The sequence below is a fragment of the Catharus ustulatus genome, chromosome 6, assembly GCF_009819885.2.
Source record: "Catharus ustulatus isolate bCatUst1 chromosome 6, bCatUst1.pri.v2, whole genome shotgun sequence".
Classification (NCBI taxonomy): domain Eukaryota; kingdom Metazoa; phylum Chordata; class Aves; order Passeriformes; family Turdidae; genus Catharus; species Catharus ustulatus.
In genome coordinates, this window is record NC_046226.1 from 12,567,883 (window position 1) to 12,805,251 (window position 237,369).

Here is a 237,369-nt window from a genome sequence, read left to right on the forward strand (position 1 = left end):
CCAGCTGAGTATCCAGAAACAGGAGATGTGTACTGGGAGGCAGGACCAAGACTGTTTGTAGGTGAGGGCATGTGGTGTATCCCTCCCTGCTGCAAAGCTGGAGATTCACTTTCTAGGTATGCATTGTCATTTTGCTCTCAGGGTCACGGGCACACATAAAATTATGTACCCCAAAATCTAGATTTTGCTGCCAAATATTTTCAAATGTATCTCTAATCAAGTAATCACAAATGTGTGTTGTTAAATAAAAGCCTGTCTCTTCTGTATCATGCTTAAACAAAGACATCTTACTAAACAGGAAGAATACATTGAGAATTCACTTTAATACATGTTTATTGGTGTCCTGCACTTTCAGTGTAGGAGGTTGGAGATGTAATAAAAAAGTTTCAAAATTTATTGATTCAATTTCATTTAAATCACTCTAAACAACCAGTGCTTTAGAGTTCAGAGAATTAACATTTACTGTCCATTACAGGCAAAATTTTAATATTACCTTTTTCGAGTCCACTTAGAACTCCTCTTTTAAAATTCTTCAGATACATTCTCATAGTAAACAATACATTTCAATCTGTGTTCACAATCAACATTGATAAGGCCTTCTTAACCATTTTATATCACCTCCACTGATACTTCATTGCAAAACACAATCTTATTTCGTACTATAAATACCCATCCATGCACAAAACACAGGGGCCAGAAGTTACACATTAATATTTCATGTAGGCTTCCAAGTCTTCCTTTACCCTCTGCAGGTTTATGGTACACTTAAAAAGATATCTTTAGACTTGGTCTACTTGGTCTTAAAATACAAATATACAATATCCATAAGCATAAAAAAGTAAAGCTAGATGGCCTTACCATTTGTTATGAACTGCTAAAATCTTATACATGTACAATATAGCATCATGCTGATTAATATACATATTAGTTAAATATATGAGCCAATAATGGGGATGTGGCCAAGCTTTATTGGTTTGTTTTCAAAAAGAAATTTTTCATATACAAGTAAAAAGATTTTTTAATTTAAACTCATATAGACTACCTGAACCACACAGACATCTGTAAGCCCTGCTGAGAAATTCAGGTTAAACTGGGACAAAGCCTGCTGATTCATTGGAAAAGGAACACAACTCATGGGTGACACCCACGGCGTGCTGCTCCCAAGAGAATGCAAATTTACCAGCATTCACATTTTCAGGTCTAGAATACTAATTTTTGCATCTTTACATTGCAGTTTATACTTTTTGTATCTATTCATCAGCCTTCAGCAGAAACAGTTCAGTACCTTGACATTGTCATAGATTTTTCTAAATAAGTAGATATATAGTACAAAGTGTAGATAGTGAAACGAATAAGCACATATATACAGTCTTTGAAAGGCATTTTTGTGACCAGTTTAGCAGTGTTTATAGAAAACATTTAAGATAGTCACATTCTGCTGATACCACTGTATTGCAAACTGTCAAGCCACATTTCTTATATTAAACTTGTACTGCATTGTATATTGTACAACAGAGAACGATCAATCTTAAGGTGTGACACAATGGAAAAAAAATACTAGACTGAGTAAGGTAACCAGCACAGGGCTTAATTTTCCTGAGGTTTGTAAGAATTTTTTAAACAAAAATCACAGTGACCAGGCTAAACTGCAAACATACTGTTAAGTTTTAAATATACAGTTTATACATAAGTTCTGTGCATGGTCAACTCAACTGGGTATGTTCATGCTGATGTTTCCTTTAAATGACTCGCCACTGCATAATACTTGTGTCCTTTCCTCCTGTGGAGATGAGATGGGTGTCTTCACAGAGAAAATCTACATTAGTTACATGACTACTATGTCCACCGTACACATGGCTGGGAGCCTAGAAAACACCATATTAGTGAGAATAGCAGCTGTCATAAAAGCATCTCATTAGAACATTCATGCAACAATGAAACCAAGGCATCACAGCATTCTCTATAAGTATTTTAATATTAAATTAACTTTTAAATTTAATTGCTGTCTCAGTCAACCTTAAATAAATCCCTTAGATGTATAAATATTTCCATTCTTCCTGTTTTGATGTGTTTGGGTTTTTTATTAATAAGAAAACAACATTTAATGCATTTGTGCAAACTACGAGAATAAATTTTTGGGGAATACCTTACCCTAAACTGTGAGCATGGATATGAGAAGAGATGCACTTTGCCAAAGTCATCTCCTGTTGATAGCAGTTTTCTCCCATGGGATCGACAGACAGCGTTGATATCTGTACCATCTGAACCTTCAGGCCATACACCTGAAACACAGAGGGCCTAATTAAGGGCTTTTACAATGAAAATAAAAGTGATAGCCTAAGTTTCTGTTAAAATATGAATAAAGGATGACTTGTTTAAGGAAAAGAAAAACCTATAAAAATAACTGCATCTGAGTCAGAATGTGTACTTCCATACCAGACTACGTCCAGATCCTAATAGGTAACCAAGCACAGAAAAAAAATGTTTTATTCCCCCTAGTCAGCAAAGTGCTTTTTATTCTGAGAAGACACATTCTGCAGAATTAGTCATGTATGTGAGCCCAAAAGAATTTTCATATGGTTATGTGGAAAAGTAACAGTTACTGCTTATATTTTCCCTTCTCCTTATAACATATTTCTTTCATATTACATGGGTATGATTTTCAGACTAGAGTATGATCCAAAAGTAATTTCTTCATATTACTAAAGTCTGTGAAAAAAAGACATTATATAGTTTAAATTATTATTTATTAATTAATAGATCCTTTGAAAATGAACTGAATCTACTATAAGGTTTTTAATGCTTTTGTTCGACTGTACTTCCTTCCCTGCATACTGTACTCTTTGCTGTTCTTGCACAAAGTAGTATCCTAAATTTAAACTGTAAGGTCAAGAGTGCAGAGACCAAATCTGTGCACATCTTTAAAGCCTCTGAATACTTGCCTGTAATAAATTGCAATTTTACTGAAATCCACCCAGTTATTGAAATGTCAGGATTTTGTATGCAGTACTGCAGGCTTTTTTTGGTTATGATTTTCTAATTTAGATTTTATCTAATCCTTACTCAACATAAAAGGCACCAAGATTTCAGACACCACTGTCCTATTCAGTTATACCGTGTATTCTGCTGTTATGACTTGACAACACCCCTGCCATGTCTTGGCTCTGTGATTTTCAGTGCCTGTCCCTGTGTCACCCATCCTCTGCAGTGTGCCCCTGCAGCCTTGCCCACTCAAGTGCACACTCCTGTGTTGCTGCTGCAGGTCAGGGTTGAGAGAGTTGCTACTCCCCTAAGAACTCCTGAGTTCAAGCACACTCCAGTTCCTCCTCCTTTGGGATACTTCTAACCCCACATGCACCATGGGAACAGCTGTCCTGGGACAGCACATCCCGCACTAGGATTCCTCCCAAATACAGCCTTTGTATCACTGCACAGCAATTCACTGCAAGGAGGGGATTCCATGTCTTTATAAGGAACTACAAACTGCTGCAAATAAAATACAAAGTCTGATTTCTAAACTGCTCTTAACTTTCCTGACGTGTGGGGAAAAACTGCATTGCTGTATCAGGGGTAGTAAAAGAGGTCCAAAGAAACAGAAACTGCAAAGAAACATAATAATTGCTACTCGTGGAATTATGAATATGCAGAACAATGGGAAACATAAAAGCTTTTTTAAATATCTGCTTTGACAAGAAGAAGGTTTTATGAATATCAAATGCTAGCTGAAAAGAGGCAGGAGTCTTCCCAAGAGGTCACTATGACAAGCTGGAAATAACCCCTGAAGGAAATGGTTAAAGGATAATAGCAGGGTTTTTCTTTGAATTGCTTGGTTCTTTCAAAATTTATCCCAGTGCTTCACTATCAGTTTTTATGAATATGCAAATTTAACCCCCCTTGCTGAAAAAGTAGTCCTTATTTTTTCCCATCCTCTGCAGACCTATAAGAGAGACCATTTCCTTTCTCTCATTTGAAGACTGATGCCATTCTATTTTTTCCTCCTCCCCTCTAAAATTCATTCATTACATCTCTTCTCCCAGAACAATATTTAGAAGGATAATTAATTATTCCTGCTAGTCAGCACATTATCTGTTGGTCCAAAAATCAGAAGCAGCCATTCCAGCTGCGACTGAAGCCGATACTGACAAATGGATGATTGCTTCACACTTTGCATGGCATCCTTTTCATTACACATCCCACTAATGTATCTGCCTTTCCTACAACAGCATAATGCTGTTGACTCATGTTTAGCTCCTATGCAAGAGTAATCTGATGTTTCTGTGCAGATCTGCTCTCATCTGTTCTGCATTTGTACAACTGGGTTCTGCCATTCTAGTGGGGAGCCTCCTCTTTGGCCCTATTGAATTCCTTCCTTTTTTCGTACCACTCATCTGTTTCTCAAGAAACTTGCTAATCCTGAAGCTTTACACCACTGACAAACTTTACATGCTGATTTATCACACATGCTATTTAATAAATATATTCAAACAACATGATATTCAATTTATAGTATTCTAGTTGGTTTTGAACCCAACCAGTCTGAGCTCTGCTTTGCTTGCAATGTTGTCAGGTTTGTACAGTATCTTAGATTTCCTCTGTTCCTGTCCCTCACCTCAAGCACTATTTTTTTCAAAACTGGGCATGTGCCATGAACCTTATTTGTTTATCCAGCAACACATGGCTCTTGAAAGAGCTCATAGATCAGTAATAGTTTTAAAGTCTTTGCTCCTTCCCATTTATGTGTTTTTATGACTAAAACATCCTCCCTCAAGCACACTTCTTTAGATGCTATTCACTTTCAGTTGAATCATCTCTAAACACTTCCAGAGTGACTAATCTGTTCCCATGCTCAAAGACAGGTGTTCAACAGACCAGTGTTCCCTTTTCCCCTGCATTGGTTATGCTGATCTGCGGGTGCTATGCATAGTTTGGGATTTTTATGTGGTTCTACCAGAGAGAGAAAATATCCCTAGTTTCAGTCAGCCATAGCTACTGAAAAATCAATATACTATAAGCCCCACATCCTGGATGCTGTGATTGCTGCTTTTGTGTCCAATGGGGCCATCCCAGCAAGCATGTGAGGATTGTTCTAACTGGCTGCTCTGAGGCCCCAAAGTACTGATTGACTTCCAATAAAAATGGACTGGTTTCCAACTCACAATCTATGTGCTTCTTCAATTTATCATTCTAGCCTCTCACTTTGCACTTTAACCTCTCCATGGGCTCTGAAGGTATGTATATGATCCTGCAGATACTGCATTCATTCTCCAGTTTTTCAGCACTTTGCCTGTTCTCTGTGAGGTGTTGAAATACGTACTAATGGTCTCAAGTTGACACTAACAAGTTGTTTTTACAGATACAACAAGGTTCATCACTCTCAAATACTTTGAAAATACATTACTTATTTCAACTTTCCAAACTACTCCTTCCCTACTGAAAGCAGTAGGCACAAACTGGGTTTGTCATCAAATTGTAGTCTTTTATTAACTTTTATTGAAGAAATATTTTAAAAAGCATTGGGTTTTGTAGCACTTCAGCTTTATCAGCATCATCTCTCCTTCCCTCTCAATAGATTATTTTGTCCCATCATCTGGCTCAAAAAGCTGATCTGTTACAAGGTATGGGGAGAATCCCTCTCAAGTGTGACATGCCTCTCTCTCCTCTGACTTTATATGGACCAAATGCAGCCCCAGATTCTAATAGCACTGTATTTTTCAGGAATCTGAATTTAAAAGTAAGGAACCTTCATATAAAGTATTTAATAGCTCAGTGTATCTGAACCTGTGATGCTAAATGCAAAGACTTTGTAGCTCTGTAACTGTGTGTAGGGTGTACTCAAACCCCAGAAATATTTTAATAGTTCCATAAGGGCCTCTATCCCTTAAATGAAAAATTCATTATGTCAACATCCTGCCAATCTTCCAGGATTTCCTGCTTTTACTAAATCTGCATGCTGTGATATCCAAGTGATATCCAAGCACTGTTTGTCAGCTAAATGATAGAAAATTTGAATGTGTTTTCCCAGCATATTGCTACTGCCATAGCATCTTCAGGCATAGAAAACATGCCCTTTCTGGCTGCCTTCAAACATATCACTGCAATCTATTTCACTTGAAACATGGGTGCAAATATTCCTTGTTCACCACTTATACTAAACCAAATTCCTCTCTGGACTTCTGCCATGGCTTCCTATTTCCTCTTGAGGTCTCAAGAATTTGAAGCTTCTTGTACTCAGTGTTTGTAACTATCTGTCCAGTTCTGCATACACTGTAGAGTAAGTACAAAGCTTCACACTACACTGGGGAAAGTGGATCCTTCAAAACTAGCAAAAGAGAAGTACCATGGAAACAAATCATTGGATTTTGTTATGTTTTTCTTTTTTAATTTCTTTCACTCAATTTAATTGCTACAGACCATATCACAATACATGATAAGGTGTTAATGAGGGAGACTATCATAGATTTTGTGTTTGCACAGTAACAAGGGCAAATGAAACCATTTCTGGTAAGGGGATTCAACCCAGTGACTGCCTAAATGCGCAACAATTTAACAGAACTGGTACTTTAAATTAAAAATTATGAGAAACTGCTCTACTGTGACGGAAAGGGCAGTACGTGATTTTTTCCTTATCTCCCACTTAGGTTGTAACATGATATTTGTACTTGAAGCTAGCAAGAATATTAAATCAGGGTCTTTCTGGATTGAAATAAGAAGACAGATTGTAATAAAAATGGCATAGCAGAAGTTCTGTATTTTTCCCTGAATTATGAATAGTCATGTTTCATAAGCAAAAGTTGGCATTCCAAGTGTTTGTTAATAAGAAGAATGGTAAAAACTTGCAAGAGGAAATACACTTACCAAAAACATGGAATCCTAAAGTACAGGTGTAAGTGGCCCATTCAATATCCCTAGTTGTTTCAACACTCACAACTTGTTTACAAGCAGAGGGGATCCCTACAAAAGAAAAAAACCCCACATAACAACATATTTAATTTTCAAATTGTATAGATTTCTGATTACACCAGATGAATTAAAACATATGGTTGATCTTGGCAGTTACATTGTCTCATTTAAATTTTAAATCTGTGTTAGACTGCCTGAACTTTGCACAAAAGGACTAAACATAATTCTTACTCACAGTATAAGATTTCATAGTCTCCTGAATTAGACACGAGATACTGTGAATTAACAGACCAATCCAGATGAGTAATGAAGCTGGAATGACCCTACAAAGAGAAAATTATTGTATTAACTGCACTAACAGTGTGCCACAATGTGACAGTATTAATACACTTTGGGTGTTGATACTGAACCAGGAGAAAAAAGGTTACTTACTGAACATTTGCCAATTCTAGTGTACTTTCTTCCATTTTCACTTACACCATATATATAAATACAGTTGTCATGGGAACCTATTGCCAAGAAGTTTCCATCTATAAACACAAAAATGAAACTGCAATTATTCCTAAGACAGAACTTAGGCTAATCTTGAAAACTTTGTATGTCACAGACAAGAGGAATTATTCTTAAAGGCCTTGATACTGAAAAATGAATAATGAAAGTATATTTTTAATTTTCCAGTTGCATATTGATGTATCTATCAAGACTACAAAGCAGCAATTTTATACTAACAAATATTACTGTTAAAAACACTTAACATTTCTGGAAGCAACCATAGTCCATTTAGGGCTAACTTGATTGTAACAACCTGCAGAGTTAAGTCTTCTTTTTCCCCCCTTTTTAACAGTGAAACCATATTGAATGTGTTGGGGAGGGAGGGAAAACAAAACCAGAGCTTAAGACAGTACCCATAAAGTCCTGCCAATGTTTCATGGCACATTTATTTTCAACTTGAGTATGGCAAGCAGGGACTTATTTTAAAACAAACCAGCCCCTAATTTAATAAAAGAAATAAATTCCTTTTTTCCCCCAGTAAATAAATGCTCTCAAACCTGGAGAGTAACGCATTACAGACAGCTGTTCGTTTCCATCTGTGTGTACAGTGACCAAGTCTTTTGTTTCTGTGTCAAACACAAACCACCTGTTGTAAACACATAAAGAGGCCAATAAATCATTCCATAAGGAATTTAAATCTACTGTAATCTTGACCAACTTTTCTTCTGTCAAAATAGCATAAGTTTTATACCAAGTAGAGAAAAACAGCAACTGCTACTCAGTTTGGTCTAGTTTAACACAAGGATAGTTTCTATCACATCTTTTGTAGCCATAAAAATGTTCAGGCATTGACCCCAATATCAGTCTTCAGATTTTAGTGAGTTTTAATAATCATGCATAAGAATAAAGTAAACATTGCTTGTGATGTCCCTTCTCCTTTAAAGGCCTTCCTCTGTGTCACGCTGATCTTTAAATTGATGCCTGCATTAAATCCTAGAGCAAGGGGAAACACAAGCAAGCATCAGGACTATTCTCTTCTGATAGAAGAAAGATTAATTTATTTATTTTAAAAATAATTAATTAATTACTTTTTGGTAGTTTATTTCATTAATTAGTTTTAATGAACCAAAAATTAGTTTGTGGAAACATGTATAAAGGACAAAGATAAAATTTGCATTTCAATACTTGCATCAATTACTAAACATAAAGAGAAGATTACTCTCAAAGCTTCTCCTTTCATTATACTTTATTTAGTAAACAGAGTACATTCAGTAACAAAAGTAAGTCCTTTATTTAGGGCTGGTATAAAATCTGAAATAAGCTTGCTTCATAACCTATAAGCTTCCTATATGTTCTCAGTGAACTGTTTTCAGTACTAGCAGCCAAGTCTGCCCTCAAGTGACATTAAAGGAGAGGATGAAGTTAGGCAAAGGCAGTCCCTCCTATGAGAGAGAACCACAGAGAAACTCCGCAGCTGCCACTGACTGATGTCACCAGGGGCTCAACCTTGCAGTCTAAAATACTCTCCTGCACCTCAGTTTCCTCTGCCTTGTTTATCCCTCACACTCTTCAATGCAGAGCAAGTCTCTTAATGTGCATTTTTACACTATGTCTAGCACAGTGGAACATTCACCAAATTTTTTTAAAGCCTCTGGTTAAAGCATCTGGTTGCCACTGCATTAGGGATCATGAACCATTTGTTACATTTTCCAATGCATAAAATTTTTCTATGTGATTTCCTTCATGCAGTCCTAAAGGCCTTGGGAGGAAATCTCCCTCCACATCTGCAAAGTTAACCCACTACATCAGACTCCTCCTTTAGCCTCTCCTTTTTCCCAGGGGACACAAAGATTTAACATTTAGGTCACTGTTATGGTGACAGTATTCTCCATGCCTGGTCTCACAGCTAACCTAGTCTTCCTGCCCTCTCTAAATGTCCTCCTCCCACTGATCTTACACTGTCTCTCTCCCAGGGCAAAAACCAACTCTTTGTTCATGCAACACTCAGCAAACACAGGGTGCTGGCCCAAGCCTGGGGTTTCTAGGCACTAAGGCAATACCAATAAATTTCACTGTGACATTCAACAGAAATCAATAGGGATTGAAGATGTGTCATTGCATACATCTCCAAAGCCAGAACATGAACTTGGATGTGAACTGGAAAAATCAGTGTTTGTTGGTGCCCAAGGTGTAGCTCTGTACCTCTTACCTTCCAGTCAGCGTCCCTACTGCAACAACAGATGCTGAAGGATGAAAACCTGAAGACTGTGCTGGATCCTGAAATGTTTTAGAAAGAAACACACTTCTTTACCAGTCCAAGTTATCCAGTTACCATTCAATTATCTGTCTCTGGAATGTAGTAAAACTATCTCGTTGATTTTTAAGGATAATTTTTTTCTTTAAACTTGAGGGGTAAAAAAGCATTTTTAACTAATTGAAATATTATCCAATTAACTTCTTCTCCCTCTATACAAGGTCACTGTTTGCTTTTCTTTACTATCTAAAAATAATTTGACAAGTGATTTCATAACAATGACATTGGCAATGGCAGCTTCAAATCAAAAAGAGGTAAGAGATAAAAATAACTTCCTAAACTAGAGCTGACCTTAGAATTAAGCATCAAAGCTGCAGTTTATCTACAGTCTGAAGGACAAGCAAGTCCCTTACTCAACAAAGGTATGCGGCACTTTGCAGGAGGGCTAAGGCCTAACTCCTACACACACCAACACCTTTTTCCAGCATCTGCCAAAGCTGCAGCTCAGTGGGAGATTAAGGGCATAAACTGGGTTACTTATTTGGATGTGCAATTTTAAAACATTTTACTTTGTAAAACTCTAGTGTTTTTCTTGCAATTTGAACACATGCCTTAAAACAAGGTAAGCATTTTCTTTCTAATACTTGTCCAGTTACAAAAAATGAGGTCCAGAACTCTTCAGATTATAGCAGAAAATACCAATATAGCTTCTTTTTCCTCATACCTTTAAAACATAATTTTTAAATTGTTGTGGGTTGGCGAGGTTTAGAAATTTTTCCCATTATTATGTTAAGCTAGCCGGGATGGCTCTCCTATTAGCCGTTAAGAGCTGGAGATAAAGGACTGCTGAAGCAATGATGGCCCATTAGGGAAAGGTGGAGTCCTGCTTTTGTGTTCCGCAAGTAAGAGGACACTGGGGGTAGGAGAACACACAGCTCGCCGGCCGAACTGGAGGAGAGAGGTTCCGTTTTCTCCTGTTGGGATCAGGCTTCTTGGATTTGGACTGCTAAAGCTTTCTGCTAGCTCTGAACAACTGGGAACTGGGACGCCCACGGTGAGCAGAGTTTCCTTCCTCTCACCCTTTTCTTCCACCTGGGGTGGTGAGGCCACCTGGCCCCCTCCCCTGCCCCTGCAGCAGCCGCGACTAAGAAGCCGCCCGCCCTGGTCCATCGGAGAGCCATCGGTGACTGAAAAAAGGGATTGGGACTGAATTCCGTTCTGTTCTGTCACTGTTTTTTTTTTCTTTCGTATAGCTGATGCTGTTTTTGTTTGTCTTATAAATATTTCAGTAAAGAACTGTTATTCCCAACCTATACCTTTTTTGTGCCTGCGAGTTCCTGAATTCCCTTTTCCTGGCAATACTGTCCCTTTAAACCGGGACAGATCTTGGCGCCCGAACGTGTGGCACGAGGTTAAGGAATAACAGTTCTTCGGTTGCCTGAGACTGTTTGTTTTTTTTGTGTGTGTGCTAGCAACATGTGGTCCAGTTTAATCTGGTTTGGGCTGCACGTGTTCATACATGTATATCTCCCATTTGCAAACCCTTACATAAGCATGGGCCCTGTAACTAAGGCTACTGTAACTGTTATCGAACTTGCTTTATGGGTTGATAAGGTGAGGAATTCATGGATTTTTAACTTCCTTTGGACGGCGGGTACATGGATTCAGGGATACCACACACTAAATGCATGTTTTTGGGATTACTTTAATAATGGCACCTACTGTGAGGGAATAACACCAGGGGAAATTTTCTCCCAACCCCTCACCCAAATTTTTGGGTCTACCCCACCAGTTTTTGAAGGGTTCAGATTTCCTCTGAATGCTAATGATATCGTACAGTGGCTGGTGTTACTGATAGGCTTGTCCTATTTAACATTAAGAGATAACGGGGGATTGAGCTGGATAACAACTCTGATACCTACTCCAGGAAATAGGGATGGTGCTGCAGACATTGACCCTGCCCCAGAGACTAGGGATGCGGCCACAGAAACTGACCCTGCCCCAGAGACTAGAGATACTGCCACAGAGCCTGACCCTGCCCCAGAGACTAGGGATGCTGCCACAGAGCCTGACCCTGCCCCAGAGACTAGGGATGCGGCCACAGAGACTGACCCTGCCCCAAAGACTAGGGATGCTGCCCCAGAGCCTGACCCTGCCCCACAGCCCATCTCAGAAAGAAACCAGCCGGAGTGGGTGGGGCTTCTAGTGAAGCAGATGAGTGAGATGGGCCAGATGATGAAGGAGTACCTCTCCCCAGCTGGTGACAAGCCCTGCCATAAAGGGGGAGAATCCAGTGATGCTGTAGTGGAACCCATAGGTGTTACATCTGCCCAGGGTCCAGCTGAATTGCAAGGGCACTCACAGCCAGCAGCAGTCGCCCCTGTAGAAACTAGGAAGTCTAAAATGAAAACAAGGCACCTAGACAAAGAGGACCAGAGAGGAGGGCCCTCACAACCAGCAGGGGAGCCAGAGGTTGAAATCATCACTGAGTCCCTGTCTTATGAAAATCTCCGCAATCTGCGGAAAGATATTGCACGACGGGGCCGGGAGGCTTTGACAACTTGGTTACTTCGGGTCTGGGACCTTATGGGTACAGGTGTGCACTTGGATGGTACAGAGGCAAGGAATTTGGGATCCTTGTCCCAGGACTCAGGTGTGGACCAAATATTCGTAAGGGAGCCAGGCCCACTTCCCCTCTGGGAGCGGCTTTTAATGAGTGTAAGAGAGAGGTTTGTCAACAAAGAAAGAATGCAGGAGTACCATAATAGAATGCATTGGAAAACCGTTGAGGAAGGGATTCAACAGCTGAGAGAGGTGGCGGTACTGGAGGTACTCTTTGGGAGGGATGGACAGCATGACAATGACCCTGACAAGGTCAGGTGCACAGGTCACATGCTGTGGAACCTGGCAAACCGAGGGCCATCTCAATATACCACCTTCATTGCAATGATTAATGCTGATGAGCACCGAGAAACAGTGAGCTCTGTTGCTAACAAGCTTAGGGATTTTCACAGTATGATGAATGGCGTAGTGCAGGCCCAGGTTTCTTCCGTGGTCCAGGAGATGAGGGGGATGAGGGAGGAGATCAGGGAGGTGAGGGGGATGAGAGGTGACATAAGTGAGATGAGGGAGGAGATCAGGAAGATCAAGGCAGCACCAGTGCGAGCCTCATACCCCAAGGTTACAGCCCCACGCCCCTCAGCTAGTGGAAGAGGGTACACCCCACGAGCTGACCTATGGTTTTTCCTGCGTGACCATGGGGAAGACATGGGAAAATGGGATGGGAAACCCACTTCTGTCTTGGCAGCACGGGTGCGTCAACTCAGGGAGGGAAATGCTAACCGAGGGAGCTACACTAAAGTGAAGGTAGCCTCAACCTCCCATGACCAAGGTGCTGGGCATTACAGAAGGGAGGATGATCTGTCAGACCCACTTGAAGGAACCTCCACTATGTATGTTCAGGAAAGGAATAATAGCCAGGGCTAGAGGGGCCCTGCCTCTAGCCAGGGAGAGGCACGGGATAACAGAGTCTATTGGATGGTGTGGGTCCGATGGCCTGGCACATCAGAACCACAAGAATACAGGGTATTAGTTGATACTGGTTCACAATGCACTCTAATACCATCAGAACATGTGGGGAAAGAGCGTGTTTCCATTGTTGGGGTGACGGGGGGATCACAGGAATTGTCTTTGCTGGAAGCTGAGGTGAGCCTGACAGGAGAGGGGTGGCAGAAACATCCGATTGTAACTGGCCCAGAGGCACCGCCCATTCTAGGCATAGACTTTCTCAGGAGTGGCTACTACAAAGACCCAAAGGGATACAGATGGGCTTTTGGAATAGCTGCTGTAGTGGCAGAGGGCATTAAGCAGTTGAACACCTTGCCTGGACTGTCAGAAAACCCATCTGCAGTGGGACTCCTGAAGGTGGAAGAGCAACGAGTGCCAATTGCCACCTCAACAGTGCACCGCCGGCAGTACCGGACGAATCGAGATGCTGTGATCCCCATCCACAAGATGATCCGTGAGCTGGAGAGCCAAGGGGTGGTCAGCAAAACCCACTCACCCTTCAACAGCCCCATCTGGCCCGTGCGCAAGTCTGATGGAGAATGGAGATTGACTGTGGACTATCGTGCGTTGAACGAAGTGACTCCACCGCTGAGCGCTGCCGTGCCGGACATGCTGGAACTCCAGTACGAGCTGGAGTCCAAGGCAGCAAGGTGGTATGCCACCATTGACATTGCCAACGCATTTTTCTCCATTCCCCTGGCAGCAGAGTGCAGGCCTCAGTTTGCCTTTACATGGAGGGGCGTGCAGTACACGTGGAATCGTCTGCCCCAGGGGTGGAAACACAGCCCCACCATCTGTCATGGACTGATCCAGGCTGCACTGGAAAAGGGTGAGGCTCCAGAACACCTGCAATACATAGATGACATCATTGTGTGGGGGAACACGGCAGTGGAGGTATTTGAGAAAGGAGAAAAGATCATCCAGATTCTGCTGAGAGCCGGCTTTGCCATTAAAAAGAGCAAAGTCAAAGGACCTGCCCGAGAGATCCAGTTCCTGGGAGTAAAATGGCAAGATGGACGGCGCCAGATCCCCACTGAGGTCATCAATAAGATCACCGCAATGTCTCCACCAACCAGCAAGAAGGAAACACAAGCTTTCCTAGGTGCCATAGGCTTTTGGAGAATGCACATTCCTGAGTACAGCCAGATTGTGAGCCCTCTCTACCTGGTCACCCGTAAGAAGAACGATTTCCACTGGGGTGCTGAGCAGCAGCAAGCCTTTGCCCAGATCAAGCAGGAGATCGCTCATGCAGTGGCCCTTGGCCCAGTCAGGACGGGACCAGAGGTAAAGAATGTGCTTTATTCTGCAGCCGGGAGCCATGGCTTGTCCTGGAGCCTTTGGCAGAAGGTGCCTGGGGAGACTCGAGGCCGACCTCTGGGATTCTGGAGCCGGAGCTACAGAGGGTCTGAAGCCAACTACACTCCCACAGAGAAGGAGATCTTGGCTGCCTATGAAGGAGTCCAAGCTGCCTCAGAGGTGATTGGGACGGAAGCACAACTCCTCCTGGCACCCCGACTACCAGTGCTGGGGTGGATGTTCAAAGGAAAGGTTCCCTCTACCCACCACGCCACCGACGCCACATGGAGCAAGTGGATTGCCCTCATCACACAACGCGCCCGCATCGGAAACCCAAATCGCCCTGGGATTTTGGAGATAATTACGAACTGGCCAGAAGGTGAAAATTTTGGTCTTGCCGATGATGAGGAGCAAGAACAAGTGAGCCGCGCTGAGGAAGCCCCACCGTATAACCAACTGCCAGCAGATGAAACATGCTACGCTCTTTTCACCGACGGCTCCTGCCGCGTCGTGGGGATGAACCGGAAGTGGAAAGCAGCCGTATGGAGCCCCACACGACAGGTTGCACAAGCTACTGAAGGAGAAGGTGGATCAAGTCAATTTGCTGAACTAAAAGCTGTTCAGCTGGCCCTGGACATTGCTGAAAGAGAAAAGTGGCCAAAGCTCTACCTTTATACTGACTCGTGGATGGTAGCCAATGCTCTGTGGGGTTGGCTGGAAAGGTGGAAAAAGGCAAACTGGCAACGTAGGGGAAAACCAATCTGGGCTGCCGACGAGTGGAAAGACATTGCCACCCGGGTAGAGAAGCTACCTGTGAAAGTTCGTCATGTGGATGCCCATGTCCCCAAGAGTCGGGCTAATGAGGAACACCAACACAACGAGCAGGTTGATCAGGCCTCAAAGATAGAGGTGTCACAAATAGACCTGGATTGGCAACACAAGGGAGAATTGTTCCTGGCTCGATGGGCCCATGACGCCTCAGGTCATCAGGGCAGAGATGCCACGTATAAGTGGGCACGAGACCGAGGGGTGGATCTAACCATGGACAGTATCTCTCAAGTCATCCATGACTGTGATACGTGCGCTGCCATCAAACAGGCCAAGCGAGTGAAGCCCCTCTGGTATGGGGGGCGTTGGTCCAAATATAAGTATGGGGAGGCCTGGCAGATTGACTATATCACACTGCCTCAGACCCGCCAAGGCAAGCGCTACGTGCTGACCATGGTGGAAGCCACCACCGGATGGTTGGAGACCTACCCTGTGCCTCATGCCACTGCTCGGAACACCATCCTGGGCCTTGAGAAACAGGTCCTTTGGAGACATGGCACCCCTGAGAGAATTGAGTCAGACAACGGGACTCATTTCAAGAACAGCCTCATAAACAGCTGGGCTAGGGAACACGGCATTGAGTGGGTGTACCATATTCCCTACCATGCACCTGCAGCTGGGAAGGTCGAACGGTGCAATGGCCTGCTTAAAACCACCTTGAAGGCACTGGGTGGGGGGACTTTCAAGAACTGGGAAAGTAATCTACCAAAGGCCACATGGTTAGTGAATACCCGAGGTTCCACTAACCGAGCAGGCCCTGCCCAATCTGAGCTCTTGGGAACACCAGATGGGGATAAGGTTCCAGTGGTACACATGAGAGGTATGCTAGGGAAAACTGTTTGGGTGAACTCTGCCTCCAGCAAAGACAATCCTGTCCGTGGGGTGGTTTTTGCTCAAGGACCAGGTTGTACCTGGTGGGTGATGCAAAAGGATGGAGAAACCCGATGCATACCCCAAGGAGACCTTGTTCTGGGGTGAACTACCTATGATACTGTGTCTGTAACTGCATGTATGTATGTAATTTAAAGGTTCTAATTTAATGTAGTATGTTAGCATGGAAAAAATTTGGGGTGGATAATGTTGTGGGTTGGCGAGGTTTAGAAATTTTTCCCATTATTATGTTAAGCTAGCCGGGATGGCTCTCCTATTAGCCGTTAAGAGCTGGAGATAAAGGACTGCTGAAGCAATGATGGCCCATTAGGGAAAGGTGGAGTCCTGCTTTTGTGTTCCGCAAGTAAGAGGACACTGGGGGTAGGAGAACACACAGCTCGCCGGCCGAACTGGAGGAGAGAGGTTCCGTTTTCTCCTGTTGGGATCAGGCTTCTTGGATTTGGACTGCTAAAGCTTTCTGCTAGCTCTGAACAACTGGGAACTGGGACGCCCACGGTGAGCAGAGTTTCCTTCCTCTCACCCTTTTCTTCCACCTGGGGTGGTGAGGCCACCTGGCCCCCTCCCCTGCCCCTGCAGCAGCCGCGACTAAGAAGCCGCCCGCCCTGGTCCATCGGAGAGCCATCGGTGACTGAAAAAAGGGATTGGGACTGAATTCCATTCTGTTCTGTCACTGGTTTTCTTTTTTTTCCTTCGTATAGCTGATGCTGTTTTTGTTTGTCTTGTAAATATTTCAGTAAAGAACTGTTATTCCCAACCTATACCTTTTTTGTGCCTGCGAGTTCCTGAATTCCCTTTTCCTGGCAATACTGTCCCTTTAAACCGGGACAAAATATAAGCAAAAAACCCAGTCCAGTGATCCATCTCATAGAAATTCTCGTGTCCATAATTTTCTGTATTTTAAGACAGTATCACATTGTAGCTGTTTCAGTAAATCTGTTGACATTTTCAGTAATTGGTAGTTACTAGCCCTAGAGGCTAGGTGGAAAGGATATTCTCATTAAGTATAAGCAAGTGACAAATTTAAAAGAATTGCTAACTCTAAAGAAAATTTCAGGGAATTGAGATCCAGGAATTTTATGCACAGCTTCTAAAATACTACAGCATTCTAGAAAAGAAAATTTCCTAATTTTTTTAAAGTATAATTTCATAGCAAATGCTAAGATATTTCACTGAATAAACCAGAGGATCAAACAGTGCATTTAATCTAACTTGTACTCAGAAGAGCTACATTAAAAAGCTTTTACATTGATCTCTATGACAAAATAGGTTAACATGAAATTATTTTTCCACTCAAGTTAATATTTTAATGTATTTTTAAACAATAATCTTAAGAAAAACCAAAATGACTAGAGAATTTCTATAACAGGAGAGCTGTATTTAATAAATTTATACCTCTATAATCTTACTCCAAATAGGATGGTGAGTGGTTGCATCCCAGAGTGTAATGTGTTTGTCATGTCCACATGTGAAGAACTGAGGCTTAGAGGAATGGACTGCAAGTCCCCAGAGCTCATCAGTGTGACCCTACACAGGCAGAGATGTTTTCAGATAAGGACAGGCCACCAAAATGAAACATGTTTAAATAGCATTAAAATTACCAAACTATATATTAAAAACATTAAAAAAATGTGTTAGCTCTAGATAGATACATATTTATAATGATTCTTATTGCTGAAAGTAGTGTAATAATAAATCAGTTGCATATTTATGAAAATTAACTTTAAATAGGATATTTACTGCTCTTACACACTTAGAAGTGTTCTTGTAAGGAAATCCAGCTTACCTGGGTAATTGGGAAAAAGTCTCCTGACAGGGTGCCCTGTAGGACGAAATTTCTGGTGGTTCCTATTAATACAACGTCTCCTTTTCCCTCTGCTACTGTTCTTATTGGACCAAACTGCTCTGGAATCTGTGGTCATAACAGACAAAAGGATAGATAAGTCAGACAATTTGTCAGGTATTTCCATTTTTAAAGATATATTGCCTAGTAAATACGTTTTAATAAATATTGAACAGCGAAGAAATGAAACAAATTAATACATGCGCCTGTCATGCAAAACTTTATAACAACTTCCATCAGCTCAGTAACTTCTATAACACTGCAAGACAAGACATTCTCATCTACATAATACTCAGATAAACCAAGTATTTCAAGAAACATAAAAGCTTCCTTCATGCTGTGTTAATTCAATAGTGTTTAATTGTAGCTGTGATATCAGACTAAGCGTTTCTACTCAGAACATTTTCTAGCAATGAATGTTTCTTTAATTGCATCCTAGGTTCTGAAAGGGCCAGTGTAAATCTCTAAAATAAAGTTCAAGGAAAGATGTAAAAGAAAAAGGAATACTAGAATATGAACAAGTAAGAGAAAAAGAAATACACCACAGTTAGAAACAACAAGCATGTCGCTTGTGCTGTCTTAAAAACTGAAGTACAAAAACAGACTTGCCATTCCAGTTGTATATATATTTGCAACATTAAATATTATTATTACTTATGATTATTATTTAATTAGTATTTAATATTATATACTAGAGTTGAAGCCCTTCCTCAGACTTTTCTGCTGATTCTTCTCTTACATTCAGTATGTAAACAAAGCAGTTCTGTCCAAACAAATTCTGCTTTAATCATTTAAGTTCCTGCATAGCAGCAGGAATAGTTTTCAAATTTTGTTTAAATTACATTTAAAAACCAGCAACATCAATCAAGAAATCAATGAAAAACTTCAAGTATTACAACCTTCAAAACATCCTGACATCATTTTGGGAAAGAGAAATGTATAAAACCTTTTCAATACTGTAATACTATGAAGCTAAACATTGTCTCACATTATTAAATGCAAAGAAAGGAAGAGATAATATGGGAAGATCCAAACACAAGACTTGTTTTCCAGTTACCACAGAACTTAGAAATGAAATATTTTGTTAATGAACAGGGAATCACAGGCATGACCTGAGGACTGAAAACTTGAGATGTGCAGAGCCAGGAGTTGGACTCGGTGATCCTGACAGGTCCCTTCTAACTCAGCATATGAAAATACTGTATTTTACCATTGATCTGTTTTCCCATAGAATACATATCCATAAGAAAAATTATGGATTAAAAAAGATGCTCAGAGGACAAGAGAATTTAATTTTAAGTGGCAGACTAATTTTAAGATAGGAGATATCACCTCAGTTTTGTGAATTTTTTGGTAATTTCCATTCCAAGATATCAGCTTTCGGTCTTTTCCGCCTCCTGAGACCAGTGTGCCATCTCTCAGCATACACAGTGCAAATATTCCACCCTCATGTGCTCCTTGAACTGCGTGGCTTATTCTGTTGGTACCTGGATGGAAGATAAAAAGGCATTACTACTGAAATACTCAGTTTAATAGCTCCTTTCTCCCCATTTTTTCTCCATTTCTCTACTATCTCTCAATCACGTAAACAATGATAATAGTGGGTATGGGGTGCTGGACCAAAACACACAGACCACAGAACAGGCTGAATTAGTATATCTTACGATATATTTCCCCCACCTCAAAAATGAAAAGTATAAGTACTCAGTCTAGGTCAAGGACAAAGTAAAATAAGTTCATTTAAACGTTTCAAGGGGGTTTAAGCAAAATAATCTGACATCACATTTGACCTGCAGTAGCACTACACACCATATCAGCTAAAAACCTATAACCCAGTCACTTTTATCCTCCAAAGATATTCCACAGCCTCCAGATCCTGAACTTGTACCAGAATCTGACTAAGCTAAAGGTCCTTGTATATCTGGCAGAATGTGCTGATCACTCTCCAGAGGAGCCTGTACTTCTTTATTGACAAACTTGGCTTGTTCAAGTAGCTTCTTAGATTCAACACTGTCAAAATCAACTACTTTAGATTAAGTGTCTCTAATTTGGTGAATCATTAATATTATGAAGTACAAACAAATGATTACTAGTGATTTTATTACTGAAATGTGCACCTTGCATCAAAGCTTTGCTAACTTGATATTTAGTACAAGTGAAGGACTAATGCAAGTTAGGAAAATTGCCTTTTCCTTCATCTACTCAGGCACAACTGATTTATATAAAGAAAAGTTTTTGCTAAGCGTAGTCTGACCTGGTGAAAGCAGCCCTGTCTTGCACATAGAGCTCTGAGTCAAAAGTAGTGAAGATATAGAAAGTACACTGTACTGACATGGAAAAACAAGAAAAACATTTTTGCCCAACCCTAAAGAGCTGGCAGAAGTTGAGATCTTGAGCACACTGAAAATTCACTTTTATTTCTGGGAGAAAGGGCAGAAGAGGCTGCTTGCAGTCAAGGCAGAAATTAGTCTACCAGCATTATGGCAAACTGAACCCTGAGCAGTGCACTGCCCCTGTCTCCCCTGTCTGCTGGACTGAAGAACAGGGATGTGGGACAGTGCAATTTCTAAAGCCAGTTTAGAAGGCAAAGTGTTGAAGTACCTTGCTTTAAATTATCATAGGAAAAAGTAAAAGGAAATAAATGAGAAGCCAAGTAACAAACACCATATCCACCCCTGTCTTCAGTAATGCAGTGGCCAAAGAGATAATTAGCTGACAGTCCTTGGTTGAAAAAGAAGTCTACAAAGACAGCCCAGTAAGGCTCAACTGTATAACTGATTCATTGTATTGTTTTCAGGGTCTAATCCCTTTGAGTAGTATCTTGGGAGAAAGCAGTGAGTAAATAGGAAAAAGCTGTCATCCATGTCCCTTCTTCCCTAACTAATAAGGCCTCCTTTAAGGGATTCTCCTTATTCCTGTGCTTGGCATCTCAGGCACTAAGTAAACGTTTAGGATGTTGCTGCTGTTTGCCCTCTGGCAGGCATTGCCTTCTGCTGCCTAAAAAAAGGTCTCTTCTTACTAAAAAATGCTTTGTAAGAAGTTCTTCCCATCCATCTGTTCATCTGAAATAAAGCTGAGGAATTCAATTAGATCTGAATACATTTTAGCTTGACTTCCTAGGTAAACAAATACTGCTATTTGTTGTCTTTTTAAAAGCATGTGTCAATAGGCATAATTTCTGCAAACAGTAGAGAGGGACAGGATAGTAGACTGGAGATCATCAGTTACATTAACAACATTTCTTTCTACACAGTGATTAAAGAGAGAATTTTTCTTGGCATCTCTTACATCAGTAAAAGCCCCACATGCTGGCACAGCTCTGTGATTCAGTATTTAACCATAGGGAACACATTTGATATTTTGTGCTCTAGCAGTTAGGTACAGATATTCCTTAGCTTCTTGTAGAAAAGAATCCAGGCAAAATCTGCTGGATTGGTCTTGGAAAAGAGCTCAAGATAAAACAAAATTTATTCTTCTGGAAATGACACTCTACACTCAAGTCTACACTTACAGTCTAATATGAAGATGGATGTTAACAATGAAATTTTATCTTACCTTTCCCCCAAACCAAAATGTTTCCACTTGAGTCTCCTGTAATAGTATCACCATTTTCAGAAAAGGTCACACACAGGACAAACTTTGGCTTCTCTTGTTTCTGCATGGTTATGAAAAATATACACTCACAGCAACACACAACCCATGGATTTTAACTTTATACATTTGGTTAATTTAGTTTAGTCTTATACAGCTCTATTATTACTTAAATATCTACAAGAGTTAAGCACATTCCTACAGTCTAAATAGAATAATCTGTGCAAGGGCAGAAGATGCATCAGCTGAGGTTTGTGGTACAATCCTGCACCCTTTAATTGCAAGCTGGGGACAGAGTGAGTGAGAAGGCCTGCCAACATGTAACACATGATCAGGAATGCTCTGAGAAAAAATTAATCCACCAACTCCTACGGAATATCAAAGATTTTAAGTATTTAGAGATGGCCAAAGTTTCAAACAAACTTTATGATTATAATTCTTAACTCCAAAAGTTTCTAGAAGGAAAAATGTTATTACTAGAGGGTTTGGCCATAGTGTAAGAATTAAGGAATCATCTTTTGAAAGAAGCCCAAGTTCCAGTAATGAAACCCTTGTATTTAAGACAATGACACCAACAAAAAATGTGTACGGGAACAAAAACATCACTGGTACCTTCTAAAGACATTATAGATTCCTTGCTGACAACTTGTGTGAATGACCTCTTTCTCCCCCAAACTAATACTGTTCTATACTAGGGCCACCACCCTTTTCCAGCTCTAACCATCATCAAGACCAACAGAGCCAGAACAGAGAGAAAAATCCATTAAAAACACATGAAAAATAAAACATAACAAAATTTAAATGCGTTCTCTCAGCATCTCCTCCTGATTTCACACCAAGTATATTAATTGACATTGTAAATATGTTCTGACAATCCTTGGGAGCCATGACTCCACAAGTAGTGAACTAGCAGTCACTGGAGTTATCTGCAGTCATTGCAAATGTTCCTCAGTTGTGCATGTAAGTGCTGTACAACTTAGTCTATATTCAAGAAAAATAACAAAGCAAAACCTTGAAATGAAAATTATATTTACCAAATAGTGGCCAGCCCAATCTGTATTTGAATGACATATGTGCATTTATCTGAGCAGAACACAGGAAAAGGGAAGAAAATTCATACAAATGTATTTTTATGGGGTCTTTCCTCTTACAAAATAAAAATCTCCTCCATCACATTCTCCATTCTCTCTCTCTCTTTTTTTTTGTTTTTTTAAATTAACCTTAGTTAATCATTGAGAGTTTTAAGGTAATGTTATTTTGCACTGGTTGAGGGTGGGAGGTTGGGGGAATGCAGCAAAAAGAATATAGGAAAAAGAATACAAAGAACAATGAGTAATTGCATTTCAAAATTTCAGTGTGGAAGTTTTACCCACAGAAAAGTTCTCTGTGCCATACCATGAATGCTACCTGAGCTTCTGCAACATTTCAAGTTTAATAATGATCACTTGTTTTGATTTACCCAAACCTTATTAAACTTTACTTCTGTATCACTGTATCATTACTATAAACATAAAATTAGAGAAATGTTTTATTTTACCTCAAATAATCCTTGCTTTTTAATAAGGGAATTCCCTTCTAGTGTCCAAAAATAAAGGTGTGATTTTCCACATGTAACTATTATATTTGTATCGGTAGGGTGAAAATCTGCAGCAAATACAGCCTCATTAGAGCACTTGGAAGGAAAAAGAAAAACATTGTATCAAAATCTAAAATGCAAAAGAAAGAAAACAATATTACATGGTTCTCTAGTTAGGCAAAGCGATACTTCTGATACAAGAAAAATTCTGAGCTATTCATTTACTAACACAGACTGGAATATTTTGAAGCCAAAAGATTTTATGTCTTTAGAAGTTAGTATCAAAACACATCCTTAAAAATCATGTCAGATAATGAGAATTTCTACACAAAAGATTACTTTAGGACATTTTTCCTGCACATGCTCCTATCATTGCTGCCTAGAATTTTCTAATCAATTCTAGAATAACAACAACAGCAACATTTTTAAAAATCCAAAACTATTGGGATAATCTCAACAGACAGAAAACTTTCCCTTTCTTCATGTTCCTTGCCTTTTATACAGTGAAAGTGTTGAAAAGGCACAAAAAGTTAAATACAGAGAGGCATTTTATTACAAGAAACCAGATCTACATACAAGCAAGCAGTATAAAATATCTTATTGCAACACCTTGACATCTGCCAGCTTTTCTTCTTTTTGCCAGTCCCACACTGAAAGCACATGGTCATTGGAGTCATCCACAGAGCACAGGCTGCTTCCTCCATTCTGAGGGAAAACATGGGAAATATTAATGCATTACCCAGACAACATGAGGAACATATGAATACACATTCAAATATTTAAATACTTGTGTGTAAATGGAGATATTTACACATATTTATGCTTTAATTGTTACACTTGCAGTTAGAGCTCCATAAAATATAATATTTTATAGGGTCATTGAGAAGATGGCCAAAAAGGGACCTAGAAGAGGAACTTTTGCACACTGCAGACAAGTGTCAGGAATGTGGTAGGTATCTCTTTACAAATATTCAGTAGAGGAAATTCCAAAGAAAAATTACACATTGTTATCTATTTTATTAAGATTTATTAAGATTTTTATTTTCCTCATAACTACATTGGATTTATTTCTTTGCAATTTAAACCAATTATTTCTTCTCAGATGTCTGTTAATACAGGAAACAATTCCATTCTTCATATTGGCATAATGGATCAAAATCAGAGAACATAGCTAGGAATTAGAAAATAACTTATTCCTGACAGATGTCTTTTTTATAGTTATGACATTTATCACTCTCTCTAATCTTAATTACTCTAATTCCTTCATTCTTTGTTTATGCATCATATTTCCTAGACCTTTTCCTGTTGGTACTCATTCTTCCAGTGTGTGTTTTTACCTATGAGGTTGCATGGTTGTTACTCTGATGATTCAGGCCCTCAATACACATCAGACACAACTACAAAAACAACTGTGCCAAAGGAACCCATGAGGTGGGTCAGAGGCAGGATTAGGGAACCTGAAGAGAGGGACAGCTGAAGTGAGAGAAATGCTGCTACAAAATGGGAAATGATGCTCAGAACAGGCCAAGCTGTGACAAAATCACAAAGCAAACAAATTCTGGCTTTCTTCTGGCAAACGCCAATAGTGCTCCTCTGTTATTATGCATCTATTTCCCTCCAGAGGGGTATTTAGAGAGCATTTACTTGCTAATCCTTTTTATTTATCCTCCAAAGGTGATGTCAAACTGTGTTAGCTTTCAGCCTTGTATTCTTAACTTGTTCTCCCACTACATCTCTCTCTTTTCTACTTTCTATAAACACAGTTATCAGTGGACTCCAAGTGTTTGTAGAAACTTTCACTGAAGTAAGTTTTGCCTAGGGAATACACCAGGTAGCTCTCTTCTATCTAAAAAAAGACAACCAGACACCACCACATACACTGCTTATAGATTCTGTTGTACACAGGGGATTTTGCAGCTTGCACATGTCAGGTCAAGTTTTTATATGGGACTCAAATGCTGCATGTAAATATTTCCTTTATCTCTCTGACAGATTAGAGTTCAAAGGATGGTGCCAAGAGGCAAACAACGGGATTTTTCTTTTTTTACAATCCTTTATCCATAGGCCTTTGCTGTTTTTCAGCAAAAGATTTTGATTCTCCTGTGGAAGCCTCCATTTTTTAAGTCTTTCATGAATCATTTTAGACACAGTGAGAGGGTTAAAAGGTGTGTAAATTTCTTATGTAGGGAGAAACAGAATAGGATGATTCAAGGAAAGTAGTGGGGCTGAAATTTCAAGTACACAAGTTTTTTTGCAACTGCTGAATAAATTAATTGCAGTTTATTTTAAGTATATGGTAAATCTGTGAGACTGCTGAGATACTGTTAACTTTAATAGCAACCTAAACTGTTAGAAACAACTGGGCTGCAAGCTTTCTTCCTCTAAAGAGGAATCTGAGAGGAGAGACAGCTTGGAAGTTTCTTTTGATCACCTTAATTTGAAAGTTTTCAAAGATCTTTCCAGCAAACAGTCTTAATATGACTATTCATTTACTTTACTTACAGATTTAGAAAAAGCAATGCAAGTGACAGCTCGGTCAAAAAACCCCATTCCAATGACATGCAGTGTATTCAGAGTCACAGAATCCCAGACACGCACGTGTGGTGGCAATTGCTGTAAAACAGACACAAAAAACATCAGCTCAACCAATGATGGAGAAAACCCACCAGGATTTGAAAACACGAGCATGCATCTGAAAAAAAATCACAATTGAAGGAATGAAAATTATCAGAACTTCTCTAGAGCCACACATGTAAGTACAGATACACTACAAATGTTCTGCTGATTACTATGCCTAGGACCAATATCTGGGCTGACTATCCAGAGTGTACAGCACGTCAGATGTCGCTGATCTGTTTGTGAACTGAAGTTCATGGCCACTGAGATATTCAGCATGAACTGAAAATTGTTGATGACTTTGTGACATGGGATTTACTGGTAGGCCCAGGCAGTGTTTAAACTATACAAATAGAGGTAACTCAGGTAAATGTAAAAGGTAAAAGTGTGAAAAGAAGATCAGGAATTTCTAAAATGTAATTCATTTCAACATTATAAAAATGGTCGGGAAAATAACTTTATGTTCAAAATCTTCTTTATAATCTTCTTTATAATCAGAACGAGATTTCTGTCGTAACTAAAATTCCAGATGTACATTCTGGCCCGGGATGAACTCCCAGTGGAAGCCCCGAGCCCCCCTCCGTCCATCCCTCCCCGCTCGCTGCTCTTGGCGATGGCTCCCACGGCCACCAGGGGGCAGCCCCGGGCAGCTGGTGGAGTCCTGCCCTTTAACACAAATAATATATATTAAAAACCCCCGAGGCCACAGCAGTACCTCAGTTACATAAGTGGCTTTTATATACCTATATACCACATTCCACTCAAGCACAGACCTCAAACTTTTAGGTTTTACTTCATAAATATAATGGTAAGTAAAAAAAAGCTCCAACACATAATAAAAATTAAGAGTTTACATTGCTCAGCTAAGTTATCCTTATATGAAACTTACATCGCATAACTGGGATTTCATTTCTTTTTCACTGTTCTCGTTTTAACTGGGATAGAGTCCATTTTCTTTTGAATAGCTGGAGCAGTGCTGTGTTTTGGACAAGAATAATGTAGATAACACAGATGTTTTGGCTGTTGCTGAGCAGTGCTTACCCTAAGTCAAGGACTCTTCAGTTTCCCATGCTCTGACAGTGAGGACTAGATGTGAAACCAGGAGGGAGCATGGTCCATACAGCTGACCTGAACTGGCCAAAGAGATATTCCATACCACAGAATATCATGCCCAGTACATAAACAGGGGAGTTGGCCAAGAGAGGCCAATTGCTACTGGGGGATGAGCTGGCTATCAGTCAGTGAGTGATGAGCCATTACAATGCATATCACTTTTCTCTCACTTTTATTTCTCTTTTTCTGTTGTCTGTTTTGTTTATTTAATTTTAATTAAATAATACTAACAACTGTTCTTATTTCAAACCACACGGTTTATCCTTTTTCCAATCCTCCTCCCCATCCCACTGAGGGGTGGGGGGTGGATGAGTGGCTGTGTGGTATTTAATTGCTGACTGGGATTAAATCACGACACTCAAAGTAGTCAGCATATTGATAATCCAGATTTTATCCCAAAATTCTTCTTTGGCATCTGCCAAAAAGTTTGGAATAGTTTGGTTGTGACAACAACTGCATACTTTGTTGAGTAACATTTTCCTCATGGTTTTTACTGCCTCTGCTTGTTCCCATTCTTTTTCCCTTTTGTAAGCTCTTTGGAGCAATGTTTATCTTACTATGGTCAAATAAAGTCCCAGTTTACAGCTAAGCTCACAATAACACAGGTGACAATAAAGAGAAAAATATTCTTGCTGAGATGATAAAAGTTTATTTTTTTTTCAGCAAATAACCCAAACCTGTTCTTTGTAGTTTGGTTTTGATAGCTGTGATCAAAAATGAAGCTGTATACTGTAAAATTTAATGTCCTCCTTTTCTCCACATCCTTGTGCCTTCTCAGGTCTCCTTTGCAGCCTCATCCTTCCATGCCTCTCAGAAAGCAGCTCTAGATTTACCTTCAGTCTAAGTCAGGGAACCAGAAACCATTGACCAGTCTTGACAATGGAACTGGGTAACTGTGATAGTGTGCAATAGGATCTCTCAAATTAAGTTTTGCTTCTGTTCAGTCCAAAAATGTAAGACCAATTACAATTAGAAAAGAATACAGTATGTATCTTCCTAATAACGTATTAATATGAAATATAAACAATTATACATCAGAAAAGCAGCCACTTACTTTCCCATCCTTGGATGTCCCTGCAACTTGACCTGTTGCTATAGTGATCCTATCAGGATGAACAGCCAGGCTACAAAAGAAAAGAAGAGGCCAAACTTACATCTATTGATTGTCTATTTCAACAAGCTATTACTTGAGCTTGTAATAAATAGTCCTATTTTAGTAATATAAAGCACATAGCACACGTGTAAACTTTTTAAGAATATAAAAACAGAACTGACAAAACGATTGTCATGCTCTTGTATTTTAAAATAATCTGAAATCTTTTTTCATTGCATCTGCTTCGCATGCAGTTCTAGAGGCCAAGTACCCTACAAAATGAGCTGTGGCAATAATTCATTTAGCTTTACAAACCAGAAAGGCATCCTCTTTCCAGTAAACCTGATAGCTTTGAAATATCTAGAGACAGAAAATTTAAAAGAAGGAAATGAGATGGAACAGGTCCAAGGTAAAAATCTCCTTGTAAAACAATCAGATTATACAAGTAATTTGGTTTATGAAACGTGCTCACAATTCAAGCAGATTTGGTTATCAGGCCTATTTTTGGCTTTGAGGGACAATAGGTGTTTCATAATGCCTAATCTAAAGAAGGGATGTTAAACTCATTTCATACATTAGGGCCCATCAGATAATCCAGGTGCTCTTTTTCAGCAACACTGTGCAAATACACCGATACCATCAAGATAAACCATATGTTTATTTAGATTTCAGTTTAATGGTTCTGTTATTTGTTGGTATCTAGTATCCTCTGAGCTTCAGCACACTTAACTCACTTTGAAGCTCAATCTGGCATGGGTGCATGGCAGCAAACAAACCAGGTCTAGTTTACAGGCCATCTGCCATGGGGTCAGCATGCCTGAACACTACCAGGAAGACCACAGGTAAAATTACAACTATTTTGCTGGTTAGGTTGAACATAAAGGAACTGTACAGGGCACTCAAGCACTGGTGAAGGGCAATAAATCAACCCTTAAAAAAGGCAAGGGGAAGATTCTAAAGAATAAGATCATCCATTCAATCATCCTAAAAGAAGAGTAAGGAAAATTAGTGGATCTATTTCAAATACTGTTTTATGAAGAAAAAAATAACTATTAGTAGATGACTTACCACTTCACATCATCATTATGACCAGTGTAATGTCTCTGCAGTTGCTCTTCAACATTGAATAACACAACTACAGAGGCGATGAAATACACGGTCTCGCCCGTTGGCAGGAGATAGAGATTGCTGCGACAGTCCCGGCCCCTGTATCCGTAGCTAGTGTGTTGGTCAAGCTGCAATAACATTATCTACCAATGAAGAATGTTAAAAGCAAGGAAAAAAAAAAAGGAAAAAAAGGCCTTGTATTCTGTAGTCTCTGTCCTAGAGCCTCCATCTCTTGGCTTGAGCACAGCTTCATTACTTGACAACCTTCAGAACTCTTTCCCTTACTACAGCAGAGAGCTGAAGCACTTTGCAGACTTCAAAAACCTGCATATCATACAGAAAATCCTTAGCAAAAAATATGGGAATTTGCAGATATCCTATTCCTTTAGTATCCTCTAGAATTTGCTAAATACCAGACAAAGGCAATACTAATTTTGTCCCAGGTGTATTTACTATTTACACTGTTTGACTAATTAAAATTAAAAATTGGACTTGATAGAAACAGTCATAAGTCATTCAGCACATCTCTCTGAATTACACAAGGATTGATTGCATTATCCTGTGTGCAGGTTGATTGATTTCATTAATGTGGACATGGCCAGCCAGATGGATGAAAACCATAAAAGGGTTACATCATCCATTCCAATTTATTTTTGTAGTATTTAAAAAGCAGTGGCCCAGATTCTGATGTTAGTCATAGCAACACAAATCTAAAATTAATTCAATGAAATGACTGGAATAATAATCTCATTTAGACTGCATGTTAATTCAGCCAAATTCTGTAGTTTTATTCTTCTGAAGAGTCATAAGGGACTACAAACTATTTTGGTTTTCTTTTTTTTTTTTTTTTTTATGGGAACAGAAAGAAACAGCATTAGCAGAATCTTGGCAAAACAGAATTGCATTCTAATTGCAGTCAACATGGAGAAACTAGCTGTGAAAAATATATGAACAGATAATGAAACCCCAGTTACATGATCTAAACAAGATGCTTGTGCTTTATTCTGTATGGTCAATTATAAGCCACTCAAACTAAAATAGTCATGTTAACATTCTAGAAGTAATAAGGTCAATAGCTATGCTATATAAATACCTATTTTAGAAGAAACAGCTTGCTGATTTTTTATTAAAAATGCAATAGAACTAGTGCTGCAGACCCAATTATTAAAGTGTGAAGAAACATCTCAGCCAAAGTTTTCTTCAAGTTTGAGATATTAGAATGCAAAGACATTGAAACAATATCTTCAATTACAAAGAATTTACTATCAGTTTGAATCTGTGACAGTAGGTGTTACTGCTGTAGATTGCTGGACAATGCTTTATTTGTTTAAATTTATTTTTCTCTCTAAGGCCAGATACTGTTGCAAATTGAAGCCAGTAGTATTTCCCATTATTTCAACAACATATACTCCAATTTATAGTGATCCAGGAGCTGAAGTTAGTGTAAGGAATTGAACGTCTGAAAAAAGTGAAGAACATTACACAGACAGGCATAAGTGCACAAAAAAATCTCAGTGCACAAAAATAGCCATTAAATGGGAAAGATTGCATTCTTTAGGGAAAATCTCCTTTCTTTACTATTCTTCCTGTGGGGAACAATGCTTCATTCAACCTTTCACATGACTGCTGTTGTCAAACACTCAATTTCTTTCTATCAGCCTTTTTTCTCAGATGCAAACTCCTGAGGTTGATCCCTCCTTCTCCTCACTGTTTCCCACACTCGGATTTGGTGGCTTCGATGTGGATTTGGTGAGCTGGCACTTCAGGGAGTGTTACCTTGACCTTTTCTTTTCATTTGGCCTGCAGTTTTTGTTTCAAACCTCCTGCTTGCCAAGTGAGTTGCTCTCAAATGGATCTGGGCAGGCCACTGCTCCCACCCTGATGCCCTCAGTGCTGATTTCTCACTTGGATTTTCCACCTCTGCTCCAGCCCCCCTCATACATCAACACTGAGCATTTTTGTTTCTTCTTGTCCTAATATATTTGATGATATATCAAAGGTGTGAACCTTTTTCAGCTTACCCAGGCAGCTGCTAACACGACTGCAATGTTTCTTTCTGGTTCTGGTATGCCCTGAAATCTATACATATTAGATTTTCTTCCTTCTGTTTCTCATCAGTCTGCTTTCCTTTCCATTTGTCCACACCACTTCCAATATCTTGTTTCCCTATCCCCATTCTTACATTATAGAGCATTTCTGGCTGAACTCCCACAGCTAGATCATTTGTCTGTTACAAAGATGTTTTTTCCTATTCCAGTTCCGTTACCCTCCAATCAAACAGTGCAACTTCTCAACTGGAATGAATGCCTGCAATATCGCTTGGTTTTCTGCTGTATTTGTCTTTCTTCTTAAATGATCGTAAGGTCCTGCCCACAGTTTCTTTTCTCCTTGTTACAGTCTGTTAAGTGGGCATTATCGTCTCCCTGGGTTTTTTTTAATTATTTTTAAATTGTCTTTCTATACTTTCCATATACCTAGTCATTGCTATAAATATTAAGTACGGATGTCCCGATTGGATTTAATTGAAAAATAAATTAGAAACAGAAGAAGTTAGCACAGTATTTTTGGAAAAAACTACCTCCTCCTAAATACCATTTAGAATAACCATCTAGGGTTAGTTAGATTGTTTTATTAATTCACACCTCTTCTATTCATAGACAACCTTAGGATTCTGCTGGGTATACAGCTACACACCTGGAAGGACATTTGAATATTCAAACTAAAAATAATAGTCCATCTGGCAAATATTCAGTCATTTAAATAAGCTTAAGTGAGAAACTAATGTGACTGAAATCATGACCTACCCTAATTATAATTCCTTATAATAGTCTGAAATATTGATGTCAGGTTCCACCTACGTACTGTTAATGACATTCTGCTTTGTTTCATGGTTGGATGTTCTGTTGTTTCAGCAAGCTTTCTAACACATTCTCCTTATCATTCTTAGGTCCCCTGAGTGAGGAGCTCCTTACAACTGCAAAAGAAATCATTCAATTTTGTCGTGATAAATGGTGAGAACCGGTACAATTAGATGGTAAGATGCTGCAAGCAGTGTTTATCACTCTAATCTCACCTGTTCTATTAATTTTTTTGATTTTTTGTCTTTTAAACTCATCTTCACTTATTTGTGCATGCACTTTCTGTATAGTTCCAGCAGAATGGGATAGAACCTACAGCCTCAGCTGCAATAGGAATAATAAGAATGGTTACTAAATCTGTCATTAATCTCTTGTGAATACAATGGGACTTTTGGAAACTCTCTGAACATTCTGAAACCACATGCAGTTCTATTTATACAACTTTGAAAAAACTATATGCAGTCTGTCTTCTTTTATGAAGACAAAGTATTTTCACTGGAACCAAAAAAGAGACTTTTCTTATAAAAAACTTTATGAAGACATCATCTCTCCAAAGATAATGGATATTACAAATAGAGTCAGGTCTTGTTGTGTTTATATTTTATCTAGAATCATCTACTATATATAATAAGATTATACAAAAGTGAAATGTCTTTTTTTTAATAAAGAATATCATTATACTTAAAAGTGAAATAGGAAAACTTCTGTATGTAATTAAACACTTCTTTCAAGTTAGATTTCTGCAATTATGTCCACTCATAGAAGTCAGTAGAAAAACCTGGCTGCTCAGTATTGATGGTGTTTAAGCCCCCTTTAGACACAAATCCAAATATTATTTTATCTATTACATTTTATAAATTTTATGGCTAAACATGTATCAGTTGCACAGCCCTATTCAATTCAGGGTTTATTCAAGTTGAATGTACCATCCTCTTAAGGACAATGACGTACATTTATAAAACAGTTAAAAATGTTAAATTACTGCTAAGAACTAGAAAAAAACCTGAGCTTGTCTTATGCATATTATAATTAATAATCCCAGCTCACTACATTCTTATGATATGCCTAGTTTAATCTTTGGCTAATTAGCATGCTTCAGACTTAACCTTCAGGCAACATTTAAGCAAAATCTTTCTTAAGCTGTCACCCTGTACTTTATAAGGTGTAGAACAGCAGTCTCAAGAAATTAACACCTATTTTCAATGGAATGTCACTTCACCAATTAAATGAGCCCTATGACCTTAATCCTGCTGTACTCTAGCTCCAAAAGTTACTTAACCCAAATCATTATGGAATGATTGATTTCCAGTAGTCCTCCAGCACAGAAAGGATACACCCATTCCAGTTTAAGCCTCTTGGCTGGTAGTTCTACTTTTGCTTCCAAATTGTAAGATTCCACTTGCTCTTTGGGCATGTACATGGTAACAGGACGTCCACGAAGAAACATTTTTACGTATCCTTCCTCTACAAAAGGTGAGAAATGTTTAACGTTACACAAAGAAGCCATCAGGGAGAATTCCAATGCTCCTCCATCCCTTCCCACATAACACTTTGGTGCATTATAATTACAAAACGACATGCAATCTCAAACTTAGAAATTTAGCAGGTTTTTTTTTCCCCTAAATTGTAATCACTAAGCAGAATTTTAAAGAAACATATGAAGTCCCTTCTTCCTCTAAATATTCTGAGTAGCAGAATTAGAACTAAACAATGTCATGAAGAACTACAAACCAGAAAGGTCTGAAATTGAAACTTTTTCTTTTAAATGTTACAATATTATGGTTTTTAAATATTAAAAATGGAGGGGAACACATCAAAGATTACAATTAACGCAGAAATACCACTTAAAATTAATTTTATTTTTAAATCAATGTTTACAGTTGAGCATCAGCATCTAAATTATTTTCCAACACTCAGTCGCGTTTTTTGCATCCCAGTGTAAAGATATGCTTTACACTTGATACAGTGTTAGAGATACATTCAAAATAAGGAACACAAACAATTAGTAAGAGTAATCATGCTGATGTACATGCAGAAAAGATACGTGCTTTAAGAATTACTAGACATTGAAAAAGGAATGACAACATTGACAGCACATTAAAAGAAAGGAAAATGACATACAGGAGAGAAGCTACAAAAACTCAATTGGTTGACAGAAGCAAACATTTCTAGAAGAAAATACTAAAAATAATGTGTTGAACTGGTAAGAAATATTTTTGGGGCAGAGAAGCAGAGATTAATAACAGATCTGGAAGTACTGACTTGGGGACTTCATGGGGCTTATAAAACTAGGAGATCTGGCAAATGCCATGAAGGTCTGACTAGGACTTTTGGGAAGTGGCAAGGCCAAAGTGGGTGTCCTGTGAACTTCTGATGAAGTTTGTCCAGATTCAGAACGTGCTGGCTCTTGCTGCTCCATCGGCAGATCAAGGGGTTCAGCCTTGTTCGCATGCGAATCAAGCAGTTTTGGAGTCAGTGACATCTGTAGAGTTACTAGACAGAATAATCGTGGGCACAGAGGAAATGGAAGGGCAAAAGTAACAAAAATCATGTAAATGAAAAAAAAATTATACAATTTAGGACTGTTAAATTATGCTATGAATTTTTAAGTATTATTACAAATATACCACTATTTTTAAAATTTGAAAGCTAAGGCTTTATTTTAATTGGAAATAAGCATATGCTACAAATCCTGACTAAATTAGTAAGAATTATTGAACAAATAAACATCATAGCTATGCTGTATGTAACTAAATGTGTATTTTGCCTTTAGACTAAGTCATATGGGAAAGATATCTACCTGATCTGTCACAGTAAAGTTACAGTTAGGTATCTCTAGCTTCATTTACAGAATGCATACATAAAATGAAAGCAACAGAAAACAATGTTAAAAAGAAGAGATAATAATGATGAAATAATGGTGACAGAAGGTTGGAACTTCAAGATGCCCGTTAAAAGGATAGAATATTGGAATTTTTTTAAGCAAATCTACTCCAATATATCTGTATTGGAAAATAAAATAGAGGGTAGAGCATTAAATAGCAAAGCATTACAGCACTATTGTATGCGCATGCAGCATCTATTTAATGAGCTTCAAACACGTGCCAACACTGCTGATGCTGGTGCACTGGAAGTCAACAGATTTTCAGCAATAACTACTGGTTGTACTTATCAAAGGCTGTGAATGAACCAAAGTTTAATTCACCAAGCTGCTCTTCTCACCTGAAGCTTACAGGACTCATAAAAGTTGCATTTACAGTGGGAGCATTTGACCTAGTCACACCAGACTAGGAAAGTACATACTAACCAGTAAACTATACCAAGGATATAACGAGTTTATAAATTATGCCTTCAGAATGTGTATATGTCTCTCTCCTACTATAAAGAGGAACTTAGGCTGATTAGGTCAGGCATAGAAGTCATATTGTGTATTTATTTCTAAGTCTTGGTATTATTCCATCTCTACTGTTTTTTGTCCCTAACTCACATACATTATCTACACAATCAATCTATATCCTTTTATTCATACTTTTCTTATGTAAATTTATAAGACAGTAAAGTTCTAAATGTAAAGATATAAAGACAGACAATCATCAAACTACAAAGAGAGACCAACAGTGGAACTTTAAAACAAATGTATCTTTTACATCTGCAGTTTTGTAAATTTGATATTGTTGTTGCATAAATTAACAGTTAATGAACTGAAATAAGAAGGTACATCAACGCCAGTGGGATCTGCAAAGGAGACCACCACTGATTGCAGGTATAAATTTGTACAAAGAATACACAGAGGTAGAGACTCTCTAATAGACTTTGCCTTGAGAATGAACATTTTTTGCTTTGTGAAATTCACATTTATTGCAAAGCGGAAAGACACTGATTAGTAGAAAAACTGTTAGGATATAGCTATTTCTAAAAAGCAGATAAATCTGTGATTAGATCACAGATATAAACATGCATCAAAAATGTGCATATTTACACTAGAATTTAAAGCTTTAGAAACCAACATGGTATGTTTACCAAATGTAACTGCTTTATGACACTAAGCAAAAAGCAACAAGAAATTAGTTGTAGGTCTAGGTCTGTTTACTTAAGATTCAGAAAAATCTACAATCTACTCAGTAAGAAAAAGCAAGAAAAAACAAAGGCTTCTATGATCACGTTAGGCTAACAGCAAAACAGCCAACAAGAGGGCAAATTCTATACGAATTTCAGCAAAAGTGCAGAATGCCATTTCAAACACAGTGAACATCCACGTGTTGCCATATAGCTCTCTCAACATTTTTTTCCTAATTCAAATTCTTAGGAATAAATCCACAGGAACGTAAATTATAACCCATTATTACAATTAAAGTGCACCTGAGGGTTATAATTCAGTAGATCATATAAATAAATGGCATAACATTTTTGTTCCACTCAAAAGAACTAGAGAAGTTTTAACATTGCAAAATGCGCACAAGTTAGAAAACAGTTGTATATATATTGAGCTTTTATCCCACCAGAGCCATTTTGCTTCGAGAGCTATGAGGTTTTGGAAGTGAAGCCTACCTTTGCAGTGTGTCACACGGCGCTTCCCTTGTGATTACAGAGACAGAGACAGAAGGGCTAGATAAAGATGTGTTTGAATACAATAACTCTCTAAATACCTGCTCTACAGGCTGTCCAGTCTTAGTCTGCTGCAGGCTAACCTGGGGTTGACAAAACACTGAGCTAGACACTGGGTAATTATCTTCTAAACCTCTTTTCTCAGTTAGGGGCCTCTGGTTCTACCATTAAAATACTGGCTTAAACTCCGTTGTATAACCATTTACTGAAGTAAAATACCAAGTATAACCTTCTTAGAGAAAAACATGCATTTCAGAAGGAATTTTGCCTAGGTGAGAATGACATCAATGTAGTGTCACACCTGTTTAATTACTGACCTTTATCTATGGGAAAAGTGGCAGAAGAAAAAATATTACAAATGCCTTTGATTACATGGTATAAGGGAAGCAGAAAAATTAAGCAAGGAAAGCATATTCTGCTTTCAGAACTTTTCTTTTTCTAAACCATCAGTTTTCATGGAAGGGACATGAACCATGATTATATTGTCACAAGGGAATAAAGTGCTTATTTAATTTCATGTATTTCTGACTTCAAAATCAGTTACATTAAACCCTGAAATATGGCTTAAGAGCTTTGTTGGATGCTGATCAATCCATGCAGTAAACAAAAGTTCTCCAACTTTTTTGCCTTAAAGTATGATTACTGTCACAGAACTATGCATAAAAATAATACAGTACATCTGATAAATTAAGAGGGTTTTTGCCCTTCCCTATTTTGCTAAAAAAAAAAAAAAATCTGAATTTTAGTTGTCATTGACTTTTCATAGCAAAAATAACTGTTATATATACTAGTCAGCTTCATATTTTTATTGAGACTTCAGAATTTTTAACTGTCTAATGACAGGGACAAACATTGCTTTCACTTACACCTACTATTTAACTTTCAAAATCTTTCATCAGGGGTAGTACCTAAGTTGTAAAAAGTTGAAGTGCTTTTCAAATTAAAGATAGATTACCAAAACTGTGATAACACACCACCCTTTTCTTTGTAATTTGACAAATTACATTACAAGGCTTTGAGACAGATGTGGCAATCTTTAGAGGGCATCATTTTATGATTAACAGGACAGCATCATCGCTGGAACTTGGCATTGCTTCAATTACCAAAACACTGATACTGCTTTGAAAGAGAATACGTATGCAAAGTAAGAAGACATGGTATTTTTTGTCCTTGTCTTCTTACAAAGAGTCCCAACTGTAAAATAAATCTATTGGACCAATAAGATCTAGAGTGAACTGATCAACTTTTTAAAAATATATCAGCATCAGCCTGTAAGTATCATGTTTAGATCCCCAATACCAATTTCTAGGCATCCACAGAAAAAAGGGGGCTAGTGGGGGAACTCAAATATGTTATCACAGTTACTATCTGCTTAAAAATTTTAAAAGTTCCTACCTGCACTGAACATGGGTTCCTTGGGTTTGCTGTGAAAATAATGAAGAAATTACTATTTTAAAAGTATGCACATACAGTCTACACCTGTATATGTATCAATATAACATAAAACTAAAAATGTAATAACATAAATTTTTGTTGACTGTATGTATGAATAAAAATACTTTTTCAATTAAATTATTTACAAAGTAAGTCCCCAGGCAAACACAGTTAAACAACCTTGATGGCACTTTTACATTCAATTCTCATTTCATTCTCAAAATTACAGATTTTCCTCTACTAATTATCAAATACTCTTCTTCTGTGAAGTTAGTCCAGTTACAGGAGAACGCAGGAACCGGCCTTGAGAAACTGTATCCTTTTTTATTTCCATACAGGGTTTAAGGAGCAAATCAAAGTTTGAATCCTGTTTTTTCCAAAGACTTCACATAAAACATGGAACTGCCCAGTTGTTTCTTGGTGAATGACAGTACTTGGTAAGACACAGAAAGCACAAAATCATGATTCAAATGTCTTCTCTTTGTCACTGCACAGCTGCCTGCAAGACAGCCGGAAATAGGTTTTTCTTTTTGTCTTGAGAAAATATTGGGAAAACTTGAGGGGAAAATATATACAGCATGTTGAGAAGCTCTCTGGATAGTACTACCCTGGCCAAAAGGAAGGAATCTGTTAAGAAATGAAAGTCATTGGGGTTTTTTTGTCCTTTGTCCCTGTCAATCAAGTTTGAGGGTGTTGTTTCTGATGATAAACATATGGGACACAAAGCTGTACAACACAGTTTATTTTCTTTCCAGTTCCCTCTTTTTAATGCAATAAAACTTCTGAAGTATCAGATAACTGCTGTAAGTTTCTTAGGGTGATCCCAAAATGGTTGAACTCCCCATCATTCTGATGGAGAAATACCGAAGCATGAAGTATTCCTATAGCTTGATGCCATCTCACACCCCCTCCTAGACTGCAGTGGGCAGATAAGGAGAAATCAAAAAAAGAAACAAGACTTTGTTGGATTTTTGCACACAGGTTTTTTTCTAAGCATAAAATATTCTCTCTCCCTGCAATGAATGATGTAGCAAATAATTCTATTGCACCTTTTGCTTTGCTTTGGTTTGACATTTATATTGAGAATAATACTTTACTTAATGATAAGCCCAAACCAAATCAAAATTAATTCTGATTCTACTCCCGATTTAGCAACTTTCCATAATATCAGCCTTTGTGTTAATCATGCATCAAAATACATGCTTCAAGCTGGCATACACAGCCAATGTAATTTATATAAATAGCATGATGTGCTGCCATTGTTAACACCAAGATGAACATTTTTTCTTATGAATGAAGATATTTTTAGAAAACAAAAACTTTATGGGATGGATCACTAGTCAGAAATGCTGCCATGTTAGAGACAAAACAGTCCCTAGCTCTGAAAAGACCATGCTGACCTATTCCAGCTAATCAAGCAAATGTGAAATGCTTGATTCATGACAGTAATAAAGCAAATCATCTGTATTTTCTAATTATACAAACCCTAACCACACACAGCTCTGAGCTCTGGCTACCCTTCTTCCTGAACTTGAGTCACATCCTACTTATCTAATCCTCAGGAAGGCTTACTCCTGGCTGATAGCTACAGGAGTAGGGACCCTTCATAGCAGGATGGGAGATTATGGTCATCTCCTTATGCTTAAAGCTCCTTGAAAGAGCTTTCTTTAGCATTCTGGCTTTGTGTAACAGCCTACAACCCTATACGCTTTGAAAAACACAGTCACAGAATATCTCAAGCTGGAAGGGATGCAGAGGGGTCAAGGATACAAACAGACTGTGAGTGGATTGTTAGGTTAATACACTCTTCCTCACTCTTTCACACATAAAGTCAGCTTTCAGGGGACAGTCTTAGCCCCAGAGTATAGAATCATCATTTTCCTTTCCATAACTCTTGCTTTGTATTTTGCATGGCGGCTCACTTTCAAGAAGAAGCATGAGGCAGGTCTTTAGTCAGCCTCTTCCACAGGATAAGGACACTCATTCTTCAAGCTAGGGTGCTGAACAGGCTGCATGGGACAGAAATGAGGGGGAAAGTCTCTAACCATACAGTGACTGTTTCTGCAGTGGTACCAACATCACGAGCACCAGCTGAGGCAATCTAACACATGCTCTTGATTAATTCCTTGGAATACTTGCACTTTACTTAATCATTGAATGGTTTGTGTGCTAGACCTCCTCCTCAAGTTCTAAGTGAGTGATTTCCGATCAGTGCTGTTGCTCAACCCTTTGTGGCCCAACAACTGCAAAAAAACATAACCATTGAGTTTCTGTTGAAATAGGATGTAAAAATTAAAAATGCATCTTGAGTACTCTGGTCAACCTTAGAGCAAAACCAAAACATTTTGCAGAGAACCATTATTTAGTTCCAATGTTTTTACTTCTCAGCTATTTTGGAATCAATTTTCAAGTGTTCAGTACACCAATATAGCTCATAGAAGCCATACCTTTCCTTAATTTAAATGAATAACCTAACTAATAGTCTCACTTTATGTGTTTAGTAGCTTTAACATATAACTAATTTCAGATAATTGTCACCTTAAACAGGTAGCAGGATCAGAGATATACTCATAAAACTGACTTTGCAAAGCACTGTATTGTATTTAGACTTTGACACGCAGATTTTCCACTGTATAACACACACTGAATTCATCTTTTGGGCACTTGATCTAATGCAATTTTTTATATAAGATAAAATACACAGAGCAAGGGCATTGTAGGATCATTTTTGTTAAAACTTTTTCAAAAACTACAGTAAATTACGACAGCAAATTGGAAAAGCAATGAGCTTCACCATTGGCAGGAGAAATGCTTGCTGCTCATATTTCAGAAACAAGTCTACCATCAAAGTACAGAAACTTGTTTTTTAAGAAAAACTATCCATAAGACATTTGTTTTGTTGATAGAAGATAAGGTTATTTTAATCAACAAGGTCACCACATAATGGCTGTTGATATAACTTCATACGTGTGATAGAGCAGGAAGTTATACATATATGCAAAATAAAAAGCAAAGCCTCAGGAAAAAAATCCAACCATTTCAAGAGATCAATACAGAAAACAACATCTCCATTCTAATGACTTCACCAAGGCAAAGCAGCCGCATGAAGTTACGCACCATTGCAACACTTCACAGAATTTGCAGCTTAAATTAAGAATGAGCTGTTTTTTTAGCTGTCCCTCCACTGGTCATTATGGGTTTTGCTTGGTTTTGCCTTTCAAATCTTTCAGGCTCACTTGTCCCTAAGATTGTTGATGCTTGGTTTGCTGATTCAGATGTGTGCAGATACACATTCTCTGTGCTACAAGGGTCTGAGAAAAAATTTGTTCAAATCTGCACACCCAGAAAGACACTTTGTTCCTAAGTAAACTAATAACAGATTGCTTTTCCTCTCAAAAGTAATATTTATTTATGGATATTATGTATTGCATTGCGACGTAAATTTTTTCAGTTATATTTTTCTTTTAGAAATCTTGAAGTACAAAAATCTTAGATACAAGATGAAAACCAAATCTCTTAGTTTTTTGTTGTTCATAATTATCTTACAAAAATTTTAAGGGAAGGAAATTCAGATGCTAAGATAGCATCAAATTTCCATACCAGAGGCCCAGTCCTGTGGAATGCTGTTGGCTTATCAAAACTTCATTTACATGCATAGATGCAGAATGCAAACAAGATGTTAATTAGTGCAAATATCACATCTTCCTTGGTTACAATTTTATAACATTTTCTCTGATAGTATTTAAATTTTTTCATTATTATTTTACTTTACTAAGCCTTTCACAGAGTCATAGAACAGGTCAGGTTGGAAGGGATCACAGCTGTTCACCTGGTCCAACCTCTCTGCTCAAGCTAAGTTATACTGGAGCACATGGAACAGAAGTGTGTCCAGACAGTTCTCAGATACCTCCACGGAGGGAGACTCCACAATCTCTCTGGATGATCTGTTCAAGTGCTCAGTCACCTACACGGTAAAAAAAAATCTCACCCTCTTCCTGTGTATCAGTTTCTGCCCATTGCCTCTAGTTATTGCTTGGCACCACTAAGAAGAGCCTGGCCCCATCTTCTTGACACCCTCCATTCAGATATTCATAGACATTGATGAGGTCCCCTCTCAGCTGTCTTTTCTTGAGGCTGAACAGGCCCAGCTACCTCAGCCTTTCCTTGTAAAAGAGATGCTCCAGTTCCTTGATCCACTTAGTAGCTGGACTCACTCCAGGAGCTCCATGTCCCTCTTGTACTGAGGAGCCCAGAACTGGACACAGCACTCCAGACGTGCCTCGTCAGGGCGAGTAGAAAGGCAGTATTGGATGGTTGAACTTGATGATCTAAAAGGTCTCTTCCAACCTTGATAATTCTACAATTTTGGATAGGATCACTTCCCTCAACCTGCTGGCAGTGCTCTTCCTAATGCACTCTAGGATTCCACTGGCCTTTCTGGCCACAAGGGCACACTTCTGGCCCATAGACAGACAGCTTGCTGTCCACCAGAAGCCCTTCTCCTTTAGCCATGTGTGCAGGTCTCTTGCCCACTTTTCCTGATTTCTTGCTCATTTGGATTCATTGTTCTTGAGCCTGGAGGAAGTGATCCTTGGATATCAACAAACTCTCTTGGATCTCTCTGCTCTGCAGGTCCTGTTTCCACAGGGTTCTTCCAAGATCCTGAGCAGGCTAAAGTTAACTCTTTTGAAGTCCATGGTTAAAATCTTGCTGCCCTGCTTCATCCCCTCCTGGTACTCAACTCCACGTCATGGTGATGACAGCCAAAGCTGCCTCCATCCTTCACATCTTCAAAAAGGCCTTCCCGGTTTGTTATCACAGGGTCAAGCAGCACACTATTCCTTGTGGGATCTTCCACTACCTGTGACAGGAAGTTGGCATCAATGCTTTCCAGGAACCTCCTGGACTGTTTGTGCTTTGCTGTGTTGCTTCTCCAGCAGATGTCCAGGTAGTTAAAGTCTCCCACAAGAACCAGGTCCTGTGACTTTGAGGCTGCTTCAAGCTGCCTGTAAAAGACCCCATGCAGTTCCTCCTGTTCAGGCAGCTTGTAGCCAACAGCCACAAAGTGCCACCCTTACTAGTCTGCCCTTTTATCCCAACTCATAACTTATTCTAAGTTCCATAGTTTGCACACTTGTCGTCTTGTTTCACAGCTGAAAACCTAAGCCAGAAACCAAGCTATTAATAATGTAATCACCCATATTTGGGCTGCAAAATAGTACACAACCAGCTGAGTCACTCCTTACTCAAGCAAATATACCGATGAGACAAAAAGGAAAGAATATTTTGAGCCACACCATTGACAATGACTCATGTAATGGCATTGATGCCCAAACAGAGCAGGTAAATTAAGTTATTAATTGAACTTCATTAACAATGTGTTTTTATGTGAGGGAGTGAAACAGTACCATCAACACCATTTCTTGCAAAGGAAACTGCAATAGGACAGGTCAAGCGAAATGGCCAAAACTAAATTCCAACTAGGAAATACAGGAAAGAACTGCTTCACCTATACTGACAATACTGATGAACCTCAACAAAACAGCTATTTGTTCAAGGCTATCCTAAGTCTGAAACCCTTGAACAAGATATCTTCTTTCCTCTGTGCTGTCAGCAATATAGAGAAGCATGATCAGAGATACTCAGAGATAGGCATCACTGCATTCTGCTTCATTAAACAGCACTTGCATGCAAACCTCTCCCTTCACTTATCTTTAATCTGGCTCTCAGACCAAGGCATTCATATTTCAAAGACTGGCTGGACATCAATCCGCATGTGGCATGTAGTGGCTGAATGCTTCTCAACAATTGTTTTGGTTTTTCTTCCTCTTTCCTTCACTTCTTAAACTACCTTTATCTTGATTTATGAGTTTTCTCACTTTTGCTCTTCCTGTTTTCTTTTCCTCATCCCACTGGAGGACAGGAAGTGAATGGCTGTGTGATACTTAGATGCCAGCTGGAGTCAATGCACCACAACTAGAAACTTAAAGAAGTACTTGTCAGGAATATGAAGACCAAGGGAAACCACTGAGATATTAGAAAAAGCGTGTTTAATAATTGTGAACTTTCCTGGGAAACTCTAAGATCTCACACTGTTTATAGTTTGGAAATGAGGCAAATAAATTTAATCTAAATATGAAAACCTGTTTTATTTAAAATATTTTTATTTAATTTATTTTATTTAAATTATTTTTAATATGTACTTTGGTCCAAGAATTGGAGCTTTGTAAAAAAAGAAAGCTTCCAATATTTTAAAAAAGCAGAACTGAGTTCACTAAAAGAAACTAATTTCATAATTAGAGCAGGAGGCAGAGAAAGGGGATAGATACTGAGATAACATTACCTTTCACTGTTCTTTTTACCACTAGATGAACTGCTGGTGGAACCAGTGCGGTTGCGACTCCCTTTGGAATCTCCATAGCTTTCCCTCCGACCTCCTGGGGACACACGCTCAGCTGAACTGGTTCTCTTAATGGTGCTAATAAAACAAGGAGCAAGTTTCACAGTGGCACTTGTCAAGGTATATATTCTACAATAAATATTTTTGAGAAATGTATCAAGTAGAATACTGACCCTAAAACAATAACTATGATTTTTCAAAAAATCTTAACTTGATTTCTTAAAGAGCCTATGTAAGAGTTTTGCTGAGCACCTGGTGAAACAGAGACAAACAAACTGCTTTTTCCTTAATCATAAAATAGAAGATGGGCTAAACAAATTTCATGGAGTAGTTGTAATCATTTTTCCAGGTCATGCTTCAAATCTCTGACTACCACACCATACTTCTGAACTTCTGGATTCCCTTACAAAGAAGTGAAAGTTTTAAAGAGAAAGCATATTGCCTGACATTTCCAGCCAGACTACAGAGAATGCTAAAAGTATTGTCAAAATTTGAACACAAGCAAGCTAACTTTGGGTCTTCATCCAATATCAATTACTCTGTGGTTGAAAGCTAGTTTTAACATACTCCAAACTTCAATTAATGGTGAGCTAACCTGCATTTTTATTGCTGACAAAAATGTATGCTTCCTATGCCTCCTAGTTACATGTATGAATAGATTAGATGCCACACATGTCCTGACAGGAGGTTTCGCAAAGGCTTAAAGCTTGCCCTACCCTCTCACTCTTCAACCATCCTTCCTGCCAAGACAGCTATCAAGGGAGCTCCTGCATGGCTTTATGGCACCCCTTTAGACATCCAGCTCTCTGATGGAAAAATGTGAGCTAAAACACAGATAGTGTTACTTAGTAAATTAAGAGAAGCTCAGTCATAACTTACACTTTATAGGAGACAAATTATTGACCAAAGCACTTCTCCCTAAAGCAGTGCTTCCTAGCAAGAGAGGGAGCAGCTATGGTGAGGCTGCAAAGCAGGTAATGCTTTAGACGTTGTTGCAGACCTGTTGCAGCAGAGAGCTCAGGCAGCAGTACCCAGACTGAGGCAGGAACCACAGGACTCAGTGTCAGGGTCTCATTTTCCCCCATTTCAGTCCTATACTGTTTTCTCCCCCACAGAAAGCATAATGCAAATATCCCCTTTAAGTCATAAAATCCTCACACTAAATAACCTCCTTCAGCAGCTCTCTTACCCCAGATACCAGGGATACCAATGACTGCTTTCAAGCTCACATCTCTCTACCCAAATCCCAACCACAAGTTCCATCCCACTGTGAAAACTTCAGTACTTGCTCCTTTAAGGTCAGTCTCATCCTAGTCACACATTTTATCATCCCCAGCAACCTCCCCCTTGGCCTCCATACACCCTCAGAGATGCTCTGCTTACCAGAATGCTCACCTCATGCATTCTTGAGGACTACTCCAAACATCTCCATCAGTCCCTAATAGCTATCCCCACTCCATCATCTCAGCTCCTCTGTCTCTGTCCCACCTGTGTGGTGTAAGTTGGCTCTCCATAACTAGAGGAACCAAGACAGACTTTTCTGTTCGGTCAAAAAATTCTTAGCTTAGCAACTGTGCACCGTCTGCTTTAAAAAAACTCCAAACTTACTTCTTCTCCCCCATGTCTTTTTACCAGCAAGGAGGGGAGTGTTTCAACACCTCAGCTGAGACTCAGTTACAGAAACCATGGGAACACCTGAACCAGAGTCTTTCTGCAAAAGGATTACCCTTCTGAAAAGAAGGCAGCGCCCATCCAGGGGCAGATCTGCATGTTAAGGTACATCTCAGGCAGCTTGACAAAAAAAACCTTCTGGTACATGTGATGGTAGGGCAGATGCTCAGTGCTGCATTCTTGTAATAAAAACAAGCTTCAAATGATTAAGCTGAAATTTTTGAAATAGTGTTTCTGTGGAGAAAGCAATGTAAGAGAGCAAGCAGAATGCAAAATGACAAAGACAGAACAAAATACATTCATAGGGGAAGAGAAAAGGCAACAGCAAGAATTTACTTCCATCAATTTCAGAAGTGTACTTCCCATATTAGGCTAACATTAGCTAAGTGATCTCAATGTCAAATGCATGAAAAAAACCTCCTCTACTAAATTTACTGTTAATATATAATGAAGTTAAAACTTTAACTATTCTCCCTGCATCTCATAACATCATACAGTTTAATACTACTCTAGTTAAAAAATAAAACCTTGATACTGAAAATGTTTATTACACATTAAATAGATTTATTAGCATGTGCCTCCCACTACTATATATACATTAATAACAGAAATATCCTGTGTGATTTTTCAGGATCAAATCTTTATTTTGGCATCCTTTCCTGGTTAAGAAAATTTCAACATAAGCTGATGTTGATGCATATTTTCTTCGTTAAGGATAAGAGGCATCAACATCAGCCTACACCAAATTAAATTAGGCACATTATAAAAGTGTACTAATCTTAGGAAAAAATTAAATTACAGAAACAATTTGAAACTAATTTTAATGTTGCTTGGGGTTTTATTTTTATAGCTGTCAACATTCAAAAGATGAAACTGTTTAAGAAATTAGAGGGTAGGACTGAAATTTAAAAGTTTAATTCTATCTTCTTTATGAATAATTAAGTCTCATATCAGTATAAAAACTACTTTAACCAGGTGTAAAATTCTTTTAAACCCTTATGATTTATGTCCATCACTGCTTAAACTAATTAGTAATGCTATCTTCTGACAAATTTTATTTTAAACTTTCAACAACAACAACAAAAAGCCCAGTGATAAGCCTTGGTGGTTGGAAACAAGGATTATAATTCCATTATATTAACTCATTTTTGGCATTATACATATTTTTTTAGCTAGACTGTTAAACACCAGTGATTATATCCATGGCAATAGTAAATACACTGTCACCTGAGGAGGAATTTAAAATGACAGAAAATAGTCATTTAACTTACAGGTTTGTAAGAGTATAACTGGATTCCAGAATTTGATTTCCACATTAGTGATATGAAAGGAGTGCATTTGCAATTATTTAAAAAGATAGCATTTAGTTACACAATTTTTAACCTAAGACAGCAATGTAGTCTAATATCCCCATAAAAAATTATGTTAGTATGAAATAATGAAGATACCATCACCGACATTATTATTATCTAGGTTGTGTGATGCATTTATCAATGATGAGAAAGTTTTAGACATGTACTTCTGGAAATGTTAAAAATGTCAATAATAATTACAGTTCTATCATGTTAATGCTTTTACTAAAACACCCACTTTCTATGTGTTGAATTGAAATGGAAAGGAAAAACAACTGAAGTTCAACACTACAAAGCTATTAAGGATCCCTCACCTTAGAGCAGGCTTTTTCAGTTTGCATGCATTGAGAAGATTCACAGACCTGCTTAATCCAGATTGAGAGGTGCATAAACAAAGCAGAATAAAAAGTGAATGCAACAATAAAATGTGGAAACAAGACATTTACAAGACTTACATTAAAAGACAAAATTGCATGCTTTCAAGATATGAAGTCACGTGCAAGAGTAAACAACAAAGTGCTTATTGACTTAGATGTTTGATCATTTCAAACCATACATTTAAGAACACCAATGTATCTTTGAATGACAAAATCTCAGCAGTGTCCCAATAGACTGACCATTTGTAAAGCGACTCAAAAATAAAATTTAAAAAATAAAATTAAAAAAAGAAATCAAAGAGGATATCTGAAGGAACATGACAGATGATCCAGCTAAAAGACAAAGACTATTAAAAAAGCAACAACAAAGACAAGAAAATAAGTCCTCATATATACATACATATACCACTGCATAGCATGAATGTTTCAGGTAGTTGCATTACTGAATAGTGGTGAACAAATCTGGCCAAAATTAAAAAGATATATACTTTATTACTAAAATTATTTGAGAAAATATAAAAGCTTTTTAATAAAAGAAATTAAAAACCAGAAATGCTCTTAAGACAGAAACTGATGGCATTAATATTTTGTCTAGCACTCGTTCTGACCCTCATTTAAATCAATTAGAATGAACTCAGGAATAACATATGACTTTAATTCCATTACGCCTCTGAGCAAAATGCACTAATAACTTTAATTGTTAGAGATACTGTGAAGTGGCATAATAGCTTTGCCACCCGAAGTTCAATGGAGAAGGATTTCTTTTTTAATTTATATTCTAAATATTTTAAACCATTTTCTTTGAGGGACAAGTGTTACACAGAGCATTTAACTGAAGGTTCAATTCAGAGTTTGTGTGTGTGCCAGTTACAAACCATCGCTGCCCCCCAACAGAACGCACAACATTAATTCCAGGCGACTGAACAATTTCCTAGGGGCCATGTGTTTAGAGTTTAGAAGAACAGGAATTTATCATATTAAAGTATTTTATTCCCTGCAAACAAAGCTCTTTATGTTTTCTTTGTTCCCGCTTCTTCCTTTTGATCTCCATTGTCAGAGTTTTGCACCATTGTAATACTTTGCAATCTGCTGGGGGAGAAAGAATGACTGATTGTCTCCTTTTGAAAGGGAAAGTATGTGCAAGCCTGCAGCCTGCACCAGCATCCCTACTGGGAAAGGTACTGTCTGCATTCTCCTTCCTTACATTTTTTTTCCCGCTTTTTCCCCCTCAGCTCTTGGAAACAAAGCTATCCTAAATGAGTCACAAAACCTTAGATTTTAATAGGGAACACAAAACATTACTACTGCATGCTGGCCGAATTCCAAAGACAAATTTAGTGTTAAGCAGCAAACTTCAAGCCACATTATATGCCAAAGAAAGAGTGCAGGGGGAAGGGAAAGTTCTACTCACAATACACTAATCTTATCCAGAAGGAAAATTTCAAATAATTACGCTAAGCACAAAGTTTAAAATAAAACTACGGCAACATTCAAAAAGCTGTTACTCAAAATAGGTCATACACTTCTAAATCATAGAATTAGTAAATATATTAAAATTCAAATCAAATCCTCTGATCAAAGGTTTCTTGTGAAGATGACATGGAAACACTTTTCAAAGCCAGGCAATTCTTGATTGTCCATCTGTGTCAGCTGATTGTTCAGCCCACCTCAGAATCACTCCAGCTCTCTGTTATCTGGCTGGCACCCAGAGCCTCCCAGCTGCGTTCACATGGTACCCAGAGCCTGAGCACTGCAGGTCCTCTTGGTGTTTGACCACAATTTTTGGTCCCAGTTCCACCACCATCACTAGGCTTTCTATCTTGCACTGTATTACCACCAGGTACTTTTATAATGCAGTTGATCCATATTTTGGATTTGTGCTTTTGCTCTATTCAAGTTATTTCAGTCCTTCCTTAACCTGGATAATTGGGTATTGACTGTATGAGATCTGAATGCTAAAGCAGGGTTTGTGCCCTCAATTCTAATTGAAGTCAAAGTCAGTTGAGGTTACTCAAAGCTTTGCAAGATCTGGATCTAATTATCACATTAGGCCCTATAACAACCTACTGATATCCAGTGATACATGTTTTACATATGGAGAAGCAATATGCATAGAGGTTAAATGATTTGCATAAGGTCACTGAGAGAATATATGGCAGAACTCAAATAAAAGCCTGCTAGTTCCACCCTTTCAGCCTCAAGCCTTTTTTATTACCTCCAATTTTATATTCCTGCCAGAAGAAGTCATTTCCATTTCAAATATTAAATGGGAAATCAGAAAATGTAGTGAACTCTGAACCACATCTCCTTGGTAATCCAGCAAGGCAGATAAGCTATATACCAACCTGTGGGTTCAAACGAGTTAACCAACACATTTAATACAGCTATTGTATGAAATGAGATTGTCTCTGCAGACATACCAGTAAATACATCTGTTTCTAAGCAGGAGAATGTATGGATGCACACTTAGTCCCACACAGACTATTTGCATATATTTACATAAATTGCACTACAAACTGTTTCAAGGGACAGACATGTCATTTCAATTGGACCTCATACAGTCTTAACTTAAACAGTGCTAAGTATAGGAGAAGAGAGAAATCAGAAATAATTTGATTGTAAGCTTTCTTTTCATAAGGCAGGATAACATTTGGGAAAGATTCCATTCACCTGCACTTGCTCTTGGGTATATGATCACAGGTAATAAAAAATGGAAGATGATAATTTTTACTATTGCAATCCTAGGAAATATTTGTCGGTCTCAACAGCAAATCAAAAGTTTGGAAGATGACTCAGCAAATTTTTTTTTCCTTTCCTATTGTTGTTTCTAACTTTACTTTCACTTTTCAAATTCTACCTTTTCAATTGAGTACTATGCTGTATAGAAAAACTACTAAAAGCATTCAAGTAGAAATTAAGTTTCAAAACATCTATAAACACTTAATGGTGTTTACAGCTGCTGTGTCACATGACCATAATTTGGACTAAATAATACCTACATTACAAATTAGCCACAGTTTTGGAAGCAGTTCATAAGGAAAAAGAAAAAAAAGAAAAAAGGAAAAAAAAAACTCTGCTTAACAGAAATCAGAACTAAAAAATAGCTTGAAATTTCCCACCATCTGGAAACTGTGCAATGCTGAGAGAAGCTGCTAGCACAAATAAACAAGCCCTACCCTTTGAAAAGGAAGTTATTTGATTTTGCTGATGTATTTCCACTGCTGTTTTATGCATAAAAACATGCAGCTCCTGAAGGTAAAAGGGTCCAGTATAAACAAAAAGTGTAATTGAATTAATCTTAAGGATGCATAATAAATCATTCTTCTTGACTGTATACAAGAAAGATATTTGGAGTACTTACTGTATTTTCTCTGAATAGTGAATATGTGGAACACCATTCATATAAAACCCTAAAATCTGGCCAGTTAATTCAAGGTTCACTATTAAATGATTACAGAATAATTTACCAAAAAATGTTTTGTACAGTAATTAATTGATGAGGTCCTTACTATTCCATTTTATTACTCTTGAAGTATATCTATAGGTAAGTCAAGAAATATGTTTTCATATAGTTTAATAAAGGCAACAATAAAGAACATTTTCATGTTAAAGACACCAATACAGAAGTTTAGAATATTTGAAGGGTTACAATAATTCTACAGCACCTGAATATACAACTGTTTTTTTCAGGACTTGGAGCAACTCCGCTCTCCTAAGCACTCTTAGTAAGTGTTCACCTATTTCAACAGAATTGTGCATATATTTTTTCTTTTCCAAATATACATTTTCATGATGCATATTTTAAAGTACATTCAGCCTAGATTCTTCAGCAATGAGAAGGGACAAAGCATAATGAAAAGACACTAAATACTGGCCCTGTGGAAGAATTTTTCACACAGGAATCAAGACAGTCTAAAAATGCTCCCTAAGCATGCTCTCTAAGGATTTCCCACTGGCATTCTGGGTATCCAGGCTGCATGTGGGTCAGGTGGAGGGGATACAGGGTGCCACTTATCTACAGGGATCCTAAGCTAGGATAATGCCTACAGGCTGCAGGCAATACTAGATGGAACTAGTGTAACTACATAAAGGCCTCCAAGAACAGAGAAAGCATGAGTATGATCCTGACCTGCACTTCACCCACCCTGCTCTGGGGCAGAAAGTCCTATGCTGAACGCTAGAGACAGAGCTCAGAGACTCAGGAATCACAGGTGAAGTCTCCCAATGCCTGTGCTTTCATATGTTTTATAACTACTAGTTGAAACTTAATTAGGAAGAATGAAATTATGATAATTTTTAAGAAAAAAGAATTTAAGAAGAACAAATGTGTTTTAAAATTCAGCATGTACTAAATACTGCTCCTTTTAAAACACTAATATATTTCCTTTTGTAAAAGGAAAGTTCTTCCACACATTTTTAAACTTCAGATAACACAAATCTAATAATGGAACAGTTTGGACCATATTTACTTTCCTTCTCCTCTGTTAAGGGCTGATTGAGACCAGCCTACCAAAGCCTACAGCTGCAGCAATCTCCAGCTCATAAGAGCTCACAGGAGTTCATTTTTGTGACATAAGGTATTTTCCAATTTTAATTGTCCACAGTGTAACTTCTCTCTACAATAACAGAATCTGGAGTTTCTTGAAAATCAATCCTCTTCAGTAACAAAACCGCATATCCTTAGCCACCCTTTTCCCCTTCTGGGGAAAAATTCTCTTTATGAGAGAGACCTCAGATCTTAGCAGGTTAATGCTCTCATCTCTACAACTTACCCTCCCTCAGAACTGACAACACCACCACCACAAAAAGATGAAGAGACACATGAGATGTACAAAAAAAACCCCAGCCCAAACCCCAAACTATTATCTTTTATACACATACCACACAGCAGATCAGCACCACAATAACTGTCATGTATAACTTGAACTTGCTTCACCCTATCCATTCCATTCCTTATAACCCAGATGTATAAAACATTTAGTCCATTTAAAAACAGCTACACTCAAAGCAAATTGGGACAGAGTAGTAATTTTTAAAAGGGCTTAAATACATGCTAATGGTAAGATATCTAAAGATGGATGTTTTCATTTGCATAAATATGTGCTAGGCAGAGAATTTTCCTCCTCCCTGAGATGCTGCTAACCTTGTGCATGCAGTTTATATGATAATTTTGTTAGTGAGAGCACCACTAACGATAACATGCTGATTTGCAATGATAACACTGTTTCTCTGCAGACCATGTATTTGCTACTAGCTACTCAGAGAATTCTTGCACCACTTTTTCCATCATGTTGGGCAAGAGCATGCTAGAAATGCTTTATTCTTTCTCTGCTAAATTCTTAAAAGCAAGAAATAAACACAAACCAGTAAGACCAAGCATTGTGCATTCTCTCATGGTAATAACCTTAATTGTAATTAGAATGAATAAATTGAATGCCTCTTAGAATGAAATCCGTATCCTTTTCTTTCCAAACTAAATATTTAGGCTGCTGCTTTGCAAGTAAGAAAAACTGCATATCTAGAAGGTTAAGAGGAGCTATACCATGTTTTCAATTCTATGGCTATAAGGTTTCTCATAGGTGCTTACCTTTTTGCTGCTGGTGATACAGTCTCCTTTCTGGTTCCTGATGGAGAAGGTAAAGAGCCACTTGGTTTCTTTGGTAATACAGTTCCATTGTTAACTGTAGTCCTTAAAGGCAGGGTTTGTACCAGTGGTCTTGCTGTAAAACAAGTATAAGAAGAAATCATTGCCTTCATTTACTTTTCTGTGTTTTTTCCTCAGCAAACAACACTAGAATATTTTACATTTTCCACATAGTGCGCCGTTTTTGTGTGACTATGGCCAAATTCAGCACAGATGAGGATTTTAACATTAAGGAATTCTTGAAAATTATTATTATTATTATTATTATTATTATCATCATCATCATCATAATTCATAATAAAAGTAAAAACTCTGTCCTAGATCAAGGAGCTTATTGGTAAGCCCAAAAGTAGTTGTCCTCAAAACCAATCCTGCTCTGTCAAAAAAACATCAGTCTCCTGCACAGCTAGATAGCAACCAGAGGAGTGCTAGAAATTAAGGCAAGTTCTCATCCCAGGAACTCCAGCTCTTCATCCCTCAATCTTCTTGGAGGTTTCCCACAAGTAAATTACGTATTAAGAAATTTCTACTCCCCCAAAATGTCTTTTTTCAAAGAATGTGGGCTTATGTTTGATAGGAAGGATTTGTACTCTTTATTCAGAAAAAGCAACTGAAATCAGCAGAAGAGTGAAGGTAATAAGCTGGCATTCTCTACCTACATTTTTCTGATCAAATGTTGGCTCAAAAAAATGTTATACATGTTACAGCTGTAATTAAAATTAGAATGACAGAAAAGTCCCATTCAAGTAGTTAGAAGTTAGTTGCAAAACCTGTGTTAAAACTGCAAGCAATGAGTACCAATGAAAACTACCATGGATCATAGCCTGGAAACACAGACACAAACATGACTAGTGCTCTCTCCACAGCAGGGAAAAAAAACTTGAATCATTTGAAATTTGATAGGACTTTGTATTACAAGCCATTGTAGAGATGCCAAAAGCCTCTGGGTTCAGAGAAACACCTTCTGAGAGAATGCAGCAGTCACAAGTCACTTTAGGAACGTAAAATTTCATTGAACTTGAAGAGGATGGCAGGGAGAATACCTATGATATGTTCTTCAAAAAAGACTGCCAAGGATAAAAGATCTAAAAGGCTAAACTGAAACAGTACCAATTGTATGCAATTATAGGTCATATTGTAAGAACATCCTGTTCTAGCACTGACAGCAAGCATTTATTGACTTATTCACCCTAAGTTTTCATACACTGAACAAAAACATAGACGTGAAAAATCTTCAAAAGATTGTCAGCAAATATGGTCTACTAGAGAATGCAACTTGCAAGACAAACTTTGTCTTGAAACTTTGTTAGAATACACACTTACTTGTTTATGTAGTTATCATTTGTTTGTTCAGAGGACAGAAATTTAGAAAACAACCTAGAAGGGAAATACTGAAGGATTGAGGCTTATTTGGCTTAGAAGAGCTAAGGATGGCAGGAAAGAAAGTCAACAAAGGCAGTAAAAGAAGAAAATTTTCTCTTTGCTCACTGAGGGTTCCTTCCAGCCCCGCCTTCCATGATCTGTTTTAGCTGACTAATGTCGTCTTTAGGGTTCACACAAAACATCTGAAGTTTACTTGGCTATTTATTTATTTTTTAAAAAATGAATTCAGATATCTTAATTCTATTTACCTCTCCTTTACTAGTTTTTTTGTATATTAAATTCGTTTTACAGTTTTGTGCTAGAAGCTCTGCTGCTTGTTTCCTAATTGCTGCATTGCTGTAATTAATTCATACGTATAAAACTGATTCTGTTGCATCCTATAGAACCACAGGTAGCTGTAGTTGAGAAGTTGTGGACCTGTCTCCTGGCAAGCTTTCTATAGCTTACAAAACTTTAATGAGCTTTGAAAGGACAAATTAGAACAGCAATTGAAGTTAAAAAATAAATTATTAAAATATTTTTCTTATTTATAGTTATTCAAAAAGAATGCCTGTTAAAGAGTAGCTGGAGTGAACTAGCTGGAGTCTGTTTACTCTCCTAACCTTATGAAATTGAAACTAGCAGCAGCCAGGAATAAACCCTGCAACCTTTAACAGAAGTTTTGCTTCAGATCCAGCACCAACCCACTTCTGGAAATAGAGATTTAAATGGTCAACTAGTGTAGAAAGTGACACTATGAAACTCTTGCACAGCACACAGAAAAACTGTGCATTATTCAATAAATCCACTGTTTACTCAGGAGCTATCTAGTTTTACTTACAACAGCTAGTTCACACCAGTGGTAACTGGCATCACAGTCACACAATCCCAAACATGTCATTGCTGTTAGAAGTCAGTAACAAACTGCTATTACTGTTTTGTCAGTAATGTTTATTTAGAAGTTCTTGTGCTTCAAGGTCTTACCTGTGGTAGCAGGACTGACAAGTTTATCAGCCTCAGCAGCAGCTTTTTTAATCATACTCTGATCTATGGATTAATAGGGCTGTTAAGTTTACAAACAAAACCAATAATTGCAAAAGGAAAAAACAACAAACACAAGTAAAACAAAGGCAGGAAGCCATACTGAAACTCCACCAAGTAGTAGAATTAAATAAGGAAAGGAAAAAAAATTCCCAAACAACTAAACAAAAACTCAAAACACCATTAGAGAAGGAGTTCCATAAATGGACAAGATAAGCCGTTCCCTTTCCATGATGTATGCTGCTTTTAAGCTGCTTAGCTCAGGTTTAGAACAAGAGCACAAAGACTGAAAACAAGCTCAAGATTTTTCCGTCATACATTTGAAAGTCTGAAATTTGAAGTCTTTAAATTCATTTTAAATCTGAAGTACTCAGAAAAATGAAGTTGTTTGTCCCATGAATATTCTTGTTCCAGACTTTATAAAGTACTGGGGGAGATGCTGTTTTTCCAAAGGCACAGGCCTCCCCCAACACATTCACTTAATCCTGGTCTACTTCATCTATAGATCAAATGAAAACACCAGCATACATTATGCTTCAAACATCAGTTTGCTTGGACACAACTTCTGTAACATTCTGTGGGATCAAATTCCACTTTTTAAAATTTCTAATATGGAATTAGTCATTAAACAACATAGGGAAAATAAACAGGTTCAGTCTATGCAGCCCAAGGGGTAAAGCATGAGAAGCCACCACTCTCACTCCTCCCATGTCTAAAAAAGCCCTCTCCTAAGAGTCTCCATCAGGAGCCTCCATAATGCTATTCCAAACTAAAATTAGGCTTATGCTAAGTAACTGCATACAATTTATTATAAAGTAGTTTTGCCTACTAAGGAATAATAGGCCATCATGTGAAATATGTCATATTTAACAAAACAGTTGGGAAAAAAAACCAAGTTCTCAGAATACTTCAGATTCTCTTCCATGTTTATAATTCATGTTTAATAAGTTTGACCATACACTAAATGATACAGTTGATGTACAGCAAACTGGAAGTTCTTTGCATAAACAGTCAGAGTAGTGATCTTCTCCAGAGATTAGGTGGGTTTCGTGGGCAATTCATTCAGGTAATTGGCAATGGAAGAGCAATTGACATTTGTAGTCCTCTATTTGAATTATTACAGTAAAACTCCTTACACTGTAATTTCACACACACATTAAGAATCAGGCATGCCATATATATATTTAAAAAACCTCCAAGTCACACATATAAAAATACCACAAACAAACAAACAAACAAACTCCTACAAAACCAGCCACAGAAGACAGGGGAATAGGCTTACAGCAGCTTTTCTTCAGCATAGATTGAACTATGGCTCTAATGGTCTGCCATGACCAAGAAAACCTCTCCTGATTTAGAGCTCAACTCTGCTCACAGAATCCATGAAAATCTGGTTTATATCTTGCTAAGTAAAGCCAGTAGGCAAAAACAGATTTGGTTACAACTCAGTAATAATTACTAGACTTTATTTCCTCCATGCATCAGATAATATCTATTTTACAGGCAACATGAAGCCTTTTAATCCCTTGTAAAACCAGATTTGATGGAACATTTTAGCGCAGTGGAGGCTATCTTTAGCAACATTTAACTTATCTGATATTTTAAAATTTTTTATCAATAAAACAAAGACAAAATAAGATTACAAGAGAAAGGGAAGAGAACATGAAGACAAGATTGAAGATATTTAGTGCCTAGTCCACCTGACAGCTAGCATGAGACACAACCTGTAATTCTGTAATTTGGTTCTGTAATTCTGCTCCTTTCACCTTTCGTCATCTCCCAACACAAAACTTTGTAAAAAACATGACATCTCAGTTCAACAAATTAAGTAGTTCCTACCTAGACTTAAATCAATAACTAGAGGTACATATTTTTGCAGGGCCACAAATATATAACTGAGATTAAAGGAAGTACTAACTTTAAACTGAGAAAATTATGAATCCATAACTCTGTAACACAATTCTCATGCAAAGCAAGGTTTTAATTAATATTTCTATATAGCAGGACCCCAAAAGAAACAACTTCTTAAGTTAGACAACAGAGAGCCTGTGAAGTCAGTGTTTTCTTTCCACATCTAGGTTGCCACCACTTTTACTCCCAAGACCACCCTAAAATACCTTGTGTATTTCTCTGAGCTGCACACAGGCAGTCTCCCAGGCCTTTGCAGCCTCACACACTACAGTAAATGACTGGGTTCTAAAAAACCTTCACTCCTGTGGAGTGCTGGATGTTCAGGTCCAGTTTTAGTGAATTGTGCACAGAAAAACCCATTCCTGGAGAGCAGGAGTCTTGAGAGAGCACACTGTGGCACATGGGCACAGCACAGAATTCTGCCAAACAGTGACATCTGTCACACCTTGCACCTTGATGGCTCTGGCGCTGCTGCTCTGGAACACAGTCAGGCAACAGCCACAGCTCTACCTTTCCTTTGTAACTGAGAGCTGTTTTGTACCATCTTCTCAGTCATGTCAGCTCTGTGCTAGCTTGGAGCTCTGTCTTATGCCTGTATGATGCATAGACACTTAAGACAAATTAAATTTTAATTGCATTTTACTTCATTTTAATTCATTTTTAATGAAATTAAAAATTAATTTGATGAAATTAAAAATCCTAATTTTTTAGGATTAAAAATCCCCAATATTTTAGGAGTTTCACCCACAGAAGGCAATGCCTTCCCTAAAGAGTTTATAAAACATCTTGATCAGAAGTAAGGAAGTGATAGCAGTGGTTAAATGTAGATTGTTGATTAAGCATTAAGAAAATGCAAATGCTTTGCTGGTTCATGTAAACTGTGGAAGGGTCACAGATTTAACCATCTCGATTTTCATGTGTTCTTTTAAACAGATTGAATTTCAAATGTATTTTATTTAGAGTTTGATTTGTTGATTTTGAATATTTCAAGATCTAATGAATAACCTATTTTAATACATATGAAACACTCGTTGAACTGCACTATCTCTTTTACATCTATCTGAAATGCAAACCTTTGGTAGGTCCTTTCTTGTTCTGCATGGCCTGCTGCTCCTCCGTAATATTCAAGCGTCGGACCACATCAGCAAGGGCAGATTTGAGCAGCTGGATGTCATCTTCCTGCATCTGGACACGCTGCTCCAGAGAGGCAATGCGATCTGTGACCTCCATACTGCTTGCAGCAGAGGCACTGTCATCTAAACAAAACAGCAAGAAAAAAAAAATGCATTATCAATAAAGGATAGCCATCTAGAAGTACCTTATGCAATTGGCTGCAGGTAAAAACAAGGCTTTTCTCAGATGACTTCTTGAGGATGAAGGTTTTTAAGTGACCAAAAGGAAGAGATTAAAAAAAAATAAAAATAAAAATAAAAGATACATACTTAAGTAAGATGTGATGACAAGATTGGCTTCAGGGCCAGTTGTTAATTGGGTTCCACTACCAATTATCTGCATGTGAAATCTGCAGTGATCAATCATCATCCTTCACTGTTCTGCTCAACACAACATTCTGACACTGCTGGGCATTCAGGTAAAGAGCTACATTTTCTGATCTGCTACACACCCTTCCAGATTTTTCTGTCTCATATAGGTAATAGAAATACATTATAAATACATAAGTAATACATAAATACACTTTTTCAAGCTACCATACACAGGCTGAAGAACAGATATTGACCCAATCTGCTAACCCCTAGTTTATACCAACAGCTTTGAAAGCATTCCCTCTGATTGAAATAAAACCCCAAATAAATTCAGAATTACTCAGTAACTATAATCTAAGCCTGCAAGTTATTAAAATGGTCATTACTTTGCTTACAATTCACCCAATATTTGGAAGCAACCCACAGAAGCTTCAAGACTGTAAACCCTTGATAAGGACTACACACTCTTCCTACTCAAAACTAGTAATAAGAGTATTTTTCCTAAATGACCACTTTTGTTCCTATCACATAGAAACACAGTCTCTTATTACAACATCAAGTTAGGAGAAATAAGAAGAAAACAACATCAAAGACATCAAAGTCCATATCAAATAGGGAAATAATGAGCAGTTTTTAAAGAACATTGCAAAGTTTTATTTAATTAGGCCTTGAAACCTAAAAAAACCAAAAGTTAGGCAGTAACTTATTGGATGATAATAAGTAATGCTAGCCAAGGATCATAGCTTTTAATTCATGACTTAGTAAGTCATTCTGTAGCAAAAATGGATATATATGCTACTATCTGCAAGCATAATTGACTTCTCCCTCATTCCCAATTGAAGTCTGCAGCCCAAATTTCTTCTGTTAAAGCTGAGCTCACACTGTGAAGAAGGTGGTGTTTGTTTCCATTTCTTGTGTTCTTAATTACCATCCCTTCCAAACCAGAATTGTCCACTTTTGTAAAGGGCACAAAAGTTAAATGGTTTGTGTATAATAATAACTTCTGTTGAATTTTAAAACAAAGTTAAGTGTTTAAAAAAGGAAAACAACTGTTTCTAAGTGCATCTAAAAATGCTAAAGCATACAAAGTTTTAATCATAAGGGTCTAGGAAAAAATGGCATCAATTTTTTTTTTTTTTTTAAATCTGTTCGTTTCCAAACTACTCCAATACAGATTGGTTTTGAAATCTGTTAATCAGATCAGTTTTGGCTTCCTCATCCCTCACACCCTCAATAGCTATCTGTGGTTATCAAAACCTGAATTAGAAACACCTCGGAAACCATGTAATAATATTACATTGTTACATTACACTCCATAAATAGCTACAGGCTATTATAGTACACAGTGCTCGTTAATTCTGTTAAGGATATTTAGACCTTATTTAAAATATCAGTATTAGGATATTATTAGGCTGAATATAGTAGTAAGGTAAGTATCTGGCTCTGAATGAACTAAATCAGAATCAAGTTCCTGAAAAACATTAAAAAAACTTTCCCCATGACAAAGCTTTACAAACTTTGGCCTAATCAGACTTCTGCTCAACACAGGACTGTCCTGTAGCTATTACAGGTAATTAGTCCCCAAACTCAGAATAGCAGCTATGTTGGCAGCAGTAAGAGCTGCCTGCAGAACTTAACCTTTCCTCTACAAACAAAAGCCCCACACTCCTTTAATGACTTTACACTTTAACTCAGCTGGAAATAACATGGATTAGCATACTGGACAATAGGCAACCAAATCAAAAGCTTGATTTAACCAATACAAGCCAAATTCAAACTTCAGCCATTCTGCCAAATTCAATATAATCAGGAATAGTTTTCCTCTGAATTCACTCAAAAAGAAATAGCCAAATCCCAAAACCAGGGCAGTAAGGGAAACCCAGAGGGAAAATCAGTGAGTGTTGAAATGATCTACCCTTGCTACAAAAGAAAACATCCTCACTGAACTATCCATTTCACTAATTTTAAGTGTGTAGGAGCAGTAATTTTGCCCAGACATTAATCTTCAAGTGGTAAATCAGTGTCACTGGTTTATCTACAGTCCTGTAAGAAATCACTCCCTCTAATAACTAAGATGTCCAGTTCTCTCCCTTCTGCCCCCTTCCCCCATCTGTCACTGTGACTCTTCCCCTCACACCCTCACTGACCAACAGGCCCCAGCAAACCCTTTCTTGGCCACAACATCCATGCCTTCCACTCTCATTCTTGTAGGGTCCTGGCAACACAACCCTCATCTTTGCTGTAACCTACAGCTTGTTTGGTTTTTATGGTGGTTACCTCACTGGGTACACTTCCCTCCCAAAGATGCAGAAAAAAAATAATTTAACAGCTTTCAGTAAGATTGCAGCTGGAGACAAGATTGCTTACATTCCAGTACCACTTCACTTTACCTCCTCTTTGCATGTATGTACAAGTAAACTACAAAAGAGGCACAGAATACAATAAAACTACATTTTATGAAAAATGCAAAATTCAATTATAAAATAAGCATAATCTGGTTGTTAAGCAAGTTGAGGATGGAATGTTCATGCCATTGAGATCATTACATCCCAGTATGTTGAGCAATAAAGTTGCACTTTCAACACAGCCAAATAAGCAAAATGGTATGGTATCAGAAGAGAAAAAAAAAAACAATTAACACAATAAAACAACAATACAACAAAAGGAGTCACTGCAGATGCCACCTACTCTGCCCACACAAGCAAGAGTGGTGTTGTTAGCCTAATTTGTGACCTGCCTCTGCAGTGTACCATTCATCCTCACAGCAAAGGACATTTGCAAGGAATATTTTAGCACACATTTGTAATGAAATTTGGAAAGGCATATGAAGGAGACTGCAAACCCAGATAAATAGCCTTCAAGTGTTAGATCTCCTTATCAGTCACTACCACCCCTTGCCATGGATGGACAGAACAGACATCACACCACCTACACGGGCAGCATCAATAGCACAACAGAATTAATCATTACCTTTTTTCATCAATGGGAAGGAAAAGGACTTTACAGTGAAATTTATGCAACATGTTTTTTGAACCCTGAAGTGAGCCACTTTCTACAATGTTCACTTATTTTCACCAATTTTAAGGTAAGTCTAAATCATTGTCTCAAACATGTAAATCATAGAATGGTTTTGGATGGAAGAAACCTTAAAGATTCCTGCCCACCTGCAATGGGCAGGGTTAATCTACATCTCATGAGATAAATGCCACCTGCCTGGATAAATGTCCAAAATTAGATAAAACAAGGACATATCAATCAGATGCCTGATTTTTCATTGCAATACGTATTTGTGGTAAAACTTGGAAAAAAGAGTCGTTTATCATTTTTGCTTTGCTGAGATGCTACAAGTTTCAAAGGGAATGCAGCAAAAAGGGGAACGCAGTACATGCCTCTCTAAATTGTCCAACCAGCTAATCCATGATCTCATAGATTGGAAAGATTTCTCATGGCAAACTAAAAGACAATACTGAGTCAGATGATTAATCTGCTTCCAGAGTGTATTCCAGTTTTACAGCAATTTATTACTTGAGTTTAGCCAAATGTGAAGAAACAGCTGAAGCAAAGCCAACAACAGGACGTGTATGCTGTTTACAAGAGTGATTTCAATACTGTTTCATTGTATGTAGGCTAAAGCTAAATTACGTACTGACACCATTAGTTAGAAGGAAGCCTGTTAGATGCATGCTCTTTTCTCTGGATTCCTGCCTTCTGAAAAACCTAAATCTTAACTGTATGTTAACATGCATGAAATAATTAAAATAAGACTTGGCATTCTTTCCCCAGAAGAACTACTTTATTAAACATATTCCACCTTTGTTTTATGCAGACATTAATTTTGCGGCTATCTTGTCCAGCTCAGACCATAGCAGTTTGACCAGACAGTGGAAATATTCTCAAAAGACTGGTAAACAAATTTGAGTTTATTCAATCTACATAGTTTCTTTGGAGCACCAATTAACAGGACAAAACTGTACACGAAGTACTTCCAAAACTGATTGCAACTGTGGTAGCTAGACACCTTTTTATAATACATTTTAAAATCAGCATCTTGAAGTCTTTGCAGAGTTGTTGTTGTGTTTAGATACTCTGCAGGCCATCAGGAAAGAAAATGCAAGCCTTCTGAGGACAGCAAATTCCAGCAGTGGTCTTTGTCAAAAATGAAAGATAACCCACATGATGGAAAATATGGCAAGGGATGGTAGTGGAAAGGCAGCATCACCCGCACACAGAGCAGCTCTTCTTCTAGCATAAAGACATAGATTGTGCCAGCAAGCCTGAATTGAGCTCAACTGGTAGGAATATTTTTCATCACTGAGAGATTTCATTAAGTGTATCATATTCTGCACTTCTCTTGAAATCAGTTGGTACAAGTTTTTACATTCCTTGGAAATAGCTATGAACTTCAAGGCCACTACTACAGCCCTGTGAAACTGCACATGGATAGAAAGGAATTCTCCACCCTCAGCATGCAGCTAAGTCTGTGGCAGAACACAGCAGATGCTGAGAAAGCCATGCCATCAATTGAGAGAAAGTTAAAACCTGTATTTATGAAAAAATAAGAAAACAAAAAAATCACAATCCTGCAGATCAGGAGAATCATAGCTTGAATTTGACCCAGTATACAAGCAAGCAATTCAGAACACTGAAGATCCTACACTTCCAGAAACATCTTTCCACCCATAAAGGCCCATGGTTTTTGCACTTAACTGCAAAGCTGTCAGATGTGACACAAGTCACTCGGCACATGTTTGGCAAGTTCCCCTTCTCCTGCCCACATCATCACTGAGATCTCATGCAAGTAACTGAGATACTCCAACTACTTCCTTCAAGCATCCTGGGAGTAACACTACCACTAACTTTCAAATGACCTCTCTGCTCCACTTCTTTTGATACCTTATGTTTAGCTTGAAACTCTAAGAGAGCAGAAAAACATCCCTCTGTGGCAGGCATCTCCTACACCTTCCAAATCCTGCCCTCCCTTTTTGGTTCATTTCATGCATCTTTGAGTCAGGGTCACAGAAGTCAGGCAGGTAAGCTATTGGATAGATACACTTTTCTGAATTGACAGCAACAGAAAAAAAAAAAAACTGGGAAGAGACAATCATCCAACTTCTCTCAGAATGAACACAAGCAATTCATTGTTGCACAGAAACAGATGAATGCAGAGGAATGCAGCCATGATACTGTTTCCAGACTTTGAAGCAAGATTGGAGAGTACCAAGTATTCTCCTTGTATCACATTCTGTGGCATAATGTCAGCGGTCATTCGCAGACCAGAGTCTCTGTGCAAGGGAACAATTGGAAAATAAACCAGCAGGTTTAGTTTCCTTTGACGATGCCATGCCAAGCTCCTTTGTTTAAAAGATTAGTGTCGACAGTATTTCACAGACTAAATATCTTTCCTCTGCTCACTTTTCTAATGCAAAACACTGGACCATACCTGAAACACAGCAGCAGCTCTCCAGGTTTGTCTCCTGGGACAATGACAACACATATGGGCAACAGCTTATCATAAAGTCTGGTACACACTGGACTGGCTAGCCAGATTAGAGTTTTCCACTGTGAGAAGCACAGTGGATTTAAAGCCCAAAATAATGTTATCCTATTTAATCTTGTTACTTTGTGTGGTTAGGGGGAAAAAACAGGCAGAATCTTTTAACTACAGGTAAAACTGTAAATATTGTTGCTTTACGTGAAGTTTTGGAAATCAAAACTGGTTGCCAGCTGAATGTCTAATCCTCTAATTGTATTTTGCTATAAATGTATGTATAATAGGATAAAAGTGAAAGCATCATATATACTTTTTGAGATGGAAAATTTTGATTATGAGGAACAAGAACTCATGCCTAATATTTAAACCCAACACCTACAGGAACAATGCCTTGCCTATCTATAAGCTTATGTATGTATACATAAGTACCTTTTTGAACAGGTAGGACAACTCTTCAGTTCATTCTGTATTTTAATGCATGTTCTTAAGAGTGATTAGCAATGCAAGGAGGTGCCCTAGTTGGGTACAATCAGGTACATCTCACATTAAGTAATCTGAACAGCCCAGATTAGTTTTTCCATGTCCTCACAAGGTTTGTATGTGTAGGAGGAAATGGGAAGAAAACTCTATCCCACACTTCTGCCTGATGCCCTGTTCTGGATGTACTGGGAACCACAGTAGCAGTAAAGTACAGCATCAGCTTGTGAGAACAGATGACTTCTAAACCATTCTAATAAAAAAGAATAATACAAGTTTTTTTTGTCAACTTGTATTGACTACAGATGGTTTTTTTTGCGAACAGTATTTTCCTTACTCTAACACAGCTAGCTATTGCAACCCAGTATTTATAAAATCTTATTACTGTATTTCCCAACACTCACTGAGAAATAACTTGTCCTTTTACAGTTTTACCACTAGAAACTTAAAGACAGTGAATTTAATTTCCTAAAATTAGAGGAAGAATTTGAAAGGATAAATCCATAACAGCAATCATCACTCAGAGCCTCACAGCTGGGAGCACTGCATTCTTTAACAAAATGGGAAGAGCAGAAAATGACCTTAACAGAACATTCTCAGAAAGTTCCTCATGGCTAATTAGTTAGGAATCACTGTAGCAAAATTATAAGCATGTGCCCTTGACCTGCCTGTAGCTGACACTCTATAGCCAACAGCTTACTACTTTTTCCCAAACAGATGGTAAATGAGCTTCTATTTGGAACTCAATCAGTTAAAAATTATCTTCCCCAACAGTGCTGAAGAAGAAGACGGAAGAAATTTTTGACACACCAATAAATTAGAGGAATTTTACCCAGAAGAGGTCTATCAACATAAATGCTTTAACAGTTCAGAGCTGCTGTGCTGGCTCTGTTGAACACAGAAGTCGATAGAAAATGCTTTGGTCAGTTATGATTCCTCCACATTACGCTGGGACCAGCCCATATCATTGAAAAAGAAAAATAAACTCAAACCCCAGCATTGCAAACAGAAACCAGGAGACTAAAGATAATATTCCGCAGCATAATATTAATGCAAGGATAGTAGTTTGAAAAGGAAGGGACTCCATGGCACCTGCCTGGAGTTAAGAAGCTGAAGATGCAGCCTAACAAGAACTTCTAATGGAATAACCAGTAGGGTAATCAAGGTATCAGGGCAGAACAGCTGGGCTGTCTTTTACCATCTTCTATTCTCAGTGATGTGCTGAGAGTGTACTTGTATCACAGTCTCAAAACAAGAGAAGAAAAACAGATTGTGGAACATGGGAGAGCATCTCCAATGACTCTCCATGTCACAGCCATGGCTCAATGTCCAAGTCATCCAACAAAAGCTAAGAAGGAATGAATACAAATTCATCACATGATGTAAGGTAAAAAACCTTCAGCTTTTGTTTAGCACTACCAGACAAAAAGAACCAATTCAGATAAGATTTGTTTCTCCTAAATGTACTTAAAACCCCATGCAAATAAACACAACACATCAATTCACAAAAATAGTTCTCTTAGAAACTTTATAGTGTTTAGTTCAATATTTTTTCACTGCCATAAAAAACTGGATGACTCCATTTGGTTCTTCAAGTATGTCATGCATAAAAGCAGGAAGATTTCCTTGCAGTCAGGAGAGATTTAAAAGGCAAGAAAATTGATTTTAAACATATTTTGAAAGTTAACGATGTTAGTCCATGGTAATGCATTACAAGCAAATTCTATTTTTTTTCTTGTTTGTTGTGTATTTAAGTTATTTTACAAAAGAAAAGTTGATTCACACTATCACGAAACCCTAAGCTATATCAGCCAGTAGCTGATCTGCAGTTAAATGCAGCCTTTATGTTATATTAGAGACAGGACCATTTAAACACTTAAAAAACTACTTAGGCCAGCATACATTTTGTCATTTTCCTAATTTCCATATTCAATATTAAAATGGGAACTGATTTTCAAATTTACTTGGACCACTAGCTTTTTATCTATTTTTTTATAATCTACAGATTAATTAAAATTATAAACTTATCTATATATGGCTTTTTAAAAACAAATTGAAAAGACTATTGAACTTCAAAAGTACATAAGCAATTAAATACTTTTCCATTTATTTACAAATCACAAATTTACTAAACTGAGACTGCATCAAAAGTAAATAATCCATAGTTATCAATTTGAAATAGTTTATGTTTTATCTTGTTTCATAATAAGAAATAAGAGAACTAAGAATTGGAAAATCTCAGCCTCTAATCAACAGCATTTCTTTGTAAAATAAATACCACTCCCAAACATTGTACATTTACATTTCTTAAAGGCTAATCAGCTTTATTGTTTTCTGTAGACTCAAACTAAGGGATACAATACAAAGAGAATAAAACATTCCTCCTGCACCTGCAGAAGGGGCCATTGATGTCTAAAGCAGATTTATCACTTTTGCAAACTCTGGGTACTTGGTCTCAGCCAATGGTTTTACTTTCAGCAGTGGTTGGACTTTTCCTTAGAACTCTGTACCTTGTGAATATTTTAGTTTCTGAAATTAATGCAGTGTAAGGCTTCATTACAGGCTGTCACAAAGACAAATCACAATCTAAATATTTAAAGGAAGAATTATTTCAAATTTAGAAAACTATTATAAGTCTTCTTTTAAAACCTGTCATATTCAGTAGTGACTCCCACAGAAATATAGAATTTTTTCTAGAATGAGTAGTTAATCTAGTGCATGTGAGAATTAATTAGTGATAGCCTTGCTTGGATGGCAGAGGTAAAGAAGCATCCAGGATGCCCATAACAGACTGGAATTTTACCCACACTCTCCATCTTCAGCTAGGGTAAAGTCTTCCCTTCACTTAGTTCTGACAAACAGAATACAATATAATAATATAATTATTAGTAATATACTTTCTTATTGTAGACTCTTTCCATTACATATTCCCACTCTCCAGCAAAAAAATCTTTGCTGACATAAATACAGAAAGAGCAAACTGCCCTTGCCAAGGACTCAAACACAGTCAGAGACACCACATTTGATACAGTATTTGATGGTATTAACCAGGAAGATAACAGCTTCAAGGTTGATTAGAAGAAGGAAGAAAAAAATCCCTTTATTTGCTATCCTTAAATAAAAAGTTAATTCAGGTTTATTTCAGGAAACAGAGAAACACATACAATGTGAAAAAGTATTTGCTTAAAAATACGACTCCTCTAATCGAAGACAATTTGCATTCTTTTTATTTTGATTGGGTTCCCTAGCATATTCTTATTTCACCACAATAGGATGCACAGCATTGTCACAAATTTCACCCAGCTGTGATGCCATTCCCAGCACACTGTGCAAGTGTGGTCCTGCCACCCTGTGAGAACGAGTGAGTTATATTCCAAGGCTTGCTCCATCCTCTGCAATACTTGGAAATGCTACAGCACATTGCCTATTTTTAAAAGAAACTCAGGCTTTCATGGAGGAGGAGATGGAGGGGGAGAGAGATAAGTTATTTTATATCTTTCATGTTGGGTGAAAAAAGTTTACAAATACGCTTTGATCAACGAATGCAATATTGTCTCTCCCCAGGGCTACGGAGAGCCCTCAGTAAAAGCGACAGAGTCAGCAGATGTCTGGTCTGCCCTTGGCTGGGAACAAGCCCCAGGCCAAGGTCCAAGCAGAGCCTGGCTCATGACCATTCCTCTCCTTCAAGGACTTTGTGGGACTGATTTCCTTCTGGTGGCAGTCAGTACTTCTCCCGTATGCATTTTCACTTGAGAGATTAGATGGGTGAAGGCTGTGCAGAGCAAATCCTTTTCCAAAAGCCATCTCCTAATATCACTGTGCTGAAGGACTAGTGTGAACAAACCCTGCAGAAAGCCTGGCTGATAAGGCACTTGTAACCCTGTGATTACTGAGAATCTGAGCTTCAACCTTCATAATAAAATGGAGCTTATCAGCAAAGACAAACCTTTAAGGCTAATACAGCCACTAAGCTTTAGAGCAAGCGTTCTCTTATGCTTTCTTAGCTCTGGATGTGGGTGGACCTCACTTAAGTCAGACTTCTGTATGCAAGTGAACAGACACAAGTTAGGTCAAGTACAGCCACTTGAACTAATGAATTTAGTATTTTAAAGGCAAAGTTTAACAATACAATCTTTACTTACAACTCAAGAAGGAACATTTTTCAAAGTGGTCCTGCATGTAGATTAGTGGTCTGCAGGTACGTAAAGATTATTGCAGTGATAAGGTTTGCCCAAAACAACATTCAGGTACAGTAAACTTCCTCAACACAGCACAGAGCAGTGATTTTCATGGGCAGTAAACTGAGCACCACATTGAACTTGAAAATCACTAGACTTACCAGAGACAGAAAAAAAGTTGAAACCGGTTGGAAAATATTTCTCCCAACTCCACTGAAGAGATAGTTCAGAAAACAGTATTGGTTCACAGCACATATATTTTTAAAGTCAACCATGGCAAGCAGGAGATGCCTTTTTCAAAATATCCTTCATTTTAGCAGAAGACAATCACGGTTGAAGCCTAGTACAATACAGCTTCTTCACAAAAATACCTAGTAACATAAAAGCCACAAACTTAATACACAAGCTCATGGCAGGATACACAGATCAGATGGTCATATTTCAAGTATTTAGCATGACCACTCAGGAAATCCCCCAGAAGTCAGGCTCTTTCCATGGCAGAGAGGTCCAACTCCCAGAGTTACAGCTTTCCTGAGCCAGTGACCCAACTCCTGGCCTTCAATGGTCTTATTTGTAACAGTTTCCAAATGTTGTTTCTTCACCAAAACCCAGCATTCAGTATTAGTAAAGCCAAAAGTTGAAAAGAAAAGAAAACTGATCCAGTTATCAGGAATCCTGTTACACCTCAGCCAACAAGCAACTGCTGTTGCAGTGAGCCCACTAAGACAAAGGGGTCACATACTCAGGCATATCTATCCACACCTCTCCTTTTCTTCCTTTTAGATGGAAACAAGACAGCTTTGTAGGCCCACTATCAAATTAAAAAAAAAAAAAAGAAAAAAAAAGAAAAAACAAAACAAAACCTAAAGCAAAGAAACAAACAACTTGCTCCTCAAAAAATCCACACAAGAATAAACCCAAACCCAAATGGGTAACTGAAAACACATTTTGAGAATTCATTCACAGAGTGCGATAGTTCTGCTTCCCTAATCATTAAAGAAGAAAAATATTTTTTCCTACTGTGTTGAACCAAAGTGGTTCAATACCCTACTAGCTCCCTTTGCATGCAAAAAAGGTTTTCGAACTGCACATCAAATTTACTGGTTTCATATTTACCGCATTCTAAAATTACATTAAATAGGTTTATTGGATTTATCTGACTCCAGGGAAGTCTGTCTTCTGGAATGAATGAGGCCTAATTCCTACAAAAATTATATGGAATGATTAAGTAATTTTAAAAAACTTATAACACATGAATAAAACAGTTTTAAGCTTCATTATTCAGCCTTAGTTTATACATTTTCTTACTTCCCAGAGCTTAAAAAGGAAAGTTAAATAATTTTTCTAATTTTTTCAGAGATGCTAGAGCTTTCTGTTTGCCACTTCATCCACAAAACAACCAACAGCAAAGAGAATGCATTAGCATCCATGGATCTGTATCAGATGATTTTTAAAAACCCATTTTTTTTCATGGACAAGTGCTTACAGAAAAAAGGTGAGCCCCTAGAATTTTCAAAGCATTTCTTCACAAACTCTGCAAGAGACTACCCTCTCATGGTGCAGGTTCTGGAGTCTTCTCTTCAATCTGCTCAGTGGCTGCTGAGGTACCAGAACAGAGTGCCCAGAGAAGCTCCAGATGTCCCATATTTAGAAATGTTCAAGGTCAGGTTAGATGGGACTTTAAGAAACCTGATCTAATGGAAGGTGTCCCCTACCTCCATCATCAGTAAAATCTAACAGCCCTACCCCTGCAGCCCTCAGTCAGGGCTAAGGACTGCCCAGTCAGGCATGGCAAAGGCTGGAGGACATTCAGTTGTGCTGCTGAGACCTGTACACAAAGCCTGATCAGCATCAGTGCTGTGAGAGATTACAGTCCACTCAGCAGAAACATCTGCTGTTTTGGCAGCTCCCATCTGATTTCTGAAGGACTTGGAGCCTGGCAAACGGGACAGGGCAGCGGTGGGATGGGAAAAGGGTCTCCCCAACAGGTCCTCCAGAAGTCAGCCTGACCTTCTCTCAGGAAATCAAAATAGTATTAAAAATTTGCAAAGAAAATAATATCTAAAAATTGCCAGTACAGACCAGGCTCTCACAACTACCTCTTTGCTCACAGACAAGTTCCTACAATACAGGCAGCTGTTGCTACTCCCACCTTCATGAAAAAGATTGCCCCATATCTCAAGTCAGTACACGCAGGGATACCTTCACATCTGAGCTGCACTCAGGAGTTGTGGTCCCAGAGCACAGGGCAATTACCACCAGCAGGTACTAGAGAGAGCTGGCAATACTGCCAGGCTGGAAGCTCAGGGAGCTTCAGCAGCAAGGATTGGTCTCTATTTGTTGTGGGAAAGAGCTGGGATCCAGTGTACAGGTGGAAAGTATGGAATCAGGCTCCCAGATGGCACAGCACACAGAACATGGACAAAATCCAATGGCAATAGGAAACATGGCAATAGGAAAGGCACAGTTGCCACTAACTGAACCCAATTCTACTGCCATCACTACATTTGGCCTGCTGATGATACACTGTCAAATTAAGCTGAAGATTCCCAAATCCCACAGGAATACTAAATGCCATGTATTGTCTTCTGTCTTATTTGTATCTCCCCATAATTCATTTTTCTGTGAGTAGTCATAACATTCATACACTACAGGTAGGTTAAGGCCCTGCTTCATCTTCACTCCCTTTTCCCATGTTTCCTTCTCCTCCTCAATGCAAATTACAAAACTCACCCTCTCCTTTTGCAGTATTCCTGCATCCTTGACAGGTTGTGAAGGCAGTAAGGGTAATGTTCAGAACACACAGTGCAAGAAAAAGCCTATTATTCCTGAAAATTAATTTGAAAGTGAAGAAACAAGACACTGGGTAAGCCATTGCACACAGTTCTAAGATTATACCCATAACATGCTATATTAAGGACTTCTTAACGAGGCAAAGGAGTTATTCAGAAAAAGAAATGAGAGTGCCAGTAGCTTTCCCCAGATTCCCTTGAATTATTTCAAACACATACAATCCATTTTCACATTAAAACTTCTGCTTTACGCAACTGTTCAGAGGGCTTCATCTTCATTGCAACATTGCTTAAAGAAAAATGGATACAAACCTGCATATCATTCATATCTAATGCCTTGCCAACCCACACCTTCTTTTTACTATCTAATTATGTGCAAGCCTGTCAAAAGTGTCAAAAGCTTTTTTTTAAAGCTGCTACTTTTATCATCTGAAAGATGTCACCACTTTAACAACACTCATTTGTTTCCCAAGGTTTGTGCCTCCAAAAGGTCAGAAGAATTCCCTGGACCTCACTGCACTTTGCACCAGTCACCTTGAGAGGAGCCTTGAGGGACTGAGCATATTTGACTGCTTCCCAGTTCTATTCCCACAGCTGTGGAAGTGGGAATTCTGTTCATACAGATTGCACAATATGATAACTGGCATTTAGTATGCAGTGCTCAACCACAGCTTGCTAAAGGACAGGTAACACGGACTCGTAAGAGCAATGTGTCAATTTTTCCCAGTCATAACTGGAAAAAAAGAGGAAAGATTTCACAACTGTGCAAGTTGCTGACTTATCAGCAGAGTAATAGAATTGCTGTTTGCAGCAAAAAGTGACTTAAAATTTTTATATAGGTCTACCTATATATGCAGCAGAACAAAAGGTACTCCAATAAACTGCATGTAAAACCAAGTAATTTACACTTCTTAAGATAAATTAAGTTTCTAAAAACAAAATCTTGCTACTACATTTATAGTAAAGATAAAGCTTCCACAGTGCACAGTAGAACACAGACAGTTTGGTAAACTGAGCAATGGCTGCATGACACCAATTTTTTAAAATCACTTTATGTATTTTAACCACTACTAAATCTATTAAACCTAGTTAATACAAACCAGTGTAGTGTCAGAAGTGCTCTATGCCAGAAACTAGCCAAACAGAAAGACTTTCACCATATCATAATCAAAGTATTTGAAATAGCTTTTTTTCCTCCCTGATGTATTATCCTACTTCTGATTCCATACAACAAGACACTTTAAGGGAGGCAGACTGGAAAAAGTTGGGAATAGCCAGGAAAAGGTAGCCTGTATCTATTTTGTTCTTGGGGGAAGCACACCAGCAGTGCTGAGACAGAGCCTTGCTCAGAAAGGTGAAGGTAAGGTGCTTGCTGTTTGGGATACAGACTGCCATGGACTTGGCAATTGTTTGCTCACTGAGCATGGGACTGATAGATAATATGTAGAATCAGAACCACAAAGAATGAAAAACTTCAACTGGAGTTTTTGCCCCCACCCAAATAGCTTTCTTTGCCTTTTCTGGTATTTGTCAGTGGCCCATTGGGCAACATCTAAGCAAACTGGGCTGCAACATCTCCCTCTTGAATCTCTTGTTCCACTTCTTAAATGGATTAACCAGTTCCTAATGCCAGATATTAAAACACTGACAAAATGCATGTGGCTTTCCACACCACTGATTTCAGCAATTGTTCTAAATTACAACCAAACCACAAAAGAGACAGTCTTAGCAATTCTGAAATTTTAGAGTCTTTACTAAAAATCAGCTGTTTCACTTCTGTTAAAATATCTGCATGATGGAAAGAAAGAAAATGTCAAAACTTTATTATCCTTCTCCTTGCCTCCAGAGAGGCTTCAGCCAGGCAACAGCTACTTCAAAGCTTCACATCACACATGCCTAGAGACTTAAACCAAGAGAAGCAACTGCCAAATTCAGGAGGCAGTAAAAGGCTTACATTTAGAGGGCTCCCTGAGGCTAAACATTTTTTGAAATTAAAAACTGAAGTATAAAAACTAGAAAGGAGAAAAAGCCCTGAAGTTACCCCCTCCTGGAACAATATGCACACAAATCTCTCATAACCTTCTGAGTCACAACTACCAAGGTTAATAACCCAGCATCAACCAAATGGTTTCTGGGCTTCACAAAATCCTATAGAGCCTTGCAGGAATCACTGGAACTGCCTTAGGCTTATTTAATCTCGGAAATAACGAAGAGTAAACAAACAGGGCACAACTACTCTCTCTCAAGTGCAAATTTTTTAATCCAGGTCTTCCTATATGGGACCACTGAAGATGATTACTAGCTCCTGCAAGAGTATTTGTGTTTAAATTCCTCAGTGCACAGAAATCTTGTGGATCTTCCTCTTCTCCTTGCAATAAGTCAAAAGAATGCCCAGACTTGGTTCTGAGAACAGATCAGCAGCATCACACTGATGATGTTTGTTACTGATTAATTCTGGTTTTAGGGTATGCCTTTTCCTGAAAAGTTATGGAATAATCTGATGAACATGCCCCTGAAACAAGTGTGTTCCCAACTAGAATAATGTAAGAAAGAAGAGATCATTATTCTTTTGATAGAAATTTCACTTCTGTCTCAAAACTATAAAGGAAAATTCTAAGACATACAAAGTCACAAAGTTAAAAAGTGCAAGAAAAATGGTTGGCAATATTCAATTACTAATTAAAATTTCACTTTATAAAAATATTGAGCACACCTGTGTGCCTGGGGCTAACTATTATTTTTTTTTTAATTGAATGTGATATCATATTCTGAAAAGCACATAAAAAGGATTACAAAAAAGATTGAGATTCATAGTTTCCAGGGAGGGAAAAAACCAACAAAACACACACAGACACACATGAGAAGCGACCACAAAAACTAAACATTCACCAAAGACAGGAATCTCAATGGTAAAAAATTTATGTTAGTTCACTCTGCTCAGAATGGGTAGGTGGACTGGAAATTAAATTTATGATGCATAGGTAATTTTCCACCTCTATGAACTTTAATTTAGTTTTCAATCATGTTTGTAGCAGTCAAAAAGTAGTTTGTGTTTTTATTAGTCTTCAGCAGCTGCATGTCTCTCCCTTGTACTGCTTATGCATTGTTTTAAAAGTTTGCCTACCACCACTATGCCTGGCACAAGACAGAAAAATGGGGATCACTTCTACCTGCTACAATACATAACAGATGGGCAACACTTCTAACTTGGATTAATTTATTGACGCTGTGCAACACATGGTGCCACAAGCAGCTGCAATGACAAAAGCAAGGGTGCAGTTCCACAAGACACAATGGCCATTCTAGCAGCCCCCAGTCTGCCTGCAGCACCCACTTCTCCTACAATTTATCTTCTCCTGCCTCTGGAAGCTGATTTCATTCTTCGACTTGGCAGAAAACTAACCCAGCAAAAGTAAAACCAAAACACCACACACAGATACTGCCTGTTTTTAATTTTTTTTTTGTTAGGTTAGCATGTTTAACTCCAGACAATTTAGTCCATCAAGTAGGTAAAACCACAGACAGCAAGTGAGGGAAGGGGAAACAAGACCTTCCTCCTGAGCAGCTGCACAGTGTGGCAGGGTTTATCAGCCCCAGATCAAACTGGAAACGGGCAGTGGGGCAGGGACATCAGGTTTGGCCTCAAGACCAGAATCCACTTAACCTTCATCTTCTGAATTTTACAGTCCTATCTTCCAGCTCCCACAGCTCTCTGGTTTATTAACCTTTACTCCTAAGGAACACTATACACCCTCCTATCGCATAACATCTGAAGGACCGAGCCTGTCATCTTTTACATCCCTTTGTCTCCCATCCATGTTACTTTGTATTCTTTCATTTCATTGAAACAGTTGAAACATTATCACATAGTGTTACTCATCTTCAAAGTTAGAAAAATGATTGTATTACACCAGTATGCCTCAGAAACAATGTACATTTTATTTTAAAAGGGCAGATGAAAGGAGAAAGAGTTCTTTTGATTCATCTTGGCCCTGTGGGAGGATGGGAAGTAGTAGGTTGGCCTGCTATAGACTCTCCCTATTTAAACAAAATTTAGAAATAAGCAGATCAATCATCCAGGCATATGTGTTCACAGAAGAAGCTACAATCCCAGCAAGAGTATCTTACCAAGACTGACAGCTACAGAACAGAATTTCTCAAATAATTTACACATGAGGCAATGCTGGAATAAACCACACTACTCTGTTCACTGCTGTAAAGTTTCACCTTAATGTCTAAAACCCTGTGCTCCATAAAAAAAAATGAGTAGATACAAATATACTGCTCTCAGGAGACCATAACAACAAATGTGTTTTCCAACTTCTGCGAGTTTTAGTTATAAAGCATTCACTTAACACAACAGTAACCATTTTTCAATTCCACAGCTGAACATTTAATCCCACAACTCAGTTATTTAACTCTTTCCTAAAACCAAAACAAAACCTCCAGATCATAAAAGAAAGCTGCAACACCATGCAAATAACTAACTATGTAATTCAGCTATAAATTTGTTCTGAAATGCTACTGGTATTATAGTCAGAACCATTTTTTTAGCCTTGCACAGATAATATGCTTATCCTAAGTCTTTCAAACAAAAGGTCATCCAATGCAGCAAAAGCAAAACCCACCATACAATGATCAAAAACAGTCAGGGGAGGGAACCCCATAACCAAAGCCCTTTAATATTTGTATCCTGTTTATTCAGCTTTTAAAACAGAGATGAAAACACCAAGCTATTAAATAACAAAAAGGACAGGTAGACTGTTACACCCATATTCCTTCCTCTCTCTCTGCCTTAAAAATGACTGGGCTTAGATCTTTCAGTAAAGTAGAACTGTTGTAAATGTAAAGCCTTGATTTTATTTCTGTCTGATCCAACAAAACTTGCTCAAAAGAAAGAAGTCCAGAGTTTTAAATTTTTTGTTCTGAACAAGATCAACACTCATAATGATCTTTCTGATAGAGAAACTGTTAAAAAAATCTTTAGACCCAAAGAAGAGCTCACACCCAACACGGGTCCTGTGGTCCCTTGTTCACAATATTAAGAATCTTTTCTGAAGAAAACCAGAACAGAAAATCAAGGAAGCAACTTCTCTGTTGGTGTACTGACCATGTTACCTCCCAAATGAGAAAGAATTATGGTTAAAGACTAGAGAGTGGGAGAAAACATCTCTCAAAGACTACAACAATATGACTGCCCCACCTCTAGCAGCCACAGCTCCCTAGACAAATTTCAGTTTGGATCCAAAGGATGCTGATGCAGTGTTCACCACCCACCATCCCTCTTTGGTTCATGGAGGGACCAAGTCTTAGGAGAGCACTCCAGCAGCACAGTAGGAGTGCTCCAGTGCTGAAGTGTGTTTGGTAAATGGCATTAAGTTAGAACTAGCCCATAGTAAATACAGAGACACTGGATACACCAGCCCTCACCACAAACTATTTTGCTTTACAAATTTCTTCCTCTTGTTCCACAGTTCCTGCTAATGTGCTAATAGCGCAGAAGTCCAGCATCACAGAGCTAGTGTAGCTTATATATACCTCTTAAAAGTATTCAGCCCTTCAGCTGCAAGGTCCTGCAGTACACCAGTCAAGAAAAGGCTTATCTGTGTGCCACCAGCCTACATTCTGCTGGCCCACACACCAAACCCTCAAATTTTAAAAATTGATCTTTTCTCATTTCTCAGTAAAGAAAGGCCTCAAGCCTTGCAAAAACACATAAATATTTATCTTAAAATCTGTAGGTATAAAATATTTGATCCCAAAGGACCTCTCATTACATCATTAAAACTTCTGAAATCACTTATTTTCAAACTTATTTTCAACTACCACAAGGACTTCTCACACTGTCTAGCATAAAAGGCAGAAAAAGAAAGAACCTACCCTCATACCTCCTTCCCTGCATGGCATTATAGAGAGTCCACTAAATTACAATAGAAGTCTATTTTACTACAAGAGTCAAAATTTCTAAGAATACTCCTTTTTTTCAGATTCAACTGGACTTTGCCATGATCATTCCCAGAGTTTCAAACTACAGTCCTACTGAAGTCCACGATTAAATTTCTATCACCTGCACATTGTCTGGATTTTGATTCTTATCCCAAAGCACATCAGTAATTATTTACTGTGTTACAATGAGGTATTGTATATGAGCTTTATAACATTGCCTCTCATAATACGTGGACAGAAACTCCTTAAATTCAATTTTAAAATTTAAATCAAAATTCAATATTTAGGTTCACGGTTAGTAACCTAAAACAGTGACCTGATTTTTCAGATCATTTAAGCAAAGTCCTGTGTGTCACTGCCCTATAATGTTGGCCTATATTTGGAAGAAGTAAAGCAAAAAGGCAGCAATGCAGACACTGGTTTGAATAAAGACTGGCCTGAGCCAAGGAATATGCTAATGCCTGTAAGGTTTTATCAGTTTAGATAAAGACCTCGTTGCCCCCTGTGGCCCAGCCAGCCTTGCTGGACCACCCACACAGCCACAGACCTCGGTCACAGCGTCATTCATCGGGCACTGAGCAGTGGGACAATGTGGGTAACACACAAACCCTCACATACCTGCTTCAGGGGCAGCACAAGGACCCACCTCCCACATCCTACCAGCTCTTTAAACAGCATCTCCATGTGGGACATGGAAGGATGCTTTCTAGGCAGCAGCAGGTCTGGGTAAAACACCTTGTGAAATGCTGCAGAGGGAAGGGGAAAAGGAAGCAACAAAATGGTAATTGCTTTTAGTAAGCATAAAATAAATATGAAACTGTCTGTCAGGATCTTTCTCAGGTTTCAGAGAGATTTTTTTTTTCACCAAAAGCAAAAAATAAAGTAAGAACTCCTCCTAATGCTGCTGACTTCATGGTACAAAAACCTTTAACAGCCTCAAGGAAATTCTAGGCACCAGTGCCCAGTCAGCGCCACTTGAGTGTACAGGAGTTGGACTGGGAAACGTCAAAGGCTGTTTCAGTCTGCTGTGTTTTTCAACATGATTGTAAGAAAAAGAAAGATCTAGTTTTCATAAACACAAGATGCATTACAAAATTTTGAAACAAAGATTGTTTCTTTATTTATATATTGAAATGTGTTCGTCTATTCCCCATCTTAGGAACCTCACATTTCAAAGCTTAGCTTAGGCTCCTGTCCAAACTCAATTCTCAGATGACTAAAAGCCAGTAGCAATGCTACATCTATTGGCCTGCAACAGATTATAAAAGTTATACTTAAAACCAGGAAACATTTCTTCATTCCTGTTTGCAGGAACCTTGACGTAAATTTACAACCAAATACAGGGTCTATGCTGTTAAGAAATGCAAACTGCTTTTATCACAATGAAGTGTTTATTTCAGATTTTAAATCCAAAAAGGCGATTAATTTCTACATTCCACAATACCTAAAAACAGTGCTAGAGATCTCCAGTGCTAGTTTTCAAATGAATATATTATATTTATTCAATAATCAGTCATTTCAAAGCAAGATGAGAATATGATGGACCATGTCAGATTTTACCCTTTGGAAGTAATGGAGTGTGGACAATCTCACTTAATTACTTTCCAAAGAATTAATTTAGTGAAATCATGTTAACATATCATTATCCCCACCCCATCTCCCTAAAAAACCTCAGGGAGCTACTTCCATGTTTTAATTATGTAATGGACGAACATTTTAAATTGTGTTTTATGGAAGAAGAGCATCATCCACAGCTCCTTTTGCACTCCCTCTAAGCTTTCACAATTCCTTATGGTTGCCCAATTAGTGTCATTTGCAAAGAGCAAGCATCCAACTGAAAATGTAGTCATTACACTCTTTCATACAACCTTCCTACTTATTCTCTCTCATCATCCCCAAGATTTTAGAGATCAAAAGACAGGTTCATTATTACAACTTCACAAAACTTCTCTTGACAAAAAAAAATGCACATCAACTTTACAATCTTTGTCTTAAATTTCTAAGGAAAGGAGCAAGAAGAGGGAAGTCAGAATAAAACCTATTAAAATGTATGTCACTGACTGGTGCACTCCCTCACTGTCTCCTCACGTATATCCACTTTTTAATAATGTATTTTTAATATAATTTTAATCCTTATGTGAACTATTTGCATTTGGTTTAAGGTTCAATAAAATATTTTCAGATTTGCTATTTTTAATTAGAACATAAAACATATATTTTATCAGCTCTATAAAGTATTATTAAATTTTTTAAAACTCCTTGAAGATCAGATAAAGCATGTTTTTCTGCTGAGAGCCCAATGTTTTAATTTGCAATTCTGTATGTTGTTTTATTCATGATAAAATACTTGATACTTGTAGTTTCTCTCCATATTGCTAACACTGACACAGATTCTCTGTTGAGGTTTGACTATCACTAGAGGATTCTCTCATGGCTGGTCTACATTTTCATTTGTTTTTAGAAGCTTAGTTAAAAAAAAAGAAAAAAAAAAGGGAAAAAGATTAAATTCCAGTAACTATAATTAACACCATTCATGACTAACACAAGTGTTAATAATTCATGTTTTGGAAATAAATAGCTAATTAAAGGGTAACAAATTCAGCTTACTTATATAGTATCTTATTAGTAAGAATAGTTTGAGCTCTAATAGGCTAACAATATATATTGTGCAAGTGTCCATTGCAGCAAGTTATTTTTAATTCATAGCATACTGATTTATTTTGCAGTCAATTATTGCACATACCAACAACAAAAAAAAAAAGAATGGTTTTGTATGCCACCTCTCCCTACCCTTTACTCCAGTAGTGAAGAAAAATATTCTAGAATCAACTTATACTCTGTATAGCTCCAAAATGCATAAAACTAATACTTAATGTAGAGTCCCATTCAGCATTTCTTTTAAGAGTTTGACTGCAAAAGCCAGAACAAATCTCATTGAAAGAAAAATTAAGAAAATGCTGTCAAAGGTAACAAAATCTGTCCTACAAAACTGGTAGAAGCTTCAAGTGAGGTATTGTCTCCATTCCCGAGTTCAAAACATACTGCTGTTCTGGAGAGATCTATGGATGAAACATGAGAAAGCCTGATTTGTCTCTCTGACTGTGTTGTTATGAACTTCTGGAAAAACAACATGAGTAATGCTATTAACATGTTTGCAACATCTTTTTGAACATGCTTGCAACACCTTTTCCTACACACACTGCATGAATCTGCCCAGTGAAAACCGAATTACATCCAATTTTGTTTTGCACTATTGCTAGGAAGTGAGCACAGTAAAACAAATTATAGTCTCTTCCAGCCCTTGACAGATTTGAACTGGTGCCCTGAAAGCTACAAGGCTCACCTTACAGTTGTTCCTTCCCAAACCCATTCCATAATGTGTGACTTTGGCCCAGCTGTAGGAAGATGGAAACTGGCTGCATTTAGGAAGGTTAAGGAGAGGAAGTGCAAGAGTCAAATGGGAAAGAAGAGACAACCACCAGAATAATACTGTCCATACAGATTTCCTGTTTGTGGTGCTCACTTCCTCGCTGACAGGCATTGCTACACTTGCAGATACAGGAGTTGGAGAGAAGAGGTACACATATTCAATTTGTTTTCGGGAATGGAGGAGAATTACAGAAGCAGAAGATTCAAACTGTAAATAGATTGACAAAAACTGAGTCACACAATTTACTTTTCGTGACTTAAGAATGACTGACATTTATCAAAGCTATTACCTGTCAAAAATCTTAACATGATTTAGCTATTTTGGGAAGAGGAAGCCAACAGGAACCATTACTTTTTAAGAGGTTTTTTTATTATTGGTCTGTTCAGCCTGGAGAACATGAGACTATGAGGAGACTTAATCACAGTCTACAACTTCCTCACGAGGGGAAGGGGACAGGCAGCCACTGCAGTGACCAGTGTCAGAATTCAGGGACATAACCAGTGTCAAGGGAAGTTTAGGCTGGATATCAGGAAAAGTTCTTCATCCAGAGGGTGTCTGGGCACTGGAACAGGCTCCCCAGAAAGTGCTCACAGCTCCAAGCCTGATAGAATCCAGGAATCCTCTTGGCACATGGTGTGACTCTTGGGGATGGTCCCGTGCAGGACTAAGGGTTGGATGATCAATGATCCTTGTGGGTCCCTTCCAACTCAGCATATTCTGTGATTCTATGCTTATTCTGCTCTTTTTAAAAGATAAACTATAGCATAGATTGTATCAATTTAAATTTTTCTCTAACTCTATATTTTTTTACTAACAATTACACTTCAAGTAATCTGTTAAACAGAACTGTAATTAATATTATGGAGTCCCTTGCCAAATATAAAAATTTCATTAAGAAATAATGTTTCACAGGTTTTTTTACTGCTTTACCCATATACTCTAAAGTTGAAGTTTCTGTTAAACAAGGCTTTTGTGGTTGCAGGAATGGCCATTTGACAGCAATGATTTTCCCAGCAGCCACATGAAGGATATTTAAAAGATGTTATAAGTTCCAAAGAAATCATAGATAAATTTTCACTTCCATCTTTAAGCCTACAGAAGCATTTTGCAGGAATCCCAGATTTCACCCTTTACCTTTCAGATACCTAATAATCCTGCCCACAGCAATTACTGTGGTGAAGTCTGTGCAAATAGATAGAGAATAGATAGATAGGGATTTGTGGTCAGAGGACCCACAAAACTCTGCCCTCACCCTCCATGTGTTCCCAACCTGTCTATAATCAGTACTGACCACAGCTGCAACTTAGTACATCAGCTGGAGGCGAGATGAGCACTGTCCCTAATTCCAGTATGTTCCAGTTTGGTAGTGTTTCCTGTCCAGCACAGTTCTCTCCATTCAATTTTTAAGCAGATGTTAAAAACCTCAACTCTATCTTGCCTTATCAGTATCCTTCCACTTTTACCTTCAGCTTAAATAACACATGACTAACAACCTGATTGACTGTAGAAAAACATCCTGGCTTTCTATCTAAAAGTGACTTCTATACTAAGAAAGGTGTCTATAACCAGGCACAGTTAATATCATCTAAGCTTTACTTTACAACATGCAAAATAAACCAACAGAGTCCTCCATTACCTGGAAAGTGGCGCGTAAGTTGAGAATTGTCCTTGAGGAGTTATTTTAGTGTCTTTCTTAAAAATAAACAAACAAACAGAACAACTAACAAAACATTTTGTGCATCTGAAGACTGTCCTCTGAAACTGAAGAGGGAAATACCAAATAAACTAATAAATATGATAAACTCCTCCAAAGCAGGCATGTACTTTCTGCTCAGTTTACAACTAAGGAAACTAAGGCATCAAGAATGAAATAACTTGCCTAAAATCACATTGGAAGTTTGTATTTCTTGCTTTGATGTTATCTCAGCTTGACACTTGTGTTCATTAACACAATGTTTCTCAAATGCCAACTGTACCTTTACTATTCTGAAAAAAGGAGTTTGAAGAAAGTAGGTGTCTTTGAACTAAGTGTGCTAAATATTTGCCCTAGATTTCAGACATGCAGCTCAAAACTAACATATTTTCCTCACCTCTTTCTTCATTCCCTTCTTTCTCCATTTACCTTACTTTTTAAACATCACAAGCTGTAAAAACACATTAATAAATAATCATACAAATGAAATCTGCATATGAGACCCAAATTCTTCTCCTGAACCCAGGGCCCTTTCTAAGAAAGAAAGGAGCAAGTCTGGGGCAAATCTGCTCTCGTATTAACTTTTTTCTCCCTGATGAGGTCCTCTACCAGCCAAGGTCCTGCTCCCTCACAGCCTCCTGCCCACTACTGCTCCCTCCCTCCCAATCCCCTCCTGGGCTCCCATCCACTCCAAACAAGGAGAATGGACTGACAAGTGGGAGAAATTGCACCCATCCTTGGCCCAGGCCAGAACTTTGTTGCTACCCTTCAGGTGACCCACAGACATTTCTTCAGGACCACAGCCTTTGCATACTGTTCTTTTGAAACAACACATACAGGCAGTCTCTTTATAATTTCTTGTTTGTGAGCGCCAGAGAATTCCATCATGTCTTTTCTTGTACAACTAAAATTAATCCTATTCAGAGCAGGAACCTTTACAGCATTCAGCAATGATCACGTTGAGTGCTTACCAGCCATTTTGTTTCTCACTTTACCATGTACTGAAAGCATATTGTCTCTATCTCTACCACTTGCTTGCTTTGTTTGGTTTCTTTTATATGTCTGCCCCACTCCCAACTTCACATCATTTTTCATACTGCCCATTATACTTGTAAGAGCTTTCCACTTCCCTGTAAAGCAATTTTATTTATCACTTTCCAACCTCAAAACCTTCACTGGCATCCTCTATTTGTATTTTCTTCCTCATGGGTCATGTGTGAAATACCTGACTACCTCAAGGCTGTACTCAAAGGCCTGATTATCTTTAATTCCTCATCTCGTTTAATACAGTCTCACTAAAGACTAACTTGTAAAATCAAGGGCTTCTGAATTCAACCACTTTCTTTTATAAACACAGAATAATACAAACTTACAACAGCCCTTGAGGTCACTATCTACAATGAGACAAAGCTAAGCAAGTGATTTGTTCTAGAAACACATTCTAGAATAAAATACTTACGGATTAACTAAGATTTTAAAGCCTATGCACAGTATAAATACATATGGATTATTTCCATCGAGTATAATAGGTGCTCAGAGATACCAAATCAACATGAGGGACAGTCCACAGGAATAAGCTACTCTGCATTTTCAAACTATTCAGAAAGTGATGCTACTCCTTGTGCTCCCACATGCAGGCTACTATCATGATCACTGTAAAAGCAAAGCCCGGAGATTCTGGTAGGGAGACAGCTTGCTTATAAACGGATTAGAGTATAAACTTTGAAATACACTGCTGCATGTTTACTTATTAAAAACGCTTACAATGAAATACTTATTAAGTTTAGGCAAAACAGGCATCTGCTCTTAGTGTACAACCCCCGTACATAGTCATAGTTTCATCTCCTGAAGAGCTCCAAAAATACAGTGTCACCACACAATGCACAGCCCCCACACACAACTCCTGCTGCCCTGAAAAAACTGCTCCCACAATCTCCAGGTTCACACGGATCAGAGTTTACTGCAAACCTGTCCCTTTCTTGCACCGCAGCACAAAGAAAATAACGTGAAATTTATCATCTTCGTGTCTTTCAAGGAAAGAGGCAGCTATGGCTGATGCAGTTGCTGTCATGAAGCAATTTCATGTGAACCTGACTCCAGCTGTTCAGACAGCAGTAGAAAGCAGAGACTACTACTAAAATGTAGAGGAATAAGAGATCCACAAATATGAAATATGAGATTATGAATGTTCGCAATATTGTTGCTAGAAAGTAACAACTCGTATCAAAGTAAGGTATTTGGAGATTATAGTTTACCATGAAGAACTCTCTGTAATATTTAGAATAGCTGATTTATTTCCCCCAAGGGAAATATCAGCTAGCTGAATAATCCCAAGTACTATGCAGGCCAATCTCCAATACTGCCTGTGAGGATACTTGCTGTTCCTCACCTCCTTCCTTTTTTATGACCCGTACTGCAGCCTGGCAGCTCCCCTGTCATGCTGCCACCCAGGTGACGCCACCACCCCAATAACCCCTACCTTAAAAAACAGCAGCAAGAAAAATCAGTAAGTGCAGGCCAACTCCCGCAACTCCACCCGGGCATCTCACACCTCGCAGCGCCCTTGGCTGGTTCGGGGAGCGGGGGCGGGCAGGGGGCTGAAGGACACCTGCCCCTGCCACAGCGTCCCACTGCGCCCCCGGGGTCACGGGCAGCTCGGCCTCGTACATGTACATAAATACAGGTCTTACAGATATGTATATGCTTATTTCTATACATACATATAGGTATTTCTAGGTGTGTGTGTGTATATTGGCATACGCGCCAAGGAGACACGCAGCGGTGGGTGATGGCTTGAGCTACCAGATCTGCCTTTGGGAAAGATGCACACAGACATCGATACCATCCACACAGTACACGTATCCCTGCATGTTCCCAGGAAGGAGGCGCAGAAGTTGCTCGCAGAGGCGCCCCGAGGGCTGGCAGGTTTCCCGCCGTATAACGGGGGAGGCTGAAGGGGGTGAAGTTTCCTCTCTCCTCCTCCTCCTCCGCCCGAGTTGCGCCGCGGAGCCGCGCGGCCCCGGGCGGCGGAGACGCCGCCGGCAGCCTGGACCAGGCCCGCTCCCGGCGCTGCCTTCCCCGCGCCGGCCTCCGCCTCCGCCCCGCGGGAGCGCCGGGACCCCGCCGCTCGCCGGGGTGGCCCCCGCCCTTACCGTTGCAGAACTGGAGCAGCGAGGAGGTGTCGTAGAGGCTGCTGTAGCTGGAGAAGCCGTCCTCCATCCTGCCGCTGCGCTCCCGGCGTCCCCTCGGCTGTCCCGGCGGCCGCCCGCTGCCTGCTCGCCCACACGCTGCGGAGCGGAGGCGGCTGGGGCCGCGGCGGCCTCGCTGCCTGCCTCACTCAGTTGCCATGGCAACCCATTCACTCCGCCGCGGCTGGGGCGGCGGCCGCTCCGCTCCGCTCCGCCGCCGAGGCTGGGGGGAGACCCGCGGGGCGGGCCGGGGCGGGGCGGCCGCCGTCACGGCACGGAGCGGCCCGGGAGGCGGGGGGACGCCGGGGCGGCTGGGCGAGCTGGAGCCGCGTCCTTCGGCCCGCGCAGCCATCTCTCCTCGGCGGCCCCGCCGGCTCCGGGCCGGCTGAGGGAAGGACGGGCCGCGGGGTCCCCCTGCCGCGCCCGGGGCCCGGCGGCACCGCCGGTCGCGATCGGGCCGAGGCGGAGCACGGACACTGCCCGGCCCTGCGGCGGGACGTGCCCGCCCATGGCCCGGGGGTTAACCCCGAGTACGATCGTGGGCACAGGCGGGGCCGGAGCTCCCTGCGTGCGGGGCAGGGGCTTTGCGGTGCAGCTGTGCGGCCGGGGAGCCCCCGGACACAGCTCAGCATCCTCCCCGCCGCTCAGCGCTCCGCTGCCTTCCCCGAGCCTCCTCTCGTTTCCTCCACTGAAGCAACAGCCCGCCTGTAATTGCACCTTATGCCCTCCACTGATTTCAGCGGCGATTCTCCTGGCTACAGGATGGAGCTGTCACGATAACATTGTAATTGATACTCTCTTACAACAGCAAAAAGAAACACACACTCCGTGATTCCTTATGCCATTTTATACAGTTTAAACTATGTAGTTTGAAGAGTGATACAATTTCTCAATGCATATTAACTGTTTAACATGTTTTTATCTAGTTGCGTTCATAATGCCCATTCATGATGAAATGAAGGTAATGATCCAAAACTGGTGGCTAGTTATACTGTAAAATTGTTTGATACACTTTGGGCTTCAATTTCTGCGCTAAGGAATGTTGAAGTGTCCAGTGACTGAAAGACATTTTCAGCTCAAGCTCCTCAAGGAAAACAAGGGAAATAGTTCATTACATATCTATAGCACCTCTCATCTTGAAAAATGCCAAAGCACTTAACACATCATGTCTTAAGACTGCAGTCCTTCCAGGAGCTTTTCGCAAGGCAGTTCCACCATGTGGATCCATTTACAGGGTGGGTTTGGTATATGTGAGTCTTTCCACCAACCACTAAACCATGGTGGTGCTAACACAAAAGTATGCTATAAAATTAGGCAGAGATGTCAGTTCCATGTTAAAGTGGAGTGAAAAGAGCTCCCTCCTGAATTGCCAGTGCCAATATTGGTAGAGTTGAAGTCATCTCCAGCACAAGCACATACCCAGCCTGATGTGCTTAACTTGTATCAGACAAAAATAACTGCATTTTATGGCTGTGGGCTATAAATAACAGTAAATTGTGGTAGTTTAATGATATAATAAAAAAAATACCAAAACAAAACAAAAAATAACAGAAAATTATTTTTAAAATACAAAAGCGTATAGGTTTTCTTAGTGCTTTAAATGAGTAATGATTCTTCCTCATCTTTGAAGTTAACACAGAGCCCTTATGTTTTCTTATGACCTTTTCACTTATAAGCCATCAAATGTTTCAAAGATGCTATATTATTCTTAAGCATTTTTGCACATACAGAAATGGGATATGGGATAAGTTGCAACAATAGAAAAATGAAGCTCATTTTCATTAAAATTTTGACTAAGAATTTCCTTCATTTTAAAACATTATTGTCATCATGTGGTTGAGCAGTGTTTTAATATGCTTATTTTCCACCATCTTGAGACAAGAGGTGTGCTTGCCATAAGATGTCAATGTAACTTCTGTCTCCTTCTGATGTATAAGTTTTGGAAAATAAAAATATGAAACCTATGCTATCTAAAAGTATTATGTTTGTAGTAAAAACTGTGTGGTCAGTGAGATTGCTACAGAAATAAGAGTAGTAAATGCCCAGTGACTTTTATGAGATTTGCCAAAGTAGGAGAAAGAGGCAATGCAGTTCAATTGCAGGGAGCAGAAATTAAAAGCCACTTAGAAACTCAAATTTAATCTGTTATTCAAGAGAGATGCAACATGTAAAACCTGTAAAATAGATTTCCCAGTGAAATTAATGGTGAAGGTGTCTGTGAAGACTTTCAGCTCAGTGCACCGCAAATCAGCTCAGAGATGTGACAGAAAGTGGTCTCAGCTCCTGTCTCCAGATGCTGTTATGATGCCATTAAACTCTGAGAGCAAGGGTTTGAAAAGGGAAACACTTCCATAATTTAATGATTTTGAGACCTGTTACAATCTCATTATACTAAACTGCACCACAAGGCACGAAGTGAAAAAGAAATTCTGTCTGGCTGTGAGAACAATGGCACGATGGATTAGAAGGATGCATTAATGTGTCTCTGGGAATTCTTCTGGTATGGTGAAACAACCAAAAAGCTTTAGTTGTCCATTTCTCAGTATACTGTAGCCTTCATCATTTGTACATTTTAAAGCCAGCTCTTTGGTAAGTGTGAAACCATAAAGGTGGGAATGTGGCATCCTGAGCAGTACAGTGGGGCTGGTATATTGAGAAAGGATTTGTTGCTGTACAGTTCTAGACACTGACTGCTGGCAGTCAGAAACTGTATGATGTTACATTTTTGAAAGCTGTATTTCATACCTAATGATTTAACTTTTGTTTGTCTTGAGTAGTGTAATGCGAATGACTTTTCAGGAGTTAATATACTCCATTGCTAGAACAAAGAAGACCTGCTTTCACTCCCTCTTAACAGGCTGTAGTCAAATATCACCGAATCACAGAATATTCTGAGTTGGGAGGGGTTCACTAGGATCATCCAAGTCCAACTCCTGAAAATTTTGACGTTCCTTTTATCCCTTCCTGAAAACAAGATCAGGCTGCTTTCACCATGTGGTAGTAGGTTGGACAGCCTGCCCTTCACAGCTGCCCCCTGGGTCTGTGCTGAATGCCACTGCTTCTAGCAGGTTTGTGGGGGGTGAGAAGTGATGGCACTCGCTAAGGGAAGGACGCTGGGATTTGGCTGTCAGTGGCAAAGCCCGCTGTGCAGAGCTGCTGATGGCATCAGGTGCTGTGAGCCCTTCTGTGCAGAGTTTACAGGAGGTGAAGGCTCAGTTCACCACAGAGACTGGAGGGCTTTTCTTTCAGGTCAGTGCAAAGCCCGTCTGCTGAACAGATCAGGGAAGCTTGGATGTCTGCTGTGCACACTGAACACACATTGTAACTAGAGAAATCTTCATCAGGCAAAACATCTAGCACCATCAGCAAATGTGCTGGTTTTGCTAAAATTTATCAGTGGATATAATTATAGCATCTATTTTACCATGACTAACTTTTGAAGATCCCCTCAAGCTCTTTAGCAATCATTTGATAGGTCACATTTACTGCAGCGTGATCAAAGGGAACTGAGCTCGTTTCTGTAGCTCACTGTGTTTCCATTTAACATGTAAGAGTCCATTTCACCATTCACAGTCTTACTTAATGCAGCAGTTGGTCTCTACTTGAGCCTGGAAGCTTTTAAATTGTATGTTTGTTCAAGTTTTGCTTTTCCTCCATGAGTCAGAAGTTTCATCCATTAAAAAGCTGAAGCGCTGCAATACTTGGTGCCTGGGCCCAGACTGCAATCCAAAACACAAGGTACCACGTGTGTGCTTCTCTCTGAATCATCTCATTCAGAACCAAAAAATGGGCATCTTTTCCAGTTGTTCATCCCCAGCACTTAGATGTTCTGAAAGCTGGCATCATAGCACAGGCACAGTGCCTGCCTCAGCGTTGGAGGACACAGTGTTTTGACAGAAGTTGGGGGCCGGGGCTGAACAGCACAACTCCCAGCAGCAGCAGCAGCAGCAGCAGCAGCAGGAGCAAGCTGCACACAGCAGGAGCCCTGGGAAGGAAGAGCCAATGCCTGGTTTAGGCACTAGCAGAATGAGATCAGCACTTAGCAGAGAGAGGCTCTGGGGTTAAGTTTTGTATTTAGCTTCCTGAAATCTGATGAAATCCTGGTTTATACTGATTTTTTATTTTTTAAATTGTTTATTTGTTTTCCCTTTCTATTCAGAAAGCTGTAGGAATGGTTGGGTTTTTTAAAGAGAATTTAATGTAGTGAATATATTATCTTCATTCTTCAAAAGCGGCTTTTTTCTCACTGCTGAGACTATCTCCAGGTATTGGCTGTCAGGATCCCATCACAGGCTCAAATAAGGATTTCCTCTCCTAGTGTGGTAGGAAAGGAAGAAGTGTCTTGCTGCCCAGTCTCCTCTGTGAGAACACTTCAACCACTGGAAAAATCATTCATTCTAAATAGCAGGACTCCAGTGTTTGAGCCACAGCAGGGAGCTTCATGAATGTCACTACAAAGCAGACTTCATGCATGTGGGAAAGATGGGGTATAAGAGGAGGATCACCATTATACCAGCACAGTCTGAGCGCATTAAAAATACAATACAGCAAATGTGGGATGAAACCATCAAAGCTACGCAGGTTTAACAATCCAAATGAAAATACATCGCAATATGACTCTATATATCATGTTGTTTTGAACTACATATATTGGAATTTTGTAAGTTTCCCTATAATTAAGAAAAATAGTCTTAATCATACTGCCCAGGAAAAAAAATACTGCTTTGCAGATTGGTTAATTTGTAAATACAAATTGAAGACTTTGAAGATGAAAAGAATAATGTTTTCCACATCTATGACTCTTCTTATTCAAAGATGGGAGGCTGCTCAGCAAACACTGATGCTGTCAGATTTGCATCACCTTTTTGAAATACTTGTTGGCTTTATTTACTTGTTTGAAAAATGGGAAGAAAAACATGACACAGCCAAAGTCATGCTGGGAAGGCTGTGGCAGAATCTAACCAGAATAACTACCAGTTATTGCACCAACTGCAATATGAGTCTACTGAGAATACCCTGCCTGTAAACACTGAAGATACTACTTGTATGGTTTGTTATGAAATGCTTCCAAGCGCAGTGCCTGCAGTAGAAATACCCTTCTTTTTGTCCCCTAACACTGGGTTCAACGCATGTCAATGTGTGTAAGGGCCAAATGCAGACTTGCTACATCCACAGCTGTGACAATGTGACTTAAAACTGATGAGAAGCAAAATGTACTACAGATACACAGGAATGCACCTCCTGTTCCATATTCCATTGCAATCTGCAGATGGGAACAGCATTTCTGAGATATTAATACTCTGTGGGATTGATGTGAAGAGGCGCAGTGATGGATGGCATCGCACAAAATTATCCATCCACTCTTCAAAATTACTGCTTAGAAGTTTTCAGTTATAACTCAGTTCTGTAACCCTATTTTTGGTGGCTTCAGCCCTCAATAGAGGCTGAAAGAAGGCTTCTGCTAGCAGAGCTCTTTTAGAACTATGTACTCAGAGGCACAAATCTTACATTCTGTGAGGGGAGCATCTCTGGTTTCAGGTACAATAGCTTTGGCACAGGTTCACCAGTTCACCATTCAGGACACAGGAGGATCATCCCTACAGGTCTGTGCCATTCTCCAAGAGGAATTCCCTCCCAGCAGAAGGATCTTTCCTGCACTCACTGGAACCTCAGGGAGCTTCCAGCATGTAGGTATTGGGAAATGCTTTCAGCAAGTATGAAAAAGTGATGCTTTTGTGTGGCTTGCAGCACACTGACACCCTTCTGCACATGATCAGTAGTGTTATTTTAATTTCTATGCTATGATTATAAAGATGTTACTGTGACAATATATATTCCAGAGATCTATTATGCATATATTTAAATAATATTTTGTTTAAATTTAATGTCTGAGTTATACAAAGCCACAGCTACATATATCTACACCTACTGAATTATATTAGAAAAGAATGAGACTAGACATATTTCTTTAAAATTATCTTTAAACGACAGCATAGCAAGCTGATAATTTAAGGTGTACACAAAAATTGCCATTTTTTAACAAAGTAGTTCTACAACAGCCATTCTGTTCCCTTTTTAGAAGGAGCGCTTTAACTGGACTGTAACAATTCACACGAACATGTAAAACCCAGAAGTACAAAGCAGGATGCATGTCCAAAGGATACATCAGCTACACTGTGAGAAAGTCCTCTCTTCTGCAAACAGATACCCACAGTGCCTATGATGAGAGGAAAGGATCTCAGCACCCTATCTTATATTCCCTGGTCAGTAGCATGGTGGTTTAAACTTGTGCTTTACCACAACTGATATTCCAAATTTCCCACCTTCCCATGTCACTGTTTCAGTGTTTTTGGGATCCAGCACAATCAAGGGCATCTCATGGGAACAGATGTGTACCAGGAGAATTTACTGTCAGCCCTGTATATGACAAAGCACACATAAAAACATATGGGTAAGACAAAGTGCCATGCTGGTTCAATATATTAATGTTGGAAGGGGCTAGACAATCTCATTTATGACACTTTCTACATTTGCAGTTATGTTACTGGAAATTTGCCCAGATATGGAAAATGAACAGTGGCAATATCTTTTGAGAGACAGATGGAAAAAATATTGTATTTCTTCTAGAGATTTAATATGTTATGCTTGTTTTAGTGAGTGATTTATTGGAAAAACTAATTTAGGCTATTAAACAAGTCATAGGAAGTAACTGCAGAGAATTTACCTGTAATTTTAGCTCCTGTCATCACATAAGCCCATTTACCACTTCAACTAACTTAACTTCAAATTTTGCTTATTCATCCCCCTGTATCTTTCCCCAAATATAACATTAATTATGCCAAAAGAGGTATGGGAAGAAAGAAGACAGTATTTCAGTTGTATGGTGTGGGTTTTCTCTGCAGGGGACCATAACATCACTGGTTCAAACTCACTGAATTTCCATGAGCTTTCCTTGAGTGGGTGGAGGAACAGGAGAGTGGATTGCAGTGTGACCTACAAGGGCTAGGCAGGAATTTCAATCCACTACACTTGCAGATTCCTTTGATATCTTACAGAGCCCAAGACTGCCTACATTGAGACCTTCATCCCTCCTCTGCTTTTGCTGCCTCGGTTTATTTCTGGTTTCCCAGCTCCAGATCCCAAGACACAACCTGGGGATGGAAGGAAACAGTTAAATCATCAGCTAATCTAAGCTTGGCTGGCTGGAGAAAGAAGCAATAGGAAATAATCCTTTCCTGCAGTTTTCAAGATTACTTTACACTGATTTCCAGCATGGGCTGTAGCTTTAATTTTTGTGGGTAACTATAGTTCTGAATGAAACTTTTTTATTTACTTTGGAACAGCATTTCCCTTGGAAGAAACTTTTTTTTTGTTCTGGTCTGTGCAATCACCCAAGGCCCACGATGTGATCAAAGCAATTCTGTGTTAAATGTTCAAAGTCATTTCTGCTGGTTCATAGCAAGTGCATCCAGAATTTTAGATAAATTTCACTTTTGAACTCCTTTGAACATATAAAATGTAAGAAATAAAATGCAAGAAAGGGAGTGGTTGAACCAAAGGAGCCTTCACTGAATTACCCAGAAACATGAATAGGCATTAGGGTTTACATGGCAGGATCGAGTCCATACAGTAATAAAATATCTGGCTTTGGGAAAAGAATTCTGGTTGTTCTTAAAACACCTCTGCCAGCCAGTGCAAGGTGTAGGATTACTAATCCTCCTCAGGGTAAGCCATGCGTGGCATTCTTCTCTTTGGTGGTGGCATTCAAGAGAGTCCTGGAGAAGGAAAAAGTAATAGGGGCAATAATGACAGTGTCTGAATGAAGCCCTGAGAAACAGCCGAGGCCCTGCCCCCTGGCTGCCAGCCATCCAAGCATGAAGAACAATTGTACATTTGTCTCAGATACCAAGTTACCTAATTTTAAAAACGTTTTCTGATGCAGCCCTTTAATTCTTAAGTATTTCACCACCTGACAATTCTCTCCCAAGTTTTCAAAGAAGCGAGAGAAAAACAGAGTTACAGATAACTGAAAGAAGAAAAACTAAAAGGATTTTGTCAATAGCAGTCATAATTCAACAAAAAAAGGGCAAGAAGACAAGTTCTTTTCAACTTTTTGGTGCTAGATAACCCCTCATTGTCCCACCACTTTCTGACAAGAATAAATAACAGAATGAAACTCAAAAGAAAAATAAGTATTGTGTGCCATAAATTATACAAGCAGATGCAGCCACGAACAAGAGAATTAGGAACATAAAACCCCTGCAGTGTGCACTGGCTGATGAAGGGCTGGGAGTTGCCAAGGGACTCTGTGACCACCATGCAGTCCAAGCTAAGTTCTTGCTCTAAACATCAGCCTGCACCCCTGCTATGCAGGGTCTGCCACCTTTTCCTTTGCATTCTTCCTCTTAAACAGCTCTTATTTTTTCCTTATCCGTAGCTGTTTAATGAAGGTTTTGTCCATCACCAGCTTGTGGTATATTTTACAGATGTCTGAGAATTCTTGCATTGAAGAATTCATCTTCTACCCAAACCATCCCTTCAGGCAAAGATTCCCATATTAAGGTGAATGAGTTTCCCTAAACAATGGAATGGGTAGAATAGGTCAAGGGCCAGCTCTTCATGTGTAACCTCACAGAGCACCATCAGCTTCAGCTGAATTCTTGGTTTCATTCCTTTTGATTTATTAGAAAAAGTGTTATATAGCTTTGTGGCACTATACACAGAAATACTTACAAATAACCTAGCTGCTTAATGCTCATCAGAGACTCCATTCAACTAAGCAGTCTTTTGGCAAAGTCGAAACTCTGCATCCAGATTAGTCAGATTTAAACATCCATAACATCTTCCCCTTCTTTCATGGCATCTTTCATTTCAAGACATCAGTAGATATTTTTTATTCAGCAGTCATTTCAGCAGGGGGAAAAGAGTTTTGCAATATTGATGCAATTTATTATTTTATGACCAATTAAGAAAATAAAAATATTTCTAAGAAGTTGATGGCCTTCATTTCAGATAAGTAAGATGCTTTAAAGAAAATCCATATATACTGTGGTAAAGGACATTTTTCCAACTTCACAAATGCCATTAAATGCCAATGAATGCCATTTTATGACCATACAAGAGTAAGGAATAAATAGTACTTTATGCTGGAAAAGAATACATGTGACTCATGATTTTCAGCTGTTGTAGAACTTGTGGAAAATGATGCAATTAGAGGCCAGAAGCAGAGCAAAATATCTGTTTACATTCAGCTCCACTGAGCATATCAGAACTGCTGAAGGGCTGGAGAAAAAAATGTCATTTTCTCTTTTGCTCATGTCCTCCATGGGCTACATTCTACTTGAAGTTACTTCATATTCAAGCAGTAAGGGACAATCCTCATATGATTTAGCATTTTTTATGTTTTCCATTTTTTGGCAAATGGAAAGAATGTTTGCTCTGTCATTCATTCACCATTTTCTTCCATGTGAAATTAGGAAACATGGCGTATAAAGTCTGAAACACAGGGTTTTTTTCCATCTCTGCATGTTTTCCCTTGGAACTCAGAAACTCATGTTCTGCCAGTGTAGAGGAAGGAGAGGAAATGTACTAATAAAGTTCCTGGCTTCATCACAAGCCCCTTTCTGACCTGACCAGGGGAAAATGTGTGGAGGAGGGATTGAACTATTCAGGGTTATAGATGAAGGGCAGAAGTATGTCCATGTAAAATCAGAAAGAAAAACTCACAAAATAAGATCTAAGAAGGGATAGTGAAGTTACAAGTTGTCATGCTACAAATGTATGGGAGGAAGGCCAGGAGAGTGCTGGTTCAGTACTCAGGCAACTAATGGCAGATGACATGAGCAACGTACAAGTGATGACTTTTTTGTATCTGTCTTCATTAAAGCTGTATTTCAACAAATATATTAAGACAATCTTATTGCTGAAAAATGTAGTTACACCTTCCTTGCTTCACTCCACTCTCACCTCCTCACTGCTTATCCTTCAGTCGCAGTGATTTGTAAGGGCATGCAATGATCTGTATGGGGAGCTGGTCCAGCTGAAAATGAATCCAGCAAATAGATGGTAGTTACTAAGATCAATTAGTTCTGCAGTTTGATCCATCTCTTAGCTGTACCTCAATCAATATTTTATTTTAAATTAGCTACATGTATTAACTTTATCATGTGATGCTTAAAGGGCAGATTGATTAAATCTCTGAGTGGATGTTTAATGTGTCAGAGGATCAGAAGTAGGAAAACATGTGATCTGTACTTTAAATTGGGGGAATAAAAGAGTAGTAGATTATTGAACAGTGGATTAATCAAATTTCTGCTCTGAAGTTTAGGATTTTTTTAGACATACATGACATGAGTGCCTACATAATAGAAGGGAAGTGGGTAGCATTCAGTTTTCATTGTAAGAACAAAGTCTATCAACCCAGCTTAATTCCTCCCATGCCTGTATTGTGCTGTGGAGGGGGAAAAGGAGTTGGTGTCGTATAACTCAACTCCCATAAGGCTCTCTGCACTCTCATGACACTCTTAGAAGCAAATGAGGAAGCACAGCCTTGCTGACCCCACTACATCTGTTCAAACAGGTGTGAGACTGTTGTGACCATATATAAAAAGTGGCACAAAATGGAAACAGGTATGAAATATGGTTCTGACATCTTCCACCTTAGTCACACTGCAATCAACATTGTTATTAGTGACTGAAAAAGGAAGCAGAAGACATACTCAGTAAATGTGCTGGTGGCAGCTTGGGAGCTCTGCAAGTATACTAGTCAATAAGTAGATAATTTTTTTCAAAAATCTTGTCAGCTTGAAGGAACTACCTTTAAAAGCAAGATAAAATATACTAAGGACCAGTTCAAGGGACTACATTTAGACAGGAACTATCTGTAGGAAGGTGGGTAATAACTGGTTAGGAAATAGCTTGACTGAGGGTAGACCACAAACCAAACATGGAGTTGTGTTATGCACAATGGAAAAGGCAAGCAATATAATGCAATGGATAAATAATCCTGAAAATGTATGAAGAAACCCGACCACCCTATGCAGCGTTGGTAGTGCCTCAGCTGGAACATTAAGTCCTGTTTAAATTGTATTAACAAAGATTCTCATTCAGGTTAGACATGACAATAAAAAACTTTTCCTACTGTAAAAGCAATAAAACACTGGAGTAAATTGCCTAGGAAAGTAACAGAGCTCCCATGAAATCATTTTAGGGAGTTGTATGTCCTGTTTGATGTGATATAGCTCATCCTGCTCTGGGTCAGATTGACAAGATGAACTCTCAAGGTCTTTTCCAGCTGAGGTTTCCTAAGAGTTATGGACTAATCATTAAGCTTTCTGAGGAAAAGTAGCTCCAGGTCCATTTCCATGGGCACTTTGCTGCTGTTTTCACATGAGGTTCCCAAGTAATTGACTGGTGCACCTCAAATAATTTACAATAAATTTATAAATTTATTTATAAATTTACCAATTTACTTTAAAAAAAAATCTCAGTTTTTATGAAGCTGGAATATAAATTACAATATTATTCCATTGGTTTTTGTGTGTTCTGAGGAGATAAATTTTTCTCTAAAATATTGGTAATATATGCCTACCACCTCCAAGAGTAGGTGGTAAAGAAAACAGTTTTGTTAACATCAGACCAGGAAAAAATTGATATATCAAAAAACAAGTCACTTTACTGAGTACTCATGTGCAGTGCTACTATTCTGGGGGCTAGTGATGGAGAATCACCCTTTCTTCCCTCAGTCACAGGTGTGTGTCAGGTCAGGTCAACATGAAGCAACCACAGCCCACTAGTGCTTGTCATAAAATGAGCTAATGCCTTTTTCATTCTTGTGTGAGTAGAAAGCAGAGTTAAAACTTAGCCAAAAAAATCACTATTACAGTTGCAATAGTGAAATGCCAAAAGCCTAAGCAGGCATTAGGTCTGAGGTGTCCTCACTGTCTGCTTTTCAAACAGTACATGGGATGCCTGGGATTTCCTTTTTTCACTCTTTTCCTTTCTTTGGATCCACTCCTTAAATGTTCACATGGACAAGCTGATGAAATGGAAAGGCAATTGGCACGGACTGAAGTATCTGTTTTCAGTTAAAAGCCACTATTTGCTGTTTAACAGGCAAACACGTACACCTATGGAAAGAAGAGCTGTCATTGCATTTGATGCTCCTGAGCATCTGTAATCAGTACATCTGAAATATTTTAAATATTTTAAAGTGAATTCAGCCTATATATGTCTTCTTATCACAAAGTACTTCTAGGGACAGAAGGATGTGTTTGTATTATTCCCTTGTATGAAATGAAAGGCATTTATGTATCTCTTTTGTCTGCATTCACACACACCTACACATGAAAGCATTCTGTCCTCCCTTTCCCTCATAAAGAATGATGATCTAATATGATTTATATCTTAGTGACACACTCTCCTAAACAGGCACTGAAAATGATCATTAACCTTGAAGGCTAGACTATTTCCTGTACTTGCCCTTCACAGTGCTAACAGAGGTAGTTTTTGCAAGAGAAGTTTGGCTTTTACATTGTCTTTAAAACAATAAAATATATTAACCTTTTATTTATTTCTGAACCTAAACCGCAATGCTTAAAATTACATCTTCACTAAAAAACTCAGGTTCCGCTTGGGTATCGTAGTGTGACATTTGAGAAAGCTGTGGCATTTGGGTCTGTGTCCAACAGAGGGAGGTGTTCAGAAACACGGCTTTGGTCCAAACTCTTTCTAAGATTAAGGAATTCAGCAGAAGGGGAGAGGAGGACATGCACAAATGCTTGCGAGCAATACATGGCTTACTACTGCAATTCAACTAGTTTAGCTGCTCTCTGAGAATTCGGGTGTGGAGTCACTGCTGCTTACAGATTCAGACCTGCTCAGAAGGTTTAAGATCAGAGGATTTTTAATCAGGCAGGTGACAATATAACCTCTGTTTTAAAAAGGAACTATGAAGCTCTTAAAAAGAATAAGCACTACTTATTTCATATCAACTTCTTGATGAAAGATAAACTCAAGCAGAGGTCCAGTCTGGCAGGCACTTTGGATTCAGTAAAAACCTGAGGTTACTCGCTGTGTTTTCCTCATAGGCTGTCTCTATGGCAATGGGAAAATATTGTGAGGTATAGGAATGAAGGGAATATGACTCAGAGAGTACAGAAAAAGGAACATTCAGAAACATAATTCCCAATAGGCACAGAGTACACTTTTCAAAAATACACACAAATCAAAGAGAATCTGCTGCTGCTTTGCCCCGGTGTTTTTACTGGAGAATATAATTAATAAGTAAAGAGCCATAGTGCTGCATATTTCCAGCACCTCTATTATCAGAGGGAAACAGAAGCTGGTGGTGGAGGAAACAGTGGCACTCTGCTCTGCTCCTTTGAGCTGTGCACCATTCTCCACAGGGCTGCCATGTGGCTGGAAGTGCATTAATCAGAAAGGGACAGGTTTGGACAGACTCAGTTAAGTTGATGTGCTACTTCTGTGGCTGTTCCAAGTGCAAAGGCTTCTCCTTTCCCTTGTGAAACCACAGAGGCCACAGGAAACCCCTGTGTGAAGTCCCCTGTCTCACTGACCTGGGTCCCACCACCAAATTGGGATTTGGCCCAAATAAAAAGGCAGTAGCCCAAGCAAGAACCATCCTGCAGAGAGGCATCCCTACAGAGAATTGCATGAGAAGAATTCCCAGACCTGTGCTCTGACTGGCCCAGTACCAGGTGGGCTTGAGTTTGCCACACACACATTTATGAAATAGCTTGTCCTCAGAAGAATTTCCTCCCCAGTTTTCCTCTTTAGTTATTTAGTCCCAGGAAGCACATATACATGTATATATACATGAGACAAACTCAAGTGGATATATTTATATACGTCATTCTTTTCTTTGTTTAAAAAAATATTCTACCTCTTGCAGCTAATAATGATTTCATGGCCTGTACTAGCATTAGTCATCCTCTAAATCATTTATGCTTTTGGCTTCAGTAGCACTCTAACATAGTTAGTCCCACAGGTCAGTTATACATTGTGCAAAAGCCTTTCTTTTAATCAAATCTACATTCTGCCTTTTACTGAGTTTAATCACTCTTTACCCTTGAACTCCAAGAATCATCAGATTAACTACTTTCTTTATAGCATTCAATTTTCTCCTGCATCCCTCTTAAGCTTCCCTTCCAATTTAACTCAACTCCTTCAGTCATTTCTGCCCTGAAGGAGATGAGAGATTCCTTCCTTCTGGAACCTGTGGAATTTTGGGACTGTCCCTAACCTTCCCCTCCTGACCTGCAAGCTTCTGTTTCCTCATGAGAAATGCAGTGAGCTGCTGCAGTCCTGGGCACCCTTTGATCCTGCTCCCCTGAGTTTTACTGTGGGAGGTGCAATGAAGTCCTGAGGCATCAACATGATTATACTATTCCCTTACTTTACAGTGCTGGCCACCAGTATTGTTGCTCAGCAACATGAACTGTGTATCACTGCTGGCTTCATTAAACTTTAAAAATATTTTTCCTCGCCAACTCAAATAAATAATTGACGATGATTTCACTGTATATTTAGCATGTCCATTCAAATTCCAGTATGGAGGTAAAACAGTTTCATATACCTAGAATTAAGAAGAAATGGCTAATACTGGCTGTAAAATAAAAGCATGACTGAAAAATACTTGCAATTTCTATATTACGTACTCAAAGCCCCTGTATCAAATAAATGTACAAACTCTGTAATTATTTCTTTACTGAACATGCTGCCCTTCTTTATTTTTGCAAAGATTGTTAAATCTTACTTTATACTTTCTCTCTAGAAAAGACTGCAACAACTAACCTTTGAATTACTTTATTATATGATTATTTGCTATAGTATGCCTATATTTGCTAATATAGGCAATTGAACCCATTAAAAAAACATAAATAGAGAAGAACGAATTTCAACACTGATATTTTCTGGTTGAGTAATAGTGCCTGGGGTTATTCAAAGAGAATGGGTTGTAAAACTCAAGTGTACTTTCTGTCATCTGGCTGATGGATTGCTTGTTACTCACCTCTAGCATGGGTCCCAGCTAAAATAAATTGCTGCAACCCTTATCAGTAGTTTCTTTTCTATTATATGTGAGAAGTCCCAATTTTATCTAATTGGTGGCATTACCAGAACATTTTTCTGCAAATACAGAAGCTTTCTGGTAAGTGCAATTGCTACTTTAACCCATGAGAGGTGCAGTTAGATGCATATCTGTGAGCAGAATGGAGAGAATCTAAGCTGGGAGCTTTGGAGATCTCCAAGCTAAATGACTGCCAAAATAAACATGACTGGAGATAGAGGGATTAATCCTGTAATCCTCACTTAAGCAAAATTCCTGCTATCTTCAGTGAGATTCTCACTGGGGAACAGCTGTAGAAATTGGCCTAAATGAAGCAGAAATGAGAAAGGCCAAATTCTGCCTCTGGGTGTGAGCGTGTGACTTCTGTAAAACCTGAAGTGTGACACCCTGGGTCTGGGATAATCAGCACATAAATTCTCACCAAGCTCTACAGTACCAAGACTTTTCTTGGTATAAATATGAGGCACATCAATAACCCCACAGGGAAATGTTTCTATCCAAGGTTCACTAAAAAGCGAGAATACAAGTGCAAACTAACATTCAGAAATAAAATGTGCATTTTATTAAAAATTGCCTTACAGTTTAACCAATCCTAGGAGTGTTTAGAGCATTTCTCTTCACTGAACTCAGAATGATTGCCCCCATTTTCCATCTGGGGTGGAAAATCAACATGCAAAATGAAGGGATTTTCCACAGACCACACAGCAAGTGATTAGTATCATGGGGATGAATTAATCTTGGGTGTAAATCCATAAAGATTAATGGAGCTCTAACAGGGATTAATTTGGCCCATCATCTCTAAGGATAGCAAAACCAATTAGATGATGTCATTAATCTTCTGGTTTGTAAAGGACTGTTTCTTAAGCAATACTGAAAGAAAGGCAATAAAACAGGAATGACCGAAGGATCCACTATAACAGATGAATTGGCTGCTCCTTGGCAGAGGATTTGCAGCAGGAGCCTTAAACAGTGACAGCAGCCTCAATGTGCCCTGAGGCTCCCATGCCAACTGAGATGCTCTGGGGCAATCATTTGTTTGAGGATTGGAGAGTCAGCCCAGACTTCAGTCACTGAGTAGGTTCATGTCATTTCTTAGGGCACGACTTCCACACAACTGATTTGGACTCAAATATATTTGTTATGGCCCTGGGAGCCCCAAATCCTTGGAAAATACCAAGACCTTCATGTCCTATGGAAAGCAGCACTTGAAAGATTCATTAATTTTAAAACTTCCACTTTTGAGCTGACAAAATGTGAACTATCCCATTAGAAAGAAGCCAGTAAGAAGAAATCAATCCAAAATCTGATCTTCTCATCCACTGGTTGTGACAATGCACATTTTCTCTTAAATTCTGAAGATATTTCTAATGCTTACAAAAGGGTCAAAACTGGCCCACAGCAGAGTATGATCTTTCTACAATTTGCCTCAGAAATTTTGTTTTAAAAAGAAGAGAAACAGAAATGTTTTTATTAAAGGGTAACGACCAGCTATAAAAAATGCACACAAAGCAGTGATGAACAGAACAACAAAAACCACAGTTTCCAGACCATGGTTGATGGAATTTATGGAAAGGGAACATCTGTGACATTGGCAAGGTCTAGCATGAGGACATTGAATAGCAGATAGTGAATTTGTGCCTGAAAGTTGTGTGCATTACCTAATAGGCCTGGTAAAAATGTTCCACTGGGATGTTGAAAGCAAAACTTGGCAACAGTGAGATCATTAAAACCCTACTGCATAGAAGCCTTCATTCAAAATGTAATAATATGTATCAGGTTTTTCATTATTATTATGAGAAAGAGTATTCAAGCTGTAATAGGGATCTTCCCCATCAATAGTTCTGCCTGAGTAAGTGTTTAATGCAGAGATTCCATAATCGGTGAAATTACTTAAAACTCCTTTCATGGGGATGTTCTTGGATAAAATAAAACCTCATTCATCATTTTATATACTGAAGGAGTTCAAATGAGGTGATGTGCTCGGGCTGATAGTGCAGCTCCACCCCAGAGGGACGGTGTTGTGATGTTCCCTGGTACTGGGTACAGAAGCAGGGCTTTGAGGGGCAGGGATTCCAGCTGCCCCTGGTACTGAGGTACAGAAGCAGGGCTGTGAGGGGCAGGGATTCCAGCTTCCCCTGGCACTGTGGAACAGAAGCAGGGCTGTGAGGGGCAGGGATTCCAGCTTCCCTTGGCACTGAGGTACAGAAGCAGTGGTTTGAAGGGCAGGGATTTCCAGCTTTCTCCCACCCTGCTCACCCCAAGCACTTTTCAGGAATGTAATGCCACACTACTCCATCTATGTATGGCAAGAGACAGTACAAGCACCTACTGAGAATATGGAAGAAACCTGAATTATGGCAGGGAGACTTGAGCACAGAAGGTGGAGGGGGCATGATAATGTTTGATAATGTCTCTGAGTCAGAGTAGATGATGTGATTACACTTAGGAGTTAGTATTGCTAAGTACTGGTGCACATAAGCCTAGAAAGTGTGATGTGGAGAATTTAATCAGCCAAAAAGAGAAACAAATGTACCGGGGAATGTTCCTACATGGTGTCATCTATGTTCCAGAAGGGTAATGAAAACAACAGGAAATGTGCTTCAGGAAAAGCTATCAACTTAGGCCAAAATATATAGATAAAGAATGCCCATTTTAGTATCTTCCTTTGACAGATGGATCTAAAGAACTATTCTGAGAAATGCTTCAGCACAAGCCTGTTTCCAGAAGACTTTTCAGACTATAAAAGGATAATATTTCTATGTCAGTTTTTTTCCAGACAATTATATTCAGTGATTATTAGTAAAAATAATTTTGTAATAATGATCATTATATTTAACATTTTAATTTCTAGGCAGAAAGAAAATTGTATTTTGGTAGACTAGCAAGCTTAATGCTAATTTTCTTCTTATTTTAGGCCAGCTTTATTATTTGTCATTAGGGGAAAGGGGTAATGACCACATCACCATTTAGCCAAGCTTTCTGAAGTGTAAGTTTATCTACAGCACAAATATACCTGCATTGCTATAAGCACAAGACCATGTAAAGCCAGACAGTAAATGTAAAATTGTGCAAAAGCAGTGCAAAAAAGTGCAGTAAATGTAAATTTAGTCATGCTCTCAGCTCAGGTACAGCCCAGATAGGAGCTGGGTACAGCACCTTATCTCATCTTCTGCAGTTGATGTTTGTTGTAGAAACAATATAGCAACAAACACAGCACCACAGATATTAGCTTTATGCAAATAAACTTATATTTAAAACCCTATTAGTTGATCAGGGGAACAAAATCAATATTTTAATAATGTGATGAGCACTACAGTAAAAGCACCTGTGATTCAAACCCCAAGTTATTTCATAAAAAATAACTGCACATAAACAATTACAGCTCATCTAGTTCATATGTCTTTGTTGCCTTACTTAAAATATGAGTTCCAGAAATAATTTATGGGGGAAGATATATGCACAGTCATAGTTACTGCTGCTTCACAAGTCCAGTTGTAAATCTTAAAAGTCTTGGGGAATATCAGAAAAAAAGCAGTGATGGTAATGCTTCTAAGCACTGTGAAGCTCAGTGGAGCCCAGACTTTGTCCTGTAAACAGCGTTAGCTCTTTGCTGATCATCTGATAGGCACGGCACTGCTGATTTCGCTGGCAAATTAACTCTGGGTGTGTTTTAGGAGCAGAGTTACAGGCACCTTGAAATGAATGTATTTATTGGAAAGTCTTTTATGTTCTGGTTTGAATATATTTGATACTATTCAGAGGATACTGGAGTCTTTGTTTCAGACTGTAAGGACAACAATGGAAACATTTATTCCTTGCCTTGCATAGACATTTACTGCTGTGTATATGGATTGTGGAGACACAAACGAAATTTTGGTTCACATCACCAGAGACATTTCGTTTTCACATACCCTTTTTACTTCCTATTAACAGCAAATTAACAACAAATTAGCTCCTCACCATGTTCTTGCAAAGGAGCAAGGAGTTTCAGCTGCAGCAGCAGCTTGCTCCCTTCAGAGGTACCATCTCAATCACTTGCTACCATCCCACAGTGCCCAGTGTCACCCTGAGGGATGTAAAAACATCATCCCTTAAAATATCTTGGAAGATAATACCTGAAGCAGATAGCACAGGTCTGTCCCTGGCAGGTCCCTAGGGAAGGTACCACCTTGAGCCTTGTTCTGGAGGGAACACAGTGCTCAGAAAACAGAAAAGGGGATTTTGGTGCCCCAGCAATTCAAGACAGGCACAATCCCCTTGCTTCAGGCACACAGCTGTCAAGGGAGTAAACAGGAAGATGAGACAGACCATGGTCTGAAGGAGATCCCACAGAGTTAGTGTCCTTAAAGCATGAGCAGCTGGTTAATCTGATTAGAGGAGATGGAAAAACATCTTGAGGGTGACATGGCCAGGAGGAGAGCATCAGTATGCAATAAAAGCCAGATAAGTGCCTGAGTGCACGCATGGCTCAGTGTCGACACCAGAAAATGTGCAGGAGGGAACCCAGTATGACTTGCACAGCTTTGTGGTACCTCCAAAAGCCACTGTCACCACCTCTCATGGGTCCCCTGCACACTGGGAATTCCCATTCCACACATCCTGGGCAATGTAAACTCCAGCATTATGATAGAAGTACTGGTTTTTATCCACATCTAGCTACCTTACCTCTTTATTTTGGGCACAGAAAAACCCGTGAGGATGGACTCATCACCATCTATTATAAGCTACTTTTGTTAAAAAAGAAAAAATATCTGATCTTCTACAAACCCTGGCATTCAACCTCCCAGTGGGATAGCTTCAGATAGCTGTAGAGATCTCAGTGTACTTCTGTCTTTCAATAGCTCCTGGATGTCTGACAGAGTGCTATGCTTGGTGTGTGCCAGGACGAAATGTCTTGGCTCTTCAACAGATCTCCTCAATCCTCAGTGTGCCTATTCCACACAATCAAGTATAACATTTTTGTGAAGGTCTCACTGAATAATTCTCAGCTCCAAAAGCATCTTTCTACCTGGGCTGTCTGGGCTGTTCAGTTACTGAGTCTCAGGCTATGAAATGCAGCAGTGGGGCTGTCAGAAGGACACCCCTGAACTTGTTCTCCCTGTGCAGGGCCCAGGTTTCATCTGTAACACAAATAAAACCTCTTGCTGCTGGCATTGCCAGGCTGGGGCAGCTCTGTGGGCTCCTCTGCTGTGAAGGGAAGGACTGCTGAGGGCACCAGCAGTCCACAGCAGTCACTGACAGCACCTCCCAGGATCACACCTGCAAACCACCGAGCCACTGCCACTTCCTGGCAGATCACTGCACCCCGGTACAGGAGAGCTGGTGTTTCTGGTGTGGGCTGAAAATGCAACACATCGTTTTGTTTCAAATCTGGTTTGGGGGGTATGCTGCCAGATGTAATCTACATAGATTAGTCTCTGCATGAGCTCCATTCTTGGATTTTCTTGTCTAGATCTCAGATGTGGATTACTTTTCTTAATGGGTAAAATAAAAAGATCTGTAAGTCTACTACTTAGTAAAATGAAATATATTTAAAATTACTTATACTGATAGCTTATCTTGTTATTTTTTTTCCTTACTGACTGAAACTAGTTATATATAATGTCAAGCTAGTAAGCAACAAATCCTTTCTTATTAAAGTAACTTAAACCATTAATGGCATTATAGCTTGCTTTAGATTTGTAGTCCTTTTTTTTTTTTTTTTTACTGCCACCTGTCAACTTTCCAGCCTGTACTGGAGGAAAAGGAAAGCTATTTTCTGTTCTACACTCAGACAAAACTAGCTACGATGAACAGGTAATACTTATAAAGAACATGTGATCAAAACAATTCTTCTTGCTGTATTACAGTATTTAAAATCAGATTATACAGAAATGAGTAGAGTATCCAGACAATGAAATTATCATTTTACTATCCCTGTCTACTTACTACTTAACAGCAAGCCCCCATCACAATTAAAGAAAATTAATTACTTTGTCAATTAAGTTAAAATCCCAGCTGTTATAAAATACAAGGCAATCATCATTGATTCAACAGCAATGTGGAATTAAGTAATGGAAGAAACAAATGACCTGCACAGAACTCAGGTGCTCCACTGTGGTCTGCCTGGGCTGGTTCCTCAGGGATGGACTTCATGTTCCTCAGCGGTGGCCCTGGAGCAGCTGGTGGGTTGTGTCCGGGGCTCAAAGGGCTCTGCATGAGAGGCAGCTGAGTGCCCTCTCCTCTTTTTATTTATGTGGATGTTACAATGGCAGCAGACAGCAATGCATAGACACTAAATTAATTAAGCTGTTTTTAAGCCACAGCATTAAGGTGATGTCATAAGAAGATGCTTAGGATAGCAAGGTCAGTGGAAAGGGAGAGTACATGTCCTGCAGTAAAAGACTGTGGTTTGGAGGGCTTGTGTTGGATGCCTTCTCTGAATTTGTCACATTTTTTCTCAAACCCGGCACCACCTGGAGAAACACTTTTTCTATCCACTGAAATATGCAACAACATCTCTGATTTAAATAGAAGAAGAACAGCTACGCCTGCTTCAACTCTGAGCAATACACACTATATGCTCAGAAATACATGAATTAGATATATTTGTAAACACACAGAACTGGGAAAATATTTTGATGCAAGATAACATAGTTAGTCTGACTTATGTCAGACTGCCTTTGTGTTTGCATACAGGCATGCTCGGAGAGGCATGTGCTGGGCAACCAGAAATCTGCTCATCTTACTGCTTCCAATTGCATTGCATTGCCATTTTGCATTGGTAGTCTGATTATAATGTACAACCGAGCCTGAGATTTTTTTGATCTATTTCTTAAGTAAGTAGTTTTGTAAAATTCAAGAACAGCAACAGTTAGTTTTTATTTCATCACAGCTTTACAAAACCCTGAAAACTTTAGGAAGACTTTAACAGAAGAAATAAAACAGATGGTGGTACATTGCAAACTTAATGGTGCTATTGCTTCACGGTGAAATATTTTAGCTAGGAAATGCTGAGCATCTGAACAGTAGCTGTAATCCTCTCATACAGAAGCCTTTTCTGCAGCTCGGCCAGGGTAAGTGCGAGCCTGTGTCTTCAGCGTTAATGGGATCAGCTGCAATGAGTAATGCTTTGTGCATGCTGAGGCTGTGATCCTGTGCACGTGGTAAAAGATGGCAGTGTTGGTTTTTCTAAGCAGTCAGTCCCACACGAGGCGAAGCGAGTCGGAGCATTCGAGATGGATGAGCAGCTCTCAGAAAGGAGCTTTTGTTCCTCATCTCCAGTCTCTAACAGTCACAGTGAAATTGTCCCTACCATCTACCTATCAGCATCAACATCACTGGGGCTCTTTGCATGAGAAACTCTTGTGCTTATAAGCAAAGGTCACTCAAGGAGACTCTTGAATCAGGATTTATTTTGCAGCAAATGGCCGCATTGATGACCCACTATTGCCTCCCATAAGGAAAAGCTGGAGGTAGCTATAGACACAAATGGGGATCAATTTTTCACTGAGAGATTTACAGTAACAACTATTTATCCTTGTCTGCAGTGATCATACAAGCAAAGGAAGAGAAACATTTCTATTCACTATGTGAGCCTCCTACCCTTTCTTTAGCTGTTACTTGTAATTGCAGCAAGGATAATATCCCGAGGGCTTTATGCTGATCTGCTGGATTTGAACATCAGCCTCTCAACTTACAGTCTCTATATCCCCCACTGCCAGACAAGCACACACTGTTTTTGCTATCCAATAAAAGCTTGGGAAGCAAGCGTAGACCTGCATAGATTTTACCACCAATTGCATACAAGGAATTGAATGCAAAATCGACTTGGTAATCATGCAAAAGGGGAAGATGGGTGACACAGGCGTGCTGCAGGCAGGGAGCAGCACAGGGCAGTGCCAAAGAGGGGATGTGCTCTCCTAAGTGTTACTTCTGGTAGCATCTCAGCACTTCAGAGTGCTCCAAGGTTATGTACTAGCTGTGCTTCAATGGTGCGGAAAAGCACTTTCCATTCAAAGTGAATAGTCATCGAAGTAATAGAGAAAATTGTTAAGTGCTGTCAATGGAAACATCTTGGCTGTTTTTATAGATGTGTTAATGGAATGCCCTGCCACAAATCAAAGGGGCTTTGCAGTCTGTTACTTCCAAGTGGTGAACATAATGACAAAACCAAATATTGTGTTACCAGCTGGTTTCCATTATTGGGCTAAATTGTTGGGTTAAACCATGATCCTTACAGCTGAAGTAAAAGGATTTTGCCCCGAGCAATGATTAGGATATCAGAAGATGCAATCTCCCTGATCCCCCCAGAGGAGCTAAGGGAAGCATGGAAGTGGAGGCTGTCAGCACACAGGGTGCCTGAGGACTCCCATTCTAATCCCCTGGTGATGATGTCTGTTGGGAGAGTGTACTACTGCACCATGGAGACACCTCCTCTCATTATCTATCATCTATCTATCTATCTATCTATCTATCTATCTATCTATCTATCTATCTATCTATCATCTCTGTAGGTTTACTGCCAGGCCAAAGGCACTCTGAGTCCTGCCCATCTGTACAGGGAAGCCCAGCGTTGTTCTGCATGGATTTTTAGCATCTCTTATCTAGTGCTTCACAGTTTTCTCAATGTAAACGGCAAAAGTAACAGAGACATTGCTGCTAAAAATAGCCACTTATGCCCTGGATGATTCATTTGTTGGTGGGGAGTACCCATAAGTGCCTCTATCTAAACATTCTGTTCTCTGTCTCAGTATCTCCTGTGCCAGCTTGTATATGTCTCTCCAGTCTTGTTCAGGCTGTTTTCCTCTGTTATATATAATCTTTAGCTAAATATGTTAGTTTGTTTATCTCCCTCCATGGCAGCAAGACCCAAGCATGATTTCTCCCTGCTGTAGGAATTTCATAAATAAATCATTGTCTATTATTTCCCTGGGAGCATACAACATTGTAAAAAAAAACTAAAACCACCAACAACAACAACAAAAACCCACACCAAAAAACCTCAGGCCCCCTCCCCCCAAATTAAAAATAATAGTAAAATGAGCCCCAACAAATAAAGCCAAGGAATTTCCCTTTTCTTAGGTTAGAAATGTTAGAATAATAACAGAAACAGGAGTATGCTGCTAAACTTCACTGGCAGACCTCTTTGCATTGCCCTGGTTTATGCAAGTAATAAATAATTGCACTGAATGACTTCTAAAAGTACAGCTAAGGAAGGCTTCATGTGAGAAGGAAAGCTTCATGTGATTTAAATGCCCAGCCCCCAAACATGCCCACTCAGGGGGATGACCAGGTTTTAAATCAGAGCCCTGTAAATTGTCATGGACTGGAGGAAATTTTATTGGGCTCTTTGGTGACATCCTTGTAGTTCAAGAGATGATTTATGAATGTGTAACTGAGTTTACTACAGGCACTTTGAGCCTGAAATGGGCTGTGTTTGAAGCTGTTGGATTTTTTACTATCTGTTAGAATATCACTATATTCCTGGAAGTATCCTCTAGTTTTTGTATGCAAACTCTACCCACCACTAACGACACTAGGAAGAATAATGGAACAAGATGCTTCTTTAGTCGCCCAATGGTCTCCTTATGTCTGCTCCAATGGGAAGGGCAAGTAAATCAGAGATGTTATCTGAGAGGGAAGGACAATCAGGGCATGCAAATGTTACTTATGTGAGCCCCAAACACAGAGGACCCAAAACCTGCTTTTCCTCCAGAGCATCCCTGCAGCTGCACATGGCTGAGTCAGAACTTTCCTGGGGCTGGAACCACCACTCACTAATCAGTGTGCCCATGAACACCATCTTCAGATGGAATGATGAATCTGGGATGCTGGGGTTAATAGTCCTTCCTTTCTTCCTTCCTTCCTTGTTGATCTTTTGATTCACTGGTAACTAATAAAATACAGCTGGTTTTAATTTTTGCTGCTAAGGATTGTTTTGTGAAGTATTTAAGGTTGCAGTAGGATAACTGGGGAATAATACATGAATCCTTTGGGCAGTTATACTTAGCTCATAGAACCATAAAATTGTTTGGTTTGGAAGGAATCTTATTTACCAACAATTTAGTCCCTTCAGTTCAGACAAGCCACGTAACCAGATTTTTATGTTTTACTTGTTTTTTTATAAGTAAATAGTATTTTCTCTATACATTCACGGATATTGTTGGCAGTCATCTCTTTTATTTTTCCCTGTAGGCACAATCTGTCTTTGTTAGGAAACACTGTTTCCACTGGCAAAGGCAGTGATGTCTTCCGGCAATCTGCACATAATACTACACGTCCTTACTGGAGCACAACTAGAGATACCAGCCTGTTTGTCTTCCAATTTGTAAAAGTTTCCCCAAACACTTTCCCTTCCAACAGCATGTTTATGATTGCACAAGCTTAGACTATACATATTATTTTAACAAGGTAACTTTGGAAAACTTGTGATTTATCCCTGTTTTCCTTCAAGAGCTGGGCGTGCACAATTTCACACTCAGAGAGGGAAACTGTTGGCTCCCAGCAGCCAAAAAGCAAAGCAAGACTCAAGTGCTGCAGTTCCCTCTTAATGAGTAAGCAGCTGAAAATAATACCTCTTACATTTTCTTTGGCAACAGAGCTTATAGGCAATATTTATCCTTCTTTTAAATTTTCTGTAAACCAGCTAGTGCAAGATCACAGTAAACAGCTGGAACACAGACACTAGTTTGTAGTGCTGTAGCTGGCTCCATCTCCAATGGAATGATGATAAATTAATCCATGACATATTCTGCTGTCTTCTGCATAGTAGTGGATTTTGCAGCTAGTATTTCTCCTTTCATGTAATCTGACCCTATCATGGTCCACTCTTAATGCTCCTCACCATCAGCCAAGGCATTAATCTTGAGAATGTGTCCTAAATCAATTCCTGGAAAGGCAGTGGAAGTAGGTATCAGTGACATTTTTCAGTTCAGCCAGTACATGCCATGAAGATTACATTTGTAAAAGGCACAACAAGACAAAGCTTGTCAGCTGATGCATTTTTGGATCAAAAAACTTCCAAGAAAAATAATAGATGAGATCTTGAGATTTTAGGAGTATGAGTTCAGCCCAGACAGTAGGTCCAAGCTGAGGTCCCTGAAATCAGTGAAAATAGGAGGAATGAGAGAGACTCAGCATGAATATCTACAGACAGGAATGCAAACCACCTCCAGACATCCTGCAGCTGATAATTTCTACTGGCAGCAATGGCACATAGCACAGTTCAATGGCCTTTAGGGGTCGTGCTTATCCAGTGATGAGCACTTGGAGTGCATCTTCTGCAAGAGACTGGGATTTCTTGCCAAGTGGTGAAGTAGCAGGCTGTCCCACTGGAGGTCATTGGGAGGAAAGGGTAGCAACAGCTGGGTAGAGAAGCAGTGACCCAAGCAGCTCCAATGGAAAAGAGCAGAATCAGAAAATATCTGAGTTGGGTCCTTAAATCTAGAAAATTAATAGCTGAAGAATGGCTTTTTTTAAACCAAGGCCTTCAGTGCCCAAGCCCACAAAATGAACTCTCTAAACTGATCTCTGAACCTTGTGAGATAGTTTTGATGCTTGCAGTAAATGAAAAATCACTTTACTGATTGCTACTCCACATACTTGGCACATTTACAGTAAGTTCTAGAAGATGATGATTGGATGCCTTTTTGTCTAACTGTTAAGTGAGTAAATGAACTTCACAGACACCTTTATTTTCCTCCTTTCCAGAAAAACTAAAAAACCTCTAACAGCCTCAAAAAAGTTGGTCTTTTTTTCCAGCTATCATCACTCACAGAGAGTGCAGGCCAGCACACAGGGCAGAAGGAGCATCAACATCTCGTGCTGCACACCAGCCAAGTAGGGCTGGAGCCTGACAGGGCCAAGCAGCCCTTCCCAGCACAGCCTCCTGGCACTGCCAAAGGTCAAGGCTAGTTGTGGAGGGTTGAGCAGTGGTTCCACACTGCTTCCTGAGTGCTTCTCCACACCTTCTGTGCACAGCACCCAGCCCAGCCAGGCAGGATGCCCTCTGCCAGAGGACAGAATCCTCTCAGGAGGCTGCAGGATAAGCACCAGGGCTCATCTGCTCATCAGTGTCAAGGCTCAGGCATTTGTGTGTACACACAGAAGAGTCAAGTTCACCTGAAAGGTCTGACCTCACCCTTTTATCAGAGTTCCAGCACATGTGGTAGGATTTGGAACTCAGGTACCAAACCTTTGCACCTCCCTGGGATTCTGAACAGTCTGTGGGCTTAAAGTGGCTTTGCTCATAGACCATGAAAGACATCAGAGATTAAATTCCAGCCATCCTGTGAGATCCATCCTGGTTGGAACACAGGCCAGCTGGGCCACCCTTTGCCACTGACAGGGGGGAGGTCTAAGTATCTCTTAAAATCACTCTCTGTCCTTATTCAGGGAAACCTTCTTTTCATTTAACATATTTCATATCTGTATAAGGGCACAAAACCCCCAAAACAAAGCCCAAATAAGGATTGAGTTCATTAGCTACTAATACGATTCATTACTAGCATTTGTACAGTAGCATTTGCACGGATGAAACTTCAATGCAAAAGAAAATATATTCCTCCTTCACATGTTTTATGACCTCATTTATATGCAACATAGCTTGTCAAGAGAAGGCAAACAAAAGACCTGGGAGGATGAGGATTTACTCTGGATAAGCTCATAGCTACAAATGATTTTGAATCATACTAGAATTAAGTAACTTAGTGCCACTAATGCCACTGGCACTGCTACTAACCTTGGCAGTGGTGAGAGACTTAATCTAAAAGGCTCTTTTGATGTCTCAGAGGTTCCTAATGGTTAATTTTACGTTAATTTTCCCTTTTTTTATTTCTCCTTCTTTAAGGCTTGTCAGGCAGAAAGGCTGATATGTGAAAGGATCTAATCTAGGCTAGGGTTAGGTTATGGCAGGCCAGGGTATGAGAAGCAAAATAGGAGCTGGGCAGATAAAATATCCTGCAGTTTGTCTGACCCACTAATATTTGCTAATTGCAATAAATATAGTACTGCACAAAAGCTCCTAATAAGCTTATATAAAGCATTTTATTGGGATGCTGTCAGGTTAAATGTTGTGTTTAAAAATATAAATATTCTTAATAACTCCAAATTAAACAAAACTAAGTTTGAATACCCAAATATTTTTTCCCTCTTCATGCCAGAGTCTGAACTGCATTTCACACATCTCAGCTGCTGGAAATAGATGAGGCTAATTCTGCTGCAGTTGGGCTGAGGCACACCTAGATCACAGAGGTGAGGACAGTGCAGGGATGTGCCAGGCAGTGCTGGAGAAGCAGCTGCAGAGACTGAGAGACCTAGGGGGGGACGTTATGTCCTAGCTCACCAGGCTGCCTGGGCAGCTCTCATTACCTTTGGCCCAGCCTTGGACTTCCAAGCCAGTAACTCTGGGGCTTGCATGAGGGTTGTCACCATGAGACATCAGCTCTTGGGGCTGCAGAATGATTTCCACCCCAGGATGGCAACTCTGGGGCTTGCAGGGGGGTTTCTACCTAGGGACAACAGCTTCGAGGCTTCCAGGAGAGTTTCCCCACAGAACAATGGCATGTCTGGGCTCTCCTTCCAGCGTGGCAGCTCTGGGGGTGGCAAGAGGTTTTTCCCTGGCTGTTAATGGGGCCACTGCAGGTCCACCATGATCAGTCCAGGGATCCTCACACAGCACTGGATGCAGCTTCATTTTCTTCTTTTAGCACATGACTTAAATGTTTCCATGTTTAGATTACAGTCCTTTCAGGGCACAGTTTAAATCCAGAACTGTGACTATGTTGAGTTTAACTGAAATTGAAAGAAAGAGCATGTGGAAACTTCTCAACAAAGAAGTTTTGTAAACAGTGCCTTGATACTATGGTGATGGGTGCTTAGGACTGCCGACTCCATTTTTCTTTCTATTCAATCCCTTATTTTTCTTCCAAACATTCAGATTTTAGACCTGTCTACATGGCAGTGTTGATTGTACATTTCTGTGCATCTAACAAGTGCCAAGGAAATCAAACTAAAGGAATAGCAATGCTGGATCTACTTCTCAGCTGACTCTCTCACAGAAAGCATAGGAGAGGGCCAAATGCCTTTCCCTGCCTTAGTATTCTCCAGGGGCCTCTGGATGTACTCATTTACTCTGGATTTGGGTAAACCAGAAAGGATGGTCCAAATCTGAGAAGGGTGGGAGTGCAATGTCCAAAGAAGAAAATCCACTGCCAGACCAAAGGGCTCAGCTAGGTTGCATGTGGAAGCAACACCAAGGACATGCTTGAGGTCATGTCCTCTGCTGTTTGCATCATCTGCCTGCTGAAGGCTCCCCTTGGAGCTGGTCCTGCAGCCTGCAGCCCACCCTCTCACCAGGATGAGCCTGAAGGTGCTGCCTGCAGTAGGAAGAGATGGACTGTGCTGGCAGCTTGAGCTTTGCCTGTGAATTACAGGATGTCTGATCCCAAAAGGCCCTGGGCTTCAGGGCATGATCACCAGGAGTCTGTTTGGGTAGTGGCAGCCAGCCTTGAGCATTTGATGCATCTGGGTGCATCTATTCAGCAGAATGACACTGCAGCAAATACAGGGAGCTGCTGCATTTGCTATCTAGCAAATTCTCCTCTCCCAGGTGGAAATATCCTGTGCAGCTTTTATAGTGAAAAAGAAGAGAAAATGCTTCCAAATAACTCAGTCTGGATGGCTTCAACAGAAGCAAGAAGAAGAATTTGGAGTGTGATAGAAGGATTGCTGTCATCACATATCATGGTCTGCAGAGGACAAGCCTGATGTACTGGGAGCTTTGTAAACATCTCAGACTACTTAGGGAATCTGCAACACAAGCTGAAATGTTTGAAAATGTATTTTTCCTAACCCACACATTTCCCTAATGGGTATGGACAAATTCAGGTCTGGAAGAAGTCCAGTGAACATGGTGAACTACATTAAAGAAGATTTGTTTTGTGCCTCCCTCTCCCTCATGGAATGATGCAATATCTCCTAAATTTCCTGGGAGGGGGAAAAGAAGAAAAAAAAGTGTATACAATGTAATAAAGATTAAAAGTTTGTTCCAATTTCCTCAGCCTCCAGGCCTGGGCACAAGCCTGTGTCTGCTCTGTGCTGCAGTCTCATGGCCCAGCCAATGGAGCGACTGAGTGTTTTCTGTTTACTTCTTTTTCCAATCTCTTCCATAAGCCAAAGATAAAGCCAGTACAGCTCCAGCTGCACTTTTGAACCCGTGTTTAAATGGGGTGGAAACAAATCTTAATGAGATTGTCCAGCCCTATTACCTTAAGTAGTATACCTCAAATGAACCCTGCTGAAGGCTGTAATTCCCTTCTGAGGTTTCAGTGACATGGGCAAGTGGATCATATTTCACTATTGTAGTTTGTGTCATCACTGGATACTTGGTAGAATTCCATGTTTGTCACATAATAACTGGAGAAACACACCTTTATTAAAGATGCAAAAATAGTAGATGCTTTCTGTTAATAAGTAAAAGGAATTGTCTCACGATCTTCATTGCGAACAGAAAATTCCTTTGAATTTCTATTTCGTGAGTATACAGATGCAAAAACTTTACTCTCATGGATTTGTACTATTGGTTTTCTGATGCTCCCTCTTTCCTCTCTGGATAAAAATCAAGGTATTTTCCCAAGACTTGCTGGTGGGCAGAACAAGGAAGGCAGCAGCAGATGGGCAGGGTTTGAAGCACTGAAGAAAGGCCAGAGAGGTCTCAGAGGAAGAGTCTCCAGGGAGCACTGCGGCAGAGACATCATTTATTTAAGATCTCTTGAGATCCCCATACACAATTGAAGAGAGAATTTTTAGGAAATGCTTGCCTTAGGTAACATCTGAAAAAGAAAGCGGTGATCTTGGGTCTTTGGGAACCCACAGCAGCATCCCTCAGGGGACAAGGCATGTGCCCTTCACATGAAGGGCATGTGGAAGTCTAGTAGGTAGCAAGTAGAAATCAATTTTTTCAGCCATAACCCACCAGGCTGTGCAGCAAATGAGATTTTAACTCACATTGTGCCTCCAGCATTCAATGAGTAAACCACAAAATGAAGGTCCAGAGGAGAAGAATCTCCTCCTTGTCTAAATTTAGCAAAAGGCCTTGAAAGTGCAGACAAGGCAGCCAAACATCATCAGTAGCCAGAGAATTTAGACAAGGAAGATAATTCAGTTGTGGTATGTGGTTTTGGAAAATAATGGTAGGAGAAACAGCAATCTAATAACCTCTTACTGAACTAAAGTTAATCTCTCTAGGCAAGAGCCTAGAACTGTCTCTGACCATAGTCTGAGCTCAGTGAGTAATTAGCACTCCTGCTGATTTTTTACACCTTTTATAGTTATTAGATACTGGATCAACACAGAAATTTGAGCACATGGGCTCATGAGATGCTATGAACTGTTGAGAGGACAGGTCTGGGACTCATTGCAGGTAACAAGTGATTTTGCACAGGAGAACAAGACCAAGCCTGCAGCAGCTGCAGTGGGGAGTGCCTGCCCAGCTGTGTTCACTCCTTGGCATTCTCCAGAACTGACTTGTGAGCAGGTTGGCCTGGGGCAAGGCACTGTGTCAAGTAGTGGAAAATAAATTTGATTCCCCTGTGCTGGCCCTTCTCTACAAACTCTCCTTTTGGGATTGTGGCACAGAACATGTTTGGGTGGGCTTGGGGCCGTGCTGGGATGGACTCCTGCTGCAGCCTTGTCTCACTCTGTGTGACTCATTAAAACACCCAGTTACCTCCAGTTCTCCACTGTCCCTCAAGGTAGCTTAATTACATGGTAGCTTGTCAACTGGGCAATCATCTCAGAACAAGGAAATCTTTAAAGATTTTGCACCGTTATCTAGGATAACCCAGCTGCTGGACTTCATTAGGAAAAGCAAGCAAATGCACGTGCTCAACTCTGAGGCACATTTCCGTGGGAGAAAATAAAATCAGTTTAGCACAAACAAGTATTTTCTAATCCTGCATCTTCCTCTTGGACAAAACAGAGGTGTTCAGCTCCTGGCTGCCTTTGTCTCATAGCCAGAGTAGGGAGTTTTCTCATGCATCTTGGGGTGCTCCTCTGCAGGGACACCTCACCTTGGGAATGAGGGCCATGGCACAGGAGCACATGTGCTGCTTCAGGAACTGGCTTTGTCCTGCTGAAATCCCACTGGCAGAATGAAGCAGGGAGATGCTTTTGCTCAGGGTCTGATGAGCTCTCTGCAACCCCAAAGCCCAAAATGGTGCTGGACCCTTGCTGGAGTTGGTTATGTTTTGATTGGCCTGAGCAGGGAAACTCCTGCAGTACGGAGTGAGACTCACCATGCTCCAACAAAAATGAGTCATCTGCTTGGTTTTCAGTGGTTTTCTCCTTCCAGTGTAGTGGGAGAATAGTGAAGAGCTGTCTTCTTACTCCTCCCACTTTATTGGACATCAAAGCAGGCAGGGAATACTAAAGGACAGCAAAAAGACTCTCCAGCTCCTTTGTGTGCCAGGATGCTCCCCAAAGATCTGGAGAAACTAAATAATTGTAGGAGAGGAGTTTGCTGAGAAAACAAACACTCCTCCTGTGAAAAACTATGAGCAGATTAGATGCTTTCCCTGGAGTTTTCCAATTTTTTCATTAAATTACTGAAAATGAAAACATGAAGAAATGTGGTTGGCGTTTAAAAATACAGCTTTTGTTAGAAAAATATTATTCTCCACCCTACATATGTGAGCACTGTATACCTCAGTCTGCCATATCTGTTCCTGGCATTTCATATTCTCTCACACTTTGCCACATGATGCTTCTCCCTAAGCCTTGGATGTTTAAATACTTGACCAAAACATCTTTCAAAAAAATCCCCACTCTCCATTGGCATAACCAGCCCCATGTGCTGCTGACTGGGTGAAAATGGACAGTGCATAGACATTTTGACAGCCACCAAAAAATCATGATGCAAGAAACCTGGCTTTAGGAAAAAAAAATTAAAACAAGTCTTCAGAGGCTCATGATAAACATCAAAGAGTTGGCAGCACTAAGAATAATCAAACAGTTTAGATGATATTTCCCAGCTAAATTGTTTCCATTTCATCAATGTACTATCTAGTTTGCCTGAATATACCATTTGGAATTCATTACAGATGCAGGAAATAATAGTTTCCTTCTCAAAATCCTTTCCACATGTGGTCCACATGGCTCCAGCACAAAGATTGCAATATCATGCCTAAGTCATATGGGTTTCAGAAGGCCAGCTGACTGTCATAGCAACAAGATGAACCTGGGAGTCTCTGATTTGAGATAAAGACCTGTAGAAAATGACAGATTTAGTGTCCCAAAGACAGGTTGTCTGTATCAGAAGTGTTTGTGTGTGAGGCTATTGACATTGCAGAGCATCTCCAAGCAATTGGTGAAATATCAAATTATAATTATAGCAAGTACACTTCTGTAGTTATGTAGTTATGAGGTGCCTGAGCATCTTGTATTTTATGACATATGTGTTTCCAATAAGCTGTTTATCATAATATCCCAGCTTCACCTGTTGAAGATATTGAACATGGTAAAGTACACCATTCCAGGAAGATCAAGGACAATTTCAAGTTGTTAGCTTGAAAAGTTCTGCTGGGAACTGGATTGCATTTATGCTTCAGCTGCAGAGCAGCTCTTGAAGGGAGAAGAGTTGGAGCAACTGTGGGAGCCCAGGTTTTCCCAAATGGTCACTAATGCCATGTTCCTCCTCACCTCACGCTGGAGCAGAGACCACAGGTCTGATTTATGGACATGCCCAGTGCTCACAGCTGTCAAAGGGGTTTGAATATGTGAAATGCAGTGGTGTGCTGGGTGCTCTGAAAGAAGAGCTCCTTGGCACCTCCAATTACACACCCACAGCACTAGGAACTGGTTTTGGTTTAATCTTGATGTGCCTCAGTCTCTCACATATAAACTCTGAATAACTCTGTACTCATGGCTCTGTGTGTGACTTATTGCTGAGTCACATCCAGCAATGTTTCACTAGGGGAAATACAAAACATTCACTTAGTTTTAATTAGTGCAAACATAAATACATTTATCTGAGCAATTGTGCTGGGACAAAGTATGACTAATGCCTGGTGCTTCCCATGCCCCACAAGTGCTTGCTGGTGGGGCCTCACCCAGCAAATCTCACCAGCCACACAGCACAGGGCTCAGGCTGCTGGTCTAAGGAGTACAACAAACGTGACCCAGCCACAATTTTTACTGATGGGACAGGGGATAAAGATATTTCTGAGATTTTTGAGAGTTGTGATCCTAATTCATTGGACTGAATGGAAAGGCTCCTCTTGATTTCAAAGAATCTGGGTCATGCTCCCAAAACGTGAGTGGGAGATGTGCTAATTATGAATTTAACCTGAAGTCAGGTCCTTCATAATCACATGGTCAAGCACAACCTGAGATGCTCAGCTTGCTGTCACCACTTTAGATTTTTTAGTTTTACTTATTTATTACTCAGGTGTTGTAATGTTTTACACACAGGTCTTTTTGTGTGTCTGTGCTTTTATTTCTTTTATTCTTTATTTCCTCAGCAGACCTCTTCAGGCAAGTTGTCTGGTTGCAGGATTTTTCACCTTCTGGTTCAGCAGCAAGGATTTTACCATTTTCACAGTAACTGTTATTCACTGGGAAGTGTTCTGGGTACACTGTGTGATTACAAAGCATGTCTTGCAGTTCCACAAGAGCATGTCACAAAGGATAAGAATGTAAGTGTATATTTATTTGTAAGATTGGTGACAATCACATGGAATGCCAAGTTTGCATGTAGTGCCTATGGATTTATGAGGGAATTTTGGGCCTAAACCTTTCAAATATCTCTCCAAACCTAATTTCATGCCTTCATAATACCTGATGGGGATGAGCCTGAGTTCTCCCAAGGAGCACTGATGTGGTGGAAACTTGAAAAACTTAGAAAGAGTGCTGGGAGCAGTGATGTGGTGCTGGGGGTTCCCACCTGGGCGGTGTGGAAAAGCTGCCTAGATAAATCAGCCATTGGCAGCTCTCTGAAATGCTCCCTGTTTTTCTGTGATGGAGACAGCACTGTACTTCCCAAAGGCTTCTTGGAATTTGTTGTGATTCCTCAAGGATCACAGCCATTTTACCGAGCCTAGTTTGGAGTCCTCTGAGCAAGGGCTTGCTTTTCTTCCAAAAGCAATCTGTGTGACTGACAGACCGTGTGCAGCAGCAGAGAGCAGCTCTGGGCAGTCCCTGTGTGCCCTGCTGACTCAAGGGTGACTTCAGCTGCTCCCTGAAACCCAGGACTCCTTTGGGGAACTGATCCTGGGCATATTAACCTGCCCATGCCCAGCACCTGGCATTGGTCAGGAATCCATTCCTCTGCCCCAGAGTTTCTTTTCTACAGGGAAGAAAACATTTGGGGGATCTTGACAGTCTTTATGTGAGTTTTAGAGGTCTGTAAGGTAATCCTTAATGTTACAATTTAATTTAATTGTGGAAACCACTAGTGTGTGGGGAGGGAGCTGATCACAGTCTGTAAGGAAAGAAATAACAGGGACAGAGAAGCAACTGAATATGATGATGAGAGACTGGGCACTTGCCAGGTTTTTGGGAGGGCACACTGAGCATTCAGTTTGCAGACTGAATGACAAAGGAAGGGAAGGGGGCCCCACCCTCTAAATTACTGCCTGTATAACAGGTCTGTAGCAAGAGAAGGCTCTAGACACTGTTAAATGCAATTGTGGCTTCTAAATACTGACGGCTTAACACAGAATATGTTGGAAATACTGCAGATGTTATGAGGGGTGGAGGAGAGGAGGAGAAAAAACATCCTGGTTGTTTTTTGCATGCCTTAAATTACTGTAAACATGGAATAACACTGTTCAGAAATGTGCTGTGCAGTGCAAGTGCTCTTGCTCACAGACCCTGGGACAAGCTACAGCTTCCAAATATTTCTGCAGATAAGGAAAATCCTCCCTTTGGGAAAGATGTAGCATCTTCTGTATTTCCTAACTAGATCCTTAACCACCATCCCAGCAGAAAACATTCACACAAACTTCTACTGCCTCTCCTGACTGCCTGAAAGAGTTCTCCTCCTTCAGCACCCCTCCTCAAAGAAAGAAAAACAATCATTTTCTTGTGAAAATTCCTGTTAATGTGTCTGCCAGGTCAAATACCCTCACTTGGAGCCTCTGTAGCACATAGCATACATACTCACATCCTCCTTCAGAAAAGCAGTGACCTGGCACAGCCTCTGCTTGCCAGCTGAACAGTTAGGCTAGCCCAGCAGTCTAGTTCTAGTCTAGTTAGTCTAGAAGGAAAGCTGACCTGCTGCTTTAAAGGCAGAGGCTGGAGATGAAGACTAACCCAGTGCCTGTGCTCAGGACTCTCCTGGAGCAGTCAGCTCCCACCAAACCACCACCAGGCCTAAGGGACAGGACACCCATGCTGGAGGAGAAAAACAGAGCCAGCAACTGAGTTTGTCATTTTTCTAGTGCCAGAGGTTGCAAACTTTTAAGCTGGTTGTCAGAAACAACTTTATGAGTGTCAGAGGGGTGTTGTACTACACAGCTGTGTGCAGGTGCACTAAGTTTGCCTAAACTAGGCTGAAGCCCTATGAGAACCCCCTAATATTGGGCTGCAGCAGAGGCCACCCCCTCTCATCTTTGCTTCTGATGAAAAAGAACCAGCTTTGCCATTTGTGGCATTTTGCCCAAGTGCTAATGTGGAATTGCTCCTTGCCCTCTGGCTCTCTCCCAGTTCTCTCCCTTTCTCAGCACTGAAGCAACTGCTTTGTGGTCTGGGGAGGCCTCAGATTTCCCCCAAATGGAAAAGCCCTTTTTCCCCAACAAAACATCTAAGGAGGTGCATGGAAGAGAGCACAGTTGAGCCATAGAGCCCCAAGGCTTTGAAAGCCCTGTCTGGAGGTGGGAATCCCTCCTCAGCAGGATATCCTTTAACCCAGGCTCAGCTCTTACCAGCCTCTGCAGCAGGTGAAGGCTGCACCCAGGTGATTTTAACTCTTCATGGACTGTAGGCTGAATATTTTGGCTCATGGGGCTGTCTTAAAATGCTGTATGAACAGAGAGGGCTTTCCAGGCATGCCTCTGGCAGGCTCCCACCCTGGTGTCTCCATGGGTCTTGCTCATCACCATAAATCTGCTTCTGGGGGTGTTTTTGCAAAACATGGATGCCTGGGGCACCAGAGTCACTCATTTTTCCTTGTGTGGTTGCCTGATCTTTGTGTTCCAAACTCTCTCTAAAGCTTTATACCATAATGTTTGCTTCATCACCATCAGGGTTTGCCCCCTGAATGCACAGCCCTGCTGCCCAAGGCAATGCTTGGACACACTGAGGACACTTGGAATTTCTGGAGAAGCAACAGAGCTGGCTGGAAGGAGAACTCCCAGCAGCCAAGACAATTCTTGTATTTCAATTCCATTTTCATCAAACTGGGGCAATATTCCCTGATATTAGATCAGATTTTAGTTTATCTGACCATCCAAAGGCTTTCTGTCTTGCTTCCACTCAATTTCAATTTTCAAAAATGTGATCTTTAGAAATGTATTGATATATTGACATTGTCAACAAAATGTTGCATTTTGATTTAGTAACATCTGTATTTTGTGATGAAGGAATGGTCTCTTGGAGAATGTGTGACTTCTCATAGCTAGCATTCATCTCCTAAGCTGACTTCCCAAATGCCAAAGGCAATGAGTTTACCAAGTGGTCCATACACCAAGATTAGAGTTTCTGTGAAGTGTTTATCAGTCACAAACCCTGATAAATAATACAGATACTTGCCAGGTTCCCATCATCCCAGCATCCTGGGCTCACCTTCCCCTGCAGGGGGATGCTCCTGGGGAGCTCTGAGCAGCCAGTGCTGGTGGGTTTAGTGCAGTCAGGAGCTGTGGCTCATCCTGCTGTGAGTCTGCACTCTCTCTTGAGATGCTCACGTCATGCCATCTCATTCCTAAGCCACAGCAGGTAACTGGTTTGATATGCTGGAAAACCCTTCCCACTTCTCTGCTTATCCCCAAGCACCAACTGCAGTCTGCACAGCCGCTCTGCAAGGTGATTTCAGGGCATTGCCTTTTACTGAGGGGCTCACCCTGCAAACTGTAATGCACAAGTGGTGCTCCACCCCTAAGGGAAACACAGAGTTACCTTCAAAAATATAGACATTCTTTACCAAATCCAATGAAATGTTAATTTCATGCATAATCCTATGCTAATATGAGTATGTGAAAGTGGGACAATTCTATTTGACAGGAGTAGTGCTCATGCATGTGCTGGGTCATGATTCTTTTGTTACAGGAAATACATGTGGGCTGTATTTTATTCCCAGTAGTTGTTTAGAGACAGCCCAGTATGGGAGCTGGAGGCCTTGCTCACCAACAGCCTCTCTGACTGAGATAAATGGACTCCCTATGACAGTGCAGAATGTGTCACATTTCAGGAAATCTAAATTCCTGTATTTTTCTGGGATATCCTAATTCTGAAAACACCAATTTTATCAACTGGCTCCAGTCTGTCTTAAAGACATGTTTGAAATATGTAATTTTAGCTTTGAAAGGAAGTATTTAGCTGAAGAGTCAGGAACATACTTCAGATGAAAAGTCTTGCTTCCTCCTCTACTGAAACAAGGCCAATAAAAGTTTGTGAGGAATTTTAAGGAAATTTAGTTAGATTTGCGTGCCACCTGCTGCAAAACAAGTTACATCAATTCTGTTTCTTCCCTTCTTAGCCCTGTTGCAGTAAATAACAGAGAAAGTATGCATATATGAGACTCCTGGTGTTCTTCTTCAGCATTATAATCTTCATCTGTTATGGCTCAATACCCTGGGTTATTTCAACAGTGGTGTTATCCACAAGAAGTTACCCATGCTATTCAAAGTCAGTCTGTGGCTGAAAGGGGAAAGAAATAAAAGAGGCACTTGAAAAACCTTTGCATGACTTCAGAGATTTTTCTGAAGTCAAAAGGTTTGTGTTAAGAACCAGAACCATCATGACTCATATATTCCTAATCAAAATGCTGGATGCGTGAAAAGCTCTTCAGTTTTTCAGAGACTGAACTACGACTCCTTACAAGAGGAAAATAATACACACAAGGGGAAGCACTTAAATAATTGATGTGCTTTTCTTTTATCTGCTTGTAGGAGTGACAAGAAATCTATGTAGCTGGCACTAATGGGTAGCATCTGTATGTCAATAATTGCTAATGAGGAAGAAATTGGAGTGCATTTATCCTGAACTGACTGATCTTTCTTTCTTTCTCTCCCTGTGTTACAATGGGAAATTATTAGTGTAAATTTTAGAATTCTGTTAACTTTCAAATCTCAAAAGGCTTTCAAATGCCTTTTTTGGGTATTAATTTTATCCAAAATAGCTGGACACTTGCTTACGTGTAATCTGTGTTGTGGCATTTAAGATCCTTTTTTTATATCTGCTGTACTACATTCAAACAACAAAATAAAACTTTGTTTGCATCACATGTTTAAATTTCATTCCACAACAGTGAAAGGGTGCAGCCACGCTGGAATTGAACAGAAACCAGTAATATAAAAACACCCAGTGCTTTCATCATTAAAAATTGCATAACCATTTCCAGCACTGAAGTAGGATACTCTTACTGAGTAAAGTCTTTTGAAAAATTATTGGTGTATCAAGCCTCTCATGTCCAGCTATTTAAGTCCAAGATTGTATTCAGCCATTCCCCCTAAGTTGCTTTTCTGAGGGAACAATTGAGCAGCTGTTCCTGCTACATTCTTGTGTAGGCTGAAAGCAGTCTAAAAACTCTGGCATTAATTTCCTGTAACTACAAAGTGCAGTTCTCCAGGTTGTTGGTGAGGCACACCCTTTGCAAAGAGGTTACTGAAGCAGTGCATACACTTGACACTAATATGTGCTTTGGCTAAACTTATTTATATCCATGTGCATGTGTATACACGGGCACACACACAGGACTGTGGGGTTGTGTTAGAAGCAGGGCTCTGGACTGCAGCCACATTGCAGTGCTAATGATATCTGTCACTGCACCGACTTTTTGTAGCTGTATTATCTGGCTATATTCAAAACCAAGGATTTTAGAAGTGCAGTTCCAGCCTTGCTATGCTCATTGGATTCAGAAAAGGGGCAATTCTGCACTAGTGAACACTCATCAGTGTATTAGAAAGTTTGATGATTTTTTGCGACTCTTTTTATGGAGTGTAAAGTTTTAAACTGCTGAAGTATTAAATTTTGACCTATCTAGTTAAAAAGCAATAGCCACAAAGAGAATTATTTCAAAATTCCTTGACATGAAAAGCAAGCTGTCAGTAGCTGGCTCACTAAGACTGCTTAATAACTCTGATAAACTACTACCATTTTTTTCTCCACTGCTGGTTTTGTGCATATTGTTATATGCATATATGCATCCACGTGTCTGTAAGTACAGGAACCAGAATATTTTGCAAGGTCCATGAAGCAGGTGTCCCTTGGGACAGGTTGGTTGTGTCTGGCGTGGGGCAGGATGTGCCCTGCTTCCTGGGAGCAGGCCTGGAGACAGGGCTGGGCAGCATGGGAGAATTATTGGGGAAACAGAGAGAAATAAACCTTTGCTCTGTGTATTCTGATCCATGTCTAAACATCATTTTAACTTTCATTCCTGCCCAAAGAAAATTGCTTCCTTCCCTCAATGCATCCATGAATGTTTTTCTGGAAGAAACCTCGAAGGTCCTTTCAGCAGCAAAGGTAATTGAGATATTAGTAACTTCTGCACTCAAGATGCCATGCACTCCAGATATCAGTTTCATCATTAATATCAGATGCCAGCTGATACTGATACTGCCACCCTGAAATATCCCACCCCCATCTCAGAGTGCTTAATAAGCAAACTGGGGCCAGGCCCTTAAAATCAAAGCCTGGAGAAGCGAAACTTTGCTGGTTAACAGTTCACCCATTTGAGCAGGTAAGCAGGAAACACTCATTTTCATCTCTCCTGTCTTCACTGATAGCAACAGCCCAGAGAATTGTGCATGGTGCAGTTTGCTCTGCACCATATACATAATTTATATTTTTCCACTCTAGTTATGAGTGTGTTGTTTTGGACTTGGGATCTGCTCTGCAAATGGAAGCAGAGAGAGGAGGAAAAAAGAAAAACATTGCAGCAGCCTTCTCCTTCTCCAGCCGCACGTTTTAGCCTAGAACCTCATCTCTGATGCACAGCCTTCATAGACCAATGGAACACATGCTACACATGTTGTATATACAGATACATGTGAAAAGATAAATGCTTGCCATGGCAAAAGAAAAAATAAAAGATGTTTCCAGTAGTCCATCTCTTTATTAGTAAAGTGCCTTGGCGGATAATTAGGCTATCATTTTGACAAGAGTTTCCTTTTGTACAGGCAGCCCAGATAATATTTACTGTTCCTCTAGAAGTTTTTAAAAAAACAGCTGAGAAACATGGTACTTGCTAACACATTCTTCTGCTCAGAGAAGTTTGACAGATACAGCCCTAACCCTAGTAAAGGATTCCTTCCCAGATACAGGAAAAGTGTTTAATGCACTTATTTTTAAAATAATATACATTTCTATTTCCTTTCAGCAAATTTGCATTACATTTATCTGCCCTTGCTGCGTCGGTTGCCATCCAGGAAGGTTTATCAAGGAACAAACAGAACGCACACACAGCGCCTGGTCCTGTAGCACCCATCCCCGCAAACTCTGCTTAGTGAGCCCATCGATACCCCCATCCCTGCGGATACCGACACCTCGGTCCATCTGTCTGAGCTCCAGAGCTCTGCCTCCAGCCCCTGAGCCTTCAGAGACCATCCAGGCATCCCCACCCTCCCCAGCCCTGCACCGCGGACTCGTAGGCACCGCACCAGCATCTGCAGAGCTTTCGGGAGTTTCTCCGCTCCCTGCTGCGGCTCCGGCTCCCTTTGAAAGCAAGCGGCTTCGCGTGTGACTTTGCAATCTGAGAATGTGAACCAGCCGGCAGGACACTGGGGTAAATATAAATCTGGCGCTTACCCACAGGCAGTCCCTCGCAGTCTGACATCGTGCGAGAAGTCCTCCTCCCCGGGGGCTTAGGAAAACCACTGCAGGACCGCAAGCGCGGGTCCTTCTCTTTGCGAAGGCAAGGGGCAGAAAATATCTAACAGTTCACACAGCCACCCTTCTCCTGCACTCCACATCTACCCACCCAGAGAGCTGTAGCAACACTCCCGTCCCTGCCTTCTCATTATGGGATGTAAAGATAAGAATGTGCTTTTGTGCCAAAAGAGTGTGCTATTGGTGGATAAATTTGTTGTCATCCCTCCCCTTCGCAGAGTTTCCTCTTTAATGTCACAGAGGCACATTACCCTGTCGGAAAGGCCATCGAATATTTATGAAACGGCTTTTAAGGGCTAAGGCGCAGATCTGCGGGAGAGCAGAGCTGATTGCGGTGCGCTGGGCTTGGCGGTGGGAGCGCCCGCAGGGCTCTCCTGCTCCCCGGGGGTGATGGGCTGGGGACAGGCTGTGACACTGTGCCTCTCCTTCTGCAGGGTCCGAGCACGAACGCTGCTGCAAAGGGGGCAGAAGCCTGGGTGTATCTCTTTAAGGAGGAAGGAAGAAAAAGGTCTTTGTTTATATTGTAATATCTGAGAAATTGTTTTGCGACATTGTTACTAAAGGCTGTTCTGTAGTTTATAATAATGTTGTGGGTGCTGATTTCTCTGCAACTTCGTGACTTTTCTTGCTTAAAACATGCCACTTTAATGGCAGTTTAGTGGCTGCTCCTGTAACTTATTTTTTTAATCTTTGAAAATGTTTATTTGGGATTTGCTTGATATGAGGTTCCCGGACTCGCACAGTCAGTGGTGAGTACCCCTGCACCCTGATTGCTCATTAGGCACCTTAATGAAGTGCAAGCAAAGGCTCTGGCAGCGCTAGAGCCAGGCTGGGCTTGGCAGAGGCATGTGCAGGACCTGGTGGGAGCCCCAACACCCGGGGGGGTGGTGCTGATTTGCTGCCACTTTTTGTCCTGGGAACAGCCAGGAACAGTCTGGGCTTTGCCTGACTCAGACCTTTATCACAAATGTCAGGGTTTTGGACCCAGAGCTGGGAGGGAGGGCTGGGAGGAGGCAAGGGGGGCTCTGGGAAGCACTAGTGGGGTTCCCCGGGAAGCACTTCCAGACCATGTGGCCAGAGACAGCCCCTGGGAGAAATGAACCATCAGGAATACCTTTCTTCAAAATGCCTCAAAGGAAAAAAAAAAAAAAACCAAAAACATAAATTATATGAAATGCACTAGGATAACAGGGTGCCCAGCACCTCTGAAAAATTTGGGCTATTTTTACTCAGATGCTTCAGTCTAAGCACCCAAAGGCTGACACTGCTAGCTCTGCCTGAGCTCTCTCTGAAGAGAAGCTTTTAATACTCTGCTCATTACTCAGCAGCACAGCTAGCCATGGATTCAATTCAGGATGTCAGGCCTCTGACTAAGAAGCAAAAATAGCTGCAAAAGTAGATTGTGACATGTTCCCAAAATCATTCCTCGGGTTGCCTACACAGGGTTGGGCAATCGGAGCCAGAAGTGTGGGGTGGCTACTGGGGCTGGCCAGCAAGAGAATCTGCTGGCACAGTTCTGTCAGGGCAGCCCTTGTCAGTGCCTGCTTCTCCATCTGCCCATGCTACACACATGGAAATACTCACTGGTGTAAGGCTCACCTGGAGGGCAGCTCTGAGGAGAGGCTGAGCCTCAGGCTGTGCTCTCTGCCCAAGAGGCTGTACAAGAGGAGAAGTGCAGGGCATCATGCCTAACCTCCCCATCCTGCTGCCACCCACAGACCCCAGGAGTGGCCACGAGCTATTCTGGCAGTCAGGGAGATGTCTGGTCTTGATCTCAGTATGCATGTAGAAAAGGAAGAAGGCCTAAACCAGATCAGGGGACTTTTCTTCAGTGTCATCTGCCTGCAGAAACATATTGCTCCAATGTGTGAGAATCAAAGCTCTCTTAGCTCGGCCCTGTGAAAATGCAGGCTCCCAGCTCTGCAAGCATTTACGTGTCAATTTAACTTCAAGCCCCACTGAAGTTCCTGGAACTGCTCACAGTTACAAACACAGGCATAAGTATTTGCAGGATTAAGGGCTCACCATTCCTCCTTGTATTCCGAGCAAACAGCTGCAGCTGGTTTTGAAGTTACTTCTCACAGCTGTGTGCCGGTGCTCCTCTACTGAAGGTTAGAGCCCTGGAGCAGAGCTGGACAAATGCCTGAAGAGAGGGCATGCCAAATCCCAGACTGGTGTCTCAGCTCTATCTTGTCCTCCAGAGGAATTTCAGAAGCCTCAGTAACCCCTGTTACATTGTCCATGGCCACGTCTGCTGCAGGTGGTTAGCATCTTCTGGGAGAGGGGCAGGGAAGCCAGCAGAGAAGACTGAGGGCGAAGGACAAATACATCTTAAACTATTACAGTAAAGTTGGCAAGAGCTCATCTGCCAGAGCCCTTACTCGGATTTGGCCTTGGGAGAGCTCTTCAGTGAAACACTAAAGCAGGTCAAAAGTTGAACAAATCAGACCTAATTCTTGCAACAATACTCACAAACAAATACCTTCTTGTGATGCGTATACTTCAATCAAAAAATGTGCTTTGATCTCTGGATACTTTAGTTATAATGCTGGGGTTTGATAAGTTATAAGACTTTTTTTTTCTTTGATTAAAACAGAGTATTTATTTTAGCTTTCCCTGTTTCTCAGCCAGAAAAGAGAAGAACTGGGAAAAAGGCCAAGCCTGGAAAATTTAAGTCTGACAGAGAAAGTTTTGGGCATTTATGAATAAGCCTAGTGTCTGTCATGGCAAAAAAGGCAAAAGCCAGAAGTTGAAATAAACAATAAAAGGTGAGAGGTAAAGCACATATTATTTCAGCAGGTATTAAACTAATGTAAGAAAGGGGCTAAATATTTACCAGTAACTGCTCTCACTTAGGCTTTCCAAGGAAGGATGCTTATCCCTCAACATGCAGAGATCCATTTATAAATCTCTCTGTTTCAATCTACTCCCTGACAGACAGCCATCTACATAAATCCATGACAAATACCATGAGTGGAGTAGTAAATGCAATGTATGGAAGGAAGCCACTGGAGTATTCCCTAAAAAATATTTTCCTGGACCACTTACTCTCCTGTGGAAGAGAGTTGCATTTTCCTGATCCATCTTGAAATACTTGAGCAGTTACTATGGTGTCCCTCTCTGGAGATTTCCAGAAGAAATATCTGCCCAGGAATGTTGTGGATGTCCCATCCCTGGATGTGTTCAAGGCCAGTCCTGACAGTGCAATGGGCTCTAGAGATACAAAGGTCCTGGAGCTGAGCTGATGTGCCTGGGGAAAGAGGGCATGTTTGGGGAAACCTGGGTGCAGGGCACCTGCCATGGCACAAGTGCACAGCCTCCTTGGAGCCCAAACACCGTCACCTGCACGAGTGAGACGTAGTGGGATTTGAAACATTTGTTTCTCATCTACATGTTTACACATCCTATCTGATCTAAGTGCCTAAATATCATGGAAAATCTGGGCTTTCAGATTTTAAACCCCATGGGGAGGTCATAATTTCCCCTGTGCCCTGACTGACTCAGCAATCTGACTGTAAAAAGAGCCTGATCCACCTGAATGCTCCTAGCTGAACCGGAGCTTTTGCTACTGCTGACTTGCCTCTTGCTCAGCCATGGATGGAGCCAGCCTCATCCAAACCTCACAGGAAGAGCAGGGAGCTGTGCTACCCACTGTGGGATCTCAGGCCCTGCCAGACTCTGCCTGCCTGCTGACATTACTGGTGGAAGGGCTTTGCTAAGCTCAGCACTGCGTAGGGGCATGGGTGAGTTGTTCTGCTTCCCTCTGCCTTTTTCTCTCCTGACAGAGGGAAATCATGAGAAGTGAGAATTATTTCTTTAGCTAACCAAGTCAGATCTGATTATTAAATCTGCAATTTTCCGTGAGATTGAGGCAAGCGCCTTACTGCCCGCTTCGGCAGGCGTTTGTATCTCCCATCAGCGTGATTTCCACGCACTTTAAAGAGAGAATGGCTGAAATGCGCTTCTCCCTTCTAATTTATGCAAATTCCCTTGGGCTTTCTCCTGCCATGTGAAGAGATTTCTGACTGTTGTGTATGGAGGATTCACAGCCTGGGGAGGGGGAGGGGAAGGACAGGGCTAGAAGAGAAACTGCAGGCAGATATAAGCAGGTTTGCATCAGGATATGGATGACCTTCTCTCAGGGCACTGAAAAGCCCAAAATGTTAGAAATTTACCAGCAAAGACCTGTTTTTCCCCTTGAAAAGCCCTGCAGTTGTGGGGATAGAGTGTACCTTTTTGTCCTCTAATGTAAGGGGTGAAATTAATGACAGATTTTGGATTGCACCCAGCCAAAGGGCAGAGAAGCAAGAGGGGAGCGTGCTGGCTGGCCAGCACCCATCCCACTGTCAGCCCCACATCTCCTGAGTCACTGAGGTCCCAGATGTACCTATGGGATCACTGGGATGCTGTGCCACAAGTACAGGTGGCAAAGAAATGAGCTGCTGGTCAGATGGGCTCAAACTTCAGTACAGTAATCAGCAGAAGGAAAAGCAACCAGGCTCAGCGAGAAGCAGAGCGCCCAGGAAGTCCCAGTTACTTTTATTTCATTTTTGTTTTCTGACACATCCTCTTTGCATTTCAGCTTGGTGGATGGGGAGTGTAATAATGCAGCTTCAAGAGGAGATGATGCTCTGACAAGATCTCAAGTGGGCTCATCCAGAGAAGGAAGAGTGAGTAAAAATAGGCAAGATACAGCTGACAGCTGAAACTGCCCTCTAGGAAGCAACAAATACAAAAACAAGAGCAGCCCCCAAAATAACTAGGCAAGTAATAATTTTGCATTTATCTTTATTTTTTAAATGTTATTAGCAAGATTTTCACTAGTAAAAATTCCATCTGAGCTTTGTGTTTGAGAAAGGAAATGTCTCCATCATCTCCTCTGATGTCACCCCAGAGAGAAGATTAGAAGATTAACTATATCAGGTGATACCAATCCAGCAGCAGAGAAAATAGTTTTCATCCAAAAAGAAAATGGAGAAGCAATTCTAGCTATCTTCAAGAAATGTGAACCTTACCAGTGATAATTGCTGGCTCACAAAGAAAACACTTTATGCAAATATATAAATATACAGTAAATAAAATAAGAAGATCGAAGATTCTGTTGAGGATTTATCTTAAAAAATTAACTGATAGCCTGAATCTTGGTGGCATTTTCATCCCATCTAGTTTATAAAAGCTTGCATTCTCTGGAGGGGAGTCATGAAAGGCTACTGCAGTGGTGTGAAGAAACAAATAAACTACATTTGAAAAACAAAAATGGTTTCTAAGCTGCCACAGTTCTTGCTGATGAGTGTGCTTACTTCTGACACACTGAGCCAAAATGAGCCTGCTATGGTGCTCAAGTGAGATGCATTTGCACAAGGATGGAGAAAAGGTGAGCATGACAGCATGAGCCCAGCTTTTGGCATCTGCTGACAAACATGAGTGGCTCTTTGTTGGTCAGCTCTGCAGGAGTCACCCAGCACAGAGGGCACAGGCCAAAGCTCTTTTCCCATCAATACATGGTAGATTTTCATGCTGTAATTACAGTTATTGGCAGTTCCTTCTGCAGAGGTTTCAGGTGTTACTGAATTGTCTCCCAGTGAACATAAAAAGCCAAGAGAAATTATATGATTCAGTCTGATCTTGCTGGTTTTTGTTTTAGGGGTATTACTGCTGTTTATTTTACTGGGTTTGAGTCTTGCACAGGTGAGTGAAGCTGCATTTGCTCTGCATGGACCTGATGGGAAAAAGTGTCGAGCCCTGCATGTAAATATTTCAGTATCATGTGGTGGGTTTGAGGAGAAGGTGAGAGTCCTGCAAACCTGATTTGGCAGCTGCAGAAATTGCACTCAGGCAAACAGATGGTCTCTTCAATGAGGGAAGTCTTTAAAAGATTCACAGATTAATGAGCTCTGCCAGGATTTTAGCGATTCCTACCAAAATTCCTATAAATCAGTCTAACTGGGCAGGGAAGAGGTGGAGACAAGAGGAATCAATAACCTCCCCAGACAGTTTGTATATCCAAGGTTAGCTGACAAAGGCTTCAGAGCTGGGAAGTCTCAAGAGCAATCACAGAGTCATCCTTTAGGAAGGCAAAAGCCACAGCGTTCATGTACTATCAGTGCTCTGGGGACTAATTGCAGCTGCCTGTGATCAAGGATATCAGTTTGGTGATAAAGGAAGGTGAAGTGTCAGCCACACTGAATTATTGGCTTGTCCTGGGAGCTCTGAAATTTGTTTTGAGGGAGTGAAAGCATCCTCTGCCCACTGCAGGTCAGAGAGTGATCACACCTTCACCTACCTTTGCTAGAAGCACATAACCAAGGCAGAATATTTACAACAGCCAAACACAGTCCTATCTTCAGACAAATTACATCTCATTTCCATTCTCATCCCCAAAACTTTCTCCCTGCTATGTCAAACATAGAAAGATGTTTTCAACAAACTGAAAATAAGATGTTAAAATTGCCACTGGCCAAGGTTAGCCACAAGTAACAAAGAGATCAGACTTTCATCCCAAATTTGGAACAGGAGCAAAATCTGCTTTTGGGAATGACTAGCAACAGAAACAGAGCACCAGAGAGATCTGATCTCATAATTTTCCAGCTGATCATCTGCCCAGCTAATTTTCTCTAGCAAAGCAACTGCTGTCCCCAAAACACTGAGTGAAGGTCTGCCATGTTAAGAGACAGAATTGATTAAGAAATTGATAATGAAATCAGAGGCAAACAGCAGTGAAAATCATTCATTAGGGTGTCTGTGAAGTTAGTGACATGGTGCCCTTTACAACCCACGTTCATTTGCTTTTCTGCACACGTTCATCACTAGTGTTTGACAGGGGGAATGATCTGGGAGGAGTTTCCATCCTTAGTCACTTGGAGCCGCCTCCATCTTATAATAAACACAGTCACAATTAACGGAAGTGGTGACCTTGTTGGCAATTTCTGAAAAGAGGACAGGATTCCTTGGGAATAGTGAATTAAGCAGATTATTACCACTTAAGTAACCTCTCTAAGTCACGTTGTGGGTGAGGCATGCTGCTGGGGAAGAAGGAAAGCTTGCTTGTGACTGCTTAAATAGCACAGAAGTACTTTTTTCAAAGAGTTTTCATTGAAAACAAGGTTAGATTTGGTTTAGGTTTTCTGATATTGATGTTTTCCACTACAGGCATCTCCAGCTGTCTCACGAAGAAATTCAAGACTGTCTTGGTGTGACTCTTGGGTTTGGGGGTGGGGAGCCTGGGCTAAGATGCAAAGCAGGGACAGCCTTGGGGCTGAGCTCAGGCTCCTGACGGGAATCAGAATTTCCCCTACCAGCAGGGGGATGGGGAAATCCTGGAAGGGGGTTAAGTGACTTCTCTGAGGTCATCCTGTGAGTCTGTGGCATGGTGGTAGGGGAGTCTGGCCCCTGTTCCACAGGCAGCAAAGGAAAGAATTCACTAGAACAGTCAGTTTGGAGTGCTGCCTGCAAACATGGAAGTCTAATTTGCTTATCATTAGTAAAAAAAGAAAAAAGAAAAAAATATTTGTTTCCATTCAATGTTCATGCAAGGTGTAACAACCTTTATTCTTCTTTCTTATTAATAGTGTGAACCTATGAAAAATATTTTTGTGGGATCTCTTGTGGCTCTGGACAGGTACAGCTGCTGCAGGACTGCTGGAAATGAAGCTTTAAGTGTGTGACATCCTCTCACTTACCCAAAACCTCTGCCTCAGTGTACTAAAGAGCTGCAGCTGGTTCAGGAGTGCCCTTTGGACCCTTGCCAGCCTGGCTGCAGCTGCTGCATCACCACAGAGCTGGGGCAGCTTTGTGATTTGCTCAGTGTCCACCTGGCTGCAATCACTCCTGCGACTGGAATATATCTTACAACCATTCTTGAGATATGCAGCAGTCCAGCAGCAAGTGCTTGTTTCAATACAGGAGCCAATGTCCCCTCCTGCTCTGGGGGCTGGAGGCATTCAGGAAGTCCAGATCAAACATTTTATGCTTTAAAACTGGAGGGACAAGCTTCCTTGCAATTTCATAATTTGATGCATGAAGCTGCTTTTCCCTTCTTCCTGTCCAATTCTGATCCAGGAGGAATGTGGGGATGGAATTTCTCCCTCTGCCTTTCCTGCAGTCAGGCACTGTACCCTCTCTGGAGCAGTGGGGCCAGTCCTAGCACTCTCACATGCAGTTAAACAAACCTAAGGACTCTCATCTCAGGGCAGAGCCAGGGCTGTTTCTGGCTCTCAGCATTCCCCAGGGCTGCCTGTTGCAGCTCTCAGTGATGCCTTGTCCAATATTGTGCCTTTACTCTCCTTCAGCACAAACCCAAGCCAATATTTCTGCTTTATCCCAGACCCATACCTCATCAATCACTTTATTAATCCACAGAAATGACAGGAATTAGAAGTAGCAGGTGAATGCTTCCCTCTGAAAACGTGGTTTGCAGCTAATCAACAGAGCTGGCACATAAAATCATCATTATATGTGCAGAGCAGATCCAGATGTGCTGAAGGGCCAGCAGCTAATGTGCATTAATCAGGGACCCTGGCCTTCTTGAAGTACAGTATCAGTGTATAGTTAGTTACATTTTATTGCAATATTATACTTAAAAGTTACTAAACCTTATTAATGACAAGATGTTAAACTTGTGTGGAATAGAGAGAGTCCCACAGACTGCAGAGCTGAGAACTAAACTACCACTGATATTCTTTTCCTTTAATTTAGAAAGCAACAGAAGCCTAAGAGAAATTTGTCTTGCAGCAGAGCCCACATCTAAGGAAATTCCACGTGTGGTCAAATGTCATGTTGTTTCTCTTGCAAAGGGCAATGTGGCAATTGTATTTCCATTTGCAGAGAAGTTTTTTCCTTTGAACTGAGTTTTCAGTGGGGGAAGGGAAGGGAGAGAAAGCAAAGTGAGCTTTTCCTTTTAGCACTGATGCATTCAGAAATCTGGCTGCTCGTTTTTAAAAGGTTATGGCTCCCTTCCCTGCTCCTCCCTGTGGCACAGCCAGGCCAGCCACACCTTTGCCAGATAAAAGTTAAGCCCTTGGAAAGGCACACAGTGCTTAGCACTGAAATAACCAAGACTCCCATCCACCTATTTAGAGGCAGAGTTTGTCCCAGTGCTGTCTTGCTGTTTAAATATTCTTTTTCATTGGTGTTTTCTCATGAAACAAGATTTGCACAGTGTCTTTGGTAATAAATCTTCATCCCATGTTCCTAGCTCCAAGTAAAAATGAGGTTCACAGGGCATTAAAGTTCCTACAGCTTCCAGAAAGCATCTGGAACTCCTTAAAGATGAGAGATTGGAGTAGTTAAGGGTCCCACTGGTCCATACTGTGAAGAGGCAGGTGGCAGTGTGACCCACAGCCCCTGTGTGTGGCCAGGGTGGCCGTGCAACACGCACAGAGCCCCAGAGCTGCCCTCAGGTGCCAGCTCTGTCCCTGCCAGCAGCACAGGCAGGGTTACACGGACACAGGAGCAAGGTGGGATCCGCAATGGGAGGCTGGAATGTCAGGCAGCACTGCTGGAGGGGCCATGGGGCACTGCTGTGATGTGCTGGGGATCCTAGAGAGCCTGGGGAGTAAAAAAGGAGTTATTACAGCTGAAAAAGTAGGAAGAAGCAAGGCAATGTTCACTGCAGGGGTTCAGGGTGTGTTCCTAGCAGCCAGCCTGCCCAGGTGAAGCACTGCCCGCTGATGCCCTGACCCACAGGCAGTGCCTCACCCCACCCTGTAGGGCTCAGCCCTCTCAGGAGGAAGCTGGAAACACATCTCTTTGTTTCTCAAAGCCACCTTCATCATCTTCACCTTCCTCCCTGACCTTCCTGCCTCCACTGTCCCCCTCCTGCACTGCTCAGAGGAGGGAGGCACAGCTTCCCCAGCAGTGAATCCTCCTCCCTGGCTATTTCACTGCTTTGCCAGGTCATCCCCAATTTCAGAGGAGAGCCCCAAGCTCTCCCTGCTCTCCTTTCCATTTTCCCTGCTTGCTGCTATTTATTGCTCCGCGGTATTTGGGGGAGGAATGCAGCCTGTCCCAGGGAAAGGGCTGCTGCTGCCAGGACTCAGCAGGCTAAGTTTAGTTCCTGGCTCTGCCAGGGATCGCCTCTCGAACACTAATCAAGGGTTAGATTTCTCCCTGCCTGCCTCAGTTTCCCTCTGTAGACAGCAAAGTTCCCTCTTGTAACCTGCCTCAGGTGGGAGCTTACACAATTATACAACTTGCTCTCACTGCTCCTGTCCCTGGAGCTCCTGCCCTGGCCAAGATCTCAGGGTGCTTCTGTACTTCTATACTCAGTACAGTCATGGCATGTTTTCACCAAAGGTTTTGTTATACTTGTGATATGAAACACAAAATTACTAACTAGAGCTTAATTATAGTTCTTCACAATATGCTTTTTTATTTTGTATGCAGCTCCATTTAATTAGTTGCAATTCTCTAACAAAAAAAAAATCCCTTTGGGATTACTCTCATAGTTCTGAATATTGATGTGAGAGCTGATGTGGCCACAAACAGTCTGTCAGTGTTAGACTCCTTCCTGCAGTTTCCCAGGAAGAAGTCAGTTTTTGGAGGTGTAACCAGAACTACTCTTTCATTGCAGGAGTAAAATTACAAGAGTCTATGAACAAGAAAAGAAAACCCTCTGTGTATGAGCTGAAGGCTTGGCTTGATGCTGTCTCTTTAAAAAAAATGCTCAAATAATGCATTAAAAGGCAAACCTCTTCTATCACATACATATTTCATCTGCATCTTGGAACTGTAATTAATGGCACAGGAGGCTTCATTTGACAAGCCATCCTCAGGGCAGACTTTTTACTTCTATCTACATCAACAGTGCTCCCTGCTACTGTTTCCCTTGGCAAAACTCCTCAGTGTCACCCAGCTCCACAGAGGGGAGGTGAGCAGATGTGAGGCTAATCCACGTTTCTCTCTCCATTGATGAATACTTCCCTCAGATACAATAGGACTAAAGAGAATAATTTTTCAAAGATGGAAGAAGGCTTGTGGGGACACACACAGCAGGAGGTGAAGAGAAAATTCCTGTTTGTAAAGCCTGCCTGCTGTGTGAAATGATCAATGCTAATTCAAACTGAATACGATCGAAATGAAACACCAAGGGCCAAATTAGTCCCTGGTGCAGCACCAGTAACTCAAAGGCAGATGATTTGATTTCACTGAACTTATGCCAGGAGTGAACTTGACCCCCAGCATTACGTGGCATCCAACAGTACAGCCAAGAAACCTGAAATACATCATGGGCATCCAAATGGGTGTTGTGGCTGTGCCTGGTGCCTCAGCATGAGCGGAGTTTTCAGTTCTTGAGCACTGTCATCCCTGACAGCTATTTCTGGTGGTCATTTACCCCATGTTTTCCATAGTAATGATAGTGATTTACCTTTGTCTTTATGAAAAAGGTGCAGAAGTTCTCCAAAAATACAAGGAACAAATTAGCAGTTAAGTTTATGTACTTGCCAGATACTGGATGAGCTGTATTTTTTCTAACCAATTCAACTGGGGAGAAAAAGAAGGGAAGAAAAAGTGGTAACCTTTCTGGAAGATCTGCCTGATGTAACACATGCTCATACAATGTGTACTGAATCCATCACAAAGCAAGTCAGCCTGCAGCAGGATGGAGATGCACTACATTAACTCCAGGAAGAGCTGAGGTGGTCTGAACCACAGGATCCCAAGGGCTTTCAAGCACTGCTTTATGGATCTTAGGTTTTGAGCAGGAATGATTGCAGGTTTCACTTTTCCCATCATTTTTCCAGCATGTAAAAGCTGCAGCTGCTGGGCCTGGTTTCTCTGCAGTGTTACCCCGCAGCTCTCTGCAGGGACATGTGCCATCACGGCAGGGACCATTTCCAGGCTTAGCCCAGCCTGTCTGCACAGACTCTTCTCTGCCTGTCCAGGCCTGGACAGCCACCCAGCAGCTGGGCAAGGAAGCACTGAGCTCAGTGGGAGATTTGCCAGTAGCTCTCAGGGTACTGAGCCAATGCCCAACAGTGGGTAATTCAAACTGGTTAGAGACCAGGTACATTCCCCTGAGGATTTTTAATGCCCCAAAGTAAAATTTCATGTTTGATGTTCTGGTTCTAGGATTTATCCTGCTGATCTCCTGCATTTGCATTGTATTGAGCTATTTCATCTGGAATCTGGCAGTAGCTAACACTGCTATCTCCTGTTACCAGTGATTCAGATACATACATACATTGCCAGGTTGGATGGGGCCCTGAGCAATCTGGCCTAGTAAAAACTGTCCTAGCCCATGGCAGCAGGGTTAAAACTAGATGGTTTTTAAGGTCCCTTCCAACTCTAATCATTCCATGATTTTATAAAAAAATGGGCTGGCTCTGCAAGCTCAAACTATCGGGTGAGATTTTATTAAACCATAGCAAAAACTGGGCTTTTTATCTGGCTCTCATTCTAGATTGCATCTGGGTTCAATTTTTTTTTTTAATCTTCCAAAGAAGGATTTAATTCTTTTGGATGATTTATCCACACCTTGTTATCCACTACCTACATGTCTGTTACTATATAATTTAATACATCAAAATACTACTTCAAGCTCATATCTCTAGCCCTATAAATAGTTCTTTTGAGTAGCATCATTGATCCTGTCAGTACAAAATGTTGCAAGATGTAAAACACACAAGAATGAGGGAAACTATCAAACTTTGAAATTTTGAGACTCTGATATTTCCAAATTGACTCTGAAAGCACAGGCACTAATACAACTCCATGGGGGGATGGCACAGGTTATTATGTCAGTGATGAAGAACACACAACAGAAATGCCAATATTGGACACGGGGGACTTAGAGGACAGAGCAGAAAGTCAACAGAAACACATGATTTCGAGAGAGAAAAGGCCATTTGGATTTGGTACCCAAAAGCTACAGGAACTAACAGAGATGTCATTCTGTTAACCAGTCAACCACCTTGTGCTGGGGAGAAATGAAGACAGGAAAATAATGAACCAAAGGCAGTGACAAGCTGTAAGAATTTCCACAAGAGTTAAAAACCTCACACTTTTATAGCTGAGTAGATACTGGATTTGGTCACCCTGGGGATGATGGACTCACAGCTGGAGAGTCAAGGAGGTCCCTTCCATGGTACACAGAGGGAGAGGCCCCAAGGACTGGGGCAGAGCCTTGAGAGAGCCCTGTCACTGCCATTGTCCTCTCAGACTTGACACCTTTGAGTGATTCAGGCACCATGTCTGCTCCTGAGGGAACCAGAGGTGCTCGTACCCTGAAGCAAGCTGGAGGGAGGTGGAAAGGACATCCTGCCATGGGTGAGGTGTCCTTTTGTAACCATGCATGAGGATTTGAGAATCTCTGTGAGTGCAGTATCACCTGTAGAGTCATCACTGCCTTGTGAGGATGATGGGGGAGAGGGAAGGCTGGGACCTGGAGAACATTCACCATTCAGCCCAACAATGCTGCACCAGGCTGCTGGCATGGCAGGACAACAGCTGGATCTGCTCATCTGCTGAGTGCCGACGATGGTGGCCGTGGATCTGGTGACAGGGCTCAGCCCTCTCCACGTGGGCAGGGCGTTTCTCTCCCCATTCATCCTCTCCTTGCTGCACTCCCCCCACCCATGTCACACACCACCACACAGTTCTGCACATCCCTCTGTCACCTGCTGGAAAAGAGCAGCAACACCAGTGTGATTAAAGATAACGAGCTGCTGATTAGCACTGGAAAACACAACTGAAAACATTTCATTTCAATTGCCTTTTTGTTAATTAATATAAAATACAAAGCCTCTCAGCTGTATTACCATGCCTACTCGGCACAAAGCACGTTGACTCAACACGTTTGCAATTAATATTGTGTTGACTTGCATCTTCCATTAGCACCTAAAAGAAATTAATAGCACTTCAGATGATTCCCAGAGATGCAGCTACTCTGGGGCTATTACCCACTTGCTGTGGGGATGCTTGAGCTCTAGAGAAGGTGCAACATCATCCTTCTTCCACAAGCACAGGACTTCGTGAAGAAGCCATACTAAAGAGAAATATCCACTGCTCCACAGTATTTAAATTTACCTTTATACACTGCTTTAATGTCTGTCAGCTGCTTGAAGAGGCATCGATCAGGAGGTCAGTGAAAACTTTTGGCTCCCTAACATTAGGGAGAGTATTTTTGATTCCAGACTGATGGTTTGGAAAGTTCAGGGCTATGTTTTAATCTGAACTGCAATCAGTAAGGCCATGAAAGCGGAAATAAATGTTCGTATTTGTTAGGTTTCCCCGCATATGGTCCGGGTTTACAAATGGTTTGTAAACCCTGTGGACATATCTGACTGCCCTCTCCTGGAACACGCTGGAGTTGCTATTGCATTCTTTCAACCAGATGAACATTAGGCCTATGGAAATTACTCTTTTTGCTATTTTAGAGCTATGTCATGTATAGAACGTGTCTAACACATATATATGTATCTACTATATAAATAGAAACTATATGTTATATGTGTAACATATACTGGCATACATATATATGAACAAAATTCAAAAATACAATAATTTTTTGTACTTCTAAGAGCATGGTTATAACTGATGTACTTCTTCAGGTAGCACTTCGTAAGTATACCTGCTCTTTTTGCAGCTACCAATATTATCATCTTACTAGATTTACTGAAAAACATTTTAGTAACTAAAAATGGGCACAGGTATACCCATCTTTAAGCTACATTCCCTCTCTTATGTATGTATTACATTAATCATAGCAATGACTGAGTGTAAATCAAGGATATACATAGATTTATTGTGCTTTTTCAGACTGCCACCTATTTTTCAGCAGTTTCAGCAAAAAGCATACATAGAATCTGAATTTCTGTAAAGAAGTAAGTAATTAATACAAAGGGTTTTAACAAAAAACAAATTTCATGTTTTTATAAATGTTAATTGTTTGGAGAAGATTGCACTAGTTTCTGTCTAAATTCACTTTTAAGGAGTTCCTTATATCCAGCTGATAAGAGATCAAGAGCAGCAGAGGTTCATAGTGTAGCTACCAAGCATCATTGTTCTGTGCAGATACAAACTTTTCTTCTGGCAGCTCAGAATACCAGAATCATAGAATGGCCTGGGTTCAAAGGGAACTTAAAAACCACCTGGTTCCACCCCTCCTTCAAAGGACAGGGACACTTTCCTAGACCAGGTTGCTCAAAGCCCCATTCAAACACCTGGGGAGCAGAAAAGTTGGGTTTCATCACGTCACATCGAAATACCTGGCCTAGTTTTGAGTACTGTATTAAAATGCTTAATTTGTCTCCAGTGTGGGAAAGAAGATGTGTAATTAATCATTTAGAAGCCTCATTAGGTTTGCCCTATATTCAGTATTACATTGGCTGAGTTCTTTAGGCACCTGGAAGTGTCTTGCAACATCTTCTGCAAACAGATTGGCACCTCTCATTAGCACTGGTTGAAGCAATAAAACCAATCAAATTCATTATCCCTCCTTTATGTTGGTACTACTCCATTAATTTTAACAGCCTCCCTTGACACATGGAGGTATAAAGGAATACCAGACACCTGCTTTGCTATTTTTGGAAGCTGACTTCAATACAGGAAGGTCAGAAAAGCATGAGCGGGTTTATTTAAACTCTTTTTTTTGCCCTTCAAATTTTTTTTATTTCCAAGAACTCATTTTAAGGCGTCTTTCTGAAGAGGGAACCTAAAGCAGATACATTTGCTTTAATAGAAAAGAGCATCATATTTTAAAATTAATGCTGGGAAACATTTCAATGAGAATTAGGGGCCTGGCTATGTCTTAGGTTTATGCATGTTTTTTAAAAACTGGAATTGATACTATAGGGACTACCAAAAGGATAAATTCAGCAAAAGAAACAGGGGTTAGCTGCAATCATTCTTTCTTATTAATAGAGGCAGGGATGCTGAAACCCATGGGGTGGGAGAGTAGCTGTAGCCCTTTCCCTGCTACCATCTCCACCACAGCTGTGCTGGGAGAGCTCCCTGGTGTTCACTGATGATGTGAGCGCTGGTGAGCTGGGAAGGGACAGGACACCATGGTCATGCTCTGAGAGACTAATGGATGTGCTACATAGGATTTCTCCTTGGTTTAGTCACTTTTACAGGGGAAAAAAATCACTGAAACCAACTAACCAAACACAGTAAAAACCCCAAACCTCTACACTACGTGGAACTGTAGTAAGTAGAATATTTTATTAAGCAAAGAACACTGTGTAACATAACAGTGTCAGCTTGTGGAGTCGTATCAAGAATGGTTGGTCAAGGTAACACGGGAGAAAGTGCCATAGTCACCAACGCTGTGTCCAGCTTTTCCCTCTGCAGGCCCAGAAAGACTTGAAGAACATCTCATGCTCTGTACAACAACTGAAATAAACCTGTGCTAAGTGATGAACGTGCCAGCACATTCAAACCTATTGCCTAATCAAACTAATCTCTCAAGCAGTTAGTCATCAAACCCCAGCATTCTTCTGTAGCTGTGAGTGGCTACTCTGCAAAGAGGGGTTGGAGTGAGATGGAAATGGTCCAATCACGTCTTCTGGGCAGTATCACTGCAATCAGTAGGGGAAAAGTGAACACCAGGTAGAAATGCACAGCAAAAGCAAAACATGAGGGTGGGCAGATGTAAGATCCATTAGCTCATTAAGGGTGGAGCTGCTGGCCTGCTGGGAAATTATTGTCCACTTTATATCTTGATATTGGAAAGAAATTAACTAAAAGAGTCAAGGCAGTTTTAGCACTTGAGCTGCTTAATTATGCCTTTTAAAGTTATCTTTGAAGCCACGGACTGAAGGATGAACGAAATGCTCTCTGAATGTCCTTATTAGTCATTCCCGTCTCTGATGGCAATAGTAATTACACTGTTCTACACTGGAAGAAGTGTTCCCAGCAAACCCCCATACCCCAAGATAACATTTCCAGCAAGGCAGGCTGAGATAATGATGTGGGTAATTAGAGCTCTGGCTGCAGGGTAGGAGAGCTATGGTAGTGAGCTGAGAATGTCCCTCCTGGACAGAGCATCCTACCCTCACCTCCCAAGGCTTAGGCTAGAGGAGAAAATCCTGCAGCTGGGGGGAAGTCCTGCTCAAATAATTTGGCTCCTCCTACGTGTGTGGACTCCAAAGGAATTTCCTCCCTTATTATTGTGGCTGCAGACAAAATAGTAGATGAGATTTTTTTTAGATTTGATTTTTGTTAGGTTTTAACCACTAGAAACACCATTATTGCCCTTCAGTCTGTGTGCTTCGTGATGTACAACAAAAGCTGCTAATGAATATCCTGACTCTATTAAACACTGAAACCTATTCACTAATGGCAAAAGAGACCCATAAAAAGGCAGTAGTATCTGAGCAGCACTTTTGTGCCATTGATGCTTCATTTGGTATTTGCCAAGCGAAACTGCCCAGAAATTGCATCCCTGGAGCACCTGCACCTGTGGCAGCAGCAGCTCTGGTGAAGCAGCAGGCAGGCAATGGCAGATTGCTGTGGGGCTTTCCCTGGCAGCACCTGACACAGGCATGAATAATGGAGGGAGTCATTAATCATTTACAGAATAGCTGTTCCTGCGGATTTATCAGTATTAGAGACTCATGTTGAAGTCGTTCTCTTTTGATCCCACTGAGCACTTTGTGCTTGGCAAGGTCATGCTCTCCCTAGGATTGGAAAAGTCACACCAGGAGAGGGTTTTGCAACCCACAGCCACTTCGAGACCCCTGCCCAACCTCACAAATCACAGCGCTGATCCAAGCACAGACTGGCCGTGAACCTAGAGAGACGCGCGCTCTTCAAACAACAAGAAAATGTGAAAGGAAGCGGGAAAAAAAAATTATAAATACGAAGTTTTAAAACTGTTTAAAGGTGTGTTTCCCCCATCTCTCTCGGCTCTGTGCTCTGTAGCTGTCTCCAGGCCCGTTTGCCGTGCCGTGTCAAGCTGTGCCGTGCCGTGCCATGCCGAGCCGAGCCGTGCCAGCACCGCCCGCTCCCGGCGCTCCGGCTGCACCGGCGGCTCCCGGCCGCAGGAGGGGAGCGCTGCCCGCTCGCTGCCGGGCTCTGCGGGTGGATCCCTGCTGGGAAGCGGGGCTGTGCCCCAGCCCCTCTCTGCAGGACCGGGACACCGGCAGAGCCCCGGGGCAGGGAGGAGGGAGCGGCCGGGACCCCCCGGCTCCCCGCAGCCTCGCCGGTGGAGTGACTGCAGTGAGCAGCCCCACACCGGGACCCCGAGCTACAGCCCAGTGTCACACGGCGGGCTGTGTCACACCGCGGGCTGTGTCACTCCTGTCCTGCGCTCTCGGCCAGTGCCAGGTGCCGGCACAGACAGTGCCCGACTGTCCGGGCCTCGCTGTGCTCACGACAGCGCGCACCGCCCCGGGGAAGGGATGATGCGCTGGGATTGCTTCTGGACCTTCTATCCACCAGCTACGAGTCTTCTTCAGAGAACTTTAAAAAAAATTAAAAATTTCCTCCTTAATGCACATACAGTTGTTTTTCTGGTTTGGGTGGACATTTCTAGATGCTTCTTAGCTCATGGTGTGCCTGCTCTGATCACTGCCTGGCTGTAGGAATACAGCGTTCAGTAGTTTATTCAGAGGTGGGGAGCTGTGGCTTCAAGGCAGATATTGGGCTGGATCCGGGGATTGTTGAAGTCAACAGGGCTCCCACAGGGCTTTTTAATGAGGCCTATCATTAATTCCCTAATGAAGTTAGCCGCTTATCTTTATTAGATGGACTCTTCAATGAATTGATTTAATCTAGAAGACTTCTCCTCCCTGACAGATTTTCAGAGCCCCACGCACTCCTGCTTCTGTGCAGGGCCCAGCCTGCCCTCAGCCAGCCGTGCTCTGCTTCCCAAGGAGCTAATCAGCTGGCCCATCTCCTCTCAATCAATAAGCATTTCTTCTAATTGAAACCAACATCGACTGGATACCAACCAGGAATGAGAAATGCTCTATAAATAATGTGCATGAGCTGGAGCCTGGGAGTTGGCAGTGGCAGGGCTGTCAGTGGGAGTGCTAATGGGGGGGACACATGCCACCCAGTGATCTGTCACTCTCCCAATGCCCTATTTACAGCTCTCACCAGGGAGCTCCCTGAATCACTTTGATGATGAATTAGCTTCCTCTGAGGGATCAGCCTCCCAGTCCCCCATTGCAACACCTTGCAGAATGCATTGCTGAAAGAGAATTCCTCATTAACATATAAATCATGATGTGTTTCTCTTTGGCACCCCGGGCAAAACAATGGGCCCAGAGCTCCCCCCTATCAAGCTTTTCCCTGAAGGGACAACTTTCATTGATTGCTAAATGGAAGGTGGAAAGAGTGAAATCATTTAATTGTATGACTCTTCTGATCTGTTGCAGTGTATACTTTATGACTTCCCCAGCAAGGATGCTTTCTCCATATTTTATTGCAGCACATGGTAAGATTCTTCCCTATCATAACCAGTTACTATAGCAGGTGTTCAAGTGTTAGTTTACCAGCTACATCAGGGTCTTTTGAATACCTAAATAAATATAAAACCTAAATTCACAAATGAGGCTTAAGACCAGAAATCTGTGATTCCTGTACAATCTTTTGTAGACAGATCTGTTTTTTCCATGCCACATGGTGCAAGGACATAGGTGTCTGTGTGAGTCAGGAGATGAGCAGACACTGCCAGCACTGCTCTGTGCTGAAGTTTATAAATACTTTTCATAGTCTGGGAAACACCAGCAAAATACCTTGAGGCATTTGGTGTTTTATGTCTAGCTCTGCTACAAACTCGTAGGGTGATGGTAGGTGAGTGCCTGTATGGACAAGTTAGGATCATCTGAATTTGTGAATTTTCAGTTCACTCACTAAAGTGAATAGAGAAATTGCCCCAAACCACCCCTGTTTCTCATTGGTTGCACTATGCAGAAATTAATTTCTTATTCTCTATTTTCATGTGGGTATGCCATGGGCTGATAGAATTGTGGCAGATCTGTCCGTCAAATCTGGTTTGAAAATGAGGATAGGAAGCACCACTGAATCAGCTGAAGCTTGGCGAGGGATAGCACACTGTGGTTCCACCTCAAGCCTTATCAATGAGTTCAGGAAACAGACCAAGCTGGCACAGCAAGCAGCAACAGCAGGAAGGAGATGTTGAGTTCTGGAGCCTGCAGTGCAGCCCCCTTGGAGCATCCTCTTCTTCCTCTGGAGCTGCCCAAGAGAAGGCATACAGGACCCTACCAAACCCACCACCAGCATTGTGTCAGTACCTGGAGAAGCAATGAGCACTGTGAGATAGTTAACTTTGGATTAATGGCAGGGAAACATTCTCAGCCATTCTGTGTGCTCTTCTGACTTCCACACCAGTGGCACAGCCCACAAAATCTATCCTTCCCTCAATCTCAGGGAAGCCTGTCCTGCGGCTTCTCCCATTCCCTGGCATGTCTGGTAGATGAATCAAACTTCCATATGGTGCATTTGGCAAGAGGTGCCTGTCTAGAGAGCACAGCAGATGGTCCTTAAGGAACAAGATGTGGTTGCTCCCAACAATACCTCATCCCAGACAGTGCAGCAGAAAGCCTGTGAGTGTCTGCTTTCCAGTTCATGTATGTACTTTTTACTGGAGTCTCCATGGTCTCAACGAAACTGCAGAGATAACAGCTGAAATACCCAGCACCTGAGACTAAGGTGAGAAGCGTTTCCCAGAGTGTGATCATTCCAGGAAAGGATCTACAGCAACAATTCCCACCACATCCTTCCAGCCAGCAATCTGCCACTGCCTGAGCTCAGGCAGCCCAGCCTCAGCCCAAAGCATCACCAGTGCTGCCCTGCCCCTTCCTCTCCTGCCTCCTTTCAACCCCATCCCTTTCTCCACAACAGCTCTTCCTCCACAGGTTTTCTCCTATGCTGTCCCACCTGCATTCCTCAGGGTGAGGATAAATGCAGTAAACCAGCACAGGCACCATCTTCTTTTCTCCTCTCACCTTTCCTGGGAAGCTTTCTACTTTCACGCTAAAATCCATAGACAATTGAAATTTTGGCAGTTTCAACAGGAATAATAAGAATGGTTTCACTGTTGCAAATTCACCTCTTTGTTGTCCTACCTTCTGTCAACACTAGGCAGCAGTTTACCTGCCTTTACATCAAACGCTGAGTGCAGCCTCCAAATTTAAGCACGCACAAGTCAGCTCACCCTCCCCTCGACCTTCTGTTTACCATCCATTTGCTACTTTACACAGGGTTTAAAGCAAGGATACATTTTTTTCTTGTTTTGTGTTTACATTAGAGAGATTGGTATCAGTTTAATTAAACCACCTTTAAGTCATTTCGTAGCAGGCGCTGTTTTCCTTGTGCAGACAGCGGCAGGGCTCGGAGCCGGCGCAGCTCCATCCAGCTGGGCAAGGAGGGGAGCCCACAGCAATGCAGCTCGGGGTCATTGCCTCCACCAGCACTGCCAGAGGGAGAGCTTGGAAATTCCAGCAAGTCTTCTTGGAAGGGTGTCCTTTGTTAACATGCAGGAACATTAAAAGGAGGTCTGGTGCCATTGCTGCAAAGTGGGCTAGGAAATAGGGCACAGGAGGAGTGTTTCTCCTAGATCCCAGTGCTTTTTTACTATTTGTGCATCACAATGTTCATTAGTTTCATTCGTACAGAGTGCTATTTTCAGTTTTCCAACTTTTTTGAGATGCTTTTCCCGTACTGGTCAGGCCCTATCTGGTACACCAGTGTTAATCCACAGCTGTCCCGACACCACCTGCTGATCTAGTGCTCCCTTTTTGTTTTCCCCTTACGTTTTTCAGAAATTAGCAGAAAACCCCGGAGTTCTGACTGTTTCAGCTGCTGAATACTTCCTTCACAATTTTTAGCTGTGGGCTTGAGTCATGGCTGTGGATTCTCTTCTACTGACTCATATGAGGGGAAGAATTCATCTCTGTGAGAAGGCTGAGTGATCAAATTGATTTACACCCATCATGCTTTTATCCCTTTCAAATTTACCGTGTGTCACACAGACCCAAATTGTAAATGTCTTGTGAGGAAATGAAACCCATTAAGAGTGATTTTGAGCATGCCAGTTCTGAGGGGGCCTCAGCTGCCCTCAGTCCTGCGAGCAGTGTTGGAAGATGCAGCACAGTGACAAAGCTGCCCACCAGCTGCCACCAACAAGGGTGACTAAGGGCTGAAACAAGCCAGAAGGAGGCTTATGATCATGTATGCTGGCTTTGGCTGGGGGCAGCTGGTATGGGACGTTGTTTTGGATTTGTGCAGAGTGCAGGGTTGGTAATAAAGATGTTTTTCTTATTGATGAGCAGAGCTTACACAGAGCCAAGGCCTTTTCTCCTTTCTGTACTGTGGGTTTTTCTCTAGTGCAATACAACACCGTACTGCCATGCAGGGAAGTTGGGGGTGTGTGGAAGGTTGGGAGGGGACACAGCCAGGACAGGTGACCCCAACTGACCAAAGGGATATTCTAGACCATAAGACATGTGCAGTACATAAAGCAGAGGGAAGAAGGAGGAAGGGGGACATTTGGAGTGTTGTTTGTTTTCCCAAATCATCATGACATGTGATGAGTCTCTGCTGTCCTAGAGGTGCCTGAACACCTGCCTGCCCATGGGAAGGAGTGAATTAATTCTTCATTGTGCTTTGCTTGTTTGGGCAGCTTTTGCTTCCCCAACTGAACTGTCTTTATTTCAACTCATGAGTTTTCTACCTTTTTTACCTTTCTGATTCTCTCTCCAGTCCCACTGGTGGGGGAGTGAGCAAGTGCCTGCTGGCTGGGGTGAGACCACAACATGATGGAAACGCCATGCCTGGCTGTCAGACCAAGGACAAGGGCTCGTGGAGAACACAGCCTTTTCTTAGCAGAAAGCTCTCAGCTGTGGGAAGACAGGTTGAAAGGATAGTGCAGGAGGTAATCTCTCCCAAAGAATTACAGCTGTACTTATTACTCAGGAGTGGAAACATCTGTGCCTGCCCAATGAGGTTGGGTGTTATAAAAGAGTGAGCTAGCTGGCCACAAGCTAGCTGCCATAAGTAATGAGGCCAAGAGTCAATACAAAGGAGATGCATGTAGCTCTTGTAACGGGGGTCATGCAGAATGCTTAGCACTACTGCCATCCTGGCCTTACTCACTGCGCTTTCATAATCCAAGTTAATGGGTCTGCAGAATCCCTGTGTGCAGTACTGTATTTAGAGATTTGGGGGTTCTGAGGCCAAGAGCTTTACTGCTACTTACATGAACTGTGCAAGCTGTAGTTGCACAATAGTTAAGCATCACTAACCAAGTGTTTTATCCTGTCTGTTGTCCCAGCCCCTCCTGTATACCCAGTTGCTGGCATGATGCTTATCTGACTGTGGGGTAAGTCAGCTCAGGAAACTAAACCAGCAGAAAACTGACCTGGCAAAAAAAAAAAAAAAATTACTTTCTGCTAGGTAAGCTCCTTCACTGGCTCATTGCAGTGTCTGGGAGTGCCTCTCAGGGCGTATCTCCATTTGGGGAGGAATTTCCATTAGGCAAGAGGGGGACCATGCCAGTGCTAACCAAAGTAATTTTAAAGCAGTGTGACAGAGCATATTCTGCTGCCCTATCATACAAAGGGACGCAGGAGTTCAGGCAGGGTGATGAAATGCTGTATCTCACAAATTCAAATTTGAGATCTTCCCTGAAATCCCTTGTAGAAGAGAGCTGATGAGCACTTGTATTGTTCACATTGTGTTTGCAAGTAGGGTGTCTGGGGAGGTCGTGGAATCTCTTTCTTTGGAGATAATAAAAAACCACCTAGGTTCAAACCTGTGCCATTAGCTGTAGGTGACCCTGCTTCAGCAGGGAGGTTGGACAGGATGACCTTCAGAGCTCCCTTCCCACCTCAACCATTCTGTGATGATTTGGTGTCCTGTTAAAAACAGTTCAGAAGCAGCTGTAAGCACATGGGCACAGGGTGGAAGGTCCTGCCCCAGGGAGGAGAGCCAGAGGGCAGTTTCTTAATTAAGGGGAGTCAGTCTCAGTCTGCACCAACAATGGATGGAAAAGTGGGGTTTGTGAGCTCCCTGGTTCTGGCACCCACATTTCACTGCCTCCCTGGCCTACAGACCACACTCACACAGCCACATGCTCACAGCAGGGAGTTCCCTGACTTCAGGTTCATTTCTGTCTCTGCCTGTTGATCTGTCTGGCTGTGAAGGAGCCTCGCTGCAGGGGATGGTGCAAGGGAAGAGGTGGTAAAGCTTTTCCAGAAACACAGATTCATATTCATTTTAGTGAAGCACAAAACCACAAGGGCAGTGTTCCTGTGCCATGGAGCTTCCAGCCACGCTTGCCACAGCTCTGCCCTTTCTCCTGTCTTTTTATGTCCCCCTGCCCATTCTCCAGCCTTTCTTTACCAATGTATTCTAACCCATCAGCGGCCTCCCTCTTCCTCTGGCACATACAATTTTCATATCTTTGCTCAGAAAATTTTCTGCCATTTTAATGGGTGAAATTGGTTTTCAGGGAGCAGGAGCTCAAGGTACCTGGCAGAAGCACAGAAAATGGCAGAAAATGAGTTTGTGAGACCGTTTTGGTTGTAATGATGTGCTGCTTTGGCTTGACAGTCAGATGCTCCTGTTTGTTCTCACTCTCCAATTTAATTATTTGTGTTCTTTCCTCCTCTGTACTGATAAAAATGGAGTTTTTGAAATGTGAATTGAGCTTGTAATTGTAGTCACTTTTTCCCCCCCAGTCTCTGAACCAATCTATTTAACAGCTCCCTAATTCGAAATGTATGCTATTATATGACTGGAGTGTGGATAAACAGTAAGTTGATAGCAGGGTTGAGATGCAAATCTACAGATAACATTTTACTTCAAGGGCAGAGGATCTCAGAAGTCCTGGCTGTACTGTACCTCAGGGGCAGCCCTGAAGAAGCAGAGGGAAGAGCCAGCAGGCTGACAAGTAATCCCTTCCCACCCTGTCCTCATGTTTAAATGCAAACAAATACTGAGAACAGAAAACAGAGAATTATTAACATATATAGATATATTCCTGCCATTTGCTGCATGTTATCAATCCTCTTTTTCTCTACCAGAGAATATATTAGCGAGATTAGGCTAAAAATGCAGAGACATCTGGCTGAGACTAGAAAGAGTAGCATGTTATGCATTATTAATGTGTCAGAAAAAACAGACTTCTGTGGCCTGACTGTATGTATTGGATCAGTATGGAATGGCCTTTATAGGACAGTTAGCACTCATAAGTGGTCCATTTTGCTTATCTTTTGCAATGGAATAATCTCCAGGAAGAGGCATGTTTATTTTGTCAAACAGTGAAAGAGATTATGTTTTGAAATAGCCTTTTTCTGAGCAGTTGTGCTTTACAGAGCACAACACTACTTTATTCCTAAAAGAGAGAATGCAATCTTGGAAGCAGTGCAGGGTGAGCAGAATAGGGAAAATACAAATTTCCACCTTAGCAAATCTGTAAACACAATCTGTGTCTTTGGGGATCCTTGGTTATCTGAGAGCAGCAGTGCTGCAGTCTCACTAGTGAAACATAAGGTCTTGGAGGGGAACACAAAATTACAGTGGGGTTTCCTAAAATATAGTTTTGGCACAGAGGAAATGCATTTTGTTGACTAGCTTATATCTTGAAAAATACAACACAAGGAGGCTAAAAACCCAGAAGTTGTACAATAGGGTGGGGGACCATTGTGGCTGCCCAGGTGTGAGACGTAATAATCAGTTTTATCTCCCAGCTTTGTCTCCCTTTGGTTTATTGGGTGGATGTGTGATGGTTAAATCAGCAAGAAACTTGAGGAAGCCCCGACCTTGGAAAGAGAGAGCTACATGTATTCATGTGCTGCTCCTTTTCAAAGGATGGAGTGACTTTGTCAGCATCTAGCTCATAAATCAGGGTGCAAGGAGACAGGCTGGCTCCCCTCTCCCCAGCCTCTGACATGTGAAGATCTTGGCTCAGCAGAAGGGTAGAGTCACATTTCCAGCAGCACAGGGAGTGCACCAGCCATGTCTCAGCTTATACAGACAAGTATTGGCACCAGGCTCCTGCAGTAGGATTCATTTCACAAGTCTGTGTCTGAACTAGGCACCCTGGACTGCTTCTATAATCGATAGGTGCCCTGAGGGTGTAATTCGCCCTGTGCAGGGGTAGATATCTAATAGGGGTCAAATGCATTGCCCCAGAAAGAGCTCGTTTGTCCCTGTTGATAACAAGGAGTGCTGAGCCTGCTGCCTCTGCTACAGCTGCCCACAAAGCACTGGTGAGATGTCCCTGCTGTGGCAGAGGTGTCTGGGCACAGCACCTGCAGCTTGGTGCTGCCACAACACGGGGCCACGGCCCCATGGCTGTGGAGAACCACAGCTTCCTCTCAGAGACTGCAGTGCCCTGGAGCACAGCTCAGTGGCACCCAGGCAACTGCCCCTGGCCACCAAGACAGCTGAGGAGCTGGGCCATGCTGGTGCCTTGGAGCAGGGTGATGCAGGGAACCTGCACAGGCTGTCAGGACATACCTGAGGTATCTTGAAATCCCAGCTGAAACTGGGGCTGTGCTGAAGCAACAGCAGAACCAGTGTGAAACAGGATGTCTTGGCTAGATTGAAGCAAAGTGCACCCTTCCAGCACAAATTGCTTACCTGGCTTAAGAAACAGCTACATCTGGAGATCCCAAATGCATGGGCACCAATCTCATCTGCACTGACCCCACAGATTGAGGCAGGGCAGAGCTGATGTGCTCATCTCTCTTGGAATGGGTCATGGCAGCTGTGCAGACACCAACTCACTCCCAGGACCATATGGATAGCTGTGCCACACATGCAATGGTGCTAAAAACCAGCCAAATCTTTTGAAAAGTCATGTCCTTCTGGAAAACCATGAAACAATATGAAAACAAGTGACTCAGAAGCCTGCCCCTTTTCAAATTCCCAGCATGGTGCAGCATGACAGCAGCTCCCAGGCAGAGCCAAGCAGATGCATCCACCTTGCAGAGCCCTGGGATCAGGGTGAGGCTTGGGGACAGCACAAGACCCAGCCATAGCTGTGGGAAGCACTGAGGCAAAAACCCACAGTGTGAGATTCACACCCAGGGTGTGAGATTTGACGGGTCTGTCACTTTGCAGAGCCAGGCTCTGGCCCCTGGTGAATACGATGACAAAAGGACAGATGCTGCCAGACTGTTTGGCCTTGCTGTTGCTGCAATGGCAATGACATTCGACTCAAAAACTTGGCAGCTCTGGAAGAGAAGTCCTAGTTCCTTGTCCTGCCCACAGGACTGTGGCTCTCCCCCAAAAGCATGAGACCATCTGGGTTTCTTGATATTTCCAGTCCCAAGAGAAAGAAGAAGCCCCAGGAAATGCTGGGTTTGAAACTCATTTGAAACAAGTTTGTACCTTGCAAGCTGGGAGAGTTTGAATATTTTGCCCACACTTTTGCAGTGCCTGGCCCACTCCCCACACCTGGTCCTACCTGATCTTTACCCCTTCAGAGCCCCCTTTTGCTCAGAGTGGGGAAGGGAAACAATCTGACTAGGCAAATAGATTGCTATGAAAATGATGAATCCAAGAGCACGTGGAGCTTGTGGCTGAAAAAACCCGTCTGATCAGCAGAACTTTTCTCCCTCAGCATCTAAGGACAGATTTAGTCTCAAGGCCAAGCTGCCATGTGGTTATAAAATAGAAGCAGGCTTGAAGAACTGATCTAAGTTTCTTCAATTGTCTGTGTATCTTTAATCATGTTCACCACTTAAAATGCAGCAGAGCTGGCAGCTGATAATTAGACTGAGCCTGCAGCAGCATGGCCAGTGGCCAGATCACATGGCTCCTTTCATCTGCATATTTATGCATTTAAAGGAGAGGAAACTTTCATAACATTTTAATAACTAGGTTTTTCTGAAACCATAAATCCAGTCCTCTGGGCTTAGCCTACACTCTCCTTCTGATCTTACATAAGTGGAAGAGGGTGGGGTGTTTTGTTTGTTCTCCCTATTCTTTTCCTGTGCATGAACGTGCAAAGCCCATCCTCTCCAGCGTGGGGTCCTCCGGAGGGTGGGAGGGTCAGGCAAGGTAAAACTGCACTTCTAAGGATGAAGGCATAACTTTGATTTGGTTCCTGGCGTGGGAACAATTCCCCTTTCCCAAGATAGCTCATCTACAGACTAGCAGGAATGAAGCTCCTTTGCTAAACAATGGCTCCAAACAAAGAATTCCTGATATCTGTATTTCAAACAGAAGCTACAGCACATGTTGGCTGCTGCTTTTCTTAGCACATCACCATCAGATTCAGCCCTAGGACAGTGATCCTTCAGATCATGAGCTGGAAAGATGTCAAAACACAGGGAGCTGGTCCCAGTGCCCACCCCCAGCTCTGTGGGTGCAGGAGCTGTTTCCATGTGTGCTGCCAGAGACAGCCATGGGTGGGCTGTCCCCCTGCATGGGGTGCCTCTGCCCTCCTCCCATGGACAGATCCCAGCCGTGCCTGACCGCTGTCTGCAGCCAGTGCCTTATCTCTTGGTGGGGAAGAGTCAGGGCAATGCTGTGGGGTGCTGTGACAAGGGGGATGCTGTGTCCATCTCCTCTGCCTGAGGGTGGCAGCTCCCTTGACAGCCTCGGTGACATCCTGCAGGGTCCTCGCAGTGAGGCTTTGCAGACCATCCTCCCTCTCCCTGGAGGCATCGCTGGCGTGGGCTTTTCCATTAGCATGGAATGACAGCTACTATCAGCATGAAAACAAGGTGGGGATGAGAGACCAATCCTTACGCTGCTGTGTTGTCTTAGTAAGATGGAGGAAGCTGTGAAAATAACACTGATTCACAGATTTTTTTCAAAGATGAAGCACCCTGTTAAAATGAAATTGAACACTATTTAATGAGATGCAGTTCTTAAAACACCATTACTTTTTTTAAGGAAAATTAATTATTCTGTGCTAGAAGCAGCTTGTACCAAAGGTTCTGTGGGTGAATCAAACCATGTTTTGCTGATCTATAAGGGTCTTGATAGAGGTTTTAATTGTTGTTTTCATATAGCAAGCAAGAAAACAAATCAATTTCAATGATTAGGCAATTTCCAAAGTACATCTTGAACTGCTCTTTAGCTGTGCCAGTAAAACTTTGGGGTTTGACACAACTCTGGGGTACAAGTGAATTTAGGCTGGTGCCACTACTTTGTTTCAGAGGTAATGTTAATTGATATAGTCATTTAACAATAGTTTTGCTAGACAAACTAAAAGAATCAAGCCCAGAAAACTGCAAACCACAGTATTAACTCCACAGGGAGGGACCATGGCTTGTTTCTTGTGTATTTAAAGAATCAGAACAAACAAGCACAAGATTAATTAGGAGTGGGGGTAAATTACTCCCTCCCCAAGTGAATTAGGAACAGCACTGGACAGGACACTGCAGCAGTGCCAAAATATTTCTTGACATTTTCCACTGGAGGTCCAAGAGAATTTCCATTGTGCTCCAGTGTTCCCAAAACATTCATGAAGCACCTCTCTGGCTACCCATTTTGATGATGACTTGTGTCCTTAGGTTTCATTATCAAGTTTTTAATCTAAACCTGAACTCTCTGATCTGTCATCTGAAGTAGTGAGGGAATTTGCAGCAGGGTTTTTCCCAGCAAAGAAAAACAATTCACTTGCTAAAGACATTATGTGGGAGATATAACTCACAGATACAAGAATTTGAAAATTTGGGTGTTTGCTTTGTAATTTTGGGGTTTGCTGGTGTTTAACTTAGTTTTGAGGCTATATCTTACATTTCCAATACTGTAATGTGGGGCAACAGATTTTAGTCAAAAAGTCCACTTGAGACTGCTATTGATTTTGATGAGGTTTGAGGATAAATACTGATAAATGTAACATAATTTTAGAATTTGCATTTTCCTAAGCCTTGTCTAGACTTGGATTTGGAAGGTGTGATGCACCATGTGACATACAATGTAGTTAAGGCAATGTGATTTTAATGCACAGCTTTAAACTTGGTTGTTTTTCAGGAAGCTATTACTACATTCTATTTAGCACTTGCTAATCTAGAAACCATCAATGGTAAATGAAAAGAGAAGTTACAAATCAAAGGCGGACTGATCTTGTGGTTGCACCTTTCAGATGTGGCCTTCTGCTATACACAGGGCTATTCTACCTCTGATAGTATAGAAATAAGGGCCCTATGTGGAACTGCTTCCCTAGGGAAGTGGTGGAATCACCATCCCTGGAAGTGTTAAAACAAAATGGGACACTTTGGAACATGGCTTAGTGGTGGACCTGGCAGTGCTGGGTTAATGGTTGGACTCGATGACCTTAGAGGTCTTTTCAAACCTCAGTGATTCTCTGATTCTGTGATTCTGTGTGTTGGCTGTAAGAGGCAGTGGGGCCATGTGTGGGTGTTGAAGGTGTGGGTCTACAAGAGGTTAACAGTAGTTGTGCTGGGATGGCACATGGGGAGCAGGGGTGTGAGTGAATGACAGGACAGACTAGAGTGTGCAGGCATTAGGTCTAGATTTGAGCTTGGGGGAGAACAGTGGTTGTGGTCCTTGGGAGCAGGTGAGGATAAGGCAGGTGTGGCAGTGGGTGCACTGAAGGGACATAACTTTGTGCCCAGAAAGTCCAAGCAAATGTATTTCTTAAAATACTATCAGCATCTCCATCTCCTCCACAACAATGCCAAATCTTCTCTACCAATAAACCCAGCATTTTTGCCAGCTGGGTTGGCCAGCTAGGCAGGCTGAAGCTCTGAAGGCCCTAAAGCACAAGCCCTTGCCTGGAGCTCTCACACAGAGCCAGGAGCTGAATTCCAAGCAGAGGAGTCTGACAGCTGTTCCCTTCAGCTATCACCCATCCTTGGTACACCCAGACCTGTTTGATGTAATCTGAAATATTTTCCCATTAGCCAAGAACTGTAATTCAGGGAAAATCCACCATCCTGAACTAGTGCTGCAGAGGACACAGAGGGGCTCAGTGTTACCTTTCATAAAATTCTCTTCTGTGAATTTTCCCATCTTCACATTGCTGTTGGTGACAAATTGGTACACTGGAACAATGGAACCAAGAGGAAAGATTGCTCCAAGTACTGCAGTTAGCAGGAATTGTCCACTCTGAAGTCCTACCTATCCATCACAAGGGGCCATCCTGGATACTGGAGTTATACTTCATTGGTTTCTCAAACTGGAGCCCAAACCCATCTCTTCCAACCCAGTAAAACCAAAGTGCTCTGACTTCTAGCCACAAAATTTGGTGCTTGGTAAACCAATTTATAGGTGGCCTTACAGAAATCAGTGTTAATACAGATGTGTGGTTTGGGCCTCCAGCTCACTGTGACAAGTTCTTCTTTTCTTTCCCCAAACAAATTTCAGTTTTCATCTGAGTGTTGTTTAGAGCATCAAAATTTGCAGAATATGCCATGTAAAAATAGAGGTATGACACTCATTGGTACTTGAACCCTGCCTGCTGCACCAGAAGTTGATTTTTCGTTACTGGGCTCTGTCTCCCTCACTCTGCTTTTCAATCTGTCGTGCAGTCACCGGTCATGTAAACGTCTGTGCAAACATACTGAACATGAGTAAAGCAGCATCTGTTGCTATTTATAAAATTGTAGTTTATATCTTTGGAGTATATGGTATTGTCCTTCATGGAGGTGGCTTTATCTCTATCATTACAATACAGAATTAATTAAGAATATTAACATTTGTGTCTGAAAAATTATATTCCTAACTTTTATCTATGGAGGCAACATTTTCATATTCACTCTCTCCTAAAGGCAGCATCTTTTGGGAAGCTGTGATAGACACATTTAGGTGAACATCATTCCTCCAGCACACATGGTTTCCATTGCAATTGATCCCCTGCTGTTTCCTTCCAAGCACTTTCCTCTGTTACATATTCCACGATGGTGGCTGAAATACTGATCAGTGATAGCAGAGATAAATTGACTCCAGCAACCGGGAGTTTTAAGGGAAGTAAATGTTTCTATCTGAGTTTTTATGTACCATAGTTAGTGAAATACAGTTTTTAGGCATGCACTGAAATTTTCAGTGGCATTGAAAATTTAAAGTTGCTTGAACTTGTTATAATTTAGTAAAAGGATAGAACGAATAAAGGTTGACAGAGTGAGATGGGGCATAAAAATAATGCACTACAAAACAGCCAGATGGGCCCAAAAGCTGTATGGAAGACATTTGCTCCTGTAGCCTCCCCCTAGGCCTGGGAACAGCCTGGGTGTTTCACACAAACCTGGCACAGAAGTTGCACCTGAGCCACATGTGAGCTGCCTGAAACTTGGGAGTCACAAGCTACTCACTGCAGTCTAGCAGAGAAATAATCCTACATGCTTTTAAACTGGCACAGCCATTGGTAGAAGTTTCTCAGCAGACAATAACAGCAAGAAGCTGGGAAAAATCAGGGTGGGAATTGCTTTTCCCAGTGACTGTGTTTCCTTGAACACACGTCAAACTACAGCTCTAGATGCGGCAGGGTGAGAAAACATTTTCCATCACCCAGGATTCACTGGGCACCATTGGGCTGTGGTGGATGTCACCCCAAATCAGACTGAAGCTGGCATACCCAGCAGTGGCATGGGGAGCAGCTCAAAGGTAGGAGGAGAACCAGTGTATGCACCAACATATTTGTGTCAACTTCTAAGTCTCTGGTCCTAAAGGTATGCTTGTGCCCTGGCTACTTCTCTGTGCCAGCCAGATGAATGTGCTCATGAGGGTTCAAGCTCAAAGAATGTGCTTACTCCTTTGCACAGGGTGGTCTAACTGTCCTACAAGAGCCACTTGCTGTGGCAACAGGAGATTGAGCATTGTAATTCTTTAAAGTCTAGCTTCCCATTTTCTTTACTATTTTATCATTATTATTGCTTGTTAGTCAATGTGTGCTCAAAACTTTCAAGGTATGATCAGTGGTCTCTTGCAGGTCTGATGCTGGAAACTGCATTTATACAAGTGACACTGGCACTCCCTGTAACTTCACCATCTGCCAAGGGGCAACCCTACAATGGATACTTGACAGAAAAACCTGCCACATGAAAGAAGCGTCACAAGACTAAAATACACAATGTTCTGTTTACCAGGAGAAATTTTTTATGATGGGAAGGTCTTTCTAACACAAACTGGAACTTTTGCGTTCTGTTTCTTCCTCTCTGAAATGACTCTTGCAAGGCTTTGGAGGAAGTATTTGTGATGTGTATCTCAGGAGGCTGAGAGATAAGGAATAAACTCCCATTACCTCTTGCTGATGTAGAGCACAGCAGATGTCTGAAGCCCTGCTCAGTGGGGTCATGTAAAACAATAGCAGATCTCAACTTCCACAGGACCCGCTGAGAGGGGTCTGTCCCTGTCCATTTAAAAAACTTTGATGTCACAAAGCCTGCAGTAATGTGGCCATCACAAGAGCCTTTTGTTGTGCTAACTAGGAATTCTCACTAATTGATATCGCTATGGGACCTCCAGCCCCAGAGTAAGCAGCAGGGGAAATAGTGCATGAGAAAGACACCATGGAAAGGCATTGCTGAGGGTTAATTGAGTACTAACGAGGTGAAAAGGTGTGCTCCTGCCCAAGGAAACGCGGGGAGAGACCATCAAAAACACAGCACGACTCCAGGCAAGAGCTCCAGCCTCTTCAGTCCAGGGATGCCCAGCTGCCACAAGGTCCCACACGGAAATGGCTGCACCGTGGCTGCCCTTGTCCCAAAAGCTGTAATTTCCGGTGTGGGATAAGCAGAAAACAACGTGTTATCGCTCAGAGGATGTAGTGTTGCTGCCCTACACAAAGCCAGGGACTTTCCCTAGGAGGCATGAGGTCAGTGGTGACTGAGGCTTTCCCGACAGTGCTACTGGATGGCCACTGCTTCTAGGGACTCCTAGCAGTGGCACATTGCACTGCCACCTCTTACAGAAATTATCCTAACCCCAGCTGTTTTTCAGAGGTCACATCTGCAATTCTAGCAAAGGGCAGTTGCAGGAGGCTCTTGGGACCACACTGTCTCCCCTCCCTGCAAGTACAGCCAGTGTCCTTCAGGACCTCAGTGTCCAAGGGGGCTCAGGAACATTCATACACTGCTTGGAGCACTCCAGGCTGGCCAATGTAGGTGAACTGAAGGTAGGAAACACTGGCACTTCTTCATTTCGTTACAGTAAAGACTTAGGCAATTAAAGAAAGAAAAACTTCACAGCATGCTTAGAATAAACAGTCATTCTTTATCATACAAAGTTACACCTTACATATAAATAATTTGAATGTCTCGCTCTTTCATGGAAAGTAACAGAGAAAAACCTTCAAGGTTGATACATGGGAGCTGGTATTAGAAATCACATAGGATCAAGCCCAAATCCTGCATCCAAACACACAGATGTTTGGATCCAGTGTTGACCTGTACACCACTTCCCTCCCCTGCATTGGAAGGAACTGAATCAGGACCCTCCTTGGAGGGCCACCCCCATCATCAACCTCTGGCTATGGATCCCAACCCTGCAACCTTGCCTCATCACTGAAATCCAGTCCTTTACAATTGCAGTAGTAAGAAACCCCAGTTTGTAGCTGCAGAAAGAGCCGTTACCTTCTCCAAAGTCCATTATCTGTAGGTTTTTGGAGGTGACTGAAATAACTAAGCCTACCCAAGCTGGATCCCTTGCAGCTATTTCTATTTCTTGGCTGACAAGCTGGCCAAAGCAGCAAAGGTAAGTATTGCAGTCTAGCAACATTTGACTAAAACTGAGACCATTTATGTGGAACAGCAGTGTGGGAACAGAAAAGAAGCTTGCAGAGCAGCAATGAGAAATTTGAGCTTTGATCAAGGAGACAGCAACATTTGACTCTATCTGAGCTGGCAGGGAGATCCCATGCCAAAGCAAAATAAAATATGTCATTCTTTCCAGCAGATGAAATTCTCCCCAGCGGTTTGTTCCTCCCAGGATCATTTTATGTGATCTCATTGTCTTTAAAGTCTTTCCCCAGAGGAAGCTGAACGTTTAATATAGACTACAGCGTTAGCATCCGGTATTAAATCAGTCCAGCTACTCTGAAATGAGGCGAGTGGGCGTCCTGGAAAGGAAATAAAAACGCAAGTTTAATAGAGGAGAGAGGTTCACCTTGACCCATGCTATTTACTGCAAAAGGCACAGGAATGCACTGCTTGCTCAATGGAGGGTCACTCTGCCCTGCCATAGATGTGTTTTACACTCCCAGTAAACTCCAGATGCTCAGAGTGCACAAGGAATGCATCATCCAACCCCAGAGGCTTTTACATCTTGCTTTGCTTCACCAAGCAGCCCTACGAGAGACCAGCACATTCCCACAGCTCTCATTAATCCAGCTGGCAAACTTAGGCACTTGGCACTTCAGCCACACAGTTCTGGCATCTTTGGCTGCAAGGATGAGCCATGCAACTACAAGGAAGAAAAATGTCAGGAAGGGAAACACTGAAGACCTCGGGCATGGTGCAGGATGTCAGGGATCAGCACCCTTGCAAAGCACTGCAGGAAAGGTCTCTGTCCCATGTGCTTCTCCTGCATCCCCACTGCGGTTTCAAGCAGGATTCCTTCAGGCAGGCACTACACACAGCACTAACAGCTGCCCCGTGAGGAAGCCAGATGTGCTGTGGGAGGCACAGCTCACACAATCCGTTGCTGGTGTGAAACTTGGTGCCTCAAAGAGATTTATGTTGCATCCGTGCAAGCGCTGTTATGTAACTAGTTCATCACATGCCAATTGCACACATGCCCACAGAAAAGCTGCATTTTTGGTAGTTTGGGGTTTTTTTTTAATTTATGTGAGCTAACAAAACATGATTCTTCAGCACCATTGTGAGTGAAAACACTCATTTACCTCATTTAGTGTTTTACTTCAAGAAACAATTTAGCCCACGCTTGAAGTGTCAGCTAAATGAGATAATTTAAAATAATTCTGAAAACATGCTAACTGTAAGAGGCTATAATCAGAGCTAATTACAGGGACATTCTGGAAATCCCTTGGCTTGGGGCTTTAGTTTTGATAAAGGGGATAGCAACTTCTAAGCTATGATTCTTTTAATTATAACAATAGTAACCACCTTCTTTTACACAGCTTCTTTCATCTCTAAAAACCCCACAGCTTTGCAAACTATACATACAACAGGGATTGTTTAGCCTAACACCAAAGTGAAGCCATCACTGCAAGAAATGAGTAAGTGTTTAACAATACCTGGCAGTCCTGGGCAAAATTTGTAGAGGAAAAAAGGTGCAGAGGGAGAACATAATTGCTCTGGTATCTCCTTACACAAACACTCAGGGGATTTCTGGATGCCCACAGTGGCAGCCCTCTGAGCTCGAGAATAAGGAAGGCAGATTTATATGTGCTGTAGACTCAAGGCACTGTGGAGGAAGGCAGCAGCACCCTGTGGCAGCACCCTGTCACACTGCCCAAGCTCACCTGTCCACGTCCTGTGCTGGGTGACGATGAAGCTTTGACACTGCAGCTGGGAGTTACAAATGGCAGCGGCTTCCTCGGCGCTGTGGATGGACAGCAGGCAGCCCAGGTGGCTGTAGGAGGGCCAGCACTTGTAGTCTTCTCCTTGCACTGTTCGGAAACCCTTCAGGGAGATGTAGTCTGGGGACAGAAAGAGATGTCTAGGGTAACTCTGGGTGAACTTTCAGAGATTGGTTACACTACACAATCAGTGAAACTCTTAAAAGAATTGCAGCAGTGACAGACTGAACTGTCCTGCCAAGGTGGAGTGGGGTGGAGCTGCAAAGTTAAGCACAAATCTTGCCCTTTGGTTCTACAGTGGAGCACAGGACAGCAATTCCCCTGCAGATGTAGGAGAGGGTCAGAGGTGTCAAGGGCAAAGGGAGAGGGGTGGGCAAGAGGAGGAGGCTGCTGTGCAAAGCCACAAGCTCTCCATGTTTTTCCTGGAGAAGGCAACCTCAAAATAGCCTCTCCTACAGCCCAGCCTCAACTGCAGAAGCTCCTCACAGATCCAGCACCAAGCTACATGGGGCACAGACTGACCCACCCATCATGGTGCCACCCACAGAAACAGGAGATTGGGGAACTCCAGTGGGGGAAAGGGAGGCCAGATCTTGCTCCTGACAAGGAGACCTGACAAAAGACCTGACAAGCCTGAGCAGGTGTTGTTCAGGCTATTGTTCACTGACTGCTGAGAGTCTCTCCTCACCTTCCCACACCTCTAGGATGGTGATCATTTTGGCACAGTGCGAAGCCAACAGACAGGTGTTTGAAAATACCAGTAATTCCTGTTAAAGCTGCTGGTCCTTCCATGCAAATGATCTGATATCTTTGTTCATAACAGTGCAAATTATAGTTCTTTCATATGTAAAGAGATTTCCTTCTGCAAGCCACCATCACCCACCACCTTATGTGAATGCTCAGGAAATTGCAAGGTGAGTAACTGCTGGGTTTTTGAAACTTCCTTTTGATCACCTCTCTACCACTGAATGGTGGTGACTGAAATTCCTTTTCAGAGGAATGCACCTCATAAAGGCACATTTATTCATCCACAGGTAAATATAGAATGATCTTCAGAGAAAAGTAACTTAGAGGGAACCAAGGCTCCAGGTACCCTGCCACACTCATCTCAGTGCTGTCACCTCCCCACTCTGTGTTTCCATAATAACCTGTGCTCAGCAGACAGAAGCCACACAGTGAAATGGGAAATTTGAATATTAGCCCAGAAAACTGACCTGTTGGTCCAAAGGATAAGGATATCCCAAGTCAGGAGCCACTGAGTTTGCTATCCCAAATACATTCCCTTGAAACACTGATGTTGATTATGAGAAGAGTATTTAGCAGCAGTGCAAACACATGCCCATGCAGACTGTCTGCACTGCTTTTACTTTGCAAAGCAATACAATTATGCATAGCTCCCATGGGGAAAAAAAGCAACAAAATCCTGTTCAAAAAAGACACTTTTGGTGCTTTTTCTAGTGACTATAAACTGCCTAAATGTATGGGAGATCAGAATTTGACCAATTACCAAGTGCCTCATCCTTCAGTAGTTACTTCACTTAGAGTATTCAAAATCAACTACCTTTTAAAAGAAGAGGTCTTTTCTGCAGATAGAGCCCAGACTTGTACAGATGTAAAACCTTTTCAAAAGCTCTCAGGGTTTCATTTATTCCATATCGCAAATCACCTACATTTAAGGAAAAAGATGACAAAGATGAGCAATTCCACAAAATGCCATTTAGAAACTTCTAATAGAGAAGTTATGAATATTAGCTGGTACCTGTTGCATTCAGAATATCATTCAAAAGGGGCCGCAAAGCTGGTGGTGCAGAGTGTGGCAAAAGATAGGTGAAAAAATACCTGCAAAAAATCCCACAGGCTGATTAGAATACAGTGCCTTCATTTCCCTGGTGATTAAGATATCTACATTTTCCCGTGACTTGATTATCCATATGCAACTAGTACGTCTGCTTTGGTTACAAAGTTATGTTTGAGCACATCTTGGTGTCTCAGATGGTTCCTTGTGAGTTGGGCTGAAAGCCTGGTCCTTGCTGCATGAAATCTACCTTGCAAAACTTCATGCAATAAAGCCTCCCCTCATTCCCCTGGGCCATTCTTTGTATACTGAGCAATGTATTTCCCACCAAAAAAAAGACCTGTATAAAAGAAGACTCATACAAGATCTTTCTCTTACCCTGGAAAGGTCTGACCTTCTTATAGCCCCTGGAAAGTCGGGATGACTCATTTCCTGACCCTTCCACAAAATTCCTGTTCTAGGGAACAAGTGCACAAGAGACAAGTGCAACTGCAAGGCTACAATAATTTATGCAAGGATTTGCCCTTTAGCACTGAATCCTGGAAATCCAGACTCCCTTATGGAGTCCTTCTGTGTAAATATCCAAGCTGCCAAGGCTCCCTTCTGGATGTGACCTGCCAAGCATCAATAGTGACCAGAAGTCCCTGCATTTTCAGCCCACACAAAGTGCTGCAGCAGCATCAGCCCTTTGTCTGTTACCTGCTCCAGTGTTCTTCCATAGGAGCCCACAGGGAGATTGGAGATGCAGGAACACACTGCCCAGCCTGTTCCAAACAATGGGGACTCAAAGCTGGTGGGGTTTTGCAGATAGCCTGCACTGCCACTGCTCTCAGCAAGCACAGCCCATGGATGTCAAGCACCAAGGCTTGTTTGGCAAACAGCAGATCTACAGGTGCAAGCTCTGGGGTAAGTTTTTAGAGGGCATTGGGGAAAGGGAGCAGCAGAAGAAAGATGCCTTCATTCTCACCAGACAACAGCTACACTATTTTCCTGCCTTATAATGAAAATAACTTGCTTCAAAGTGATCCCTAACTACCCTTTGACAGAGGTGAGGGGAATTGCTGCATGGAAGAAGAACAAGGTGCTAGAGGCTACATGGCAGGGTGTGAGCTCAACCACCCTAGATCTTTCCCCACCTGGCTGGACATACCGATAGGCATTGAACAGATTCTTCTTTTCATTTATTCCTTCGCATTTCCCAACCTCGGAGCATTTGAGAGGGAAACTTTTGGTAGGGAAGTCGAGTGTGCAGTCATTATCTTCCTTGCAAGACTGCTCCTCGGTGCTGGCATCATCCATGTCTGTCACTTTTAGGTTTCCATCCACCATAACAAACTGCCTTGGCTGGAAATCCAAGAGGACTATTGAACCCAGGGGGGAATGTGCCAAGTAAAACAGCAGTTTCACAAGACTCAGGCAAATCTGAGAAAGAGAAGATGAATATGCATGGAAAAAAACAGATGAAAAACAGCTATTAAATTGGAAGTAGAACAAAGAGGAGGGCATTCAATTAAATTAAAAGGGAAAAAAAGTATATAGAACTTAAAAGGTAATTATATGTATGTTACAAAATTTATTATCAACATTGCCACAGGATTTGACTGGTAAGTAGTTTAGCAACATTTTTTAAAAATGTGTGTACACAAAAAGAGACATTTGCAGTTAGAAGAACTAGAGGAGAAAGCTGTGAGGAAAACAATAGCAGTCTTCATGTTTCAGGAGCTATATTGATTTGCTAGCTGAAATCAGAAGGGTTTTTCCCAGTCTGGCACAAAATTAATAGATTCCCCTCCCTTCCCCCATGCTGCTCAATACAGACTGAGGCTCCATGGTCATTAATACCAGACTCATGCCTTGCTGCATCACTCAGCAGTATGAATTTGGGCACACAATCATGCTTCTGAAGAATTAGTCAAGGCTTGCAATGCATTTATTGCCAGCTTTTTTGTTTTTATGACAACTGGCATCAGGGAAAGGGCAGGCAATACCTGACCCAGCAGAAAGCCTGGTAAATTATTTTAAACAAACTAGAGCTAGAGGAGTGCACTTATACTGCACCAGCACTTGGCTCAAGTAGCTTTCTGCAGCAGTTTTCATTCAGTATCAGGAGCCCTGGCATCAGACAAAGTGTATCCTCAGCTAGGTGTGCCAGGCAGCCCCACGTCACCCCTCACACTGCCGATAGCGATCTGTGCAGGCGCGAGGGATTTTTCCCTTGGAACAGCTCGCACAATCCCTGGTATCTGATGTGGCTCATCACAGGGGAATCCCATATGTTTAGACACCCTAATTAGGAAACAGGACTAGACAGTGCCACTGTAAATTCTGAATTAGTGTCTTCTGCAGTCAAGAGATGATTAAGATCTCTAACGCCACCATATCAAACTTTACCACCAGCTAATCCAGCATCATGGGTTTCTTACAGGAAATTTTGGCACGTTTAAGAAGATGAGGTGCTAGGAAAGCTATGTAGAAGCCAGTATGAAATGGAAGAAAGTAAAACTCCCCAAGCCAAGAGAAATGACTGTGGAAGCTTTGATGCTATTTTAACTTGCTTAGTGAAGCAATCACAAGAATCCCAGCTTCATGTCCCACAGATGAGCGAGCGGTTGCCACACTCCCCCTCTGGCTCAGATGGCAAAGCTCCCCTTCAACATTAAGGACCACATGCAGACAGGGATTTTATTTTAGGACTTTTGCTATGCTTTTGTTTCGCCCAAAGCATTTCTTCCTGACACTAAGATACTCTTGCTTTTCCACATGATGCTTTTTTTCCTCCTGGCACCCAAACAAGTAATATTGAACCCCCAGCTGAGCCCTTGAGGCAAACTGTGAAACAAGCTATAACCAAAGTAAGTGCCATGTCACAAGTCATTTCTGTTCCTGGGGAGCATATGGGTCCCTATGCAGGATGCCTAGCAGATGAGCCAGATGTCACCAGAAGGGCTGCAATCCTAGCACCTACAGCAGGAGGAAAGCAGTTTATTAGTGATTTTACTAGAGTAATTCTAAAAGGACCACAATCAGAAACATCACACAAGCACATGGTGAGGGTCAGCTTGCTCAGCTTTGCTGCCTGGAACAGGTAACACACAGCAAACCACAGACTCGGAGCATGGTGAGCTGGCTTTCCCAAGTCACGCTCGGGTTGCTGAGGGGCATCCTAACCAAAGCCCTTCTGCATTTATATATAGGCAGAATAGAGGCAAAACTAACGTTATCGTGCAGTGGGAGGTGTTAACCACCGCCCCAGCATCCAGCACGATTTTGTGTCTATCTCCTCCCAGATGAAGTTCTTTTAGCACATCTCCACTCTATGGAGAAAGAAACTAACCGTGAGACACCAAGCTAAGGCTGTGTTAATGTGATTTTAAAGGAATGAAAAGGAAACGATTTACAGACACTTTGCGAGATCAAACAGTGTCGGCAGAAGAATTCCGTTTGCCCCAGCGGTCACCACCGGCTCTTCGCCGGTTCGCCCAGTTTGTGGTCTAAAAGCGACTGATAAAACTTCTTTGCTTTGTTTTCTTACTTTAAATCTTTCCTCCCAGGGGGTCTGCAGGAGCTGAATCATCTCCAGCGGGGATCCCAGCTCCAGCATGGCTATGACCCGCATCTCAGCATCTCCGCTGTTGTCATAGCATTGGCCGTGCAGCTGCGGGAGAGGAGAAGCCGCGGTCGGGGCGATGTCGCCGCCAACGCCAGCAGATCTCGGCCGCTCGGGGACAGCGCGGACACGGCAGCAATTCCCCCGCCCCGCCGTGCCTCGGCAGCGCCTCCCGCAGCCCCCAGCCCCTCGCTCGCCGTACCTTGACGATGCCGGGGTGCTGCAGGCGCTGCAGCAGCGTCACCTCCTTGAGCAGCTTGTAGGCGGCCAGGCGGCGGCAGCCGGCCGGGGCTCCGTAGCGCTGCACGCAGCGCCGCACCTCCCGGCCCGCCCCGTGCACCGACTTGAGGGCCACGCTGCCCCCGCCCGCCAGCGCCGCCCGCGACACCACCTTGGTGAAGCCCCAGCCCAGCACGCTGACAGCCGTGGCCCGGCTCAGGTCGCCGCAGCCCAGCCCTCCCGTGGCCGCCTCCCCGCCGCCCGCCGCCGCCTCCAGCCGCCGCAGGTCGCGCCGCCTCTGCCGCAGCTCCTCCCGCAAGCCCGGCGGCAGCAGGAGCGGCGGCGAGGAGCCCGGCTGCGCCTCACCGGCACCACCGGCACCACCGGGACCGGCACCGCCGCGGCCGGGCGGCAGAGCCAGCAGCGCCAGCAGTGCCAGGGCCGGCAGCGCCAGCAGCGCGGCCGCGCTCAGCCCGGCTCCGCGCCGCGCCCGCCCCGCCGCAGCCATGGAGAGCGGGGTGTCCCGCCCGCTCCGCCGCTCTGCCGCCCGCGCTCCGCCGCGCCGGGGAAGCCGAGCGCCGCCGAGGGGGCGTGTCGGGCTCACCGAGCCCCCACCCCGCCGGCACGGCCCGGCCCGGCCCGGCCCGGCCCTCGGGCGCACGGGGCAGCGGCGGCACGGACCGCCCAGGGAGCGGAGGAGGCGGCGCAGCCCCGGTGGTTCGGAAGGAGGTGGCCCGGGGTGGGAACCGGAGCTGCCGGGTGCGAGCGGCACATCCCCGCAGACACCCGCCCACCCTCTGCTATAGCAGAACACGCGGATTTCACGGGCGTGAATGTCGTCAGCCCTGCTAGAGGATACCGCACATTGCAGCCGGGGGATATACAATGGGTTAAAATCAGTGAGAACTGGGATAGCACGTTTCCCTGCCGCTTAAAACTCTCAGGTTAGGTTTCTCAGAAGAGCAAGCACTGGCAGTTTCTCTTATTAGAAGGATAAACCCTATTAGGTTTTATAAGTAGTACAATGCCTAAGCAGGGAATCAGAATTTTTTCCAGGGGAAAAAAATCAAACCAAACCCATCCTCCAGCAAAACCAGCCACTGCAGGCAGAATACACACATTTATCGTTTGTTTGTGAGGCGATCAGATCGATCAGTGTGGTGGCACAGCTCAGGGCTGCCTTCTGTGACACACGGGCACCTGCGGGACAGGAAAGCCTTCCCGACGCGGGTGCGAGAAGCAGGACAGGTGCCTGCCGCGGCTCTGTCACTGGTTTTAGACACGTGAATGCACGGGGCTCTGCTGTGCAGAAAGTCAGGTTAGCTTAGGGCAAAGGCAGATGCAGTTTGGCTGCTTCTAATTTAGGCAATATGCAGTTAACTCTCCTCACTGAGCAGCCTGGAATACCAGCCAAATGGGTGGATTCACTTTTTTATTTATGTTTACGCTACTGGGTTAGAAATTAAAATAATGGTCTGCCTCTCCACCTAGTCTGCTTCATTTTCTGCCCTACTGTTTTCAGTGGCATAGCTCGCCACTAGACCCTCCCCAGAAAGGGAGCAGGTGATGAATGGCATGGGGTGGAGGATGCTGCTGCCCTGTTCCTAGTGACACAGCCCTGCTGAGAGCTTGCAGCTTCTGGCAGTCACCCACTGGCACACAGTGAGTGAGATTGCACAGGGTGTGCCCTGGCTGTGATCAAGCAGCGGCACCTCTCAGTCCCGCAGTGCTGCACTGTGCTGGGACACATCTGCTCCATCTTCCCCCCTCCACGCACAGCACTGCCAATACCTGTCTCCTGACTCACTCATAACACACTCTGTGTGCACTGCTCGGGTCACGGTCACAAGTCATCCCTGCAAAGGAACCTTTGTGAAACATCCCTAAGAAATTCAACTGTAATGTCACGACCAATGGGATGGAGATTTTCAGAGATTACAGCAAGTCAACTATCATGACTGGTGATCCCCGAGGCTATTTTAATAAAAATAATGTTTATAAATAAATAGCTTTCTTCCCAAAAGCCTGCAGAAAGTTTCCCTTTCACTTCTTGTTGGTTCAATACCACTGGAGCAGCCAATGAGACGGTAAGATCAAGCACAGTTGTTTGGTAAGAGAGCAGGAGAATTGAATTCTGAACTCAGGTCATTTTCAGATGGCAGAGTTTGGGGAGGGAAGGCAAAACAAATGGTCTGCCTACATGTAAAATAAACAAGAGGAAAATCTCAGGTCTCCTGTGCTTACCCATGCACAGACAGGTTAGAAGCTGATCCCAGAACAGCTCTTTCAGTAGCTGAATTTCCTTTGTTGCTTTTTAACCTTAATAGCTCTTTAATTACTGTTCTTATTTTCAAATCAAGTATACATCTGTGTCATATTAATGAATATTCATTGTCATTGGAGAGGTATTAAATGCATTTTTTACCTGTGTTTCTAAGGGAATAGATGCCAGCTGTGTGCACTATTATCTAATTTCAGCCTGTCTTCAGCACTGTAATAGTATCAAGACGTATTAAAGAAGACTCAAAGATACATATAAATAACAGTGAATGATTATTTGCTTCCTTTACAGTAGCACTTAAGGATTCCTGCCAAGATCATAGCTCTTCTGTGAAAGGCTTTTTGCAAACTATGGCACAAGAGGTGGCCTTGCTTGATGTAGCTGACATCTGAAATGGGAAACACTGGGAAGTGCCGCAGCAAGGATGTAGCAGTGGAGTAAGTGGTCATTTGAGTGTGTTTTAGTTCTTTGGAGGGTTCTGCCTGACCTTACTGCCTTTGGTGGCATGTGAGCACTGTGTGGAGCAGATGGGCACGTGTTACAGATACCTGCTTTGTGATTGTGTGGTCTCAGCAGCAGAGACTGCTTAAACCCAGGGAAGGCCTCCTGCTGCAGCTCTCATCATTACAACCCCTCCAAGTGCAAATCCACATAGGGTTAACCTGTGTGCTTGCACTAGGCCCTCCAGTATCTTACACTTTCTTATCTACATTCATTCCTTTATAGGCTATAGATGGAGCAGAAGGCTGCCCACTGTTCAGAAAATATCAGGCTGTGCTATAATTTCAATGGGTGTGATTGAATCCCATGCTTCTTAGCTTCTTCTGGCTTCCTGCAAGGCCTGGAATGAGATTCCTCTCATGAAAAATTGTCCTGGCACTAATGCTATCTGGGCTCCTTTCTCAAAATGCATGAGTCTGTACATGAAGTGTAGATGAAAAATTGGGAGTCTCCTGTGCTGCAGACTAACTGGGGTGAGAAAGCATCCCATTTTCCCATGACAGCACTGAAAGTGTTTGCCTGCTGAAAGACAGACACCTCTGGGTGCAATTTCCCTTTCTGGTTCCCTCCTATCCCAAGAGATCTAGGCAGCAGCATTTCCCTATTCATGTCTATAACACTGATCTAGAAGGGATAAGATCAAGCTCTTGGGTTAGCATAAAAAACCTGGGAAGAAATCCTGGGGGGAAAGTTTTCACTCTGAGCACATACATGAAAGTCCTGGGCGTCAGTCCAGAAGAGGGAGGCTAGGAGTTTATAGGTCTGGGAGAGGGATCAAAGAAACCTGCAGCAGCCACTTCAGAACAGGAGGAAGACTTAGACAGCTCTAATAAGGACTGTTGGGAATACATGTCATCACTGGTGCCCTTGCCTTTAAGGGCAGCAGTTACCTTGACTCCTGCCAGCTGAGCTTCTGGCTGTCTCCAGACAGTCCCTGTCCAGCTGCAAGCGTGCACATCTGGAGCAGGGTGAAAGCCAGAGGAGCTGCTGGAGGGCAGGCACTTACCTGCAGAGCACAGGGGCAGGAGGCATCCTGAGCAGCCTGGCTTTGCACTTCCATGTCAACTGAGAAACTTTCTTGCATCCAACCTCCAGACACTGGTACCCAGGAAAAAATCACCTCACCAGCCATTTCCAGATTTCTCTTTGTATTGCCCACGAGCCAGGAGAAGGATAAGAAGAAAGTTAGCTATGATATCTTCCTACAGGCAAGTGAACTAGGAAGACAGACCTTGCTCTGCTTTTTTGCCTTACTGGACAGGAACCCTAGCCAAGGGCTTGGTGCAATAATGATTGCCCTAGAACCAAAATAATATGTTTCTCTTCCCCAGCAGGAAGAAAAACTGTCCTTTTCTGTGGTGTCCAAGACAGCTGCAGCTCCCAGGTGTTTTTACAGCCCGTGGCAGGCACAGCTGTGTCTCCCTAGGCACTTCTGGTCTGAGGTTTCTCACCAGGGTTTAGCAAAGCTGATGCCAACACCTAGTTGGCATATAAGGCACTAGGAAGCAGCTTTCCTGAACTGGTCCGGTTTTGGTTTGGTTGTTTTTTTTTTTTTTTTTGTCAGATGAGGGTTCATCTCCTGGCTAGAGGTGCAGGATGAAACCATGAGAATGCTGCAGGGCATTTGTATGGTCCCACAGGCCATAATCTCTGCCAGTTGTATGAGGGCAGCCTGACTTCAGAGGTGAGCTGTGAAGGCTGAGGAGTGCTGCTGCTATTGGATGCATTGGCAATGAGTGCTTGCCATCTGCTGGGAGGCAATCAGCCTGACAGGAGACACTTTCAGATGCAGGAAAAAGAGAAAGGCCTGGGCCAGTGGTCCCTGAAGAGCTGGATGGCATTTGGGCTTGCAGAGAGAGAAGGAAGAGTATCCTCTGAGGAGGGTAGACACAAAGCAGTCAGGAAGCTCTGGTCTTGGGCACATAAGGGCTGACAAAACTCACAGCAGGATTTTAACATGCTAGCACCCTCCTTGAGCCTTCCTTGGAAGTGCCTGACCTCATTGCAGAGGTGGCAGAAGGCAGTTAAGTGTTTGTGTAATTAATGAATTTCAACTCTTTCACTGGTAGCACTGAGCAGAGCCCTGGTGTGGTGGCATCTCACATTTCCACAGCAGAATATGCCAGTATCTGTCAAGCTGTCTGTGTGCTGTTCACAGCATATGCCACACCTGTCAGAGATTCCCCCCCTCCCATGGCACTGAGATACTGCTCTGCTTTTGACATATTCTCAGGATTCAGCCATTTGTTATGCCACCAGCACATCCAGCCTCACTGGCACGGAACATCCCACTCCCTATTGCAACAGTTCCTGCGAACACAAGTCCAGCTGACAAGCCCTCAGTCTTCCCAACAAGATTTTATTAATGTCTAGGATGATATAATCAGATTTCCAGCACAAGGTCTTGAAGAGCTGGTCTACTGACAGATGGACTAAACCTTCCCCTGCAATGCAAGTACTGGTACCCCAAGTGCAAGTCATATTAGTACACTGTGAGGTATTGACTGCATTATCAAAAGCACCATCAACCTCCTGGGGCTGCTATTCCACTGCTGCACTGAATGAGATGGTGTACAACAGGACCAAAGTCAGGGAAAGCTCTGGGATGTTGCTCTCCTGCAAAGGAAACCACCACAGGAACCTGATAGTGTACAGATTGTGTTCTTGCCCTTTTAATACAGAAAGGTACGAAATAAAAGTGACAGCATCAAATGCCTTTAATTCTATTTCATGATAGAGGAGGCCCAAACTCCTATTAGGTATCCACATATTTCTGGAAGGCAGCATTTTCAAATGATAGTTTTTCTCCCTAGCAGAGCCTGGCTGCAGGCTACACACAGTGAGCTATTCAGGAACATCTGCAGAAGAGAGGGGTGCAGGACCTTCCTTCTCCTGCCTCTGGCTCAAATTGCAGACACATTTCTTCAGTGACAATACCATTTTATGCAGCATTTAGTTCAGGCACTTATTTCCAGCCCTCCTGTACCTAACTAGACCAGCTGGTCTAAGTGTTAATGTAGCTTTGTGGCAAACAAGATGGAGAAAATGATCCAGGTCAAAACAAAAGCAGCAAGAATTCCCCCATAAAGAAGAGTGTCTCAGAAAAATGAGCACAGGCCATGTGGAGGGGTAGGAGGAGCAGGAGGGTCCCTTTCTACAGTGTGGACTGGGAATCTATGCTTTACATAATATTAAAAGAAAAGTAGAAGAGACTGAATAAAAATCAGGCAGTTGCAACAGGAGAGAGTAGTGGCCTTGGACTGTGATTTTTTGCAGGTTTTTTTTCAGATGATTCCCATAAAATTGCTTTGACCAAGAGACTATCTCCAAACATCTCTTCCTAAATTCAGCCCAAACCTGTGCTCTACTCGTTTCTGATTTCATTGTGTAAGTAAGAAACTCCCCAAACAAGGGCTTACTTAGACCATGTTGTGCTGTAGATAAGCTTAGTGGAAACCATGGGCTGGGATTGGAGTGTAGGTTTGTGTGGCACTCCAGGGATACTCCAGTAAAAGGATGTTCTTTTCCAAGTCTGGTCAGAAACAAATCTTTTCCCCAAGAAAAAGAACAAACCTGGCAATTCCAGGTACACTCCCAGATTGAAGATGCTCAGTAGAGTGACTCTCGTAAGGTTTTCTTCAGTAAATTATGAGGAAGGTTATAAATAATTACAGTCTAGTAATCCTCTAAAGGGATCTACAAAATCTAACCTTTGATTAGTGTCAAGATCTTCAAAATCAGAAGAAACACTACAAGGAGCATGCCACACTCCCTTCCTTGAGCAGTCATGCCTGGCAGCCTCTTGCAGAGTTCCTTGGCTTTAATTTACATATTACTCCATCTAGTGGCCTTAAGGTTCCAGCCTCCCTGAGTTTAAAACTCTGTCCTGGCACCAGCTGGAATTCAAACCTCTGCAGCAGCTTTGCCATCACCACTTTTACCTCCATCTGTTAAGAAGAAAAGCAAACTGTCATGACAGCAAATACAGCTTGGTCTGCAGCTGCTTAAAGTCAGTCTGCTATCTTATACTGCTTTGTCAATACAGAGATTTAAAAGTTACATGTTACTCTGCTAATGCAGCTGGTTGAGTTTGGGCAGGAAACCTGGGACTTCCTGGATTTCAAGACAACTGACAGGCACTAAGATCAGTCTTTCTGTTTATGTGTTAAACCCATTTTGGAAGTCAGACTGTAAAACTAAAGCACTCTGAGGACTGGTGCTCAGATGAGCTTACAGCACAGACCCAAAGCACCTGCCTCTGGCTTTCCTGAAACATCTCTGCCACACTCACATATTAAATTGTTCCTACTGTCCATATAGCAACCCCTCTTCACCTTCTCTGTGCCAGTCCTCCTCCAGCTGATGTTCTCCCTGCCTTGATTCTGCCAGTGGCAGCCATGGGATGGTCCCCAAGACCCCCTGCACATCCCTGTGTGCTTGACTTTGGCTGGCAAAGGAATTTGACTGTGATTCCCATTAAGGGGCTTGGATTCAAGCAGGCTGACCCAGGACAATCTGGAGGGAGTGCAGCCTGCTGCTCCTCCCTGCAGATGCCTTGGCTGCATGGGTATCTGCTCCTGTGATAGCATTTGACAGACATGTCTGTCATGGACATGAGGGGAGATCTTCCCTCTGAGAAGAGGCTCAGTGCACAGGGCATCGCGTGGCCTCTGGTCCCCCCACCACCCGTGGTCAGCACACCCTGAGCTGGCCCAGTGCTTGCTGGGCAAGCATTGTTCCAGGCCTCTACTCACCTGTGCAAACACCTGCCCAATGCAAGATCGGGGTCCCAGAGAGAATGGAAAATAGCAGTAATATGGCCTGCAAAGAAAAATGTTCAAAATTGTTACTCTGACAACTTGGTTTTAAAGAAACAAATATTTCATCACAGCAGCAAGGAAATGGTCTAAATACCGCCTCGCCTATCGGACTTGTTAAAGCAGTCTCCAAATTAACTCTTTTTTGCTTCAGAGTAGCAATACAGCTTGGCAGCACATTTCCTTGTCATCATTCTTTACTGTATGGCTCAGCTGCTGGAGCTATTTTGTTGCATGCCAGCTTTATTTCAAAGCTGAATGTCAAGCACACTCTAAACGCTTTTCACCCTGTCATGAGAATGTCACAATCCACCCAATAATTGCTCCTTTGGGCAGCTCTGAACCATGTGAGTGAGGGGGTGTTTGGTTTAGGTGCCCAGACTAATTCTAGGCTGAAGGAAACTCTTACTCATGAAGTAGCTGGTGCTGATCTCTGCATCTGTTTGGTCACTGACTGGTCCCTTCTACTGCACCCCTGACCACTGACTAGACCTAGGCTGCCTGCCCACATGGCTGAGCAGCAATTCTCTCCCTCAGCCCCTTCTGCCCTCTCTAACATGGAGACATTTCAAGCACCCTGGGACCAGGACTGTCACTAAATGCTGGCATTGTACTAAGGCAAATATTCAACCTGGGTTTGGGCCCAAAGTTTTGGCCTCAATATAAACATTTAATAACATTGGTCTCTTTTTTGTAAGGTAAGGTGGTCTAAAGAATTCTTGAACAAAAGCTGTGAATTATTGCTCTCTATTTATATTTGGATGATTTAGTGTTACTCATACTGAAATGGAAAAATGTTTTTATTCTACTTTTCTTTCCCTTGAAATATCTTCCTGTAATGGTTTCTTAATACATATTTAATAACATGTGAGTAAAAAGAAGCTCACTTAGGTGCATCTTTGCTGAATCGTTCTGGGTCAAAAGTAAGTGGATCCTTGAAAAACTTTTCCATCCTTCCCATTACGTAAGTGTTGAGCTGGCAAGAAAGTGTTTATTTTTGTTAGTCAGGAGCAGCACACTGAAAATGCCTCTTTGCTGTCAGAGGTATAAAACCATAAACACCTTCCACTCCCCAGTCCCTGCTGAGAGTCTTAATTCATACCCCAGTTTTAGTAAAAACTTTGGAGAAGCAAGTGCAGATATGCCCAGGGAAGATTTTGACCCTCTCATCCACAGGTCCACTACATTTGTATTAACTGGGGCAGCTAAAAGCTGCTGATGTGGATGGGACTCACAAAGACCGTGGTGTTTGCAGGAATTTTGATGCCACTGATGACATCCTCCTTCTCCAGCCTGCGGAGTGTGCCTGAGACGGGTGGGTACAGCCGCAGCGACTCCTTCAAAACCTGTGTCAGCAAAAAGCACAAGAGCTCAGTTAGCTCATGCATTGTAGGAAGCAGAAATAAAATTAATTACCTCCTTATGGCCTTTCACTTTTGCTAAATGGGGGATTTTGACTTTTGAAACAGATGCTGGTCTATCTGCCTTGGACTCCTGAGGGCAAATACATGGCGAAGTCAGCTCCTTCGGGCCTGGTTCTGGTAAAATACAGAAAAAAAGACACAAAACCCAGAAGAGATTCTGGAACAGATCTAACACCTCAAGTCTGACAAACAGCTAAGAGCAAAAGTACTAGGAAGCAAACTCAAAAGGAACATGTAAGAGTGAAGTCTCCTGCCCTTGATGAGCTGTTCTGGCCACTGGGTGCCATGAGGGTGCGTGATTGCTCCCACCCCCTTCCCACTCTCAGTTCCTGCCTTTGTCCTGCTCCTGCTGCTTGAGGAGCTGAGCCAGGTCAGCACCCCAAAAAAACAAAAAGCAACCTGGCAAAGGAAAATGAATAGGGAGTGTTGAGAAAAAAATGGAACAAGACCATTTCTTTTGGTGCCAGTGAGCTGTAAGAATGGCTTATTTCATCAAAGTGAAACCTAATTAACAGTGCACATGAGCAGCGCACTGAAAATGCAATTAACGGTGTGCATGCACGAGTGGACTAATGGAGAAGAAACCTGGACAAAAGGATTCAGAATTGCCTGAACAACAGGAGAGGAGTCCCATAGTCTCTGATACTCCAGTGATGGACTGGCTCTGACCAAGGGTGACTGATTTTGGTTGTACAGATCCAAGCTTATGCTGTTAAATAAATTGCTTTGAGAAGCTCTCATGTGATCTGTCTTAAAACTGAAAGGCTTAGATACCTCATCCTAATTGGAATGGTATAATTGTGATGGTGTTTTGAGAAGCCTAAGGAAGCCCAGTGATTCTGTAATCACACAGAGTTGCCTTTTCCTTATGAGAAATAGACCTATGATATCTATCTGCTATCAAAGAACAGTAATTTGTGAGATGGGATATGCCAAATGGTAAAATACTGTTGCTCACCTCAGCAGGAAAGTTTAAAACTAAAAGGATCATGGCAGACTACTAAAATCACAGGGCAATTTATGCAAAACAGCTGCCAGGACTGTGATTCAGCCTCTCTTGAGGGCTACTGGTGTCCCCCATCTTTAAAAAAAGGGAAATGCAACACAAACACTGGCTAATAGCCAACCCTGGCTTTGCAGTTCATTACCAACTAGCATTTCTATACACAAGACCTCTTTTAGGACCAAACTCTTTCCCCCACCACCCCCAAGTGACTGACGAGGGTTTCAAGAACGAATAATTTGCATTCGACAACTCAGCCATTTTTTTTTTTGGCTATCCTCAAATCCCAGTTTATCCCATATGGTGAGATCATAGCTGGAAATGCTTTAACAATAATTAAACAAAAATAGAGCAGTGAATTAGGAAAGTGTGTGGGATTCACACACACGTTGGGCACAAAGCTGCATACCTTTCTTAAAATTACAGCTATTGTTTCACCTTAGACAGATAGGGATCACACAACTCTACTGTAGCTCCCAGACTGGTAATAATTAGAGAGCAGTGAAGGAACCTGTAAATTTGAGGAGCATCTTTTCCAACAAGGCTGGGCTGCTGCAAATGTGTTAGGCTACCTGCTTGCTGACTCTCTGGGGACAAACATTATCAGGATAAAATACTAACATTGTTTTTAAAATTTCAAAAGTGTGTCATGTCTCCACAACATGCCAGAGGTGCTACCAAACAGCTCAGCCTGGTATCTTACCTCACTCCCACAGTACCTGTGATAAGTAGGTGAGCTTGCCAAGATCCTCATAGTCAACGTCTCTCTTGGCACCAAGAACCTCATCCACTTCAGCCTGAGCCCTGCAGTCCAATTAAAACTTGTTAGCTGCAGATGCCTGTTTCTTGCTAGGCAAGTTGACAAATTACATTATTTTACTTTCCAGACACTGAGTTGGACTTAAATACCCATCCTCAGGCAAAATGCCAACCAATTCCCATCCAGCCTTCCTGAACTTGTACCTCACATCAGGATGAGGCAATGTGCATTCAAGGCAGCTGAATCATGTGGGATTTGGGACCTGTGTGTATAAAGACTTTGAAAAAAATCTCCCAGGTGAAACTGAAATAATCCATCATAAGTTTTAAATACATTTTGGATGTATTGGTACTAGGAAACTGTTTATTTTGGAAGAGAGGCTTGAATTTATTGGGAACTGATCCTACCCTTTAAATAACCCTTATAATTAACTTCACTTTGAAATTAACATCAAGTTGGGTCTGCAAATGGAGTACACATACCTTTCCAGTATTTCAGGATGCTGACCCAGTGCCATTACTGTAAATGTCATCTGATTGGCACTGGTTTCATGACCTAATGATAACAAAAACCAGTTTAAAAGTTAGTATGAAATAATAATATGATACAAAGATGGGCTACTAGGGTGTTTGTGAATAGGAAGCTTTAAACATCAAACCCTGGATGTTTTATTTCAGATATGCTAGAAAATAAAGGAAATAATAAAAGGTATGTAAAGTCTACGTAAATACCTTTCAACAGTGACAAAGTGAACTTTGACATAGCTGGCAAAGATATGACCCATCTTGCCCAAGTCAAAGCTGCAGTGGATGCATGCAGCACCTACTGGTTATCAGCTCCCTAAAAGGAAGGCCAGTGAGGGCCAGGATTCACCTTCTCTTATGGAAAACACAGTTCTGCCAAAAAGGAAGGATTTACTGGTTTTAAGGAAAAACAGAGCTTCCTACCATCTTTCTTTGAAAGGTCTGCTTAATGTGCTAGGATGACCCTGCTTGAGCAGGGAGGTTGGACCAGAAGACCCAACCTTACCCACTTTATGACTCTGATGTTGACACTTTTCCCTTTTTTTCATGGATAGACATGTGCTATTTTAAAGCATTACAGAAAACAGACCTCTGCAAAGATGTCTGCTGCAATAACATCTTTCTTGCCAAAGGACAGTATTTTGACCTCACCTTCTTATGAGCCCAAATCCTCTTGAAAAACCTCCTCTGCAAAATGTTGTTTATCTCACATAATTACTCAGCCCATACATGTTCTGATTGGCTTGACAGTGCCTCCTCCTACTTAGACAAGGATAGCATTTAATCATGTGGATGAGGTGATGTACAGATATTTCTGGTGGGTTTTAGTGGGATCTGAGTGGAAGGGCCAGAACCCCTTAAGCAATAGTCTTGCACCCCAGTCAGTGGGCAGTGGAAAGACAGAGGCTGGAAAACAGAGTGGGAAGCCAGTGGTTGGAAAACACCAGCCTGGCATTATTTGCTGCATTGATATAACGGAAATACATAATATAATATATATATTATAATAGATAAAATACATAATATACATTTAATTATATAATAGATATATATAATATATAATTCGCCTGTGAGAAAATTAAGAGTTGTCTTCAGACCTCACACAGCTGGTCCTATGCCACTGTAATACTGCTGTCTTCCAACCAAGAGACTCCTGGTTGCAGCAGCATCACATGGAGTGATGCTACTAATCATGATGTTAATTATGGTTAACAAGGGTGTTAATAGTGACCTTGTAGACAGTTCAAGAATGAGTACAGCTTCCCACATGACATATCCAAGCATTAAAATAGCTACTAACCTGCAACAAAGAAAGTGATAAAGTTATCCAGAATGTTTTCTTCATCTCTGGTCTCCTCCAGAGCTGTAAAGATAGAAAAATAAACAGGATTAGAAAATGCCCCTGTGCCCCAGCTGGACCAACCAGAATGCTCTGCCCTGTTTAGCACATATTGGCAGAGGTGGCATCAAGACAGGATGCTGAGTGAGCATTTGAGTGGTGACTTCTGACCAATATTTGATCCAACACAAAGAAACAGGGAATTTTCAAAGCAACTCTCACTATCTTCAGTGCCAAAACAACTTTAAAGGAATATCCAACTTCAGATTCCCAAAACACTCCTCGCTGAAATTCACAGCAAAACATACCATAGAGGAATTCACTTAAAGGTGTCTCTTACCAGCTCCTTTCAGTATCTGTGTAAGAATATCCATTGTGGCTTCTTTCCCATTCTGGATGGCTTCTCTCCTCCGGTCAATGCACTCCTTTGCCACACGTCTCAGCAGCCTCACACTCTCCCTGACCTCCTTTACCAGCTTCCACTTCCCTGGCATGAACTGAATACAGAATTTCTTTTGTCATTTTATTCCTTTTGCTGGTAAAAAAATAATGTCTATTATTTTACAAGGGAGCACTTTGTTTTCCACTAAATGAGGCTTGTCACAAAAGCATTTGCTCTCCACGCAACAAACTGAATGCCCGCAGGATGAAGGACTGGGCTGAAATAGGAAATATTTCAATCTGTGCAGGCTGGTGTCGTGTCTCATCAGAGCTGATGTTTTGGGCACTGTGAGCAAAATTTGTCATCTCTCCATGGAAAGAAACTGCAGTAGGCAATGGAGAATCTCACCCCGGTCTCAAAAATGAAAGTAGGAGCTCTAAAAGCCTGAACTACAGCTTTCATGAGACACTGGAATAATTCCTAAGTATTTCATATTACATCCATCATTTCCTACTAGATGAATTTGGGTTGAAAATGCAAGAATGCTCAAATGTCTTTCACCCTGAGTGAAGGCTGCCATCCTTCTTGGCCAAATGGCAAAAATCTCAATTTTTAATGGGTATGAGAGCATAAAACCATACCAGAAGGGGTCACATGCAGGGGGAACAAAAGAAAAAAAGAAGACGCATTAAATATGAATGTTAATTTCATGAGTTTTTTAAAAGCACTAATGAATTTTATCTTGATGCACATTGGAGGGAAAGATCTATAGATGACTGTTTCCCTGACATGTATGGACCTTGCCCAGCTCCATGAACTCAAGCAGGAGCAGCTGAATGTGAGGAGAGGACTGAAGCGAGGAGAGTACAGACCCTTATGAAGGGGACGCGTGCCTTGTTCAGTCCCTCCATAACCTTAGTCACAGCGTTGGGTAAAGGCGTCTGGTCATCACTCAGTGCATTTAATTCCAAGCCAAAGGCTACCTGAGAAGTAGGAGAGAAAAAGGCAACTTGCTGGGGTGGGGGTGAAAGAGCAGGATAACCTCACACCACCACCTTTTCCCCTAAAAACACCTCAGGCTAGATCCTACCTGCGAGGGGAGGGCAATATCAACATTATGTTTTCCCTTTATTTGGTAGGGTTAATAATTTACTACTATTCTCCCTTCCTCCCAAATGGGTTTGCATACAAAGGGAAAATGCAGCATAAGGCAGACTTCATGCTGACATGCAATGGCAATAACACAACCTTGAACCATGACAGAGCCCTGGTGTGTCCCTTTTGGCATGGAAGGTGGGAGGTATGAGGCTGAAAGGACTTTAGCAAAGTCCACCTAGACTATGCAGACCCTTCCCTAACTGCCCTTTCCCATGGCTCAACCTGAATGGAAGTGGCACAATTAGTCCTGCAGGTCTTCTGGTACTGCTGGGCAAAGGTCTTGTCCCTGCCTCCAGCTCCTGATCCCACCCTGCTGCTGGAAGCCATTACTTCCATCCCTTCCTGCCAGTTGCAGAGGAAATAAGAAAGGGACAGCTGGTACCTTTCCAATGATATCCATAGTCACCCGGCTCATCATCGACAGCATGCTAAACTCTGTTTTTCCATCTGCCTTTTCCTGTAGCTTCTCCATCAATTCCTCTGCTTTTTCATTAAAAGTTTCCATCAGACCAATCAGGTAGCTGAACAATCAATAAAGATGAGTAATGGGGGCTCTGGAGAGGAATCTTTGCTCAGACAAAATAACCTTCGTTATTGTCCATAGAAAATGGTGAAGTTTTTTTAAATTTGTAATTAATTTGTCTTAATACATTAAAAAGCAAACATATAGAATGAGCTACTTTCTTCATACAACAGCCCTGCTCTGCCCTGCCATGTAATTAACATCTGTCATGGCAAAGGGCAGTGGCCTTTGCCCACCAAGGCACATGGACTTTATCTTTAGACCCTACATACAACGCATCAAGGTGCACAAGCAAACCAGACCAACCCTCTGCCTTATCTTTTCCAAGAGGATAGGGCAGCCATAACCACGCTCCAGGATACACAACCTTGGGACCTTTCTGCCATTGCTGAGTTCATAGGGGTATCACTGCTGCATGGGAAGTCTGGTCAAATTATACTTAGGATGGGAATGGAGTGCTGGATTCTAAGTTAGATATGATTTTGGCACTGAATGTTGGGGTGTTTTCCATCCAAATACCAAATAATGGCAGGGAGAAGCATGACAATACAGTAGAAGTAATAGCTAGATCATCCCAGAAATACTTGCCTCACCTTCGGCTGAAAGCCGGATCCATTATCCTCCGCTGCTTGCGCCAATGCTCATGGTTGCAAACAGTTACCAAGCCATTCCCTAAGAACCTAGCACATAGGAAAACAAGGAAAGGAACAGTTTTATGCAAGGGAGCCTGTTGGACCCCATGTAGTTACAAATGTAAGTCTTTCACATCTACTCTCTTTTATTTTTCCCACGTGTAGGGAGCACCTTTGAACATTGCATCACTGTGGACAACAACTGAACCACAGATTTTTCCTCCAGGCAGGTGTGGACTGCTGAGTCCAATAAGATGCTGGTTCATTACAGTGCTTATACAAATAACTAATATAACAACTGGATTATTGTATTTTTAAAAGCTTCAGACTAACAAAGAAAACAAATCCCTCTTTTTGGAATTGAATTTAGAAGTTGCAAACTGCCATGCCTTATGGAGTGCTCTACAATCTGAGAAGTTCGATGATGGTCTTGAGCAGACTGGACATCCCCAGCAGGAAAAAGAATACATGATCAAGGTAACATATCCTCCTCCCTGACTGGGGAGATATTTGACTTGACATGTTTAACAGGTACATGCTGCTTGCACGTATCTGGAATTAGAAATTAATCCCCACACTAAGGTAAATGGTCTTTGCCAAAATGTCACACCTGTGATATTATTAATCTTGCATTTATTTTCAGATCACAGTGGCTTCAGATGGGTTTTGCCTACCTCTCACCAAACAGGCTGAAGAGAGTACCATACACCGTCGGATCCTTTGGGTGCTGTGGTGACATCAAGAACTCCTAAAACCAAACCTCAGGTCAGTGAATACTGAGTGCAATCCGTTTCCCAGACAAAACACAAAATTTCACTCACACTCATTTACTCTCTTCTTCTGCAGCACTAGTCTGAGGAGTAGATGAATTCTTTTGTGTGCCCTGATTCCCCAGTTCCTGTGCTGCTAGCTTGTTTTGCATGCCTCTAGCACATTTTTGCCCAATGACCTGAAATCTCACTCAGCTGTAATTGCAAAGATTTAGAGAAAGAAATTTGGTCTCTCATGCCCCATTCATTTGGGATATTAAGCTGTTGCATAGAGTCTGCTTTTTACAAATGGAAAATGTTTGCTATATGTGTTGTTTAAATAAAAGTAACAAAATAAATTAACTGATCAAGGAAAAAGTAAATCAGGACAGCCTGAAGAGCAAAGCACCTCATCCTCTTAACTCAGCCAGAGCCAAGCACAGGCTGGCTGCTCTGATCATCAGGCACCAGTTCTCCCATTATGGAGGGATGGGCTGATCCCCACTATTGATTTGGCTTTATTTTTCAGTACCTTCACTCCTTCAGGGCTCACAACCAATACTGAGATTCTGTGAAAGGCATTCACTCGTACGACAGGTCCATATTTCTCTGCCCTGTAAGAAAATTTTAAAGTAAGAAAATTATGGTACAAACTACCAACATTAAACAGTTCACACCTAATAACCTTGAAGGACCAGAGTACATTGCAGAGGGAACTACCACAGTCCCCAGCCAGTAAAGTCATTAAGAGAAACACAGAACAGAATAATCAAGGTTGGAAAAGACGTTCAAGATCATCTGATCCAGCCTTCAACCCATCATCACCATAATCACCCCTAAACAACATCTCCAAGTGCCACATCCAGACATCTCTTGAACATTTCCACGAAGTTACTCCACCAGCATCCTTATTCCAATGACTAACCATTCTTACAGTGAAAAAGTTTTTTCTAATATCTAATTGGATCTGAAAGAACAATGTTCTCTCTCTAGCTCCTTTGCCAACCTTCTCAATGATGCTAGTTATGTAATTCTGTAAGGGTCTTCGTGCCTTGATTTCTCCACATGTGCTACAGGACTACATCATTCATGTCATTAGTGTGCCTCAACTTACCACTGCAGGAAGAGATCTGGCGTAAACTCCTGATTCCTCACCATTCTCCATATGATTGGCAGGTGTCCAAACAAAAAGCTGCAGAATATGAAGGTTAAGAGTGTCATGAGGATGCCAATATAGGGTTTTGTATGGATCGCAATCTTTGTCGCTCAGTGAGTGTTGCTCATGTTTTCCTCATACGGGAAGACGAAAATAACTCTGAGGTGTGACAATGCCCAGCCCTCAGCAAGCTGGAAAATTGGGGACCCAAGACAGGCTGGTGCTCATATGCAGCCAGGAAGACCAATACAGAGATGATGGATAAGATCTGTTTCTCATGCTGTGTTACAGGAGATGTTTGGGTCTGGATGGGAGCCCCCATAAGTTGCTTTGCTCTTTGCCTATCTGACTGAATCTTGACTGCAGCTATTACACTGCTCTACATGAAAGGCATTTGCATCAATTACTCTCTAATACACGCTCATCCCTGGTAAGTGTAACTTCATTTCTGTCAATGGATTTCTGTTAAGGGAAATTAGGAACCATTTCCTTCTGTCCAAACCCACGTCATTTCAACTACTGAGGAGGATAACTACTGGTTAATATGGAAATTGAATAAATTAATAAAAAATGTTAACTCTTCAAATACAACAGCTGCACTAAAAACATAGAGATCAGTTCCTTCCTTCAGCTGTGAGTGGTGAATTTCCACTGGCTTTGCATAGATCTGAGGGAAGATTTGGCCAAGCTCCTCTCTAAATGAAGCAAGCTGCACTCAAGGTCTGTTTTCCATTTGAGAGACAGAGAGACATGCTATCATCCTTTTCAGTACAAATAAGCTATGGGGGAAAACAGGCACTTATTTTATTACTGTTGGAATTGGGAGGCGCTTAAAATAACAAGAACTCAACAAAGTTACTCAACAGCTACAGAAACTTTTAACCTTCCACTTGTTTGACTCCACCTTTGTAACTGTATTCCAAAAAGATGTGAAAGCCCCAAATACAACACAACTCTTTGTTAGTTCTGGAAACTGTTCTCTCTGCAGCGCAGGAAACAAGGTCCCACTCGTGGCTCCTCTGGGGTGCCATCACTCTACGGTGTTATTTCAGGTATGACAAGAGGATCCTCTCTCTAGTCTTGGTCTCTGACCCTGATTACACAAGGTGGGCAGGGGAGATGGTGCTCCCGTAAGGCGGTGGATGAGTGCTGGTGTCTCCTGTGGCATATTGCGGAGGGTGTGTGAACCCACAGGTGAGGGAAGCTCACACACACCTGCAGGAACCATGACTCCTTGTGACAGTGCTGCCACTGCCTGCCTGGCAGCTTTCTCACCGTCCCTTACCACTCGTGACATTGTTATTTATTTTTGGCAGAAACCAAACACCCGGTTTATGAAAGAGAGCTGGGAAGGCGCTCGCTGGAGTTAGTGTCAGTGTGCCTCCTGGAGCAGCGTGGGACGGCTGGCGAGGCTGCCAGATCATCTTCAGGGCCATGAGCAAACACAGCTCGGCTGGGCGGCTCCAAACACCGCTTCGTGCCGCTGCGGCCACCCGGGAGATGCGGGTCAGCACACGCAGTCCCGGCCAGGCAGGCTGCGGGATCCTCAGCGCTTCACGGGGAGCGGGCACAGCCGGGAGCAGGGCCCGGCCTGCGAGACCCCCGCCGTGCCCTCGGCTCCGGCAGGAGGGTTTGATGCAAGCCCCGAGGACACACGGATCCGGCCGGAGGGTTTGCTGCCCGCTCCGAGGACACACGGATCCGGCCGGAGGGTTTGCTGCCCGCCCCGAGGACACACGGATCCGGCCGGAGGGTTTGCTGCCCGCTCCGAGGACACACGGATCCGGCCGGAGGGTTTGCTGCCCGGCCCGACCCTGTCTCACGGCCTCAGCCCGGCAGGCAGCGCTCTGCGGGCGCACCGAGCCGGCCTTACCTCTCCCGCGGGGCGCCGGGGATGTGGTCGTACTTGGCGTGGATGTACCGCACGTAGCAGCAGTACAGGACGAAAGCCAGGAGGGACAGAGCCAGCAGGAGCCCCCCCGCTGCCCACAGCAGCTCCATCGCCGCCGGTGCCGGCGCCTCCCCCGCGCGGAGCAAAGGGCGGCCGGGGCGGGCCGGAGCTGGGCCGGCCCCGCTTAAAGAGCCCGGCGGCGGCTCCAGCGGCACAGAGACACCCGCACGGCCTCCGCCCCTGGGCACGGCCCGGAGGGACACACCGAGGTGCTCACGGGGCTGGGGCATTTTTCATATAAACACAGGCTGATCATCCCAGAGAATAAGGCTCCGGGGAGATTTTATTGCAGGGGCTGCAAGAGGACGGGAGGGGGATTTGTTACAAGGGCATGTAGTGATATGACATGGAGGAATGGCTTTGAAATTGAAGAATGTAGATCTAGATTCGATATTAGGAATAAATTCTTTACTGTGAGGATAGTGAGGTGCTGGAACAGGTGTTCTTGAGGAGCTGTGGATGCCCTGTCCCTGGAAGTGTTCATGACCAGGTGGAAACGGTGCTTTGAGCAACCTGTTCTAGTGAAAGCTGTGCCCCTGACCATGGCAGGGGATGAAGGTGGAACTAGATGATCTTTATGGTGCCTTCCAACCAAAACCATTCTGTGACAGATACATATATATGTGTGTGTGTGTGTTTGGATATACGCTTTATTTGGTGAAGATGATGCTTTGCATGAGGAGGTCAGGAAGGATGCTGCACCTTCCTGTGTTTGTTTACAAAAACGTTTTAAACAAAGCTCATCTCTGAAGGCTCCTAGACAAACCAAGTGTCCCAGGACAAGGATGGTAGAGGCTTTTTGTTGACTTTCAACTGTTAAAATTAGAAGAGATAAAGGAAATGTTGATGCCTGTAGGAATCAGTAAGTAAAGGTTCTTAGAGCAGCCTGCTTTGGGCACTGTGTTATACAACATGCTTGTTCTTCATCCAGACACAAAAGTGAGAGCTGATACTATTTAATTAAAAACAAGCAATCTAATACTCACACAAATTGCATGAGGATTGCAGGACACAAGAGAGCAAGCTATAAAATGGTGGAAATAAATTTCTGATAAATGAAAAGTAATGCATGGGGAAAAACAAAATATATGTACACATATACATGCAAACCAGTTATATTTATTTAGTTGTGGTACTTATTCAGCAACTTCACCTTATTGCTCAGTACAGATCAAAGAAGCAAGCAGAGTATTGACAGTGATTAGAAATAGGGGAGTGAGTAAGACAAGATGCCTGAATGTACTGATAGATAGAGACCAGGATAAACCTGGGGCACACCCACCAGTGGGAATACTCTATGCACTCTTCCTACCAGCTCAGCAGAGATGTACAGACAGAACAGGTTAACCCTCAAACTAGAAAAAGGACGAGTGAGGGAGGTTATGACAGGTGTCAGGAAAACCACCAGTGGTTTGGAGATAAATAGAGACAAACTGAGTCATTACTTTGCATAATTCAGGATCAAGGAAGTGCCACTGTAATGATCCAGCAGCAGGTATAAAAGAGGAATATATTTTTCACAACACATTGTTAAACAGGGGAGCTCATGGCAACAAGCTGTTTTGGGAGCTAAGTAACTAATTTGGCTCACAAGGTGCCAGGGGAAGCGATGGAGGATGGCACCAGGAACCATCTCTGGCCTCAGCAGGACCTCTACACCCAGGGGATTTCTGACAGGAACAGCAAGACCCCACATTGCTCAAGAAAATCAAGAAGGTATACAAATCTTCTACTGTATCCTCCTTCTTCCCATCCTGCCCTTAGTCCAGCAGCCGTTCAACCACTGCAACAACCTCCATAGTCTCCTCCCCTTTTTTCTTCCTTCTCAGAGCCTTGCAAGGTCATTCCACCCATGTTGCAGCAGTTTGTGCCCACTCAATCCGTTTGAAGGTTGCTTATCTTCCATGGGGGTGGCTGACACTGCTCTCCACCATTTCCACAGCTCTGAGTGCAGCAGGAGAAGCAGAAGCAGGATCCCTGCAGCTCCACTATGCCCTAAGGAAAGCAAGCACAGCACCTTCAATCAGGCTTTCACAGGACAGCCCCATTCTACCCTCCTTTTTCTGCGCAAGCGTTGCTCAAACATCTGGAGGTAGCAAATCAAGGTACCTGGAATTTTATCATGTGTATTTTTCACATCTGGGTTTCTGTCTCGTTTGGCAGCACCATAGGAGACACTGCAGGAGTTTTAATCCCATTTCAAATGGGGTGTATCTTCCCTGCTGCCCTCCCTCAGCAGCTCCCACATGGTCATGCCTCTCTGCAGAAGGGAGAAGATGTAACTCATGGCATCCCTATTTTTGTCCATCCAATGCATCAATCATCTGCCAGGCGCCTCCAAGAGTCAGCTCACTTCAGTTTACAAGTGGAAACTGACTGTACTGGAAGGCCACAATCTGCAGGTTTTCCTTGGCTTTCTTAATGGCTTTCCGTGACATTCAATAGTTCCTTTTCAGCTCAAAATAATTGCCTTACAACCATTGATTATTTTCCACTCTGTTTAGAGTACATATTCACAAAGACCATCATTATTATCTAATAATTGTTTTCATTTATCTTAATTGAAACTACTTTTTTTTTTTTCCTGTTAAGGCTGTGGTTTTAAGACTGTTTTCAGAAAAAGTTACCATTCCTTCCCACAGGTCAGGCAGTGCATAAGATGATATCATGGCATCAGTATTCATCACTAGGAAAGATATAGCTGATAGCAGGAATAGCATCACCCTGAGAAAGTTTAAAAACTAAAGCTAGCTGATGTTTAAAAACTAAAGCTAGCTGATAAAACAATGTTTTTAAAGCCTTTCAATGAACTTCCTGATGAAACGTCAATTTTCTGAGTTTCATCAGTATTTTTGCAGCATACTTCAAGAATAGATCATAACTATCTGTAAGTTCTTGCATTTGGAACCAGTCTTGGAATAATCCCGGTGAAAAATTCCAGCTTGTACCTTGTTTGTGAGCAGCTAACTGGGAGGTGATAAAATTTATGGTATTTTATTCATTTTGATGGGAAAGAGAGGTTATGTGATACAGTTCTAACTCCTGAGTAAATCAGGTAAGCTCTCAAAATTAGGTTTCTCAGGCAAATATAATTATCATCTGATAACTCCACTAAGTATTCAGCCTGAGTACAATGCAGAAATTACCTTATTTTTCATGCTTTAAAGATGAACTTCAATAAAAACTTTTGTTTGTGTTCCAAAAAGCTTTAATACAACTCTTTGTATTCTAACGCGTTTCTATACTCTTGAGTGAAGGACATGATCCCAAGACACTCTTGTGTTTATGATCTGCGCGGGAGCCGCACGCTGCGCTGGGAGGATGGAGCAAGGCTGGGCTGGGCTGGGCTGGGCTGAGCTGGGCTGGGCTGGGCTGGGTTGAGCTTCCCTGCGTGTCCCCCTGCTGCTGGGGACTGAGGTGCCACCGCGTGGACATCCTGCCAACCTGCACATCCCCGCAAACCGAACAGCAAGAGAGATCTGGGAGCCCATCAGAAGAGCTGAGAACTGGGAACTGTTAACAGGAGAAATCCCAAGGTGAATTTGAAAAGATGCTGAGACATAGGGTTGGTCCGAACCCCTGCTCTATTTTGCTGGCTTTGCATGGCTGTCTGGGTTTGAAAACATTCTGTCTTCTCTCTGAAGGTTCAGGGTTGTTTAAGTTGTAAGTGAGGACAGCAAGGAGAAGGCAGAGCATGGGCAGCTCTTGTGCTGGGAAATGCCTCCAGCAGCACACGAATAGCCAGAGAGCTGAGCATCCTGGTCAGAATTTACCACGGCAGAGATGGACAGGAAAACCCCCACAACAAGTTAATAAATGAGCTAACCCAAAACCATACCTCTACCCACAGATTATGCCCTATATAAGAGTCAAAAGAAAATCTGCAGTGGATTAGGTGTTACTTACCCAGCATTGCCAAATACAAACTTTGCAGTGATTTTACACCCTGAGTCACTTGTCCCCCAGGCCTTATATACTGAGGTCCTGGTCATTCTCAGTCAATAAAATTTTCCAGCATGGAGTGGACAAGTAAATGGCAAGATGTTAGTAATAACAGAAACAGTGTAAGGGTTTAGTGATTGCCAAAAGCTAGTGTCCCTGAGGAACAAACCACTTGATGTGATACTTGTTACAACTGACTGAGCACTACAGATGGGTTGTTTTGTTTTGTTTGGTTTTGTTTTTTGTTTTGTTTTGTTTTGTTTTGTTAAAAATAGGATCTCTATTTGCCACATTATTTTAAAGGAATGATTGCCATTTCCATCATAGTTACTTTTCTGACAATGCTGAAACATTGCTCGAGGCAGTTCTATATCTGCACCTGTGTCCCAGACATGAGAACCTTGGGAAAGTCATGTACGAGGCAGCAAGGTATGAACGCACATCAAATGGGTTCCATGTTTTGTTGGTTTACAAGGAAAAAAATCTGCTTTATTAAAGCTTAAATTTGGAATGCAGTTAGTAGTTACCAAAAGATGCTTACCGCTCTTTCCATGTAGAAAAATGTCTGTTTATGTCTGAAAGTATCTAAGGGGGCCAATTCATCTCACATGCCAAGCTGACCTTTAGAGAGGACTACTGGCATGTTTCCGGGAGGAAAGCAGGCTTTGATATTGATACGTTGTGACTGTTTACTCCTCTTTGCTTCTGAATTTCTATGCTGACCACACCTAAACAGCGACAGAGGGACTGGTTTGTGCTGGGGACTGTCCCCCCCACAGCCCTACCGATGCTAACTCGGGAAGGAGCTGGGCAGGCTGAGCTGGGCACAGCCCTGGGAGTGTTCTGCTGGGTATGGGCAGGCGTTCAAGACCTGCTGTTCTCCCTTGGCCACCATAAAGCCCAACACAAAGGTCAAACTGTGAGAGGCTGATAGGGGAGATAAAGGCAAGACAAACACGATGGCAGCATGTGAAGCTGGGGCCCTGGGCTCATCTTTGCACCCTGTGCCAGTGTCATCCACAGTGCCACCAGTGAGCTTTCTGAACCTGAGTCATGTCTTCTGTACAGTTTGATTGCAGACCTCTGTGCTTATTAATGTGATACATGTGCCTCATGCTGGTCATACCCTGCAGCCTGACCTGAGCAGAGCCAAAATTCCCCTGACACAGAGGATATCCTCATGGCATGCTCCGGCCAGGACTCAGCTCCCAGGAGAGTTTTGCCAGCATTTTAGTGAGAACCCCTGATACAGCACTCTACCTATTTCACTATCCCTCCACTGCTTGGCCAGAAAGCTCTAAAGATTATTCCTAGATATGTTGGGAAGATTAATCTATTGGATTTCTTGGAAAGAGCATGGTAAGTTCAAATGAAGATAATGTCAATACTGCAGACTGCAATACTGTGTGGCAGTGCTCAGGCTGGATGCTGGGCACCACAAGGATGTAAGTGAAAAATCCTGAGCTCTGGGCAGAGCTACTCTACCTTGGAGGTAGAAAAAAAGACATGAAAGGCTGAATTTACACTGTTCCCTTAGAAATATGCTGGATGTTCTGTGTGATGTGGCTGTGCTAACTTAAGGAAAGATATGTCAGGAAGAATGCAGGGGCTCCAGTCTCAGTCACAGTGTTGAATCAGGAGAACCATGCTGTTACTAGACAAAAGTTTGGGTCTGCCACATAGTACATGAGGAAGTCTGGTTGCACTGTGGGCTATTTTAAGATTTATCCTGAATTAGCATCCAGGAAGTATACTGTCATGTTCAAGTGTAGCAGCAGGGTTTATTAATTTATCTAATGCTTAAATGGTGTGACATCCTGCTATATAAAAATGATATCAACAGATGAGATAGCAGGTATTTAAATGTATGTATACTTGTGTGCTTTAATAGTACAGGCTCATAATTTAAATACCAGTGAACTAGACTGACAGATACCAGGACTTAGAACAGATATATTTCAAGCTTGGAAGGGACAACAGTGGTCAGAAATACCTCCCCAGCATCACAGCAACGTACTGAGCTGGCAGGCACAGACACACACACACAGCCACGTGTGCTAGCTGGCTCGATCCTATTTGAACACCTTCCCCTCTCAGTGTAAGCTGGGAGAAAGTATAAGAGGAAAAAACCCCAAACTGTACTTACAAGTGTTTGTTTCTTTCTCTGATGATAAATATTTCCCTGTGGAGCAGGCAGCACCAGCAAACACCTCACCAACAAACTCATGGGTGCAGGGCTCTGTGCCAGCACAGCCAGGCACAGCTCGCTCTCACCCTCAGCTGCTCTCTGGAGGCTGTTCCCCTGTGCCTCTGCCTGCCACCAGAGCCTGTGTGTCACCCTGCCAGACAGCCAGGGCTGGTGCAAGTCCCCACCAGCAATATCCAAGATGTATGTGGTCTCTGCTTGTTCTCAGGACGTTCAAACGCACTAAAGCAGGTGCAGGGTAACTAATAGTCAAATTAGAAAATGAATACTTAATAGCTAGACAATGATGGTGAAATTCCTGCCTAATTCATCTGTGGCAGACATCCTGGAATCACCTCAATTCCTTTAGGGTAACTTTTATTGTGCAGGTCTTTTTGTCTACCTGCAAGTTTTGAAGTATAACTACGACCAAGATTCTCCTTAAAATCTCCCAGACAGAGGTAGCTGAAATTTTGCTAAGGAGCCAAAAGAAGTGGAAGAGGAATTTGGGAAATGAGAGATTGTATCTCCACCTTCCATTTTCTTCCAGCCCTCTAGTCCCGCCAGCTCAATAGGTTCCAAGTCTTTTAACAGAAGAATTTACAAAGGACTCTCCTGTTTCCTGAAGGTTTTGATGTGCCTGAAGTGAATTTCTGCCCTTGAAACAAAAGAGTTTGTAACTTCACTGCAATAGGAAAGGTCTGGTAACAGTCTGGTGCATGATTGCATTTGTAGGTTTTCAAACAAAATGAGAGTGGTACTCAAAAAGCACTTTATACATCTGTTACCCCTTTATACTTCATAAGAAGTAGTGAGAAATACCTTTTTTTGGATCATCTGGTTTTGTGTATTGAAGGTGTTCTTTAATATCAAAAACAATTTAACAAAAATTTATCAGATAGTTCAGAAAAAATATTTAAAACAGATTAATTCACCCTTACATGTTTTAGGCTTAAGAAGATACTGTCAATCTGAAATTGTGTTACAATAAATATCCACAGTAAGAGCTTTAGATACAAGGTTTTGCTTGTGAACATTTCTAGACACGTTGGTCATTTTACATTTGAAGTTTTTTAAGGTTTTGGGGTTTTAATTGTCCTTCTCATGTTCTTGTGTGAGCAGCAAGACAAAACCTATCCCAATTACACCAGGGAAAACAAACAACCAGGCCAAATGCTTTCATAAGGCAACATGTGTCTCCCATCACCACTCAGGTGAAAAACACATTTCAGACAAAATAGGGTTGCTTTTTTTTTTAATATCCTCTAGAAGGGGGTAAATATTACAGGATTATTGTCCCAGTGCATTACCTCTTGTCTAGTCATTCCACCTGTGAAAAACTGAATGAAAAAACATGTGCCTACATAAAGTTTGGGAAAGTGGAGAAATATGTGCAAAATATCTTCAGAGCTAAACTGGATAATGATCCCATTCATCTAAAAAGGGGCAAATTTTCAATCTTGTTCATGTAAAGGGTGTTAGATTTTCTTTTCACTTAGGTTAATGTAAACTGCATAAATATTTTCCATGCAGTACACTATGATTTCTTCTAAATCATCTGATTTTGCTTATTCTTGATGACCAATAGGTTAATACAAAAAAAAAAAAAAATTATAGAAAAATACATTCTTTTAAGATAGTGAGTGGAAAGTTAAAAAAAACATACTTCTGTGATTTGCAAAAAAAGGCACAGGTTTAGAAAGGCACATCCTTAGAAACCTCAGTTCAGAGTTGCAGGTGGCAAAGCAAGGAAAACAATGCAAATGCTTCTGTAAGAGTGAAACACAGTCGTTTGGGAATTTATCTTTTGGCAAAACACTGTGAAGCACAGCTGAAGAATGCTGTATTTTGAAATGGGAAAGGGCAACAGGATGCATCTCTTTTCTGATCTATAAAGGCTTATGCTTGGGGATTTCTTATTACAAAAAAAATAAAAAAAAACAAAAACCAAAGAAATGCAACCCCTGCCCACAACATACTCAATTCAGTGATTCATTTTACTTTTTTTTTTTTTCCCCTCTGAGGCAGATGCATGGGATAAACATGAAGAAAGCATAAGATTCCTTTGAACAGATGCAGCATCCTCAAGGCAAGGCACACCCTCCTCAATACCGCAGCTGGTTTAGAGGGTTGGGCAAGAAGGGGATGCGCTCCAAGTCCCTCGGCTGCCTTCCCCAGCCCTGCAGTCAGCCGTGTGTCACCTCCTCCCGGCTGCACTCCACGCCAGCATCCTCCTCGTGCGAGCAGTTGTGCGTGCCGACATCGGCATGGGAGCACTCCAGCAGCGTCCTCTCCTGCCCGGAGCACTGCACATCGTCCAGCAGGATGCGCAGGGAGCTGCCCTGCCCGAACTCTGCCTTCTTGGCGGCCCGCACGGCGTGGGGGAAGCCGAGCTGGTGGCACACCACGGCGGCGGCAGGCAGTCCCCAGCCATCGTCGCACACCGTGCCCCACTCGCCGTCGATGAAAATCTCCACCCTGCCGCGGGCGCGGCCCCGCCGGCCCCGCCGCATCAGCCGCACCGAGCCATTGCCGGGCGGCCTCTTCCTCCGGCGCTGCCCGCCCTCCTCTGTCCTGCCCCGGCTCCCCGGGGCTCTGCCGCCGTTCTCTGCCGTCCCACCCCGGTTCCCCGGGGCTCTGCCGCCGTTCTCTGCCGTCCCGCCCCGGTTCCCCGGCGCCGGCGAGCGCGGGGTTTGGGGCTCGCCTCCCCTCGGAGCCTCGGTCGTGCTCTTCAGCCGCGGATGTGGTGTTGGTGCTTTCATAATAAACTCTGTGGGGGAAAAAGTCAGGAAACCATAAGTCTGTCACTCTCTGGGTTGAGGACAACTATACGAAACCAGTTTTTGACTTATTTAACTGATTTATTGGAATTTGCCCCACTGATCCTGTTGAGAAGCTCTTAGCGAGCCGGTATTTCCTCAGTGAAAAATGTCGGCTGCTGTTGGCTGGCAGAGAGGAGTGCAGGGCTGAACGCCAGCGCTGAACCTCTCCCAAAAAGGAAGCTCCAAGGGGTTTATTGGCAAATGTCAGCCTGGCCCTTAAAGGGTAGGTGCCGGAATTTCACAGTCCCCATACCCTGGTGAAGAGCTCCGAAAGCATTTCACAGACAGGCACTATTTCTGCTCTTCTCTTCATTACTAAGGATTGGATCATTACCAGAGGAGAGCGTGGCCTCCCCACTGGGCCAGATGCTTTATTCAGAGGAGCTGAAATCGGGAACATTCAAAATCAATTCTCTCTGGCAACTGGAATGTGCAAGAGGAACGGAGTTGCCAGGACAACACATAAAACAGGATTTGGGGTTGGGTTTGTTCTTCCTTAGGAAAAAAAAAAGAAAAAACAAAAAGACCTTTGAACTCTGAAGAGATGAAAACTCTTTGCTGTCACAGTTTCCAGGTGTTGCTGGACTTGCTTATTCACATGTGCTTTATTTTTAGCTTAAAAATAAGTTCTAGTTTGCCAGAAGGAAGCAATTCAGAATTTCACAGACTAACATTCAACAGAGCTGGGACAGTGTCACAGACATTTGCAAAGACATAATGACTTGAATTATATCCCAGATTAATACATTCTCATTCATCATTTGTTTTGTTGTACAGAGAGGACGAAAAATATCACTGTCTCATTTGTGCTTAGTATCTATTGTCCCCAAAAGACAAACCCTTGCAGTGGTCCATGTTTGTCCAAAGAGTGCTCTTTGAAAAGGGATAGTGTTGATGACATGAAAATATTTCCTTCCTTTGAAAGCTGTGGTTCTAAAGGTAAGAAACCAATTTGAAGGCCTTACCTGCACACAGCTCATTTGCTGGAGCCTGGTCTGGCAAAGCACTTGAAAACCCTGGGACTGATTGAATACTGTGTAGGACTGTATGAAAGCTAATGGTCACCTGGGAGTGCTTTTCACCTCACTGGATCAAGCTGTCATTATATAATACTCTTTATTAAACTATTTATGAAATACACTTCCAAAAAAGGCACTCATAGCTAATACAAGGCACATGCCCTGGTGATTCTGTTACACTCAGACTAAATACTAACCAAAACAACAAATATTTATAGCTACACATCCTTGTTTGCATGCTTTTGAATCAAAATGGTCATGCTTTTCTTTCAACAAAGAATGTAGTTCTTGAGACACTTGGTAGAATCTCTCCCACCATTTCTAAGTTTTAATTTATGACAAAAACCTTGTAAATAAGCCCAGAAAATTTAGTTATACATGTAATTTAAAAATCTGAATTTGGGACTTGCATAGAGAATAATGCATAAGCAGAAACAGACAAAAATGGTTGAACATGAACCAAATCACCAATATTTGGAAGCTGTCTGCACAGCTAGAAAAGGAGAATGTCTCTGAAGATACTGAGTGCTCAGGCATGTCATCATTCAATAATTAGAGTCTATTGGAGTCTATTCCACCTTGAAGACTCAGTGTTGCCAAGTGCTGAGTGCCCTCGTTTACTCCCTGAAGCCAAAGCTGTAGGAACTGTTAGTAACTTAAATGCAATGTAACGCGATTAAGGTAATTAAATTAAATAAAAGTATCCTTTAGCTTTAGAGTTCCTGAAGTACCATTAGCTTTGTGACAAAGTTCATGGACTATGCTGATTTGGAAGGCAATTTGCTGGGGGGCTGCCTAGGTACTTACATGTGTAAATTAAATGCACAGGGGAAAAGAACAGTGATACTGCCTAGCCTACTTTTGAGATCCTAATATTGTTTTTAGGTATTTTGTACCTCACATAAAAGCTGCAGATTCAGTTCTACCACTGACTCCTCCAGCTTTAGCAGAACAATACTTCATGCAGCATGAAGCAATCAAAGGGCCCTGGAGGGCTTGGGTATGCCAAAAATTCACCTCAGTGTGTGATCACAGATTCTTTTGGGAGCATTTTCTCATCCCATATTTTCTCACTTTCAACTAAGAATGACTCAGCTCTCATCTTGCTGAATGAGCTACTTCCCAACCCTTTACCCATCATATCCTCTCCACTACCTGAAGCTACTGCAAAAAATCACTTGTCACTGAAAAGTGCCATTGAGCACTGGGTCTATAGATAGGAACAGCTACAGGGAAACAAGTTGGTGGTAATGAAATGCGTAGCATGAAAAAGGGAAAATGAACAGGGTCAGAAACTACAAAGCAAATTTCACATGGCCAGGAAAGGGGAAATACTGTACGACTTATTTGAACCAGCTCTTCAGATCCAGAACATCTGGAAAGATTTAATTTTGAGGATATCCTGAAGAGTGAAGTTCGGGTAGTCTCCACACATGTGGAGAGATAGTGCAAGCCTGCAGTTTGTATCTACTGTTAGCTAACTTGAACTAATAATAAACAGCAAGAGGTACACTCACTCTCCTTTGGCACAAACGGGATGCGCTTGCTTTTGACTTTCACCGGTGTTGGCTCAACTTGGCATTTTCCTGGTGGTGCTGTCCTTGAAAGAAAGGCACACATACACTGCACAATTAATTCCTTTTTTCTGGCATCACAACACTTCGCTTCTCATTGTTTTACTAAGAATACAATTCTTATTGGGAAAAAAAAATCTGTTTAAATGATGCAACTAATGTCTTATAGTGGGAAAAAACAAAACTAAAGAATCACAGATCATCATTGATGAAAGCCCAAATATTCACAAGGCAGTGGAGTCCTCTGTCTGTTTTCAGTTGCCTCTATTTCAGCCATTAAGGAAATAAAACTTTGGCAGGTTCAAGCATTACAGAAAGAGATGAATCAAACTGAAAATAAAAATTACAAAACTAGACAGTATATGTTGAACATCTTACACAAAGGTCATGTGTATGCAAGATTTCAGACTGTTTTCACGGAAGCAAAATAACACACTATTATTCACACAGAAAGCCCAAACAAATGTTGTGCCAAAAATGCATTAGTTTCAGAAAAGAACTCTAAGTGTCTCCTCCAGAGGCTTTTTCTTAGTATGGTGCTTTATTTTGACACAATTTGTTTGCCCCAGAGATGTATCTCACTTCTGGGAAGTCACATCCAGTTCATCACCACATTTTCCTATGACAGCCGTCTTGGTAATCCTCAGACTTCTTCAGGGGTTTTAAAATTGGCTCCAAAATGCATGATGTTTGCATTTGGAGGGTATAACTCCTGTGCAATTAGGATTATTTGCATTTGCATTTCTGTGGAAGGCAGAGACCTTCTCTCTCAGTTGTCTACACAAGGATGTTCCCTACTTTTATGAATTTTCCAATTACTTTTTTGATATTCTGAACATGAACAAAATATTTTTTTTAAACTTAAACTTATTGCTTCTTTATTTTTGCAAAGGTTGCGTAATACCAGCTTCTTAATACATAGTTTACAGGAACTCTTCCGTTGCATTAGATAATGGAAAATGCTCCTGACAGAGGACAGTTGGAGGAAACACATGACAGATCTGGGGGGTTTTTAACTTTGGGGACTGGTTTCAGCATAAAACTAGACAAGTGGTTTGGTTCAAAATCCTCAGATAGCTAAAGCTGTAAATTTAATCCATTAAAAAAAAGCTACAAAAAAATCTCACTCTCCATTTCTGGCTGTAAGTAGCTTGGTGTTTAGCCAATAATAGTAACACTTTAAAAACAGGAAGATGGAAAAAACAGCTGTAAGTCTTCCCATAAAACACAGCTATTCCCTGCCTTGCCCAGTCTCAGATAGAGGCACATGGAATCCAGGAGGTGTAAAGAGGGTCCTGTTTTCTTCTCCAATCCATATTGCTCTTTGAAACACTAAGAAGAATGCTCTTTTTGATATTCATGTCTGGTTTGCCCAAGAAAGCACTGCAGGTCACGCTGGTCCAGCTTTGGCTGCAGTGGCCTGGGGGCACAGGGCTCTTGTGGGAGATGAAAAAGGGGATGGAGAGCAACTCAGAATAAAGATCTTGTGAGAAAAACTGCCTCCTTTTGGGCAGGAATCTAGAGCAACTTTGCCCCACAAAGACAAGCCACCAATAAAATGCTCCTTTAGCATTCAGGAAATCTCCAAACCCACATAAAACCAACAGGCCCCATAAAAATTTGGCACCAGGCAGAGCAGACCCCCACAACTGCAGGAGCAAAGCAGACTCACAGTGGGTTGCTCTAGACGTTCCTTGATTATAAGGAACTCAGAAGGGCTCAGCATGGGAGAAGAGTTAATTAGTCAACCAACATCACACATCCCACCCACACTATCACACATCCCACCCACACCATCACATCCATGCCAGCACTCCCTGCACTATCACCAGGCCTTGCAACAAGAACATCTCATACCTGGAGGTGTCCACCACTTTGTACACCACTCCATGGGCAGCTGTGGCACTTGGTACACCAGTAGACAGGAAGTACAATTCCCCTGATAAAAAAAAAAAACCAGACATACACATGAAAACTGTCCAAGGAGTTTCTGTCCTGTACAGCACAAAGGCATTAACTTAGTATCACGGGTCTGAGAGCTCATCTGCAGTCCATTGGCACCAAATATTCTTAATGAGTGGCAACTTCTACAGATTGTCATGAATTACTATTTGGACAAATTTCCACTGCAGGTTCACCTGCCCAGACCTTCCTTGTCATCTCATTATGATCTGTGTCCTTTGACTTCTCTAATGTAAAACAGTCAAACCCTGAATTAATTTTGTTGAAATGAAAAGAAAGGAAATTAAGAAAGTTCACTGTCTTCTATTCATTTGAATGAAGCATTCCTTTGGTGTGAATTACAGGAGAACAAGATTTTGCTTTTGTTTTCTCTAGCACATTCACAGAGTGAGACATATCTCACACAAAAGGCATGTGATTCATCACAGCTCTGTCAGGTCACATGTGCAGGGCTCGACCTTCAACCAAACAATGTCCATCACCATTTATTTGACTTATTTTCTCTTAACTGCATTTCTATCCTTCTTCTCCTGTTGTGCAGGGGAGACTGGGATAAACAGTCCTTCTGGTACTCTTGTGAGAGCTCAAGTGCTTCAGCAGTGCAACAAAAAGGATCAGAGAGGAAAAAAATATATTTGCAATATTTTTTTTAAAAAGAGAGAAAATTTAAAAAGAGACAATATAGACTTGTTTAGTGAATAAGGCAGATTTTCTTGGGTGCTCTATGAGTAATCCAGGGGGAAGAACAGAGGGGTCAGTGCGAGCAAAGGAATCTGAAGGCAGCTGGTGACAGCTGAGGCTGAGCCTCAGCCTCCATTCTCCCACATGCTCTCCTGTGCTTCCCTGGACTGAGCTCCTCCAGGTAATACAGGGCAGAAACCTTTGGCTACCCCTGGCTGGTTTGTTCCTTTTTCTGGTGAACTTCATTAATGACAGGCCAGAGGCAGCCTTGGTCCAAATGGGGATGGGAAACACCTGGCACAGAGTTTTGTGGTGACTTACACGTGTTTTACATCCTGGCCCTCTTCCTTGGGCGTTGTCAGGCAGGAGTTTGGATGCTCAGGCCATGAAGCACACAGGCTACACACATGTGACCCACAGACAGTGCCCTGGGATGTCTCTGGCATGTTCTGCTGGCCAGGGATGGGGCTGGTGGCTTTATAATGGTTGTGCAATGAGCCAAAAATAGAGATCTCCCCATGACATATACACACCCATTGCACCAGGTAGATTGACATTCATCGGAGCAACAACCCCAAAACTTAAACGCTTCTGTGAAGAAAACCCTGTTAAAATAAACTGTGTGGCAAACTTGTAAAAAGTGAGATTTCCAGCACACAAAAAAGGTGCAAGAGAAGACTGGTCACAGCAGATGAAGCAACCTCACTACACTGTTATCAACAGATTTCTTTCCATTACTATAAAGCAAAAACAAGGCAATTAACTACCTCTGAAAATAGACTCCAGCCCAAAAAGCACAGCATAGGGCAAAAAGGTGGCAGTGTTTAACCCCTGCTTTGCCCAGACTCTGTTGACAAGCACAGGATGAGGGACATCATCCTCATGTGCATGAGCAAGGGCTGAAATCAACACCTTGGTATTGCACTTGGCATAAAGCTGATTTGAACTAAGTTATGTGATTATAGGGTAAGATATCCTTCTCACTACAGCACCGTAAAATAGCTCTAAATTCCATGAATATTAACCATTAAAGAAAATGGAATTTAACTCAAAAAAAGTCAAACTTTCAAGCTATTACTTAACTTGGAGGATTTGCATTTACATGATTAAATTTGCATTTATATGATTTGAGCAACATCCAAACTTGACATAATCTGCAGGAAAAAAACAGATGTTTAAAAGCTGAGGCATTCTGGAAGCAGGTGCTTGTGATCACAAGCCAAGACCTCCCAGGAAAAGGGCAGAGCACAAGTCCTGCATTGCTGGATTGCACATGAAGCACAGATCATGGGGCTCATCCTCTGCCTGCCCCCAGCCAGGGGCTGCATGGGCTGCACTTTCTGCAGCACCATTGTACCAACAACGGGAGACACCACCAGCTTTCACACCAGGACTCTCTATTTCCTCCTCTTCAAATCAAAGCAGCTCCCTTCTAGAAAGCAAAATGTCCCCAGTCATGAAAACACAGCAAAGCTCCACTGAGACTATCCTTCAGCTCTATGCAAGGCAAAATCCCAGCTGGTACTAATAAAATATGGACTTTAGACTCTTTTGCTGATGCCTCTCTCAAGACATAACATAGGCTTTTGTTCTGCTCCACCTTGAGAGGTACAAATACCCCAGGCCAGGGTGAGCAGATATATAATTGCCATTCATGACATCTGCTTCCCTGTATCCATTAGTAATGCCCGCAGCCCTCTTGACTAGACAAGAAGACAGACTTGCTCTCCCTCGGGGTATCAGCTTCTCAGGCTCCCAGGGCCTGCATTCAGAGGGCACTGTGAAGAATGAGGTTTCTTTTCTAAGCTTTGTTTTACTCTACTTGCCCCACTCTGCTCCCTGCTCTCCAGAAGGAAGGTGTGTGGGCAGCAGCACATCCAACACACCAGACTCAGTCCCAAGGCAACTGGCTCTCCAACTCCCACTGCAGGCACTGCATGGCACACAGACCTCAAAATGCCATTGTAACTTTGGTTGATATTTGGGGGATGCTGGGAATCTGAGATTTTAAAGGCTCAGACTGTGCCTCCCCACTACCCACTGCCTGCCAGGATTCCTCTCTGATCCCTTTTCTGCTGTTTTATTCTGGAGAGAAACCAGAAACACTCCATTCAATGTGACATCAAGTTAATAGATTACCTGCTTCATCTTCAGCAAAGGAGATGATGTATTGATAGTAGTTATTGATAAGCCCAGGGAACATGCACGTTTGTCCTGTCCCCATGCAGATTTCATTGTACTGCCACTCTCCAGTAGCATGATCCTCCTTCAACGACATCAGGCGTCTGCAAGGTAAAAGAACACTTCTACAACCTGACCCAGATGATTTATGAATATTAGCATGGACACCTGAAAGGATATTTAATGTTTCCTACCCATACTAGTTACAGTAGCAGCTGCAGTTTCTCTGAAGAGTGTAAGATTGTTAATATTAACCCAAATGTGTTATACACCTTGTAACCCCTTGTCTTTCAAGGGCAACACAAGCACATGAAAAACACAAGAATGGGAGGGTTGAAGGGCTATCAGGCTATTTTGAGGTGGGATTTTGGCTGGGGGTACAACTTCATGAGTGTCCTAAGAGTTTACTTACCCACTCATAAAATCACCAAATATGTACAGGCCATTCAGGTTTGGAGACTCACAACCTCGATAGACGTAGCCTCCTGTAACAGATTTCCCCATTTTGTGTGGATATGCGTAAATTGGAAGCACATCATCTGTAGGGCAGAAAAGATCTGTGACTTGTTTTGCACATGCTGCAGAATAGCTCTTTATCTAGATTGTTCTGAGACTGCCAGAGTACAATCAGGTTCCCTGGTGCATCTTCTACTTAAATGAATTGCCAATGGAGCTGTATTTAGTTTGATTTTTACCTTTTCAGAATCACATCCGATTGCCCTGCCCTTCACCAAGACAGCAGTCCCCTGAGCCCTTCTCATCCCACTACAATCCATCTCTGTTAGTGCCACTTCTGCATATTTCTACAGAGCTTGTCTGGTTCAGCTACAAATTCACAGGTTACTCCTAGAGTCACTGCACCCATGCGGGAAATGTTTTCCCAGTGCAGCTTTGTTTCAGTGGTAAAAGGAAAAAAAGAGGTGGGTGACTCCAGACTGCAAGCACTGATGAAAAGATATGTCAGATGTCAGCACAAACAGCTTCTGTTCCTCTGAGATGGAGAAGCAACTTGAAAGGGTCATCAAATATTTATGGGATGGCAAAGGCATGAATGATGTAGTACTGGCATATTCATTGTGAAATATAAGTTATAAGACGAATGTTAACAGAGAGAGATGTCCTGATTTTGAGGGTCTCCATTAGGCACTTTCTCCCCTTTCTTTTGAGACTCCTGGCTCACAGGTACCTCATGGTACCCTTTCCTCCTCATCCTCACAGCCTTTCTCCCTGCACATGGAGCAAATGCTGCAAGTAGCCAACCCAGCAGCTCTGCCAGCTAGGAATTTGCACCAGGGGAATTTCCTCTAAAGCAGGTGTTTTCTACACTTCACCTGTACTTATCATTCTAAAGGGGCTGTGACATTTCACTGTTCTAACAAAGGGTCTCCATAGTCATCAAAAATTGCTCTGAATCCCTGGAGACCTGGGTAAAGTGTCTGCTATGAATGCTCATGTGGAGCATTCTGTCACACAGGAGAGCAATCAATGAACTCTCTGAAAAACTGCTTCAGCAAAGGGAGTGTAAAAAATCTGCTCCTTGCTCTTGACATTTTTATAAAAAAATACTTAATCACTCTTGTACTTATAGCAAAGTTAATAAAAGGAAAGAATTTAAACGGAATTAATATTAGGAAAAAAATTAAACACACAGCACATAGAAAAGAATCAGAATCTCAGCTAATGCAAATCAGAGCCAGCCCACTCCACAGCCCCCCTGAATCTCTAAGAAGACATTCCAGCACAAGACATGGTCCACATCAGCCCTTGTAATTCAGTATGTTCTGACTTCACATATTCACTGGAATTTAGCCAGCCAGCAAGCAACCTCAATCCATTTTTGAACAGCTTAAAGAAATAAAAATACAATGAGGTTTTCCTTTGTGGCATAGCTAAAAGAAACAAAAAAACACCATACATTTAAAGCAGGCAGCATGCAAAATGGTTGATCAGTCAATGTTTTTCCTCTCCTCTTTTAAAATAAGGACACTACTTGTGAGTTATGGAGAAAAATACAATTAATCCAAATTTTTCTTGTTCCTGCACAAAAGCTTATTTTTTGTGGCAATGATGAAATTGTCCCTCTAAACCACAGAATCACTAAGTAATTTCACTAACAACACAAATCACCTAGAAAAATAACAGCAAGCATGTTTCACTTTCCTCCTAACTCAGAAACAGCATTTGTACTTTCAGTATTTATGCCCAAGCCAGTTCCCTTCTAGACAGAGACAGCAAAGATTTACATCTCAAAAAGTTGTGTTTACCACCAAGCAGCCAGGCTTTGAAGGCAGGAATTAAAAATGAGAGCACATCTACTCACCCAAGGAAGAATTGGTGCAAAGTTTTTTATCGTAACAGCTGAACCCTTCCCTTGCCCTCCAGCCGTAATTTTTCCCTTTCTCCACGATGTCGACTTCTTCGTATTTATTCTGCCCCACATCTCCACAGAAGAGGCGCCCCTTCCCTTGCTTGGTTTGAGGGTCACCCCTGTCGAAAGAGCAGCGCCACATGTTCCTGACTCCGTAGGCGTAGACCTCGGGGCGAGCCGTGGGGTCGCTGACGAAGGGGTTGTCAGGGGGGATTCGGTACAGCGGCCCCCGGTCGTTGTTGTTCACATCGATCCGCAGCACTTTGCCCAGCAGGGCTGATCTGTATTGGCAGAAGAAATTAAAAGGATGAAAAAATAAGACTGGACCTTGGCAAATAAAAACAGAGAGGAGGGTGGTTTGGAAAGTCGAAGGTTTCATTCTTTCTGTTCTAGAAAAAACAAGTATTTGAACAGCTCTGAAAAAAGAACCATTTCAAGGTAATTGCATTTGCCCCCAAACAGCCTTCAGGTGGCTGACATTGATTTCCCACACCCTGGAGCACCATAGGGGTGGATCCACTCTTACTTGTTCTGGGCATTTCCAAAGGTGCCAAAAGGATCCCCAGCCATGCCTCCATCTCCAGTGAAGATATAGAGATACTCATCATCTCCAAAGAGCAGCTCTCCTCCATTGTGGTTGGAAGCAGGTTCTTCTATTTCAAGGATTATCCTGAGTGAAAACAGGGAGAAAGCAATTACTGACTGCACAAGCACTATGCAAAGGGCAGAGCAACATCACAACAATGAGTTCTTGACAGATGGAAGCAGCTACAGACTGGTTTTGATAAAAATTCCTCCATATCCATGTTACTGAATTTTTCTTGGGCATAGCTGATTTTCTAACCTTAAATAGTTTCTACATATTTTCTGGATTACAGAAACACCAAATTGTGTAATATGGAAAGTCTGGGAAATCACATGATAAAATATACTTTTAATTGCTTAAACTTTTCCTCTGATTCTTTCTTCCTCCTTGTTAAATTTATTTTTAATTTTTTTTATAATTTATTAAAGAAAAGGCATCTGAGCTTATAACCAATTGGAAATTGTAAGAGAAAGGACTCGAGTCCATCTGTGCATCTGTACTGCTTTTGGCACAATCCTCCCAGGCGCTTTCAAGACGAATATAAAACTTTTCAAACATGAAGGAATAGTTAAATTCTTAAAGAGAGAAGAATCCTTAAATGATAATTACACATTCAGGACCTTATGAGTTTAAAGAGCAGTTAAAAACAGCCCCACCAACAAACTGAATTTACCAAAGGTTATTCAAATCAGTACAAACAAAATTTACTTTAATTTTAACCCCAAACTCTCTATTTTAATTGCTTATTTTATGTACCTAGAATCCCCTCCATAGCACGAAAGGGGGAAATACATAAATTATAATTTTATAGAATGGTAAAGTCACAAATACACACAGTGGATGTTCCCAGGTATAACAACTGAAGTTCATTATTTCCAGCTTCTAAAAAAGTCCAGATTTGATTGTGGTAGTGCATCTTAATAGCTACGAAAGCAAATTATAGCATTTACTTACACCACCTCATTTTTAGACAGTTTTTTCCCCCTTCTGAAATGCTGATAGTTATTGCGGGTTGTAGGAAGGAACCCAGCTATGAAGTTATGGTCATCCCCTGCTAAATGTCAGCACCTCTGTGTTAAGGTAACTGTGCAAGAATGCACAGGCTCCAGCTGAGAGGAGGAGTGAGGGAGGATCCTGTATGGACACAAAGGTGAATCTTCCTCAGCCTCCCAAGGAAGATGGAAAAAACCAAAATGCCTTGAGGAACACCTGAGGCTAAACAGACCCACGCGTTTGTGCCGAGGCAGTGCACACCACACGTCAGCCTGAGCTCCCTCTTGGGCAGCAGCTCAGGATGAAGTCAGTGGGACCTGTGCCTACACAAGCACAATACGACCACAATTCTGTTTTCTTAAGCTTTTGCCGTACTAACCATAAGCTAAGTAAGCACAGAAATTGTTACAAACATAGAGCCTGAGGATTCTTAAACAAAACAGCTCATGGGCTGTCGATGTCTGCAGGTTTCTGATTCGATTTCCTGAGTGCCACGTTGCAATTACCTGTCATCTACAGTGCTGTTTACACTGGATTGCTGTAATTGCTTTATAAACCAGTCTCCCCTCTCTATCATTAGGCTGTGTGCATTTTTGACCTAGAATCATCCACAGTTGGGTGTTCAGAAAGCCCCTAATAAAATCCAAATTATGAAGTAAAAATCTTATCATTAGTAATATTCAAGGATCTCTTAAAACAGTGATTCTATAACATAGTTCTGCAACAGGTTCTAAATCTGTGAGCTGGACTTCACAAACAAGTCTCTCATCATCTGTGTGGAACAAGTGCAAGACTAGACTCAAACAAATGACATTTCCAATTAAAATGCACTCAGTAATAATATAGTGAGTTGAGTGTTATATAATTTGATATTAAATTTGTAATATCAAAGGTTTGAGTTGTGGTTCAGATAAAGAAATATGGGACCAAATCCCTCTTTGGTCTGGTATCACTTAGTTTGTTTACACTCATTTTGGAAACCTTTGGCTTTGGAGTGAATTTCACTCATGCTTTGCAGAAGTCTATTTTAAATAATAATAATCATAAGAGTACAAAACAAACAAATAAACCTCCAAGCCCCACCCAACAATAACCTCAAAATACTAACTATAAATAATGTTTAATCCATGTTTAGTTAAATCCTCTGACATGCCAAAACTGAGAACTGTACATGTTTTATCCCTGAACACTCACAGTTCATCCATGGAGGACACACACATTCTGCACCTCAATACACTAGACATGGACTTGGACTAACATGCTAGCACTCTGGAGTGCAAAAACATTAAGCCAAATAAGTCTCATTCATTAATAGTCCTTAAAAATGCACAAGTTGCCCTCTAAGATCTTAAATTAATTTGCCAGAGAAACCTGTGTACAATACCTTTCAGAACCATGGTCCAAGACATTCATGTCAGTAGGAGAAATTCTGAACTCACTGATTCGGATTCTCTCTTCATAACGAACTTCAACTGAATAGTAGACGTACACTTTGCCATTAAATTTGAATTTAGGATGGAAGACAATACATAGAAACCCTCTCTCATCTCCTTCCCAAGGTGAGGTAAGCACAGCTTCAGAAATGTTCAGAAAAGGCTTTTCAAGCCTGGATCCGTCGGGGAGGTAGGTCCACACCAGGCCGACCTGCTCTGCGATGAAGAACCTGTGGGTGCCGTCGTTGGCGTGCACCATGGCCACGGGATTGCGCAGCCCGTTGGCCACCTCCACGAGGCAGAGCTGCAGACAGCCCTCCGCGTCGGCGGTGACCAGCCCCAGGTTCTGGTTAAGGTTCTGGTTGGCCAGCAGGTGTGGGAAGCAGTAGTCAGTGTCCTCCAGGGACAGGTAGCGGCAGAACTTTGCCATGTTGTTTTCCAGTGCAATTAACTCTGGGTCTGCAGAGAGAGAGCGGAAGATGGAGCGGCAGTTTTGCCACACTTGCATGCAATAGTCTTGGCACAGTCCCGGTATCGTCCGCACGGGGGTGGAGGGATCTTCAGCATCATACAAGTGAGCTGCATATGGAGAGCATTCCTGGAGGGAGGGAGAAGAAGCTTCAAGTCATTTCTTGGACCAGATTTGAAACAGCTGAGCAGTGATATTAATTGGAGTTATTTCATCTTAATTACAAGATATATTGAGGTTTATTCTAAAGATATATTAACAGAGGGAAAGATCTTAGAAAGGGGTTTTTTCTCAGCATTCATGGAAATTATCTTCAATATTCCTGGTGAAAGCTGACTTCCTCAAGCTGTTACTCATTTATTCTAACCACAGAACTTAAAAAAAAAAAAAAGACTGCAATGATGCCTGTGTTGCTACATCACCCTAGTAGACTGCACTGGGGAAAAAGAGACTTTTCTTCCTTGGATGCTCTGACTTTATCTATGAAATAATAAGATCCATCACAGAACAGAAGTGAAACCAAAGAGTTAGCTGTGAAGATTCAGCTAAGATCTCCACACAGACAATAGAAGGGGAAAAGCCATCAGGGCCAAAGCCAGGGACATTCATACTTCATCATCTGATAACCCAGGCATGCACCTCAAAGCTCATGGATGTGATTTACAGCTTGGAAGGAGCTGGATGTGAAAGTGGAGGAGGAGGGGAGGACACCACCCTTGCTTGGGTCCAGCTGCCTTAGGTGGTGGGCCTTTGGCTACAGATAATTTATATCCCCAGCCAGGAGTGGTGAAAGGCATCTCATGATCACGATATGGGTCATAAGTTCTGCAAGGGATGCTGAGGTTACAGGATTTCAGACAGTGAGCACAAAATGTCCATAATCCAGCTGAGGTCCACTGGCAGCAGCTGCAGCTCAGCCCTTGTTTATGGAAGGTGCAGCCTTGGAAACCTGCTTAAGGACTGGACCAAGTTCACACAGCTCATTGTAATCTCCATGATGAGAACTCTACAGATACATTTTTCTTATGAAAAAGCTGCAACCCAGTAAAACTGTCTGTAAGTTACAAACTGACCGAAGTGACTCAGTTCTGTTTTGCAAGGGTTTTTCCTTTTAAGAAACACAATATTTTCCAGTTATAATGCATCTTCCCAACAAGCACCTCAAAAGTGCACTTCAAATTACGCAACATGACTCTGTGGAAGTTCAATTATTTTCAAAGTTATATTTCTATGAATACCTGAGGCAACAAAGGTCAGAAGAGAAGCTACTATTAAATAAATTCTGTATTTTTAAATTCCTATCTGGCATTGTTTCTTCTTCTACTAAGCAAAACCAGCTTAATTAAAAAAAATAGGGAGCTATTTCTAGATCTATAGGGAGATATTTCTTAGTGCAAATTACAATTCTATTCAACAGCTGAAAACATATAGCATCTGAGATACTGAACTGTTTAAATTAGCTGATAAACGTACACAATATTTAATTTTTATTTTATTTTCCGTTACACACCATAATAAACTAAGAGGCCATATAACAGATCATTAGTGTACAATAAGCTTTCCTCCTGGAATGTCAAGCCATTCATTGCAAAATGAAGGTTATTACGCTTTCAAATGAGCAGCAATTAATGCGATAAAAAGAAGATTGCTTGTGACACAAAACACTGAAATTACACAGGCAGATTGGGTAACACACTCAGCTTGGTTACACGAGGTGTGCCAGGGACAGAAAGAGACAGAGCATTTGTCAATTCACTCGTAATGACTGAAAAATTGGCCTTAGAAAACAAATTGAAATGAGACAGAAAGAGAATTTGATGGGAGGGCAGGGTGGGAGTTCAATCTGTCTATGAAGGTTTCCCATTCAGAGAGAGGAGGGCCCTCACTTGAGTACTCAGGTGTACCTCATTCTCTGAAACCTCTTCCAAAGCAAGCAGTGATCTTATGCATTGTAAAGCAATGCCCTGGCCTCAGCATCAGAATTAAAAATAGCCCAGAGGTATGGGTTCACTGTCTCTGCTATTGCAAGCTGTTCACCACAGCCTCAATAGAAGTTTAATAGTTAAATGGGATAATAAATAGAATAAACAGAAGTTGTGGGCAAGTTCTTCCCTCCTTACAACACTCCTGGTGGCATACAGCTAATTACAGCAGCATTTCCCTGGCAGTGATATATATTCAGAGATCTATCACTAGCCTGAAAGTACCTAAGCATGTCCTACAGTATTTTCAAGACATGTGAAATATTTTCTAAATTTTATTCTGGACAAGATGGAGCCTCATGCCCTGTGCTGAATTTCTCTACTTCAGAAGCAAATGTTGTGGTCCTTTAGCCTTCACATCATCCTGTCATGTTCACATAACTCAAAATACCAAGAAACTCTACCCTTAGTCAGAGCCCTGGATCAATATTAGAGCTAAATTGTCATTTCCAAATGATGATGCCTGTTCATTAATTTTAAACTAATTATGTTGTGATCCAAAGACCGAGGAAACTAATGGGCAGATGATCAGTTACTTCAGTAGGGCTGGAACAAGTTTGTACTATGAAAATAACTCACCAGAAAACAAAACAAGTCACATTAAGACAGGCTAGCCAAATGCATCCTGTCTGTTCCAGGAATTCAGTGGCAGCTCCTTATCTGGGGAATTCCAACATTCTGAATCTGATGGAACACCCACATCAGACAATGTCTTATTTACTGCTGCTATCAGCCTGGAGGAAGCAACTGGACTCCCCAGAAAAGCATTTAACTTCCACATTATCCCTGACATTCCTTGACCACCTCCATCTGGAAACTCAAGCCTTTAAGCAACCTGCTCCCTGAGAAGCAGAGTGAAGCATCTGCTTTTGCAGTTTGGTGGAGAGAGGGCTCCAAGGTAACCTTATGGCACCTTTCACAAGAGAACTGGAGAGGGATGTTGTACAAGGCAGTGTAGTGATAGGACAAGAGGCAATGACTTTAAACTGAAGGAGGATCAATATAGATTGGATTTAAGAAAGAAGTTGTTTACAATGAGGGTGGTGAACAACTATAACAGGTTCCAAGAAAGGTCATAGATGCCCCATCCGTGGAAACATTCAAGGACAGGTTGAGCAAACTGATCCAGCTGAAGCTCTAGTCCCTGCTCATTACAAGGGAGGTTGGACTAAGTCCTTTCCAGATCAAACTATTCTATTATGCTATGAATTCAAGAAAATGCAGGAATCCACAACTACAAACTGAGACACTTGTCAAAATAACTTGATTGCTTTTGAGAGAAATCATGAATTGTGAGCAGAAAGAGACAGAAGTGTGCTGAGTAAGTCACAGAAACACACTCAGTAATTCAGGTCTAGGATACAAATTGTACATACAATTAATGAATAGAAACAAAATGTTCTAGACTGTTTGCAATGACTGAACTTCCATGACATGCTTGTGCAGCCAGAGGCAGTAGTTTGTAGCCACATCTGGGCTGGTGATGCATGGAGCTCATCAGAACATTTCAGTGAATCATTGCTCCCACATTGAAATATTTCTCTGCCTCTGAAGACATTTTCAGTGGTTGGCTTTCTGACAAACACAGGAGATTTAGTTTCCACTTCCAGAAGCACGAGTGCAAAGCACACAAACTGTGTCACACACAAACTGCTGGTTTCCTATCTGCGAATGGACTCTTGGACGCTGCTTGTTTCAGAAATATATTCAAATGTTTTTTTGCTTCAAGTACAATGTGAGATAAAATAGAAGTCAATTCACTCGAACCTGGTGTGGAAAAGTGTTGTCTTTCCCTTTAAGGAACACTTTAAGGAACCCAAGAGGCATTGGCAAAATCCTAAGAGCAGGATTTCTGAAAAAGCATTTTGATCCCATCCTGAGCACAGCAGACAAGATTCCACTGTCTGAATTAATTTAAGATTTACACTTGCACAGTGCTGAGCTGCCACTGCCCTGTCTCAGGGCATTTTCATACGTGCGAGGCCTCCGCTGATGATAGGGTCAGACCCTTGCTCTGTGATCATCCCATTATCATATCTGGCCCCAGAACATCAGCTCTGAGCGGAAATTCCCCCCTGTGCAGGATGGCCACTGCAGGGGTTCTAAGGCCACATCCACAGGCATTACTCTGCACCTATCATCAGGACTATTAGCACCTGGCACATGCTAAAAGTGCCGTAATCCAGTACAAGAAAATCCCACCTGACCCCACCAATTGGTCATAACAAGGGGCAAGATTTGTGCAGGCAGGTGCCCTGAGGGTTTCTTTACAAAGTCTGGTGTCTTGGGAGGGTGAGGAGAGTCTGAAAACTGTAACTGCCCACATATTTATCTCAGAGACTGCTGCTCCTTATCTAAAGAAGAGCAACATCCCCGTTCCTCTTTTAGACAAGTGCCAAAGGACAAAAATCGGCTGGGATACATGATGATGGACAGTGACTCCTTCCAGTGCCTGGGAACACGTGTCTGGGCTGCTGTGCTATCCCTGATGCACCGATGTGTGGGCTGATGTACCCATGCGTGCGCCCAGGTGCTAATGCCGTGGCTGATGCACTGTGGGTGGGTACTCCACTCTGGGCTTGGGAATTCACATCATGGTTCACACTTCCCTGGACTGTCCAAAGTCCCTGGATCAATGCACCCGTGTCTGGGCCAAAGCATCTGTCCCTCGATTGAGCCCTGCATGAGCAGATACACACACCCCTGCGCCAAAGCACTGCCACGGGGCAGAAGCATCCCTGCCGACACCGGAGCTCCGTGCAGGGGCTGCTGACGTCCCCTGTGCGTTGGAAGACCCCAGTGCGGCTGAACCCTGGGATCCCCCCAGCGCAGCAGGAGCTGCGGCAGCGCCGGAGGTCTCACCTGGCACAGCAGGTCCTGCAGGTGCCCGGCGCAGGCGGCGTAGGTGCGCTCGTCGAGGCTGGCGCTGAGGCGGTAGAAGCGCTGGAGCAGGGCGCGGTCGCGGGGCAGGTCGCAGCAGCCGAACTCGGCGTAGCGGCGGCAGAAGGCGAGGCCCCGCGGCGGCCGGAACGGCGGCTTGAAGTCCAGGCACTGCGGGTGCGGCCGCGCCGGCCGCGGGGCGATCGCCGCCGCCAGCAGCAGCGCCAGGGCCGCCCGCGGGCCCCGCATGGCTCTGCCGGGCGCGGCTGGCGGGCTGGGCTCTGCCCGGGCACGGCTGGGGAGCTGGGCTCTCCCGGGGCACGGCTGGGGAGCTGGGCTCTCCCGGGGCACGGCCGGCGGGCTGGGCTCTGCCGGGGCACGGCTGGGGAGCTGGGTTCTGCCCGGGGCACGGCCGGCGGGCTGGGCTCTCCCGGGCACGGCCGGCGAGCTGGGCTCTCCCGGGGCACGGCCGGCGGACTGGGCGCTGCCCCCGCCCTGCTGCCCCCGGGCCCGGCTCGGCCGGCCCCGCTCCCCCCGCAGCACCTCCAGCGCGGAGCGGCCGCCCCGGGGCTCCCCGCTCTCCCCGCCCGGCACCGCTCGCCGCGCCTTGCCGTGGTGCCTTTGGGGTTTATCCCGATTCCGCCCAGAGCGCAGCCGGGCAGGTACTTGGCTGGACAGTGGCGCACAGGCTGTCACACAGCACCAGAGTGCATCAGACTGGGAAAGAATTCCTTAGACCGACTCCTCAAGTAGTATCTGCTGGACTCGGTTCTGTTGCTGAGGCACACGACGGAATAATTACACGCGGAGTTTATGCGGCTGACGGACTTGTTTAATAGCAAGAAAAGTCAATTTGAGTACAGCTAGTGCTTCTGCATCCTTTGTCAATCTCATCCTGGGCTGACACTGATTAGATTTAACTTTGAGACTGGAAAGAAGTGTTCTGGTGTAGTCTTTACACCGTGTGGTCCCAGGCAGTCCAGGTGACTTTGCTCTGTGAAGCACTCAGAATGGTGCTCCCTTGCCCAAATAAAATTAGACTTCTGAGGACACCTTCCTTACCCTAAAGTTCCTCGTGGCACACTCCAGGAAAATAGTTACTCCACATCCACATCATATAGCCACATCACGTGTGATGTTATCACCTAGTAAGATCTAGTCCCATGCAGACGGCACCCTTTTGCTGTTGAATACAGCTAGCCAAAGTGCATTGAGTATTTTGATGTTAACACACTAACTGCCCCTCAAAGACAAATAATGGAATTCATGCTTATATACTCTTTCTGGCTCCTACTTTGAGACCAAAGAACTGCTGTACAGTGCATGTGAACCATAAAATCACTGCATGGCTTGGAACGTCCTGTCAGGAGACCATATATGTTACACATTTAATATGAGTTTGTTTTCTCTCCATATGCTTATGTAACTGCTGTTAAGGTCACTCAAAACTCTCCAAATGTGCAGGCAATCAGAATACCTGATGATCTCGCTTGAGAATTCTCTGCCCTTTTATTTTTGGTCACTTAAAACCGCTTTTTTTCCACAGACAACATTCGCAAGCGCTTTGGAAAGCACATGATCAAGTTACTGCCCCTGAAAAGTTTGCGAGCTGTGCAAAAAATGAGTATGCAGTTATGCAACTCTATATTGCGTAAAAAACCTGATGTAAAGACATCTCCCTCTTCATCCCAGCTCATCGTTTATTCCTGTGGTTAGCACTGGCTGTTGTTTCAGTGTTTACAATGATTATTAGACACTTTAATTAACACGGAAACAATGCTTAATGTATAAAGAATGGCTTGCAGTAGCCAAACATATTCTGGATAATGGGCTTTATCCTATAGCCTCTTGATTTGCTATTGGAATTCTTGATTAGTTTGGCATCCATGAAACGTTTCAGAAATGAAAGGAAAATTAAATGCTGTGCTTGTTTAGCAGTGAGTTGTAGAACAAGAACTAGAGACTGCAAAACAGCATAAAATTCCTTTTGGAAGTCCTCTGTATGCATTTAAAATACACCTCCCCCTCCCCATGCCAGAGCTGTTTTGCTCCTTCAGGCAGGGCAATTTTTTGGTTACCCCTCAGGCTGGGGACTGCACAGCAATTTATAAGCAAGGCACTGCTGAAGCAGAGACTGGAGCTGCCTTGGCTCACTTAACGAGATCATTCAATTAAAGACGGCTTACTTTACAGCTTGTTGTGAGCTGAGTTTTGAGGCTTCCCAGGCCACAGGTAGGAGCTCATGGGCTGCATTTGAGGCATCTGCGGTGGATAGAGCACACAGCTCTGGCTCTTCTTCCCAGCTCTGCCTGGAGACTTAACTTACTATTCCCAAGATACTGTGTTTCCGCCTGAATTCTCCCATTCATAAAATGAGGGCAGTCAATGCTCATCCACCCTATGGCAATCTCTCAAGGTGTAGTTTATTGATATTTTTAATCGCCATTTTTTCTTTTTTATGAGTTCTCTGCTGAGTTGTCTCTAGAGACTACACTAGAAGAGGAACGGTTACCCTTGACCTGACATGCTAAATTTGAAGTGGCTCTTGTTCCTACCCAAGGGCAGTAACATGCATCTGTGTAGCAGTCACAGAATGGGGATGAAGTTTGATTTAAGCAGTATTCTCCAAGATCATATGGTAGTTTGAGAATTTGGTACTAGAAGGTTTTGTATTAAAATGACTTATTTTAATTTGATTAATTTGAACACTTATTCTTGTGCCTAGTGAATCAATAAATCAATCAATTGAATATTTTGTGCTGTATATCAACTATTGGAAACAAGTCCTTTTTTGTAGTTTATTTTTGGTGTCTTTTTAATTAATATTTTTTGTTACGAAGTTGGATTGCTCCTATTCCCACTGAAGTTCATTGAAGTTCTTGACTTTAATTAATTCTCAAAATTAGAATTTTTATTGATGGATGAAATTGAAGAAGCCAAGTGTGGAAATGCAGTATTTGCTTGCAAAGAACACAACATTAAGGGCCAAAAAACTATATTTAAAAAATGTTGTTTGTTTTGGAGTATGAAACCTGAAATCTTTAGTGACCATTGAAGCAACTGATAGTTGTAGGTACCCTGAAGCTCAAAAGGATTTCCTTGTGTACCTCAAACTGTGCTTCTTGAATGTGAAACATCCAGTTTTTTTCACTCTTTCTACATACATTAGAATTTGTTAGTATTCATGGGACCATGAGTATGAATGAGTGAATGTGGGCACATTGATTAAAAATGTAAACAAATTGCATTTGATGAAATCACCAATATTAGACCCTGAGTCTGGAAGTCCATCCTTAAGGGGAGCTTCATACTCTGAGCTTTAATAGCCAAAGGACACACTGCTCATACCCAAGTCAGCTGTGAACACCATTCCTAAAAGCTTAACAGTCAGGAATTAAATACAGGGCTATAGCTCTTCTCAAAGGAACTCAGGCTTTGCTTTCTCAACACTCATGTGTTCACAAAACCTTCTGCTCCACATTTATCTTCTTGGTATTTTATTTTCCTTTTTGGTGGAGATGCTGAGGACAGATTGTTATTCTGAGAATAAAATAAAGGAAAATGCATGTGTGCTTGTACACACAAACCCACAATGCAGGTGAGGTTAACACCTGAACAGAACAGAACCCATACTAGGCAGTCTGTGATCCACTGGCATGCAGGCTGCTCATTCACACAGCTCTTACTATTCTACACAGACAATTGAGAAAATATATTAAACCTTAGGAAAGATGAAAGAATAGTTTTATAGCACAGTCAAAAGCAAACGGGCATCTTCTATTCAAAATGATTTTCCAGGAAACACAAGCAGCTGAAGTCACACTGGCTGTGACAGGCCTACCAATACATTCTGATATTGAGGAAGTGTTTAATGCAAAGAAACCTGGGGAGCCAGCCCAGTGCAGGCAGCATCGTGTGCTATATCGGGAATGCTGTCAGAGGATTTGATAAGCGGAAATCCCGCTGCGTCCTGACGTGCTGGGGTGACTCAGATGTGGAATGAAACAAACTGCTGCAGCATCAAAGACCTAATTTCTCCTTCTAATGGAACCACGCGAGTCCATCACATCCTTTAATCGTGCTGTGATGAAGCACCTTCAGCAGTAGCCTTTGGTGTACATTTCTGGGCTCTGTGGCATGTGTCATGACAGATTTTTGTACAAACCAGGGGGGCAACCCTGCAGAGGATGTAAATCAGCAGAGCTCAAACACGGTGTATAATATCCAGGATTCCCATACAGGTGACATATTGCTAAGTGCTTTTCCTGTCCCTCTTATGCTCATTCGATGCACAGGCAGGATGCAAACATCACAGTTTTACAGCACTCAGATAATTGCTTTTTTTGCTCTTAACTTGCTGCCATAGAAATTCTAATGTCAGAGCCCTCAAGAGACCATATGGGCAGCAAACATTCCTTATGTGTTGCATGTGCAGAAAGAACATATTTTCTTATCAGTTCACAGAACATATTTTCTTATCAGTTCACACAAGAGTAGATCATGAGGAAATGATTTTTAAAAATTACTACTATTTTCCCTGTGGTAACAGCAATAGAACAATAAGTAACTACCCTTGAATGGGTTCTCTCAGTTTTACAGTACATGGATCTTTTTTGCCTTTTTGGTCACAAGAGAAATAAAGACATTAAAATGTATGTTTCTTTTCAGAAAGCCTTGTATTGATTTTATGTAACATCTGAATACTTTGTGTTGTAACTTAACATATAACCATATAATTTTTCTGTAACAAGAAATAGACCAAAAGACTTGCTCAGTGAATTGTACAAATGAGCCTTTCCTCATCAGTGATCCAAGGCATAATAAAATACCCCGCTTTTTCATTTCCCTCTGTGAGGTGAAAAAGCTCACTTACAGTATTCCACTGAAAGAAAAGATGATTAATCATAGCTTGAGCTCATACTCAAAAGGAAAAATCCCATTTGGATCCAGGCCTTTGTCCCAGGATCATTCAGTTCCATCTCTAGTTTGGAGAGAATAAGGTTTTTTTGATTAAGAACCACAAAAATGTTACTTTGTTGGAAGAAAGCTAGCAGCAGCCAATGTTGCTATTACACCACCCCTGCTGAAGGACAAAAAGCTAATAAACAGGTTGTTCAGATATTTTCTAATAGTTGAAAATACAAGTCATAGCCAATAAAAGCCAGCTGAAACTTGAAAGATTCTTCCCCAAAGTAATCAGGTCATGCAGCAAAGAATGGATGCTGGTCTAAACCCAGAGATATTACAAATTTAGTATTTCTGAAATCTTTCTGAGAAATGAGGTGTATAACACTGACAGCTCAACCAAGCCCTCAGACATGCATTTCATAAAAAACATGCCTAGAGGCCAAACAAATTTTCTGGAAGGACGAAATAGGGAAGAGTAAAAAAAAAATAAGTTGCAATAGTCCATGTGGATATTTTAGTGGGCTCTTTTCTGGAGGGACAGGAATCATAGCTGTGCAGACCACGGATACTGTAGGATACCTGGAGAATTCTGAACCAATCTGGCGACTCTTGGGTAGTTACATCCCTTGCACATCTACCCCAGTACCAACAGGCATCTGGTAATCATACTGCCACTGGTTTTCAATCAAATCCAGTGTCTCTATGAAATACTCAAAGAATTACTTTCTCTGATATGGGAATATGCAAATTTTCATTTTGTTTACGGTAGTACTGTATTAAAGGGCCAAGACGACCATGCTCCTCCATCTCTGATTTAGCACCTTTTCTTACACATTCTCTGGGCAAGGTCGAAAAGAAACTCGTGATCATTTCCCTCCCCAAAACTGAGGAGGCTTTGCCCCCAGAACTGCTGTGGGATATCTGTGGGGTATCTTCAAACACCTCTCTTGGTAACAGCAAATGCTACAGCGATCTGGAAACATTGCAACTAAAACCTGCTCTAGGTGCAATACCTTGAAACTTGAGGGAAATTCTAAGCAGATTCTGATTGCTTCCCTTTCTGTTGCTGTTCTGCCCCACAGAAAAAGCTGTAATGGAGTAACAGTACTGCAGATTGCTAAATTCTCCCACAGCCTAATTCTGGAGGATGTTCATGATGGCCTTTTACAAATCCAAGTGGGTTAGGTGCGTGCCTGCCACTGGTGTTCACACAGGCTTGGTGTCTGATGTGCTTCAACATCTTTGGCATTTCCACTGTCTGTATGTGCCTCTAGACTCTTGTAATTCCGACTCTAAACTCCTATTGACCTAAATCACGGAATTAAATCCTAAGTTTTGAACGAATGGCATTTCCAGACACTTAGAGTTATTTTGCCATAAGCAAAACGTCTCGTAGTCTGTATATCAGTTATGATTTATGAGTCAACCTGACATAGTTCAAAATGCTCAAAAGTAGATGTGGCACTTTAAAAGCTTTGCAGAAACATAGCTGTGAAAGCCAAAAAGGCAGAACCGCATCAACAGGCACAAATTCTAGGTGTTGTGCAGAATTTTTATTTTTGCAGAGTTTTCTAAGATCTGCTAGAAATAACTGCAAATTGAGAGCTATATTTATTTCATGTTTAATTCATGAGCAGTAATATCTGTTGCTGTAGCAGTACATGGGTTTAAAGGAGTTTCTACTCTTGGCTCTTCCCTGGCCTCACTGTTGGCTGCAGCATTTTCAGTGGGGACCTGACGGGTGTCAGGAGTTGTCAGCTCTGGCTGTTGCAGGCAGGAGGAAGAAAAGCCCAGGAGCAAAGGGGTTTTCCCTGTCAGTGACCTGCCACAAGCCCTGAACAGGTCATGTCTGGGAAATCATGGTCTGATCACCTCCCACAGCCCCAACAGTCAAGCAAGGGGGAGGTCAGGTAAGAAGGTCTTGAACTAACTACAGCTAATATATGACAAAATTAACAGCCTGATTTTCACACAGAGATAACTGGGAGGTCACTGGAGATCACACAGCATTGCTATTTCTGGATGCCCTGGGGGCATGCTGCAGTAACCCAAGCTAGATTGAGCAGAGCCCTGTTCACTGCAACAACATCTGGGTCAGGAGCAGAAGGAAATCCCCTCTGAGCAAGCATCAGCAGAGAAAAAAAATCATTCCTACTCCTGGTGCTTCTGGCTATTCCTCAGCTAAGGAGGATCCAGAGCTATTTCTAAATGCTGACTCTGTTTTATGCAACCCAGACAGTGCTCCATGAAATAACCACCGTTTATCCCTTGACTGAGAGCAGCTCCTCAGGACCTCTCTTTAGGAGCTTTTTTTTGCTCCTAAATGCTGTGGGTTGAGGAGTAGAGAAGGTGGCCTTTCAGGGTCACTCAAAGGCCAAGGAAGGCTTGAGGAGCTCCAGGATGGATTGCCTCTGGACTCCACTGGAGGAGACAGCTGAGCTGTTGGGATAATGCAAATCCTGTAGCTGCTCTGAGCTTTCATGCATGAAGCTCTGCCAGGGTACAAACTCTTCTGTCAACAGATTCTCAGTTAAATCTTTGTGTCCAATGCATATACTGCTACCATATGGATATTTCCTGTATCTGACATGGCAGAGATAATGGGGTGGATCTGGGTCAAGTATTAGTACTTTTTTCTTTATGTGACGTGTGTGGTGGTTTGGTCTTTAGCGGATCTAAATCCAGGTTTTCACCTCAGAGTTTTTGTTTCAAATCAAGCTCAGTAACACCTAAGAGCTGTTACCACATGAATAGGTGCCATGTGAGCTGCATCCAAAGGCATCTTTATTAGCTTCTATTAGCTTGCTCGAGAAACTGGCTTGTTCACAGCACTCTCCTCACAAGGGAATGCCCAACTTAGCTTTCTCCCCCTCCATGCCTCTTCATCCAAGCATTCAGCATTGCCAGCTTTCTTATTTGTAAGCTCCAAGAGAAAAGTCCCTGAATATCTCAACTAAAGATCCTCTCTATGAGGCAAAGCATTGCTTGCACTGGTGCTTCATGTGGCAGGACTCCATCTCCTGGTAACCAGGGGGAAATAAAGCCATCTGCTCTTTGGGAGTCCCAGGATCATTCTTGGCTTTTTGCTGTTACATGGAGTGTGTGTGTCCCCTGGCTGTGCTAGTGACAGCCTGGAGGTGTAAATGGAAGGTCTGGATGCCTCCAGTGTGAGACCCTCCATGGTCAGGCCAGCCTGATGTGGTCAAATCTCTCTCTGTTGCAACTACTGTAGACGAATTAGGAATATTTAGTCCATAACTGTACAGACCTCGCCTTTGATGCTTTAAGGAGGGTTGAGCCCAACCAGCAGTAAGCAGGTAGCCTGGATGCTGAAGACTTGGGTTCAATTCCCTTATGATGAGACGAGAAATTAAAGGTGTTCAGGATACACAAGGCAGGAGTTAGAGTACATAGCCTAGTTTCAGTGCTTAGTCTCTTCTTTCCCCTGTTTCCATCAATAAAAAGGGGAGACAGGCCTTTTATACTTCACAGTACTCTAAGATTGTACCAGTGCAAGTCTTAAAAACACACAGAAGTTCTCTTTTCATCTTCTCAAATAAAAACTTCTTCATTTTGGACAAGAACATCATATAAGACTTGAAAATATATATAATATACACAAATATTGATAGTCATAAAAACTGAGAAACTATAGAGAAGTGGTAACGGATGCAGCAGTTCACTACAATCATGTGAAAGGTTCCTAGAAATGGAAGAATTCCTCCTTCACAGTGATGACTCTTGCCCTTTAAAAACAGCCAGATGAGACTCTTTCTACCCACAGGGCTCTCCTGCAGTGACAGCTACATTAACCTTTGCTGACAAGCACTTCTCTTCGCTTGTAAAATCAGCTTAGTGAGTGCAAAATTCTTCCAGACTTTAAAATGGTTACTATTAAATACACTCCATGCAAAACAAAACATCCTCATGCCTCACAGTTACTCCCATGTTTTTTTGCTTTGAGATCACTGGGTGGGCTGATACAGGATGATGTCTGGGCATCTGTCTGCTTTGGCTAATATTGCAGAAGAGATGTGAACGTAGGAAAGGACACCGAGGTTTTTGCTGCATTTCTCTCCCTGGGCATTTTTCCATGCTTATCACCACATAGTCCGGGCAATGAGCAACAAAGCAGAGGAGCAGTAATATATGCTTGGGCTATCTGTCTGTTGCTATTAGAGGAATGTTTCAAAATTGCAGAAGAAGCCAGCCTGCTCCCTCCTGCGCACGGCACTCGTGCACACGAGCGCATGCTCTGTCCCTGACATCCTATTTCCCCCTATTAATTTCACATCCTTCTGGATTATACATCTGAGCTCTCCTTTATATGCGAGAAATTCCTCCCTTGCAAAGAGAATTCTTCTGGGCTTGGGCAAAAGGAGGGTCTGCTGTCCCCTCCCACCCTGTGGCAGCACCAAGCCTTTGAAACTGGGTCACACGAGCTCTGCCACCTCATCAGGGTTAAGCCTTCATATCACCCAGGGCCATTTCAAAGACTTCATAGCCCCATGGTCTGAATTCAAACCATGCAACATACACAGTTTTGATGCACTCAGCAGTTCTGTGATATTTCTATGACATTTGTAATTGCTGACCAGAAATCTCCAGGACCAGAACTTTGGCATAAAATGCAAGTCAGGCTCCCAGTCTAGTGCCACCGTGTCACAAATCTGTCACGTCCTGGATATCAGCAATGTACAGGAATCCAGTACATCACTGGAAAGATTAAAAAGCTTGGGATAGAAAGAAATGGAATGGAATGGAATGGAATGGAATGGAATGGAATGGAATAGAATAGAATAGAATAGAATAGAATAGAATAGAATAGAATAGAATAGAATAGAATAGAATAGAATAGAAATATAGATAAAATATAAATAGACTAGAAGGATTAAAAAATTATAAAAATGCTTGGAATTATGATTTTTATATCTGGATAATTTTGCACTGTAAACATAATGTATTCTTACACTGTCTTTCCTGTAAGTGCCAACTTAAAGGAACACTGCCAACCCATGACATTTATTGCAAAACTCCTACTGAGCTCTAAGATGCAAACCTTGCTTTCAAGCCTGTCTTTTCACTGTATTTTGTGGGCTGGTATTGCCCAGGCCAAATAGTTGACTATTAAAACCTTAAAGTAAAATATTACTTTATAAATGTTATTAAAAATATTAATATGAAGTGTCAGAAGGAACAACTTTCTGCTGCAAAAGCTGTGGGAAAGTACTTTGCTGCAAACCCAGATGCATATCAAGTGAAGTTACTTTTCTAATAGCTCCCAAATTAAGTCATTCTTATTATTTTCATTATTCTGGGATGTTGGATTCAAGATATCTTGGCAAACATGTAACGTTAACTGGCAAATCAGACCAAGAATGCTTAATTTCTAAGAAGCTAATTGCATGTACTTAGTATTATCAAGTTAAATTTTGGAACTGACCTCATCTGCTACGTGATAAGATTTAATTGTGTCATATGGCTCACTAAGGAAGAGGTCCATGAGGTCTTGCTGAAACTAGACAGAGTTCCTTTGTGAACTATGTTCATGAAAATTTGTTTACTGGCATTTACAGGGAAAATTATTTTCTGTCTCCAGTATACTCGCTTGAAGGACTGCCAAAATCTTGTTTAACACAGGTGTAATTTCATCATTTTGACACCAAACAAGAAACAAAATTCCAATATAAATACAGATGTGAGAAATCAGACCTGTTTTCTGTAGACCACACAGACTTCAGCCATGCAAGTCAATGGCAGCACAGGCCTTGATTTCATTTGGGCCAGGATTTTAGCCAGGATACTTTGTCATCCAAGTTTCCATGTGAAGTTTTAAAATAATCTCTATAAAAAGGAAAAGATAATACAGCCAGGGTGCATCTCTCAAATGAAGTTTAGAGGCAGCTCATAAGCCATTGTCTGGATGGTGAGGTCCTTGGGAATGAAAGCAATTGTCTTCCTTTCCTGGGGCACTGAGATGTTTCTTTCATTGATGGACTACTTACAGATTCCTATCCAAATTATTCCAGGGAATGGAATTAGTGAGACATTAAAGCTGTGCAGGTTTTTTTCCCCCACTATCTCTGCCCATTTTGCAGCTTAGCTTTGTGTCTGGCTGTGATAATCTACAGACTCTAGGACTTCATCCTAAACAGCCTTTGCTAAGGAAAGGAGATAATTTAAAAGTCATGAACCGCCCTTGTGCCTCCTGGGTCCCGGTCCACTCCTCTCAGTCTTAAATGTTCTGCTGCCACAGAGTCCCAAACCTCCTGGCTGCTCTGTGCCCATCTTTTTCAGATTTCTACACCCTTCTTTATTTGCACCTAAATTGCTATGAATAATAAAACAACAGTTCAATTTCTCAGCTTTAACAGATACATCTGACTTCTGCTTTTGTTTCACAGTTTCAGCAATGAATAAAAGTAATCAAGGCATGTGAAGAAGCCATGGGGTCAGAACAGTTCAGAAAAGGGTCACTAATAATGTAAAACTGTGGTCAAAATTTCTGGATTTTAAAGTCTGAAAAAGCCATGGGAAGGGAAGACAACTTTTTCTACTCTTAAATTCACATGTAGAAATGTTTCCAGTTTAATATCTGCAACTCTTTTGACTTAAATGATCCAAGCTTCTGGAGACAGACTAACAAATCCAGAAATTGGCATTTGGGAAATGGTGTGATTATTATTCCAGTCTGATCCAAGATCTAAAAGAATTTCTAATTTATCATATCAAGGTTTCCTGATGAGTAGCCATGAGGGAGATTTCAAAGGTCAGGGGAAATGAAATGCAGATTTAAATTCAAATTAATCCGAGGCAGACTCCAGACTGGCTTACACGTACATGGGTAAACATTCACTGTGGGCTATATATCACTCCAAAACATGGAAATGTAATCTAGAAATGAATTTCAGAGCACTGAACAAAATGAAAGCCATAGGGAAAAAGCTGTGGCTGAAGGTGAAAATCACATAGCAGAGACTGGGGAGCAACAGAGCAGGGAAATGGGTGGACATGACCCCTGGGTCTACCTGGCCAGTCCTTATCACACACTGGGGCAGCAGAAAAGCTGCTCTGATTGATTCTGTTGTTAGCCTCAAAATGGTTTTCCATGATTGAATTCCTGACTTGCTACTTTTCTGGGATTTGCCATGTTTTCAGAGTGGGAAGAGACCCTTAAGGACCTGCTGCCATAAGTTTAGGAATGGCTGAACTGTGCCACAGAGACCACAATGCTGACCAGGTGTGAGGCTTAGAGATTTTATATGATAGCTGTTGAAAGTCTGGAAGTTTTGGTCAAAAGTTTGTCAGGCATATAGAAGAGCTGGTAGATGTGTTTGCTTTATTTAATCCATATATTTGCCCATTAAATAATTCAGAAGATGTTGTATTAAACAGACTTCAGAGAAAAGTGATGGGAGTGCATTTGCTGAAGCAAGAGCTTGTATAATGAGACATTTCATAAAAGAAGCTGGACTTTTAAAGTCAGAATGGATTAAGGGCATGAATTCATGTGTCCCATGAGAACTTATTATAAACTCGAAGGACATTCAGAGACCTTCAGCAAGAAGCAGCTCTCACACTTGAGTTTAATTTTAGTACCATTGAAGTTGTAAATAAATTGTTTTTATAGTTGTTTCAGTGTGAATAAGAATTTTATCTGATCACCCAATTAGCAGTATGGGGGGTGTGTAAAAAATGAGAAATGTATTAGGGATGATTTTGTGCATTTCTGAACACAAAAAAACTGTATCTATAACAATTGCACCTTCCTTTTAAGGCTACAAAAAAAGAGAATCTAAATTATACAAAACAAACCACTTCAAAAAAGGTCAAATAAGTTTTTCCCTATCTGTGGCTTTGTTATAATACAATCAGTTGGACACTGATAACTCTCATCATATTCATGGCTGATTTCATATTCTCATACAGTAATAATCGTATTATGATCACACTAACTACTGTGTTGCCAAGGCTGCAGGAAAATTATAACCTGCCTGAAAGTAATACCTTCACAAGTAGTGGAAAAGAAAGAAACACAAACTGGAAACGTTCCCATTAGTCCCCAGCTGCAGGTGAGGCTCTTTTTGCCCAAACCTGGCTGTGGACACAGCCAGAGCAGTGAGGATGAGGGAGATGGGATCTCCAGCTGCCAGCATCTCAGGCTGGCCTGTCCTTTAAGATTTCTTTTTCAGAGCCAATTTTGGACAGCAAACTTCAGTGTGGCTCTCCCCCTGATGCCTCAGGTAACACAGACACTAGTTTCCCATCCTATTCTATTTCCCTTTTTCCCCTCATTTTCACAGAGATTTCAGCTTTATTATGGCCAACCCAGTTACAGGGAAACACCCTTCTTAGTGGTGAATAAGCATAGTTAGTGACTTAAAAACAAGTCAACAAAAGTCCTGCATTTAACTTTCACTAAGTTTTTTTTTAAAAAAGCTTGTATAAATGGTCACTCTATTTTCCTTCCTATCTGATTTTTCTGTAGCAGAAATAAGGTGTCTCCTCTATTTATTTTAAAAGTGTTTTTGAGCTGTTCAACATTATTCCTGCTTTGGACATGAGCTCCCACTGTTAGAGGTGTGTACAAATTGTGATAGAATAGAATAGAATAGAATAGAATAGAATAGAATAGAATAGAACAGAATAGAATATTTCAGTTTGAAGGGACCTACAATGACCACTTAGTCCATCTAGGCTGCTCTTACATGATGGACTGCTCTAGCTCAGCTCAGGGGCAGGAGACTCATGTGTGTCACCCATTCCTGCTGCCAGGGAGACACTTTCCTGTGATTCTTCAGCAAGGTTTGACCTCTGGTATGTGGCAGGTGAAAGACAATGACTGATCTGATGCCTAGATCTCATTTAGTGATTCTGCTAATGAAGTAGCATGTGGACAGGCAGCAGCTTTCATTAGTTGTCCATTTTTTTTTCCCCTGCAGCAGCTGCTGTGTTTTAGGTTTACAGCAGGAGTTATGCAGGATTGTAGGATGGAGTCTGAGAAGAGGAAATATTAAGTTCACTCAGGCACCAGGCTGCCTTCTCCTCAAAAGTTTTGTACTAAATAATGATATAATTAGTTACCATAATGATTTTTATTTTAAAAATATATTATATCATTTATCAACTGCAAACTAATTTCACTTTTTCTGTCCTATGAATTTAAGATTCATGTAAGACTGATCATGCTGTAAGTGAAAGCAAGTCCTATTTTTACTTAGCCAAAAGAGTATTTGCAGTGTTAAAGCCATAGTTGCATTTCTTATTGTTCCAAGCCTTTTGCATTTCAGTTGTCAAATGCAAATATATGAAACTTGCACTTCTGAGATTAAAAGCAGTTTAAGGATGTGATTGCAAAAAAAAAATCTCCTTAGTTTGCATTCTCTTTGTTTGCCTGCTATAGATACAGATCTACCATCTCTTGCCTTGCACAGGTCTCTGGAAGGGCAGGGACAATTTCCCTAAGATTTAAGAAGAGCAGAGTATTTTAGCACTATCACAGTACAGAGCAGAAGTGTGTGAAGTTATTGAAACAACAAGGTTTGGTGTCTCTAAAGGCTTAACCCTTCTGTTTATGCCAGGGGCAGTGAAGGGAAGGGGCAGTATAGGATGAGACATTTCCCCTATCAGCACCCCTACTCCTGGCTGGGACCAGATTTCCAGGCTCATTCTGGTGACTAAGTCATTCGTGTCCCAGTACCTAGGGAGGAACGAGGCCCTGTCAGGGATGAGGCTGATAATTGGTTTCTCTTTGAGGTGCTGAGATGGGGACACCTGTTAATGAGAAAGTTGACCAAAAACACCAGCCCAACTGACACCAACTATTTAGCAGCTGTCAGGCAGTAATGACTCCCAGTCACTCCCATCTCGCCTGGGTTTGAACCAGTAACCCAGAGACAAAGGTCTCGTATCTCATTACTGCCTCTCCCCTGAGCCAGCCCACTCTTTTCCAGCAGATGTCTATTGCATTAGTGTCAAAATCATGTATTTAAAGGAAGAAGTTTGCCAAGGTACATCTGTCCAGCACCTAAAGCTACCTCCTGCACACAGAAAGTTCTGTCTCAGGCTGCCAGCTGACAGGGAGGTACTGCAGGGTCTAGCCCTGTCTTGGAATACAAGACTCTCACATCCCTTTGCCTCCAAGTGCCCACTGTACCTCCAAACTAAAAGTTTTTATTACATTCTTATTAAGCATTATGTGTGGCCTTTTAAAATAGCTGGGGGACAAAGGAAGCAGGACCAAATTATAGACAGGTATAAAATCCATTTGAGTTAGCTGAGCTGCTCCCACTTGCCCTAAGAGAAGATTCATCTCACCCAGTGAAAATAAAATGAGTAGGCTTACCTGTCTAACATATCTGATAAGTACAGGGGCTGCAAAATAATCTTCCTCTAAGGACATGCATGAAAATATCAGCAGCAAAACACATTTTAGTTTCAATTTATCAAGAGTCTGATCCAGATAGTATTCAGCAGTGAGCACTAGCCAGCCTGTATTTACAAGCTCCAAAACAACATGCTTCTGGGATAGAAATGGCAATAAAATGTTACCTGAAGACACGACATGCAAAAATAACTCTTGCATCTTCCTCTTTCCCTCCCCACTGCTTTCAACCTGGCTATGCTGAGCTCTGCCTACAGAAACTGCTTTGGTAGGAATGCTGCTTCCAGCAGGGCTGGTGCTCAATAGTGGGCAGGGTCCCCTCCCAAGCCCCACGGCAGCTTTTCCAGTCTGTCAGGTCAGGTAAGTGAAGTGAAGAACAAAAGCATTGCTGTGTGCAGGAAGGGGAGGGATGGCAGCAGTGACCTGTGGCTCCCACAGCCCACCCTGCCCCGGCCCCCAGCAGTAAGGAGAGACCTTTGCTCAAAGGTTAAAGCACAGGAAGTGCCACTGATGGTGGTGGTGAGGTGTAAGAAGAGAGCTGGCATGTCTCTCAAATCCTCTGCATATAACTATCACTATTGCCATTACTATTACTATTAATTGCTATTACTATTGTTGTTATTGTTATTATTGTTGTTATTGTGGTTATTATTATTAATTATTGTTATTATTGTTATTATTACACAGTTTGCACTACAGTCACTTCTGAGGTCTCTAGCTGCAGACTCCAGGCCATGCAGGGTAACAGCGACTGCAGAAAGGCTTCCTCTCAGATCAGCAAATCTTTCAAGGACACCAGACTTGCATCTAGGAACTCTTTTCTCTGGATAATCTGTGCAAGAGCAGCAACAGCAATCCTCCTGTACGGTAAACCATGCAAGGTGATGACGTGTTCAGTGATCAAGGGGTAGGAAAGGAAGGTGGAGCTCTTTTGCAACCACAGACCTCACACAGATGTGGTTCTGGGAGTGGTGATGGCAGCATACAGGCTTCAGAGGCTCAGCAGATCCCAGCAGATCCCAAATGGCCAAAGGGACTGCCCCATGTACAGGAGGATCAGGGGACTCTGATCACTGCTCCCTAGGCACTGTGATGGCTCCTGGGGGGATACTTTTATTACTCCCTGAGGTGTTAGGTCTAACCTAGACACATTGCCTGCCAAAGAAGCTTCCACCTTTTTTTTTTTTTTTCCTTCTCTCTCTTTTCATTACTTGCATAGAGTTTGCATGGATATATACCTCCCAGTTCAGGTACCATGAAAACTTCTTTTCTCACAACCTTCCTCCTTCACTATTCTCTGCAGGTGCCTCAGCTGCAACAAAAGAGAAGTACCACATATAGCAGTAACTACTCTTTTTCTTGGCAAGAGGAATTCACTATGTGGGACTATTCCTAGTCCAGATATACACTTACTGAAAGAAGCACGGTTAAGGTAAAGCTTTGGAAGCTTTGTAGGCAGACTGGGCACAGCCTTCTGCTGGTGGCAATGTGGGTTGCTCCCTTGTTGCACTACATCATTTGCCTCCACCCTGCCACATTTTCTGCTCCTGAGCCTCCAGAAGGCCAGCCCAGGATCAGAGATCCAGTCCAGAGGGGCCAGCTGGAAACACCAGGAGGGTTGTTCAGTCCATTGCACATTTTATCAGGCAGGCAAGCAGACCAGAGTATCCTCATCAATAGGACTGGTCCTCATGGGTGATGCTGTTGGTGATCCCAGCAATAAGGCTGACCTAAAGGACAGGGGTTAAGCTGCAGGGAGCACACAGGCATAATAAATTTGCTTTGATTCGCTCTGTTCAGCTGGAACTTTGGTTTCCGGAGCTGTCAATTCTGGAAAGTTTCCTGAGCGTTACATTCACTTCTAATGAAGGCAAAGCAGGGAGTACAACAAATAAGCTCAAATGTGCAAGCAGAACTGATCAATTAAGCCTGGTACATCCTGCATGCTATCAAAATCAATGTCCATCATGGCTGAAAAGTAATATCTGCAAAACAAAGCTCGAGTTGAACCCAAAACATAAATCCTTGAGTTTGTTTGCTCTAAAAATAAGATTATAAATATGGGAATCTTTGCTGCTCTGGCTTCTCGACGCTAGAATGGTTCCCGTGTCTGACAGATTATCTCCGCGCCACTAAAAATGATCAGAGCCCTAAGGCAATTAATTCCTCACTTTCAGAGTTTTACTTCTGTGGCAACAACGATTGCAAAGGACAATAACGCCGAGAGGGGCGGGTTTGGAGCGGAGGTAAACAACTGCGGGCACAGAATGAGCAGAATACAAAGGCACGGCAACCTGCTTGCTGCAGGGGAAAGCCCAAGCCAAACCAGCTTTGCTGTGACCCACTGAGCCATGGGAAAGCCTTCATCACACTGGTGACAGAGTGCAGGAAATAAAATAACAGCCAGGAACATGCTGGGGAACAGCCTCACCTCACCTGGGCAATGTGATCATCCCACACCACCTGGGCTTCCCCTGGGCTCCCGTGGGTGGAGAGTGGTGTCCCGCCTCCTCTTCACACTCAGATGGCAATGCTGGTAGGGGTGACCCTGTGTGGCAGTGGCAGCAGGTGTGGGCAGAATGCAGAGAGGCAACTGAGCCACCTGCCTCCAGGACCTGCTATGGTCACCCAGGCCAGGAAGGGGATTTCAGCCATGCCAAAAGGTGTGCTGACTGAGATCACCTGTTAGGAGGTCTAAAATGAAACTGCCTGCCTGCTTGGTTCTCATCATGCAGCCCCCAGCCCCACGCCATGGAGCTGGCAAGGTGTCAATTCTCTCAAGGTATCCCCTGCCCAGCACCCAGCCTGAAATACCAGACCCAGCAAGGGTCACCAGTCCAAACTATGGGCTGAGAGAAATAGAGTAGAAAACTGAAACTAAGTAGATCTGCAACCTCCAGAGCATTTTTCAGTTTCACACATGCAAGGAGAGACACGTTGGAAGTGCTACTTTTACATCAGAAGTGCAAGTGTGATTTCCTGGAGGGCTTTCCCTCACTCAATTCAGTATGATGGTAAGGGTCTTTTGGAAAAAAACACAAGTCTGGCTTCAATCCAAAACATCCTCAGAATTCCCAGATCCTTGATGAACCAGTAGCATACATACCTGATCTCCAGCCTTTGCTTTGGATTAAATTGTTTAGAAAGGCAGTCACTACGAGGAGCAGAAAGTGATCCATAGACCTGCAGGAGACCTGGAACAGCAGCCTGGGGTCTGCAACATCTCTGCACCAGGATGAGCCCAAGGGGAAGGCCACTTTTTGTTATCCCTTTTCCAATCCAGGCCAAATTTTATTTAACTCCATTTCAAATACACAGAAGGCAAAGGTAACGGGTAAATGTATCCAATACCTAGGAAATGCTTGTGTTTTGTGTATCACCCCACTTCATGTAATGCAGTTCTTCCTTGGAAAGACTGATAATGGATTTTGTGAAAGAAAGGAATTTGTGGAGTATTAATTTTTTTTGTGCAGAATGTACTGAAACTGGATGCTGTCACTTAAGCCACTGTTCCTTTAAGTTGTGCTGCTTGACACTATGAATTATTCAGATATCTCTATGATATATAGAAGTGGTGTCAGCATTTTAGGGCATGACTCTCCTCTCTTATCTGCTATAAAATCCCAGTGGCTTCACTGAGATATAAAAGGCAAAATTAGGTCCTCAGCAGCATTGTTGTCTTGCAAGCAGAAAATACTCTTTAACACTGAGTGAAGGGTACTAAAAAACCCGGTATTTGTAACTCCCTGGTTATCAATGCATCTAAAAGGTCATTTACTCATTTGGGAATGAGAAATCAGAGTATAATGAAGATGGGGGATAGTGTAACATTGCCTATTTTCTCTATTGCAGAATTACTCAGGTTGCATCGACCTCATGCTGCTAATACCAATGGGCTCATCTGCCTGAATAGTGAGGTGTCTGTGCTGCAGGCAGCAGTGCTGAGCCTGAGCACAGAGCTGTGCCAGGGAAAATGAGGAGGTATGAGGACTGGAAGAGCCAGAACAGCCCAGGGGCTGCTGCATCCCCCAGGACACAGACTGTTCAGGGCAAACCTGAGCTCAGAGGCTGATCGGGCTACAACCACTTGCCATGAAACCGAACAGTCCCTGGGAACAGTGCTGATGATTTTTCTATCCTTGCATTGATTTTTTTTCTCCTGTTTTTAAGCCAATTATATCAAAGATATTTCAGTTGAAACTGTTACAAATTAATTGTCAAGAATGGAAGAGCATTCACTCTGCCTCCCCAAAATTGAGGGGTTGTTAGAGTTGCAAAAGAAACAAGGATAAAGGTGGCAAGACAAAAGAAAAAAAAAAAAAAAAAAAAAAAAGCATGTGATGTGAATATACTCTTGGCAAAGCCAGAGTTTAAATCACCAGTGGCTTAAACGATAGAGGTCTAAATTCCTGGAGTTTCCTGTGCCTTGTCAGTGGGTGGGTGCTGCATGTTCAGGAAGATGCAACTATGAACCAGAAAATGCTTTTGTCTGGCAAAATAATCTCCTGAAAATTCCTCAGCCTTTAGGGACCAAGTTCTTACCTTCCATTTCTCCCTTCTCTTTGTTGCAACACTTGTCTAGGTATTTACAAAAGGGGTATTTACAAAAGGAAAAGACATATCAAGCATCTCTGGCCTTCTTCCCATGTTAGATAGGATGGTAAATATTTTTGGAAGGGATGTAAACCTTAATGCTTCTGGGAAGAAGCCAAGCAGTACCAGATGGCAGAGAGGAGGAAACTCACCCTATGGGCAGGTTTTTCATAGTATTCTCATCAGCATCTGGTATTTGCCACTGGCAGAGACAATACAGGGGCCAGCGCTTTGATCCAGGTCTGCCTGTCTCTCTATTCCTGCTACTGACTGATTTCTTATCTATTCAGAATAAGTCCTGTCAAAATATTTTCTTGACACACACTAGGATCCAAAAATCTCAGTGTCTCTCCTCTTTGGGTAGACGATGGTGGAGGATGGACAGCTCTCTAGCACATGGCTTCAGCTCACAAGCACATGGCAATCCTGGTGATTCAAATCTTTTAAGTGGAGTTAGGAGATTTTTCTTAATACTTAAAAAAATTTATTGTCGTATGTAGCCTTCTGACTGCCCAGTGAAGTTGGATCCCCACTGTACACTAAATTAGCAGGGAAACTTTTGCTCTAGTTGTTATGCATGTGTTTTGGACATGTCAGTCACCTGCA

At 41.9% G+C, this 237,369-nt stretch overlaps 4 protein-coding genes and 1 long non-coding RNA gene across 12 annotated transcripts; 1 reads left to right on the forward strand and 4 right to left on the reverse strand.

Annotated features, from left to right (window-relative positions):
* Nucleotides 1-315: 315 nt before the first annotated feature.
* EML1 (EMAP like 1) lies at nucleotides 316-128,772 on the reverse strand. Of its 8 annotated transcripts, none has more exons than XM_033061527.2 (24): nucleotides 128,527-128,772; nucleotides 58,893-59,075; nucleotides 53,449-53,581; nucleotides 47,799-47,849; nucleotides 44,405-44,539; nucleotides 38,023-38,051; nucleotides 36,571-36,597; nucleotides 33,357-33,486; nucleotides 29,126-29,275; nucleotides 28,019-28,088; nucleotides 25,738-25,848; nucleotides 23,845-23,940; nucleotides 23,197-23,331; nucleotides 21,624-21,723; nucleotides 19,401-19,555; nucleotides 18,012-18,137; nucleotides 17,621-17,752; nucleotides 9,602-9,669; nucleotides 7,950-8,038; nucleotides 7,333-7,430; nucleotides 7,136-7,223; nucleotides 6,856-6,951; nucleotides 2,152-2,282; nucleotides 316-1,865 (listed from the first exon to the last, which is right to left on the reverse strand). In XM_033061527.2, exons 1-24 carry the CDS (start codon nucleotides 128,552-128,554, stop codon nucleotides 1,740-1,742), a joined length of 2,487 nt encoding a protein of 828 aa, XP_032917418.1. In that variant the 5' UTR covers nucleotides 128,555-128,772; the 3' UTR covers nucleotides 316-1,739. The 8 variants fall into 8 exon arrangements, with proteins under 8 accessions (XP_032917418.1, XP_032917416.1, XP_032917415.1 ...); XM_033061525.1 differs by lacking the exon at nucleotides 128,527-128,772 and adding an exon at nucleotides 86,463-86,680 and having other exon boundaries at nucleotides 47,799-47,846; XM_033061524.1 differs by lacking the exon at nucleotides 128,527-128,772 and adding an exon at nucleotides 86,463-86,680.
* LOC116997200 lies at nucleotides 128,164-133,728 on the forward strand. The gene is made up of 3 exons (XR_004418122.1): nucleotides 128,164-128,503; nucleotides 129,042-129,115; nucleotides 133,190-133,728. It is a non-coding gene; the product is annotated as an uncharacterized LOC116997200 (long non-coding RNA).
* Nucleotides 133,729-162,694: 28,966 nt separating this feature from the next.
* Nucleotides 162,695-171,109, reverse strand: LOC116998245 (extracellular tyrosine-protein kinase PKDCC-like). Its single transcript, XM_033063748.1, has 7 exons — nucleotides 170,585-171,109; nucleotides 170,308-170,430; nucleotides 167,926-168,197; nucleotides 166,740-166,819; nucleotides 166,542-166,646; nucleotides 164,924-165,100; nucleotides 162,695-163,558 (listed from the first exon to the last, which is right to left on the reverse strand). Exons 1-7 carry the CDS (start codon nucleotides 171,107-171,109, stop codon nucleotides 163,455-163,457), a joined length of 1,386 nt encoding a protein of 461 aa, XP_032919639.1. The 3' UTR covers nucleotides 162,695-163,454.
* Nucleotides 171,110-175,722: 4,613 nt separating this feature from the next.
* Nucleotides 175,723-189,888, reverse strand: LOC116997777 (cholesterol 24-hydroxylase). Its single transcript, XM_033062873.1, has 15 exons — nucleotides 189,724-189,888; nucleotides 187,809-187,886; nucleotides 187,227-187,308; nucleotides 186,620-186,693; nucleotides 185,907-185,993; nucleotides 185,173-185,311; nucleotides 184,505-184,615; nucleotides 183,591-183,747; nucleotides 183,212-183,274; nucleotides 181,870-181,942; nucleotides 181,347-181,431; nucleotides 179,436-179,546; nucleotides 179,088-179,176; nucleotides 178,138-178,204; nucleotides 175,723-177,330 (listed from the first exon to the last, which is right to left on the reverse strand). Exons 1-15 carry the CDS (start codon nucleotides 189,849-189,851, stop codon nucleotides 177,169-177,171), a joined length of 1,506 nt encoding a protein of 501 aa, XP_032918764.1. The 5' UTR covers nucleotides 189,852-189,888; the 3' UTR covers nucleotides 175,723-177,168.
* A 6,079-nt stretch (nucleotides 189,889-195,967) lies between these two features.
* HHIPL1 (HHIP like 1) lies at nucleotides 195,968-217,127 on the reverse strand. The gene is made up of 9 exons (XM_033063832.1): nucleotides 216,861-217,127; nucleotides 211,499-212,145; nucleotides 209,062-209,205; nucleotides 208,488-208,816; nucleotides 206,580-206,706; nucleotides 206,126-206,271; nucleotides 203,201-203,282; nucleotides 201,287-201,369; nucleotides 195,968-198,698 (listed from the first exon to the last, which is right to left on the reverse strand). Exons 1-9 carry the CDS (start codon nucleotides 217,125-217,127, stop codon nucleotides 198,115-198,117), a joined length of 2,409 nt encoding a protein of 802 aa, XP_032919723.1. The 3' UTR covers nucleotides 195,968-198,114.
* Nucleotides 217,128-237,369: the final 20,242 nt, after the last annotated feature.

Coding starts and splice junctions, on each gene's coding strand:
- EML1 (XM_033061524.1), bottom strand. CDS start 86,529: ATGGAGGACGGCTTCTCCAGCTACAGCAGCCTCTACGACACCTCCTCG. Junction 53,582..58,892: donor CAAGAAAGGACCTACCAAAG/GTTTGCATTTCA, acceptor CTTGTTTTACAG/CAAGACCACTGGTACAAACC. Junction 44,540..47,798: donor CTGAAAAAGCCTGCTCTAAG/GTGAGGGATCCT, acceptor TTGTTTTATTAG/CACCATTAAGAGAACCAGTT.
- HHIPL1 (XM_033063832.1), bottom strand. CDS start 217,127: ATGCGGGGCCCGCGGGCGGCCCTGGCGCTGCTGCTGGCGGCGGCGATC. Junction 212,146..216,860: donor TGCAGGACCTGCTGTGCCAG/GTGAGACCTCCG, acceptor CCCTCCCTCCAG/GAATGCTCTCCATATGCAGC. Junction 206,272..206,579: donor TTTGGTGATTTTATGAGTGG/GTAAGTAAACTC, acceptor TTTACCTTGCAG/ACGCCTGATGTCGTTGAAGG.
- LOC116998245 (XM_033063748.1), bottom strand. CDS start 171,109: ATGGCTGCGGCGGGGCGGGCGCGGCGCGGAGCCGGGCTGAGCGCGGCC. Junction 166,820..167,925: donor AATCTGTTCAATGCCTATCG/GTATGTCCAGCC, acceptor GATTTTTTGCAG/GTATTTTTTCACCTATCTTT. Junction 166,647..166,739: donor TGATATTCTGAATGCAACAG/GTACCAGCTAAT, acceptor CCTTAAATGTAG/GTGATTTGCGATATGGAATA.
- LOC116997777 (XM_033062873.1), bottom strand. CDS start 189,851: ATGGAGCTGCTGTGGGCAGCGGGGGGGCTCCTGCTGGCTCTGTCCCTC. Junction 184,616..185,172: donor CTATGGATATCATTGGAAAG/GTACCAGCTGTC, acceptor CCTACTTCTCAG/GTAGCCTTTGGCTTGGAATT. Junction 179,547..181,346: donor AGCTCACCTACTTATCACAG/GTACTGTGGGAG, acceptor TTGCTGACACAG/GTTTTGAAGGAGTCGCTGCG.